Source organism: Stegodyphus dumicola, chromosome 8 (assembly GCF_044657685.1).
Source record: "Stegodyphus dumicola isolate Sdum_Otavi_A_Nest chromosome 8, ASM4465768v1".
Lineage (NCBI taxonomy): Eukaryota > Metazoa > Arthropoda > Arachnida > Araneae > Eresidae > Stegodyphus > Stegodyphus dumicola.
The window spans coordinates 71,780,528-72,047,054 of record NC_140775.1 but is presented as its reverse complement, the minus strand read 5'-3'; the positions used below and the strand labels follow the sequence as shown (position 1 = coordinate 72,047,054).

Below are 266,527 nucleotides of genomic sequence, written 5' to 3'. Positions count from 1 at the left end.
TCTTATTGTGAAAATTCTTAACTTAGGGTATTTATCTTTTGATAAGTGGAAAAAAAAAAAAAAAAAAAAAAAAAAAAAAAAAAAAACTGAATCAAATGCCTTCAGTATATCCCAGTATAAATTAATTTGCTCCATTTGCAAATTTCTTCGGGCGTTACTGACATTTGTTTTTAGTGGCAATGGAAATAATGTAAATTTGCGCTAAAAATCATTAAAATCTAAACTCTCCTCAAAATCTTGTCATTTTAATTAATGTCATAATAGTGCTAATTAACTTAAGGGGAATGTACGCGTTGTTAGTTTGAGACCACTGTTCGAAACAGTTTCGTTGTTCAAGTCCATGTCAATATGACTATTAATTAAGAAGACACAAACTTCGCTAATTTTTGCTGTCATAATAATGCTTTGTCGTTGCGTTTTACATTTTATTCTGTTAAATAAATATTTTCTGAAGTTTTCTATAAAATCTGTTTTCTTACAAGGGATTTCTTGTCCATGGATGTAAAAATGGGAGTCTTTAGGTTTAAATTTCTGTAATGTAAATGAACAGGATAGATTTCTTACAAATATTTTATTGGGTATGCAATTATTATGCGGTATATCTATCAATTTATCAATTAATGTTTAATAATTATAAACTGTGGAGGATTTTTAATAGTCTGCTTTATAATTTTCAAATAGAACCCTTTCTAATTTGTTCTGGACATTGCTTCAAAAAGAGCAGAAAATTGGACGAGAAGGAAAAGCCGAGTCAAAAGGGTTGTGAATTAAAATAAAATCGTGAATTATGAAAGAAACTTAAAATGCTAACTGCAAAATCAAAATTTATCAAAAAAAGAATTATTGGCCATCTTTATTGCTTGTCAGAGCAGAAAAAATTTACGAGGAAAATTAAAAATTCTCTGTGTTTTAAAAGCTAGGATTATTCACCTATTTTGGATATACACTAGTCATCAAAATTAAAGTATAATGACAGAAATAAAACGTAGGTAATTCTTAATAAAATATTATTAGTAGAAATTTGTACAAAATCTTTAGTTAACATAAATTAAAATGTTTGGCAGCTGATTATTCCTAAATATCGAAATTAAAACTGGAAAGTGATGGCAAAATTGTCACTTCTTGTGGAAATATTTTTTCATTAATATGGTGTATAGTCACTTCGGACAGATAAGTATACCTCATACCTTGATTTCATAGACTTTACAAAAGTGTTGATCAAATCTCGTGGAATTGCATGGCACTCTTCTAAAAGTGCAATTTTTCAGCTCGTGGGAATGTCCGGGCAGAAATTTGGCGCCCTAAGGCATCCCACACATGCTAAATCGGGTTCAGGTCGGTTAAGATCCATTGAAGTGATATCTTCTGTTTGCAAGCATTCTGACGCCACATATGCTCGGTGAGGCGAAACATCGTCATCCATTAGCAAAAACTCAGGGCCAACAGCACCCCTAAACAGTCTAATTTGGGGTTTCAGTACCTCGTCATCATATCTCCTAGCGTTTATAGAACCTCCTTAAAAGATACGCCGCTCGGTGCGGCCATTTTTCATGATTCTCTCCCTTTCCTCGTAGAAACGGGATATTTCACCGACAATTGAAGGCAAGTTGCGTGTTCCTTCCTCTATTCAGATAAAAACACGTCTGGAAACGCTGCTTGCTTACAGGCAATTCTCGTTAACTTTCATACAGCAGTAGAACGGCTAATTCGAGTTCTTGTGGCAGCCTGAAGCTCTAAAACCAAGTCTCTTGTAGTCGTTTCGCGGTTTCTTCGCGCCGAAAACGACAGAAAGCGGTCTTCTGATGCAGTTGTTGCTCTTGGTCGCTCCTGAACAGGCTGTCTATCAACCGATCCAATACTTTAAACGTGGCTCCAAATTGTTGATATGACATTTTGAAGGATATTCAAATCTTAGGCGACCTCCATTTGTGTTTCATTTCCCACGATTCTACCAATTATTCGCCACTTTTGACCTTCACTTAAATGATTCCTTTGAGCCATAACTACTGAATACTGATTACTTTGACTTATGACTTACTTTTTTCTGGTCACTAACTACTAAAGAGTTTTCGCCAGTAGATCGTATTAAAGTGCACTAGGCAAAGATATGTCCAAATAAATGGTACTAGGGAAGTACCAACACCCGTGGGCGAAGAAAATTCAGCTGCATGAGCAGGCATATCTTAATACTTACGAAAGTAGGCGTTCATCATAAAAATTGTGCAGTGATAAGCAATGGCATTAAATTGAAGCAGGGAGGCAGATGCATTGAGTTATATGGTAAATGCAGATGGTGAGTGCAATATAGCTAGTAAGAGTGCAGGACAAGCAGTAGTGAGACATCATGAAAATGGCGCGAACCAGAGGTAAATAGAAGGGCTAAGTCATTACTTTGTTAAGACTCCTCGCCTACGCGAGCGTCATGGAGGGGGTTAACTGGAAGTAATCTGACGTGTCTGTGTTGCACCTGCTCTGATTTCACGCGTTTAAAACTGTAGTTCCATTCAGTTGAGAGACGATTTTCTGGAGGTCGCATATCCAAAATTAATTTTAATCATACATATTTGTTTTCTAATAATGCAAATATATAATAATTTGTATATATATATATATTAGTCAGTTTTCCTTTTAAATTCTCTATTTAAAGTATTCTTTATGTAATATGGCTTCTTGTGCTGTAGCAACATACTGTAACACTTATAGAAATACGAAAGGAAGATATATTGTATTTCATGCTTTCCCAAAGGACAATTTGCATTTGACGAAAGAATGGATACATAAATGTCGAAAACAGGATTCTATTAATGTGAAAAACGCAAGAATTTGAGGCGAACATTTCTGTGCAGTGATTATGAAGAGGAAATGAGAAATCGCTCGCTTGGATTGCCGCAAAAGAAACTGTTGATATGCAATACTAAGCCGAAAGTAAATTTATCGTGTGCAGTAAACGAAATAACACCAAGAAATCGGAGCCATTTGAAAAGAAAACTAAAGCAGAGTGCTTTTGAAAGACTACACGAATTAAGCCCAAAGAAAATTTATTTTGAGGCCGAGAACGAAATTGAAGCTGACAATAATAAATCAAATGTGAATGATTTTGAAATAAATCTCACAAGTGACAATATTCAGGGATATTGCCCTAAGTGACAATATCCCTGAATGCCCTAAGTGTAAAGGTAACCAAGAATGTATTGATAAATTGAAGAACAAAATAATAACCTTAGAAAATTGTAATAAAATATTGAAAAATAGAGAAAAGAAAAATTTTAGAATGTTTGCTCAGCGACAAAAAAGGTGGACGACATCTAGAAAGAAATTTGTATCGGAAATTCAGAAATTAAAATCCCAAACAGCGAAATTTAGGAAAAAACAGCACAGATCGGAGAATTTGGAAAAAGTTTAAAGCATATTTTTATAAAGACGTAGATAAACGCATTGCTAGAAAAGGAAAAAATCAGGTGGACTAGTGAAGATATTTCACGTTGCATTGTCATAAGAGCTCTGTCATCTAAAAGCTGCGATTTTTGGAAAGAAAAAATGGGAATTCCTTTACCTAACACTAGCACATTAAAGAGATGGTGCGCTAAATTTTCATGTAGTCCAAAAATTCAGAGTGATGTTCTTGCTGTAATGAAGGAAAGATGCGAATATTTGAATTCCGTAGAAAAATACATGCGTTCTCAGTTTCGACGAAATGCATATAGATTCTAAACTCTGCTATGACTCTAAACTGGACCAAACTCTCGGCCCTTTTCAAAAATTGCAGTTTGTTTTAATCAGAGGCTTCATTTCGCAGTGGAAACAACCAATATTTTTTGATTTTAACATTCCAATGAAGAAAGAACTTCTTTTTTCACTCATAAGACATATTCAATCATCTGGAGTAGAAGTGAAAGCAATAGTGTCTGATTTAGAAGGATCTAGTATTTTGTGGAAAGAGTTACAGATTTCGATTAATAGTTCTCAGTTTCCAAATCCAGTATTGCAAACGAAAAAAATATGGATTTTTGCAGATTTAGCGCACCGCTTCAAATTACTGAGAAACCACTTTTTAGATAAAGGATTTGTTTTAGAAGATGGAACTGTTTTAAATGTTGATATTATTAAAGATGTTTTAAATAGAGATTCAGGAGAAATTGAATTGTGTCACAAACTAAAACCAAATTATTTAATGGTCAAGGGAAACGAGAGACAAAAAGTCGTTCCAGCGAAAGCATTATTTTCAAGAACTATCGCTAAAGGTATACTCCACCTCACAGGAAATCATAAAGCATCTATCTATCTGACTTCTTTGAGTTAATCGACAATTTTTTGCGATGTTATGAATAGTACCAAGCCATACCCTCCTTCAGATAAAATACTTAAAGCAGCATTTGGATTAAATGAACATCATGAAAAACAAATTCAAGTTTTGGAATTAACGAAGAAAGTCATTTGTGGATTAAGAGTTCAGGGAAAATCCAACATACTGCCTTTCCAAAAAGGAATAACAAATTCAATAAATTCTCTTTTTGGCCTACACTAGGATTTGAAATCATCGTATGATGCTAAATATATTTTAACCTCTAGATTAACTCAGGATGCACTTGAAAGTCTCTTTAGTCAGATTCGAGGGCTTGGTAGGTTTAATGACCATACATCACCTAGTGAAGTTATACGCCGCTTAAAGCAATTAATACTCGCTAATAAGCTGCCAAATTTATCTTCAAAAGTGGGCATGACTAAGCAGAAATATTTATTCATATTTAACATCAGAAATACTTGAAAGCGCTTCGAAAACTGAGGAGGAAGATGCTTTTCCATGAAATAGTATGGGTGATTTGAATTTCGATTTCATAGAGGAACCTGCTCCTATGGCTTGGGAATTAGAATTGAATTCCGCCAGACAATTTCCGACCGCCGAAAAAGAAGCATTAACATATGTTGCAGGTTATATTGTCTACCGTGTGCGAGACAGACCCATCGTTGGGAACAATATCTAAAATTAGTGCTGATGAACCAATATTTTTTAATTCAGAATGGATTAAATTATTGTCCTTAGGAGGTTTGACTACACCTACCATTCATGGATGAATACAGTTTACGAGTTCGAAAACATATTTTTTGCAGTTCAGGGTACAACTTGCTATAAAGGGAAGCTTGTAATTGGCTCTTTAATTAATAAACTGGAGAAACATTATCCTGAAGTTAACAGAGAAGCAATTCGTTTATTTTGAAGAGTGCGAACTTTTATTAGAATAAGTTTCTTAAATAGAAATGCATGTGCTTGTTTCCCAAAGAACAGCAACCCAAAAGGCAAAAAAGTGCATTGCTTCGAATGTGGCAGCTAATAAATAATATTTCAACAACTTGTAGTTGCATTGTGATTGTACAAGTAAGCATATATAATACGCTTTGATTTGAAATATTTCTAGATGACATTTTAGAAGTTAATAGCGTAAAGCATATTTCAAATGAGAACTAATTTTGTTAAGTTATTGTTAAAGTTATTTTTATTATATCCTGTGTTATTATTGATTCGATTTTGCGCTAGCTTAGCGTTCTAGATAAAATATAATAGTATGACATTAAAGTAATTGGCATAAGAAGACCTGCCTCCTTAACCCCCACTTTTGAAAAATTAAATAATTTTTTTAGGTACTGTGAGTAAAATTGTTTTGTCTAAATTAGGATAAAAATCTTACATGTATTTATTTAAATGTAATATTGATGTAAGCCTAAGTTACAAAATTATTAAAAAAAATATATGTTACTATATTGAATCGGGAGAAAAGTATGCCTTTGTAAAATTTACAATTAGGCTAAAACTAAAACTTAGATAAACAGAAATTTTGAAAACTATGCCAATTTAAGGTTGTTTTTTGATTAATTTTAAATAGCTGTTATTATAGTTATCTTAGAAGCAGTAGTAGAGTTCTCTTAGTTAACATGCAGATAAAGAAATGATTAGAAATAAACAGGCATTTAAAGAAGAAAAATCCCTGCAAATTAAAAGCAAAGAACTTTATGCTAAGAGTAGCGCATTTTATCTGTTAAAATTGAGTAAGTACTTTTAAATTTTTTAATGTTCAATGTAAAATGCATGCTGCAGTAACATTGTCTCTTCTAAATTATAGCTATCTTTCACACACAGCTAATTTTAAACGCTGGTTCTTCAAATTTAAGACGCTAATTTCCATGTTGTCAACTGCGTCTCCGCGCTTAGTGTCATCATAGCTACGTCATCACTCCCCACTGCCTGTTTCAGGGCGAAAAGCTCTATGAGCTAGCCCTTCTCTTTTAAGTCCTGGGCGCGAACACAGTTCGAAACTGTGAATGGCATAAGAATATAGAATCATACGATAAAGTAGAAATTCATAAAAGAATTAAAAAATGAAATAGTATCATAAAAATCTTGAATAAAAAAGGTTCTTGATTAACATAAGATGCAACACAAATAATGGAATAGAGTCCAATTTCTCTATCGGAGAAAATTAAGCGAAAATGACCTGTGGTCAGTGCGAAAAACATTCAGAGTTCAAGCAAATTTTAAAATTAAAATGTTTATATTATTTACAAGTAACCACCATGACGAATTATGATGGATTGTTCTTGAGCGTTTGATAGTGTATTTAATGTTTGGATCATATTCCAATATTTGTTTAATTGCGTTATACTGACTATGCTTCATCTTCTCGAAGAAGTTGTGAGCTGTCATGAATATAAAGTTATGCACAGATGGAATATCCACGTCGTTATGAATTATAGAGTTTCTCACGTACCAAGGTGCATTCACAATGCTACGTAGAATTTTATTTCGAAGTATATCCAGTTTTTTTGCGCTCAGTTTTATTTGCGATTGCCCAAGCCGGCAACTGCATATAGCATGATCGGTCGAATTAGAGATATGTAAAGCATTTTCTTTATTTTTAGACTGAGCTTTGATTTTTCCCGATAATAAGATAAATTGCCATGTAGGCTGCTCCATTTGCTTTGTTTAAGATGTAAGAAATATGATGTCTGAAGTTCAGAGATTTATCTATGTAAACACCTAAATATTTATAGGAATTAGCTACAGGGATTAGAGTTCTATCTAAGTAGATATCAGTGTTGACTCCTAATCTTGCTTTGTATCTCCGATAGAGCACAATACAACATATAGAGGCGTTGAGCTTAATTTTTCCAAGTCTTGCAGTAGTGATTAATCATATTGAGATGCATTTGTAAATTACTTAGAGCGAGCTGGGGATTTCTGGATTCAGTCAGTACTACAGTGTCCTCAGCATATTTGAGTATTTTAGTGTTGAATTGGTGCAGGAAATCATTGATATAAACATTATAGAGCCGGAGGGGAAGAACAGACCCTTGCGGGACACTACTATGAATTGTTTTTCTGACAGATAAGGCGTCACAGCAGCGAACTTGAAAAGTCCTGTTTTTCAGATAGGAACTAATGAGTTTTATGAAACTGTTTGGAAGCATAAAATTATTCAATTTATGCAGGAGGCCTGCATGCCACACTCTATCAAAGCCCTTTTCGAAGTCGAGGTAGCATGCAGCCACCCCGTTTTTCTTAATAAAGGCTTGCGAAACAAATTTCACCAAACTGAGAATTTGATGAGATGTGCAGTGTCCACTGCGGAAGCCGAATTGCAGTTCATCTATTAAATTGAGTCTTTCGAGATGGTCAGTGAGCCTTGAGCAGAGGATTTTCTCAAATAGTTTTCCTATTGAAGGTAAAAGACTGATAGGTCTGTAGGAAGTGACGAGTTTAGGATCTTTCTTTGGTTTTAAGATATTGACAATTATTGAGTGTTTCCATTGCTGAGGGAAATAATTATTTAGGATGCAGGCATTAAAAATATTGACTATGTTAGTAATACAACTTCTAGGAAGGGCTTTTAAGTGCTTCATTGCTAATTTGATCATAGCCTTTGGCTTGAGTTTGTGAATAATTTCTCTTACTTCTCTTGATGAAGTAAAGGGAATGAAATTTATAATAGGATAATTGTTAATACGGTCAATAGTAACATTAACTTTTTCTTGGGAGTTATTCTCAGGTGGGTGAGGCTGAAATATTTTCTCTAATTCATTAGCCATTATATTAACAATCTCGTCCTCAGATTGATAAGAGATTCCCATGTGATGAATTGCATGAGTTTGATTTGGTCTGCTATTTCTTAGAGAATTAGCAATTTTCCATATTGCTTGATCTTGAGGATCCAGGTTTGATAGGAAAAAGTCCCTTTTTTTTTTTTTTTTTTTTTTTTTTTTTTTGTTTCTGAAATCCATAATTTCATGCTTGAGTTTTCTGTTTAAAAAGTTGATATGTCTTTTGTCACGGGGTTCTCCGGATCGCTGCCATTCCTTATGTTTTCTATTCTTCTCTGCAATAATATCTTTTATATATTTAGGAAGGGAGAGATAAGAGATAAGTCGCATTATTGATTACATCTTTCATTTAAATGGTGAATTTATAAATTTCATCTTCGATATCACCGCAATGATTATAATTATTCCTGCAATTGTAATCTTTCATAGTATCAGAGAATTGGGTCCAATTTATCTTAGCTCTATGTTTCTTTAACGGGGGATAAAGCCATAAAAGTCGAATTTCACTGGAAGATGATCAGAAGTTAAGTCTGTTATTACTTCTAAGAGAGGGAGGGGTATGAGGAATATTTTTAAGAAGTACAATGTCCCAAAACTTCGCCGTTTCCATTAGCACCAAATCTTGTTGGAGAAGCGGGAGCAGCAAAATTGAGGTCGTTGTTAATTAAATAGTTATGTAAAATGTTTCCATTGCTGTTAGATCCTCTAGAATTCCAGACCCTGTGCTTTTGCATTCAAGTCCCCTGCGATGATAATTGGGAAGTTGGGGGAGGTTAAGATATCCAGGTCATTATTAGTCATCAGATTATTAGGAGGATTGTAAATAGAAATAAATAGGTAGGCTTTATTTAAAGCAGCATAAATGATAGCTGAAGTAAATTCGAGCAGACTATTGTGAGGAAGATCATATTCAGTATGTTTTAAGTGATTTTTAACGATAATTGCAGTACCACCCCATCTACTTCGGGTTCTGTCTTTCCTTATAATATTATAGCTGTTGATTTTAAATTTATCGCAAGCTTTAAGGGGAGTTTCACCTATCATCATGACATCAATGTTGTATTTTTCCAGGTAATCTTTAATTTCTTGATATTGTTTTATGACACCGTTCGCATTGAAATAGGAAATTTTTAAAAAGCTATTGGTAGCTGAAATCATCGCGTTTATATTGCTATGAGGTCTAAAAATCATAGTCTAAAGAAGTAAAATATTCAATTGGGGCCATTCCGACCTCGAGTTCACCCATGATGTTTTTTGCTTTTTAAAATTCTGTAAAGAATTCTTTCGCTTTTAGGAGTTGGATTTTTATCCACTCAAAAAATGAAACTTCTTTAGTTTCGCTTTCTTGTTTATTCTTGTTTCCTTTTGGGTTTTCCAGCACGGTTGATTTTTAGTAGTTTCGTTTTCGGTAGCTCCAGGGAGGGTAGGAAAATCTTCTTTATTTAATTGAAATTGTTCCTGTTCCTGCTTTTTCTCGTTTTGATTGCTCTTATTGAAGACTCTTTTGGGTAGGTTGTCCGGATGGTATTTACATTCTTTCGAGTTGCTCGGCAATCACCGCACAAAGCGCTGGTAGTTCGTCCTTGTTCTTCTTACAGGTGTAAGTTTCGTGCGGTTCGGCGCCTAGGTTGAATGACATAGATCTCGAGTGTGTCCGTATCTCTGGCACCTGTGGCATTGCAAACGGTCAGGTCTGGATTTGTAAGCACGCACTGTGACGTCTAATCTACGAAGTTGCTTTATTTGGCAGATTTGTTTATCCTTTTCGTTTCTTTTGACCTCGACTAAGAATATAGGTAGTTTAACAATTTTTCTTTCGCGGAATCTTTCGAGCTGACGTATCTTTTCAACGGGAATTCCGTGTTCTGTGAGTTCTTTGTGAATTATTTCCATGTTTGAGTTTTTAGGCAGCTTTTTAATTACTACTCTGATTGGTTTTTCGGCATTAATTTTGAATGTGTGGAATTGCACACCTCGTTTGGCCAGAAATGCCGTGTTTGCGCGATAGTCATCTTTATCCCAGACTTTGATGTTGAGTGTATCTCCTGTGATATTGCCTTTGACTTTTTTTAAATTTTCGATTTCCTCTTTTAATGTATCCCAGTTGGCTGTAAAATCTGAGAGAAGAATTGGAGAAATATGTCCTGTGCTTTTTTTGACGAGAGTAAATCCTGCGGACTCTGAGTTCGATTCCTGCTCCATGCTGTCATCGTCCTGTAGGTCATTAAATTTGTTTTTCTGTATGGGTAGTTCAGCTTCCGATGAATTTGAATGCGTTCGTTTATGCATGGTACGGGGTTTTTAAACCCGTCGCTGTCAGTAGTAATTTTCTTTTTCTTATTCTTAGATATATAGTTGGACGCTCGATATTATTTGCATCGCTTTTTTGTGTTTGATTAGATGCTTTTGCCTTTAACATAGCATTGCTTTCGTTATTCTTTTCCGTGATGGAATTGTTTGTTTGATTTTTATGCATAACGGCCAGATTTAAGAGTGCGTCGTAATCCTGAATGATGCGTTTAGGTTCCTCTATACGTTTGAGATCATCGCTAGTTTTGTTTTAACTGAGTTGAATTTAAGGAGATCAGCAATAGTTTGCTTTTTTAGGGTTGTGTAAGAGTTAGTATTGAGAGGGAAGTTACCTCTCTCTATGTGTGTATTAATCCTACCAAAGGCTTGTTCGGCGGTGCAATTTTCACCCTGACAACAATTAAGATAATTTGAAAGAGAAATAATGATTTTTCTCACATATTCTTGTATATTAGCATTCTTATATTACCACATTTTCCAGTCTTCAAAACAAACAAACGAAAAAAAAAAGCTTTCAGATTTTTATATTACGCCCAAAGGGGCTTTTTTTATTTACACATACATACACGTTTCGAAAGCATTTGGGCTAAAAATATTTAAAAACAGCATATCTTTAGAATTTCCAATAGACAGCCTCGCGCGCTGGAGATAAAAATATTTTATTCCGCACAATGTGTTGCCACTGCTCGCTTTGAAATAAAAAATTCGTTAAAGTTCAAAAAATATGAAATAGATAATAAAATAAATTCGAAATTCAAGATTCGGGCTTCCATGGGCCCATATTTGGGTGGAGGAGTACATTTGTCAAAATTTAATAGTGTTGTTGTTTTCTCACAATGCGAGAAACATACATATGTTCTTCATTATTTAATTTCTTTAAATTATAATACAGGGCGATAAAGTTTGGTGGCGACAATTTGAAAAGTGAAACGAACATTTGTAGTAAGACAACAAAAAGTGCCGTTTGGAAACTAATAGCACTTCTGAGATAACGCCTCTTTAAGCTTTAAAAAAAAAAAAAAAAAAAAAAAAAAAAAAAAAATTAGAGTGAGGTGGTTAAATTTTTCATGCCTTCCCGAAAAAAAGTAGAAAGTTCCCGACGAAGGTACTTTTCTCCTTTGGCGTAAAGGCTCCCACTTGCTCTGCAATAATTCATTAAACTGATGTGACTCCAAATAAAGTCGGATTCATTCTTTGGGTAAAAAAACATCAGCGATTTTGTCATTAGGATACTGAATATTTAAAATTAAGAAGAGAACAATTTGCAAATATGTCTTAGATCTAAGGTGTACTCCTTTCTTGGTTTTGTAATTTAATGGCGATAAATGTATCTTAATATCAATGGTTCTTAAAAAAATTCGAGTACCCTTTTATACGATAGCCATTTTGTCGGATTCTTACTATATACTAGCTTGAAAATTAAAAATTTTTCATGTTGAAATTAAATAAGTTTTAGTTTTAACTATCACTTGCGAACCCATAATTCATGAAATACTAGGGGTCGGCGGTTACAATTAAAAAATTACTGTTTCATATATTGAAACTGAAATTATTAATTTTATGATTTTTTTAGCATTATTTTAAAACTACTGTAAAGCATACTGCTTATGAAATGACCGAACGCAGTTCTTGTAGTTCTGAGACAGAGAGGAATATTTCATTCCCCCCCCCCCCCCGTTATATGATTTTTCTCACGCTTTTTCAAATTTATAAAATTCACAAAAATCTTTCGAAGATTATTCAGTGGAAAAAAAATGGTTGTATCTTGAAATAAGGTGTGTGCTTTATACACGTATCATACTGATTTCATGATAATATGTTCGACCTAAATATTAGATAATGTTTCTTCCTTTAAAATGTACCTTGAAAAACTTATCCGTCTGACATGCTAATATATGGTAAACCTAAAATTATAGTAATAAGATTATTTCGTACTCAGGGATTAAATTTTTTGTCAAAGAAAACACAGTTAGTTGATTTTACCTCAAGGTATTGCTATATAATCCAGTTTTCTTTACAGAAAGCTTTCAGTGTATCAGGCTTATATTTGTGATTTCTTATTTTCATTAAATTATTTATATGGAAGCTTTTATTTTGAAATATTTATTTTGTTGCCAAATACCTTCAGAAATTGCGAGAATTATTATATATATCTTTCTTACATCTTATACTCGGGCTATAATGCAATGCTTTAAAAATCTTAATTTTTGTATTCATATGTTCAAGATTTTTTTTTTAATGTTAAACCTTATACTCATATCATAAATATTTTAAATGGAGAATTTCTTCTAGTTCGATTCGATCGTTATGGATGAAATGAATGGAATTCTACTAAAGTAACTATAAAAAATTTCTTTTAACTAATCACTTTTAATATAAAGGTGCTTTTCAAAAAATCTCTCAACCAGATTGAGGGGACTTTGATAATAATAACAGCATTTTAATTGTAGAGACATTGCGTATTTTTTTGGAAGCAGGCAAGATGAAAAATTAGCAACGCCTTCGCCAGAAATCGAACCGTGGACTTCTGCAATACGCGTCCAGCGTGCAGACCACCACATCACGAAGGCATGCCAAAAAGGTGAGAGAAATAGCTTATATACTCCTCCTTTTAAAGGGTGACTGAGGTTTTTAGGGGACCCAATTGACAAATCCTGGGTGTGGAGAACCATCATCCAACAATCTTTTAGTTCGGGCGCCATTATAGAGACATTAGGTATTTTTTTGGAAGCAGGCACGATGAAAAATTAGCAACGCCTTCGCTGGGAATCGAACCGCGGACCTCTGGAATACTCGCCCAGCGTGCGGAACACCACACCACGAAGGCATGCCAAGAAGGTGAAAGAAATATATAATAATCATGCAATAAATTTTATGTTAAGCATTTTTCGGAAATATCAAGTTGTTTTGATAGTAGAATTTTACGAACCGTTATTAAAACCTTTATTATTATTATTATTATTTGTTTCCAAGTTGACAGTAACCCTAGATATGAAGACGGGTTTCAACTAAAATTGGCATTTAATAGAATGTTCTATCGGAAGCATACAGATAATAAATTCATTACTTTTTTTAAGCAACTATTAGTTTTTAACAATCAGATATGTGTAAAAATTGCTATGGATTTTATTAATTTTTGTTGGTTGTGCATTAGCCCTGAAGGCGTAATGAGTACGTTTCCTCAAGCACAGTTTTCATTAAAGAATCATAAGTCAAAAAGTTAACTACGAAATCTTTATTCAATAAAATAGGATAATTTTGCTTAACTTAAGCATAACAAAAAGTAATAATCTTCACATACATTAAAACACTGAAGTATTGAAAAGAATAACTTACATAGAATCATCATCAGTCCTAAATCCCCAGGCTTACCTATTTTAGGCAATAAGAAAAAAGAAACAGGAACATACTTCGACACCGTACCTGAAAAGAGAAAGTACTAACACGTAGCTAAGGTGAGAGTTAAATATACTGCATTGCTCACGAACTTTACTTTCTCTTGCCAATATATATCTTGGCACACGTTTGTTTCGTATGCCTTTCGAGTTTCATTATGCAAAATACCTAAATTTATGCTAACAATTTTATTTTTATTTATTTATTTATTTTTTGCATGACATATTGAAAGAGAGAGAAATTATATCCGTCAATTAGAGTTATTTGAATTTTTCTGATATCCGGATGGAAATCTCGTAGTAAGATCAAATGGGATTCTAACTATACTAACTTTAAAAAATATATTTCTTATGAATTAAATAATTCTTAGTATAACTAAGTGTTTTACAAAGGTTTTTTATATTTCTTGAAAAATCTCTCAACCGTATTGAAGGTACCTTGATAATATTAACGGCATTTTGATTACTTAATTGCTTATTTTAATACTGATAAACTTTGAGACGTACTTTCTATTACAGAAGCATATTTAATTAGTTGTAAGTTAAAAAATAAAAGATATTGAAAGTCCTACTTTATAAGCGCTTAATTCATAGCTGCTTAGACTAAAATTGTGCATTTTATTAAATCGGAAGGAGAAAACAATTTAGATGCAAAAAACATTTACTTATCAGGCACAGCAATTTTTATTCAAAATTTTAACTGGCATGTTGGGAATATCAAACACAAATACATCTAAAATTTGACTTTTAATTATTGACATTCTTAATATACAGCTTCTTTATGTACATTTCAATATATTGTGTTTAAATTCTAATTATGGCTTTCTTGTTTTGAATGGCATTGATTTTATGGCTGATCATTAATATTCCCCTAACTTATTTAACTCCAATTCCGCTAAAAGTATCCTGAAACTTTTTGCAGTTGTCGAATTAAATTATGTTCAAGCTTTCGACATTCATCGAAATCAATCATATTTAATTAATTATTGTTTTTCTTAGTGTTGAAAAATCTGGTCCCGTATCTTTTCTCCCTTTTCTTCTTTCCAGGCACTCTAAATATTGCTTCATTTTATATAAGAAATATACATTTATAACTTTTTTTACCCAAATATCAAATAATTTCTTTTTTCTTTTCCTTAAAAGACCGTTCGGAAAATCAAACTCATCTCACATGTACAGGTGTTTAAAGATAATTTATCACTCATTCTTTAAGTAAAAAAAAAAAAAAAAAAAATTTTGTTTAATCTCAAACTAGAGACTAGACCTTTTTATCTGTGAAGCACCTGCATGGTCATCATAGCTATAAAGCAATCTTACATAAGATTGTACAGTGTTTATTTTTAATTTGTTTACTTAAAAGATTAAACTTTGAGAAAGATACTTGAAAAGAGGACTGGTCAGATTATTACGAAATTAATTTTTTTTTACACACACACACACACAAAAAGTCATTATAAAGCTGAATTTTCCCTACTTTAAATTTATAAGGTTTTAGTGTATTTCTAGAAATTTAAGAATCATAGAATCGTTTTGAATTGTAGAATTTAGGTCATTACTTTACAAAAAAAAAAAAAAAAAAAAATGCAAACTGAGGCTAATAACCTAATAACCTATTCAGCGTTCCAGTTACAAATGTAGAATAAAATAGAAGACATCTTTATTTTTTCATCCATCACTGAAACTTGTTTTGTCTTTTTCAAATCATGCGAAGAAAGTTCATTGCTACCTTAGCATATCACGTAAATGTTTTTCTTTTATTGTTGTTGACCTAATAAAGTTGAGACAAGATAAGAAAATTAAATCATTAAAATATATTAATTTTTTCTTGGTGCAAAGAACTTTACTCCAGTAGACACATTAAAATATTCCTGATATCTCATAAGTAATCGCATAACTCACACATGTGAATTTTTATCTTTAAACTGAAACTTTTTATTTTACTGTATGTGTTACTGTACGCGGCGTTTAATATTTTTAAACTTAGTGAATATTTTTATGTGGATACTTAAAAATTGTTACTACTAGACTGATTTGTGATTTTTAAACAGTCTTAGAAAGGAAAGGGAAAAAAAGACCTCTTTCCTAAAACGTTATTTATAATCGATTCTTTTCTCAAACGACGTACTTTTCTTTTAGGATACATAATTGTTGTAGGAAAATGAAAATTACACGAGTAGCGTGACCATGTAAACCCATACACTGAGATTTTCCCCCTGGAAATGATGGCATCTTCCAATTAGACAATGATACCTGCTACATAGTTAGATATATACGTGAGTTCGATGAAAAACAAGAGGAAGACTTTACTTTGTTTCCCTGACCCCCTAATTTTTCAGACGTAAAACGCAATCTAGAATATACGGGAGTTGGCTCTATGGATCCTCAACCACGCACCCTCCAGCAGTTGTGAACTGCACTGTAGTGTTTGATTCCATATTTCTGTGAACACTTTCCAGCACTTTCTTAAGTGCCTCCCAACTGTTCCGGTTGCGGTCCGCATTGCACATGATGGTTATTCTGAGCATTATGGTTGGTTACATTAATATGATTTGAATGTATATTTAAAGAAATAAACACGATATTTGAATATATAAGTATACGCAGCTCAAATTTTGGTATATAACTGATTTTATTAGTACACATGTCGTATGAACGCACACTGCGGGGGGGGGGGAACTGAAAGCTTTTAGATTTTACATTACGCCCAATGGGGCCCTTTTTTTAACGTTTTGTGTGCTGCTTTTATTTATTAAATATCATGTTCTTCGCACTTAAACCATAAAATTCAATTCAACAGCAATATCGCAAAATAATTTCAAAATGAGCATATCTTTAGAATTTCCGATACACAGTCTCGCGCGCTGGAGATAAAAATGTTTTCTATTTTTTCGTACAGTGTTGCATCGCTCGCTTTGAAATCGTTGAGTTTGTTAATAAAAAATTCTTTAAAGTTTTACAAAATATCAAATCGATAATAAGACAAATTCCAAATTTCAAATTTGGGCTTTCAGATGCCCATAGTCGCAGTAGGATTACGTCATTCAAAATTGGATGGCTCTAGGTACTGTTGCTTTATCACAATGCGAGAAACATATATACATTTATGCAGATTCTTCATTATTTAATTGCTTTAATGTTACACAGGGCTCTAATATTTGAAAAGTGAACCGACATTTATAGTGAATCAACGCAAAATGCCAAAACGAAATTTATAGCCCTTCTGGCCTGAAAAAAAGGTACAGTTCTACTGAGCCGATTGAGGAAATTCAAATTACGTTTTCCATGTCTCGAAAGCGCGGCTTAGGATATATATTAGTTTATATATAGCATTGTTCTAACATAGGTATTTTGACACAAAATCGTCCTTTTTCTGAAATGACATGCCAATATTTTTTCCATATTTCGATTCTACTACTCAAATTATGCCTAAATATTAAATTTTGTAAAATTTGGTTCGAAATTTATGCAGAAATTTAAAAATTTATCTTGGCCCATTTTTTCAGTTTGCGCCAAGGCTAATTCATTAGACGAGCGTCTTAATTTATAGCAACCTATTTTGCTTTCCATTTTGTTATTGTAGACGAGCGGGAAAAAAAGTTATCGTTCCATACTTTCAAATAATTTTAACAAAGTGCGTAAACCACGTTTGACGTTATTATCGCTTATAACAATTATGCCAAATTTCCAAACGCTCCAAAGTAAATTCGTAAAAGTAAATTCGCGTATATCCTAGGAAAGTTTGAATAAAAATCTCTAATTTTTTGGAGGTACGCTTAGAAATAAATCTACTTTAAGATAATGGTAAAATTTTTATAGGTTATAATCCCAAAATTTTTTTCGAAAAATTTATAAAAAATATTTTAAAATACCAATTTTATAAGTAAATCATAAAAAATGGACGAATTTTACTTAGAATGAATCTGCATTTCGAATTTTGGAAGAAGAAACCAACTAAGTTTAACAAAAAAAGATATATTATTAAATATATATCAAATTCAATTAAGATTGAGGAGCTAAAATTTTGAAAGCTAATTTTTTAAAAACTCCTCGTATGATTTTCACAAAATTTGGCAGTTTGACATAATTTGAGTCATAGAATCGAAATACGGGAAAAAAAATTGGATATGTTACTCCAGAAGAAGTCCTATTTTGTGCCAAAATACCATACCATATATTAATCGAATCGCGCTTTCGAGGCATGAAAAACGCAAGCTGAATTTTGTCAATAGAACGGGAGATATCGAACTCTCTCCTTTTTTTTTCGCAGTGTACATGTAACATGTTGCATTGTAGCATATGTAAGTGCAGTTTCACTACAGCAGGACTGGAAATGGCCTCCTGTCGCCTGTAGATACAGATAATTTCCTTTTAGTATAGTCTGATGCCACATTTTAACAAGTTTATGTAAAAATGTTGGTTGGTGGTGTGGCATAAAATTTAGCTTGAAATTCGTGTCGACAATTTTAAAAGAGATATGCTTATGGCAAAAACTTGCAACGGCAGAGCCAAACAGGCGATACGAACTCTAAAACTCTAGAGAAAAACGCCAATTGGCGAACCAGTGAAAAGAAAACCTGTATGGCAACTCTACGGCCTGACGAGAAGACCACTCCTTAGAGATTCTTTGGGGAAGACGAGTTTTTTACAGCAGTCTACTCTGTGTAAAACAAACGCTTCAGTGTGTGTAATTTCTTCACTCTTTTTTTTTTTTTTTTTTTGTACTCCACCGGAATAAGTAAACTTCGGCACCTGTGTCTGTGTTGGGACTATGCTCTTTCTTAAGACATTACTATGTCACTTATTAAATATGTTACTTATTTCATTATTAATTGTATATGCTTATCTCAATTACGATTGCTGTATATCTAAGTAATGTTATCAATACTTTTGTAGCTCACCAGCGGCCGAGCGGTAAAGTCGCTGAGCACTGGTAGTTTGGTCCGAGGTTCAAATCCCGCGAACGGGCTGGCTGCATGGGCGTTTTCGTGGTTTTCCCCCATGTGTAGCGTTTATACGAGCCAGTTTCCCTTGAAAGTCCTCCAAGAAGGCATCCCTTCCCTTAGGCAGATAGCCTTAGTGTGCTTTGCCGTAATCTCAGTAAACCAAACCAATACTTTTGTAGGCACGTGCCTCAAACTTTTTATTTCAGAGTTAAACACTATTTCCATATATTGTTTATCTACTTCATTAACTTGCTATCACGTGGGGTAGAATCCGCAGAGCCATTAACAAGACATCTTGCAGTGTTATTATATTAGAATTAACAAAACGCAAATGCAAAATTCAGGATCAAGTTAGCATGCTTTTCGGTATTTGAGTATAATATTATTTTGGATACCCAGTATTATTTGATGGACGTACATTTCTTTCCCAACGCTTTCAAATTCACTTTGCATGCATTATAGGCATAAAATAGTTTGCATGAAAATATTCGATTTTTTCTGATTTTCCGCACCTCACGAAAATCACCATCACCTTGGCAACTTTGTAAATTGGCAAAAATTATTTAGCTACTGTTTCATTCATAAATAATAACAAAAAGAAATATTTTATAAGAAATAAGGAATTTATGGGAAAAAACAGAAACATTCGGGGAAGATTTTGCATTTTTATAATCAGGGTGCTATGGGCTTCATACAAGATTTCATTACATTAACATTTAATAATTTGTTTAGAAATACAATTTCAAATATCAGTTGCATAAATAAATATTACCATTATTGATGGATAACGTATATTCAATGAGTGCCGATTTATCGGCTTTAGATAACTGAAAAAAATAAAACATTTTTCATAATTATTCTTAGCACAAAATGTGCAAACGCAGAGAGGTATAAGTTTTTGGCATCAAATATGAAAATAGTAATAATGAAAATATGAAAATAGAATAATTAAGGCGAAACTCCGGAAACAGCTCCTCGGTGAATTTCCGGAAACAACTCTTCGATGCTGTAAGTTATTACAATTTGATCTTCATCATACCTCAGAAATTTGAAATAATCTCTAACTTCATTTCTTGGCACTCAGCTAAAGAAAGTCTTTAAAAATACATTTTAACGCAGGTTTCTAACTCCAGAATGTTTTTTCTGACCCTATTTAATAATGCAGGTATCATTTCCAAAAGATCAGGTTCAATCTCCAAACGCTCGTTTAATGACAGGTTTCATCTGTTGCCAATAAATGCATAAAAAAAGAGTCTTTTTTAGTGGTAAAACTGGATTAATTTAATAGTGTTTCATAAGATAAATAAGTTTTCTGATCAAATACAAGTTCTATTATACCTTATGTTAACCCAATCTCAGAAATTATCAGCATATTTTACTAACTTACGCATTTTTACTCTTATTTCCAGCAGCAATAAAATGGCAATGTCGCTGTCTGAGAGAAATTTTCTCGTTCTTTAACGTCCGATTAATATACTTAATGTCGTCTGCTTCCTTTTCTGTACAGCGTTTCTGCAGAATAGTATATTTCTTCGTTTCGTAGAACCTTCAAATTTATTCTTAATACAGTGAAAACCTGGTTCATATATTTAATTCGTTCTTGAAAGACGTTGATCAACCAAAATGTTTCGTAAACAGAAGCAATTTTCCCCATAGGATTTAACGTAAAATGGGTAATTCCTTCCTGGACCACAAATGATCGCATATTTAAACTTTACAACACTGCTTTGCGCACTCATTCGTAACCCCAAATAAATAAAAATCAGTAATTATTAAAAAAAAGTTGATCAAAATGTTAAACAGATAAAACAGACAAAAATTTAATTTAATTAAGGAGAGTGGACCGTACAAGTGGAAAATAATGGGAAAATTTGGTTGCGAAACTCCCTTCCTTAAAAAAATAATCTAATAACTACCTTTAGAAGGCATCTTATGTTATCTTTTATTTGTCTCTAAGCATCATTCGATGATGCTTGAGACTTATTGGTCCTCCATGTTACTCAAAATTTATTCCGTGTGACTTGTTGTTGCCTAAGTTTTAAATTGTTTCGAAAGTTGGACATGGTACTCATTGAAAATGCTTATGTTGTAGCTTGCTGTTGTTTTATCAGAGTAATATTATTGCGGGAAAACTTTGCATCTTAGTGCATTTTGTACAAATTCGTGGATTAGAGATCTAGGATAATTTTTTTCTTCCTCTTCTTCTGGAAATATTACTTCCTCCATCGTCTTTTGTTATCGCTTCTGAAGTTGTAGTTGCTTCTTATTGAGCTCATTTTTATAGTCCTTTAGTAACTTTTCCATTTCTTCATTATTAATTTTCTAGCCCATGGGTTTGCCTATAGATAACCAAAAAATGTCCTGAGCTCAAAGTTTTTGGCCTACAGCCCAATCTCGTCACTATTTTCTCCAGGCCGAACTGATGGTACTGTAAGTCATTTTGTTATTAAACTTCGTTAATAAGGGTTAAGCAACACAAAATATTAAAATAATGTTTCCAGATGTTTCTGAGTGTTAATTATGTGTGATAAGTTACTTCAAAATATTTTTGAAAATCGTATGTTGCTGACTTGAGTGATCGTAATTCGAGACACTTTTCGTAATCCGAGGCGTTTTTTGCTGAGATAATTTGTTCGTGAGCCGAATTGTTCGTGAAATGAGGATTTCGTAATCTGAGGTTACAGTGTATAGCAAGCATCGTTATTTAATCTTTCAATTAAAAGAGAAATCGCGAAAAAACAAGGGTCGTTCATAGATATCAATGATATATTCCGGATTGAAATTTATCTCATTTTTATTTTTTTCCACTAATAAAGAAACTATGGTAAGATTCTAGAGACATTAGGTATTTTTGGAAAAGCCGGAGAGATGAAAATGAGCAACCACCTTCGCCGGGAATCGAACCACGGACCTCTGGAATACCTGCCCAGCGTGCACAACCACTACACCACGAATCACGATAGGAAGGCGGAAGAAATATCTTATAAGCTGCCTCTGATGAAAAACTTGCTAACTATATCTGCACTGCTTAGCAGCGCAAAAGTTCCTAGAATGATTCCATTGAAGCAAATAGGCCTGTAAATGTTAGCAATTTTATCAGTAGGATTAGTTATTATCTAAGTATTATGACGTGAAAAATTTTATGCTATATTTTGAATATCATCTTGACATATATTTAAGTGTATAGCTAAAGAATCATTTTGACTTTAGGTTGGATGGAATGATTCCATCTTTAACAATAAAAGTGTTGCAATGATCTTTATATGTTGTACTTTTTATAAAAATTCAGATATGTCTCTTATTACTTTTAGTAATTTTGACTTGCAGTTACTGACCATTTGGGAAATCGAATAAACGTATTACATAGTAACAGTGCGACAGTTATGCACATAAACTTATGTTACCATTTACGTAAATATATAATGAATGCTTAAACTTGCAGTATTACTTTGGTCAACTTCTTAACAGCAATAATAAAATATTGTTTACATAAATTTTGGTTTTAAATCAATATCTGTATTCTAAAACTGAAATCTTTCTATATTACCATTGTTATTATTATTATTATTTTACATAACTGTGCTAATTTAGAAAAAGAGTAAGTCGGTTTTAAAAATACAGTTTTTCAAGAAACATATTTTAAAATGTAAGGAAATTCCCATTTGCCTATATTTGAATTTGATACACTGAAGTTATAATGTAATATAAGATGGCGGAGGACGAACTGATCCCTTAGCAAGGTACGAGACTCAGAAGCAAAATGATTTTGGAATCATTTTGCCATACTTCATTAACTGCGACTGTATGTACAGCAATGCCAGCAGAAAACTGCCACCTAATTTATTTAATTAAACAAGATCAGTTATTTCAGAAACTAAATGACAACAAGTGTACATTTAAAATATAATAAATAGGTGTACAGTAATTAAAAAATGTTTCTTTTGGCCCTATACAGTAAATAACTTCTGCCAGATTTCCACAGTAGCACTATGTGGACAGTATGCACTTACTCGAGATGTGAGATACCATCTCTTAGATCGTGCTACTAGTATACACAATATACACATATTATACATATAGATGTGTTATAATGATAAATACAGAAATTATAAATAATTTATGTTAATAAGTGCTTACAAGACAGAAGAGAAACACTCCTAAAATGAATCATAAAAATGAAACAACAACCTGTGTTAGGCGTAAATTTTTAGCGTAGAAACTCTACCGATTTCGAAGGCGAACAAAGTCCCTCTTCATCAGGAGCAAAGAAATCTAAATTCTTTGCTCCTGATGAAAAAGGACTTTGTTCGCCCCCCGAAATCTATAAAGTTAATTCTACGCCTAACACAGTTTGTTGTTTCACTTTTATGAATAAGTACTTTTCTTTTTCCAGGCTGTTTTTCCAGAGGTTGGACTGATAAAGACACAAATTGTTTTGTAGTTTATGGAAGTATTAAATTTCGTAAATTTGTGTTACTGTCTGTTCCAAAACAGGATGTTCCATTTGCTTCTCTCGATACACCAATTCCCTGACGACAATGTGCCGAAAGATGTAAATTTTTTGAAAATTCTTTCTTTATTTTTTATTTATTATTTGCTCTTTCTTTTTGTTTGCATCATTTATAGTGTTTTTTATTTTTTTTTGCACTTTTCAAGCATTTTATTGCATTATTTATGTCATTTCTGGACTAGTTTATTTATTTACAAATATTTATTATTATTATTTGTTTATTGCTTAAACAAATATTTTTTCAGATTTTTAATTTTTATATTGCATGCATCAGCTTATATATGTATTGGATTTAAACATTTTTTACTTTTTAAATATATGCGTATGGGGAGCATCATTTTTCCTTGACAGATCATTTTAGGAACCTTTGTTCTAGATTGGTCGAACTTTTAAGTAAGTTTTTCAGACAAGCACACTTTTCAGTTTTAGAAAGAATATTATTTTTGAAACTTTTTTTAAACTTGCTATTTTTCTGTATTCTTATCAAATTTTTTAATAAGTTTTCGTAACTTGGTACAAATTTTCAACCCTATGTTTGCTAAGAATTTTTATCAAATCAAAAACATATTCAGGATAACTGTTATCCTTTTCTTAAACGGAGACTGCATTAATACATATATTTATTTTATATTCATTAAAAATTACAGAACGTGAAGAAAAAAGCGTTGATTTATTCCCCTTAAAAAGTGGTTAAATATTTTCTTTCTTGTAGAACTTTTGTGTTAAAATGAATTAAAGAATAAATAGAATAAAAAGAATAGACAATAAAAATGTTATATAATTTGCTTATTTGTAGAAATTTTGTACGAAAATCTTATCAAAACGTATCATTTATTACAGTTCTGTTTTATAAAGGATTAGATTTCAAAACTCTCCGAACAAAAATACATATATTTTTTAAAATGTCGTTGTTAATTGTATATATTATTACAAAAATGCATAAGGACATCAGAGATTCCATTTAAGATATTTTACGCTGTTCGAGTAATTCTCTTTAAAAACTTTCTTGATTCGAACAATTCTTGCACCACATTTTCGTCAGTAAGGGTGCTCAGGTCTCCTATGTTCCTATCATTAGTTGCTATTTTTCGCAATATGCGTCGAACAGTTTTTCCTGATCTCGTCTTTGGCAATGATGTTGCATGGTGAAAGTACTCTGGGCTTGCAAATGGACCAATTCGATGAACAACTGTAAAGGTTAAAAAATTATATTAAAGAATTTTCTATATTTCAGAAAATGCAACAAGTTTTTCTAGTAAGACAATAATAAGGCGCACAGTTAACTATTTTTTAACTTATTTAATATTTTTCGGGACAACAGTCTTAAAACGAGCAAATCAAAATTGTTGTACATTTTCCGTAAGTTAAAATACTTAAGAGTTCGAAATTTAATCCTTAAATGCATGTAGTTGCCATTTGGAAACATACTCATATTCAGTTATGTAAATCAGATCAAAACACAAGTTTTAGCTTACTGCATAGTGTAACCATTTGGATACATACTGTTTACGTATATAGTTTTGAAAATTTCAGTGTAATACTAACGGTTGTAACGGTCATTATTGTGAGTTGATGTGTAGGTTGTGGATATCATTTGTGTTTACGAAATTTTTGATTTTGTGTTCGTTGACATTTTGATGTATTCAAAGTTTTAAAATTGTTTGAACAAGTTTAATAAGATATGCATTATTAAATAAAATTATTATTACACATTTGCCTATCATATATATATATATATATATATATATATATATTTTGTAAAATGCAGCCATTAGGCAACAATAATATTTTTTCAAAAATTGGTATAAAAACTTAGTTTAGATTTTTTTAGTATGTTTCCTATTTTATTTGTTATCAATTCTAATATATTTTTCACTTAAAAAAATTTAAAAAAATCATGCATTTAAGGGTTAAGTAATAAACTCATTTTTAACCTGATGCGCAAGTGATTATTCTGTAACTTTCATATATGGTATACAGCCAGAGACAGGCCTTTTATTTCTAATACTAATAGTGTGAATGCTCATATAAATTATCAAATACACATGACATTAAAATGAACAGGAAAAATATTAAAATGTATATACAAATACTCTTCATATTACAAACTTTCGCAGGCACGAAAAAAATCTGTTCTCAAAGAATGGAATTTGTTCGGAATTGAACCAATGGACCAGAATGTGGTTGTCAATTAATCAATATATGTATATATATAGACGCTATATGCTCTCTCAGGAACTTAAAGATGTTGATGAAAAATCTGATATCACTTTACGGCATTTTTGGAAGGACTATAATATTTACAACTGTGCACGCAACATTCATAATAAATGGGGACATATCACAGATGTAAATATTAATAGCTTTTTGAAAAGTATGTGCTCTTGTCTTGTTTATAAAGATCAGGTCTTTAATCAAGATGATGAAAAGAAGAATGTCCTTGAGTTCTTGTGAGAATGTCTTTGTGAGTCCTTGTGAGGACATTAATGCGCAATTTACTCTAAACCTTCAGAAGAAGGATTTCGAACTGCTAGAGCAGGATTCCCAACCTTTTTTTCACATCGACTCCTTTTAAAATAATGAATTTTTTCATCGACGTCCTTACAACTTTCTCTATAACATACAGCCTACAACATAATCAAATACATATAAGTATGCATAAATAAAGATAACAGTTAGTCTAAGAATGTAAACAAAAGCTCTTAAAAACATGATTTATTAGATTTATGTTTTATTATTTTTAATTTTTCAATCATAAACAAGTTTTCAGAAACAAAAGTACAAGTTTTAATTGCACATAAGTCCAATTTTTATTAACGTGATTACTACGCTTGATATACTGATGCATTTTTCTAATACTTGGCATAATATTGGTTAAATTAATTCCTTTATCTTTAATCTTTAATTTAAAAAACATCTATTTTAAAAATATTCAACCTCTTTTTTTTCTATACATCTGGCTGCTTCTAGCCAATAATATTAGTTTGTTAATAATTTTTCTTTTGGGATATTTCTCTCGGATGACTTTCAGTTTCCAAAGCGTATGCATTTTGAATAAGACTTGTGCTTGAACATCTACCTTCAGTTCAATCAGATCTTCTTGCATCATAATATCAAGATCAAATATATTGTACGTCAGCAGTTGTATGACCCATGCTGGCACATTTAAATCTTTAGTGTCTTGGAAGCGAATATTAAAATCTTCTCTTAAATTTTGTAAGTTGTCTTGTATATAACGATACATTTTCTAAAGAAGCTCTGCGTTCTTCATATTTTTTTGGGTCATGTTTTCTTTCGTTCCTGTGTTTTTCTTTTTCATATTGCAGTTAATTGCATATATATATATGAATATCTTTTAAGAAATATCATTGATTTTTAAAATATATTAAATAATTTTTGTATATATTTCCCCTTTTATTTATTTTATATGATTTCTTCCTTTACTACATAATCTAGCTTCTAATATCAATCAATAAACAAATAGTTACAAATTTTATTAATATATTATTTGCAATTATTGTGATTTTGTTTAAGCCTATCAGTTGCCTGTGCATAGCCGACGTCTTGATCATCATTGACCCCCTTTAAAATTTCATCGAGCCCCGGGAAGAGTCAGTACCGACCTCGTTGGGAATCCATTTGCTAGACTCACACGGGGAAGTAATGGTTATCGAAGAGTAACAAAGAGAAGAGGAGGCCGAGTCTACGTCAACTGAAAAGTTCGAGACAAAGTTAATGATATTAGTATTTTTTATGTTTGGAGAAAACTTCAGGTTTTTATAAAATCGATAATCTAGCTCTGAGAGGCTTGCTAAATGAAAACCTGCCATGCACAATACCTTACATTACTATTAAAAAAACTGTTTAGACACTATTTTTTTTTAACTTTAGAGAGTTAGAACACTTTAGAGATTGGTGTTCCTGGTCCATTTGACATACCAACTCCTTTTGTCTCTCATACAGCCTCCTCATAACAAATGTCACCGTTACTTGTAAATAGTTTTCAGAGAGCGAATCATACTTTGACAACACCCCGCCCATGTAAGAATCTAAGCCTCATCCTCACCATATCCACACATGCCTCGAAATTTACAATCCAACGTACGTACTGAAACACCGTAAAGAAATGTTTTATTTCTTATGTATTGTATTTAAAATTTAAAATGTACTATTTATTTGCTTTAGTATTTTTAGTTACTTAATTGATATTATTTATACCTTTTATTCACGAAAATCTTTAGACGATATACGTAGCGTATTTAGTGATACTTTACGTACAACTTCATGGTACGAATGGTTGTTCAGAACGCAATTCCTTTGTGAGGTGGGAAGTGTCTGTATGCTGATTTTTGAAAATTTTTTATTTTTTTAAAACTCTTTCTTTTCTAATGTGAAAATGCGTTAAACGCGTTTTGGAATAGTGCTTATCCTAAGAACGTCGGGCAAGAAATGTCAGAATTGGCTATTTGCAAAGCCACATGCGTAAGTAATGCTGTGGCAACGTTATGTAAGGGGAAGCGAAAAATGGAAAGTCTACAATGCAGACGCTTCTAACATCCAAAAGTAAATCGTGATTTGAAAAATTAAAAATTTTAATGGGGTAGTACGTCTTTTATAAAAATAGAACTATATAATTGATTAGTTCATTCGGAAAATAAAACTTTATTAGAGTGCCGCGTCTTAGAAACACACACGTACGATTAATTTAATTATTTAGAACTTATATGGGATATTGTGCCTTTTATGAAAAATAGAAATAAAATATTTATCACACTGTTTGGAAAATTAAAATTTAAGTAGAATATTGCCACATTTGCAAAAAACTTGAAATAAAAGTAAATTATTTGAACAACTGGAACTTAAATGACATTGCCTGTTTTATAAAAAAATAGAATATACAAACAATTAAAAAGGCTCTAAATCTAGGAAAAGTTTAGAAGACTAATTAAATTTTTGTCGAAATTTTGAAAGACATTTTCATGACGTGAGACTTCTTCCTGACATTCAAATATTTTCAAAATCTTAAAAAAAAAAAAAAAAAAAAAAAAAAAAAAAAAAAAATTACGTTATAAACAACACCTCTTCAAGGTTTCTTTTCGAGAATCTCTGTTCTTTATGACATGACCGTATATTTGCTTCCAGCAAACTTCATATTTGACGTGAGCATAAAGTTGCCTGATTCAATATTTATATTTTCCACTTTTTACACATAACAGCTGATGTGTATGGGCAGGAAACATGTACTACATAAATTTTCTGAAGAGGATGGGGTGATATCAGGGGAATGTACATGTGTTTATTTTAAAATGCAATAGTAAAACGGTACTGACTATGTGAATAAAATTATATCTTCGTATATTTTTGCTGTAGTGAAACATATAAACAATAAGCGTTATATTTGTATGTTCCTTCTCAGTAAAATTAACATCTGCATTTTTAACATTTTAAATAATATTATTAAAGGCATTAATAAATAATAATAATAATAGTAAGTTATAACTCTTATTCAGCAATATAATAACTGTATACCTATAAGATAAACAATATGTCAAATGATTTTTAACTTTAAATTGTAATAATCTTTTAAATTTCCTTTCAAATTTCTGCATTTTTATCCTAAAAATAACAACATGGTTTTAATAAATTTCTCTGAACTGCGTCATTTTATAAATAATCCTTGTCATACGATTCTCATGTAATGCTCATGACGCATATGTACCTACATAAAGTAAAAAATCTTTTAGAAAATTATATAATGATAAATTTTGAAAAACAAAACTTAATTAACAAATAGAAACGAAGTGGAACAATAATTTCACTAACATTCATATTGTAATTAATGTATGCATTTCTTCTCAGCTTCTCTGTGAGATGTAAAAAATACAAACATTATCACGGAAAAACGGGTGCGCATTTTGCTTCTCTTTGAGCTGTTCATTTTATATTTAAGAAGAATAAAGAATAATTTTGTGAAGAATAAAGAAGTATTCAACCAGCCGTGATTGTTGCTACTTCTTTATGTACGAGTCCTATCATCATGCTATGCGTCACCAAATTACAATTTGTATTACATACATATATTTATTTGTACGCAATGAAAGGAGGAGTATTCGCTTTATAATACGGTGATATTATGGATCGGTGGAGGATTAAAGTTTTAATAAAAGCGTGCGGACCAACTATGTAGCAAACAGTAAACGAAAGAGGGAGCGCTTTCAACCCTTTCATTTACTATTTTTATTAACTATATTCATGGAGCATTTTACCATTGAATAAATAAATAAATAATAAGAAAACCCGATTATGGCTATCTGATAAAGTAAATCCTTATTATTTAATAAAATCAAAAGTCATTTCAAACTTACACGTGCATTTCATTTTGAGCCTAAAATGCTGAAAGTATTGAAAATGCATTTTAGAAATATTAAATTTCTTTCGGAGCTGGAAGTATGAAAATTCAGTTATGCTCTCGACAGAAAAGCACAGATCTTCCAATTGTTAGCTACTTACTTTACAAAAGCATGCACGGAGGAACGCAGTAATTTCTGACATCTTTCCCCAATTAAAGAGCGACTGGAGAGAGAACGAGATCTAGTCGATCAAAATCCAGGTGGTAACGAATTGTCGTCCACCGAATTTTATTCAGACGCCACTGCAGAGATCATTATTATTTTTTTTCCGGGGCTGCGGGTATCAGAAAAGAGATTTCCGACATTCGGAAAACGAATCTTTCTGTACTTATTTCGACGTTCAATCAGACACACCCCGGGGAGCGCGCACGTAGGGGTATGAAAATTCTTTATAGCGTTGCCGTTTGAAAAAGAATTTTACCGCTTGAATAAAATTAAATGTTACACACATACATATATACACAAAGATATTGAAGAGTACAAAGCTGTGTTACTGAAAAATTCCTTCATAAATGTTAGATTTTATTTGTGATGTAGACAAGAATATACAAAAAAGAAAAAGAAAGAGATTTATAATCTACATACTAAATGACATTATAAACTTTTATTTATTATTATTATGGTATAAAATAATAAAATAATATTCGTTGCATAATATTATTAAGAACTAAATATAATATTACTTTGAAAATAATTGACTTTGTTGCGCTGATGGTGAAAACGCTTTTAAATACGAAGATAAATAAAATATCTTAGGCGTTGTTGATTAGCAGTGACCAACTGAATATCGATCTTTGCAGGATGGGGGAATTAAGAACATTAAAAAATAACAAAAGGCTGTAATAATATTATTATCCTCTTTAAAATCCCTGGTTTAATATTAAAATACTCATCAACAGTAACTTGTTGAGGTCAAATTGTTCTACTTTGTCAGATAGTTTTATATTTGTTGTCATATTACTATAAATAAAAATTGTCAAAAGTTCATACCTTGTTGTCGTAATTCTTGAACCAATTTCTCATCAAACTGATATCCCTAAAATAATAATAATAAGAAGAATAAGAAAACATCTGAAACGTGATGCACACATCTGTAAAAAAATTAGTGAGAATAAGCTATAATGCGCTCATTTGCTTGTGTCATTTGATATCGTTCACGAAATGCTTTTCAATAGTTTGAATAAATATTTCTGCTTGCAGAAAAGTTTGTTATAAATGCGATTTAGATTTTGTAAATGATTTTTCTGCATAAAGCAGGAGCCACTATTTATCTTGCCCTATACTAGGCTTTCAAAGCATATTATTACGAAATGTCCACCGGCGGTAACATAGCTTCCCCGAAAAATGAGTTTAGGGTTGCCAAAAATAGAAAAAGGGAGAGCAGGGTTGCCAGATTTGGCGCGAAATCGCCCATTTGGCGACATAATTGGAGATATGCCATAGACGGCTGGAGAACATTCTAGAACGCATTCTTACCGGTTTGGCCCAGAATGTTCTCGAAGGCAAGCCCAAAGCGATAAAAACCCTGCCTCAGAAGCTGATGTACAGCTTAAGCAAAGTGTTCCAGTATTGCAGGAAAATAACTGCACAAACCAAGTGCGTGTCTTATAATACAAGCTGTACAGATACAAACTTGACTATCAGAATACTTGTTTGTAAAGAATTGGATTCCATTCAAAACTCTAATGCAAAATTTGGAACTAGTTCCCAGGAAATAAACGAAAATGATCATATACCAACTGCTAAAAATACCGTGATAATTTGTTACCCAATGGAAGAGAAATTTGTTATCTCTACGTTGAAAACCATAAAAATGTATAGCAGCTTGACGATATCATTTACCTAGTCTCACAAAGATCCAAGTGTGAAGAAAATCATGACAAATAAAAATGCGAAGTTTAAAATTTTGTTTAAATTAAATTAAAAATTTTGTTCAAAAAATAATTTTACTTTTTAAAATCTAGAATTAAAATTTTTGTACATAAAATTTAATTACTTTTAAATAGTACTGCAGTTTGGAAGTTCTCCTGAAAATAGCCCTGGGCACATCCTTTGTCCTTACACTAATCAGATTCTGTCTCCACACATTTATTCGGAGAAAAACGCTGATTAAAATTTTTGGCTCGGTTGTTCTTTTAAAAAATAAAGGGATACTGCTTTTAGCTGATGAGGCATATGTGGATAAATTGGAACACAAACATTCCTTTAAAGAAACTAATGGTTGTTTTCTTGATTGAAAACAATGAACATACAGCTTTATTTATGAATTTTATTTTTGCTTACACCAACAAAATTTTTCAAATATCATTTAAAATAAAGTATGTAATGAAGAAAATTATATATCATTACCGACTGCGAGGTATGAAAATCTTAATAAAGGGCTTGCACTTTTTTTTTATAAAAACAAAATATCAAAGTCTAATTAAATGGTTTACTTTTTACTGAAACAGAAACCAGAAATTATTGTGCGCGAATGAAAAATCATTAAAAAAAATCTTAAAAAAATAATCACAAAATATAAATGAGATTGCATAAAATAATGAATAAATTCAATTATGCTGTATAGTTTATGCTAGAAGCTACTATACACTATTTTCATCTTTATTCACGTCAGTTTATACACGAGGTCCTAAGGCCGAGTCATATTTTAGGCTATTTACAGTGCGTTTGAGTGAACTTTGATGAAACCAAATGAGATCCTCCTGAGGAAGAGACTACGCAACAACTAACATAAACATAAAAACAAAGGGCTCGTAAATTAGACCCGGATTTAACAAAGGGCATTTAAGAAAATTTTAGAGCTCTTCACTGGTGACACCAGATGCCATCATAATAGGTTGCTTCAGCTCCTGATAATGTACAACATTGAGACATTGCAGAGTTACTTTAAATTAGAAAATTTTAGAGCTCTTTACTGGTGACACCAGATGCCATCATAATAGGTTGCTTCAGCTCCTGATAATGTACAGCATTGAGACATTGCAGAGTTACTTTAAATTAAGATTCAAACTTACGTCTTTCAAAACAACAAAACAGTAGAGGCATTCTCCTTTGACAGGATGAGGGTGAGGAACTACGGCAGTTTCGGCTATGCATTTGTGCCCTACTAGAGCAGCTTCGACGTCCATAGTAGATAGCAGATGGCCTGATACGTTCAACATATCATCTACTCGCCCTGTTACCCAGTAAAACCCATCTTCATCTCTGCGACCACCTAGAAAATAAGCTCTTGTTATTTTTCTAAAAACTTAAGGAAAGAAAGATCATTATTGAGACTTCTTCTAATCTTTTACTTACATTTTCTACCTAAAATTTTAATCTTTCATCATAATATTCTTTTAGCATGGTGATTTTACTGACCTGCAGTGTTATCTGGACTAGAAAATTTTCATCCACATTACTGACAGTCAGTCTGAATTCTGCTAGTCTTTCGTGGAATATTTTTAGAAATTACCGAAGTTTTTAATGAAAATTTTGATTTTTGTTCTTCACTGTATTATTTCATAGCAATTTTATAATTTTTATTAGTCAGGAATTTTTACAATCTTATTATAAATTCATAAAAGAATCTTAAATTTGTATGAATTTATAACGTTTTTTAAATATTCATACTGCGTTAGTACAAAACTGCAGAGTTTAGCAGTTTGATATTCTTTCATGAATCGCGCTGTTTGAATCTCACAAGCTGTAATATTTTCTCTTGAACATTAAGACTTGTTCTTTTTACGAACTGAGTTGCAAACCAGATAGACAATGACTTACAGATTATTCTACCTAATTTTTCTTTCTTTCTTTTTTTTCTTTTTTTTCTTTTTCTTTTTTTTTTTTTTTTTTTGCTGTACATAGCAGCCCTCAGAGGGAGTCACTAAAACTTTTTTTGGACTAGAATACATCCAAACTAATGTAACCTTCCCATATTATTCTCTTTATGTAATTATTATTATAACGTAATTATAAATAATCTTCATTTCTACTTTTGTAATCGGATATCAGACATTATCAGAGAAGATTAGAAGAATCGTCTTAAAAAAAAATATGGGATATTCGAAAATGGGGCACATTTGTGCTATTTTTAAACCAAAGTGTGTTGATTTTTTTGTTTCACCAAGGTAACAATCTAGAAAAACAGATCACATATGCTTCTAGCATGCATTTACAAAGTTTGTGCGGATTGTAAAAATACTCATGGATTGAACGAAGTGGATCAACGTTTTGATTCCCATAAAACTGCAAGAGGAATTTTAACATTATCCTCAAACATTCATTTCTAGTATTTCTTCTTTTATAAAAGTTTGCTTAAAGCATTTTGATATTTAAACCAGTTTACTGAAATAGCAGTAAATAGGACAATTTAAACATGCAATGTTAAGGTATTCTAAGAATAGTCTACCTATCGAAACACGGAGTTAACATTCATTGAAATGAAATCTTCAAATTAGAGATTCTTAAGACACTGTTGAGGCTATGCGTGAGAATCGATAGAATAAAGAAATTGAAGCTGTAGTTTTGTTTCATATTTGTGGATTTAATACATTTTGGTACATGAAATTGTTTTACTGAAAAGAAAATAATAGCAAATAAAAGTGCAAATTGATAATGTACGGAGTTTCCTGCTTGAATAGGAGAAGGAAAAGCAAGTCATATGTGCAATTAACATATATGTGGTAAACAGAATAGCATATTATCCAGCTGAAAGCTTTAAAAAATTTTAGGCTATATTAAGTCAATTAATTTAACAAGAATTTAATTATAAATATGACAAAAATACATAAGGTAGTGATGAGAAAGTAACGCAGGATTTTAGTTCGCTATAATTAAAGTGCATAAAAGTATCGGAAATTTACTATTCTGCAACCGAAATTTTTAAGGATTTCTATAGTCTCGATACCATGCCCTTTCTTTTTTAGCTTTATTTAATTAAAGTTTCATTAATTTTATTCATAGATAAATAGTGTCTTATGATTATTATGATAAGCTGTGTGGTCATATCATGCTTCATAAGGTTCAGTTGCATGGAGCTCTGTAGAAGCAAGTCGAAAGACATTTTTATATATATTCAGGTCTTTATTAGTGAGTGTGAGTGTCGTAATTGGTTTAAAAAGCTCTAAAGTGAAAATATTGAGGATTAGTCTAGAACTGGGTAACCAAGAGAGGTGGCAGATTTTGATGGAGACAAATTCATATATTACAAGGAAAGAAATAATTCAGAGGATTAGCTGTGCGCAGTACACAGCAACAGATTACTTGAAATGTATAAGAAATTTTTTTTGAGTTGATATTTGGACTTTACATGCACTAACAGCTAAAAATCATTATAAATAAGTATCGGCTTGTATTTCTCTGTTCACAAAAAATACAGAACCTTCCTTAAGCGGTATTTGGATTGGAGATGGGAAAAGGTTTCTATTTGTTATTTATTTTAATATGCTAATGTTATTCAAAAATGACAGCAGTTAAGTCCAAAAGCAAAGGCAATTCTTATAGGAAAATCAGAACTATCCAAAGGAGGTCTTCTGTATTTACGAGGATATAGAAGGTATAGTTCATTTTAATATGTTAAAAAAAACTAGGTCATTAACGCAGACACCTATTGCCATCAATTAGATAACATTGTAGAGTCATTAGGTTAATTGGAAGCAGAAAAAATGAAAATATGCAACCGCCTTCGCCGGGAATCGAACCACGGACCTCTGGAATACCGGCCCAGCGTGCTACCGTTACACCACAAAGGCACGTTAGGGAAGTGGGAGAAATACCTTATAACATGACCATCAAACTTTAACCATCAAAATATCTCCTTGATCGCAAGGTCTGCTATGGTAACTCGATAGAAGTTTAATAAGGAGTTTATTAAACTTTAAATTTTTAGTTACCCATCTAAGAGTTTAGGTATTGTCTCTCTTCAGTTATTACCAGCTCAGGTCAGTGTAGCATGTTTTTGTTAGTAAAATTTTCTAAGTAAATAAAAGGCCGAAAATGTAATAAGTAGATATTTTGAAGGAAAACCAAAATCATTCTTTAATAAGGGGATTAAAATACTGCCTGACAGATAAGCAGAAATCATAGAAAACGATTAATTTTATATTAACATTTAATTCATATAACAATTTTTTTTTTAAATTTCAGTTTGTTTAACTAAATGGTCGATTATTTTTTTATCAAACTAACGCCTAGAAACTTAAACAGCATTTTATATCTGATGGACGGATTTCATCAATTTAATGTTTTGAAGAATTTTTTGAAAAATAATCTATTAAAAATATCTTACCGTCTCCTGTGAAGTAGTAACCAGGGAATCTTCTAAAATATGTGTTTTCAAATCTTTCGTGGTTTCCATAGACTGTTCTCATAATAGCAGGCCAAGGCCTTTTGATTGCCTGAAAGAAATGGGTACATATGAATTATTTTTGAATTATAAAGAGATTTTGTGTTGTGCAACCTTCTCAATGTAATAATATTTATATTTAATTAAGTACAAAATTCGAGTGAAGCAGTAAGTAGAAACTAAGCAATCATACATAATATATGCTTACAATCGGAAGCTAAATGTCTGTAACTGTACACAGCTGAAGGGAATTACTTTGCTTAAGGAGCATAAGATTTAATGGCACAGAAATATTCTAGTGAAAAATTTCGAATTCACTTTGCTCTGCTCCCATTGCCTTTCAATATAAGAATGATTTCTAACTTACAGTATTAAGTATATTTTGTTAGAAATGCTTACTTGAAAACCCACATTTTTAGCACAATAAATATGATGCAAAATATTATAGGTTATACAGAAAAGTTTACTATATTAATTTTATGACTAGAAAAATTTTGATAAATACTAAATACAGTAACTAAAAGCATAATTTCGCCTTTTATTTTTGTAAAACTAACTTAAAGATTTACGTTAATGTATTTAACCGAAGCATTATTTTCCGATACGCAAGCACAATGCGTATTACAATTATTATATTTGTAATCATCAAGACACTAATGAAATAAAATTAGAGATAATTGAATAATTTGGTTTTTAAATTATTCTCAAAAATACAATATCGTATTTATTTGGTAGCCATGAAGAAATGACTTAACTAGTACCGACAACTTAGAAAAAAAGCTTGACTTGCTCGAACTTCGAAATGAACTGATTTGAATGTTTATAAAGTAGTGAGTAGATGTTTATAAAGTAGTGAGTAGTATTATAAAGTAGTGAGTAGCTGAAATGACTTTATATTAATTCCCATTCAGTTAATTGTATTTTTCAATAATTTATTAAAAATAGTTTTAGGTACAGCTGTAATCTATATTACATGTAAAATAATTTATTGATTTATTCGTCCAAATGAACGGATATTTTATCTAGTGTTAACCACGCTGAATTTCTGTGAAATTAGTAAGTTTTTAAATATTAGCTGTCTCAAATCTGGATAATCTTAAGAGCATTTAACAATTCGGTCTTTTTCAAAATCAGCTTTTAGTAAAAATTTACTGTCTGGCAGTTTAAAAATTAGTCCGAAAATTTTAAAAATATGCAAGTCATTTTTACTTCCTTGTACGAAGTAAAAATTAAGTATTGTAATCGAGAAAAGTTTCAGGCAGCATATTTCAACGAAAATATCCATTTTGACCGCTATCGAATGCAATTTAGCGATGTTTTTGCGTGATATCTGTACGTAAGGACAGAATAAAAGACTCGTTTCCTCCAAAAAAATTATAAAAATGCTTTCAAATTAATTCTGAAGAGAATTTTTCGTGGCGTCTGTACGAACGAATGTACGTACGTGCGTAGGTAAGTACGTACGTACGTATCTAGCATAACTCAAAAACAAGTATCCTCAGAACGTCGAAATTTTGTATATAGGACTGCTATAACATGTAGACGTGCAAATCGTATTTTGGTTGCAATCGGTCGCACCAAACGTATATAAATATATTTATATATATATCCACTCTGTTACCCGGCTCAGTGATCTCAGTTTCTTTACTCTTATATGTTTGCAAATTGTACATTTTCTGCTTTAAAAATTATTGTATTATGTTGTTTTTATCTTCCGGTTAAGGTTTATATGCCTTTAGTAAATTTATATGCAATATTTTTAGAATTATCAACAATTTTAAAGTTGTCTAAGTGCCGCTAAGCCTTTTTTTTATGGCGGCCATTGATGTTTACATTTGAAACAGGAGACTAGTGGATTTGTTGCCAATCTTGAGAAACTTAGCTTCGCAACAACAAAGATAACGCATTCATTTATTATTGCCAATTAAATCATGCTTAATTCTTTCTGTAATTTTTTCGAGGAAATAAGTGTTTAAGATTTACTTCGTAATTTTTAATATAGATATTTTGAGTTTTTATGTATTTTTGCCTTCTCGCGAAGTGAGAACTGAATTAATTAAATGAGAAATACTCAATGGTCTGTGAAAAAACTGTTTCTTTTTGTTTTGTTTGTTTAATTTCTTTTATACATCATTCTAGCTTTAAGTTCAATAAGTTTAAATGAAATGCAAGAAAAAATGCGTATAATTTAATATTCCGTACAAGGAAGTCATGTGGTGTACACATCATATTTTTTAAATTGTAGGCTTAAATGTTTTATTGAAAGAAGATATAACGACAAGACATCATAATGTGCAAATTTATCAGTTATACTTTATATTGCATTTTGCTTCTCATAGATTTAGTGCATATTCTAGTCAACATACCAAATACGCTTATATAAATCATTAAAATAAATTTAAGGTACATAATTGTAAAATTATTACCAAATATCCTTTACCCGGACCTTCGATTTCTTCTCCATCTTCATCCAAAATAGCAGGTTCAACACCAAAGAAAGGAAGAGACTGTTTTTCAATAAAATAAAAAATAATTATTTCTTAAACTTTTATTCATGCATTAAATCAAACGTCCTGAGTTCTAAAAAACTTTTCAGTATTCTTGATCTATTGAATAAATGGCACAGAATATGATAAGTTTCGTTTTTAGTCACAAAATACAAATTTTTCAGTAAAAACGACATGGAAACACCGATTTGTATTTTTATATATTTCTAGCTTTTTAACTCCGTGATTTTAAATTTAAACAGCACTACATTTTTATTATTAAAAGCATGTTTGAGTCAGAACATGATTTAAAGATTTGTAAATGACTATTGATGTTATCATTGAACTGAGGAATCGTCTTAATTCAAATTTTAATATCTTACATATTCTAAAATTTCTTTTTATGTCTGCGAAAAGAAATTTAAGTATATTATTTTAAGCATACACAGCAAAGATATTATATTAAAAAATTCTTTAGTACAGAATAAATTTAGATAGGTTTTATATGCTTTGGGCCGCACCGGTGAAAGCAAATCGTGAGACAAAGTGTAGTGTGAAATCAAGTTTGAAATGGGTATTATTATATATAATATTAAAATTTTTTATTGGTGTAATAAAGAAATTTAAATACCTAATTTTCTTCTTAATAATAATTGGTGGTCTACGAGTTTCTCCTACATGTTGCTAACTATTATTTGTTAATTATTACAAATTCCAAAGAATAATAGAAAGCTGTAATTTTAACCAACTAGTTATGGAAATAGGAAGGCAAACTGAATCATAAGACCTATCTTTTTGTGTGGAAACAGTATCACGAATATGACACTGAAGTATATTAAGGTAGTTTTTTTCTGCCAATACTATTTTTTAATTCTGCTTTTTGATCATTTAATCATCAGAATAGTGGAAAAAGGTATTAAAGAGAGATTAAAAAATTTATCGAAGTCATGAAGAGTCTGAAGACAAATACTGTATCGAAGGAAAAAAATCTTGGACGCTCTAAATCTCTAGATATGTCTTAGCAGAAATCATGACTAAAGAACGATATATCTTTTTAGCCCAGAAGGGCTGTTAAAGTCCCAGTTTTTAGCCCAGAAGTGCTGGAAGTCTCGAAACGGCATTTTGCGTCGAATTGCTTTAAATGTCTGAATTACTTTTCAAATTTTTGCCACCAAATATTATTGCCCTGTATTATATTTAAAGAAATTAAGTAATGAAGAATCTGTATGAATGAATGTAGGTTGGCCGCTCAGACGTTATAGCGGTTAAGGGAGTCTGACTGCGATACCGAAGAGCCCGAGTTCGAATCCCGGAGAAGGCATGGATGTAAAATTATCTGTCCCTTCATAGAAGGTAATGGTGGCCGCTATTAGATGCCTCCACAATAAAATGGCCACCACTTCTGGCCTTAGGAGTGGCCAATGCCGTTATAGGCAAGTGCACGCCATCAGGAAAAAAGTATGTAGGGTTCTGGCATTGTGAAAGAACAACGATACCTACAGCCATCAAATTTCTAATAACCTAGTCCACCCGAATATGGGCACCTGAAAGCCCGAATCTCGAATTTAGAATTTGTTTTATTATCTATTTCATATTTTTTAAAATTTAACGAATTTTTGATTACGACACTTAACGATTTGAAAGCGAGCAGTGGCAACATACTGTACGGAATAAAATAATTTTATCTCCAGCGCGAGAGACTGTGCATCGGAAATTCTAAAGATATGCTATTTTTAAATATTTTTAGCCCAATGTGGTGTAAGCCCAAATGCTCTCGAAACATATATGTGTCTCTAAGTGAAAAAAAAGCCTGCTGGGCGTAATATAAAATCTGAAAGCTTTCAGATTTTTTTTAAAGGAAGTTTTCTAGAGGAACTGACATTTCCTGACATCCTGGACAAGGACGTATATTTTTGCTAATATGAATAACGGGTAGCCAATGAATTTATAAGTTTTCATTTAAATGACTAATTAATTTTACGTTAATTATTTTTTATCTTTTCTGTTTTCCCTCTTCCTTTAATTCAGCAATCTATAAGACCCTTGCCGTCTCGAATGAGCTGTGCATTTGAATTGCTACTGCAGTATTGAAAAATGGTTAATGGAATTTCGGTAGAGACTAGTTTAGTTGTGACGATAATAATTCACTGGAAGAAGATCTAAATTCGGATTCAGTTGAAGCCAAGTCTTTAAACTAATTAAAGGCTAAATTTGCTTCTCGTTAATGATGAAAAATAGTACTTATAATTCCAAAGAATATGAAATTACATATAAAAAATAAGGAAGGTCTCCAATCAGTATGCAATAAAAGATTTGCTTCAAAAAATGTTTCAAGATATTGTAGATAAATTCTTTTTTTTTTTTTTTTTTTTTTTGTAGCACAACGCTTAGTATTTCATAAATATAATAGCATTAGCAATCAAGCTGGTAAATAATGACTTAAAATATATAGTTATCATTTGTTTGTAATTATTATTTCAACAAGTTACCACTGTGATTACACGTGCCCAACAACTTCTGCATTTAAAGGTAAAAAAGATTTGATTAACAACTAACTTACCGCACAACCGGGCTTCAAAGCTGTGCAGAAAGGTATTGGAGTCAGCAAGTGACCACCCTGTCAAAGAAAAATGTTTAAATTTCATTTATCAGTTTCTTTCAGATACATTCTTTTATAAGAGAAGGGTCATGAATTATAAAGAATTTCTCTTATTTAAGCGATTGGGAAAAAAATCTATTTTTATTTTTTTACATAATTTTCCAAGTAAATATTTTTGCCTTATTACGAAATGTAATTGCCCATAATGAACAATAACAGTATAATAAAAATTAATGCTTTGTGAGTAACTAAATTGCAATTGAAAATGATCTAATAACGTACAATAAAATAAAAATTATAATTAACACATATAGCTAAAGTAAAATAAGAAATGATTTAGTAAAATACCATGATACAATGAAATTAACAGTTAATTAGTAATTATAATCAGATTAGAAATGCTCTAATACTTAAAATTAGGAGTTCCTAACATTTTTCTATCTGACGATTGCTAAATGTGAAACATTTTCCTTTCAGGCTATCTTTAGAAAATAAGTTACAGTATTATTGTTCCTATGAAATGAATCATAATTCCTTACGTATAAGAGTTTTAGTAATTGGTTGACAAAGGGTCATTATTTTCCGAGTGTCAACATATTTTTTGTCCACGAAGCGTCAATATGTCTAGGCTTTCTACTCGTATGTATCATCTACTGATGGCTGACTTTCAGAATGACGGGTGTACATACATGAACAAAGATATTATAATCTGTATGTACATATGTAAATATTACATTATATGCTGTATGTTGGCTTTGTGTGCGAATGGTTATAGTCACTGCCGTAGAGAGAGGAAGTGGAGGGAGAGAGCCGGTACCAATTACCCCGATTCTCTTAAAGGGTCCACGCCGGCCCCTTCTTTTTTAAAATAGTATTTCAAAAATAAAGTTCACAAATTAAAATAATTAACCAAACAAAATAAAAGTAGAAAAATTATTTTCTTAAAACATTTTTTGCATTGTAAAATTAATTTTTATAATGAAATATATGCAACTATGAATCTTTTAGTAGCCGGTTTTCATTTATTATTCCAATTATTTGTTAAAATTTACTTTTTTAATTAAAAAAATATGCATTACCTTCTAATAAAGCGACTACTGATCAAGCTGATTTTCTTAATAAGGCTGGCGCTAGGATTTTATGAACATTCTTGCGAACACTCTCAAGATAAAATTCCAGATTCCATTTCTGACTTTAATTCTTAACCACATCTTATCAATATGTTTTAGGTTATATCGACCAAATTAAAAGAGCGTTAAAAGTTTCTCATCAAGAAACACGAATCTTATGCCAGAAAAGAAATAAACAAATCTTCGATAAATAATCATATTTGGAAATTTAACCAAAATTTTGAATTTTTTAAATCTGCAAAAACTATCCAAAACAGCTTCTTCAGTTGATGAACTGGATTTCCTTGAAGCTTTTCGCATTCATAAAAATTTTCCTACTTTAATTAAGTTAGAAGCTCTAGGAAAGATTTTGCATCTTCAAGATGAACAATTTATCAGAATCTATATAAAGCCTATAATTGTTTGTGCTGGAAATGGCAAAATAATAAAATAATAATAAAGTGTAATAAAAGTCTGGTATGGACACAATACCATTTCCTTGCGAGGTCTATTAAATAATACAGATTTTTTGCTGCATATCATTTAAACTTATATCCTAGAATTTCATTAGAGATATATTTCTCATTCAATTAATTCAGTTCTCACTTCGCGGCAAGGCAAAAATACGCAAAATCTCAAAACATCTTCATTCAAAATTGTAAGATATAGAAAAACATAAAGCACCAAATACAGTCAAAAACAGTTAAAAAATTGCTGTTAAAATTAGAGTTTCTATGCAAAAACAAGTAATTCGGGCAGCGAACAAGAAGGCAGAATTTCGGTGCACAAAACGGAAAGTTTACTTTTGGTCCCACTCGGCAAAAAGACACTGAAGATGCAGAAACGAACTCAATTCACTAATCTACTAAGAGTTTCAAATGTAAACAAATGTAGACTTCGTTAGACTTAGTAGCTCTTAAACAGCTTGTTGATAATTCTACAGCTATTGCATGCAGATTAACTAAATGCATAAAAACTTTAACAGGAACATAAGAACAGCATAATTCAATTACTTTTAAAGCAAAAAATGTTCACCGAGCCGGGTACATATATATATATATATATATACGTATACATATATCAATTACAGAGTGGGTTTTGGGAAAAATAATCCTTTAATTTGTTCGTACGTACAGATGTCACGCACAAACATCGCTGAAATGGTTTCGAGAGCGGTCAATATGGATATTTTCGTTGAAATATGATACCCGAAATTTTTCACGATTACAATACTTCCTTTACTCTTCGTATAAGGAAGTAAAAAGTGTTGGGTGATGGGATAACGATACTGCAAGATTATGCACGTCAAATATTACTGCCTGCCAGATCTCAACGATTAACGAGCTCATTCACAACATTGATCAGTTCCTCTTACTGTGACGAATTATTGCTTTGTTATTTCGTATTTGCATTACTGAAGAAATGCATACTTAAAATACTCTTTGAAGAAGACGATCGTGTCGTATAATCGCGTACAAAGAAAAGGAAACATATTTGTGATTCTCACGTCAATGAGGAATTCGATGTCAAGGAGGAAAGTGTCTTGTTCAAATCGCTTAAATAACTTGAATGCGTAAGTTAGTTTAAGAGGATAGCTGCAGATTCGGTGCATTTTGGGAACTTTAATGTGATGTATCTCATATGTTCTCATGTTTTGCAAATCGATATTGCGTTATTAATGAATTTTGCGATGTACTGAAATTTTAACTCATATTTCTATGAGTCAAGGTGCAGGAGCATCTTTTTCAAGGTCACGAATCTAGTAGTACTTTTAGCACTTTTAAACCTTTTTATTAATAAGGTAATTACAATCCTAATGAAAAAAACATTATTGTAATTAAATAACTACTTTGTACAGTTAAAGAAAAACATTCTTTAAATAAATGATTTGGACATTTAAATAAAATCTAATTAAAAAAGTAATCCGCGGTCCAATACTCTCCAAAAATAAGAAAATTTATAATTTTTTACCTACTGCTAATCACTTAACTATGGAGGAATTAAAAGCATATATCTTTTGTGGGTTTTATGGTACAGCGAAGCAATGAATTCAGGTATCCTGTGCTCGAAACTAGAAGAGGACACTGGTAATTTTTCAGGACTCCTAACCAGATCTAATGCCTCTGCGAACTTTTATGCTAAAGGAAATTATATTCACTTTATTTTATCCTCAATGTATAGTATTTAGACAATTTAATGATCATTCTTCTAGATCAATTTCGAGAAATCAAGTACGCTGAAATCACCTTATATCTAAGGCCATCTTGAACTCAGTTTAATATAATACTTACTAGTAATAATATCTTTCTTAATTTATTAATTAGTAATTTATTCATTTATATTATATAATAAATTCATTTATGTGATTCAACATTGCTGGCTATTAAAATTAGTTATATGACGAAGGGCGTGCACAACGAATCTGAAATTTGAATGAAAGGTAGAAAATTCTAGGACATGTAAGTAATTATCATTTCATGGTATGCGCTCATTACAGACAAAAGTAATGACATTTATAGCATAAATTGTATATAAAAAGCAGAGTGAAACGTCGATTTTTCCTTCCAAAATTGCATTCGCTGTTTGTGTTTTATGTTGCTGATCATGCTCTGCATGATGTAAGAAAAAGAAACACATAAATAAAACGACTTAAGAGGTGATTTCGTAAGAATCGCAGCCTATAGAATCTGCGGATTATCGCAATGAGCAGTTACTGCTCCCTTTTGTAGAGATTAAAAATCTTTTATAAGAATTTGCAATCAGTGGACGCAGGTGGGCCACACAGAGCGATATGCGGAAGTAATTTAAGTGCAAGTTGTTTGTTTAGTTATTTAGATAGGGCAAAGCGAACGAGGTTTATTTTCTCAAGGGGAGGGATGCCTTTGTAGAGAACCTTTTCATGGAAACTGGTTCGTATACGCTGATAACGTAAAAGCGCGTTGGACAGCTACGTTTCGAGCGTACTCGTGTGGACGGGCCTTTACGCGCGAAAAAAGTGACGAAGGCCGAAATTTGAGCTCGGGTCCAGAAAGCAATGCCCCGCAATCCCACCGGCCGGCCGCTAATGGGCCATAGTTAATACATTGTTCATGATATTTATATAAGTGTAACGAAAATTTATCGTTTATTGTTTATCAATTATTAAACACGTTTTAAAGTTTTCATATTTTTTTTTAATGGAAACGCCAGGCAGAAATATATAGCTGTGTATTGTAGAAATACAGCTGTGTAGATTTGAAACGTAAATGTAATTCAGTAAATTATTCGGGTTTAAATAAATACCTTCTACATCGCATTTTTTTGCAGAGCTGTTTCCCGATTTTCCAAAATTTCAAAATGCTGATACTCAAGTCCGCAAATGTTTGATTCTCGGAGTGAAAATATAAAATAATAAGCAAATAGATATATACGAAATTTTAATTTGTATTTTTTACCCATTTATAAATTTCATGCATATTTATTCATGTTATATTTATTATTTTTTGTTGACAACGTATTTTGTTTCAGTCACATATACTGTAAGGATCTTAAGTTTTACTAACGTTTATTTTATTTTAAATCTTTACTATCACTTCTTATTTTCTACTTCCGGCCAGAATTAAAAGCGTTAACTTATTTATGCAAAATTTGTCTGGCGAACGCCAAGTACTTAAGTTGTGGCTTTTTGCCAAGCGAGAGAGAGGAAGGAGTTAGTCGAAGCAGGCCGTTTACCTTAGAAATTTTACTCAGTTGCTAGTTGCCTTCCAGGCCAGAGGTTTAATCCTCGTGATAATTTTAAACGTATTGTAGTGTTAACAGTTCTCTGTACTACATACGGCTTCCTGTTAATATAAGGCCAATCTTCCATGTTTATTATTCCAAATTTAAGTTAGAGTTTAGTTATATTTTTATATTCTTAGGTTCAGACCACAAGTAGTTGGTCTCTGTATTCCGAAGTACGGAGATTATTGTAAAGAGTGAAAAATAAAGGGTTTTGTATACCCTTCCTGTGTATCCTGTCTACTTCCCACATTTATTGAACATAGCTTTAGTAAGCACCCTGTTCCGAGTCAGGTCCTTGCATGTTCCCAAAGAAAGTAAGGCGGAACATAGAACCTGATAGTGGCGCCCAACGAAGAAGAATAACCATGGCCGAGTTTCAAGAAGAACCTGTGCTGCCTGCAGAAGCGGCTCAGAATCCAGAAATGCCAGCTGCCGCCCTGGAAGGATTTGGTTACATCGTCCAGACCATGCGCGCTTCGATGAAACCAGAAGCAACATTTAATGGAAACTCACCGGTAACTAGTTTTTTGGAAAAATTGGATGACCACTTCATGCTCTACCCCGTGCACGAGTTTCAAAACGTTACCTTAGCTACCAGCGCTTTGAGGGGCCAAGCGCTTAACTGATTCAAATGTATAGGCAGAAGTCTCTTGGGTCAAGCAAGAAGTCCCACCTATACTTACGAAAATTTCAAGACTGCCCTAGTAAAAGCCTTCCCTGTCGTAAGGGATCGTGCGAAATTAGAAACGGAACTTTTCAGCATATATCAGCAAAGAATCGAAAATCTCTCAAGCTTTATTTTAAGAAAAATTCACGTCTTCAAACTTTTGCATGGAAACCGTTCGGATCCTGAGATAATTCAAGTGATTTTGCCGAGGTTACTTCCCCAAGTGCAAAACTTTATTGAATTAAGAAATCCGACTACACTGGAAAAGTTATTTGAGCTAGCAATCCAGTTTGAAAGTAGAAGAACGGCGGACATTGAAAGAAGACGCCAATATCAACAACGAAACCAATTTGGCGCGCCAAGACCACAGCAAAGTCAAGCACACGGCTACGGAAGCAAAGCAAATCAGTGGGCAAGGAAACCCGAGCATTCAAAAACAGCCGGCGAACGTCGACAGTTCAATAGCAATCCAGAAAAAAAAGTCTCAAGGCCAGTGGAAAAAGAAGGAAAGCATGGAAATGAAAAATGATTTAAACTAAAACGGATTTCTGCTGACGGGAGGGTGTGGAAATCCGAAGGCCAAGAAAACCCCCCTTCCTTCAAGTTAAATACAGTAATGGTGAAGAATTTGACTCTTCCGAAGATTGAAGTGTTGGTGAATAATATCCCAGCCACCGCACTCCTGGATACAGGCGCGCAGTGTTCCTGTGTGGCAGAAGATTTTTTAGGAAGTATTTTCGTAAATATCGCATATATAATTCGGATAATACGATAGTGTTAGCTGCGCAAGGAGAAAGATGTAACTGCATAGTTCTTTCAGAGGCACAAGGAACGCTGGATTTTATTGAAGCGGCCCTTAAGCTGACAATGAAACCAGTTCGTGAAGAAAAGGCTGAACCGCCGATGTTAAACCTTGACCACCTGCCTAATGAAGAGCAACGAAAAATCCGACAAGTGGTAAGTGAATTTGCTTCGCTATTTAGTGATATTCCAGGATTTACTCAGGTTACTAACCATAGTATTGACACCGGTGATTCAATGCCAGTTCGCCACAAAGCATACCGGTATGATAAGAATAAGGAAAAAATTATAGAATGGCATATCACCGATATGCTACGTAAAAAGATCATAACGCCCATCTCAAGTAGTTATGCTAGCCCGGTGGTTTTATGTAAGAAAAATAATGACTATCCTTTGACACATCCAAAAAGGTGGAGATTCGCAATTGACTACCGTAAATTAAACTCCATAACTAAATATCTGGTATATCCGTTACCTATTATTGAAGAAATTCTAAGGAACATAACATCCACCAAATATATGACGACTTTAGACTTAACGACTGGTTATTTTCAAATAGGGGTTAGGCCTGAGGACGTGCCTAAGACTGCTTTTATAACCAAGTCTGGCACTTATGCATTTTTGCGTATGCCGTTTGGCCTTTCAGGGGCACCGGCAACATTTCAGCGATGTATGGACATTGTGTTAAGGCCTGTTCTTGGAAAGTCCACATTTATCTATTTAGACGATATCATTATTACTAGTGATAATCTCGACCAACATGTACAGGATTTAAGACAGGTGTTTTCTTTATTAAATGAGGCCGGTCTAAAAGTTAATGTCGAAAAGTGCAAATTTGCAGCCCCTGAATTAAAATATTTAGGTTACAAAATATCTCAGAAAGGAATCGAGACAGACGAATCAAAAATAATCGCTGTACAAAAGTATCCGACTCCAAACACGGTGAAGAAGCTCTCTTCTTTTCTAGGACTGTTCATATTATAGGTCCTTTATAAAAGATTTTGCAGCTATTGCTGAACCATTGTTAAAATTAAAAAGGAAAAAGGCAAGAATCTCGTGGACGGCCGAAGCCACTAGTGCTTTCGAAAAATTAAAACAAGCATTAACGCAAGCCCCTGTGTTGAAGTTTCCTGAAAAGGATGAGAATTTAGAAATTTCAGCGGATGCTTTGGATTATGCGGTAGAAGCGGTACTTTCGAAAAATCAGCAGCCCGTGGCATTTTTTAGCCGAACTTTAAATCAAACACAAAGAAACTATTCCGCGACCGAGAGAGAGGCACTTGCAGTTCTGTTAGCAGTGCAAAAGTTCTGAGTCTATTTTGGAAAGGCGCCAATAACAGTGTACTCTGATCATGCGGCGGTAACTAGATTGTACTCAGGGAAAAACTTATCCCCAAGGTTAATAAGATGGGCACTCAAGCTACAAGAATATAATCTGGTAATCAAGCATACCCCCGGAAAGGAAAATATCGAAGCAGATGTCCTATCCAGAATTAAAATAGATGAAGAAGGTAATACTGTAAAGTTGGCAATGCTCACACCATATACAATAAATTCCCGAGAAACTGTAATAACCGAACTGGGTAAGGATCCTGAGTTTGGAAGCATTTATGAGTATTTAAAGGATCCTGAAAATTTTAGCCACCAAGATATTGTGGCGATAAGAAATAGGGCGGCCCATTACGAACTAATAGATGGTCTATTATTTTATACAAAAACTACGAATTCCAACAACGAATTTCGACCTGTTATCCCAGCTAGTCTTAGATTAAATATCCTGCAGGAGTTGCATGACAGCCCTTTAGCTTCTCATGCTGGTATTCGAAAAACTATACAACGCGTACGCGAGGCAGTCTATTTTCCTGAACTGCAAAAGTTAACAAGGGCGTATGTCCAGTCCTGCCCAACATGTCAAGCAGTTAATTATATTAATTTCCGCCCGGCCGTGTTTCTAAATAGTATTAAATCTGAATTTCCAAATGAAATAATTGGCATCGATTTATTGGGCCCTTTCCCAAAAAGTCAGTTAAATAAAAGTCGCTATCTCCTTGTTATGGTTGATCATTTTAGTAAGTGGACCGAAATTGTTCCCTTAAAACGAGCCTCCGCGAAATTAGTTACTGATTCTATTTTAAATAAATATATTTTAAAATACGGGGCGCCCCTAAAAGTTATATCGGATAATGGTCCTCAATTTGTAAGTAATGTATTTGAAGACATGTGCCAAAAACTGGGCATACGTCATTTAAAAATGGTCCCGTATCGGCCGCAATCAAATATAGCGGAACGGGTCAATAGAAATATAGTGAAAATTATCCGTAGTTATGTTAAAAATTTTCATAAAAGCTGGGATAACTATGTCAATGAATTTGCTTTCGCCCTTAGGACCGCAAAACATGATACAACGGGCAAAACTCCTGCTGAGTTATTTTTAGGCAGAAAGATTATAACGCCGTTAGATAAATTATTTTATGTGCAACAAAGAGTCCCAGAGTTTAAAATGGGTGATATAGAAAAATTAATTAAAGAAGCAAAAAAGAATACTGAAGTAGCACAGAGAAAACAGAAGCTTTATTATGATTTGAAACGACGGGGAGTAACTTATAAAGTAGGGGATGAAGTGTTAAAAATTAAGCATTCACTTTCTTCAGCACCAGAAGATAAAACTGCCAAATTTTTTCCACGATTTGAAGGACCATATGTCATAGAAAAAATAACTCACGCTGTAGTGGTGTTAAAAGCCAGAAATGGTGAAACGTGCTCCGCAAACATTGATCAAACAAAACCCTACTATGATCGTAATAAAATGAAAATTTTCAAAGATCTTTTGCAGGATCCGGCACGGCAGACACGGCAGGCACAAGCTCCAGAGGTGGAACAACGTCAAGCACAAGTACAAGCCATTAGGAGGCAGGAGCAATTGAAAAGAAAGTTTCCCCGCTGGAAAATTGAAGGTAACAAGAAAAAGAAGCCGTTCCACCGTCCAGAAAAGAGAGCTCACGAACACCCCCAGAATGAAGAAGGGAGAAGTACGACGAAGGCAAAGAAAGCCAGGAGAAATAACGGCAACTATAATCCGGCTTCCAAACGAAAGTTCAACTAATCGGACAGGACTCTCCGCAGCAAATGTCGCCGAACTGCGGAAGGGCCACCAGCGGCGGAGGAAAAGTTACAAGGAAAATTTGAACGGCCAGCAACGAGGTCCAAGCAGGAACGCGAAAGAAGTGTCCCGGTTCCGCCAAGACCAGCTGCCATCAAACGGCCAAGACCACAGGCAGAGGCGAAAAAGAAGGTATTCAAGGGTGACCGAACTGGAGGAAAAAGAAAGCTTCTAGAGGAAGGCACTGAAGGGCGAGCCCGCACAAGAAGGAGTATAAATCAAACCAGAATCTGCGCTACCTTCCAGGACTGGGCTCAGAAAAGAATGCCCGAATATCACAAAGATAAGTAAAATTTTATGTTACTTTGCAAACTTAAGTTAATCTTTCATTCTTACTGCAAGTGGCAGATTTCAAGACGTTTTACCTCATGTGAGGTCTACCTTTATGGCCAAAAAGGCGAGAAAAAAGTTGTTACCTATTTTGGTATTATGTTTTTTAATTACTCGCGAGTAAAACAAAAGTTGATGTATAATAGGAATGTGTAAATACTTGAATATTGTAAAAGTTATTGTATAAATTTTATTTAAAAGATTCTGGCAAGAAAGAAGTTTTGGTCTGAAAGACTTTTGAAATGTAGTGTTTCAATGTAGAAGAATTGGCACTTGCTTGGAAAAGAATAGAAGTTAACAATGTACTACTAATGTATGTTTTAAAATGCGTAAAATTAACGGCATGTTAATATGTTCTTATATACAATGTGAACTGTTATTTTAAATGTTAAGAAATACTGTGATATGTTAAAAGTGAAAGTAATGCCAAAAATTTTAGACTTATTCGTGTGACTGTAAAAAGACCAAATTATGGTGAATATGTGTTAAAGGTTGAATGAATGTAGTTAGGCTCTCTGACGCTACACTTCGGAGTTAGCCACTTTCAGAATAGTACCTCAGGGTTTAGAGTTGAAGATAGGGTGTGTTACGAGGTCTGGTTATGTTGAATTTTAACACGTTAGTGTTTTGATTGTAGGCGATAGTGTTGAACACTTGTACATAAACACGCTCGTGTTTGGTGTTTTCCTTTGCAACACATGTCAGAGAGCACGGGGAGATAAGATAGGAGGGCAGTGTTGAACACGTATACATAAACACATTCGTGTTTGGTGTTCTTTTACAACACATGTCAGAGAGCACGGGGAGAGATAATTAAAATAGTCATGAATGAAAAAAGAATGTTAAGAGAAATATAAATATGCATGTTACTTGCCATTTCATTGTGTAACATTTCATTAAACTAGTTTTCCTTCCAGATCTCTGGAAGGAACCAGATTTGAATAAAAGCTCCTGTTTAGATGCAGTACAGATGAAAAATTGGGTGTCCATGGAGCTGCTATTGTAAAAACAAAAAAAAAAAAAATTTTTTTAAATTTCTAGTTTCTAGTGAGAAATGTTTGCAAAAGATTGGCCTCGCGTTAGATTCTAGAGCTAAAAGTTTTCAACAAGGTCGTTTTAGACCTCAGTTTCAAACTAATTAACTCTGGCGGGAAGTATGTTAGGATCTTAAGTTTTACTAACGTTTATTTTATTTAAATCTTTACTATCACTTCTCATTTTCTACTTCCGGCCAGAATTAAAAGCGTTAACTTATTTATGCAAAATTTGTCTGGCAAACGCCAAGTACTTAAGTTGTGGCTTTTTGCCAAGCGAGAGAGAGGAAGGAGTTAGTCGAAGCAGGCCGCTTACCTTAGAAGTTTTACTCAGTTGCTAGTTGCCTTCCAGGCCAGAGGTTTAATCCTCGTGATAATTTTAAACGTATTGTAGTGTTAACAGTTCTCTGTACTACATACGGCTTCCTGTTAATATAAGGCCAATCTTCCACGTTTGTTATTCCAAATTTAAGTTAGAGTTTAGTTATATTTTTATATTCTTAGGTTCAGACCACAAGTAGTTGGTCTCTGTATTCCGAAGTACGGAAATTATTGTAAAGAGTGAAAAATAAAGGGTTTTGTATACCCTTCCTGTGTATCCTGTCTACTTCCCACATTTATTGAACATAGCTTTAGTAAGCTCCCTGTTCCGAGTCAGGTCCTTGCATGTTCCCAAAGAAAGTAAGGCGGAACATAGAACCTGATAATACAACAGTTTATGAAGGAAGGCACATATTCTTTTTTTCAGTACAATCTAATTAAGGCAAAAAAATTGAAACCATTCTATTCATGTAAAATCAAATCCCATTAAAAAATTAGTTACTAAAAAGATGTGCATAAGGCAATTAAACTATATTAAAACAAATATATCTGACGAAACTTTGCTCTTTTGTCATTTATTTTAGAATGTTGCCAAAATTTTGACAGCAAGTTTGCTTTCTGCAATCCAAAAATTCACATTTGGAATATTTTAGAATTTTGCATTTTAATGCATTACTAAAATAAGATAAAATGAATTACTTACTGTTTCTGTTTGCCAGAAGGTATCTACAATGGGACATCGGCCTTCTCCAACGAGTTGGTGATACCAGAACCAGGCGTCTTCATTAATAGGCTCGCCAACTGAAGCTAAGACTCTCAGAGAGCTCCTGTTGTGCCTGAATAAATAAAAGTTATTCTTTATTTAGCGGAATAAGAAGAAGTTTTTATGAAAAATCTTTTGTATATTTCGAGTGTACTAGAAGTTGCTTATTATATTACATATTTTGTGACAAGTAAATTTAATAAATCAGTGTCTTTTAAAAGTAACATTGAGTATACAAATTAATAAACATGGGAAAAAAATGCCAAATTCATGCTAGAAGATTTTTTAAATTTAATTTCAATGGAAAAGGCTTACATTAAGTTAAAAATTTGAGCAGCGAAATAGTGTGTTTATACGTTAAATATATGAGAAGAAAATGAATTCCTTAATTCTTAATTTGAAGGGGAAAAGAACATTTGGATGTAAAATTATGTTACAACAATAATATAGAAAAATGCTTTTAATTTTACTTTATTTTAAAAAGCAAAAATATTGTTTTCTATGAACTAAAAGATTTTCTACTGTAAAAAAAAAAAAAAAAAAAAAAGACTATTAAAAATTTTGAAGTTTCAGTTAAGTGGCGCCATCTAGCGAATTTTACTCTTTAAAATGTGTTAGGTTGCGTTTCCTGCAAATATTTAGGTAAATGACCAATAAATATTATGATAAAATTACGTTGGCTGTGAATAATTAAAGGCACATAGTACATTTAAAAATATCTCATTAGCTTCTTAAAATTAATTAAAACAAATTAATACAATCCAAACAAATATTTATTGAAACAAATATTTTCTTTCATTCAGACTTTCGCTAACCTGGCCTTTGCAGAATAGGACTTGGACCGTGTAAACGAACTGCGTGTAAGTCTGAAAACGTATATAAAAGCAACATAGATTGAAAGCTACACGGGCCGAACGGAAAACGCTGTTTTTAATAGTTTTGGGTACAGAGAAAACGAAAATATGATATTTTTTGGCCAGTAATATTGGGAAATGGAGAAGTTCATCTGTTTCTTCCCCCCCCTCCTTGCTTTTTTTCTTTTATTTTTTCATTTCTTTTATTTTTTCCTTTTAAGATATGTTTCATGCTTCTTAGTGCAAAATTTAAAGTTGTCCTAGCTTGACCAATGTATATTTTTGGCAAGAAATACTGCATAAAGCCTAAGCTTTCATATCCAGAATGGTTCTCAGTTTAAGTATAAAACTGCGAATGTTATTGGTAGGGGGGGGAAACCGATAAGAAAGTTTAAAGCTTCTGTAAAATACATGCAGTTTTATAACTTATCAATGAGAACAAACGGAGGACTACTGAATTCTTATAATCGCTGAAAATGAGGGAATTTTTCTTTCTAAGAACAAAATGGAGTAAAGCTATTCTTCAGGTATCAATTGACAGGAACATTTCGGTCATGTGTGGATGATGAAGAAATACGTAGAAATTGGTGGAAATTATGTTGAAATATATTGAATAATTAAATCTTCACAAAACAGTAAAAACGTTGAGCGAAAATTGAGTGTGTTTTGTATCTGTCCAGGTAATAAATATTAAGATTTCTTCTCAAAGGAATTCTTAGTTAAAATTATTAATTTTCATTAAATTATTTTTAAGCACTTACCTAGTAACGTAGGAATCATCATATCGCATGAGAGTTCGAATAGCGGTAGGTGCTGTATAGAATTGTGTTACATTATATTTTTCAACGATGGCCCAGTATCGTCCAGCATCGGGATGAGTGGGTACACCTTCGTACTAAAAAATATAAATAATTAGACTTAAATATACGAACGCATTATATAAATTATTAATATATATCTGGGCAAATTTTAATAGCCTTAATGCTAATTTTAAATCTACTGGCTTAAATCCTGCAAAAGCTCACTTGATAAAGCAATAAACTAATTCTTTGTTTTACAGAGAAAAGCTTAAGAAATCACTAGAAAGATGTATATAGGTAGCAAAGTTTTGGGCTGTAAAGCAAATTTACATTATCCGTGTTTTAAAGTATCCCTGCAAATCTATTAAATATTCACTGGCTTTATGACTTTCTTTTTGTTAAAAATATTTTTTAATATAATAATTTTTTAATAATCATCAACTAGAAAAGTGGGCGATTCAAATGATCCCAAAGTGTCATTCATAGAGATTGATAATACCAATTTTTAAAAAATCAGGAATTTATTAGCGGAAAGCACTCCAGCCATTGAAGATGAAGCCATTGAAGACGTCCTTCGTGGTGACGCTACGTGGCTGTCATACATTGGAAAATCCATGAAATCTAAAGGCACTGAGCTGCAGGAAATATCCTCGTTACGAGCTGCTTAGTTTTGCTGTTGAAATCTTAAAGGAAACACAGCGTCCTAGATAAAGTTATAGATATTTCGAAGATGTGAAAGAAATTTCAATAAGAGAAGAAAGTTTGAAAATCAAGGAAGCCGCAGGAAGAAAGTGTTTTCTTAAAACACACAAAAAATACATGTGATCAGAGCACACAATATTTTACTCTGTCGCGAAATGCACCAGGAAGGTTATTTGAGCCAAAGTATTACATTTGTTCTTATCCACTCACAAGAGAGCATCTTTTTACCTATAAAAACAGCTTTGGCTAACCCGTCAGATTGGGGCATTGCAGTATCTTTTATCAATTACGTGGAAGAAAATTATGGAACTATTAACAGTATTAGGCTTTTATCTAAAAATTATGTATAAGGGTCAGTCAAATGAAAACGAGACAGACTAGGAAAACGTAACCTATTTATTATTTCAAAAATAATCGCCATAACTGTTAATACATTTATCCCACTGTGAGACAAGATGATCAATGCTGTCATGGAAAAGTGTTTAAGTTGCGAGTGTTTCGGACGATGACAGGGCCGGATTTAGACTTGATAAGGCCCTAAGCTATTTGAGATATGAGTTTGTTATACTATATTTTAATACTATATTTTAATTTCTTTTGGGAGCCCCAAGAAATTTGGGTCCTATGCTATAGCTTGTGTAGCTTATACGTAAATCCTGCATTGGTAAATGCCTCTTCTTGGACAGACGTGCGTCTCTTCGTTCGAAGGAAATCGACGGTAATTAACGCCTTTCTTTAGGTTCCAAAAATATGGAAATTGCAAGGGTAGAGATCTGAACTGTCAGGGATCTGGATCTGACTGTCCGTCAGCATGACTTTCCCAGAGCTGGAGTGCACGGCTTTGGGTTTTTCCGTTGGGGATGAACACGTGCGATTTCCTATGACGCTTGATGTGTGGCTCAAAATGATAGCACCAAGTTTCATCAACTATATCACCATTTCAAGTTTCATCCGCAGCAGTATGGAAGAGGAAACAATATTCTTCAGGATACCGTTCCAGGTGCTGTAGTGATGTCGACATTCTGTTCAACTCCTGCTTTTTCGTCAGGCTGTGGAGAACTCATTGTACACAGATGTTCTATGAAGATGACATGAGTGGTATTATGATTAATGCCCAACCATGAGCCTAATGTCTTCCACCGTCGCCGTCGGTCTTCTCTGACGGCAACATCAACTGCAGCAATGACAGAAAGGGTAATGATGCGAAAAGCCTCCGCTGGCCGACTGCTGTCGTTCAATGACACCCGACATTCTCGTTATCGCTTATACCATTACAAAATACTTACACGTGACATTCTCTATTCGCCTTACACAACAAGCATTCGGGCATGAATTTTACTGCTTGACATTCCTCAAGCAAGCTGTTCCTCTTTGGCCTTCCCACAGTGATGGAAGACCCACACACTACTCTCTGACCCTGTAGCAAGCTGTTCCTCTTCCCTGGCCTCCCCACAGTGATGGAAGACCCACACACTACTCTCTGACCTCACTTTAAGCCTGTCTAGCAGACAAATGACACAGTGGTGAGCATACATGCTTTTCCTTCCTGATTCCCAATAGAGGATACTTCTAAACACAAACCTACCTGTAGTACCAAATTCTGAGCCATATTCAGTATATACTCTGTCTCATTTTCATTTGATTGCCCCTTATAGTTTGTAGCTGATTTATGTCAAATTACAGAGGCTTTCAATTATGCGCACTGTTTTCTATAATCATTTCAGTTCTTGAATTAATTCTTATCACCCTTATTTTCAACTATCTATATATTTCCGATTATTTGCAATGTACCACTGAGCAATATTTTTTGTGTCATTGTGCACCGAAATATCTACAACAAAGGTTCAAGCCAGGGTCCATAAGCTTTAATTATATAAGTAAATCACTATCTTCAATAACCTCTGGTACAAAAGATGTCAACGGTCTGAAGTATCCGTATTTGTAAAAACTGTAAGAGATTTTAAGCACTACTTACCCAAAAGAGAAAATGACGTAGATTATTTTTAAAGCATAAGTTCTAATAGGCAACGGATTTACGGAGGTGATTATTATTTTGGTACTGTTAATCACATTACTAAGAATAGACAGAAGTGATTTGTAGATAAAATGGATAATCTCATTAATTACAGTATATTAAGTGTAGTCCAAAAACATTATGCTTTTGACTCAAAGGCATTGTGTTTCTTCAACAAAGAAGCACATAGATACAGAAATTGCAATTTACCAAAGAAAGTGACTAATAACGTTTCTGTCAATACCAATTATACAAGAAAAGCAAGTGCGAAAGCGTATCGTTTAAAATCTTATAGGATTTTTTTGATGTTAATGTAAGATTTAGAAATTTTTAAAGTGAAGTGCGAAATTTTTTTTATATATAATGTGAACTTAATAAGGCGATATCTAATTGGCAGTTCTAAACATGCGCGAAAGGAGACGCAATAAAGGATATATCTTGAACTGTCATTTTTATAGTAATTAAACTGATTAAAAATGAAACGTATTTTATATATTTGTCGATGTTACTAAAGCTTAATGTCAGTTTGGAAAGTGGAAAAATTCTAGAAAATCGGTAAAATAAGCAAACCTTGCAATGCATTTAAAATTAGAAGAGACAGCGAAAGATAAATAATTCTCTCTTTTTTTTTCTGTTTTTCAGCTGACAAAAGAAGGCATCTGACTTCATTCTTAAAACGCATTAGATCGAAAGCGGTGGTTACTTATGATTTCTTTCCTTGCAACAGAATCTACTCGTTCTCAAGTAGATCGTTATATAAAATTTTAATTTTGCAAATTATTAACATTAACTTATATAAAATCATTTATTCATAATAAATATATCAGCTTGCTTAAAAGTTGAGATTGTTTTTTCAGAATGATGTAATTAATACTTACTAATATACAAGTTGCCGTATTTAGGAGAGATCCGTATACAATATACGTGTGTCCGGTTAGCCAACCAATGTCGCCGGTGCAGAAGAATACGTCTCCAGGAAAGTAGTCAAATACGTATTTGAAAGTAAGAGCACCGTACACCATGTACCCTCCTGTCGTATGAACGCAGCCTTTAGGTTTACCTGTCGAGCCACTAGAAACATACAGGAAAAAAATGAAGAGAAAAATATCAAAAATAATTTTATATTCATGATTTGGCATTTCAAATAAGTGGCATGGAAGATGTTAATCTCTACATATAATAAAAGGAAGAGTCTCTCTCTGTGTGTGTCTTTCGTTCACGCTGCGCGTAAGCTAATAGATCCACGGCTACGAAATGTGGTACATAGGTGCATCTAGACCAACGACTTCATATACTATCTCGTTGATCTAGACAAGAGCCAGTGCACCTCGAAGCGATTTTTTCGAAATTCGAATTCGAATTTTTTTTATTTTATGTTTTGTGACGAAATCGCGTCATTTTGAGGCATAATGGGCTATAGGAAAGGGAGATTTTACTCTACGCACTCCATTTTTACATCGTCATGAAATGTAGGCACTTAGCTATTTTACGAACTTAAAATAAATTTTGTGTTTCAATAAATCGATTAAATACGAATTTATTTAACAAAGTGAACTTAACACCTTTTCAACGGGATTTTTTCTGAAAACGTTTATATTTAAAAATGTACAGTTTATTTTTCTTTGATTTTTGGACACGTTAAACTTTCATCCTTGCGACTGCTTTTACAAAAAGAATTCTAGAAAAATGATAATACGAGGGCTATCCAGAAAGTAGATTACGTTTTGGAATAAAAAAATAAACAAAGTATAGGAAACAAATTTTATTATATACAGATGAAAGCCACACTCAAATACTACTTTTCTACATAGTCACCATACAAATTAAGGCATTTATCGTAGCGATGTACGAGCTTGGAAATTCCTTCGTCGAAAAATTCGGCCGCCTGCGCCTTCAACCACTTCGTTACCTCTTCTTGCCTTCCATCTTGCACAAAACTTGTGGTAACCAAGCTTTTCGCTGATGATTTCGTGCAACAAACTTCGCGAAATTTGTGGAAAACTCAAAGAAAGTTCCGTTATTGTGAAATTTCGATTTTCACGGACTTTAGCATCGACTTTTTCGAGAAGTTCGGCGGTCACTATGCTGGGTCTCCCACTTCGATCTTCGTCGTGAACATTGGTTCGGCCATTTTGAAATCTTATGACCCACTGACGCACTCCACCTTCAGTGATAATGTTGTCCCCATACACTTCACGAAGCTGCCGATAGATTTCTATCGGTTTACAGTTTTTTGCAGTCAGAAACCTTATTACTGAGCGCACCTCGCAGCTCGCGGGATTTTCAATTAACGCAGACATTTCAAACCGTCACAGTATCTGAACGGAGCACAGCACGAACCTCTCACTAGCACGGCTAGATGCAGACTGAGCTGCGCAACGCTCTGACCCCAAGATGGCCGCGCTAGCCCCGCCCCTAGCGGACACAGACGGAAACGTAATCTACTTCCTGGATGGCCCTCGTATTTTGTATTTAAAAACTTTTTTAAAATGAAGCTTCTGAGTACACTTCTCACATCTCACATCTTTAAAAATGTGATTTTGGCAACAATTTTACTTTCTTATTGTTGTTGATAGATTTTTGATAAAATCGCATCATTTTGAATAGTTTCATTCTTTTAGAAATGTGGGTTTGGCAACAATTTTTCCTCGTATTTCTTATGTCACTGTTTTTAAGAGATTGGCATATTTCATTGTCATTTTTACTTCCTTGTACGAAGTAAAAAGGAAGTATTGTAATCGCGAAAAGTTTCAGGCAGCATATTTCAACGAAAATATCCATTTTGACCGCTATCGAATGCAATTTAACGATGTTTTTGCGTGATATCTGTACGTAAGGACAGAATAAAAGGCTCGTTTCCTCCAAAAAAAAATATGAAACTGCTTTAAAATTAATTCTGAAGAGAATTTTTTCGTGGCGTCTGTACGGACGTATGTACGTGCGTACGTACTTCGCGGTTATTAAAAATGGAGAGCTGTATGAAAGAACAAACCATTTTCATTTCTCGCATAACTCGAAAGCGAGTAGCCTCAGAACGTTGAAATTTTGTATATAGGACTGCTATAACATGTAGATGTGCACCTCGTATTTTGGTTGCAATCGGCTGCACCAAACGTATATAAATACTATATTTATATATATATATCCACTCTGTTACTCGGCACAGTGATCTCAGTTTCTTTACTCTTATATGTTTGTAAATTGCACATTTTTTGCTTTAAAAATGATTGAATTATGTTTTTCTTATCTTCCGGTTAAGGTTTTTATGCCTTTCGTAATTCTGGAAGCAATATTTCTACAATTATCAACAATTTAAAAGCTGTTTAAGTGCGGTTAAGTTTTAAATAACATGGCGGACATATTTGTTTACATTTGAAACAGCAGAACTGTAGATTTGTTGCCAATCTAGAGAGACTAAGCTTCGCAACAACAAAAATAACGCCTTCATTTGTTATTGCAAATTAAATCATGCTTAATCCTTTCTGGAATTTTTTCGAGGAAATAAGTGTTTAAGATTTACTTCGTAATTTTTAATACAGATATTTTGAGTTTTTATGTATTTTTGCCTTGTCGCGAAGTGAGAATTGAATTAATTGAATGAGAAATACTGAATCGTCTGTGAAAAACTGTTTCTTTCCTGTTTTGTTTGCTTAATTTCTTTCATACATCGTTCTAGCTTTATTATAGTATTTGAATAGAACATGTGGCAACGATAAGATAATTCTTTTAATAATATAAATTTTGTGCATTCAGAGTGTAGTTATAGCCTTCTCCCCAGTTTGGGAAAGGTATTTGAGCGTGTGCTCCAAAAGAGATTAACTCAACATCTAGAGGATAAGAAAATTATATGTAAAGAGCAGTTTGGTTTTAGAGCCGCTCATAGTACCGAGCACCAACTACTGACCGTTACAGAATTTATTGCAGACTGCTTCGCAAAAAAGAACACAATCGCCAGCTGCTTTGCTGCACCTTGTTCATCTGCCCATCAGTTTTATTAAGCTCATGAAAAGCTATCTTAAAAACAGAACCTTTCAGGTAAAAATTAATGACTCTCTCTATTCAAGAAAAAGAATTAAAAGCGGAGTGGCTCAAGGAAGTGTTCTGGGACCGCTTCTGTTTAATATCTACACGAATGATATGCCGGTTCCTTTGAATGCAAAAGTAGTGAAATATGCCGACGACACAGCAATTTTAACCAAGTCGCTAAAACCTCAGCTCGCTATAGATAAACTTGAAAGCGCAGTAAATATCATAGCACACTATTATGATTCATGGAAATTAAAAGTAAATCCGTCAAAGAGCCAAATTCTCCTTTTCAGACGTCATCGGAAGTTCACTCCTGTAAATGTAAATATAAAAATTAATGATCAAGCCCTTGCAATTGTTTAATGTACCAAGTATCTAGGAGTGGTCTTCGACTCACAGCTGTTATTAAGAACACACGGAGTATGCCTTGCGCAAAGCCACCGTTGCTAAAATGTCTCTTTACCCCTTTAATAAGAAGAAATGCTAAATTAAATATCAGTCTCAAGAAGAAGATCTATACCAGCTTAATAAGACCCACCCTACTTTATGCAGTGCCTATCTGGGCCACTGTGTACAAGACTTATAGACACAAACTACAGGTCTTTCAGAACAAAATACTCAGACAAATTGTTGACTCCCCATGGTTCGTACGTAACCTGCAGATACATAAAGAACTAAAAATAAGACCCATAGCTGATCAAATTCTCACCACGAGCCACAATTTCTATGCCAAAATAGAACTTTCTCAATACGAACATATCCGTAATCTGATAAATTATGATCCTACTATAGAATTGCAGCAAAGCGCCCAAGAGGCATCTTCCATAACAGCAAATGGTGAAATGTGTATATATTGTACATAGTACTATTATTTTTATTTTATCTTCATTGTGTCATTTTACCAGTGTCTTTGAAACTTTATAGACTTATGGACATGATCCGTGTACCTGGATCTTCAAAGCACTGATCTTATATTTGTCATTTTCGTAATCTTCTTATTGTTATATCAGAGACTTTGTAATATTGGGGACTTATGGACATGATCCGTGTACCTGGATCTTCAAAGCTCTGATTATTTATTGCTAGTGTAAAATGTTTTTCACCATTTGCTACTTCGCTCAAATACCGCCGTCCCTATATGTACATAGTGTATAGTTTCAGTAACTCATGAGCCTCAGTGTTGTACAAGAACTTTAGTGTTTAATTTCTCAGACCACTGAATTGTGATATTTACTATTTCAAGATGCATTGGCTGTGGACAGTTCACGGGAGGGTGACCCCCACGTGACTACCACTGTCCAATCTGTGTTTTACAGCAAGGATGAATTTGAATATTTTGTTTAGCTAATCTGTTGCACTTAGTTGTGCCATTTGTCTTCATTTAGATCGCGATATTAGTTTAATTATTCCAATCTGGATAACCTGTTTCAAAACTTGATAATTATTAATTTATCCAATATTTCTCATTGCACGCGTAAGCTGCTTTGCTCGGAGTCTGAACTTGGGTGGGTGACCACCCACGTGACAGGCTCCTACCAATCATCTCCCTCCACTCCACCTACATTTCACAAAATTTGACAAGTTTCGCCTAGTTGGCGCTGCGTAAATCGCCTTAATTAAAAACTTAAGTACCAACGCCTTAGGGCAATTTACCAACAGAGACGGTTAAAGTAGCGGTTGGCTACTAATTGCCGCCTAGCCATTGACTCGATTTCGATTTGGTGTCGTTATAGTAAACAAATACAGCGAATTTTAAAGAGTGCATTTATTCTATTGTGGTTTATGCACTGTCGACGAATTAGATTTTATTCAATCCAATCAATTTAAATGAAATTCAAGAAACAAATGCGTATACTTTAATATTCCGTACAAGGAAGTCATGTGGTGTACACATCAGATTTTTTTTATATATGTAATAGAGTTTTATTGATGTTTTTTTATAAAGTTGTTCTGCAGAGTAAAATTGTGCGCGGAATTTTTTGTTGAGTTTCTTTCATGTTATTGTTTGCTCATTTCACTGTTTATAAGATATTGAAAAGTTTTGCATGATTTTTTTTTCTTCAACGGAAAGTTGGTTAATTTTTTTTATTAGGATAATTAATATTTATATTAAAGGATATAGCTTATTTAATTGTATTTTTTTCTCTTGAAAATATAAGATAAAAATATCATTAATTATACTTTGCTTTTAAGAAATTTTGTTTTTTGTATTCTTTTATGTTATTTATTGTTCATTTCACTGTCTTTAAGATGTTGAAAAGTTTTGAGTGACTTTTTTAGGAAACAAAGTTCTTAACCTCCTTTATACCATTTGAGTTCTTAAGATTTTGCAAAGTGAAGTTGGTTAATTTATTTATTAGGATAATTAATATTTTTATTAAGGGATATTGCTTATTTCATTGTAATTTTGTTATACGTAATAACTTTTTTTTATAAAGTTTTTCTGCAAAGTAAAATTCTACGCAGTTTTTAAACTTAACGTTTGGTGTACACTTCAGCCATTTTTCCGGCACATTTAAAAGCCAGACGAAGGCTGGCGGTGAAGCTGCTAGTAGTAAAATATAATTTAACGAACAAAGTTTTACATAAAGTACCATGTATCTCATATAGTATCTGATACCAGATATCTTACAGATGTCTTTACAAAATATGTTTCTGTTGTAAAACTAATCTGGAAAATTCTAACTTCCATTAAAAAAAACAAACATAAAGGGTACCCTCGAATTCACGCAAGATTTGAATTTTGCAACATTTGTGCGACAAAGTGTTGCAAATGAAAAAAAAAAAGACAGTATGGCAGCTGGCAGTTCGGGGTTATTAAAAATGGAGAGCTGTATGAGAGAACAAACCATTTTCATTGTTGAGTTATATTTAAAAATAAAGAAGATTTAGCAGCTACAGTTCGCAATTTTTGCACAAAATATGGCCATGATAGGGATTTAACTTCATCAACGTGGAAAGGTTAATTAAAAATTTAGGAGGCTGGAGACCGTACTTCAACAAGTCGTTCAAAGCAAAACATCGAAGTAGTTCGTGAGAGTGTTGCTGGGAGTACAGGAAAATCAGTTCGGCACCTTAGTCAAGAAATAGACATTTCGAGAAGCTCTCTATAGCGTATTCTCATGAAATATTTGCATCTTTAAGCTTACAAAGTTCAATTGACTCAACAATTGAAGCCTCCTGACCACGCACAGCGAAGAAGTGTTCACTGACTGGGTTATGGAACAACAACAAGGGAATGCTGACTTTTCTAACAATATAATCTTCAGTGATGAGGCTCATATTCATCTTAATGGCTTGGTTAATCGACAAAATTTTCGCATTTGGGGTTCAGAAAATCCCAGAGTGATTTTTGATTGTTGTTGCATGAATTTGAGAAGCAAATTCATCCTCAACGTCTCACAGTTTGGTGTGGAGTTTAGCCTGGGGGCATCATCATACCATTTTTCTTCGAAAATGCGTCTGATCAGACAATAACAGTTGATAGCGCTCGCTATCGTACATGATAATGCAGTTTTTTCTGCCTAAATTGCAAGATTTGGATGTGGATGATATGTGGTTTCAACAAGACAGTGCCACATGGCATACAGCTCGAGAAACAATTCAATTATGCCATGAGTCATTTACTGGTAGTGTAATTTCCAGTTTTGGTAATCAGAATTAGCAGTCCAGTCATGTGATTCATTGCTGAACTCTTTTCTTTGGAGATTTTTGAAATTTAATGTTTATGCCAACAAGCCCACGATCATCCACGACTTGAAGGAGGAAACTGAGTGCTGTATCAACGAAATTCAACCGCATTTCTGTAAAAGAGTCATAGAAAATTTCAACAAAAGGGTGAATATGTGCCAGCAAAGCCGGGGAGGCCATTTACCTGATATGCTATTTCATATATAACTCTATACTGTATACTCTATGAATCAATAAAAAATTTACAATTTTTAATTATAAACTTGTGTTTTCATTAATATTACTTCTTGTGTGAATTTTGGGACACCCTTTAAAATATTTAATTTTAATAAAAATGCCGAATGTGTTATAATTCACATTTAAATTAAGCTCTTTTTTGCATTCCTGAAAGTGCTCACATTGCATATCTTCAAGGGAAAAGACACAGGAGAAAAAACTTCTTTTTTTCGTGAAAAAGGCTTTTTCACGACGACATTTCGCATCGAAGAATGGCAGTTTTAAGCGCATCAGGGCAGAGTTTACAGCATAGTTGTAACATTTATAAAGTCTTAACTGGCTACTTTATATTGAATGTGTAGCGTAAGCTTCTGGTTTAGAGTACAGGATTTGAGATCATTCCAGAAGATGTAAATTAGCTGCCGAGAAGAAAAAGCTAAAACTGTTATCAGACTTACAGACGCGAAACATAATAGAAAACATTTTGGAGAAACATATGCATAATCAACTGTATTCTCTCATTAAACTGCATATTCACTATTGACCCCCAATCGGCGCCTTGATCATGATGGACCCTCTTTAAAATTTCATTGATCCTCAGTGAGCCAATATCAGTCTCGTTGGAAAGCTTTGATTTAAAGTTTAAGGTTATCTTGGGTCTGGATGAATTAAACATCAGTTACTTACTCATTCCGCTGAAATTTATTCTAATTAATAAGTAAAGAGACAGATGAGGAAACACTTCGATCCTTAGAAGGAAACAAATAAATGCGTATAAGTAACCCAGATTACATCTCTTTCTTGATTTAAGTATTCAAACAATAAAGGAAACAAACCATTACACATAAGATAAGGAAAAAGTAGTTAAGACAGAATGAAGGCAAGATATTTATACGATAACAGTCTCATTAGAATAGCCTTATAAGATTTAATTATTAAAAAAATTCCAGGAACGTATATTAAGCTTACTTACGTTTTCCTCTGTCCATAAAGCATTAGTTCAGAAATAATTTTCGGAGTTTTCGTTTTAACAAGAAAACTTATTCTTACATATTTTACATTTAAAGAGCATCAGATGCACTAGAATTTTACCATAACACTTCTAAGTACTACGAGTATATTGGGTAAAAGGCAAAAATTTGAAAGCGGAATTGAGAAAAAGCAAACTGAATTTTTTATATCTGCAACTACTGAACTACGTTGGGGTTTAAATCATTAACGCAAGGAAATCATGCATAGCCGAAATCATGCTAGAAAAAAAAATATTTAAAAAATAATTAAAATAAAAATAATACCAATAATAAAAACTTTTTATTTCTGCTAAAATATATGGGCTTACAGAAAATTATTTGCTCAAAGCAAAAATGACAATTTATTTCGCTTTAAATTAATAGCTCAAGATAATGAGGGCAGTAAATGTAATATTTTTTATTTAAGGCTTTCTGAAATGCCAAAATAATTGCGAAATAATTACTAAGGGCGCCTGTAGGTGCATCTTGCCTTAACTACTGAAATTTTTGTGCTTAATCATAGTTTGATGACAATATTATTTAAAAAATAGAATAAAAATTTATAGTTATATATTCGGAAATGAAATAACTGAAAGTTGTTTCAGTCAATATACCGTATATACCCGCGTATAAGTCGATACCGCGTATAAGTCGACCCCCCCCCCACTTCGACATAAAAAATTCGTAGAAAATAAGAAACCCGCGTATAAGTCGACCCCCACTTCCGAAATAGATCTAGAAACTTCGAAAAAAAATTTTTTAAGTGCTACATTTATTCAAAATCATCTGAGAAAAAAAAAGTAAATATACGATAAAAAATACCTTGGTAAATAAACAAAATCAAAATCCTTCAACGTCCGATTCATGGTCAGATTCGCCAAACATTTCATAGAACTCTTCTCTCCTCATTGGCTCGTCATCATACATATTTTCAGTCTCGAACTTTTTATTGTTACAATCACTACTAGAGCCTTCGTCGTCATTTTCATATATCCAACATATCCAAAACGCAGGATAATTGGGGAAAAATGATCGTATAAATAGTAACCTTCTAGAATTTGTTCCGGAAAAGATTCGCGTACGTAAAATCTATCTGCATTTTCCCTTTTTAAAAGTTAAAAGAAATATTCAAAACCTTTCAGTTATTGCGTGGGCTATTTTTTAAAATTTTGACGTGTAAGCCTGTTAACAAAAGTATTTCATGAATGAACAATAAATATTATAAAGACTTATACGTACGTAAAAACTATCTGCATTTCTATTTTCTTGGCGTGTTGGCGAAACTTTTTTATTGCTCGATATTGATCGGTTGTTTGGGGGCCGAAAATTCTTTGGTTTGATCGAAACTTACTCTAGTTAAAGTATGAAACTCTGTAATTAGTTCGTCACATAATTTAAGTCATGGAATTACTTCAAGTAAGTGACTTATTTGATAAGTCGTCCAATTTGAGTGCAGGAAGAAAACAACTGCAACATATAAAGAAATTTTTGAACTTCCGATTCTTTTAATTTTTTATGGCCCCGCTTATAAGTCGACCCCCCTTTCATCTTTTTTTTTTTTTTGTCCAAAATATCTCGACTTATACGCGGGCATATAAGTACATCCAAAGTTTACTGATACGTACTGATAGTATATAAAACTAAATTCATGCCAAATAAGACATGATAGCAAGAAAGTAAGCTCACAGGTAAAATACATTGCCAAATTGGTCTGCAGGCATTCAAACAAACTATCAAGAGAAAAAGGGAGCCAACTGTGAAATGTACAATATCTGCATTATTAGACGTAAGAACTGATACACAGACTATGGTCTGCATATGAAGTATACTGTTCCCGAAAAGACATCAGAGAGCGAAACGTAAAGAACTTGTCTATATCCCCCCCTAAATCTAACTTGTCTATAATAAATGTCTAAATCTAACTTGTCTATAATAAATGTCTAAATCTAACTTGTCTATAATAAATGTCTAAATCTAACTTGTCTATAATAAATGTCTAAATCTAACTTGTCTATAATAAATGATAAGAATAAAAAAATGAAGACTTATCTCACTATAAGCATAAAAGTATGCAAAAAAGAAGTGAAGTTTACAGATCAAAGGTCTTATAAGACGATCAAGACAGAGTGTGTTGTTGACAGATGTGGGCTCATGGATATCTCTTTAAATAGTCTCTTCAGATGAGCAGGAAGAAACTCATAATTTGTTATAATTAATGAAGACACACAGCAAAATAAATAGCTGTAAATAGGTCAAGGGAAATACTGGAATTAAGCAAATCCTCCTCAGCACACGAGAAATATCACAAATTACGGATATCACTCACAAAACTAAACTCTGAAATGCAATTCAGATAACTTTCTTTGAGCCATATTCTTTCAAATCTGAATGACAATTGACTTGTACTGGCTGTTGAAGCGATATTTATATGGCGTTGCACAGGCTTCTGGAAGCATCAGGAAAAATCGGTCATAGAGATTTGAATATGCGTTTTTCGGAATCTTCCAGAAAGTGGCCAAGCTAGATAACAATTTTCAAAAGTCTCACATTTGGTGACAAAATTGCAGCAAAGGGCTTTAGGGGAGTGTTTGCTTGTATGACCGCTTGTAATTGAGCTATTTTCCTAATTTAATTGTTGATCCTTCCAGAATTGCAAATTTTACAATTCTATATAAGAAGTAACCATTTAGAAATATATATTTAGGCACAAACTCGATTACACCAAAATATACTTTAAAATACTGCACAAAAACAGCAAATAAACTAACAAATATATAAAATTATATAACAATAAAAATCCACAAAAACTAAATTACAATCTAATAAACATTACATTAACAAAAATTCACATTGCCCTCTTCTTAAGCACAGCACATTCCAGGCAATGTTTTCCTTAAGAACTAGGGACAATTTACTCTCATTACCACAGTAAGATGCAATTCTAATAGTAAGATATGCACTACTGCAGATTTAGAAAAAGGGATTTTTTACAGACGCCTTACTACATTTTAAAATTTCTTGATGACACAGAAGGGTCTTTCCTAGCACGTACGAAGCTTAAGCGAGATCCATCGACGACATTTAAAATTCCACAAACAAATTTGTGTTAAATTTAAACATTTAAAATTCCACAAACAAGATGTGCTCACTGGTCAAAAGGAATAAGAAAAGGCTTTTTAAATAAAAGAACTCCAATGATTTATTAGATGTTATGCTATAGCTAAAGCTCCTTGATCGGGGATGCCATAAGATACCTTCTCTTACTAAAGTAGTCCATGAAACTATGGCGTATACTTGTGACTCGCATTTGAACGAGTTAAAGGCCCAAGAATATCTAGAGTGATCCTTTCAAAAGATGTTTCTACACAGAACGGCTATAATTTTCATCGTGTACGTACTTGCGAATCTTTTCGAAGTTTATACACGCATCAAAGCATCACAGCACGCCCACTGTTCTTCATCTGCTTTGGTCTTGTCCCAGAAGAAGCTTTCAAGAACTTTGAGTATTTTCGTTACAGCAAAATGACCTTCAGTAGGGTTACTATAATAAAAAGTTAGGAATTCCAGATCTCGGTTAGCCTCAAAAAATCTTTCCGTCGTGCAATTAGCATTTCCTTCAATATCATTATTTCCAAGCGAATTTCCTTTAAAATGTCGAAATTTTATATTTCTATTTCCGCTATATCCATCTAGGTACTTAACTCTCCGGATTTTTGAAAATAAGTAGCCAACTTGTAAGGATCTTAAGTTTTACTAACGTTTATTTTATTTTAAATCTTTACTATCACTTCTTATTTTCTACTTCCGGCCAGAATTATAAGCGTGAAGGAGTTTATGCAAAGTTGTCTGGCGAACGCCAAGTATTTAAGTGTGGCCTTTTTGCCAAGCAGAAGAGAGGAAGCCGTGAGTTCGAAGCAGGCCGCTTACCTTAGAAGTTACGCAGTTGCTACTTTGCCTTCCAGGCCAGAGGTTTTAATCCTCTTGATAAATTAAACGTATTGTAGTGTTCACAGTCTCTGTGCTACATACGCTTCCTGTTATTATAAGGCCAATCTTATTCTAAAGTTAAATTAGAGTTTAGTTTTATTTTGATATCTTTTAAGTTAGACCCCGAGTGGAGGGTCATTGTATTCCGAAGTACGGAAGTCATTGTATATAAAGAAAAAAAATAAAGGGTTTTGTATACCCTTCGTCTGTATCCTGTCTACTTACTACAATTAGTGAACATAGCTTTAGTAAGCTCTCTGTTCTAGTCAGGTCATTGTATGTTTCCGAAGAAGGTTAGAAGAAACATTGAACCTGATAGTGGCGCCCGACGAAGAATAACCATGGCCGAGTTTCAAGAAGAACCTGTGCTGCCTGCAGAAACAGCTCAGAATCCAGAAATGCCAGCTGCCGCCCTGGAAGGATTTGGGTATATTGTCCAGACCATGCGCGCTTCGATGAAACCAGAAGCAACGTTTAATGGAAACTCACAGGTAACCAGTTTTTTGGAAAAATTGGATGACCACTTCATGCTCTACCCCGTGCACGAGTTTCAAAAAGTTACCTTAGCTACCAGCGCTTTGAGGGGCCAAGCGCTTAACTGGTTCAAATGTATCGGCAGAAGTCTCTTGGGTCAAGCAGGAAGTCCCACCTATACCTACGAAAATTTCAAGACTGCCCTACTAAAAGCCTTCCCTGTTGTAAGGGATCGTGCGAAATTAGAAACAGAACTTTTCAGTATATATCAACAAAGAATCGAAAACCTCTCGAGCTTTATTTTAAGAAAAATTCACGTTTTCAAGCTCTTGTATGGAAACCGTCCGGATCCTGAAATAATTCAAGTGATTTTGCCGAGGTTACTACCCCAAGTGCAAGACTTTATTGAATTGAGAAATCCGACTACACTGGAAAAATTATTTGAGCTAGCAATCCAGTTTGAAAGTAGAAGAACGGCGGACGTCGAAAGAAGACGCCAATATCAACAGCGAAACCAATTTGGTACGCCAAGACTACAGCAAACTCAAGCACATGGCTACGGAGAAAAAGCGAATCAGTGGGCAAGGAAACCCGAGCATTCAAAAACAGCCGGCGAACGTCGACAGTTCAATAGCAACCCAGGAAAAAAGTCTCAAGGCCAGTGGAGAAAGAAGGAAAGCACCGAAAGAAAAAATAATTTAAACTAAAACGGATTTCTGCTGACGAGAGGGTGCGGAAATCCGAAGGCCACGAAAACCCCTCTTCCTACAAGTTAAATACAGTAATGGTGAAAAATTTAACTCTTCCGAAGATTGAAGTCTTGGTAAATAATATCCCGGCCACCGCACTCCTGGATACCGGCGCGCAGTGTTCCTGTGTGGCAGAAGTCTTTTTTAGAAAGTATTTTCGCAAATACCGCATATATAATGCGGATAATACAACAGTATTAGCGGCGCAAGGAGAACAATGTAAGTGCGTAGATAAAGTACCTTTGTACATCCGTATCAAGGACGAACAAGTAAAGGTGATGTTTTTTATAGTAAAGAATTTGCAAGCACACTTAATACTAGGAATAGACTTTCTTTCAGACGCACAAGCTACACTGGATTTTAATGAAGCGTCTCTTAAGCTGACGATGAAACCAGTGCGTGTAGAAAAGGTTGAACCGCCAAGGGTAAATCTCGACCACCTGCCTAATGACGAGCAAGATAGAATCCGACAAGTGGTAAGTGAATTTGCTTCCTTATTTAGTGATATTCCAGGATTTACCCAGGTTACTAACCATAGTATTGACACCGGAGATGCATTGCCGGTTCGTCAAAAACCATACCGGTATGATAAGAATAAGGAAAAAATTATAGAATGGCATATTACCGATATGCTACGTAAAAAGATCGTAACGCCTATCTCAAGTAGTTATGCTAGTCCGGTGGTTTTATGTATGAAAAATAATGATTATCCTTTGGAGCATCCAAAAAGGTGGAGATTCGCTATTGATTACCGTAAATTAAATTCCATAACGAAATATCCGGTATATCCGTTACCGATTATAGAAGAAATTTTAAGGAACATAAAATCAACCAAATTTATGACAACTTTAGACTTAACGAATGGTTATTTTCAAATAGGGATCAGGCCTGAGGACGTGCCTAAGACTGCTTTTATAACCAAGTCTGGCACTTATGCATTTTTGCGAATGCCGTTTGGCCTTTCAGGCGCCCCAGCAACATTTCAGCGATGCATGGACATTGTGTTAAGACCTGTTCTCGGAAAGTCCACATTTATCTATTTAGACGATATCATTATTACTAGTGATAATCTAGACCAACATGTACAGGATTTAAGACAGGTGTTTTCTTTATTAAATGAGGCCGGTCTAAAAGTTAATGTCGAAAAATGCAAATTTGCAGCCCCTGAATTAAAATATTTAGGTTACAAAATATCGCAAAAAGGGATCGAGACAGATGAATCAAAAATAATCGCTGTACAAAAGTATCCGACTCCAAACACGGCAAAGAAGCTCTCTTCTTTTCTAGGACTTTGTTCATATTATAGGTCCTTTATAAAAGATTTTGCGGCTATCGCTGAGCCATTGTTAAAATTAAAAAGGAAAAAGGCAAGATTCTCGTGGACGGCCGAAGCCAATAGTGCTTTCGAAAAATTAAAACAAGCATTAACGCAAGCCCCTGTGTTGAAATTTCCTGAAAAGGATGAAAATTTAGAAATTTCAGCGGATGCTTCGGATTATGCGGTAGGAGCGGTACTTTCGCAAAATCAGCAGCCAGTAGCATTTTTTAGCCAAACTTTAAATCAAACACAAAGAAACTATTCCGCGACCGAGAGAGAGGCACTTGCAGTTCTGTTAGCAGTGCAAAAGTTCCGAGTCTATTTTGGAAAGGCGCCGATAACAGTATATTCTGATCATGCGGCGGTAACTAGATTGTACTCTGGAAAAAATTTATCCCCAAGGTTAATAAGATGGGCACTCAAGCTGCAAGAATATAATCTGGTAATCAAGCATACCCCCGGAAAGGAAAATATCGTAGCAGATGCCCTGTCACGAATTAAATTAGACGAACAGGGTAATACCGTAAAAGTTGCAATGCTGACAGCGTGTACAATAAATTCCCGAGAAACTGTAATAACCGAACTGGGTAAGGATCCTGAGTTTGGAAGTATTTATGAGTATTTGAAGGATCCTGAAAATTTTAGCCACCAAGATATTGTGGCGATAAGAAATAGGGCGGCCCATTACGAACTAATAGATGGTCTATTATTTTATACAAAAACTACGAATTCCAACAACGAATTTCGACCTGTTATCCCAGCTAGTCTTAGATTAAATATCCTGCAAGAGCTCCATGACAGCCCTTTAGCTTCTCATGCTGGTATTCGAAAAACTACTCAACGCGTACGCGAGGCAGTCTACTTTCCTGAACTGCAAAAGTTAACAAGGGCGTATGTCCAGTCCTGCCCAACATGTCAAGCCGTTAATTATATTAATTTCCGCCCGGCCGGGTTTCTAAATAGTATTAAATCCGAATTTCCAAATGAAATAATCGGTATCGATTTATTGGGCCCTTTCCCAAAAAGTCAGTTAAACAAAAGTCGCTATCTCCTTGTTATAGTTGATCATTTTAGTAAATGGACCGAAATTGTTCCCTTAAAACGAGCCTCCGCGAAATTAGTTACCGATTCTATTTTAAATAAATATATTTTAAAATACGGGGCGCCCCTAAAAGTTATATCGGATAATGGTCCTCAATTTGTAAGTAATATATTTGAAGACATGTGCCAAAAACTGGGCATACGTCATTTAAAAATGGTCCCGTATCGGCCGCAATCAAATATAGCGGAACGGGTCAACAGAAATATAGTGAAAATTATCCGTAGTTATGTTAAAAATTTTCATAAAAGCTGGGATAACTATGTCAATGAATTTGCTTTCGCCCTTAGGACCGCAAAACATGATACAACGGGAAAAACTCCTGCTGAGTTATTTCTAGGCAGAAAGATTATAACACCGTTAGATAAACTATTTTATGTGCAACAAAGAGCCCCAGAATTTAAAATGGGTGATATAGAAAAACTAATAAAAGAAGCAAAAAAGAATACAGAAGTAGCACAAAGAAAACAAAAATTGTATTATGACTTGAAACGACGGGGAGTAACTTATAAAGTAGGGGATGAAGTACTAAAAATTAAGCATTCACTTTCTTCAGCACCAGAAGATAAAACTGCCAAATTTTTCCCACGCTTTGAAGGACCATATGTTATAGAAAAAATAACTCACGCTGTTGTAGTATTAAAGGCAAGAAATGGTGAAACCTGTTCCGCAAACATTGACCAGATAAAACCATTCTATGACCGTAATAAAATGCAAATCTTTTCAGATCTTTTGCAGGATCCGGTACGGCAGACACCGCAGGTACAAGTTCCAGAGGTGGGAAAACGACAAGTACAAGGGCAAGCCAATGAGAGACAGAAGCAAGTGAAAAGAAAATTGCCCCGCGGAAAAATTGAAGGTACAAAGAAAAAGAAGCCGTTCCACCGTCCATAAAACAGAGTTCACGAACACCCCCAGAATGAAGAAGGGAGAAGGACGACGTATGTGGAAAAGACCGGGAGAAAGGACGGCAACTATAACCCGGCTGTGAAACGGAAGATTGACTCATCCGACAGAACTCTCCGCAGCAAAAGTCGCCGAACTGCGGAAGGGCCATCAGCGGCGGAGGAAAAAGTACAAGAAAAATTTGAACGGCCAACAACGAGGTCCAAGCAGGATCACGACAGAAGTTTCCCGGTTCCACCAAGACCAGCTGCCTTCAAACGGCCAAGACCACAAGCAGAGGACAGAAGGAAGATGTTCAAGGGTGGCCGTAGTGGTGAAAAACGGAAGCTTCCAGAGGAAAGCACTGAAGGGCGAGCCCGTACAAGAAGGAGGATCAACCAAGCTACGGTCTGCAGCACCTTTAAAGACTGGGCCCAGAAAAGGATGTCTGAATATTACAAAGATAAGTAAAATTTTGTGTTACTTTACAAACTTAAGTTAATCTTTCATTCTTACTGCAAGTGGCAGATTTGAAGAAGTTTTACCTCATGCGAGGTCTACCTTTATCGCCAAAAGGGCGAGAAATGAGTTGTGACCGATTTTCTTATTATGTTTTTCAATTACTCGCGCGTAAAACTAAAGTTGATGTATAATAGCGTTGTATAAAGACTTAAATATTGTAAAAAGTTATTGTATAAATTTTATTTAAAACATTCTAACAAGAAAGAAGTTTTAGTCTGAAAGACTTTTTGAAATGTAGTATTATTTCAATGTAGAAAGAATTGGCACTTGCTTTGAAAAGAATAGAAGTTAACAATGTACTACTAATGTATGTTTTCAAATGTGTAAAATTAACGGCATCTTGATATGTTCTTGTATACATGTGAACTGTTATTTTGAATGTTTAGAAATAACGTGATATGGTAAAAGTGAAAGTAATGTTAAAAAATTTGTTATTCGTGTGACTGTAAAGATTAAATCATGGTGAATATGTGTTAAAGGTTGAATGATGTAGTTAGGCTCTCTGACGCTACACTTTAGAGTTAGCCACTTTCAGAATAGTACCTCAGGGTCTAGAGTTGAAATTAGGGTGTGTTAAGAGGTCTCGTATGTTGAATTTTAACACGTTAGTGTTTTGATTGTAGGAGGAAGTGTTGAACACATAGACAGAAACACATTCGTGTTTGGTGTTTTTACAACACATGTCAGAGAGCACGGGGAGAGATAATTAAAATAGTCATGAATGAAATAAGAATGTTAAGAAAAGTATATTCTATATGTTATTTGCAATGTCATTCTTTAACATTTCATTAAACTAGTTTTCCTTCCAGATCTCTGGAAGGAACCAGAATTGAATAAAGCTCCTGTTTTGATGCAGTACAGATGAAAAAGAAAAAAGATTGTTGTATATTCCGGGAGCTGCTATTGTAACAAATTTCTTTCTTTTAAAATTTTCTAGTTTCTAGCTAAGTTATGTTTGTAAAAGTTTGGCCTCGCGTTAGTTTCTAGAGCTAAAAGTTTTCAACAAGGTCGTTTTAGACCTCAGTTTCAAACTAATTAACTCTGGCGGGAAGTATGTAAGGATCTTAAGTTTTACTAACGTTTATTTTATTTTAAATCTTTACTATCACTTCTTATTTTCTACTTCCGGCCAGAATTATAAGCGTGAAGGAGTTTATGCAAAGTTGTCTGGCGAACGCCAAGTATTTAAGTGTGGCCTTTTTGCCAAGCAGAAGAGAGGAAGCCGTGAGTTCGAAGCAGGCCGCTTACCTTAGAAGTTACGCAGTTGCTACTTTGCCTTCCAGGCCAGAGGTTTTAATCCTCTTGATAAATTAAACGTATTGTAGTGTTCACAGTCTCTGTGCTACATACGCTTCCTGTTATTATAAGGCCAATCTTATTCTAAAGTTAAATTAGAGTTTAGTTTTATTTTGATATCTTTTAAGTTAGACCCCAAGTGGAGGGTCATTGTATTCCGAAGTACGGAAGTCATTGTATATAAAGAAAAAAAATAAAGGGTTTTGTATACCCTTCGTCTGTATCCTGTCTACTTACTACAATTAGTGAACATAGCTTTAGTAAGCTCTCTGTTCTAGTCAGGTCATTGTATGTTTCCGAAGAAGGTTAGAAGAAACATTGAACCTGATAAACTGAATGCGACATGTTCTGCGCGCAGCAGAAATTTGCGGGGGTAGAGACAATGACGGAAATGCTCTACTGCATTTATGGTGACTAACAGTTCTTTTCTGGTGTCAGAACAGTTTCTTTTTGAGTATGAGAGGCAACGTGAAAAATGAACAATGCTGTCTCCAGGGTTCAAACTCTGAACATCCTGATGGCTATGTTCACAGCTATTTACACCACAAAGGCAAGCAGCAAGAAAAGAGAAAATTCCCTACAGTCTCCCCCACTAAAAGGGCGACTTAGGAGGATAGGGCCCAGTCATCAAATCTAGGTGTTGATAATTATCGTCCATCCCATTTTAGGTCAGTTGTAGAATTTATTATATTTTTTAAAAGCCAGGCAACTAGATAAAGCAGTAGTCCTCTTGCTGAGATTCGAACTCGGAACCTCTAATCGAAATGTTTTTTGTAACTTTAACGTTGATCGATTCAAAATTACTGTTTTTATAATTTTATATAAGGAATAACTATTTTAAAATGAAATACTGTCTACAAGTTCGATTACACAACAATGCATGCCATAATTATTACATAAAATGGAACAAGCAAATAAACAAATAAACAAAATAAATTTCTTTAAGCTTAGAATTAGAAGTTCACCAGGTAATTTACTCATATATCAATGGCGAAGTAGTTAACATTTATAATTTAGACTTTTAACACTAGAAGAAACTAATTCCCAGAGAAGACAGTGGCACCTTTTTTAACGTTATACAGCTCCTTTGTTACCCATTTTGCTAAATCGTCTGCCTTTTTATTGTCTGGAATTATTTATGGCATATTCTAGTAGATCTATCTTATTAAGACAGGGAATTTACATAGCTACTGATGTCTCAATGTATTCCAGAGAATTTTTTTATGATCTGAGTATCAAAATGAAAATTTACTATAATACTTGCTGTGAAAAATTAGTCATCAAAGACATGTCTGTTGATCCCAGAGTGCCACAAACATAAAATTAATAGATATATCTATATTTGATAAATAAAGAGATGTTATAAGTATTCACCTAATAATAAAACTAGTTACCTCGTATACAATGTAAATAAAGTATGTTCTGCATCTACCCATACGGGTTCGCAGATTTCGGAAGCTCGTTCCATTTCTAGATGCCACCAAACATCGACTTCTGGGTCCCAGGACACCTAAAATTAAATATGTCCTTCACTGATAAGATTCAAAGTAGGAAGAAACTTTCTAATAGTTCATAATAATAAAATACTAACAGATTACAGAGCAACTTGTTATTTTACGTTAATTATTAGCTTGTAATTATGTACATTGCTGCAGCTTATGTGTTGTTACTTTGTAGCTGTTATGTATTCGAGACCCTGTAGCGGATGTAAACATTCAGTATTTGAAATAGGGCTGCTTCGGTTATTGATTGTAATCTTCGAAGATCAATGATGAGAGCTTGCTTGTTTTTTGTTCGAGCTCCTTCTCAGTTATTAAATAATATACTAACTAATATTAACTATAATCTCTTTAACATTTTCCTCTCAAGTTTTGATTGATAACATCCCATGTTTTGAAATCTGAAACTTTCACATCCTTATTTATCTCTTTCCAAAGTTTTGACGAGACTTTGAGGACATGCAAGTTAAAAATATTTCTATTCGACACACACATTACTATATAAATATCCATGCATCAATACGGATTATGTAAATAATGTAAACATACGCCCTAATTTCAGTAAATGTATATGTAATCATTATACTCATGATATCAAACTTTATTACACTAAAATAGAGGCAGGCTCACCAAGCCTTTTTTTAATTATATTTCGCAATTGCTCAATCTGTTCAACTTTTCCAATATGGTGGACATCTATGGAATAAACGGTTTCATCTTATATGCGTGCAAATATATCTCGGTCAAACAGAGACACAGTATCTATGATGCTTCAGCGTTGATGCTGGAAATTTGTAAACACTGGATTCACAAAGAAAATAACTTTGACAACATTTACAAGAAAAAGTCGCATCTGTTTTATTTCAAAGTTTGACGTGGTTACCTCATTACGAGCCTTTTTTCTTCTTGCAAGTTCCATGAGATTTTGACTGAGATAATTTTGCAAATGGTTTAAAAAATGGTCTCTATGATAATGAGTGATAATTATCTTGTTGAAGGAAGTAATTATCGCGGTTTTTATTCACTAATCTTCATTATTATCAACCAACCTTCCAAGCATGTTCAAGTAAACTTCCCTAGTGTCCTACAGATTGCTTTATTTGCCTCATCCGCAGAGGTGAAACATATCGAATGTTTATCAAAAAAATTTAATGATTTCAATGTGTTTATCAAAATGAATTAACGACTATTTCAGTGAAATAAAGTTTGATACCTACTGCATAGTTTTATTTGTGATGAATCATTTAAATATTTCACCAACATATTAATAATTTTATGTTATATCGTATTATAAAATATTTCACATAAATTATTTTCATTAAAAAAGTTTAACATTAATTTAGAAGCAATATTTAAAAGGCTTTGAGGGATTTGATGACATTTGCTTTTGAGCTTCATGAATTCCCAAGACAGCTCAAACTGCAAATTTTGTGCTGCTATACTCTCTGTATTAGGAATATTAGGTAATGGTATCAGAAGAGAATATCCAAAGAGATCAGCATAATATTTTGACACTTAAGAATACTAATAATTATCTTGAATTACAAACCTTTGGAGTACCAGGATTCTAAAGGTTTCTAATTCAAGATAACTGTGGGGATTTATGTGATTATCCTCAGTTAAGGGGCATGAGAAAGTGTAATGATTTGGATTTCCCTGTTTCCCGCATATACATATGTCGGAGTTTGCATAGAAATATGTTGGGAAAGGGTGATGTCCTTTTATATAGTAATTTAGTGAAGTATGGAGATTGGAAGCTTACAATGGGAATGAAATTTCTATGTGAGGTCTTCCCTATGAAGCGTTATCCATAAATCTTGCCAATATTTTGAAGCAAATCAATATCTGAAATTTGAACGAGACCATGGAAGGATGATTTCAGCACTATCTTGATTAAGAGCTGCTCTTGAATTTTTAAAAAAACGTTTTAGCGCTCTTGAAATTACTGGAAACATTGGTAGAATACCATATTTAGTATCTGTTACTTAGTTTTAGATAGCTTGAATTGTCTGAAAATGTTGACTTCATATAACCATCTTTATAAGTAAGAAGAGGTCAAAGGTTTGTTCTGGTGAATAAGTTATAACCTAACAGGAATCTGGTTTGGATCAAGAAATCTCTGCTTCTTTGTTCAAACCTTTTTTTGATCAAAATGCAAAGAAACACAAACTGTTGAAAGATACTTTTACTTTCGCTAGACGAATTACACTGTTCCCGGTTGTTTTTAACACACAAATTCAATTATCACAAGTTTCAAACATATGATATGTGCTATCTTTATTAAATGCATTAATATTAAAACGACAGTATTTTTAAGAGATTGCAAAATCTTAATGGAATCAGTTAAAAAAGTATATATTAAGAACGTAAACCTTGTACAAAAGATAGACAGTTCTATATCTTCTGTTCTACTGTGCCGATTAACGAAATTTAACTCACGTTTTTCATGTTTCGAAAAGCGCGACTTGGGCTATATATTAAATTGATACATAGTAATCTTTCTAACTTAGGAATTTGGGCACAACATCTGACTTCTTCTGGAGTAACATATCCATTTTTCCCATATTTCGATCCTACGATTCAAATAATGCCAAAGTGCCAAGTTTTGTGAAAGTCGTCGAGTAGTTTTTAAAAAATTAACTCTCAAAATTTTAGCTTTTTGATGTTAATTCAATTTGGTATATATTTATTATCTCTTTTTTATTACACTTACTTGATTCCTTATTTCACAGTTCGAAATTTAGGTTTAATCTAAATAAAATTCGCTGATATTTTCTGATTTATTTTCTTAATTTATATTTTAGTAATTTTATAAATTTCTCGGAAAAAAAGTGTTTGAATTGTAACTTACAAAATTTTCACCTTAAAATAGATTTATTTGTAGGCATACCTGAAAAAATTAGAGTTTTTTATTTAACATTTCAAAATCTACATGGGAATTTATATACTGGTTGTTCTGAAATTTACTACTAACGATAATAACGCCAAAAATGCTTTACGAATTTTGTTAAATTTATTTGAAAGAATGAATGACACACTTTGAAAGGAAAATAGGCTACTATAAATTAAGAATTTGGGCAAGTGAATTATTCTTAGCGAAAACTAAAAAAATGCTCCAAAATAAATTTTTCGGTAAATTTTCAATCAAATTTTATAAAATTTAATATTTGAGCATAATATGAGTCGTAAAATGTGAAAAAAAAATCGATATGTTATTTCAGAGAAAGTCCGATTTTGTGTCAAAATATCTATGTTAGAACAAAGTTATATATAAATGTAACACACATCATAAGTCGCGCTTTTGAGACATGAAAAACGCAAGTTAAATTTCGTTAGTTGGCCCAGTAGAACCGGAGATATAGAAGTGTCTCATTATCCATATCCTAATAATAAAAGGCACATTACACAGATATGTTTTTAAACACTGAGAAAAATTGTAAAGACGAATATACGGATAAGGATATAGTATCCAAAAACAATGCAAAAGATTTTGAGATTTTTAAACCTAAATGTCACTTAAAAAAAGAAGCAGCAGACTGTATTAATAGCATAACTTTATTAAAAAATGTACAGCTGCATATTTTAGTTTCTACAGATATGTTTCTGTAGATTTAGTTTCTGTAAATGGGAAAATGAAACATTTCAGAAGACATAATCTGTTATTTTTATGATCAAGGCTTTAAGATAATGTATTACCTGAATTTATGAAACAGAACTAGTGAAATGAATGAGGAGTAGTACGTTTTGACGCTAACCTTGAGCAAGAAACATTATGGTAATTATGTTAGACAAATGATACTTTTGATTAATGGTATTAACCTTACCATTAGTCAAGCATACTGGTTATTTATAAGGCTTCAGAATTTTGATTTTCAAATTAGGATACATTAGATAGCTCCTCTGGAAAAGGGCGGAAAATGTAAAATTTAAAATGAGAGCTCATTGCATAATTTTTCAAAATCTTTTATTAACCCTTTGAGTGGTACGGTGTTTTGGATCTGTTCATGAAGATTTGAATTGAAAAGACTTCTGTGAGCTAAATTTTTATAATTACTTATTTTAGTCTCTATTTTCAAAAACTTCCATTCTCTAAGATATTTACATTATTAAAGAAAGTATGAACGCAAAATATTTTAAATTATAATTTAATATATACGAAATGGTTTTAAATATCATGACCGGATAAAGGCTGTTAAGCAAAATATTGTATTGGCTCTGGTTTTGTACTGGAATGGTTAAAATTGTTATCGAACAATTACACACTTTCTCAAGGTAGGAAGTCATTAGCGTGTATTATAACAAACTTTTGCATCAAATACTGTTATTTGTATCATCATAAAGTATATATGTAAATATTTGTATCACCATAGATTACGTAAATATTTGCTTTATTTTCTATTATTTTAAATTTATATAAGTTTGTTTTGCATTTACACAAATAAGTTTGCTATTGCATTTTATAAAATGTTGTGGATATAGCCATTCACAGGTTGTTAATTATTTACGGTAGAACTAAGAATGTGGCTTTTCAAATTTGAAAACCTTGATATTTAATTGATAAAATCAACGAAAATATTGCACAAATTTGAGGCTTTTTGAAGCGTAATGCTCATACAATGAACCGAAAGAGAGAAAAAGAAATTTCTGTATTACTTCATCTGCCAGCTTTATAAGGAAGCTAAGCACCTCTTCGAACTAAATTAATGTTTTATAATCCAGTATTAATTGTACTTATTTCAACCTATATTATTAAGCGCTTTTACGTTTCATATTTTTAATGCATAGGGCATACTTCGATACTGTTGATTTTGGAAATTGCTGATTTCAAAATTTTACAGAACTTTTTGGTGATATCTTCAACTAGAGCCGCCTTTTATTATCTCTAGCATCAGTTATACATCCCCCACGAGTACAGTAAAGTACATCCGATCACGAGAACAGACTTGACCTCAAATAGAAGAAACTTGACTGCTAGGAAGAGAAGTTCATGTCATTGTGAGAAGAAAAGCAGAACACCTCTCCAAAGATGCAAAAGAGTGAATCCAAATTCCATTATTATTAAGTATTCGCCTTTAGTCCCAATTTACCTGAAGTAAGATGCTGATATCGTTCCACACCACGTGATGCAAGCTTGGCCAAATCTCCTCTCGTAATAGATTACATTGAGTGAAAAACTTCGAACTTTTTTAAAAGTCACAGTCTTCTTGCAATTACAATGTTGATTCCGAAAAAATACGAATCCCAAGTGAAAACAATAATTTAGTTTACGAAAAATTAAGTGAACCATAATGGCACAGTTAAATATGATTTCAAGCTGTTAATTAGTCAGTAAGTAACAAAAAATTTTCTTGACGACTAACTTTGCTGAGCTTCGAAATAATATGAAATATTAAAATGAGCTCTTTTTATACTTAATTGAAAATCTGGTTATTCCCTTTTGAGATCAAACTGGCTATACCTTTGTCAGTGCAATGTAAAAGTTATCAAAGATTCTGATAATGACGCTATTTAGTTGTTTATTGAAATAGGACGTAGGTAAATATGTGCCAACTTTTAAATTAAGAAGAAACTCAATGGGAATAAGGGATCCATTTCATGTAGAAAATTGTACCTAACAGGCAAACGGAAAACGAGTATATGAGCATGCGGCAAATATGACTCACGCAACGCTCAAAAACACATTCCTTTCCTTGTCTTCTAAATAGTTACCATTCTTTAAAACCTGTTTTAATAGCAATGGCAATATATAAGTAAACATTTTTGGTATTATATTGGTTTAATCCAACTTAATATTTAGTAGGTAGTTTAAAAAAAAGTTTTAAGAATTTTCTCTTATCATAGAAAAATGAGAAAACAGGCGGAACTTTGTATTACCAGAATCAACCTTTCACATTGGAGAAGTGATTCTCTGTCATCATTTGATTTGATGCAATAACTCGAGAACTGACTCTCGATCCCCACTTGGTTTGATGCGATAATTTGAGCGGTAACGATGTTTTATTTACGTTTGGTTGGGCAATATCGTTTTATAAGTGTATTCAACAATCTATGCGCATAAAACAGCTGCCAATTTTAAATCTGAAATACTTTTTTTAGATTTATTATTATATATGCGTCTTCAACGCTAGTTCAAACTTGACAGTCGTGAAATAAGAATATTATTTTCAAAGTTAAACATGGAATCTGATGAAGGAATGAGTTCAAGTGAAGGTGAGTTCGATTTTTCGTTGAGGAAGAACGAATTGCGTACATGCATTGACCACTTGATGATAGAGAAGAGGAAAGTAGCGGTGAAGATAGTGATGAAATAGAGGTGTAAGAAGGCGAAAAATGAGTGTGAAAGCGACAGTGATTACTTAGAAGATTCAGAATGGATAATGTGCATAGAATACGAATAAATACCGCAACGAATATCATTGGAAAGGTCCAAAGTACCGAAGGTATTTTCAGACATAAAAGAATTAATAGAAGTCAGCTGTAAGAAATTCACCATTTATGTGGAAAATAGCCTCGAGTTGTTGGTTCTCCAAAATGCCTCGAGTGAGCGAAAAGTGCCTCCAGTGGAAAGCGTAAGTGTCTGAGATATCACATGTTACGTGGTGTGAACGCGAAATTTCCTTTTCACTTTATTTTGTGAAGATTGAGGTAGCTCACTGAATTTTTTATGGATATAAACACTAACACTTAGCTTACCTCTATATTATAACCATTAACCTTTCTGTTCTCATTTAGCTGTCCCTTTAAGAGTTTCTGTGTTGATAGAAGGTTCATCTGATGCTGCACAACTATTGTAGCCGTCATCTCATGGTTTCTAATTCGGAATCATAGTAAGATATCAGAAAAGGCGACAAAACAATTAGTTTCATTACATAAGAAACATAAATATATAAAGCAATATTCTTTTCTCCAAAAGAAAATTTAAAACATTGATGTACCATTTTGAAAGCAAACTGACAGATAATTTTTAGTTTAATGATAATTCTCAAAAGTCTTTACCTTTTTCGGCAGATGTCTAGTGTTTTGTCAACAATATTTTTCAAGTGCACTAACTTCTTTCCTCGCCAAACACCATCTAAAATATTCGCATTTCTTAATTTCTAAATGAGACATACACTTGTATCTCTATATAATGAAGAAGATGGTAATTTTCAATTCATAATTAAACGAAAAAGAAATTGAAATTGAAATTTACGTAACTTAATAAATACAAATATTTTTTATTACATGCAGAAAATTTATTATAATCATCTGAATGACCATGTGCAGATGTCCAATAATAAAAACATTTTTAGCTACAGTTAACAGAACAAATTCATAGAAATGGAATTAATATTGGATTACAAAACAAATTCGTTTAAGTGAATTTGCAGTTTATTATTGTCATGAAATATTTTAAATGCACTAACACATGAATACAAACCAGCAGTGACTAGTATTTTACAATTTCCATCCAGAATTCTTTCAGCGAGGGATTCGGAAGAATATCCACCAAACTGTAAAAAATACATATGAGTTACTATAATGAGTAATTTTTTTAGTATAACTAAACCAACTCGTAAAGATTCGTAAGTAAAAGGATGTGCCAAGTTTCAGAAGTAAATTCTTTTATTATTAAGTGAAATGGATAAAATTTTTGATAATGTTTAGAATGCTTGTTTTTGTTTCACGTTCCACCTATTTATCTATCAAGGCATTCTTAATATTTTTACATCATGTCATTTAATCCACAAACTTTAGAATATTAAACATTAAAAACTGTATATATGAAAAAAGGTACTTACTACTACGGAATGTATGGCTCCTATTCTAGCGCAAGCAAACATGGCTATGACAAGCTCTATGATCATCGGCATGTACAAAGCTACCATATCACCTTTCTGCACACCTAAAAAACGAATGAAAACAAATTTTATTAGGTAAAGTTGCATGAAGATGTTATTTTACTATTAAATTATAAGGTATTTCTCCCGCCTTCGTGGTGTGGTGGTCTGCACGCTGGGCCGGTATTCCAGAGGTCCGTGGTTCGATTCCTGGCGAAGGCGGTTGCTAATTTTTCATCTTGCCTTCTTCCAAAAAAAATCCTAATGTCTCAACAGTGGCGCCCTAACTAAAAGGGTGTTGGATGATGATTCTCCACACCCAGGATTTGGCGATTGGGTCCCCTAAAACTCCAGTCGCCCTTTAAAAGGGGGAGTATATAAGGTATTTTTCCCGACTTCTTGGCATGCCTTCGTGGTGTGGTCATCTGCACGCTGGGCGGTATCCTAGGGATCCGTGGTTCGATTTCCGGCGAAAGCGGTTGCTAGTTTTTCATCTTGCCTGCTTCCAAAAAAATCCTAATGTCTGTACAAAATTACTAAAACTATTAGAATTCAAAAGTGAAACTGATCCAGTAATTTGCTTTGATCTCCTAAGTGTTTCATGTCTGTACAGTTTCACTTTCATCAGTCACTTTCTTCACAACAACTTTTCGTCAATGAATACGCGATTCAAAAGTTTAAAGAATGATGAGTTTACGAATATTTATGAATTTATACGAATTTAGAATTCTTTAGTATAATACAGTTAATTAACATTGCCTTTTTTTTCATTCGGAATTTTCTTATCTTCTTTTGATAAAGAAGTCTGTAAAAACTCTTGAAAGCATTTAAGTATTTTAAGTAGCTATAGACCAATTTTTCAATTCCTTTGACACAGACTCGCATTTCTGCTAGTGATGATTACAAAAACGTCTTTTTAATCTTGAAAGATACAATTATCCATTGCTTGATTTTTTTCAAAGAGCATCCAGCTGAGCATGAAAGTGAGTCCGAGAAGAGTATTACAAAATAGCGCTATTATTGATCGGTACTTCATAGGGTGTTTCAGAAACATGGCTTCGCATCTGAGGTATATATCATGTGTTTCTGTATAATGTATATGGAAATGATTGGTGAATAAAGGCATTCTAAATCTGAAACATCGTTTGTTATTTCAAACAATAGTTATCTATCGAGCTTATATCAGGAGCCAGAGAAGGCATTGAAAATGCAGCAGGTGATAAATTACAGCTGTCCATGAACGAAAGATTGCGTTTGCAATTCCCATGCTGCATCTAATGTGAAAAGAATGATCCAGGCCAGGGGCTTCCAACAGGCTCGATATTGACACCCGGGGGGCCGAGGAAATTCTAAAGGGGTCTGTGATGTTCAAGGGGTTGATAACCGAATAGACACCAGCCTCGGGTCAGGGATCAGCCAGATCGGGATAATCAAGATTCCCATTAATTAAAAATGATTAATAAAATTCTTTATTGATATAAAGCTATATCATGTAGTGAGGAAGAAATTATGAAATAAACATAAGGGAAAAAATAAACTAACATTACTTGATGCATTTTTAAAAATCAATAATATTTTTAATAAGTAAATTTTTCATGCGATAAGGGCAATATAAAAAATTAAATTCCAGGAAAAATCACAAAGTAAAAATTGTTACCAAACCAACATTATTGACTTTTCCTCTTAACAATAAATAAATGAATTATTTTTGAATAAAGTGATTTAAGAACTAACATTTTTGACAAATATAAAAAAAATCGCACCGATACATCATGCTCAGCCATCACATGAATTAAAATCAAACTTTTCCGCTACTAGAATCTGTGATTTTGTTTTTAAAAACTTGTTTATATTTGTGAAAAAATAGTAAAACATAAATCTAATAAACAATTTTGTTCAGATTCTTAATATTCTTAATTTTTGTTCTAATTGTTGTGTGAAAGTTATTTGTGTGTGTAATTATTTGCGTTATGATTATGTTGTATGCTGTATATAATAAAGAAAAATGCAAAGGGGTCAATGAAGAATACTATTTTTTAAAAGGCTTAAATACAAGAAAAAAGTTGGAAATTCCTTATCTATGGACTAATCTAGCCAATAATGGAATAATGCTTAAAATGATCGGGAGATCGCGAGACCCCGCATACAGGAATTTAACACATTCTTAACGAAGGAAAATGGAGAGTCTAGCTGTTTACAATACAAAACAATCATACAAGAAGATCTTCTGAAAGAACTCTTAGTAGCTCTGATGAAACAACATCGGTAAGGACTAGATACATTGGAAACAGTATAGTGAAGGTGTCTACTCGGTATTGCTGTGTACTGTTTTTCAGTTTGAAGATTTGACCTTCCAGTGGCACTGCCTCATTTTTCCAAGCAATAATATTGTCACCACACCATGTAATCAAACTAACAGCCATATTTGTGGCTTACTTGTATTTTTCATGCAATATTTTTTGGCAGAACGATTTTAATCCATTCCTCTGTTATTTTATGACATACGTTGTGTCCTGTGTTCATGAAGACTGTGATAGACTACGTTATGATGTTCTATTCAAACCAACCGTTGGCCGACCATTATTTTGACTAATTCTTCTGCTTTCTCCATAAAGAATGCCTTGTGAAAAGTCATATACTTCATTAGTAAATTTGAACTATTACAGAAGAACGCTTTCAACTTCTGTGTATCTTTGCCTATTTTCATTTTGCTCGTAAACTTATTTTTTAGGGGACTTGTATATTTTAATTTTATACAGCTATTTAAGTTTATTATACTTTCCTATCTCTTCTGGCTTCAGCTTACAATTCCTTACCAGATTGAGCTTTTAGATTCGCGTTAAATGCAAATGAGAAGTAGAAAGTATTTAAGTTCCACTGACTTCAGGAGAGAGAGTTAGGATTCCTGAATAGCGCGCATTTGCCTTTTCACTACGCCTCTCTCACTGTTACTACACTCGGCTATATTACGTGCCTTTTGATAGCTTCGCTGGCTAAGTTAATATTACGGGCCAACTAGTTTAGAAATGTGTTAGCTTCGGCTAAATCTCTTTAGTTGGTCATTAGTTAGTTTTTATTTCTTAAATTTTGAGTTTAAGCCCAAGTGGGGTGCTTTGTTGTACGCCCTGAGAAAGGCGCCAGCTGTAAATCTTTATTTTGAACAAATAAAGGGTAATTAACACTTCTTGAGTTTATGTTTTTGTTCTTGGACTTAAACTATTATTCGCTTAGTAGTTCACTAGGTTCTTCGACATTACATTTAACAAGAAAAAAGCGAGGAATCACACAAACAGATATATGTTATTACAGCAATTATGTTTTTGTGTGATCTATAGTAGGTTCTGAATTTCTAAGCATCTCTTGCTGATTGGAGTTGGAAAGGGAATCGTAGCAGTTGAGACAATTGCTTTTTATTTATTAAGTCAAAATTTTATCATTTAATTATTTTGGTTCTTTTAATAACAGACTGTTTTATCTTTCAGCAAATGAATTTATTTAATGAGCAGTTAGTCCGAAAGACACATATATGCCGTGAGCATATTTCCCCTCTTCTTTGACTCTGCCCAACTAAACCAAATACTTTTCGGCTGGCAAAAGCCTATCGCAGCCAATCCATTGCATTTTTCAACTAGTACTGCAATCAATTCTAAGAAAACTTGTTCATATCAACATATCACGTAATTTTTTCGAAAGTGAGAAAGGAAAATGTGGAGCATTTTTTTTTATGATTCTGGGTGAAAATGTAAAGATGGAGATGTTTTTAAGAATATAATTTATTTGTTTTGGCTTATTTAGCAACGGCAAAGGACTCGAGGGCTATTTGCCTAAGGAGAGGGATGCCTTCGTGCGGGACTTTCTAAGGAAAACTGGCTGTATACACGTTACACATGAATATAATCGGTTATGATGACATTATAAAATGATTTCGATTATCTTTAATGATTCTTAATGGCAGATAATCTTTAATGATTTTGCTTTGATTTAATTTTGGTTTTTGGAAATTTGATGGTGACAGGCGACTGATTATGTTAACCAGGAATTTTTGTAATCGGCAATGACTGCACACTAAGAAATTAATAAATGAAATGTGAGAAATGAATCAAACTTCCGTAAAAGCAAGCACATTTCAAAGAGAGTTAAAAGATCAGGTTTTATGTGGTTAAATTCGACATAAAAAATACTAAATTGCGAATAAAAAGTTTAGTCAAATAAGTACAACTGTAGAGACATTAGGTATATTTTGGAAGCAGGAGAATTGAAAAATTAGCAACGCCTTCGCCGGGAATCGAACCGCGGACCTCTGGAATAGGCACCCAGCGTGCAGACACCACACTACGAAGGCATGTCAAGAAAGCGGGAGAAATACCTTATACGTTCCCCCTTTTAAAGGGCAACTGACGGTTTTTTAGGGCACCCAATTGCCAAATCCTGGGTGTGGAGAATCATCATTTGACAATCTTTTAGTTCGGGTGCCACTGTAGAGACATTAGAACTCCAAATAGCTGAAACAAAATCTCAAATACTGCTGATTCCTAAAAAAGGGGGCACACTCGCACGCCAACCAAGAATAACGCTCAACGGCCAAAGACTCCGCATTAAGCGAGAACTAAAGTACCTGGGCATAACTTTTGATGATAAACTAAATTGGATCCCTCACGTGCTGGAGCTTAGGAAACGAACAGCACAGATTGCCATCAAGCTCAAGTTGATGAATGGTTACAGATGGGGACTTAACCCCCATTTACTCAAGACCCTGTATATGACAGTCACTGAGAAAATAGTAACATATGGAGCTGCAATATGGGCCTCTCCGATGCAAGGACGCAAAATAAAATATCTACAGAGTATACAAAGGCCGTTTCTGCTCAACATTACTAAAGCTTTTAGAACATCTCCAACGAATGCACTCAATGTCCTGGCCGGATTGCCCCCTCTTTACATAAATGTGGAAAAAGAGGCAGCCTACCAATTGGTGAAGCAGCTTAGCCGCCCTGCGGTGTTTGGTGACCATACTTTTACGGCAGATAACCTAGAACGGGAGTCCAATCGCCTCCACACACACCCGTCGACGCAAGGCCAAGGCGTGCACATTAATATTAAGCAAAACACAAGAGCTACGGACAATGATATCGTATTCTACACAGATGGCTCAAAAACTGACGAGAATGTTGGCTGTGCATACATCGCATTTCGGCAACAACAACCAATACGCCAATGGAAAGGACACTTGGAATCCAGAAACAGTGTTTTTCAAAGCGAAGCCGCAGCCATTTATCACGCAATAAACACTATTACCCAATATCGACATCAAAACAGTTTTATAATAACAGACAGTCTGTCAGCATTATATGCTATATTAAATCCTATGCACGGCTCCCCCATAATTGCAGCAATTCAAGAACAACTCTCTTTTCACAAGACCTTAAAAATCAACCTAGAATGGACAAAAGCGCATATTGGCAACCTTGGGAATGAGGCCGCAGATCGGCTCGCAAAAGAAGCAGCCCAAAATAATGATGAGGAGACACTGCAAATTCCATGGCCCACCTCATATCTAAAAAAGAGCTTGAAACAGGTCGCTTTCTCACTGTGGCAAGAGGCATGGAACAACGATGAGACAGGACGTCGTGCGTATGCGCATCTGCCAAAGGTTGATCCAGAACGTCTAATAGTAAATCCACAACTGGTCTACTATATTACCGGGCATGGCCCGTTCCCAGTCTACTTTGAAAGATTCGGCAAGACGACTACCTCCTTATGTTGCTGCGGTGAACTGGGAACGCCAGAACACTATGTCGAAAAATGCTCACTAACGGAGGATCTACACATCTCGTTCCCAGAGACAAACAGATTAGCCTTCAGCAGGTTCATAATTAAGCAGCGACATCTCAAACGCAGCATTACAAAAATTGTTGACAAGCTTATGGGCTTAGGAACAAACCTATGCCAAGTGTAAACCATTTAAGAGTACTTAGTGCATCATGCAACATTCCCATACCAGCTAAAGGGAGCTCACTGGCAGCATTATATAATTGTAACTGCACATATGAATGGCTCTAACTTATTATGTATGCAGCAGTAGTATACAAGTACTTTGTCTTCATAAAACGCAGTAATGGCAGCATCTGTAATCACAGTCAGCAGCATCATATGTACACATGAAATACCAAATGTATGCTTTATGTACTCCTATATTCTGCCACCAATGCACTGTTATCTTCGTATTTTTGTAACGCCAGTCTGCAATTTCACTATACGTATTAAATTTGCAATGCGTATTTCCTCCCGGTATTTAATTCAATAATCATGTATATAACTCACTATCTCGTATCAGTATAATCTCACCCTCTCTATGTTTCAATATCACCGCACTATGCATCTCAAGTCTGTAATTTATATACGCCATTATTACACACTCCTATATCCTGTCACCAAGTGAACTGTTTTGTTTATGTATTCTTGTAGCGTCTGTCTGCATATCTTGCTACGTATTTAACATTATAATACGTATTTCTCTCCCATATTTAATTCAGTAATCCTGTATATAATTTATTATCTTATATCAGCATAATGTCACCCTTTCTATGTATTTCAAATTTGTAATTCATATATCCTCCTTGTATAACTCAGTAATCCGGTATCTAATTTAGCATCTTGCATCAGTATAAACTCACAAGGTACTTCATGTCACATTTTATTCAGTAACAGCATGTTTCATGTTTCAGTATGTTCAGTTTCCCATGTTTCTCTGTCTTTCAAATATCAGTATAACATAAGTATTAGTATCAGTATCTTATTTCAGTATATCCTCATTATGTTACCCTCGTGTTTCAGAATGCTCAGATACAATGTGCTTTACTATGTACCTCAAGCACCAGTATAACCTTTCTATACAATTCAATATTGACATATGTATATCTCTCCTGGATATAATTAAGTATTCCGTATATAACTCAGTACTTTGTAGCAGTACATTATGTATTTCACGTATTAGAATGTACAATTATAGTATGTTATATGTTTCAGTATGTTCAGCATTTCCTGTTCCAACATGTTTTTCAAGTCTCAGTACAATCTCACTATGCCTTCTATGTTTGTTATACAAATATCTCTCTTGTATATAATGCAGCAATCCTGTATATAATTCAGTATCTTATATCAGTATAATCTTACCATGCATTTCACGTTCCGGTATGCTCTGTTATAGTATGTTTTCTGTCTCAGTACGTACAGTATTTCATGTTTCATCAGGTATCTCGTGTAATTAGCGTAATCAGTAATATCTCACTATATATTTCATGTTTCAATATGCTCAGTCATAGTATGCTCATGTTCAGTATGTACAGTATTTAATGTTTCACCATGTATTTCAAGTCTCAGAAGTATCTGTATAACCTCATTATGTATATCATATCTTAGTATGTTCAGATACAGTAAGTGTCATAATTCAATATGTATAATACTTCCTGTTTCAATATGTATTTTGAGCATTAGCATAATCTTACTATGCATTACATGATTCTATACCATATTGTACTCCAATATATAATTTAGTAATCTGGTATATAATTCAGCAACTTGTGCATACTAATGTCTGATAATTCAGCCTGCAGCAGCAGTGATGACCCTTGTTTAGCCATGTCATTTTCTACAATATTTGTAAAATAATTTCCCAGTGGCCGCAAGGGTATAGCTGATGCAATGTGGCCTGCATCAGACGCTGGGTTTCAGTGGTCGGTGCGAGGCGTTTTTGTGGACTCAGTGACCTTGGCACGTTTCACTAGACACAGGTGGACGTGGCGCTATACCAATTAACCCTAATGGTAGAGGGATGGTGCCCACGTCCTCCGTCGCATGTCGCATGTAGAGACATTAGGTCTTCTTTTGAAGCAGGAAATATGAAAAATTAGCAACGCCTTTGACAGGAATCAAACGGCGGACCTCTCAATTACGCACTGAGCGAGCAGACCACCACACCACGAAGGCGGGAGAAATACCTTATATACTCCCCCTTTTAAAGGGCGACTGGGATTTTAGGGGACTCAGTCGCCAAATCCTGGGTGTGGAGAATCATCAGCCAACACCCTTTTAGTTCGGGCGCCACTCTAGAAACATTAGGTTAATTGGAAGCAGAAGAGATGAAAAATTACCAACGTCTTCGCCGGGAATCGAGCCACGGACCTCTGGAATACGCGCCTAGCGTGCAGATTACCACACCACGAAGGCATGCCAAAAAAGCCGGAGAAATATCTTATAATATGTCGAAGACCGGAGGTTACTTGAAAAGAAATAATAAGTTTGTTTTCGATTAACGGCGTCAAAAATTTTACTGGTACTTTACCAGAGAAAAAATCATCTTTACCTTTCATTCTGCTTTTAATCGTGATGGAGCTTTAGCTATATTTATGAAAAACGAAGTTCAATTTAGTACTTCTAGAACAAAAGCCGATACTCCAATGAAAGTTATGATCAGAGGTTTAACCGAAGATTCCAGCATTGACGAAATCAAAACTGAGCTGAAGTTACAATTCATTATCCATAAAGAGATAGACGCGTAACATGTGCTCATTTTGTAGGTTTATATATTAAAGAGAAGCGCAGGAGGATTAGCTGCCTAAAAGAAGGAATTCTTTTCATAGTCAGTTTCTCTTAAGTCAATAAATGAAGTATGAGTCAATTTCTCTTAAGAAGAATAAGAATTTCTCTTAAGAAGAATGAGTCAATTTCTGTTAAGACTTCTTAAGAGAAATTGACTCAATTTCTGTTAAGACTTCTTAAGAGAAATTGACTCTTACTTGCGTTTATACACTAAGAAAAATGCCAAATAAGAATTATTTCTAGTTGAGTGTATTGATGATAAAATAGGTAGCATTGTTTTTCGGCTCGCGTAACACCGTTCTGTGTATTGACAGCAATCGAAGCAGATTTTCTGATATTTTGTAATTACACGGTCAAGAACAGATATTCTGTTTATGTTACTTTAGTTTATCAGTTACAGAAAGTAGTTTTTGAAAAATATTTTTTTGTTTAATCTATTTTTGCATTGTTTCATTTTAATATTGGTTATTAGGGACATGACCAAGATAAAAAGTCAAATAAATTGTACTCATAGCTATTGCAAACAATAGCACTGCTAGGGGAAGAGAGCTCAGTATGTTTAGCAGGTTAGATCTTATAAATCTTTTAAAATGTAAAAACACCAATTGGGCTGATAATTTAAGAAGAAATCATTGCAGCATGATAAAAAAATAACGCAAACTGCAGTCGTCTCTCAAAATAAACTTAAAAAAAAAAAAAAAAAAAAAAAAAAAAAAAAAAAAAAAAAAATTGCCGCTCACCTTTACTTTTGAGAACATTAGCAAACCGACAAACTCGGCGAAGTAGTTCCCTGTAGGTAATCTTGTCGGAATCTTCAGGATCGTTACCTTCCCTAAAAAGAGGAAAACCAGATATCAATAAGAACATGGAGTATGGTAAATAATCGATAAATTAAGGAGATTGAAATGTCCAGATAATAATGCATTTAAATTTCAGATTAATTGATGTTTTATGAAGCTTTTCCTTATGAAGGATAGTTTGGTAATATGTGAAAATTTCTTAGCAACTACGAAAAATTAAAAAATAATGAAATAAGTAATGAAGGAGGACATATAACATATGAAATCATTATTGTAAAACGCTAAGTATGAAAGTGATTTGAAGTACAACGGGGAGGAGAAAGAAAAGTTCTTAACTATTGATCGATGGGATATGGAATAGGTAACTCAACCAAAATTTTACAAAGGGAGAATAATTTTGTGAAACTTATATTTACTGACCATAAATCGGCATACTTTATAATCAAATAATTGCATGTGCAATAAAACAATAGCTATGTATTCAACTGGTCTGATTCTTTAAATTGTCAAAGTTTGAATTTTAAGAGAGACGAGTCGTGCGATCCGTTAATAATATGATCCGTTGATAAAATATTTTTAGAGCATATTATATATGCTTAAATTCAGATTTAATAAAATTGATCAGAAAATTTAAAATTGGAATAGGGATCATTTTCAGAAATGCTAGAAGACGAAACGCGATCCTCATGAATTGTTGGTGATTATAAAGAAAGACGCCAATTTCCCTTGAAAAGTCAGGATTTTTCGTTGAAATCAACAATGATTCTCTTGTTTTAATTGATTAAATTTACTTTTTAAATTTATCTTTTTTAATTCCCAAATACAATTTAATTAATTACAAATTCCAATTTTTCCATAGTATCGATTTACTATTTAAATCATATTTCACATTTCCCAGGAGATTATTTTGTCAATTACATATGTTCTCTCTGTATATATATATATATATATATATATATATGTATATACACTCATGTCCAAAATTATGTTTACATGCATAAATTCACGAATTTCTCAGAAACTATGACATATAATTTAATGCATATTCGTGGAATCATACATAACATGATGACACATAAATGCAAAAGAAAAAATTGAAGATCACCTCATATGATATAAAATTTTAGCATGAAACAATAAAAATGGTAATAAAGTGTGACAAAGAGAGTTAAGAAAAAAAGGAATGATTCAGAAAAAGAATTAAGTCTTACGAATTTAATATGGAATATGATCTCCCCTGACTTGTACACACATATCACAACGTGTTTTAAGGCTGGAAATAACGTTGTTAACCACAGTTTGGGGTTAATCTCCACTCTTCCAGCAATGCCATCTTCAGAGCATTTACATCTCTAGGAGGAGGATGTATACGTGCAATTGCTCTTCCAAGGTAGTCCCATAAGTTCTCTATCGGGTTAAGGTCAGGAGAATTTGGTGGTCAAGGTATTCGCTTAATGTCTTCACTTTCAAGGAATTCATCAACGAGGTTTGCTCGATGTGGACGGGCATTATCATCCATAAATAAAATGTCAGGTCCATATGCACCCCTGAAAAGTCTTACATAAGGATCTAAGACCTCATCTCGATATATCTGGCCTGTCACAGATCCGCTGCTGAACACGTGTAGGGGCGTACGTCCATCGATCATTATTCCACCCCATACCATCACACCTCCACTACCGAAACGGTCACCTTCCACAATGTTCGAGGGATCATTTCGTGTTCCTGACTCCCTCCAGATGTAAACACGTTTAGAATCACCAGTTAAACTAAACCGCGACTCATCAGTAAAGAGAACATGGGACCATTGATGTTCAGTCCAGTTTTGATGTTCTTTACACCAATTAAAGCGATCCCTCTTTTTCTGTGAAGACAGTAAAACACATACCCTTGGCTTTCTGGCATAAAGGCCTTTTTCATTAAGCCTTCTGTATATTGTTTGCCATGATGCAACAGTTCCAGTGGCGGCTGCAAGCTCTGAACTTAACTGGCGAGCAGTAGCCTTTCTGTTACGACGGGCAGTTAATGCCAGATACCGATCTTCAGAAGCAGTTGTCATTCGTTTCCGACCTTGTCCAGGCCTCCTTACAACACTTCCATCCTTTTGAAACTGTTTCCATAGCTTAGAGATTGTCTGTCTTGAAATATTCAGACATGTGGCTGTTTCCATGATTGACTGCCCTGCTTCTAAACGGCCGATAATTCGACACTTTACAGATTCTTCCAAATGATACTTCGAAGCCATAACAAACCGCTTTGAGTCCCTACACACTGAAATCAAACGCTATGTTACAGAAATTCACTCAAATATTCAGTGTGCACAAAGCGCTTGATTCACCCTTGGATGACGTAACGCCTAGATTTGCATATCACAAACCGTTTGATTACTTTTGATTGGATAATGCTAATTAGGCTTGGTTTTCACACATTTCCTGCAAATACGGATCACATTGATTCGATATTTCATTGAATATCATCATTTTTGGGTATGTAAAGATAATTTTGGACATGAGTGTATATATATATATATATATATATATATAGGTATGTGTATACGTATGTATTTACTTTTGGGCATTTGCTGTAAGATATGCTTTTATGCTTTCACATTGGTAAATTTAGACAGATTCTGAAACTGAATTTCAGTTCACACAAATAACAGACACTGCAAAATAACGTAATTGTTTACAAAGAACAGATATCAGAATTGAATTAAAAAAGAAAAATTATATACTTGAATGTACATCATCATAGAAACCATGTAACGAAACTAAGCACTTTTTGCTATTACAGGAAATGAGCTTCTTTTTTTTTTAAATTTTGAGTGGATGAATACAAAACAGGACAATAATTTTTTCTGATGCTGCTGAACTTCAGACTCAACTACATTACACAGTTCATGAGAAATTTCAAAACTAACACTTTTCTTTATTTCATACAAGATTTAATGTATTGCAGATGATGTCAAGGAAATAAACCCAATTAAAGATGTACGATCTCTGTAAGCTGTTATAAAACAGCACATATGTGTGGCATCTGTAGAATGACATTGTCCAATGAATCTTTTGCTATCTTTAATTACTAGCTTTGAAAAGGTGGTTATATTTCAGTAAGAATGTGCGGGAACGTTGAGAAGCACAAATTCATCTTTCACCAAATGTGTTCAACTATATCGAAATTAGGATTGGGTTTTTCTCGGGAGAAACGATTTTTTTCCAAGTCAGCAGAAAACATTTGAAAAATGCCGAAGGACAAACGAAGAAATGTAAGAAACTGGTAGAAAGTGGCAAATATGTGTATCCACGGGAATTCTAAAGAACCTAAATTAAAAAAACAAATTGCATGCAATGAATAGGTTCTAACTTCATATTTATTTTCATTTCGCTTTCTCTCTTCCTAAAATAAACCATATTATGGGTAAGTTGGGGTAAATAGAAGAAAAAATTAAAAGTTTTGTTATTTTACATACCTGATAATGTGTACCCCCATTTTAAAATATACTATTATTTTCATAATAAATAAAAACTAATTCAATATTTCACTTCAGATCCAGTAAAACGTATGGTAAAATTCTTAACCATTTACTGATATGATAGTTTGATGAAATTTCTTCCTCAAATATATTAGCCTAACAAGACAATGATCGTAATCGTTCTTAAGAATTTATCAATTATAAATGAATTAAAGATATTTCAAAATTTTCATTTTTAAAGTTTTACTTCACCTGATGGTCTTGAAAATGTATGAAATCCTATTGTTCAATAGAAAGATATACCCGCAATTCCTGAAATTTAACATCAGCTGTCTAGTGTCACCGATATTCTTTTAAGCTGTCCTTTAGCAAGATAAAAATAATTTTCTATTTGCCTGGATTTACGCACGTACGTCTGGATTGTATTTGTTTGGATTTACGTATTACGCCAACTAGATTGCTATAAGCTATAGGGAAGTTCAGTTTCGTTATTCTATATTACCCTATAATAACGATGATGTAAATTCAGTTTCCTCTAGATGAATGCATTATATTAAATATTTTTTGTTTATTTAGAGAGTTTAGTTTCAAGTGGGAATAGATATATATGTATATATGATAATAAAAGTTTATTGCAAACATACAAATGAAGCTAATTAAATTACGTCCAATGCAGCATTTAAGTTATTATCAATATAAAAGTGGTGCCTATGAATAAAATATGAATATAATGAAATAAATATGAAACAGTGCAAAAATAAATTTTTCCCACTTTAAATGGAAGAAATCTATCTCTTCCAGATATTTTTTTCTGTGGTTTCTTCTACATGGGAAACGTTTGTCAACCGTGACCAAAATGCCGTTCATAGTCAAATTAGCGCATGTGCTATGGAACTTCATCCTCTGTAATTAGTTGTAGCATTATATGTAATATCTGTTGTTAGCATATCTATAATTCCTTTGATCGTACAAGAAATGACAGACACAACGGCTATCACAACGAAACTATTACACTATGCGAAGAGCAAACAAGTGAAATAGACACAGGGGGGGCCGAACTACTCAAAATGCATAGATGGAGCTGGCTGCAAGCGAACGGTATAAGTCAGCGCCCGTCCCTTTCGCCGTCGTCATTGAGAGTATGGACAGCAATGATATAAAGCGATTATCACAGTTAGCGTTGAACAGCGTGGTTCCTATGGAAGGAAGGGGTACAGGGTAGCGAGATCCATCGTCGCATGGTGTCAGTGTACGGGAACAAAGCACTTTCAAGGCGCACTGTATCCCGTTGGTTGGCCAAGTTCAGCAGTGGAGTGGAGACTGCAGCCAAAGGTGTCAACGCGGGGAAACCAGCAACATCACATACAGCAGCAAATGTGGCAGCGGTGTCGGATTTGATCATGGCGAACAGACGCATAGCGTTCAACAAGATGTAGGAAGAGACAGGGCTTGCGCAAAGAACATTGCACGCGATTATGCATGGTGATTCGGAGGTAACAAATGTGTGTGCAAAGCGGGTAAACCTCTAACCAAGACCTCGGACTACGCCTTGCTTGACAGCATGAAGGACGCAGTCAGGGGCCAACATGGTTGAATCTTCTGCCGAATTGAATGCAGTTGTCCATAGGTGGTACACCAACACCTCCACAGACCACAGACTTGTTAACCAAAGCCCTTCGGGACCTCCCAGCCAGATGGCAGAAGTGTATTGACATGAGCGGGGATTATTTCTAACTTTCTAATTATAATTATTTCTATTAATAAATAAACTTCTAATTATTTCTTACTATCAGTTTTTTGTTAATAAATTGTATTCCGCTCTGTGGCTGCATTTGGCTCATTCATTTCTGTACGACCTAAATAGTTGTAATCTCCCTGGATTCTTTCATCCATAAAAGTTTTCGATTACAAACTGCAGTAAAGATTTTAGCGTATGACTTTATAGTAACGAATAGGAGTGGGGAAAAATCCATTGATACTAGAACCAGGAATGTTCAGATTCTTTTCTTATGTTTCTCAGAACTTTTTAATGCATTCCCTTGTAATATGAAAAATGCCTGTCTTGAGATAATCTATCTATTCATTTCGGATTGCTACCGACTCGCCTAGTCCATTTGCGTGTAGAAATAAATTACTTCAAAATAAATACAGGATTAAGATAAAATAACACGTCAAACAAGTATTAATTTAGAAGTCAAACAACAAAAATCAGCGAAATATTTGAGAATTTTCACATTTTGTAAATATTACGCTGATTTTTATTGTTTGACTTCTAAATTAAATGCAGAACGTTATTTACCTCATTTCATTGAGAAGTCGTGAAAGACTAAACTCCCTTCAAGAAGCAAATGTTAGATGAATCGCTAATGAAATGCGAGCTGTATCACAGGAAATCATACATGATGTCAATGGCGATAGGGTTGAAAACAGACTTGCTGTTTTGTTTGTAAAGACAGGTTGCTTTTTGAGTTGAAGAAACTTTGCATTTATAGATACCAAAAGAAAATGCCTGATGGTAATATTCAGAGGTCAAGAAGACAATTTAACATAGCCGCTATATTCAATACACCAGTTGAGAAATATCTCATTAAAAATTCCGTACAATTATTACCTAATGAAGTGGTGCCTCATCTTGTTGCTAAATGATTTCCGACTTTAAATGAGAAATTTGAGGAAGACCAAAAACCTGAATAATATTTAAGTAAGCTTCTTTTCTTACCTTTGGTGAGTGAAAGAAGAGGAATCTTTTGAATCTGGCATTTATATGCATAACATAAATTCCATTTAATACTGTCTTTAATATCTTCTGTGACTCAAATTCTGGCACTGTGAAGATTTATTTTTTGAGTGCATCTGCAAAAGGAAAGCTACTTTCATGTATTAAATACAGGCTCTTAAGAAAGAACTTTCAGTCACATAATTCCTCCGAAACGAAACTATAATGGTGAAGCTTGTCGTCCATTTGTAGAGAGAGTAGGATTCAAGTAAAAAGACTGTCTCGTATTGAGTACAGTATACGCTATTTTAGATAAAATATCTAATTGCTTTGAAGTACAGCATTATCGATTTTTTTGTTCCGTAAGGAAAGGCTACGAAAGTCTTCGAGGTCATTTTTAGACGTATTCACATCTGCCAATTATCAAGGACATTACAAAATTCCAAAAATGTTTTATGTCAAGATAAAATGATGCTACATTTTTGAAGATATTTTCTAGATGGAAAACAGAAGATTTCGTTACAATTGGGAAAAAATTTCTTTTTGAAATAGTGGCCAACATATATTACGCTTTCTGATGAAGTAGCTATTTCTGAGCTAAGCTTTCCCTAGAAACTAAAACGATTTTTTTGAATTAATTTGATCTGAAAAACAACTTTTATACATTGGGTAATATATGTGTTAATTTACATTTCTAGCGATAAATAAAAAATGTAAAAATAAGGAAATGTTTTAAAGTTAAACTAAACAGTAACAAGTACAAGTTTCGAGATCCTTTTGAAACTGGAAGAGATAATCACCTAATAACACTAAAAAGTCACTTGGTTCACTATTTCAAATATAGTATCTTCTTCTCAGATTCATAGTATCTTCTCAGATCGTTTCGTCTGATTTTTCCCCATTTTTATTTGTTCAACAGATTTGGCAATCATATACACCAGGAAAGACTTGAACAAATTGCAGTAATGATTTCCTCGTATGTAATGGGAAAATGAGCATATCTTGCTGTGAAAGACTTACACAGACGTATTCCTTTCTTAAGGCAGATATCACTCATCCCCTTTACCATAAATGTCTAAACAAAAAAGTAAACAAATTGCAAAAAAACTATGAGTAATGCAAAAACGACATACACTTAGATTCAGCATGCAAATAATGCTATAAATTCACTGTAAATTAAATGAAAGTTTTGCATCCAAACTTACGTTTTGTTGTTCTGACTTATCTCACTTGTCTGAAAGTAACATCGGAAAAAGTCCACGAATTTTATAGTGCTGAAGACGGCAGGTTTACAATTGTTATTAGCATGAGCTATGGGCTCCTGATTGGCGATAAAACGACTTCGTTTAGTTTCATCTCAATTTTGAGCCAGAATGCTTTGGGAGAAGGGTCCAAGGCATTCGAAAGAGCTTTCGGCTTAATGTATTTTAAGTGTCCCAGTGCCGCAAATACATCATAAACATACAAACATTCAAGCGTTCTTTAGGATTCGAATCCTGGCCCAACGAGACGGTAGCCAGAAACGTTAACCACTACACCAATCAGGGCATTAAAACTTTGTAATGGCTTTACAGAGAGTTTTGGAAAGACTTTTGATCTGGAAAACGAAAGAAACGTCTTTGAAAAATGATGATGATGCCAACGGTGGAACCAAGTTATAATTTTACTTCAAAGAAAGTATGCAGAGATAACAGAAAAAAAAAAAAAAAAAAAAAAAAAAAAAAAAAAAAAAAAAAAAAAGCTACCTGAACATTGCTTGGGTATTACTTCGACACAGATGACGCTTCATTTAGGTGGACGGGGGCAATTTGTTTCGATATTTCAGGTAGATAATGATTTTTTTCTTATTTTGTTTCCAGTGAATTGTTGAAAGTTTTATTAAGTTCAAATAAAAGTGTAGAATAGTACAGAACTAAAACGGCGCTGTGTAACTATTTTAGTAAGAACTGGTACTTGCTTTATTATCCGTTATATCTTTTTTCGAAAATGAACTTTCAGAATATCATGCATCATCCACTTTGGTCAAATTCTTCACCGTTTCTGAAATATTTGCAAAAATCTAATGATAGCGCACTTAAATTATGCTAAGGGAACTTGGTACTCCGAAAATCGATAAAATTACCATTTTTTCAACTTTTTTGCTAGAAAAATACCTTAATACCCTTAGTACACTGAAGAGAATTTTTAATATAATCTGAATAATAAATAATATAAAAAGGCTTTTAAAATTTTTGGCAGCCCTATAAATGCCACACCCCCTCAGTGTTGATTTTTTTACTTCTTAATTTTTTTCCGTAACTTATTAAAAATCAGTGTAAATGAAAAGGAGTGTAATTAAATATGACTGCAACTATCAGCAAACTCTGTTTATATGTATAAACTAATTTATTTAAATACAAAGTGAAGTTGAGAGGATTTTTTTTCTTTATACTTCAAGTTTATATATAGTGAGCTCAGCAAATATTTTTATGTCTATTATCAGTCAATTTTGCTATGCTTCTTCTTCTCTTTCTGTTCGTGTCTAATCACAAATAATTTCAAAAATTTAAATTATTTGTGATTAGACACGAGCAGAAAGAGGTGGTGTAATGAAAGTGATCAAGTTCCTGACTGTAGCATTATTGAAATGATGCTGGAACAAACATTAAACTCTTTAATTACTTAAAATACACCTAAATTAATTTAAAATACAATTTACATACGAGAACAAATGGCTAAAAGAAGAGATCACATATGCTGCTGAACGGTTTTAAATAAAATGTTTTATGTCTGTTCAAATTTCGCTTTTTGAAAAAAGGAATAAAATGGCAAATTAATATTATTAACATTTATTGTAAGTGTTTTAGAAAATATATTATAACTAATTATGTATTTAAAATTGTTTTGAATGTGTTTTAAAAATAAAGACAGATAAAGAAAAATTCCACTTGCATTTTATAATTTTTTGCAATATTTCTAGATAAGGTTTTAAAAAAAGCTTGTAATTTATGTTTATGTTAACCAACTGAACAGAACTATATTTTATATAGTAAATATATGTAATGAAATTCAGTGATAACATTTTTAAGAAATCTGAAATAATTTAATGACCATTGAGACAGTTTAAATTCTTTAAACTGTGTTTTCTCAGTTTGCATTTGTTCAATATATCCTTTTATTTAAAGTCCTAAAACCTGTACAGATATGGACTACATTATTTAATATTTTTACAGTTTATTTAAAATTATATACTTAATAGCAACGAGGATGGTTTTTAAAAAATAGTGAGAAGAAAAATTATTGGAAGTAAAAATGTGATTGAGATCATATTTTTAAAAAGTTTTTAGATCAAAATGGGCTTTTTATTTTTTCTCAGAAATTAATTCATTAATTGCAAAATCGATCCTTAAAGTTATTAAAAACATTCTAATAAATACAATAAGAAATTTGGGGAAAAACATTGAAAATTGAGGGAGAAGAAAAAATTTTTAATTATTAAATATTTCTTCAAAAAAATTTAAATTAAAAAAATACCATCAAAAAGTTTTTTTCTAGCTTAAAATCATTTTGTCTTATAAAAACCACTTAATATTATTCATAAAAAGTAGATGAAAGTCCTTAAATAAAAAAACATTCAAAAGTTATCAAGTCCTGAGGTTCTATACTGTTTTCAAGAATAAACGTGTAACATTCTCACTAGTGTATTTCTCAGTTACTGTAGAAAGTGATGAATCTTAAGAACTAGTTAGCGAATAATCGCTTAAGTTTGTGTAACAATAAACAACAAGATGGAAGGGTAACTAACCCTTTATTATTCCAATAATATTAAACAAAACTCCGTCTTGGAGTGCACAATCAAAGCCGACACTTGGGCTTGAACTTAAGAAACTAAAAATTAATATAAAACTAAGATAAACTAAAGAAATAAAGCCGAAGTTATCAGGATTCTAATCGAGTTGGCCCCTTAACTCTATTTGACTACGAAGCTTATCAAGGGCCTGAGTACGGCTGAGCGTAATAACAGCTTTGAGAGAGAGAGAGAGAGAGTAGCCAAAAGGCAGACGCGCGCAAATCAGAAACTCTGATTTTCTCTTATTCTGCAAGTAGATTTCGCGCTTTAAATACCGCTTTACATCATTAAGTATTCAGAATGATTCCAAAACTACGTTCTGGCCAGAAGTAGTAAGTTGAAGCTAAGAATTTGACAGGAAAGGAACTTTAACTTAAAATTTAACAGTTAATAAAATTAACATAATCCTTACAAACGAATAAACGATTTTAGTGAAAACCACCTGACGGTTTTAGTAAGAGCTGATAGAAGGAACGCAGAATCTTAACCAGGCGCTTGGGGGCCCAGAGGCAACAGATGGTAATGGAGGATAAAGATAAACTTATAAAGAGGTGTTTTTATTATTTATCCCAAACTGAATCTCTTTTTTTGTAGTTGTAGTTGATCATTTTCATAATAATTAAAACAGCTTTCTACAGTTTAATCCAATGAAATTTTTCGATAAGTATCTCGTTAATATATGTGTATGGTGTTGTATGTTTTCTTCGATTCCGGTTTAATCCTGTTAAATCAAAAAGAGTACGATACCCGAAGCTATCTGACGTCATACAAAGGGTAATATAAAACATATGCAGTATAATGCAAAATCAAATGCTTGCTAGAATATTATTCAGTATATTTATTTTACACTTAAATTACAAAAATCTCAGTTTTATAACCGTTAAGGAGCAAACTCATTAATTATTTTATCAGTGATAATTTTCTGAGCCCGATTATTCTCAATTAAAGAGCAAAGCTAAACTGGAGAGCCTTTCCTGTCCCATACTGCTTAAAAAATAGTTTTTTTTTAAAGTTAATTTCCGTTTTGAAAATGATCGTTGAGCCTTAGCTACAATCATACGAAGCGTTAGGTACATGATACATGTTGAGCATACATCAGGAATCTGCTAATTCTTTGATGCTAACACTTCCAAGCTAGTATATAAATGACGCCTTAGCTAAAGATAATTGGGATGAAAATATTGATGAAACCTCTTCTGGAGACCTTCGCACAAAATCAACTGCTTTTTCATAAATACTTTTCACATTTGCTTTCATTAGAAATTTGGGTTAAATTAGAGAGCGCTAAGAATATTCTTCATACTTTGAAAAAACAGTTATTCTAAAAGAAAATTCTGGATCGCTTGTCTGTATAATTCGTTGCAATTTTTTCTCCTCCCTCCCCGTTCTTGATATTGCTAAAGCAAAACACTTTAACTGTTCTCCACGGTTTAAATACCTCTGAAGCGACTGACACCAGATCTCATACCTCTTTTCCTTATTTCGGTAATTTGAAGCAAGGCATACTTCTGTCATCTATATGATTATAATAGATGTATGGTTTCAAATTGCAAAGATTTTGAAACAATGTTTTGGAGTCCTATGACTTCGCAGTGTGTAACTCGAACTAAGACAAAGTCAAGTGTTTTCATTTTTGTTCTTTAGTTGTATCCCTTCATTCATTTCCTTGCTTTTTTGAGCAGTCAGAATTATGTCGTTCAGAAATTTCATCACATCACCAAACCTATGCTTAAACGCATATACTACATCATATCTGATAGCCCAGCGAGTCGGGTTTAGGATTTTTAGTGTCATTTTCGAGTTACAAGGTCCACTCTTGTACGTTGTTTTCAGTTCTTCCCACTGAATATTTAAATGTCGATGCTGTGATCAAACTAGTAATAAGCATTTTGATTGTTTGGAAAAACTGACAGATTTCTATGTTTCATTCAATACTTTTTAAGAGCTAAATTTAGATTTTGGGCCGCATAATATATAAAGTGAGCATGTGTGGCTTTTTTCTGTTATATATTGTTGAATATCATTGCATTCCCTACTCATTACTGCTATACAATCATATTCTTGCCCGCGACATTTTGTCAAATACAAAAATTTTTGTTTAGCTTTTTCAAGATTTGTTTCTTCAAAGCTATTTGGCTTCAACCGCTAGCTTCCCACGGAAGTCTTTCAACTCAGCCGGCGATCTGAGAGCATAGTTGGCAGAAACTGATTACTCATCAATGGATTCACAAGCATAATTTTTATTTAATTAAAAATAAACTTTATTTATAAATAAATAAATAATTTCTTGGCTTGAAAATATAAAGATCATTAACGAAGTTTAATTTTTTCATGTTTTAAAATAAAATCTCTAATATAAAAAAATCAATATTTTTTTTTCACTCTAGGGCTTCCTAAGCATTTCTCTAATTTTGAAGAGACACAATGAAATTGGACAATTTTTTTTTTCCGGGAAGAAAAAGCAAATGTGGAAGAAAGAAAAAGAACTCTAAAATCTGATGGATTCATACTACGAAATACCACTATTTATTCAACAAAAACTAGCAAAGACCTGTCTGTTGCCCAGAGCCATGCCATTACGCATGGCATACATATAAAGCATAGCTTCAAATTAAAATTTAATAATATACAGGGTGGTTATAATTAAAGTTTCACTTTGAAACGGTCATAAAAGGAAAACTACTGGATCAAATGTTAACACACTTTGTAACCGTGTAAAGGAGGTCACGGGAATTTATTTTCCGTGAAAAAAAGAAAGTTCGAAACCTCACCACCAAGGGGGTAATGGCGCTGTATGCAATATTGTTAAACGAAATATGGGTCGGAATCTAACTTAACCTTTTGTTACACGGGTTTAATATGTTGTATACCCTTAAGAAACTTTGAAGTGAGCAAATTTCCATTTAAAGGCGTTAAATTAGATAACAGTCGAGTGCGCCATCCGTGTAAGAGAGAAATTCGTCCGTGAAAACCACGAATTAGAGAATAGAAAATGTGAGATCGCAAATCACTCGCACAAGTGCGTACAATCTGGAAATCAGTTTCTTACAGATCGCTAATTTGTAATTTTTGAAGCCTGAATTCGGCCCTAAAACAAGAAGATACTGCTTCAAAACGCTTTCAATCGATTTGGGCCAGCTGGACCGCTGTGATTGCAGCTCACTTAGAGTCAATGTTAAAATGTTTCGTGATACATGAACTGCAGTAACGTGGCATTTTAGATACTACTATTTTTATGCAGGGCTGGGCCCCACCTCACATGTGTCGCACAGTTACTTAGGCAACATTTTACGAAGGAACGTCTTATAGGCCGACACTTCCCCTCTTCCCACCGGACCTCAACCTCTGTTACTTTTAGCTATGGGGTTATTTCAAATGCACTGTTTATGGTGATAATCTAAACAATTTGGCAGAAATGAAAAATGTGATACACCGACATGTCCGTAACTTTCCTCCTGATATGCTAAGAGCTGCTGTTGAGAATGCAGTAACAGGATTTAACTTGCTTTCGGAAAATACTGGACGCTACGTTGAACATGCTTTGTAACACGTTTCGGTAACGATTAAACACATTTTAAACCGATGTTTTCATGTCTTATTTCATTTAGCAATATTGCGCACAGCGTCATTTTCCCCTGGTGTTTTTTTAGTTTTGGTGGAAAAAAAAAAGAGTTTTTGAACTCTTTTTTTTTTTTTCCCGCGGAAAATAATTCTCATAACCTCCTTTACACGATTCCCAAGTGTAATAACATTTGGTCCGGTAGTTTTCCTTTTATGACCATTTCAAAGTGGAACTTTAATTATAACCACCATGTAAATTAAACTTTAAAAGTTTTGACTGATTGGTTCAAGTCCCAGCTTTAAAAATATGTATATAAATATAAATTTTTATATTAATTCTCTTAGAAAGAATGTTTTAAGAAGCTAATTTTTCTCTCGCGTTATAGATTGTATAAAAAAACATGATCTTTAATATGATTTAGATTGTTTCAGTCGATATAAGAATCGGGTCACTCGGTGGTACAGAATAAACACTGCTGGACGTGTTTTATTTCTTTGTCATTTAGCAAAAAATCTTTTAATTAAAATATTTATCCTTTGGACTTCGCTTTAAACTTTATTTATAGTTAAAATGACTAGAAAATGAAAAGCTGTCTTCAGCTGAAACGCAATTCATGTAACTGATATTTTAAAACAATTGACAAGAATGCAAAATTTATGGAAGTCTAGCAATCGAAAAATCTTAATTTCTTTGTGTGAGCACTGAAAATAACTGTAGAAGGAAAGAAGAAAATTAGGGAGGAAAATAAGCAAAAATTTGCAGAGAAATTTGGCTGTCAGACATACCAAGATGTTTCAAAAAGTTGGACGCTTTTGAAGATACTTTCAGAATACTTCAAAGAATTTAGGTGTTCAAAGAGAAAACACTTGGACATGTGCACCAGCAAATACCATCAACTGAGCTTGTGGGGGGTTAACAGAAAAGACAAAAACGATATCATTGCAGATTAAAGTGAAGAGCGACTGGTTTTAGACTATACTGTTGTATAAATTTAAATTACGTTATAGAACATCATATCGTATCATAAACGGAGAATCCCATGATGTATGTGGATGTCACCTAAAGACGTTTTTTTTTCCCTCCTGATGAAACAGCGGCCGAGTGGTCGCTGAAAAAGTCGCTGAACACTGGTAGTTCGGTTCGAGGTTCGAATCCCACGAACGGGCTGGCTGCATGGGCGTTTTCGTGGTTTTCCCCATGTGTAACGTATATACGAGCCAGTTTTCCTTAGAAAGTCCTCCACGAAGGCATCCCTCCCCTCAGGCAGATAGCCCCAGTGTTCTTTGTCATTATTAAATAAACCAAAACCTCTTGATGAAACCAGTCTTTCTTTTATCTGATACCTTCAAAATGCTTAGCCTTTAAAGACTGATAATAGCTCTGATGAAACGGATTGATTTGGATTATTAAGTTACAGTAAAGTAGGGCTATCTGCCTAAAAGGAAGGATGCCTTCCTGAAGAAATTTCTAAGGGAAACCAGCTGGCATACACGTTACACATGAGAAAATCCACGAAAACGCCCATGCAACCAGCCCTTGGCCCTTTTACCGGGATTTGAACCCCGTAGTCAACTAGCAGTGTTCAGCGACTTTACCGATGGACCGTTTGTGGGCCTTTATGAAATGGAAGGCGATGACTTTATTTAAAATGATTGTCAGAAATACCAAGATGTTTCGAAAAGTTGGATACTTGTTAATATACTTGCAGAATGCCTAAAAAGAACAAGAGCAAGAATGAAGCAGAATGCCTGAAGAAAAAGAGAAGGAAAAAAAAAATTCTTTTCATAAAATTTAGTATTTGTACTTTCTTTAATTTAAAACTTTTTAATCTTATGATATTTGATTCTTGCGATTTCAAAAATAAAATATCTGACTAAACTATGAATAACATTTTAAGAAACCAAATGTAGGATAAAATTGTGTAAAGCAGGGCACAACGATAAAACTGTTTAAAGCAGTGTATGCAAGTCATCCTAAGTTAAATGTCGGTTATACATCTCTCTTATTTATATATATCTTTTATAAACGGAAAATTGAAAGGCGTGTTTAAGTGTACTTTACTGTATTTTCTCTTTTAATACATGCAGTTTTCAAATGCATCGTAGTCTGGGTTACAAAGCATTCTTCCGTAAGAAACGCAATTCAAATAAATAAAATCAAATTCTGGAAAATTTATATTAATAAATATATTTAAAATGCTCAGTTCGAATGAATAAATATCAAATTTTAAAATAATTATCTGAAGAGACAATGCAACACTAACAATTAAAATTAAAGTCTATAAATTTAAAAATTAGCTAAAATATTCACTATGACTAAAAATATAGTATAAAGAAAAGTATTTGAAAAAAAAAATTAATAAATAAACGATGCGCCTTTGATTTAAACTAAGCAGTTCGAATAAGTAAATATAAATTTTTAAAACAGTTATTCGAAAGAAACTATTCAATGTAAACAATTAAAATAAATTCGAAAAAGAAAAAAAATTGCTTAAAATTAATAACAATTATAATTAAAAATATAGAAGGAACCATTAAGTCTTTTTTCCCCCTCACGCACTAAGTAAAAATGGAAATGAAAATAGGTTGCCACATATTAAGAAGTTCGCCAAGTGAACTAATTTTGGCACAAACTGAATAAAAAGCGCCAACATAAATTGTTGAATTTCTCCGTAAATTTCGCACCACATTTTACAAAATTTAATATTTAGGCATAATTTGAGTCGTAGAATCGAAATATGTAAAAAAATTGGTATGTTATTTCAGAAAAAGTCCGATTTTGTGTCAAAATACCTATGCTAGAATAGTGCTATATATAAATCTAATATATATTATAAGTTGCGCTTTTGAGACATGAAGAACGCAATTTGAATTTCGTGAATCTGCCCAGTAGAACGGGAGATATAGAACTGTCCTTTTTTTTTTTTTTTTTTTTTTTTTTGAGCAGTGTACATGTTGAGATATGCAATTACTGTGCTGGATTGGCTTGGAAATTCACCAGACTTAAATCCTATAGAACATGTGGCACTTTCTCAAGCAGCATCTTAGCAAAATGGATTGTACGAAATGAGAACACTATAAAAGTGTGGTTCCATGGTAAAGAAGGAAAAAGCATATTCGCAAGGCCAGTGGAGTCTGTCTAAGCGCATTCTAAAGGTCATTTCTCGTACAGGATGAAATATTTTCTATTAATTTTATTTTTGTTACAGTATATGAAAGAATGCATATTAGTTATCAAAGCAATCCGCACACTATAGTATTATAGATTAAGCAAACTATACGAATGTATTTTTTATACTTACTTTTGCAAATTTTTATTGAACAGTCCTAGTATTGTTTTCCAAATTTCGTATGCCAATATTTTAACTTTTGTTATTCATATTGCTTGGTTACATTATGAAATAATTTTTATAATAATTTTGACTTGAAAATGAGTCGTTAACATTTTAAAACTGAGTTATGTCTTAAGAAGTTAACATAATAAAAGAATTTAATTAGCTTTTTACAATTACGATAACAACCTAGTAGATGACAGTAGTTTTTTAAAAAGAATAATCACGTTAGAGGACATTTTTCTATGATATTCTAATATTTATGTTCTTATTATTTAAATAATTATATTCTGTTAGATAATTGCCTCAACATATGAATCAAAGTAGCCAAAAGCGTCAGTAAATGATAATCTAACAAAACTCAAACATTCGCTGAGATAATTTTTTTCTTCGAAGCATTTTGTTGAAATAAAATAAATTTATTTATTTTACGAAAGAGACTTTCTTTGAACTTGTAGAAGAGAGATAACCGTCTCCCATTAATTAAAAATAGTGCCGATAGAACTTTTCAACAGCCGCGTGCCGACGCTGGGGTTTCCCTTGAAAAATAGCAGTCTGCAGTAAACTATAAGATCAAAAGTCCAAAGATAACACGTCTCTTACCAATGTGATATATTTATCTTGTTTTAAAACTGATTACTCTAAATATTCCCTTCAACAGGAATCTGCAGAATGCCAACTTTTTTTATTTTTAAATTTATAAAAATATTTGTCAGATTTAAAAGACATACTTGTATATTTGAAAATTTTTTGAAAAATATAAATGAAATCTAAATTTGATTTTTTTTTGCATGTTCTTCCATCAAGGAACAGTTAGATAACAAAATGTTGAATTCAACGTATTTCATTTCATCTAGCCTATGCAGTTGCTTTTAATTAACTGGGATTTTTCAGAAACTGTAGGATTAAAACTATTAAGCTGGTGTCGTGAATGTCCAAAGCCGGATTTTAAAGTTTAAGAAAAAGTATAAAAATAAGCTTTAAGATAAATCAAGATAATATTTTGTAAAACTGTAATAAAAATATTATTATGGCTACTTCTGTAACATTGTATCAAGAGTGTGACTGGGCATACATGAGTGTGACCATGAGCATACATACAGTAAAAGGATTCAATCAGTCAACTACTTGTAGCTGATTTTTAGTAGTTCTTTTGGCTCATACGTCAATAGCTAACTGATTAATTTAATATATGTTTGTAAGCATACAGGTTTATGGTATTTGTATTGAAAAGACAGCTTATGGAAAGAGTGAGGTTTTTTTTCCAGGTTTCAAATTGGTTGCCGAAGATTAGGAAAACTTTTCTCTTCTCTAAAGCTTATTTTGAAATTGTATCAATTCAATAGTCATCGCAACCGAAATTCTTGTCTTTTAGTATTATAATTAAAAAGGATAGGTAAAGGGAGTCATAACGTTAGAACCACATTTTATGATTCCCTTTACATATCCTAGATTCTCTCCATAAATCTGGAAAAGAAAAATATCCAGAAAACTCATTTCTAAATTCTTATAATAGTTTAGATCCAATGAGAAATATAAAATATCTACTGAATTACTATGACAAAAAGTAGTGGATTCTATCTTAATATCAAATGCTGAATTAAATGAAATAACTCAAAATTAGTCTTGCTAATCATTTATGGATACAGAGCGAAGGCTGAACATTAAAGCTATCTTAAACTGCAATGCCTATTCCGGGAAATGCTTGCATCGTTTAACAATAAATAATAGTAAATTATCAGAATTCCTAGATCTCATTCAACTCGAAATAATTTTCTTTAAGTATGAGCAAGGAAATAAGCAGTAATAATCTTACTTAGAAATTTGTCATCAAAATTCCTCAAACATTTTTTTGTGACGTATATAAGTAAAAAAATAGTGGACAATATAAAAAAAAAAGAATTGTGATCCTGAAAACTAACGTGCGAAATTCATGATTTTATATTTTAGGTTCCATAACATAAATCAACTAAAATCTAAAAATGGCGTAAATTGCTATGATAATTTTTAAACTTCGCAATTCAATCAAGTAGCATCTTAAAAGAGTTAGCTTCAATTTCAGTTATGGCAGAGCTTCATCAAAATCGAGAAGGTTTATTAACAGTGTTTTGCAGTCTTTCCTTAAACTTGTTCCGAAAATGAATAATGTTACATTGTGAAAAGAATTTATATCAGTGGAGTCTTACATGAGTATACAGATGGAAAACGAAATCCTATCTTCAAGAAAATGCCCAGCTAAGTTAACGAAACTTATGTGGCATGTTCGAACTACTGAAGGATGACATTTAAAAAAATTACGAAACCAAATCACTTAGTTGGCATCATGTTGAGTTTGCATATCAGATTTAATCCGTATAACGTTTGTCACTACCGTTCCTTTTCTTCGAGAATCAGTAGTTTGCGTTTGCTGATAGTGAAGAATCACTTCGAGGATTTAGCGAAATCGGAATAGGCATCTGACTCAGTTTGAAAAAGTCTGTGTAACAGGTCTTTTAATATGGCAGATTTTCTTACCGTTAGGTTGCAAAAAGAATGGAACGAGACCTCAGTAATATGCAGTTCTTATCATCAATGCTCCCGAAACACACAACTACAAGAAATTTCCAATCAGGCCTTACCTAATCTGCCCACAGAGTAGGAAAGTAGGCATATTCCTGAAATGTCTCTTGCCGATCAAACGGCATCTTCGGCACAATTTAAAGCTTTTGTTATATTCCGCTTTATTACGTGAATAGTGCTGAATCATTAGTTAAAGAGTAATAATAGCCTTTTCGAGTTTCTTGCGGCGTGTTTATAATTAACCCCAAACTACCATCATACGTAGTATGTGTCTTCAGTGGTGTCAGGCGAGACCTCATTGTAGTACGGAATGGAGAGTTATTGTACTAAGAAATGAAAATATTTCTGTCGCGGTAACCAGTGACAGACACATACAGAGTATTTGCATATGTATGATGTTGGTCTGCTGAATACCTGTTACATGTTGCAATCTTTGTCGATACACTGGCTCTATTCTAAGTAATAGGATTTCTGACAACAGTATCTTATTGTTATACTAAAGCAGCTAGCGCTCACATTAAAATGGCAACTGAACTCATTACGTTACTACTTATGAATGACAAGACAACTTATTTCCACATGATTATACTCATTTGTACAATGCAGCTGCAACTCAATGTGCTATTCATAGCGTAAACATATTGTCATGCCAATGAGATTCTTTAACTTATCTGGCGTGTATAGTACATTGCTGAATTTCAGCTTCGGGATCATTTACAGCAAGCAATGCATGTTGTGAATTTAATTGCACAATATTAGAATTAAATATAATAAAGGAACAATCACATCTCTAGGACTAGATACATACATGTTTGCACACCTGCATCGTGATGATTAACCTGCATAAAAAGCTGTTGATAACTGTTGATGTAAATGCGCATTGTGTTGCGTACGCACAATCTACGCTGATTCTTGTAAGTTATGTCAATTCAGTAAATTATGTAGAAATGTCATTCTCTGAAATTCATTAATCTAACTCATCTTGGTGTTAGGCTTTCATTTTCCACCAGCTTAGCTCCTCAAATTTTGCATTCTAGAACGTTTCGCTTTTGTCTTAATGAAATATGATTAATACATATTGTATATTTCGAACTGTAATTTTTAACTTCCGTCTCTTTTAACAATGCTACAGCATTCAAAATGCTAAAAGTAGTTTCATAAAATTCTCTCTTCTTTTACGAAATTCTGTAATCGGAAATATAAGCCTAAAACCATATTTAAGGAAATAAAACCCGCAGACATCCTATTTCAGTACTTTGGTATATACGGAAGAAAAATGTACTAAATACTTTGAAAATCAATGATTTAACTTTCAGAAGCATGAAAAGTTTAAATTTATATACTTAGCAATAATACAAAATATTATTAATTCATAATTCATTTACTGATAAATCAACTGAAAATTAATAATGATTACTTTATCATTTTTATCGTTAAGTGAAAAATAATAACCATTATTTTATAATTTATTATGATCTAATATGAAAGTGATGATAAATTTGTAACATTTTATAACATTTTATGATTAAATTAAAATTACAAACCTATGTTTTAAGATTTATTAGCTAATAAAATATAATTTTTTTCTGAAAATTTATTGCGACACCTTACTTTACATTGTGGTTGCTAATGATAGTAATAACATCAAATTACAAATCTTTCAATTTTCCATAAAACTTCAGTTTAATGAAGGGCCAAAAATTTTGAAATATATGAAGTTTTAATGCGTTGAAGGAAGTGAAACCGCTCAATGCTACACACCTTTTCTAATACAGTTTCCTTAATTTGGGTGTTTTCTACAAACTTGTTTATCTCAAGCAACATTACGAGGATATTGCACAATTTGTTTCGAGTTTTATTCTCATGATGGTGTCTTCTCTGAAAAAAGTGCAACGATAACTTGTACACGTATCCTTGTGATCAAACTATTCTGCTTCGTAATGCTTAACTGATTTTCTCACTGTATTATAAAAGCGTAGATAGAGACACAAGAGAAAATTTCCTATTTGAAACCAATTAAAAAGCTGCACTTTTAAAAGTTCAGTGAATTATCTATCTAAAGTAGAAGCTTTTTTAAGGAAAAGTATTTTTTCGATTACTATGTCAGGACTATGTGTCCTATGCATACTCTTGGTAAACATATTGGTGACAGTATCAAGGTCCTGATCTCGAACAGTGAGCTGAATGCAGCTATGTTCTTGTGAGTGTGAGAAGAACTACAACGTAAGAAGGGTGTAAAATACCCTTTTAGTTAAATCACTATTTACAGCAACTCCCAGCTCGGGAGTGATAACAAAAAAATAATGACCGCGCTTGGGTCTAAACTGAACAATCAAACAGTTTAAAGTAAAGCTTGAGCAGAAATTTAAATAGTTGCTATTCTCAGAGCTTAAACGCTAGATTTGGCCTATCTAAAATGCGTAGCCCTTACTTAAGTACTAGCGCACTTACATCACTTCAATAAGTATTAGCGCTAAGGCGTAAGAATTTAAATACTAACTAGTCTGGCGAACGTCCACCGAACCGAAGTGGTCTGAGACTAAAAGCTCTCTCACACTTGAGAAGTTTCTCACTAAACTTTAAATACAAAAACTTGGCTCCAACACAAATTAGCATAAAACTGAACCGCGCGTTCATTCTGAAGGGAAGTTGAAATAAGAGTTTACAGGAAAGAAATAGAAATAAAAAGAAATTTGGTTAGTTTAAATTAAAACCTTACAACTAAAATAAAATTTCAGATTTGATCCATTGATACAAATCCAACTTTTATGAAACGAATACTGGCATTTGTTTAATGTAGAAGGTATATACACATTATATAAGAGTTTACTACATAAGTATCCGGTAGTGAGGCCTTTTTCTCGAAATGTTGCCCGGAGACACTTCAAACATTAATACCCGAAAATGAATAGTCCGAAAATATTGTTCTAACAATATTGATAGATTCTGTAATATGTTTACTAGGTTATGAATTTTAAATTCGTTTCTGCAATATAATTTAAGTCAAAACACTTCTCTACTTCCTGAAATTGATTACCCAAAATATCAGATGCCGTTTATGCATATGACTATCTTTTCGGGTAGTTTAAAGAAACCGCTATAGCCTCTTTTTTCCTTCTAGCTCTGCGTCGATGGCAACAATTATCTGTTATGACCAGACGCAATTTTCTTCACGTAATGAAAATAATAGCACTTACGTTTAGGTGTAAATAAATGTAATTATGAATTTAAACATGGATTCATGTGCTTTCAGCAAACATTGAAATAAAAACAAATAATTGAATTAACTAAAAATCTATTATTTTCTCCAATAAGATTCTCTAAGTATTTTAAAAACTTAATATTAGATCGCCAAATTTCAAGAAATACTGCAGAATCTTAAGAAGAAACTGCATCAAGTTTTGATTATCAACATTTTAATCTTTAACAGAAATTTATAGATTTACTAGAAATAATTTTGAACTATTTAGATTTAATTTTATCCCTGTTTTATTAATTGCCTGTTAAAAACAGTTCAAAGTTTTATGAAAAAAGGCAGGGCTGTAACAAAACAAAATGAATACAATTCCTACATTTCTCCAGTTTCATTCGTCTAGTAGGGCGTAATTTAAGCGTGAATTTAAATCATATTTTTAGTAATGCAAACAAAATGTACAAGGCTTCAAATAATAGCGCAAAGTATTGCCAGCTGAAATTGTGAGAATAGTTATCCACTGTAATAGCGGTGTAAGGATCTTAAGTTTTACTAACGTTTATTTTATTTTAAATCTTTACTATCACTTCTTATTTTATACTTCCGGCCAGAATTAAAAGCTTTAACTTATTTATGCAAATTTGTCTGGCGAACGCCAAGTACTTAAGTTGGGGCTTTTTGCCAAGCGAGAGAGAGGAAGGAGTTAGTCGAAGCAGGCCGCTTGCCTTAGCAGTTTTACTCGGTTGCTGGTTGCCTTCCAGGCCAGAGGTTTAATCTTAATAATCTCTTAAAAATTTTAAACGTATTGTAGTGTTAACAGTTCTCTGTACTACATACGGCTTCCTGTTAATATAATAGGCCAATCTTCCACGTAGGCCCTTGTTTATTATTCCAAAGTTAAGTTAGAGTTTAGTTAATATTTTTATATTCTTACGTTCAGACCACAAGTAGTTGGTCTCTGTATTCCGAAGTACGGAAATTATTGTAAAGAGTGAAAAATAAAGGGTTTCGTATACCCTTCCTGTGTGTCTTGTCTACTTACAGTTATTGGACATAGCTTTAGTAAGCTCCCTGTTCCGAGTTAGGTTCTGGAATGTTCACAAAGCAAACAAGGAGAAACACTGAACCTGATAGCGGTATTGGGAAATATTTTTGACATTATATCAGAGGTGTCAAGACTGCTTCATTCCTTTATGAAAGCATCAAGAAAGATTGCTTTCTCTTAATGTACATACAACTCTATCGGAATTATGAATATTAGTCGTAGAATAGCATGTTTAGACAATATGTAGTGAAATACAATTTGGTAACGATAAAATGTACCAAGAATTCTTCTGACATATCTCCAGATAGCTTTTCTTTAATTTTTTGTTTACATTTATGTTGAAAGATACGCAAATTTCGATCACTGACCTTCCAACAGCTGGCTACTGAATCACTGGCAACATATCACAGCATTCAGATATTTTTAATGAAATAATATAATGCAAATACTTACATAATAAAGAAATAAACAGACAATTAGAATGTGTTTCCATTTATGAACAATGTCTGCTTTGTTGTAATAAGACAGTCCAATCTTTTAGAAATAGTCGAGAAGATAGTATTGGATTATTTAAATTAGACAATACACATGAGTGCTCTCTGCCCTAAGGTCTATTCCAGGTTTGACTAACAGAAGCCCGGAGAACGAAATCCGATAGTTCCCTAGCCCTTTTCCCCTACCAAAAAGATCTTGCAAAACTTTAAAAATCCTTCATGCATACAAAGGTTATTTATGAAATGTTTGGAAAATTATAAATCGGTTCTCTATGAAACTTCCCCAGTTTGCAAATCGAAATTGCAACATTTTGAATACAGGCATGCTCAAGATATAAGTAAGGATCATACAAACATTAATATAGCAACTATTGTCTAACTGTTTTCCTGACCTTTCGAAAAGTATTAAAGCCGGGTACTTGCACTTCTTCGTAAGACTATAAATCCCAGACTACTTTCGATACACCCACCAGCGGACGAGAGGTAAAGCCGCTGAATATTGGTTGCCTGAGTTCCTAGCCTAGGTACTGTAGCCTAGATAGCCTGGGTTGATAGCTGGGTTCAATTCCAATTCAAGTCATTGAATTTGGAAAAATCATTATAATAACCGAGAAAAATTAAAACATTATCAATTCAAAAATTACTTATGTATGAGTTTAATGAACGACATTGAACTTGTCATTTAAGAACACATATATTGTCATATCTTTATATTGATATCAGCCACCACAAATCTTGGACCACAATCTAAATTCCTTATCCCAAAGTTCATCGATCATTGGATTCCAATAAACTCGCAGCATCACCTCGTTAATTAGATATAGTATATAAACCGATAACAATTTACATGAAATATAATTATTACCTCGTATCTGTCAGCGGAATGAAGTAAAAAATATAGCAAAATGGCAAAGATCTCAATCTTAGGTTAAGACGTTTAGGAGGTCAGTTCAATACTCGTGCTCTGATAGGCTGCTTGATTTATTGAAACGGGGAAGATCCTCTTGAAGTTTGAACTTGTGATAAATTGTTCTATGTCATGGACTCAGTTGCATACTTACAAAAGTGTGTTTCAACGTCTAAAAATTTTTGATAATACTAGACTAAATATAACATTAGATTCCATTTTCGATTGCAATAAATGAAGTAACATTATTAATTTTGCCATATACAGAAACATTTGCTGTAGGAAAGGATGTTAGCAGTTTAAATATCTTAGTATTAAAGATTACATTTTTAGAGTTAATAAATTTACTTTTACTTGCATAAAAGAATCAAAACGGAAACGTTGTTATTGATTTGTGAGAAAGTATTATAATATAGAATGACTAGAATACCGGATAGCGCTCTGTATGATCATGAAATTGTTTTTGTGGTATCAGAAAAGTATTCAGTAATCAAGTACTAGATTCCAAGTATTTGATATGTAGTTTTAAGGAATTATCAAAATGAAAATAAAAAATAAAAAAAATAGAAAATAAAAAAGTGTTCGGGAAACAATTTGTGGATTTCTGTTCTAGTTACGTTTCATACTTGGAAAATATATAATGAAATTAAATCGTCTCCCGAAAGAAAATTATTTGGCGAAGAATAATTACCGGACAACAAATTATTCAAAGAGAAATTGCATTAAAAATTATATGAAACAGCTGTAAAGTTTTAAAATTGTACGAGTAAAAAGCTTTGATATGCTCAATCGCCATAGCAAGATTTTTCCCATAATCCGACAAGTCTTATTTCTTTCAAATCTGTAACGTTAATAACTGAACGCTGCTTAATGCAAAAAAATTACAGCTACACAGAATGTATTGTGATAATAAATGTAATAAAGCTTGCTTCTTTATTACAGAATTTCAGCTGGATACCATCTCTAAGAATGAATAGTATTTCTGAGGCCGTAAATGTGCATTAGTACTGAATATTAGACATAATCATGTTCTGCATAGTGTCTACCTTCATAAAAGAGAGAAATCATTTGGAACAGAGCCTGTTTAAGCAGTCAAACCTAACCGAAAAACCAAATTAAGAGTTATAATTGTTTAAAATAATGTGATCATGCTTCAAACCAAGTCCCTCCTAAAGTCTCTGAAATTCTTCTGCACTGCCTACACCGACTAGTCGCCGAGTGGTTCAGACGTTGAACAGTGGTTGGTATCTCGATACTGGTTCGGATCCCGGAGAACGGGATGAGCGTTTTCATAGTTTTCCCCATGAGTTAAAATGCATACGAGCCAGTTTCTCTCAGAAAGCCCTCTACGAAGTCATCCCTCCTCTTAGACAGATAACCTTGTATGCTTAACCATTTTCAAACAAAAACAAACTGAAACTCATATAAATAGCAATTTAAATTTAATTGTTAGTTAAGTTATGGAATATTATATTAAAAAAGGATAAATGACAGACAAATTAATTTGTGTTATGACATTTAACTTCCCAAGAATTTAATAATTCAGCTTACTTTAGCTTAGTCTTTCCAAGAATTTAATAATTTAATTTAGTCTATAGCTTAGTTTTGCTGTACACTTAAAATGTGTTCTTTGGTTACAGTTTTATTCTATATTGCTTGGTATTTGTATTATCCATAGGATAAAGGTTTTCAAATTTACGAGGGATCAATACCCAATATTATTTTTTAATTTTTAAAAACTGATAGGAAAAGTTCTTAAAAACAGACAGGTAATAATTATTCTTAATTTGATTCTCTGTTGACAATTACAGTGAAAGAACTCAGAAAAATGCAAGTCACCTCAAATTCTTATATATTGAGATAAAACACTTTTAACTATAGCTTTGATATTGTTTATTGAAATTACGGCAAAGCACACCATGGCTCTCTGCCTAAGGGTAAGGATGCCTTCGTGGAGGGCTTTCTAAGGAAGATTGGCTCGTATACACGTTACACCTGGGGAAAGCCATGAAAACACCCATGCAGCCAGCCCGTTTGGGGGATTCGAGCCTCGGACTGAACTACCAGTGTTCAGTGACATTACCGCTCGGCCGCTGGTGTGCCCTTTTAACTATAGGAATCAATGAATTGTTTCCCTTCGTAGTACTTGTACTGAACCTGGTACTTTATAAATTAACTATACAGGTTTTCATATATTCATAATTTCTTATGTTAGATCTTTCGTTATCCTCTTGCTACGTTCATTGGTTTTTATAGTTAAGTACATGTGTAATTATCAGAAGCTTTTTTACTATTATGCTTTTTAGCCGAAGTAATCTCCACTTATTAACCCATACAACATTTTAATTCTATTAACACTAAATCTGGCAACAAAAACCGCTATCTAAGGAGTAGTAAAATTAGAATTGTTATTGCGCTTGCAAACAAATCTCTTGATTAGGAATATTAATTATGAAAATGATTATTATGAAAATGAGCTAAAATTATTAATTATGAAAATGAGCCTTTCCTGCATTTAAACGACTGCAGTTTATTTGTTAAAATTATATGCAAGGTAGAAGAAGAATCCAATTTTAATAAGTAACTTTATGAGAAAAGAAAATAATCAACTATCTAACTCAGCCATTTCGTACTGTGTACTATGACATTAAAGGAAGATGCGCTAAAATACCGCTGATGAAAGCCATTTTGCTTCATTGTACGAAATAAAAGAAGTATTGTAATCGCAAAGTCATTCGGGTATCATATTTCAAAGAAAATATACATTTTGACCGCTCTTGAATCCATACGAACGATGTTTTTGCGTGCTATGAGTACGTACGGACAGAAGAAAGGACTCTTTTCTCCAAAACGGATTATAAAATAGATTTAAAATGTATTCAGAAGAGTTTTTTTTCGTGACGTCTGTACGTACGTATGTATGTATATATCTCGCATAACTCAAAAACGAGTAACCTTAGAACAGTGAAATTTTGTACATGGGACTGTTATAACATGTACTTTGACTGCTATATAAGTCTTTTTAGCTGTATGTAATAGCTGTAGAATTGTCAATTTAAAAGCTGTTTTAGTGATACTAAGCCTAAAGAAGCCGTCATTTGTTTACATTTTTAGTAGGATAGTGAATTCAGTCAGTTGCTGCACCAACTTCAGTGTATTACTGTCGAGTGGCGCGGTTCTGTGCACCGAAAAATCTGTTTTACCGCCCACTGGCCGAATGCTTGTTTATGTGTCGAAACTCTTTTTTCAATTGTAGTTGGTATTTTATGCCTTTCTGTATTTTACAGTTTTGAATGAAGATTTTTTGTCTTGCCGCGAAGTAAGAACTGAACTGATTGAATGAGAAATGTATCTCTAATGAAATTCGAGGAATTAAGTTTAAATGAAATGCAGTAAAAATGGGTATAATTTAATAGGCCGTACAAGGAAGTAATGTGATGACCATATCAGACTTTTTATGTTTAAAAATTAGTTTCTTTGAAAAATTTTCTCAGCTCTTTGTTTGCACTGTTCTCAGAAACTGAGATATTGAAAGAACCATGTAACAACTGCCAGGGATGCACTCGGAAGCGTTAGCTAACGAGGTTCGAGTCTTTTTTTTTTATCTTAAAAATCCGTGTATCGTTCTCGGAAAGCTACATGATGTCATGTCAAGAAGAATTTCTGAAAATAGAGGGAATGTTTCTATTGGATAGGACTTAGGGTGAGGTTTCTAATATTTCAAATGGTCAGGCCATTTCTGATTTTAAATAGTGCTCTAAAAGAATTACTGAAAAACAAATCTTCTCAGAGATCATTTAACATCTTAAGAGTATAAAAGTAATATGTGATTTTAAATTGTTTATTTACTTTTATTTACTAAAGTGAAGAATTATTGTTTATTCTCTTAATTAAGAAAGCGTTTTTAAAGATTAAATTTTGCTACAGTTGAGTCCAGCTTATCCGAAATAATAGAGTAGGGTCACACTAGATAATACTCTCAAGTAACCCATGACAAGAAAAGGCAAAAGCAATTATAATGCTGTGAATTAAATATATATATTACAATATATTTTAGGTTAGTTTTTATTATTATCATTTTTTTTATTTTACAGTTCTTAATGAAGATGTTCTGAGTTTTTATTTATTTTCGCCATAAAAGAAATTCATTTAAAGTTAGAATTGAATTCATTGACTTGTAGAGTCATTATTATTATTATTATTATTTTAAACAGGAGACGTGAAAAACGTGCAGGGACTCGAACCTGGATCTCTAGAATACGCGTCGAGTGTGCTACCGTTAAGCCGCGAAGGCATCTGTTGGAATGAGGGAGAAAATACCTTATATACTCCCCCTTTTAAATGGGGACTGGGGATCGGGGGATCCAGTCGTTAGATTGTCTACGTTAGCTATATAGAAGTCACGTGACGACTGAGATCACATGAGTGCATCTAATTTATTCTAATAAGGGGGTCATGTAGAATCCACATCAGATTTTTTTTAATTGTGTTTCGGCCTTTGGCAACTTTTGCTATGTCTTGATCTGCTTAGTCATGTTCGTTTTTATGATAAATAAAAATTGTTCTTTTTATACGTACATTCTCGATATTCATGATATTTTTTAATGAAGTTTTTACGTTTTTCCACAGAATGCATTTAAATGCACAGTTCTTTAAGCATTTTTTTTTTAATCTTAAATCTTTATTGACCTTTAAACCTTTTAAAAAATGTATAATATAGACCAGAGTTTCTTAAACTGTGGGTCAAAATTTCTAGCAATTTAGATATATTTTTAATGATAGATATATTTAGATATATTATAATGATTTTACACTTACTAAATATTTTCACATAATGTATCTGAAAGTAGATAAAGATACTACAATACAGACAAAAAAAAGTTTCGACGTATTTTTTATAATAGAAACGTTTATTTTGCTACAATGATATGTTACATTACAAGTGAAAAAAATGACAGTTTCACTCACGCGTGTGTCGGATTTGCGCAATGCTTATAGGGTCCCGCAAAATTTTTGTAAATATTATGGGGTCCCCCCCACACCAAAAAGTTTAAGAAACGCTGATGTAGACTATAATTAAAACAGAACACTTGAAAACTTTAATGTTTTACTTTTTTTCGATTATTATTTTTAAATTACTAAAATGACTTAGAAAATTAATGTTTTAAATGAATAGTATTACAGTTTAAACTTGTGAATATTTAAATGTTATGTCAGTTCTAAGAAAGAATTGTGTGTTTGTGATTATGGCAAAGCCTCGAGGGCTATCTGCCTACGGAGAGGGATGCCTTCGTGGAGGACTTTCTAAGGGAAACTGGCTCGTATACACGTTACACATGGGGAAAACCACGAAAACGCCCATGCAGCCAGCCCGTTCGCGGGATTCGAGCCTCGGACCGAACTACCAGTGTTCAGCGACTTTACCGCTCGGCCGCTGGTCGGCCCTCAGAAAGAAGGAAATAAATCTAATATTCCCATAAATAATAAGAACTTTTCCTTTTCAGAAATTTTGTTTCGTAATAAAATATATTCTAATTTAATGCTTATGCCATCGTAATCCCAAAACAGAGCTAATCATAAAATGACTCTGTAAAATTGTAATTAATTCACCAAAAATATATAAAGTATGCTCTTCGGAAGTTAAACAGTAAATTGTTATTATTATTTTTTTTACATCTGAATTATTTTTTGCTACATTTTTGGTGAACGAAAGTATAAATTTTTCCTTTTATGTCTAATTCGGCACATGCGCGCTTTTCAATAGCTATTAATGCAAGCTTCACAACTCTTACTTATGACATACACGTACGTAAATAAGTCTCAATTTTAGTTCAGTAAAAATTTCTGCACTTTTTGCAAAACAACAGACAAAGCCAATAATAATATGAATAAAATGATCTATTTAGAAAAGACAAATCGCTAGATGTAATTAATTGCAGCATGCCAGAAGGATTTTGACTTTGTAAATGTCTAAAAAAGTATATATTTTTCGATTCCCCCCCCCAATTGTTGCAGTTTTTCTATAGACTTTCTTTACCAGTTTCTGATAATTTTTTCCGCCTTCAATGGCGGGCCCTCAACCGAGTTTGGCTTGGCCACTACTAAGGCCAGAAGTGGCCGTCACTTTATTATGGAGGCACCCAATATGTGAGCCCCCTTTGCCTCCAAGAAAGGGACGGATAGTTAAAACCATGCCTTCTCCGGGATTCGAATTTGGGCCCTTTGGTATCGCAGTCGGCTTCCCTAACCGCTATACCATCTGGGCGGCAGTTTCTGATAAATTGTATAGAAAAAGCAAAGTAACCAGTCTTCAATTTTAATAATTTTAATAATTTAAAATATTCATTTAAAGATATTTATGCAACATCTAAAAGCGTATAAAATGCATTAAATTTGCGTTTAGGAGTTTGTACTGATTCTTTTTGTTTGTTGGTACCCAAATTGATGTGCTTTTTGTTTTCGTCTGATTGTAACTCAAGATTTAAGTTTAAATTCTCCATTTAAATCTTCACTTTTTTTTTTTTTTTTTTTGTTTGGAAGGAGGCAGTTTTAAGCCTATTGCTGTGATTAGAATTTGATCTGCATTCCAATAAAAATGCTTATTTCCCTTCAATAAATTCTGAAAAAAATTTAATATTCATAGATTTATCTTGTCCAAGTTCTATATTTCAAGTTATTTGTTGATAGGGTTTATTCTATTAAAAGAATTGTACCAAATTATCACAGTGAAAATAAATTTAAAATCTTTCACTTTATCTTATAAATGTCATGCTTCATGTTATACGGCTTTATTAAAAATATTGTTATTCATTATTTTATAAAATTCGTCATAACAAAGATAATCATTGAGGCACTTAAATGTGTGTATGAGCTTTTAGACTACACAGATGAATAAACTGAGCCTGAATTTAAAGACATCATAGCGTTGCTCAGAACTCATATATTGATTACATGGTTCTAAACAGATTAATTAAAGTATATTTTCAAAAAGAAATGTTTATAATATACACAGGATCGGTGGTACGCTTTCTGTTGTCCAATGCCTATAGAAATTTCCTACCGCTAAATTTTGCCGCCAGGTGATGTTGCAATGACTTTGACGTCGGCCTTGTACATGTGTAAGTTTATTATAATATAAATGAAATCTTAAATAGTATGTCATGCATTTAACATCGCATTATTGTATTATTTCGAACTGAAGCCGGACGTTTTATTCATATTTTTAAGATGTAAAATTAGAAAATTGTTTAATATATAATAATAAAGCAAATACGTAATAAATAAATGAATAATAAAGGAAATATTTTAAAAACTTATTTCTGTTAATCTCTTTCTCCCAGAAATCGGGTCTTACATAATTAAAGTCTTGAAAATCAAAATGGTTTTATAACAGGAATTTATGAATGCTTGTTGTAAAAGAATTTTTATTTGTTATTTGTTTTCGAATTTTTAGAATTCTACTGAGCTTAAATTCGAGGGCGGCTTAAATACGAAGCAACATGATATGTGCTCCGGCATCACAGCTTTTGCAAATTTTTAGAAAAAGTCCAGAATTAGACGAAAAAGAAAGAATTTCTTATCCGTTCATCTTAAGTATAGAAAAATGAAAGTTCAGATATAAGAAAATTAAAAAAACTTATTGTTTAATTAATTAAATTTTTATACATGGATGTTTAATTAATTTTTAAATTATTTATTTATTTTTTGTTTAAAATACAATTTAATTGTATAAAATATGGTTTTGTTATTTTATTTCTTCTTGTAAATTCTCTTCTCTTATTGGTACAAACGAAAATATAAAGCGCATTTTTTTAAATTTGCATGTGGCAGCAACAGCAAGTAGAGAAAAAGCCGGTACTCTATCGACCCCGCTTTCTGTTGTAGGTATTGCAAGGCTGTGCAAATGTGTCAGAGTTTAGCACATTTTATGAGGTTATTATTATGATTGGAACTATATAAATGATTTATTCGGCTATTAAAAATCATTTTTATAACGTTTTCTATAAAATACGTCACAGAACTACTATTAGCTCTGCAGTACGTTAGGAAAACTTTACAAATACTACATTACACGACAAAGTTTCATTTCAGAAATTTTGCCGTGTAATGTAATATTTCCACTTCACATTTATTGCCTATACAGCATCTAATTGGACGAAGCCTAATGTTATATAAATCGATTTTACCCATATTTAGTAGGTAATATTTAATAACAAACTGTTAAAAATATTTCTTACCAATAAAATGCTATCTGATCTCCATGTCCAAGTTCTATATTTCTGTCCAACGCGTTGTAGCATATGTTAGTGGTTGCTCCTTTCATCCACTCTATAAACACTTTACCTTTGGTGACATCTATATTATAATTGACGATATTTTTGGAAGGAATAGCGGTTTTCCAGTAAAAGGGAGCTGCCGCTTCTGCCCAGAATGTATCAGGATCTTCCAAGGATTTCTTATGCATTCTCCAGAAGTCTTTCAAACTGCCTAACCTGGATTGGGTGCACTGTTCTTCTGTAGCCACGAAAGCATATTTACTGTTTTGATAGTCACCGTTGACAAAGCCGTTCAGTCTGGGAGCTTGGCTGCTGTCCATTGTTATTATTTTATTGTTTCCCGTTACCAGTATAACTCACACAAAATGCGTTCTGATCCGAGCTAAATGGAGAAATAATGAGAAAATGAAGAACTGTTATTTCATGTTTGAAGGAAACAATCGCTTGAACCTCCTATTGGCTGGCAGCTGACGGTGGGCGTGATTAGTTCTTATGTGCTACTATTCTCGCAAACTTCCCTACAAACAGCATTAGCGACATCGGGGCATTTCGTGTAATATAATTCAAGTTTCGGTAGAGGTTTAATGGAGCTTCTTGTATACTACCTAATTACGCTTTTACGTTTTTCGTACGTATTTTTTATTTAAAAATTTAAGCGAGATATGCAGTGCCCGCTTAATGAATTGAAAACAGAAAAATAAACAATTTTGTGACCCGCGTAGATAAAGATCCGTTTGACCTTACGTCGTCGAGTGTTAACATCTTCTGAGGGTTTTGAACTAGCAGTTAATAAATCCGATAAACAGATTATTGGTGCTATTTCAATGCCTGAGACTCGATACTTTTTTATGTATGTATTTGTGCTATCAGATATACTTTTTTCGCTTATTTTTTAGTTAATAAGAAACAGGGAATTGAACTTGCTTTTTTCATGACGCTTCTAGCATACTATTGGCCAATCGTTAAAATTCGAGAATTCAAGTCCTAGTGAATGGCTTGGCTGCATGAGGGTTTTCCTCATGTAACGTAAATACGAACTAGTTGTCTTTTAGAAAGTTCTTAGTTTCTTCATATGGAAAACTTTCTAATAAAAATTAGATTTTTCCAGCATTGATCTTAAATGGCCGATTTTTTGTGCTCATATTTTACCTAAACAATGTTATGAATCTTGTAGCTCTGTAGCATTAATATTAAATACGTAAGCCTGAACTTTTAAATTGCTTACTTAAAACTTTTAATCATTAATGCACTGTTATAAGTTGTTGTATTTATTAAATTTGTTTTGCATTATTGCAATTATTATATTTTAATTTCGTGTTTTGTCTTGTTTTTTAAGATAAGACTCTGCTTTTTTATTACGGCACCAAGGTACACCTGTATGTCGATGGTCTTCAGCTTATGATAACTGTATTTAAATTTTAAAAAAAGCAAATGTGATTTTTTTCTCTTTTTTTTGTTTGCTATTTAGTTTCTAGGAATGACGCAGTTTCTAATTTGTAAGCTGTAAATGATTACTTAAGAGATGATACAGAAAAATAAATTATTCCTGATATGTATCTTTTGTGTGCATGGTTTACGCGCACAAATTATGAATGATCATATACGAAAGCCAAACGAAAGGAATAAAATAAATAACTTATATAATACCTAGCTACGAATATAGCTTGTAGGGTTTATATTTATTTTAACTAACATTTATTTTAAGTTTAAACTATTTTTCCTGTCAAGCCTTACTTTCCCCTTTTTCCTGTCAAGCCTTACTTTCCCCTGGAATTCCCAATGCCAGAGTATGTAAATTTTAGTAGAACGCGCAAGGATTCAAATTATCAGCGGAAGTATTCTGAGTTAAATAGAAAGGAAACGAGTTCGAAGTGTGCTTTCTTGCTTCACGAGTGTGGAAGTGGCTAGTTAGAAATCGAAGAACCACGCGTTTCGGCCTGTGTGCTTGCCTCGGCAAATTGTTAATCTTTCAACGTAATATTCAGAGTTTGCTGAATTATCAGCGGTATTGTAGAACGCGGTGAGGCTTTACGTTTAGACAGCCTCGTAGTTAGTCGCTTGTTATTATCTCTTTTTAGTCTCTTATTTTTATTTTACCGCCGGGTCGGCGTAGTTTGTGAGCGTCAAGAGCACGCATTTGTAACTTCTAAAGTTGAATAAAAAGGGACTTAAACCCTTCTCAAGACTCTGTCTAATTTCCAGTTTTCAGCAGTCACCACTTTGTTGCGTGCAGGTTGGAAGCGCGCAACTTTACAAGCTACAGGAAATCCACAAAAAAGTAATTGCAGCAAAGTGTTGAAAGCTTCGCAGAACAGTGTTCTGTATATTGCTCATAAAGTGTACGTCAGTCAAGCAAATTTGCGTTAATAATATTCTATAAATAATATTCCTACAAAAGACAGATATCTAAGACAGTGGTCTCAAACTCGCGACCCACGGAGCAATTCTATTTGACCCGTGCATGCTTTTCAGTTGTATATTTGGGACACAGTGCTTACAGGTTTAAAGATGGAGAGATATGGATTAAACGTGTGAAGAAACGTTACGTTACTCCCTGCTGTTGAAGGGAAAGAAAGATAAAATGACTATGTTGGGAGCTTTACCTTTGCCACTGTATTATGACTGTACATCAGGTCACGTGATTAGGATAAGGTGGATTAGGATTTCCCAAGTTGGTACAGTATATAAATTTAGTTTTCCAGCAGACAGCTGGTGATGCTTTACTATTCTGAAATTTCTGGTTTTTAATGCCAAGGTTAAAAGTTAAGTTATTTAGTGATTAATTCAATATATTGGAATCATCTGAAATAAATGTCAGTCTAAAAATTTAACATTTAGCTGCAAATGCATTTGAATTCAAGTTATTCAGTGTTACTAATAGATATTTTTTACAGATGCCAGTCTTTAGATTTAAAATAGAAAGAAATATAAATTAAAAAGTTTTTCTTTGTATTATTATTATTATCGTTTATATATGTTTTGATAAATATCCAGTAAGTGAAATTTTAAATGTTTAGTTTTTTTTTTGTTGTTTTTTTAAAAATGTTTTTAAATTTTGTTAAGAAAATGTTCTGCTCATCCATTTTTTCCCAGATCGAGCATAAAATTTGAGACCACTACAGCCTGTGGACCAAATCCGGCCCGCAGTTTAATAGTTTAGCTGGGCGAATATTTAAGGTTTGTGAAGAAGCTAAACTTTCAAAACCTCTGATAAAAATGTTATTCACTAGCGGGCTTGTTATGGGAAACACTTCATTCTGTCATGTATTACTGAAGTAGTTGCGTCAGGGTTAATTTTATCCCTTATCGTTTTATTCACTGTCTTCAGTTTTGTAATTTTGTTCAAAGAGATCGATGCCGAATAGTCTGAAAATTTTTATTGAGATTTTTTGAACTCAGACAAGTAACAGAATTTTTTTTGAATGAGAAAATCTGTCCACAACCACTTTATCGAACAATGAATGGCTATGAAAATTATCACTTGCCATAGACATCGTGGTATATCTTAAGTGAACTCAACTTAAAATTGCTGGAAAAAGCAGTGCTCATGCGTGAAATATACTTTTTTGTAAAGCCATATAGTCGGAAACGTGTAAAATTAGAAACAGAAACCAGATTAAACAAGTTTAATAATTTTCCATGCAGTAAAAAAAATTAAAATACTTTTGCCCCCAAATATTCGTATCGGATATATTTTCTAAGCTTAAACTACAGTTATAACAGCGTTATTTGAATCTAGAAATAAGTTAAAGAGTTGACTAGAGAGAAAATAATGTTTTGGTAAAAAAACTGGTACGAAACCCTAATAGACTTAAAGTGAATTATCGCTCCATCTGGAAGAACTGCAGGGTCTTGAAAAAGGTTCTAAGACAAACTTTTTATTAAATCGGAACTAGAACATGCATACAAACTGCCAACCACTTGTTGCGATGTAACTTAAAGTAACAGTAAATTCAAACTGAAAACTAAGTTTATTAGCCAAAGGCTACACAAATGGTTTAACACGAATTTAGCTCAAACTTCTCACGACGTAACAATTTAAATGTCGGCAGCTTAATACAAAGCCGAAGAACAGAAACTTATCTGAGCTAGCAGAAACCTAGTAACGTCGGCTCGAGAGGCAGAAAAACGCGCTGTCTAATAGCCCAACAACCTCGAACTTGAATACTCTTAAATTAATTTGCATTCTGATGAGAAAAAGGAAAAGGAAGTGACAGTAGAGATCTAAATCAAAGAATAACTGGTTATTCGAAATAATAATAATAATCTTGAAACGTGTAAAAGACATTTCCATATTTCAAAATTCATTTGAATGTATTATTGAAGAGTTTCCGTCATACCTTCTGGAACGTAATTAATCTGAAAAATGATATGTTAAAATAATGTTTACAGAAATCGATCTAAATTAATTCTGTAAATATCTTTCGGGAAAAAACACACGGTAATTAAAACCAAAAGAACAGGGATTTCTATCTGCATTTAAGAGTACTTACCAATGCGAAGTCATTTTCAAAAAAGCAGTATGTAAAGCTGTAACATAGATCATTATTAAAAAATGACAATTTGCTACTAATTTTAATGATAGGATGTATTAAGTTCGAACTTCAGTCTGGTGAAAAAAACCATTACATTCATCGATTTAGTACAAAATTAGATTTATTATGTAATTCGTTTATTAATAAACGGAAATATTTTTGGGTAAGTGTCAGTAAAATGCGTATAAACGTATAAATATATACATATATATATCACACAATCGATTAACATTAATGTGACCACTTGTCAAAAGCAAAAATAACTGCCCTCCGCAAAGCAGACCGCTGCAAGACGTGTAGGAAGAGAGTGAATTAGGTTCTTGAATATGTTCACTGAGATGTTGAGCCATGCCGACTCCAGTGTAGTGGCCAGCTGCGCTAGGTTACGGGGCCTGAGGATTCATGGCGCGAACAACTCGATTGAGGTGGTCCCATAGATTCTCGATTGGGCTTAAGCCCGGGGAGTTTGCTGGTGGAGGAGTACGGTAAAGTCATCCTGGTGCTCTTTGAGCCACGCACGTACACTGCGAGCTGTATGACACTTCACATTGTCCTGCTGGTAGCTCCCATCATTCTGAGAAAAAACAATTCGCATGTAGGGGTGGACATCGTCCGGAAGAACAGATGCATATTTCTGTTGATCCACAGATCCTTCCGCAATGATGAGTGCCCCTAGAGAATGCCAAGAAAACATTCTCCAGACCATAATGCTCCTTCCTTCAGCTTGGACTCTTCCGGCAATTATTGCAGGGTGTTTGTTTTCTGACATTTCATGCTGTATACGCCAACATCCATCTGTCTAATTGAGCATAAAACGTGATTCATCGAAAAAAGCAACCTGTCGTCTCTCAGTGGACGGTACTGCGTGCAAATTTCAGCGTTTGCCGCCAATGAGCTGCAGTCAGCATAGGTGCTTTAACCAGGCGTCTGCTGCGGAGGCCCATACGCAGCAACGTTTTCTGAACTGACGTTAAGGAGACACTATTGGCAACCCCTTGGTTCATCTAGGCGCTTAGCTGCGCGAGGATTGCACGTCTATTCGCCCGAATGCATCTCTGCAGTTGTCGTATGCATCCGTCATGGCGTGGCAAATATGGTGCCCGTGGTTCACCATATATATATATATATATATAATTTTACTACTTTTATTAACAAATTGGGCCTTTTTGTTTTTCATTGTAGCTTGATCGCCCTCTAGCTTGAAGAATTACGACTTTTATTAACAAATGACTGTTTTTTCCTTTTTACTCTTACTTTTGTGGCCATGTTGAATAATTTTAGCTGAATTATCCATTTTCACTTTTAGAAGCAGTTTTTTCTTCAAACAACTTGACTGACGCCATTTTGAAATCTTTCCACGTCTTTCCGAGTTTCCCGACCCCCCTTTGAAAATTAGGGAATAGTTACAGCCAACGGACAGTCTAATCGCATTGGCTGTTGCCTTGTGACATTGTTCCCCTACTTACGTCACACGACAAGTGGGATGGCGATAAAGGACACTGAGGGGAATTGCAACCCCTTTTCAACTTGTTACACAATGGAGAACTCTACATAACCACAGGTTTGTTTTTTCAGTTTCTTTTACAAAAATTTTTTTCTTGGTCTTAGCAAGACCCACTGTGTTTGTTTTCGTTTAAATTTAATTTCAGTTTTCTAAAATTTACAAAGGTGTAATTCTTTAAGCTTGCAGTTCCAGCCCGTAAGTTATTGTATTTTTTGACTAATAGCAGACCGCTATTTATTTTTATTTTCATCTTAATTCTTGTACATCGGAATTGTTTTTACATCTTTTAACACCTTAATGTGTCATTTTGTGCGGAGGCGCCGGGAAATTGGAACAGAGAATTGAGACTAATAAATTTTCTAAGACAATTCGTCTATTTAATTAAAATTTGTAACGCAAAAGTTTCAATTATCTGTTTCGGCGAAACGCGTAATGGAATTAGCTTAATTCGACGTTCAGCTAGAAATTTCCCTTGAAAAGCCAGGTTGGACTTCGGGTTAAGCTAATTTACCCTTTTCCGCTTTATATTTTTATATGTTTATGTTTGTTTTATGTTTTAACTTGTTCCATCGATTGGTTTTTCTATGTTTTAACTTTACACTTGTCACATCGATAGGTATTTACTGTATTTTTTGCTGTTACTAGTTTCCAAAGATTAGTATTTTACTGAGTTTAATTTTACGTGTAGCATTTTTCACCCTTCAATGACATTGTTTTTTAAAAAATGTGTTGAACTCTTCTTGGAGCCACAGCTCCTGGTAACTTTTTGGCGAGCTTTCTACAATTTCTCCTATATATATATATATATATATATTTCCGTTGCTGTTTGCTCTCAGAGCCTAAAAGTTTTACGATTTGACCCGTCACAAAAAAGAGTTTGTCAACCCCTAGTCTAGCATATAAAATAAATGTGCAACTGAAAATAGGTAAAAAAAATCTGATGTGGCCAGCACATGACTTCCTGACAATTCATACTTTAAATAACAACGAGCTTTAAGTAAATTATTGCTTCTGATTCATCGTTTGTAAACAAAATCTAATTTATTGTTCCAAGAAAGAGAAAGATCTGTGATGCAAAATTTTGGATTACGTTTTATTAAGCCATGCGTGAAAACTGTTTCTCTAAATTTATGTCAATGTAATCCAATGTTTGCCCATTAATTTCTTGATTGATTTTTTAATAATTTGAATAATATATGATTTAATTGGATTTGATGAAAGAAATTAAGTGTTTGTAATATATTCAATACTGATACTTTAAAATGAATACCATAATTTAATTTCTTCTATGTTATTGCTATAGTATTAACAAATCTAAAATCATTTTGATCTGTACGTATATGCGCGTGATATTGAGGTACCGGTAAATTAAGCTCTTTTGTTTTTGGAATTGTACTTGAACGGTGATTACCGTTCTGTGATCAATAAAAAGTAAAGAAATAGCCATTTTCGAATATGCAGTTTGTTCTTGTGTCTCGTCATCATCGAAAGTACAAGAGATTAACAAATGCATTTGTATACGCATCGCATTTTTGGGTAACATACCAGCATTAGAAAAGTTTTGAAGTTCTGCAAACTAAATGCTGTTTTAAAACTAATTCTCTTTTAATATAAATAAAATCATATATAAATATAATAAAAATGGCCTTAATAAATGCTGCACTATTTTGGACTAAACAGATTATAGTTATTCTGCATCTTCTCACAAATTTCTGATAATACTTCTAAGTAAAGCACCATTTCAGTTTTATCATATATGATCAGAATTTAATAAATTTTGTCAATCCTGATTGTATACGCATCGTGTGCATCTTACATTCGTATAGGAGTTTTAAATTTAAAATTAAAAAAGTTTTGGATTACAACATAATATATATTTTCCTCGAAAATCTGGTCAATAATAATGTTAGGTGAAAAGACTCTGTCAATAACAGCTGCTTTTAAACAATTTAGTTCTTAATTAAGGGCCGATTTAGAAGAGCAAGCTTGGATTGGAGAGTCTGGAAGAGATTTCCATTTGTCTACAAATGATTTGTATGAGAACGGAATAGAATTGGGTGTCTCAAGTGCAAAAGTGAACTGAATAGCAGGATCAATGAATTCATTATTGAATTTCATTGTTCAGCTTACGTTTGAGCCTGAGACATCCAATTCGAGATCGTCGTTACACGTAACATATTTAACATTAGGGCTACTTTCTACTGTGAATCTTCCTCTGCTTACCTTCCACCACACTTCAAATCATTTCCTTCGACTAAACAGAAGTTAGTTTCATTTTATTCCTTCATTTTTCGTGCAAGTTTGCTCCTGCTATTCGGCTCTTAATCATGAAATAAATTAATTAAAAGCAGTTACTATTGTCAGAGGCTTTAAAAAAATCTCATCTCAACACATCAGAAAGCACCCTTTCATTTTAGAAGATCGTAAGAATTCTATCTTTCCATCGATTAGCTAGAAAATTGTATGTGTTTTACAGAAGTTGAACTTTCGGGCTGCTTTCTGTTCTGTCAGAAAAATCGCAGTTCCGTATTTAAAGAACTCCATATCGGATATGAACTGCTGGGGTATGTACAGGATTCCTGGCCAATGTGGTTTAAGTTATATTGGTCAAACTAAGAGGGCCTTAAATTTCGCGCTTTGGAATATGAGGCATATGTTAGGAAAAAAGGAATGAATAACACTTAAATCTGCTGTTGCCCAACATTATTTGCCAGAAAATACCATTTTTCTATTTTTCCTTTTTACAAAATTGTTCAGAAAACATTTTCCGTTGGATTCTCTAGAAACATTTCAAATTCATAAAATTGTTTCAGGTTTAGTTAACGATCTCCGTTCCAATCCATATTTACCCTTCAGCTTTTAAGGTATTATTTCGTAGTTGTTTTCATTTTTCATCAAAAGATGGCGCTAGTAGCTTGACTCCCTTCCTCTCATTTTTATCACCTTATCTTATCAGGGACTTCTCATTTTTCATTTGCTCTTCTGCAGTTGAAAAAGAAGGTTCTGTATTTAAACATATTCTATTTTCCATATCTCCTCTTTAATACTTTATATTCTATAAAAGGCCGCACAGGCGGTATAGTGGTTAAGGAAGCCTCACTGCGATACCGAAGGACCTGGGTGCAAATCCCGGTGAAGGCATGGTTGCGACTGTCCGTCCCTTTAATAGGAGGCGATGGTGGTCTACCTATTAGGCGCCTCCATAATATAAAGACCACCACATCTGGCCTCGTATAGAGTAAAGGGCTGTGTTACACTGTAACTGTTTACAATCTGCCATTGGAAAAACATTTTATAAAAGGTATAAAAGTAATTTAAATCACTTATACAAAAAACCACAATAATTGTATCACTGTACGTTTCAATAAATCAACAAGTCAAAAGAACGTTCTTGTGGACCTTCAAATGCTTTTTGTTTTTTATATTAATATCTTTGTTACGCTAATCTAAATATTTTGATAAAGTAAGGGTTACGCTATTCAAAAGTCAAAAAGTAAGAAAACCGAAACAATGCAGTAACGCAGAATTATTTGTGCCTGCAGGAGACAGATGGTATTATTAAAATTTCATTGAAAATTTTCTTTGAGATCCACGTGAAATAGAGACAAATTTTTGCCTAAACATATTTTACTTATTGCCTAACATGCACAGTTTTTCTGCATCTTCGATAAGTTTTGAAGTATATTCCGTTTTATTAGCATTCTTTTCTATTCTACCAACAATCAACAAAAGTAAGTTTGCAGTCCAAAGTTGCGCTAAAATAGTGTAGGTAGTGAAAACTTGAGAGGACAATTTTATTAGTTATCTCGAGTCTGCTCATTAAGTTATCAGTTAATTACTGAGTTTCAGCGAAAATGCAGAAGAATCATTACATTTTTCAAAGTTTATTCTTTCGTAATCCATTCTTATCTTTCTAAATCCTTTACAAGTTTTATTGTAAACACAGAAAAATAATTCTTCCATCATCACGTCGTTAATCTTTAATAACAGCAATAATAAACGTTAACAGAAATCATCAAGTGTTAATTAAGTGTTAGTAAACAGTCTCATTTATATAACATACATCTGTAAATTATTAATTTATTCTTATCTTATCGTTTAATTATTCTATAAATATATAAGTATCGGTACATTTAATATTTACGTTTTTTTTTTTTTTTTGTATGTGATAAATGACTGACAAACAACATGATACTGACTATATTCTACGTAGGACAAAAATAGTAGAAGTTCAAAATACTATTGAAGAGATCTTGCAAGCTCAGATTTACCACAAAAATTGTTACTGCAAAATGAATACACTCAGATTTAAGGTACTCTGGGATAAGATATTTGATAACAAAATACACATAAAATGAGCTAACTAATGAAGATAAATTTTCGCAGTTACTATGTAATCATAATAGATAGTTTTGTAAATACGTTTTTCAGTTTAAGTCAAATGAAAGCACTACTATTCAACACATTTTTAGAGATGATTTCATATACTTATTATAAAAGATTTCGTGGAGTTTGTAAGCAATAAAAACATTTCTTGCACAGAGTGTCATTTGTTCACTAGATTTATCATCGCTGTCTCGAAACACACATTATTTACTTAATCATATACTAATATAATTCATGTTACATGACCTTTAGTAATGACTTGCAAGTGTTCTTTAGCTTTATGCCTCAACGAAGCAATACTAGAACTTCTTGGATCAGATATTTCTTTAGATGACTGTTCAACTATCTGATCGTCATTGTCCAAAGAGAGATTTAGGGGCGAATTCTTAACCTTGGTAGGTGTATCTGTGGCTACTTGCCCAGAAGTTAAATTAGCAGGAGTGAGATAGCTTGGATACACTGTATGAAGCTGGAAACCAGGTAATCCAGGTAGTCGTAATCCCAAGAGGGAAGGAGTCAACCACGGATCAAATAGCATGGGAGCATTGGACCCCAGGTGACTCCCCACTGATGTCATACATGGGACGCCGGGACTCAGAGGTGTTCCGGTAACAGACGTATTGTTTATAGGAGACTGTGATCTGGAATTGGAACTTAGAAGACTGGAGCTGACGTGCCCGAGACTTCGCAAAGCACTCTGGTTCTCAAGTTTCTCTTGTCGGCGCCATTTTGCTCGTCTGTTTTGAAACCAGACCTGGAAAAAAAATTGCAATAAATTTTATGCACAAAGTCTAGTTACAAGCTTTATAGATAAAAATATACAGGGTGGTCATAAGAAGCGTCCCCGATGTATGAATCCTTAGCGGCCTAACCGCTCAACTAATCGAAATGAAATTTCAGGTACATTTTTATGCTATTTGAAGGTATGTACTCTAGATTGCGATGATTTAAAGCAACAACGGTTCCGGTTACAGTCAAAACATTTCGAAACTTGCGAATGGTAATACCCACTTTTTTCTGAGCAAACTGATCAGCGCACCGAAGAAACATAAATGGCGCTGATATGAATTCCAATAAAACGCTGTTATTGGAACTATAAGCTTTCAACGTGCCTACCTTCACAGACGATAACGCATTGGATGTTGGAGATTGTTGACAATAACGAGAACGTAACATCGCAATAGGAACCTGTATAGCTTCGCATTTTATGACATCTTTCAGTTCTGACAAATCTCGTCAATTTGATGTGTAAACCTCAGATTTCAAGTAACCTCATAATTAGAAATCCATCGTAGTAATGTCCGGTGATCGCGGTGGCCACGTATCTATCTTGAAACATTATATACTTTGAAAATTTGTAATTCCAATAAAAAATAGTTTCCCTCTCCTATTATGTGCTATCAGTAGTCCTTTACAATTATTATTCTTTGCAAACGAATTACGCCGGTAATTTTCGCCATACATGCGTAGTCTCAACACCATTTATGGTTCTTCAATACGCTGATTGATTTGCGGAGGAAAAAAATGGGGGTTGCCATTCGAAAATTTCGAAATATTTTCACTATAGTCGTAACTGTGAGAGTTCTATTGTCTTAAATCATCACAATTCCGTGCATATACCTTCAAATAATAATATCTGAAATATCATTTCAAATGGTTGAGCTCTTTGCTTTCGCTCTTCAGAAATCTCGAGGACGTTTAGTAGTTAGAGAAGAAAACGTTAGTATTTAACTTTTTAGTAGTTTAAAGTGTAGCTTCTGATTATATTGAGTAATATTGTACGAATATCGTTGAGGAAAAATCCAGCGTTCTGTTACATATTACTTTTGATAGGAATAAATTTTATTAATCCGTTATTTTTTAATTATTTATTGGACTTGTGTATTCAATCTACTACGAACCCGTACGCACGCAATAGTATTAAGGTTTCAGTTATTTAATATGTTATTTGCATATGCACAGCTTTTATTTACCTACTTGCAAAAAAAAAAGTATATATATATATATCCATTATTTTTTTAAAGATTTGTTTAATATATTAATTGTTCAGAAATAGCAAAATGTTATATTTTTTCTTATATCAGAAGTAGTCCATGCATAAAAAGAGTTTCCCTTTTTGCTATTCATAGCTATTTCTCTCAGTAACAATAGAAAAGTTTGTAGTTGTAAGACCGAAGATTTGAAAACCGCATTTATTTATGAATTGGACCTCCAAGTATGAATGATAGTAACCTGCTAACAGATAATTAGATTCGCCTACCAGGCGAAGATTCATAACTAGATGCATCTATAAAGAAATTCAGTAACTAAATTTTAAAGAATTTAATTTTTTACTGTTCATCAAAGTTATCTATTAATTCCATAATTTGACTGAAGGTCTTCAGTTTATCAAGTGGAGAATTCAAAGTTTTTAGTGATTGTGCCTGCGGAATGACGCTGGAAATCAAGTTCACCCTAGACACGTGTAGAGACATTAGGTATTTTTTGAAGCAGGCAAAATGAAAAATTAGCATCGCCTTCGCCGGGAATCGAACCACGGACCTCTGGAATACCAGTCCAGCGTGCAGAACCACTACATCACGATGGCACGCTAGTATGGCGGGAGAAATACCTTATATACTTAAGACATGAAATGGCCTATGAAACATCTGCTGGCTTTTCTTTAGAGCTTTTGAGGGGTTGAATAGAGGAATTTTGATAATTCCATCTTTAAATGCTTAAAGAAGTCTTTTGGTTGGTCTTTAAATTTCGGTGTCGTTACTTCCACCAGCAGCCGAATGGTTACGACCGCTGAATGCTAGGGGTTCTATTCCAGGCGAACGCTGCGGCTACAGGGTACCTGTTTTTTGTGTTTTTCTCTGTGTACTTGAATTTGGGCTAGTTTCGTTTAGAATGTCCTCCGGGAAGATATCCCTGCTCCTAGGCAGATAATCTTCCTGCGCTTTGCCATATTCAAACGCCTAACCTAACCAGTCTCGTTATTTTCTCAGGAATACTTCATGTTTAGGAAATTAAGCGCATTCAGTATAATTGGCTGTATGTTTTTCTCCTAGCAATGGTGCAGTTCCGTTTATCTTTTTTCGGTTGATCTTTACATTATGGTAACTTGGCGATTTTTTGGCGAAAATTTGGCGACCAACTCTCCTACAGCAACCCTCTATTTTTTTCCCCGCCGCCATTTTGTCTTCACGAAGTAAAGACATGTTTCTTTTCTTTTTATCTACTGAACACTTCTTCCAACAATCTACCAGCCGAATTACACTTATGCTAGAAATTTTATCTAACAAAACTGCTTAATCATGACAAATATTCACTGCAAAATTGGGAAAAAGTGCAGAATACCATACTACTTACGCGTTTTTCAAAATAACACATACACATAAACCATGTACACGTCGACTCATTTTTACTTAAAAAAACATCCCAGAATTACACAAAAATGGCATTGCGCACACTCTTCACTATATCCATGTACACTGCTTTTTTCTCATAAATTAGAAAATTTCACGAAAATACATGACAATTTTCTGAATCTTTAAACCCGGTAAAAAGAACATATATGAAATTACCTGATCGCAAAAAAGTATATACCCTATCCAAATATGAACATTTCCACATATGAAATAAATAAAATATCCAAAAACTTTTACCTCTAAATCATCTATTATATTATAAATGTCACCAACGAATTCATACCGCAAACATTACAAATACTTAGTGTCAAATATTTAAATTATTTTCATGCACGTTTACTTCAACTAAAACGTATACCAAATTCCTACAAACATAAAATTCACAAAATAACTATCATTTAATTAAAATATAATTAAATTCAAAAACACTACTTAAATTATAAATAAGCACATGCATTAAATTAATAAAAATTAGCTTACAATCCTAATTACTTTAAGCTAAATCATTGCTAATAACAATTTTCCCAATAATACCAAATTACTTCACTTCCACCTTACATTTAGAACAATGCATAAAAATAATATCCTCAAATAATTAAAAATACTAACTTACCTAATCTTCTTCAGAATCTTGATTACGTGTCCGATAAACGTTTCTTATTTCTGTTTCAAGATCTTTAAAATCATACTTATAGTTCACAGCAAGGTACCAGGTAAAATAAATAACTTAATAAAACATCTTTACTTCTATCTCGCACAACCTTAAAGAAACACTTATTACTACCCCTTTCAATCCTACTAAATACCCATTTCGAATTCACTTTAGTTAGGGCCATGGGATCCAAAAATTAACGAACATTCTTTCACACAACACAGAATAAAGCCAAAGACAAAATTTCCAGATTTTTTCCCGATTTCCCCCCTTTTCCGATTAAAGAACCGTAATTCGTCCATTAATATCACATGACATATCCCATGATCTCTCATTTCCCTCACACAAAATAATGCGTAATCGGAACTGAGTACTGCTCACATTATTACCAAAGTCCCAGGTAGTAACCTTTATCGCCTCCAAAACGTCGCCAAACTACCAGTTACCATATTCTAAAGATCAGCCCTTTTTTCAACTGGTAATCGTAAGATCTGTAGTTTCTTCTACATTTATGAGACCATGGAAGATTATAACATCTCATTTGGCTATTCTCAAATTTCTACAAGTTAAAACACTGTGTGGAGCCTAATCTTGGTTTGTAGCTTCCAGTGTTTATACGGGGGGAAGTGTGAGGATCGTAAGATTTGTAGTTTCTTCTTCATTTATGAGACCACGGAGGATTGTAACAGCTCATTTGGCTATTCTCAAATTTCTGCAAGTTAAAACACTGCGTGGAGCCTAATCTTGGTTTGTAGCTTCCAGTGTTCGTACGGAAGTGTGAGGAATGCAGTAAATTATGAATCACATTTCGTTTGTATGTTCGCTAAAGTTCCCAAAAATGGGACTATAATCTTAGTCTTTCATGGTGAATTAGCTGACTTAAAGGACAATCAATTTCCTATCAGGTCTTTCTCGGTATCTTGTTCAATATCATCTATTAGTATGTCCTTGATTATTGCTTTTACCGTTTTTTAGTGTTCAAAACATAGATATGAAACGTTATAGACTTTGCGTAGCCAGCTGCTCAGAAATCATCATTATCCTTTAAAAAAATTCTCAGCTGCCAATTTTTGATTTCGACTCGTTATATATAAGTTATTAAAGAATAAGATGTTTCTATGCGATGAATCAGTTAGCCAAAAGCCCAATACAAATGTGTGCACACATACAGTGCTACAGTGCACATAAGCGTACAAACACATATATACGCATACACTGCACATATGCTTGCAAAACTCAAATCAAGTAAAAGAAGCAAGATTGCATTTAAAAGGTTGAAGCTAGTTGCCATATGCGTCGGTTGCAAAATCAGACTTGTTTGTAAAGGGTTCAATAAATGATAAAGAATAAAATCTTTAAATATTTCAGTTGTAAAATTTTATTATTATTATTATTTTAGTTTAATGCCATGTAAACTTGTACTCGTGTAGTGTAAAATATGAAAGGTCCGTCAAAAAAATAGAAATCAAACTCTTAATAGAGAGAAATAATTATATACAAAAGTATGCGGTAGTACCTCGGTATATGTCAGCTTTGAAATGCATCCAACTTGCTGTGCATTGTGTTTGGACGTAAATTTATTTTTCATTCTATATTTGTTTGGAATACATCTCGAGTTCGGTAAAGTCACGTCTGCGCTAGTTTATCTCTTTCTAGACAATGTAATGACTGCCCATGAGCATCAGTATGCTTATTGCGGTTTACCAGAAAAGTACCCACAGGAAAAAAGCCCATAGAAAAAATGCTCATAGAATAATGCTCACAGGTATAAATGCTTACAGAAAAAAAGCCCACACAGAAATATGCCCATAAAAAAAAAAGCTCACATGGAAAAATGCTCACTTAGAAATATGCTCACACGGAAAAAAGCTCACACAGATATATGTTCACATGGAAATAAGCCCACTGATAAATAAAATACATAGAAATAGCCTTACATTAATCAATCAATAAATTAATCGATTTGAACATCGTACACTTACTTGAATTTTCCAAAGAAAAATTGTTTGAATTATCAAAACATCTATGGTATTGCTGTGTAGATAACTGCTTGATCGCGTTATAAAAAACCAGGTGAATTATTTTTCTGATTTAAGAAAATCTTAATTTTATTTAATTCTGAATTTTTAATGCTTTAATTTTGGGAAAAAACAGATGCTTCTAAGAATATTATTTAGCTTCAAAGAATATTATTTATTTTCCTTTTATTTGCAATTTTTGTCCAAGTTTTGATACATTGTGAAAAGAAGCAGGGAAGGGAGGGGATTTTGCTAAGTCATGATTTTCGCGGGTTGTTTGTCATTTAGAATGTTCGAGAACAAATTTCTTTTGTGCAATTGAACTTTAGGACAGGAAGTACTTGACGGAAAAGGTCAGAGGTTGCCACTCCACTTTCATTGTAAGTCATCTGGGGTTGGCGATCGGGATGTTCGGTCGTTGAGTGAAGAGGAGCGCGCATGTGTAATCACCCTTATTTCTGTCATTCAGGGTAGAAACGTATTATTGACTGACGCTGAGTAAAACTAGTGCGTGTTGTGAAGCGAGAAAAAACGAGGAGATATAATTCGCCGTTGAGATGTGATTACGGCGGAGAGCGGCAAATACGCTCCCGCCGGCTTGGGTGAATTAAATTTTTGCTTCCTGGTGTGAAACGAGCCTGAAACCATCGTGAACCTTTTTTTTAATATCAAAATATATTTTTAATATCAAAATTAACTTCGACGGGCAACCGATGGAAGGAATTTGTTTAGCGTGGACTGATGAAAAACCTGCGTCAGCCGTTCTCTAAAATACCTAGCTTCATAGTCTACGATTTTCCTTGTGGAGCTGAGAGTCTATGCCGGCAGCCGTGCGGGACAAGCGGTTCTCCTGCCTTCTAGTGTGAAAAATTTTCTACTACAGAAACCAGTCGCAGGCGTTCACGTCGCTTTAGTTTTCTTCCAAAGGATGTGGTTATTCCGTGAATGCGAGGTCTCACCAGTCTTTCCAGGGCCCTCTTCAAGTCGTAACAGATATGTTTTTTTTTTTTTTTTTTTTTTTTTTTTTTGTTATCAATTTTTCCAATGAACTTTAAGGAAATTACACAATATTCTGTAGGACGTTATACGTCATATTGAATATCTAATTCAATTCTAACTGGCTGAAAATTGTCTCCACTTCCCCTTCTTAATTTACAGAGACAATGAAAATCGTAATAAGTTAATTACGGTATAAAAATATAGTTTGTTTTTGTGAAATCATCCTTAGTATAGATGTTGAATTTCAGATAATGTGGTTTTTTTTAACATTCTAGGATGTACTGGTTAAAGTTAAATTAAATGGGTCATAAAGTGAACTCTGAGATTAATTTCATTAATTGAAAGGAAAAATGAAATTTGTAAATCCATAATTTGAAGGTGTAAGTGATATAAATTGATGATTTCACATGTGTAACTAAAATAAGGAATTGAGTATTGATTACCTAGGATGTGAAATTTAATTTTAATTGTTGAGAAATCAGAATAAATTGTATTTTAATCTGGAACCTATTTCTTATGTTTTCTTTATATTTATTTATGTGTTTCCTTATATGTATATTGAATTTACGTCCTGTTATCCAATCCTCTCACGGCACGGTCCCGGATGTATTTACACAACGCAATGCAAATAATTTCACTTATACGATTACGAAAAATATTGAAGTTAACTAACTCTTTTAAGAGTTTGTTTTCAGTTTGGTATTTAGTTAGTTCCGAGTTTGGTAGTTAGTTTAGTTACGGATTCACCAGTGTCTGTTTCTGTATTGGTGTTTACCTTTAGATGCCGATATGGAAACAGAACAGTATATATATATGGCAAAAACTGTATGTGTAGATTTAGTTGCTATATAAGATTAACTGGACCGTTTTGAATTAGGAAAAAGAGAGAAGGAGGAAAGAAAAATGAAACAGAATATACAGCGCAAAATTATTAAAATTTTAATTGTTAAAAAATGAAATAATAGTAAGTATAAGTTACACATTTTATAACATAAACATTTAGAAGAATAAGCAAATAGACATAATTATTTTATTTAAATTACGTAAAATACCTTGTTATATATAAATCATGCATATTTCACATAAACTTAAAACTTATTAGGTATTTTTCTCGCCCTAGCATGTCTTCGTGGTATGGTGGTCTGCACGCTGGGCGCGTATTCCAGAGGTCCGTGGTTCGATTCCCGACGAAGGCTTTACTCATTTTTCACATCTCCTACTTCCAAAAATACCTAATGTCTCTACAAACTTACTGAATATTAGCTAATATATATAATAAATATCTAATTTTATCATCGATTTCATCATAGTTCCTTGTCAAATGTAAGTTTTCATATTTTTTTTTTTTTACTTCAGTACGCACTGTATTTACAATAGCTAGTAATAAAGTTGACAGACTAAGTCTTTTTTCAGCTCGTCAAACAAAAACCACATACTAAGACGGCTACAATTAAATAATGAATTAAGTACCTTATGAAAGCTTTCGTAATAATTTGTTGTTTTAGATTTTTCGAAGGCTGCTTCATAATGATTCCACACTTCGGTTGGAAACTGTGGTCTTCTAGAACTTTTTTGCTCCAGACTTAAATAACTACATTCAAACATCAATTTCTATAGATACACGTAAAAGGTATGCAAAAATAGAGTAAATAAAAAACAAAAATAAACTATTGGCAGTTACAGAGAAAAAATGTCGTACAGGGGGCAGTGGTATAAATTATTACAGTACATGCAAAATTTTACTACAGTTTTCATTCTTTTATATAGCGCTCCTGAAAAGGTTAATATGAGCATTTGTCCAATATTTTTTTCAAATGATCAAATAATTTTTCTTTAAAATATTCAAGTAGGTGTACGATGTTCAAATCGATTAATTATCGATTGATTAATGTAAGTATATTTCTACGTATTTTATTTATCAGTAGGCTTATTTCTATGTGAGCATATACCGGGTGGCCAGAATTAAACTGACAGTGCTCACACTGTTCTGTAGCGCGATCTATTTGCGAGAATGACGCCACATTTTCTAGGAAGATTAAACAAGACGGTGGACGAAGGATTCCGCATAAAAACAAATTAGTTCCAAAAGTCACCGCTAGGAGAATATTTGGCGCTGTGTAATAGAAAATAGAGTGTTAACAAATGCAAATCAATACGGAAATAACTTTTTACTTTGCTTCAAATGAGGTTGAATGTGGCTGCCGTTGTTGCGGACCACATATTGCATTCTGTACGCAGTATGCACAACAGCAGAAAGTAACATGTCTGCAGGAGTCTCCCGTACAGTCCGTGATATGTTATCTTTCAACGTAGCCACTCCTTGATATACATTGGACTTAAAGTAACCCCATAGCCAGAAGTCGCATGGGGTAAGATCAAGTGACCGAGGTGGCCATGCAGTTGGAAAGTATCGGCTAATGACTCTTTCTGTTGTGAATTTCTGTCGTAGCATCTGTTGCACCCGTACAGCAACGTGTGGAGGGGTTCCATCTTGCATGAAAATTATTTCCCCCAGGCACTGTTTTTGCTGAAGTGCCGGAATGACAAAGCTGTTCAACATGTGGCGATATTTCTCTCCGATAACAGAACAGGTTTCCCGTCCTGTCGGGGTAATGTTCTCATAGAAGAATGGACCTACGATAAATTCCGCTGGGAACCCACACCAAACTGTTACCTTTGGTGAATGTAAGGGAATTGCTGTGACTGCATGTGGTGTTTTGTCATCCCAAATTCGGCAGTTCTGGGTATTCACAGTTCCATTCAGGTAAAAGTGGGCCTCGTCTCCCCATAAGATTTTCCACGGCCAAGCATCATCCACCTCCATTCTGGCAAGAAATGTGAGAGCAAAAGTCAATCGCTTATCATGGTCGGGTACAGTAGCTCCTGTACATGGCTGATCCTGTAGAAGCTGATAATCTTTCGTAAGATTTTCCATACCGTACTGTAATCGTATCCATATTCCGAGCTACTCCACGAGCGCTAGAGGTGGCAGCAATATTGTGTGGTCCTCTGTCGACAATCGCCGTGGCAACTATTTCGATTGTATCCTGTGGTACAGGTTTTCGCCCTCTGCCTGACTGAACCTTCAGAGAACCTGTTTTCTCAAACGTCGCAACCATTGCGTTTAGCCCATTAACTGACACAGGACCGTTACCTTTACGCATTTTTTTTTGTGCTTTCTAAAAGCACGGAGAGCGGCTGACGCGTTGCACTGGCTGAGGTAAAAGAATTTGACCAGTAACGCACGCTCGACTAAAGAAGGAGGCATTGCACATAAACTTTCAATCCGATTGATTCGAAACGTAACACATTGTCTTTTAAAACCCAAGCAGCTGGCACTGTGAGAATGGATGTAACGTGAAATTTGAATAAAGAACGTCTTCTTCTGCTCAGCGTACGTGATATTGCAGATCACGAGACTTTATCGGTGTTTATGTAGATTTTACGCTTTTTTAAAAGTGTTGCCATATTGCACTTGAACTAAATCAGAAAATGTGCATAATAAAAGGTAATTTTATTCCATATTAATTTGCATTTGTTAACACTCTATTTTCTATTACACAGCGCCAAATATTCCCTAGCGGTGACTTTTGGAACTAATTTGCTTTTTCGCGGAATCCTTCGTCCCCCGTCTTGTTTAATCTTCCTAGAAAATGTGGCGTCATTCTCGCAAATAGATCGCGCTACAGAACACTGTGAGCACTGTCAGTTTAATTATGGCCACCCGTTATCTATGTGAGCTTTTTTTCCGTGTGAGCATATTTCTAAGTGGGTATTTTTCCATGTGAGTATTTTTCTATGTGGGCATATTTCTGTGTGGGCGTTTTTCCTGTGAACATTTATACCTGTGAGAATCATTCCTGTAAGCTTTTTTCCTGTTGATTTTTTTTTTCCTAGAACCGCTTTTTGCTACTATTCAGTAAACAATTCGCGGTAAAACTCTGAATTTTCAAGTGATTTTGCATTTTTTTCGTAAATGTTTTATAATTCATTAACAGCAAATTTTAGAAGAGTCAAGCAACGAAGAAAATTGTTAGAATCACCATGGAAGTGAAAAAAATAGATTGTTGAGCTGTAAAAAACAAAGACGCTATTAAACCGGCTAATGTTGCGAAAACGGCGAAATCGGGTGTGACCACCAAACAAATCTGGTGTGAAAGGTAAACAAAGCATTAGGAAAGCTAGAGCAAGCTGAAAAGTTCTTATGATCTGTGACTTAAAAAAAAAAAAAAAAAAATGTGCATACGTTCATGTGGATTGCTTCTTTTATGTACAGCATATATTTTCTTTCACTGCATTTGTATTTTAATATTAAACAGTGTTATAATAATAACAATAGGATTTTCTATTAGTTATCTAATTATTTTTCCTTTATTTCTTATTGAAAAAAATTGTTTGTTATTTCTCCAAGGTCTAGAACGGATTAATCACGTATACCGGAGTATACCCGTATTTAGCGTTTATTCATATATTCATGTAAAATGTAACTTAAAACAAGTCTTTAAAAGTTTTAATTTTTCTACGATTTTCTCGTTATAATATAGTGGCCCAGTTATTGTATGAGTAATAATTATTTTTGCATTGAAGTACTTTTTTTATATTTGCATGTGTTTAATTATTTTGAAAAATTAACGTTTTGCTAATATTCATATTAATATTTCTTTTATCCTGAATGGCAACAAGTAGTGATTCGTGATTATTTTGTTTTTGAATTTTCATTCTATTGTTATTGTTATTCAAAGTAGCAGCTAAATTTAATAAAGGAAGTAAAAGCAGTAAACTTAGATATTCGTTAGTGATTCTTGCTGGTTCTAAATTATAATTCAATTTGAATACTAGTAGTCAAGACTAGGTGCTACTTTGGTAGACGGTTGCACGGATTTTGGCGATTTTTTGGCAATTTTCTTTTTGGCGAGTAATACAACTTATGGTAAACCCATTGCTGGATAAGTTATTTACGGTAACCGATACTTTGTTGTCATTTTATTAAAAAAATAATGCGTTTTATTATATATAACTTCCGTGTTTTAAATATTATTTATGGCTTCTAAATATTAAAAATCAATTTAATTTTACATTTTTATTTGAAATAAAAATTTTGTTGTTTATAATATTTTATATAATTTTATGTTGTGGATGATGTAATCAATGACGTCACCTTACTTAAAAAAAGTAATTGGTTTTCTTAATATCTATAAATTTAATCTAATGTTTTAAACATTATTTATGGCTGTTAAATATTAAAGTACAATTTAATTTTGCACTTGTTTTAAAAACGATTTTATTATGAATGATTATTTAAATAATTTTAATTCTGTGCGTGACGTAATCAGTTCCTTGATTGGTTACTGAATATTTTGCGCATTACCGCGCCATTTTAAAATTTTATTATTCATCTCTTCGAATTCCTCAGATTTCAAATGGAATGGATATCTCCGTTTCGAAGAACAATGTTGTTATTGGTAATTACCAAGAATTATTGGTATTGCAATAAAAAAAAATTGCCCTTTGAGACCTTATTTTGGCCAACCTGGCTTTCCTAATCAAAGATTTATTTTTAAATTGTTAATAGCGTCAGAGGAAATTTATTTTAAATTTTTGGAGGAAATTTCACTAATTGCTTCTTCAATGAAGTGCGAGATATGTGGATAACAGATGAAGATGGTTAAAAGAGCCGATTCAATTATGATTTCGATGTTTTTTTGTGAAACTTATCAATAAACAAGAGGTTAAATTTTTATGTTGTGGATGGGTTTGATTTGATTTTGATTAATTTAAAAAAAATGTAAGTATATATTTTTCTTTTATTTTATAATTGTATACTTCAATTTTTGTTAAAAAAATTAATACACTATTTTCAAAAATTGCTGAGATAATTATTGTCACATATGTTTTAATGTTAATTATATTTTATATAACGTATTTTAAAGTATTTGAATTTAATAATATTCTAATTCTTTTAAATGTTGGTAGGATGGTTTTTAATTCGATATTCAATTTCAGTAATATTTTAATCTAATTAAACGTCGGCACAATGTTTTTATAGTCGGCACAATGTTTTTATAGTTTTTATAGTATGTTTTTATTCTCTTTTTTGCTATATGAAAGTAATAATAGCCTTACTTTAGTATTTTATACTCATAGTAAATGTATTTAAAATTAATCCATTACTTTTAACGATATTTATTTTTTTTTTTTTAAATTTCGAATACTTTACTATGCGTAAAAACAGCGTTTTTCAAGATGGCTGACGATTGTAAAAATCGCGCCAACAATTGCGCCAACGTAAATCGCCAAAAATCCGTGCAAGCGTCTACCAAAGTAGCACCCAAGACGGTGGACTACAGTAAAAAAGAATTTTTTTAACGAAATCTTCCTCAGGAACATGACACGATTTCGCGCTGAAAGCTGAAACAAAAATGCTTTTAAATGATAATCAAAACTAAAAATGCTATTGCCCACACTTTCACAAAAGTTGGTAAGTTTTTAAAAGGAAACTTCATCAATGTTGATCTGAATATAAGAATAATAGCCTTTTTTTTTTTTTTTTTTTTTTTTTTTTTTCAAGAAGCAGTTCAAATGTGGACGTTATCTTATTCTTTGATCTAGATTTGCATTTTTAATTTTGTTCCCTGTACATATAATCATTAATACAATTAAGTATTTTGATAAGCAATAAAACGTTGAATTCAAAATAATTAAGGAACGGAAATGCTGGATTGTTTGTGTGGTTTTGCACAGACCATCACGAACGCGGCTGGGTCTGCGAGTCAGATTTAGTTCCAGTTGTTTGTTCAAACTAGAATCACGTATACAGTTTTTTCTTATATACGTTTCATCCGAACTGAAAGATCGCCTTTTAATTGAAATTTATGATATGCAACAGAAAATAGAAATTTCATTGTAATAAATTAATGAAATTTTAGATAGGATAACAGAAATTTTTTGATTATTAATAATAATCTTCAACTAGACCGCCTTCTTTTTAAATTTTAATCGCAGTGTTTTATTAAACAGTTAAGAAGCACAAAGTTATTAATGTTGCAGAACTATAGTGCTAAAATCTATGGTAGTTTTTTTTTTTTTTTTTAATTCTTCCTTTATCAACAGAGAAATTCTCTAAGCTTTGTTATTTTAAGTCTTCATTTCCAGCAATAGATGGCGACACGGACAGTATATCTTAAAATGGTTTCGGATAAGCTTCACTAGCGCGTCGAAAAATTACCAATGTCTCATTTCTAGATGTAATTTCGAAAGCAATTCTTTAGAAGAGGGAGTCAATTAAATTACATTTGAGTCTTTATATTCTTAAATATTTTTTAATTTGAAATTACCGTACAAAACATTTGGGTTTGATTAAATTTCAAATTAATTAATTAATCAGTTTAACTACTTTTCTTCGAAAGAATTAGCTAGTGAATTCGAAAGTATTCCCTTCTTCTGTTTTCAACTGTTTTGTACTATTTGTATCTCTTTGTAAACTATTTGTACGTTTCCATGGGCGTAGCCAACGGGATGCAGGAAAATGCACTTGCACCCCTTTCTAAACAATTGCATACCCCGCAATATTAATTCCCTACCTCCCCACCAAATATTGATGATGAATTCTAAATCACCCTGTATTTCTCATTCAATTAATTCAGTTCTCACATCGCGGCAAGGCAAAAATATATAAAAACTCAAAATATTTTCATTAAAAATTGAAAGATATAGAAAAACATAAAACACTAAATACAGTTAAAACAATTAAAAAACAATTTTTACAATTAAAATAACAGCTTTTTGTCAAAAACAAGCAATTCGGCCAGCAGGCAAGAAAGCAGATTTTTCGGTGCACAAAACTAAAAGTTTCCTTTTGGTCCCACTTTCCTGCAAAAAGACACTGAAAGTGCAGAAAGAATTAATTTACTATTTTACTATGTTTCAAATGTAAGCAAATATGCCTGCTATGGTAAAAAGAAATTAGGCTTAGCCGCACTTAAACAACTTTTAAATTGTTGATAATTCTACAAATATTGCATGCAAATTAATTAAAGGCAAAAAGACCTTAATAAGATAAGAAGATACGAACAACATAACTCAGTGATTTTTAAAGCAAAATAATGCACAATTTTCTAACATACAAGAATAAAAAACTAATTTCACTGAGCCGACTAACAGAGTGAGTATATATATATATATATATATATATATATATAGTAGTCAGTGTATATATATATATATAAGTATTTGGACACCTATGCAAATGACGATATCTGTGGTCCTAAGGTACGTCACAGATTCCGCCGGTATATATCGTGTAGGAAACAGCATCGGCTTTAGTCGCATGCAAGATGCCTCGCAGTTTGGAGCTCTCTGATTTCGAGAAAGGTATAATTATCGGGTGTCACAAATGTGGCCGATGCTCAAGAGACATATCTAGCTATCTGAAGTACCCAAAATCGACAGTGGCCTATGTGATTAAGAAGTGGAAGGTGAGCGGTGACTGTCGGAATGTGCCTCGAGTCGGCAGACCAACGAAACTGGGAGATAGAGACCGACGAGTGCTGTCCAGGGAAATTCGGAAGAACCGCACCCAACCGATGGCCCTCATCTGCGAGGAGTTTCAACAGACATCCGGGATTATTGTTTCAATGAATATCATCCGTAAGGAAGCACATCTTCTTGGTTTCCATGGTCGTGCTGCTGTCCATAAGCCTTTGATCACAAAGTCCAACCGCGCTGCTCGGTTAATGTGGTGCAAAGCACATCGAAATTGGACCGTAGATCAGTGGAAACGGATTCTTTGGAGTGATGAATCAAGGTCCACCCTTTACCGTTCAGATGGCAGGGTCTGGGTCTGGCGTCTACCTGGAGAACGTCTCCTTCTAGAATGCATTGTGCCAACAGTCAAGTTCGGCGGAGGTGGAATTATGGTCTGGGGGTGTTTCTCCTGGTATGGGCTGGGACCCTTGGTTCCCATTCATGGTAAGCTCAACTCCGATGCCTACTGCACCATTTTGGATGACAATGTGCTTCCTACGTTGTGGCAGTTTTACGGGTTGGACCCCTGTTACTTTCAGGACGACAATGCCAGTTGTCATGTTTCGACGTTAACCAAGGCTTGGTATGGTGCCAATGGAGTTCATCGAATGGACTGGCCTGCCCAAAGTCCAGACCTGAACCCTATCAAGAACCTCTGGGACGAGTTGTATCGCCGAATTCAGGGATGCACTACCCGTGAAAAATCGGTGAAGGAACTTCTATGTCTTCTCCAAGCCGAATGGAAGAATACCACTAGCTGTCATACAAAGACTTGTGGAAAGTATGCCCCGGAGGGTCCACGCTATAATTACCTCTCGTGCAGGCTCTACCAACTATTGATTTTGAATAAAGTTAGTTTTTCTTTTCTATCACAGGTGTCCAAATACTTATTGGTAGTGAGTGTATTATAATAATAAAATTCCATAGTCGAAGCTCAAATTATCAGACGATAAGTTTAAAAACAGGATCCATTTATTATTATTCAGGAGAAATAGCAGTTGCATCACATATATATTTATATTTATATACTTTTGGTGCTTCCGATTGCAACCGAAAAGGGAGGTGCACCACTACATGTTATAGCAGTCCTATATAACAAATTTAAACATTCTGAGGCTACTCAATGTTGAGTTATACGAGATACATACGTACGTACATGTCCGTACAGACGCCATGAAAAATTATCTTCTGAATCCATTTTAAATCAGTTTTATAATTCGTTTGGGGAAAAAGAGTCCTTTATTCTGTACTTACGTATAGATGACACGCAAAAACATCGGTAAATTGCATTCGATAGCGGTCAAAATGGATGTTTTCGTTGAAATATAATACCGGAATTTTTCGTGATTACAATACTTCCTTTCCTTCGCGTAAGGAAGTAAAAAAGATCACCAAGGTAACGCACGATCTTTTTTTACTCTCGCCGTATAGCTGGAGCAAGTTAATTTGCATCTGCCTGTGGTTGCCATCTAGTTTAGAAAATGTGGGCCTAAACATCCCGCCCACTATTGAAACACGGTTTCAATTAATTACAGTTTTAAACACAAACGTTTTAAACGTAATTGAATGCATACATTTTTGAAGCTACTAATCAAAATCATACTAAAAAATCTATATCAATTAATAGTTTGTATCATCTTAAGAGTTTGTTTCATGGTTCAATAAAGGACAAAGCTCAACGATAGGTCTCTTGAGTTCTCTGTGTGCAGTTCGTAGCGATGCAACAAGGATCTTACCGTCACTTCTAGGAGGGAGTCTAATGACTCGACCCATACGCCACAATTAATGGTGGAACATTCTCTTCTTTGCGTAAAACAAGATCGTCGACCTGAAAGTCTCTTTGTGGTCTTTGCCATTTAGGACGTTGCTGCAATTGTTAAAGGTATTCTTTTGACCACCTTTTTCAGAAATGTTGTAGGACGGATTGACGCAGTTGCCATCTTTGTCTATAGGAGATAGGCTCTTGGCAAAGCACCTGCTTTGGTAGAAGCTCTAATCAGAAAGTAATTTGGGTGTAAGAATTCAAAATTTGTAGAATCCTCAGACATTGCTGCCAATGGACGTGAGTTCAAGCAGGATTCGACCTGAGTGAGGAGTGTAGTGAACTCTGGATATGTTAGTATTGCAAATCCTACACTTCGACGAAGGTGATGTGACTACCGATTCTAACAAACCGCCAAAATGAGGAGCTGCTGGAGGATTGAAAGTCCATTTTATATTTTTGGAAGCAACATAAGCTCGAACTGATTCATCTCGTTCATATTTTGAAAAGCACTTCTGGATCTCTCATCTCCCTTAAAATTAATGCCACAATCACTAAAATCCTCTACTGATCTACCTTTTCTCGCAATGAGTAGTTTCAGGAATTCTAAGAATGCATTAGAAGAGAGATCTTCGACGACTTCTAAATGGATAGCACGCATCGAAAATCATACAAAAATGCATACGGAGCATTTAAAAGACCTTTGACCACGTCCAGTTCGGTGTTTGATCATAAAAGGTTCAGAGAAGTCCACACCAATATGATAAAATGGTCTAGTATATGTAACAGGGGAGACAGGTAAATCGGATATGATTTGTGTGGCAAGTTGGGCTCGATCTGCGGCAGAGAATACATTTGATCAGAACTTTTCGAATGAAAAATGAAGCAGATATCATGCAGAAGCTTTGCATCAGGACACACATATCAACTAAGGTGCAGCATATAAATATTTTAGGTGAAAATACTTAATGATCACTTTGTTGATAAAATCCTTTTCAGGAAGAAGAATTGGATGTTTTTCGTTTTCTGGAAAATTTTAACATTTCTTAAACGACCACCGACACGCATAACACCTTCTTTGTCTAGAAATTGATTTAAGCAGAGGATCTTACTACTCATTTTCAAGGGAAGTGATATAAGTAAATGCGAAATTTCTACCTGGAATTCAGAGGGTTGAATTTTTATTTTTTTTAAATTCTAATTTTTGGTTTCTTGAGCTCCTCTGTAGTTAGGAAATCTACAGTCTTCTAAGGATGGTAACAATTATTCACAAATCTTAGACAGTAGGCCAAGAATCGAAGTAATTTGGACCACGAAGAATATTTTGAAATAACAGCGCGTTCTTAAACTCCTAACACACTATTAAAACATTTCTTTCCTTCTTTCAAGGCAATTTTAGGAAGAGAGAGTGTCTCTAGAAATGCAAAGTTCTCTATTTCATCTATAGTAACAAGTTTCGTTTTTACAGATTCTTCATCAGGAATTTCCTTTTCTAATTCCTGCAAAATTGCATTAATTGTTCTCGTAAAATACGCTCTGACAGGTTTTCGTTTCTCAATTAACGATTCCATTTCAACAAAAATAAATTCAATAAAGTCAAATAGAATTAAATTCATTAAAACCGATAAAATTACCTTGACTTGTTTTACCGATCGCGTCCGGATCACCAAAATTGTTCGAGATTTGCAAGAACTAACCGGTCTACTTTCTCCTAATAAACTTAAAATAAATTAACTTTATATATAAAATTCCAAAGCGTATTATTTATTTTCAAAATCCGTAGAACTACTACAAACTACAGGAAAGATCAGATAGTTGCCACTCTTACAGTGACAAACTATAAAAAAATGATAACAACTCAGGCTGGATTCTAACAACACCTCTCTTCATCATATGTTTTATTTCATTCCCTAGCTCTAGAGCTTCTTGCTCTGATGTAGCTCCGCTCAGAAGATAATCAACATAGAAATCGTTAAAAGTTGCATGTGAAGCCAAAAGAAAATTGTTTTTCTCGTCTAAAGCCAGTTGTTGCATAACTCTTGTGTATAAGAATGGCGCTGATGTTGTGCCATAGGTGACCGTGAGTAATCTGTATTCTCTAACTGGCTCTTCAGGACTTTCTCTCTAAAGAACTCTTTGCCATTCAGTATCCTCAGAATTAACCTTGACTTGTCTAAAAATTTTTTCTATATCGGCACTCGCTGCAATTTGAAAACTTCTTAAACAAATAAGGATAGTGAATAACTCATGCTGTATTTCCGGGCCTATCATTAGAAGATCATTCCAGAATTGTTCAGATGATGACTTGGACGAACCATCGAAGACAACTCTCTATAGACTTGTTGTAGTGCTCGAATCACGAAGAACATCGAAATGAGGAAGGTAGTATGCATTTGTTTTCGTAGACACAGATTATGGAACCAGTTCCATATGTCCTAATGATAGATATTCACGCATAAACTTTTTACATTGTTTGTATTTTTACTGTTGAAAGATAAGGAATTCTCCAAGTATTCCAGTATGCGGAGGGCAGCTGTCTTGAATCACTGAGTTGAGAAGGTGAGGTATGGAAGTGCAACCTCACGACATATCTTCCATCAGTATCTCTAGAATACGTAGATTTAAAGTGCTCTTCACAAGTTTTTTCATCAAGAATCTTAGGGAAAAAAAAAAAGAGGAAAGTTTTATATCTTCCGCTCTAATGGGCCGATTGACGAAATTTAAATTGCGCTTTTCATGTCTCGAAAGCCCGACTTAGGATATGTATTAGATTTATATATAGCATTGTTCTAATACAGGTATTTTCACACAAAATATCGGACTCTTTTTTGAGATGAAATGCCAATTATTTCCATATTTCGATTCTACGACTTAAATTATGCACAAATATTAAATTTGGAAAAATTTGATACGAAATTTATAGAGAAATTCAGAAATTTACCTTGGCGCATTGTTTTCAGTTTGCACCAGGAACAATTCACATGTCTTCACCGCAAAAAATTTCGATTGTGTTTACATTTTAACCCCCCGTCCCACCGACGCAGTTCTCCGCAAATATACTTCCTTTGCATGGGAGAAATGGCTATGTACATATGTGTTTCCATATGTGTAAGTATAACCTATAGTACTGCATAGCATGAAGATTATTCGCTTAGTTTCACTACAATTTCTTTATTGTGATTTAAAACTTACTGCATTAGTATTTAATAAAAATTAAGTTTACATGAAAAATATTGTTACTAATCACATTTAATCATTTGAATTTGCACATATATTAAAATTAACAAAATGAGATTGTAATGATTACAATAAATTCCAACCCCCAAATAATAATACTTTTTCCGCACGGTCTAATATTCGCATGGCTTGAAATAGATCTTTTATTAACAGCATTTTCAGTTACGGTCTGAACAGTTAAGATCTGAACTTATTAGCTATCATGCAATGTGACTAGATCTCAGTGTCTAACCTGGCGACTTCTCGCACAGGCGTGAAGATGAAACCAGCAGAGAAAGGATGTAAAACGACCTTTTTATTAAGCACACTTTTTAACAGAAAGACACGGTCTTGCGTGCGGAAATAGCACCGACTACTTGCGGTGAGAACTTAAAAGATAATTTGATTGTAAGGATTATCTTAATTTATCTAACAGTTAAATTTTGAGTTAAAGTTACTTTCCTATCTCTTCTTAATTTCAATCTTACAACTTCCGGCCAGAACGTATTTTTAGAATCGCGGAGTATTTAACTGTAAAGTTCTACTGACTTCGTTAGAGAGCCAGTGATTCTGACTAGCGCGTGCGTTCGCCTTTTTAGGCTACTCTCTCTCTTAAGTTATTACTACACTCGGCTGTACTTAGGCCCTTGATAGCTTCCCCATTAATTAGCGTTAAGGGGCCAACACTTTTAGAATCTTGACAACTTCGGCTATACCTTTTTAGTTCAGATTAGTTTAGTTCTTAGTTTCCTAAGTTTAAGCCCGAGTGGAGGCTTTATTGTAACTCCAAGAAAGGAGTCGTATGTTATAACTTTATTGGAATAATAAAGGGTAATTTCACCCTTCTTACGTTTTGTTCTCTGTCTCACGAACTCAAGCGATTATTCGCATACCAGTTTTTAGGATTTCTCAACTTTAACTATAGATTAAAACATCTAGGCATCTTACATAATAATAAATTTAAAAGGTAAGAAGTAGCGCTAGACTACGCACTTTATTATAATCCAATAAGCTGACTCAGTGACAGTTTACATCGGTGACAGTTTAACTAAACGGCCAGAATGCGTAGCCACTGCTAAGATTAACAGCTAGATGATAAAATAGCAATATTCGGCATTTTTAAACACGGTTTATACCAAATACGAGAATAAAAATCCACATTAGATCAACAGAAAGAACATGGGAACAAGAAATTCTCGAAAAAATAGCAAAATCTTTCATTTCGAAGATAAGATCTTCAGTGTGGCTGACAGGTATGCCCCAAATATCCAAATATCATCGTGACATCCCAAATAGTATCATTCCTATCCTGTATTGCATGAATTCTAAATGACTGAATGGCGCAATTAAAATGGACTTACCGATTGCACCAAAACGTTTTTTCGGGCACTAGGCATTGCTAGGCTTTCGCCACTATTAAGGCCAGAAGTAGTGGTCATTTTATTATGGAAGCACGTAATAGACGGCCACCGTTACTAAAACATTTAAAACAAAACGAAACATTTAAAAAACATTTAAATAAAACATTTAAAATGAAAAACTCAGAATATATAAAAATCTAAAAATTTACAACAAACTCCTAAAAATATAGTGCTGAAAAAACCGTTTTTAGTGATACAGATATTTTGGAGATGTTGGAGACACAGATCTTTTCTCCTGGCAGGATTATCATTTCATACTGCAAATACTTACGCGTATGACCTTTCATTTTTTTCGAAGTGACCAACAAATATCTGGGACCTTTGTATAATTTTGAACAAAGGAGTTAATTATAAGTAGAAAATAAAACAGTTTGTGTTACATATATATGCTTTCATAGGTTTATTTTGTAAAGACTAATTCATTGTCACGATTTGCCTTTTATTTGAAAATTTTTAAAGAGCAAACCATCACAATATTAAATATAAGGAATTGTCTTCCGTTTAAGAGGAACAAGTCATGTCATATATATAAACATTCACATTTAGAATGCTTTATTTTTAGCGTATGTTTCAAACTTTCTGTCTGCTCAACATTTATTTTAGGAATTTTTTATTTTCTTTCTTTCTCCCCGGAAACTGCGAATCAGTAGCTTTAACAAAACGAAAGTCGTTTTCACAGAAAGCCTGAGCAGTCGCCAGGCAACTGGTGGGAATTAATTGCTCTCAATGATGACGCTATCACTTCCTCGCGAGAGATCTGCTCACGCCATTGTATTCGTTAAAAATGCGTTAGGGAATCATGAATAAGCTCATTAACTTCCATATGCGTGATGCGAATATAAAAACCGCGCATATGATGTATAGGTATATTAGATTAAAATGAAGATTTCCCTAGTGGTTAAAAAGGCATCTTTTCCTTTGCATTTTCATAATTCGATTGGCGTTTATAATGCTGCACGCTTTGTTTGGTTAAGAAGAATTATGCCTAACTTTATGAATTTTCTGGTAGTTAACTGTGGCCGTTTGGGGAAGGTTAACTGACACTTTTAAAAAGAAAAATTATTAATATTCCGATTATACATCTGAATTTAAAAAATAAGGTGCTGAATTCTGCTTACAAAATGCGAGTAACGGGCGAAATTGAAGTAAGATAACAAAACTCTGGCTTCAGATGAAGCTACGATTTGATTTTTGATTTTTATTTTATTATGCTGTTGTGTTGGGTTCGTAAAGATCCTTTTGAACAAATGATCCAAATGAACGCAGAAACTCTTTTGAGATGAAGCTGTTATTCATCTCAAATATATATATTTGAGATACTTTATAACTCGAACTTCCAGAAACAAGAAAGGTAGTATAACAGTTCAAGTTGCATCAGCAGTTTTATCAAGAATGAGTGCATGGGATGCTTTTCAGCCACTGATATAGCCCGAGATTGAGCAACACTTTCGGTACACTTAATTGGCTCAATATATCTCAATTTCCTACATAAATTTGTTAAGGATCTTAAATAACCGTTGCCTTTTGTACTTGTCTTTGATGACCTTACAAACGAAACTCGGAGGAAATTATATAGCTGGAAGTTATGCGGAAAAAATACATGGGTTGATGTTAATATAAACAAATTTAATACTTTTTTTTTTTAAATAACAGCTGCATAATAAATGAGTAAATGAACTGAATCCCATTTCCGGTGTCTTTGCCTCCTATTAAAGACGTTCAAAAAAGCTTCGGAAGGCACTATTTTAAACCCGCTGTTTTAATTTGTTGATGAAAGCCTAACGTTAATCTTATTGAATAACAATTCTGAATATGATAAAATGACTACATTAATTATGAATTGTGAAAATACAAATCGCCTGCAACCAAGGAAACTTCTTTTGTTATTACGCATACTTTTACAACAGAAGAAAAGATGCCACCAATGTGTATCTGAAAGAATTATGAGCGTAATATGAAATAAAAGATTTCTAAAATTTTTTGGCTTAGCAAAAATACTATAACGGAACATATTTTACTTTTCAACGTACCATAAGAGTTCCTTAGAACACCTAAAAGCGCCGTTTACACTTAATATTCAACGGCTCTAGCGGAGCTAACCGGTGCATGGAACACGGATCTATAGAACCTAGCTCGTTCACACTTACTTGGAAGCGCCCACTAGAAAGCAGAAAATCTCGCCCCCTTCATTTGTTTACATTTCGTAGGTAACGATATTTTGCCTTGGATCTTTGAGCGGTACTGCGAATTTTGAGCGACATTATTTTAAAATGGTTCGACCGAAACGTATTGTGAGTAAAAAGCAACGAAAGCATATTGTGTTGCGTAATTTTTTCCTTGTAGCGTATATATTGTATGAGACATAATTTTTTCAATTGTAATAAATGAACATTAAAAGTTTAAAAGCATTGTCTCAAACTGTTTACAAGACAAAATTAGGAAATGCTTTAAGCGACATATTTCATTAACTAGAACACAATTAAATAAAGTTTTTACAGTTTAGTTCAAAGGAATAAATTAAAAATATTAAGATAATTACCATTGCTTGATAAAATATTAATACGAAATATCTATATCTTTATAAGATAATTATCATTGCTTGATAAAATATTAATACAAAATATCTATATATATATAAGCGGTTTAAGTGTTTGTCGCCGATAGTTTATTGTTGCCACTCGGAAAAATAAGCGCAGAAATTAACGTTTCCGCAGTTTTTAATTAATATCTCGGCTGATTAAAGTCGTACGAAGATGAGAACAGTATCGATGAATTCGGAGAACGTTTTGGAATCCGAGGATACGCGTCTCAAATTTCAACTAGGCGCCGTTCCGTAGATACTCGATAAAAAAATTTGGCACGTAAAGGCCCATTTACACTAGCGGAACTTTGAGTCTAAGAAATGCACGCGGAAGTTGCTAGCTTCACTAAATGGCGAAAATGTTACTCTTTTTTTTATAACTGAAACTGAATATGTACACATTTAAATAAACAGCCTAACTTATAACATTATTCAAGAGTTTAAGAGTTAAATATTCCCTCATAATACGAAAAAATTGCTGTTTAAAAGCTCTCAAACGAGTCTTCAAATTCGCCTGCGTTTCTTAGGCTCAAAGTTCCGCTAGTGTAAATGGGCCTTAACTGTACTAGCCAATACGGTGAAGTTGCTAAGGCACAGGGTTGCCGTTTTAATTGAGACGTAGACAATTTCCTGTAAAACGTGCATTTGCTGTGACCATCAATAAGTCTCAGGGTCAAATGGTTAAGCGTGTTGGCATTTTTTTACCTGAGCCTGCATTTGGACAAGGTCAACTTTATGTTGCCTGTTCAAGAGTTCGTAAAAGAACGGACTTAAAATTAAAAATATTGGATGGTCCTCTGCAAGGCGAGCTTAAAAATGGTGGAAAGATCTACACAAGAAATGTTGTGTACAAAGAGATCTTTGACATGTGAATTAACATTTTATTATTTAAATCATCTTTATTTATTGAGCTAGCAGTGGCTCTTAAGCAATATACCGCCAGTGGTTTCCTTCATTGCACTTTATCTATTTTAAGCAATAAGGCAAGTAGAAGGGGGAAAACCCTGCGGGGTAGTAAGCGAAGGGGCGTCCTCGCCGCCTGCCCTGGGTAATTCAGTTTGAATTATCAGACACCTTTGCACAAATCATTTTAATTACAATTTATAATACCTACAACAGCGGTCATTTCGTATGATTGCCGGGCTTTCTAGTTAAATAATAACCATCATGGATTTTCTGGGTTGAGTATTAAGTATGGCAAAAGCAATAAGCATTACAGATTTTTTTCCTACCAAAATTTGGTAATTTAATATATAGGTTTCATATCATCAAAAATTATTTAGAAAAATCATATAAAAAATAAAAACGTTTTATTATCAGCATTTTTATTCCAAAAGATTAGAGAGTGCTCTCGAGTTTATAAAGTTGATATGATTCATTTTACTATATGAATTATAAACAGTATCATATTTTTTATTAAGAGAAAAGTTTAGAAGAATAAATATTTCATTTATGCATTTATCTATGCTTTGCTTTCACATCTTTTAATTCCATAAGAAATTTTATTATACAGTTAAATATATTATCTCAGATATCTGATATCAGTAATTCAATTAATTCTCTAATTCTCCGGTATCAAAATCTAAACACAAAAATGGTACTAAATAGAAAAGAAAATTACTTACTATCATGTTACACTATGAAGAATCCATGTTATACTATGAATGGATGATGATCTGCAATCATCATCCATGCGCATTTTTTCTTGACTTTGTACAAGGAAGCAAAAAAGACAAAATGTAAATCACGAGCTTCAAAATGTCTACCTTCTCAGGTATGCCATAAAGACTGGTTGTACAGTTAGAAAAGTTTAAACGAGATTTAGAGACAAAAGGAACTCACCTGTACTCGAACCTCTGGCAAATTAACTTTGACAGCTAGCTCTTCTCGGCTGTAGACATCAGGATAGTGAGATCTTTCAAACGCCCTTTCCAATTCGTGTAATTGGTAAGTCGTGAAAGTAGTCCTATTACGCCTGTGTTTTTTCCGCAAACTTCCCGGTCTGTCTGATGCGCAGAAGGTACTCTCGCAATGACTTTGGGGAATCTGAGAATCCGATTTAGTGCGATTCGTTCCTATCCATTCATCTTGTTGAAGGTTATCGGGAACTACGAAGAAACCGAAATCATCTTAGCATTATTGTTGAATATGCATAAAACAATACATTTTACAACTCAGACTTTAAATTAATACTTATTTATGATAGCACACTATATTTGATAAATTCTTAATAATAAGGATAAAAAGTAATCCCTAAGTTATTAAAAAATTACAAGAAAATATTATAAAAAATTTTCTACAACAACAACAACAATATATATATATATATATAATATTACGAGAAAACTTATATATATATATATTAAAAATAAAATTTATATATATATATATATATAAATTACAAGAAAATACTATAAAAAATTTCTACAACAAAAAATACAGTTATTAAAAAATTACAGGAAAACTTATATACATAAAATTAAATGATATATATATATATATTATAAATTATATATTATTCCAAAGTTATATCAAAAATTATACACCGAATAGGTGTATAAACACATTCAATGTTCTAGTTTCCATATGAAATGACAGATCAGAAAAAGCATTACATTTCAGCTTTTGTTTGGAACTAAAAGAATATTTGAATTGTCAACTGGTGTTGCACTTTCAAGAAGGAACGTTTTGCATATTTTTAACTGCTAGCTAAAATTATAACCCAAAGGTCATAATTTCCGGGAATAGAATATAATTTTCTGTATTTAATTTAAGCTCTTATTCATTATCTTGCTACATGCGAGTTTTAATCCCAATTTTTCATTCAAGAAATAGGTAATACCTTTTTATAATCTTAATCTGCATTTGCAGCTAAATTTGCATCACATTGAAAAATTTGCTTGCAGCAGTGGGCTTAAAATTAGAAAAATCGCTGCACTGAGAATTATTTGAAGTTGGATAGCCTTTCTATGCTCAAGCGGAAGAAAGTTTTATCATATTTATTTAGTATAACCATATAACCATCAAGTGTGCTTTAAATTGCGGATAATGGGAATATTTTGAATCAAAGATTAAAATAGCGATAATCATTCATTGAAAGAGTACATTTATATTATTCCATCGTACTGATTTTGCAACTATGAAGTTTGTCTATATGCCATCGCCTCCAATAGTTTCTCTCTCGAATTTACTCAGGAAACAGGAATCAGACAACAGGTGACTAGAAACAAAGTATGTGGTTAGGCAAATTTCCCTTTCAATTAAGCTTTCCGCACGAAAAGAGCAAAAATCTCGAATACTCCTAACATTGCCATGACTTTTTAATTTCTAGAACGCAATGCAATCTTCTATTTTATGGTTGAGGTCCTTTTTTGTATGTGGCAATGTCTAATCACAAAATACTGTCAGGTATTGACGATTACTCCTAATGAGGATGGATAGGTCTAGCAGAATTTTGCTTCAAATCATAATGCTCACGTGATAATAACTGCGTTAGAAAAGTTTGAAGAAGTTTCAAAAGTGCAGTCAAAAATGTTTTTCAAAGGTCTCTCTCTCTCTCTCTTTTTTTTTTTTTTTTTTTTTTTTTTTTTATAAAGACTTTATGACAAGGGATGAATGCAATAAAAGACAAGAGATCAATGTATTATATGAAGAATGTTTCAAAGCTACTATCGTTTTGAAGAATTTTGTATATGGCTTATAAGGTATTTTTTCTCTTCTTTCTGCATGCCTTCGTGGTGTAACGGTAGCACACTCGGCACGTATTCGGGAGGTCCAGGTTCGAGTCCTGGTCAGTGTATTGCTCATGTTTCATGTACTGCTCCTTCAAAATAACGTAATGACACCACAGGATAACTGAAAAGTTTTCCATAAACAAAAATGGCTTAAAAAAGAGGCCTTGAATGCTGGTCTAATTATCTACTTTTTTAAAAGAATGAAGAATAACATTTGAAGACGATTCTTTTATATTTAAATTCATTTGAGTGCATATAATCATATGACGGGAGTGTTCTGATTTCTATAGTCTTATTGGAAATCTTTCTTCCGAAATATATTCAACATAATCTTAGAGATATTTGTATACATTGCCAGAATTATGCTTTTATATATTGAAAATTAATGCTATGATAAATACATTATTTTTTTTAATAGAGCAAAAAGTTTTGATGTGCATTAGGTCGCATTTGAAATGAACTCAATATGATAAAATTAACAATAAGTCTCGTTGCTTGAAACATACAACGAGATCTAATAGGTTAACTTTTGCTAGTACTATTATTTAATGTATGTATATCGTCTGCAGATCATCAAGTAAACACATCTAGGTTTAGCCCATGACTCGTTCATACTCAAGGAGTCAGACGTTCGAAGATAGGTTGTCGGTATTTTAGAAAGTAATTAATTACCGTAATTCTGTAAAAGCAATTTAGGTTTTAATAGCGATTTTCAACGAAATGTAAGTTCTTCAAGTATTATTTTTTATACAGAAATGGGAAGATGATGATTGTTTAAAACGCAATCGCAAATGCCTATAGTTTGCATTTTTTGTTCATATTTATTGAATTTTTTTTTAAAAAATGGGATGTGTACACCATATGATTTCCTTGTACGGAATATTAAACTATTCGCATTTTTTTCCTGCATTTAATTTAAAGTTATTAAATTGAACTAAATCTACTTTTTCGATAGCGCATAAAATACAATAGAATAAATGCACCCTTTAAAATTCGCTATATTTATTTACCATAGCGCTAGGTTGAACTATCGTATGCAGATTAACTAGAGGCTTATAAAAACCTTAACCGGAAGATAAGCACAACGTAATTCAGTCATTTTTAAACCAAAAATAGCAGTTTTCCAACATATATGAATAAAAAAAGCTGATGTGTACACCACATGACTTTCTTATGCGGAATATTAAATTATACGCATTTTTTCCTACATTTCATTTACACTTACAGAATTGAATTAAATCTACTTCGTCGACAGCGCATAAACCACAATAGAATAAATACATTCTTTAAAATTCAATATATTTATTAACCATAGCGACATTCTGGCGCTAGGTTCACTTAACAGCGTTACATCTCATTCATTTTATAACTCAGAATGCAGAAAAGTTATATCATCTGAAGAGTTATATAATCGTCGCCACATGTTCTATTCAAATATTAAATAGAAAAAATCTAAAACGATGTATAAAAGAAATTAAACAAATAAAGAAGAAATAGTTTTTCACAGACAATTTCAGCGCCGCTTATCTAATGTATATGCATTACTCGTAAACATTCTCCTCTGTCCGAGACGCCCACCAGCGGCCGAGCGGTAAAGTCGCTGAACACTGGTAGTTCGGTCCGAGGTTCGAATCCCGCGAACGGGCTGACTGCATGGGTGTTTTCGTGGTTTTCCCCATGTGTAACGTGTATACGAGCCAGTTTCCCTTAGAAAGTCCTCCACGAAGGCATCCCTCCCCTTAGGCAGATAGCCCTAGTGTGCTTTGCCATAACTAAATACCCCAACACCTCTGTCCGAGACAGACTACCGACAGTATTTATTGTTAATACAAAACGCTTATTTCCTCCAATTTCACTAGCGATATATTTCTCATTCAATAAACTCAGTTGTCACTCCAAAAGGCAAAAATACATAAAAACTCAAAATATTTTCATTAAAAAACGAAAGAGATAGAAAAACATAAAACACCAAATATAAATAAAAATATAATTAATTTTTTAAAAAAAAAACAACTTTTAGAATTAAAATTACAGTTTCTACTCAAAAACAAGCAATTGGACCAGCAGGCAAGAAGGCATATTTTTTTCGGTGCACAAAACTAAACGTTTTCTTCTGGCCCACTCGGCAAAAAGACACTGACGGTGCAGAAAGAATTAATTCACTAATCTGCTAAGTTTGTAAAGTAAATAAACATGGCTGCTATGGTCAAAACAAAATTTAGGCTTAGCCGCACTTCAACAACTTCTAATTGTTGATAATCCTATAAATATTGCATGCAGATTAACTAAAGGCATAAAAACCTTAATCGAAAGATAAGATAAATCAATCAATTTTAATTAATAATCGCATAATTAAACCAAACATAAAAATCTCGCATAATTAAATCAATCTTTTTTTTTTCATTATCATTTTAAAAATGATAACTCAGTTATTTTAAAAATGATAACTCAAGCATTTTTAAAGCAAAAAATGCACAATTTACCAACATATGAGAATAAAAAAAAACGGCGCTCATGGAGCTGAGTAACAAAGTGGGTATGTATATAAAAGAAGATATATATATATTCTTTTCTTATATATATATATAAAATGATCTTAAATTAGTGCGAAATCGAGTTATTGTACTACTTGCGCAATTGCTGCAATGTAAGTTTATAATAATTTATTTACTAAATAATATTGATTATATTATCTCCTAAGATTAATTATAGTAGAATTATCTGAAAAAGAGTGAATCCATATCTAATAAGTTCTATTTCGAAAGATGTTTTGAAGTAACTTGAATGTAAATTTGTTAAAAATGTTTAATGGGGGACTTGAATTAAATCATGAATAACAAAATTTCAAATGCAAAAGTAATAAATTAAAAGCAAGTAATTAAATTAAATTCAAGTAATCATTGCCATTGATCGGAAATCAGTTGACTTTTCAAGGGAAAGAAACCAACTCCCGTTTAATGAACAATAATTAAGAAATAAATACAAAGGTGTTTCGTCCTTTTTTTGGATATATACTTTTGGTGCGGCTGATTGCAACGAAAATTCTAGGTGCACAACTGAATGTTGCACCTCGAATATATGCATATGTTGCACCTCGAATATATGCATATGTTGCACTCGAATGCTATATGTATAGCAGTCCTATATACAAAATTTCAACGTTCTGAGGCTACTCGTTTTGAGTTATGCGAGATGCACATACGTACATCCGTACGTATGCACAGACGCCACAGAAAAAAAATCTCTCCTGAATCCATTTTAAATCAGTTTTATAATTCGTCTGGGAAAAAAGAGTCCTTTAATCTTTCCTTACGTACAGATGTCGCACCAAAACATCGTTAAATTGCATTCGATATAGTTCAAAATGGATATTTTCATTGAAATATGGTATTCGGAATTTTACGTGATTAGAACACTTCTTTTACTTCGTTCACGGAAGTAAAAAGGTAATTATTTATCTAAAGCCCGGTTTTACTTCTTTCGCAGTGCGTTTTATTTTAACCTGAAAAGCCTAGAGTGGAAAGACTACAGTAGAAAAGTCATATTATCGATTTTACGAAACACTTCTCTTTAGCTATAGAAATACATATGAAGATGTAAAGAATATTATTCAAAATAGGTATTATGTCTATTTCATTCTCGTGCATTTGAGTTCTATGAAAACAGGTACACATAAAATCTAAACCAGCAACTCTGTTACGCAGTAGGTCCTTGAAGTATTGCTATTCCTAGCTATTGATAAACGAACATTGATAAACGAACGATTCGCCTCAAAAAGCTATTGATAAACGAACATTGATAAACGGGAAGCATGTTTCACAAGTGCACATCAACGTAGCCACTGAGGGAGGGGTTTCGAAAATGGACCAATGAGCTTCTTTTGCTCTTGTGACGTTAAATATTCGTGCATGAGAGCGTATATTGTTTACGTTTTAATTTGCATTTGTTTCGCAGTTATAAATGTACGGCATAAAAGTAGAAAATTTTGTAGGGCTTTCGTTTTATGAGTTTAATTAATCGCTGATATCTCACTTTCGCGATTTTTATCACGCATTGATATTTGGATTGATGTTCACGGCATATTTTCGCTCTTTACACCGAGCAAATGACTCAGGCTACTATTATTAATTATTTACTAAGAAATGTGGATTAAGAGAATTCATGTGCATAGTTATTTTTTATTGAGCTGAGAAGGACTGGAAGTGTTACAATGAATCTAGAGTTTTCTTATTTCAGTGCTTGCATTCTTTTGATTTTGAAAGTGTAAGATTCAGAATGCATATTGTATATTATCTGATATTATTCATTGTTAACATTAAAAGTTATATGTGAATAAATTGAATATATTTGTTGTGAATAGATAAATTCATTCTGTTTTATGAGTATTACTTATGTAGACAGTATATTTAAGAGTAAGCAGTTATTATGTGAAATTTAACACACTAAATGCAAATTAATGAAGTTTTCACTTTGAATAAAACTCTGCATTGGCTATTATTATAGAACATATTCTTCATATAGACTTCATTAAAAAGTGCTGACTTCTATTCACATATATAACTGGTGTAAATATTTTTCTCATATGCATAGTGTTATGTAAAGATAGCATTTGGGCTCAGATGTGTTCACATATTTCTTTCGTCTTATTTATCACTTGAATATTTTTTCGCAGTATCCAATATGTGTTTGTATTTATTTCAAATTCTTTCAACCATGTAGTGAAATCTTCATAATTGCTTATATTTGATCTAACTTCACAATGAAAATTTTCAGAAGAAATAGACGATATACAGAAATTTGTACAGAAAATTGGGTGGCAAAATATTTTCAACGTATCTTGCTTAAATCTTAAAGCGTGCGAAAGGTCATGTAACATGGCAGAAATATTACTGGATGCTCATTGGTCCATCCTAGAAACCACTCTCTCGGTGGCCACACAGATGTGCACTTGTGAAATATGCGCCCGGGAAGCTGTCTGAGGCCTCCCGGCCTTCATTCCTTACCATCAGCCTCTCATGAGGATTTCAGCTTGCAGTGTAGTTTGAGTGTCTTTTTGCTACACAAGCATTGTAAGATTACAAATAGCAATGACATGTCTGGCACTCGAAACCGAAATTTCTCTGTGGCATTTAGCGTCACTAACCCGTCTAAATGTCATTTCATAAAAAAAGGGATTCAAAGTAATTTTAGAACATAATAGAGATGTATTTCTTAACAGTAGTATTGGCCATAAAAATAACAAAAACGCGAATTAATCGTAATAAATAATTTCTGATAATACCGGTTTCGAAATCGGTTTAAAAAATATAACAGAAACAGAAATTTCTGTTGTATTTAACAGAGAATATGTTATAAGGAACAGGCAGGTTAACAGAGAATATAAGATAATAATAATAAAGGTAATACTCTCATTTCAGTTACGCGATATAATGAAATTACTATTTGGGAAAATAAAATCATATAGTTAGTTGGCAACAACTATTTTAGAAAGTGTCCCATACATATATTGACAAGAAAAAAATTTCGGTTTGTACAAATAGATAGTGTTATGTTCGTATTGTTATTCTTTTTGACAATATTATATATTTTTTTCTTTTGAGATTTGGCAGCTGACAATTTTAGGTTGCTGCAGAAACTAATTCTGTGCATTTTTGTTTGCTACTGTTAGTTAACTGTCAGTTTTAAGATGGGATGCCACAATAAATATTTTCAACATAATTTACTTTTAGCGAAGTAAAAAGGAACGAAGTAAAAAGAACGAAGTAAAGTATCGTAATCGCGAAAATTTCGGGTATCATATTTCAACGAAAATATCCATTATGACTGCTATAGAATGGAATTTAACGATGTTTTTGCGTGACATTTGTACGTAAGGACAGAATAAAGGACTCTTTTTCCCCAAAAAATTATAAAACTTATTTAAAATGGATTATGAGTTTGGTCATTAAGAAAATCCTATCAGGAGAGATGCATTTCGGAAGAAATTAGAATTCATAGAAGGATCTGCTACAAGAGAGAATTATCAATATATAAAAAATTAATTAAGAAATCAAAATATGAAAGTAAATTAAATTACTTTTTAAAAGTAATTGTTATTATGATGGATTTTTACTTCCTTGTACGAAGTAAAAAGGAAGTATTGTAATCGCGAAAAGTTTCAGGCAGCATATTTCAACGAAAATATCCATTTTGTCTGCTATCGAATGCAATTTAAAGATGTTTTTGCGTGATATCTGTACGTAAGGACAGAATAAAAGACTCGTTTCCTCCAAAAATTTATAAAACTGCTTTAAAATTACTTCTGAAGAGAATTTTTCGTGACGTCTTTACGCACGTATGTAAGTATGCATGTATCTCCCGTAATTCAAAAACGAGTAGCCTCAGAACATTGAAATTTTCTATACAGGACTACTATAATATGTAGTTGTGCATCTCCCGTTTTGGTTGCAATCAGCCGCACTAAAATTATATAAATATATACAGTGGGTAAAAAAATTTTTGGCAATTGCCTATAATTTATCCTATTAGCTAACCAAGGATATGCTTGACAATTGTAGCTGAACATAACGAACAAAGGAAGTAATAAACACACAAATCTGAATTAAAAATTTCATTTTAATATAGCTTTTACTCAAAATATACAACAAACACGTAAATTTGCATGTCAAAAAGTATTGGCAAAATCATACAGCAAAATGTGGGAACAAACTTTAATACTTTGTATTCATACTTTTTGCATTTATAACATCATGTAATCTATTTCTCATAGAGCAAACAAAAATATTTTTTGTACTATTGGGAATTTTGTGCCATTCTTGCAAGAGTATGTGCTTAAGTTCATCTTTACACGAACTTTTACGTTTCCTGACTTCTATGTCCAATTTGTGTCATAAATTTTCAATTGGATTTATGTCAGGTGATTGAGGCGCTGTCTTTAACTGGCAAGGAGCTTTATAGAATAACCACTCCCAAGTGAGATTCTAAATATGCTTAGGGTTATTGTCCTGTTGAAAGACGAAGGATATTCCTAAGCCAAGTTTTCGGACACTGAATTTCATATTATGGCGCAGTATGTCAATATACGTATTGCTGTCATAATATCTTCAATGAAGCACAGGTTATCCACTCCGTTTTTTGCCATACAGCTCCAACTACGAGGCTCCCTCCACCATGTTTCTTAATCGGTGTTAAATGCTGTTTTTTCAGTTAGGTGTTTGGTTTTCTCCACACAACTTGCCGTCCATCACTCCCGAAAATGTTAAACTTGGAGTCATCGGAGAAAATAACTGTGTTATAAAACTCGTCTGATCAACTGACATGAGATTTTGCAAACTCTAATCTCTTTCTCCTGTTTATTTCTGAAATAAAAGATTTCTTTCTAGCTGCCCTTCCATAATAACTTCCTCTATGTAAAATATTCCGTATAGTCTGTACACTAAAAGTTTTATGCGAAGTATTAGCAACGTCTTTGGCTACCTGGGGTGAACTTATTTTAGTGATTTTCTAAACCCCTTTGATAATATCACGTTTTTTTTTCCCCTGCAGAAATTATTCGAGGCCATGCACTTCTAATCTTATTTTTAGTCGATCCTGTCTCGTTCAGCTTTTATACAACATTTCTAACAGTAAATAAACTTACGTTCAGTTGTATACCGATAGCAAGACAGGTTAAACCCTCATTTCTGAACAAAACAATCATGTTTTTAACATCATCCAACTGCTTCGACTTCGAAGCCATTTTATCACAGTAGCACTGCAGTAAACAATACCGCAGCAGACTTTTTACTAACACGGTTTCTTAACAGTCTAAACAGGTTACCTCAACATAAAAATATTTGCATAGTAGTTAGAACTTTGCCAATACTTTTTTGACATGCAAATTTAGGTTTTTTGTTGTACATTTTGCGTAAAAAGCACATTAAAATGAAAGTTTCATTAGATTTGTGTGTTTATTACATCTTGTGTTTCTTATCTCCAACTAAAACTGTCAAGAATTTTCCTTGTTAGCTAATATGATCAATTATTGGCAACTGTCGCTGTATTTTTACTCATTGTATATATACGAAAAAATTTGGCATGTCATTTCAGAATTCAATTTTGTGTAAGAGAAAATACGCTTTCTGTTACAGAAAATCGAAATCTGAAATGACATGCCAAATTTTTCCATATTTCGATTTTACTACTCAAATTCTGCCTAAATATTAAATTTTGTAAACTTTGGTGCGAAATTTACGGAGAAATTCAAAAATTTATCTTGGCGTATTTTTTTAGTTTTCGTTAAGAATAATTTACTTGGCGAACTTCTTAATCTATAGCAATATATTTTCCTTTTCTTTTCTTCATTGTAGGCGATCGAAAAAAAGTCATTGTTTATGCTTTCAAATAATGCGTAATAAGTGCGTAAATCACATTTTTGTTATTATCGCTTATAATAAATATGCCAAATTTGAGAACGAGCCAAAATGTAAATTCATGTATATCTTAGAAAATGTTGAACAAGAAACTAATTTTTTGCAGGTGTGCCTTTAGAAATACATTTACTTTAAGATGATTTTAAAATTTTATAGGTTATAGTGCAAAATGCTTTTCGAAAAATTTATAAAAAATATTTTAAAATACAAATTAAAAAAATAAATCATAGAATATATTCAAATTATATTTGGATTAAGCCTAAATTTCTATTTCTGGAAGAAAGAATCATGTAAGTTTAATAAAAAAATCTGATGTGTACACCACATGACTTCCTTGTACGGAATATTCAATTATATACATTTTTCTTGCATTTCTTTAAACTTATTGGATTGTAAATATACTTCGCCGACAGCGCATAAACCACAATAGAATAAATGATTTCTTTAAAATTCACTCTAGTACTTGTTTATCATAGCGACACTCTGGCGCTAGATTCACTTAACAGTATTATATTTCGTTCATATTATAACTCATAATGCACAAAATTTATATCATTTAAAGAATAGAATTATCTAATCGTCGCCACATGTTCTATTCAAATACTATAATAAAGCTAGAATGATGTATAAAAGAAATTAAGCAAACAAAACAAAAAGAAACAGTTTTTTCACAGACCATTGAGTATTTCTCATTTAATTAATTCAGTTCTCACTTCGCGAGAAGGCAAAAATACATAAAAACTCAAAATATCTATATTAAAAATTACGAAGTAAATCTTAAACACTTATTTCCTCGAAAAAATTACAGAAAGAATTAAGCATGATTTAATTGGCAATAATAAATGAATGCGTTATCTTTGTTGTTGCGAAGCTAAGTTTCTCAAGATTGGCAACAAATCCACTAGTCTCCTGTTTCAAATGTAAACATCAATGGCCGCCATAAAAAAAAGGCTTAGCGGCACTTAGACAACTTTAAAATTGTTGATAATTCTAAAAATATTGCATATAAATTTACTAAAGGCATATAAACCTTAACCGGAAGATAAAAACAACATAATACAATAATTTTTAAAGCAGAAAATGTACAATTTACAAACATATAAGAGTAAAGAAACTGAGATCACTGAGCCGGGTAACAGAGTGGATATATATATAAATATATTTATATACGTTTGGTGCGACCGATTGCAACCAAAATACGATTTGCACGTCTACATGTTATAGCAGTCCTATATACAAAATTTCGACGTTCTGAGGATACTTGTTTTTGAGTTATGCTAGATACGTACGTACGTACTTACCTACGCACGTACGTACATTCGTTCGTACAGACGCCACGAAAAATTCTCTTCAGAATTAATTTGAAAGCATTTTTATAATTTTTTTGGAGGAAACGAGTCTTTTATTCTGTCCTTACGTACAGATATCACGCAAAAACATCGCTAAATTGCATTCGATAGCGGTCAAAATGGATATTTTCGTTGAAATATGCTGCCTGAAACTTTTCTCGATTACAATACTTAATTTTTACTTCGTACAAGGAAGTAAAAATGACTTGCATATTTTTAAAATTTTCGGACTAATTTTTAAACTGCCAGACAGTAAATTTTTACTAAAAGCTGATTTTGTAAAAGACCGAATTGTTAAATGCTCTTAAGATTATCCAGATTTGAGACAGCTAATATTTAAAAACTTACTAATTTCACAGAAATTCAGCGTGGTTAACACTAGATAAAATATCCGTTCATTTGGACGAATAAATCAATAAATTATTTTACATGTAATATAGATTACAGCTGTACCTAAAACTATTTTTAATAAATTATTGAAAAATACAATTAACTGAATGGGAATTAATATAAAGTCATTTCAGCTACTCACTACTTTATAATACTACTCACTACTTTATAAACATCTACTCACTACTTTATAAACATTCAAATCAGTTCATTTCGAAGTTCGAGCAAGTCAAGCTTTTTTTCTAAGTTGTCGGTACTAGTTAAGTCATTTCTTCATGGCTACCAAATAAATACGATATTGTATTTTTGAGAATAATTTAAAAACCAAATTATTCAATTATCTCTAATTTTATTTCATTAGTGTCTTGATGATTACAAATATAATAATTGTAATACGCATTGTGCTTGCGTATCGGAAAATAATGCTTCGGTTAAATACATTAACGTAAATCTTTAAGTTAGTTTTACAAAAATAAAAGGCGAAATTATGCTTTTAGTTACTGTATTTAGTATTTATCAAAATTTTTCTAGTCATAAAATTAATATAGTAAACTTTTCTGTATAACCTATAATATTTTGCATCATATTTATTGTGCTAAAAATGTGGGTTTTCAAGTAAGCATTTCTAACAAAATATACTTAATACTGTAAGTTAGAAATCATTCTTATATTGAAAGGCAATGGGAGCAGAGCAAAGTGAATTCGAAATTTTTCACTAGAATATTTCTGTGCCATTAAATCTTATGCTCCTTAAGCAAAGTAATTCCCTTCAGCTGTGTACAGTTACAGACATTTAGCTTCCGATTGTAAGCATATATTATGTATGATTGCTTAGTTTCTACTTACTGCTTCACTCGAATTTTGTACTTAATTAAATATAAATATTATTACATTGAGAAGGTTGCACAACACAAAATCTCTTTATAATTCAAAAATAATTCATATGTACCCATTTCTTTCAGGCAATCAAAAGGCCTTGGCCTGCTATTATGAGAACAGTCTATGGAAACCACGAAAGATTTGAAAACACATATTTTAGAAGATTCCCTGGTTACTACTTCACAGGAGACGGTAAGATATTTTTAATAGATTATTTTTCAAAAAATTCTTCAAAACATTAAATTGATGAAATCCGTCCATCAGATATAAAATGCTGTTTAAGTTTCTAGGCGTTAGTTTGATAAAAAAATAATCGACCATTTAGTTAAACAAACTGAAATTTAAAAAAAAAATTGTTATATGAATTAAATGTTAATATAAAATTAATCGTTTTCTATGATTTCTGCTTATCTGTCAGGCAGTATTTTAATCCCCTTATTAAAGAATGATTTTGGTTTTCCTTCAAAATATCTACTTATTACATTTTCGGCCTTTTATTTACTTAGAAAATTTTACTAACAAAAACATGCTACACTGACCTGAGCTGGTAATAACTGAAGAGAGACAATACCTAAACTCTTAGATGGGTAACTAAAAATTTAAAGTTTAATAAACTCCTTATTAAACTTCTATCGAGTTACCATAGCAGACCTTGCGATCAAGGAGATATTTTGATGGTTAAAGTTTGATGGTCATGTTATAAGGTATTTCTCCCACTTCCCTAACGTGCCTTTGTGGTGTAACGGTAGCACGCTGGGCCGGTATTCCAGAGGTCCGTGGTTCGATTCCCGGCGAAGGCGGTTGCATATTTTCATTTTTTCTGCTTCCAATTAACCTAATGACTCTACAATGTTATCTAATTGATGGCAATAGGTGTCTGCGTTAATGACCTAGTTTTTTTTAACATATTAAAATGAACTATACCTTCTATATCCTCGTAAATACAGAAGACCTCCTTTGGATAGTTCTGATTTTCCTATAAGAATTGCCTTTGCTTTTGGACTTAACTGCTGTCATTTTTGAATAACATTAGCATATTAAAATAAATAACAAATAGAAACCTTTTCCCATCTCCAATCCAAATACCGCTTAAGGAAGGTTCTGTATTTTTTGTGAACAGAGAAATACAAGCCGATACTTATTTATAATGATTTTTAGCTGTTAGTGCATGTAAAGTCCAAATATCAACTCAAAAAAAATTTAATTAATTTTAAGAAATAATTAATTTTAAGAAATAATTATTTTTTATTTTATTGAAAAACAGTCTCTTCCTTTCTTTGGTGTTGAACCTGCTATTTTGGATGAAGATGGAGAAGAAATCGAAGGTCCGGGTAAAGGATATTTGGTAATAATTTTACAATTATGTACCTTAAATTTATTTTAATGATTTATATAAGCGTATTTGGTATGTTGACTAGAATATGCACTAAATCTATGAGAAGCAAAATGCAATATAAAGTATAACTGATAAATTTGCACATTATGATGTCTTGTCGTTATATCTTCTTTCAATAAAACATTTAAGCCTACAATTTAAAAAATATGATGTGTACACCACATGACTTCCTTGTACGGAATATTAAATTATACGCATTTTTTCTTGCATTTCATTTAAACTTATTGAACTTAAAGCTAGAATGATGTATAAAAGAAATTAAACAAACAAAACAAAAAGAAACAGTTTTTTCACAGACCATTGAGTATTTCTCATTTAATTAATTCAGTTCTCACTTCGCGAGAAGGCAAAAATACATAAAAACTCAAAATATCTATATTAAAAATTACGAAGTAAATCTTAAACACTTATTTCCTCGAAAAAATTACAGAAAGAATTAAGCATGATTTAATTGGCAATAATAAATGAATGCGTTATCTTTGTTGTTGCGAAGCTAAGTTTCTCAAGATTGGCAACAAATCCACTAGTCTCCTGTTTCAAATGTAAACATCAATGGCCGCCATAAAAAAAAGGCTTAGCGGCACTTAGACAACTTTAAAATTGTTGATAATTCTAAAAATATTGCATATAAATTTACTAAAGGCATATAAACCTTAACCGGAAGATAAAAACAACATAATACAATAATTTTTAAAGCAGAAAATGTACAATTTGCAAACATATAAGAGTAAAGAAACTGAGATCACTGAGCCGGGTAACAGAGTGGATATATATATAAATATATTTATATACGTTTGGTGCGACCGATTGCAACCAAAATACGATTTGCACGTCTACATGTTATAGCAGTCCTATATACAAAATTTCGACGTTCTGAGGATACTTGTTTTTGAGTTATGCTAGATACGTACGTACGTACTTACCTACGCACGTACGTACATTCGTTCGTACAGACGCCACGAAAAATTCTCTTCAGAATTAATTTGAAAGCATTTTTATAATTTTTTTGGAGGAAACGAGTCTTTTATTCTGTCCTTACGTACAGATATCACGCAAAAACATCGCTAAATTGCATTCGATAGCGGTCAAAATGGATATTTTCGTTGAAATATGCTGCCTGAAACTTTTCGCAATTACAGTACTTCCTTTTTACTTCGTACAATTTGTTATATATGTCTTAATATCTCTTTTTTACAAGTAAAAAAGGGATATTAAGACACATATAACAAATTCAATTAACATTGAGGAGCTACAATTTTGAGAGCTTATTTTTTTAAAACTAGTCGTGCGACTTTTACGAAACTTGGCAGTTTGGCATAAGTTGCGTCGTATAATAGAAGTAAGGGAAAAAATTGACATGCCATTTCAGAAAAACTCCGATTCGATTTTTGTCAAAATACCTATATTAGAACAAACCTATATATAAATGTAAAACGTCCTAAGTCACGCTTTCGAGACATGAAAACACAAATCGAGTTTCGTCAATCAACCCAGTAGAACAGGAGATATAGAACTATCCTTTTGTTTCGCAGTGTACATATCAGTGCAATAATTTTTAATATATAAAATAATACTTATTATGTTATAAATAAATACTAATAAGATATTAGGAACTATTCAATATAACACACATAGTTGCAATAAAAAGAGCTTATTATATAAAACTTTTGTAAATTTTTCAAAAACATTGAACTCAGGAAAAAAAGAAAAACTATTTTATAAATGACTCAATATTTATTAAAATAAAAATATCAAGGTCTAATCAATTCAAAAATAATTATTATTTGAAAAACCCAAGTTACAAATATTCGAGAACAAATCCACCATAATTAAATGCAAACTATTTCAGGTTCTTACATAATTATAAAAGTTCTCACATAATTAATGTTTAAATAAAAAGTGTTGCAAGAGCTGATTTCCAATTAATATAAATTAAAATAATTAACTTAAATAGTTTTCTGCTATGCCATTTAAGTAAGTTTCTCCTCAAATGACCGAACAGGTAAAAAAAAAGAAAGATAATTGTTCTAATTAGGCACCATTTTAATGTTTGGTAAAAGTGATATTATTTTCTGCACTCTATCCAAGATATTTATAAGACGAATTTAACGAATATTTCTTAATTTTTACAAGCAGATATGCATTAATTTAACTAAATTCTTTAAAGAGAATTTAAATTAAATATTAGCTGAATTTGCTGTTTCGCTATTGGATAAAATTTCTTTTAACAACTAAAAGAACACGTGTTCATTATAACGCAAAGGTACACAAGCGGTCATTTTAACTGTGTATGCATTTAATGTTTGTTACCTATTTTAATATTTAAAAAACATCGTAAGGTAATAAAAATAATGGAATGTTTAAATTAATAGACAATGATTATTAAACTTGACTCATAATAAATGTATTACAATTTTGAAACTTTTACAAAGCAGAAACCTTGTCGTTACCAAACATTGAAGTATTATATATTGGTGTAATGTAAAGTTCACTAACTCCCTCAGTTCCTTTGCTCAACAAGTTTTGCCAAAATTAAAATGTAAAAATGTCCATCGGTCATATTAACTGATGTGTACTTACAAGTGTTAAAACGCAGTTCAAAAATTAAAATAACTTACATGCATACCTAACAATATTTTTATTTTGTTAAGAAGGAATTCTAGGTATAAAATATTCAAGAAACATACTTTTATCTTTTTGATTTTGCGTGGTTGAAAAATTGTACATATTTTAAAAATCTTTTGAATTATTATTTTGGTTAGTTTTTTTGCATTATTTATCTATGCTTCTTTAAAATTAAGTAATTAAAAAGGAAGTTAAAAAACATATAAAGATCTTTCTTCACCGTATTTATGTACTTATTTGGTAAATGTAGAAGCCAGAATAGTGGATACTAATGATTGTGGATATGCTGCGTGACATTACAATGCAATAGATTATTCGAACCACAGTAAATAAAAACTATCGGATGTCGAAAGTGAATGTTCTCCACAGAAGAGAAATTTATTAAACCTTTAATTCTATCTCTATATAAAAATTTTTAATTCAAAATTTGTGGTAAGTCAAACTTATTTATTTAAATTAATAATTCTATTTTATAACGGTGCTCACTGTTTACAAGCAATAGCATCCCTTCTTTGACTGTAAACATCATTATCTATACACGTGGTGCATTTCGCATGGGATCGCATACTACAAATCTGTATAAGTCCTATATTCAAAATTCGAAGAATAGTTTTCTGCAGGATGCATAAGGATTTCGCGCCATTGTAAAATCCAAAAATCCTAAGCCAAACTGTCACAATCGAGAAGCAAGTCTACGACATCTGGTGTCATTTAAATCAAATGAAACATAGATAAAAGTTGACATTATTTCAAAGAATTTTAGACTTCTGGTCGGAAAAGTTCGAAGCTTGCAAAGGAGTTTGTACTGTTGAACGCTATTCTTAAAGCCAGAATTTCAAATTAGGGCTTGAGTATAAATAAATAAGACACATATCATTTCGCTTTACGTAAGTTCGTTTAAAGATGTATATTAGGTAATCATTCTATTAAATGAAAGAAATACAAAGAATATTTTCCTCTAAATAATTAGCAAAAAGCTAAACTAACTTTTTTATACAGCAACTTTTTTTATAGTAATCGTTTTTTATATAGTAGGTGTAAAAAATAATAAAACTTCATAAAGCAAAATTTCAATATGTTTTGAATACCTACAAAGATATGTATAGCAGAGAATATAAAGTTAAGCAAATACAGATTCGAGTTTTAACTGCAGCAAACAACAAAGCTTTTGACATTAAAGTAAGCAGCATACAAAGCATCAGCCATGTTACTTCCGTGTGCATTCAAACAATGATATGTTGACGAGCAATTTTCCTCGTTTCTCATTCACGTCCTAGTCTCACGTTTTGCTCATTACCCGAGTGTCTGATAACTAGCCATACTTTGAGCCTCCAATCCTGCTCTTTGTCTTCCCAATTCTAGAAAGTGAAAGTGCAATAATTTCTAATATATGAGGCTCTCTCAATTATACGCTGTTTTCTAATAGTATCGACCAAAGATAGCGGAATATTGCAAGACAAGATTCGCTACGTTTTCGTGATTTATATCCCAACGTTTAACAAGTCTTACTCACGTTTCTTTATTGATACGACCTCAAACAAGATTAAATTAATACAAAAAAATGGTTTCCTATCAAATTTTCTTTTCAATTAAACTTGTTAAAAAATGGCAGCTGTGTTACTAAATAAAGTTTACTAATTAGAGAAGCAGACATTCACTAACATCAGTGGCAATACAGAAACACAATTTTAGTTCTGTTATATGTATTTTGTTTTCTGTTGTTTCCTTTACTTTTGTATAAGTACGCAATTTTAAAAAATAAAACTCTGCAAGCAATTAATGGTATAAAAGAAGAAACCTTGATTGTTATGTATTAATTATGTTTAATAATTTTGTTATTTGAGTTAACAATGTTTTCAGTGTTTAAAATTTTAGAAATATAAAATGCATTTTGAATTTAATTAGAAGAAAAATTTCAAAGTCTGTAAAGACTACCCGATCTGAAGATTAAAACAAAACTCATATAGCTTATAATTTCAAGCAGGACGAAGCCATGTAAAGGTAGAGAGATAAAGTTATAGAATTTGACTTGCTTGGTAGATTAAACTGAATCCTAACTCCTACCTGATGCAGAGCGAATTATTGCTTTTCTGAAACTAACTATAGAGACTTGAAAAAAATTTTCATTAAAACAGAACTTGAACATAAACGCATTTATTATACTTGACAAGATCGACCACCTCTTGTGTGGACGCAGCTTAAAGTAACAAATAAATTCAACATTAAAAATGTAGCCTAGTAGTTCAAGACTACACAATTAATTAATTTTGAATCTGAGTTGGGTCAGAACTGTCTAACAGGCGTATCAATTTAACTATCGGCACCCGTTAACGCAAAGCTGAATAATTACAAATTTATCAGAAATGGCAGTGCTAAGTAGCGTGGGCTCGAGAGGCAAAACCACAATATCTTACAATGTCCAAAACTGAGCTTAAATACAACTTATCTACGTTTCTTGTGAGAACATGGAACGAAGAAGCTATAGTAAAGTCTGTAATTTCAAATAACTGTTTAATGCAAAATAATAGTAATCTTATAACGGTTATGATTCCGAGTCAGACGAAGATGATATGGAAATTATTACTAGAAATATTCTATCAGTTTTATAGAAGAAACTTTCACTAATATTTTACAATAAGCAAAACAACAAAGAGTACATATTATCAGAGGAAATTAGCTAAAAAACAGTAGCTACTGTGTTGTTGCAAAGAAGGAGAAAATGAAGGCATTATATTTCTTTTTTCAGGAAAGAGTGTTGTGTTTTAGAAAAATAGAAAAGGGGATCAAAGTGGTGTAATTATTATGTCTAATGGAAAAATATGAAAAATCGTATACCAAATAATTGTTTAGTGACTGGAAAGGCAATTTGTGTTACATCGAAGATCAATAACTGACAAATGATACTGGAAACTTAATTTCGTTTTAAGAACAGCTCAAACAAAAATTTATTCTAACCACATTGTAACCATAACCTGACCCATTGTTAAACTGCACTCTGAAATTAAGTTTGATGTCTATTATGGAACTTAATTAAATTTGTTTTCTTTAATAAGCTTATAAGTAGTCTTTTAAGTCTATTAAAGACAAAGCTTGTAAATGCGTTAAAGATAATATTTCTGAACAGTGTTTTCACGTTTATTTATGATACACAAAATTTGTGGACAATTTGTATAAGTACATTGTTTAATTAATAACGGTTGTTTCACTTTTTAGATCGTGTTTTTAGAAAAAGGCGTTTTTACGTGATGGAGACTTTTTTATGCATCTCTGTTACAAATAAATAAAACTTAAAGCGAAATTTGGTAATAAAAAATAAATTTTTTATTTCAAAATTTCTTTAAATAATAAATAAAATTTTTTAATAAAATTAATTTTAATAAAAATTTCATCTTGCTTAAGTTACTTGATATTTTAAGACAGTAATGATATTTGATTGAGTGATAGGTTCAGGATTCTTTCTCATCTTAAATTCAGAGTCAATAAAGGATGAAAGAAGAAATTTTTATTTAGAGCATAATTTGCTTGTACAAATCCTCATTATGTTACCCATATAAGGGTATTTTGCGCAAATTTTAATAATAATAACAACAACAACAATGCTGACCAACCAGGATAGTGGTATCGACGCTGACTGCCGCGCTGTAGGGCTCCGCTTCGAATTTGGGAGAAGGTATGGATGTTTATAAATGTACAGTCTCTGTGCAGCGTGGAGTTACGCTAAGTATGAGGCGAACCGGAAGTTCACCTGTATCCTTGCCACAATGAACTTCGTGCTCTTGTTCTGAAGTTACTCTCAGACAAGTGAGATAAGTCACAAAAACAACAACAGCAAAAATAATAATAACTCTAATGATAAAATAATGATAATAAATATTAATAAAATTTAGACAAAATTAAAATTTAGGATAGGGATGTGATCCTCAAATAATTCTTCCGTTAGCTTTTTAAAATCAAATTTATATCAACGACAAAAAATTACAGCAATATTATTAGAAAAAAGTTTTAATTTTAGAGCAAACAAATTCTTATTAATAGCATCATGTTAAATAAAATTGTGAATTTTTATAATAGAAGATTAATGTTTTAAATGAAAAGGAAAATTTTTAGGAAAAGAAATCAGGAAAAGAAAAATTAAGGGTTGAAAAATTTTAGGAAATACACTTGTATACTATGCAGTCTTATCATTTTCTTTATGATCAATGAACGATAACAAGAATCAAGAAGCTACTTAAAAGAAAACAGTAGTTACGAATATATCATTTTCTACTATTTTAATAATTTATTTATTATAATTAACATAAAGAAAGTATTATAGTTAAGAAGTTCACAAAAATTTGCAATTCTATATTTTTAATGCATTAGGAAAAATTTTTTCATTACTTACAAAAATCCAAAAAACAGATATTTGCATAAATGCAAAAGATGAAAACGTTATTTTAACATTTAAAACCTCCAAGGAGAAAACCTCTGATTGAGCTGCTTTTTTTTCTCAAATCACTCTAATTTAAGGATTATTTAAAAGAATTAAATGGAATTTAAATGCAAAATTTTCTCTCCCTCCCTTAAAAAACTAAATAAAAAAATAAAATTGTCCTAATTCGCGATGTTATAATAATTTTTTACGAAAGCATTCCTCGCTTAATTCCCGGACTTTATTCTTCGTATAATCAAAAAACTCGATTTAATCTGTCTAATGAACGGAATTTGACGATAAAGCTCTTCCAAAACACAAAATCAATTTTTTCTTGTTGCTGTATGTAACCCTAGTGGGACTTGTTAAACATACCAGGAAGTACTGCATAAAAAGAGAATAATAATTATCATTCGAAAACACACACACACACACAAACACACACACACACACACACACAAAAAAAAAAAAAAAAAAAAAAAAAACATTTTTAAAAATCTACCGTCAATTAGGCAATTTCTCCCTATTTAGGAATTTTTTATTACAATACAGGGATTAGCGTATATAATGAAATTTACGATCATTTTATTAATTAACTGATTTGAAATTTTTATTCGGATGACACTGTAAAAAATGGAAAGGTATTGCATACTAAAAAGACTAAACGAATTCTCTTTTGGTAGCATTTTTTATTAGTTTGTTTTAGAATAAAGTAGAAGGTATTAATGTTCCTAAGTAATAAATCTCCTTAACGAATGAATTATACTTCTTTTTTATTTGATAAGATTTTACGCAGGGACAGCCGTATATACGTTGCTACAGATTAGGAAATAAAGAATACTTCATTAATATTTTGATAACAAAACACTTAAGTAATTTATAAAAATAATGTACATGACAAATAACTTAGTGTTGTTACGTATACGACTTTTAAAATTCTAAAATTTGCATGATTTCTGGCACGATAATAACTTACTGAGATTAGTATTGTAAATAATAATAAATAATAAATAATAATAATCGGCTTATCAAACTGCTATGAAGATGGTAACTTAGAATGTTTTAATAATAAACAATTACAGAAGCAGCGCATAATAATTAGAGGATGCTGGGCATGGTAGTCTTCTTTTCGTAGTTTTCATTTTTTTCTATGCTGCAAGCTAACATTTTTAGCAAATTTAAAACAGAATAATTTGGTGTAACTTTTTCTCAAAGAATATATTTTTACCATCATGAGTAAATGCATTTCTACGAATAGAAAATTTAAGTTTTCTTAAAAGGTTCACAAGACTGCAAGAACTAATTTATTCTTTCGTTTGGGATAGTTCTTCCCAGTGAAAAATTTTAAAATGTTAGACTCTCGTGTTTCATTACTATGGTTTAACAAATAATAGTCAAGGTATGCAATGGCATTTTAATAATTTGTTTTTTATTTATGACAACAAGTTAGACTTGTCTGTTTATGTTTTTGTCTTGTCTTAATTTTTAAAATTTCAAATTTGTAAACATATACGTAAGCAATTAAATATTTCCATAATTGTTTTATAAAAATATTTTTTTATTTTTTAAGAAATATGCAGAAATTTAGAACAATGCAATCATACTAATAAACGTGATGGTAAAAAATTATGACAGTAATAATTAACTAATTTTTTATTATAATTTTCGGCATTTTTGGCACAATATTTATTAGTATATTTTATCAATAGCCATCATTTCATTTTTTTACTCATATAATGAAATACATTCATCGTCTTTGAGTATCTGACAAGAGCAAAACATTCAAGGGTCCTATTAAAGCTTCATCATTTATATTTTATATCCATTATAGCGATTTAAATCTATAGGTTAAGTGAGCAAACTTTTTAATTCCAATGGGAGATTTTGAACAATTACAAATGTAACTGTGGTGTTGTTGGCCGTGATCTCACAGTAACCCAGTCCATTAATCTATACAAGGCCGGATGTGATGGTCTCTTTATTATGGAGGCACCTAATAGGTGGGCCACTATCGCCTTTACTATGAAAGGACGGACAGTTACAACCATGCCTTCTCCGGGATTCGAACCCAGGCCCTTTGGCATCGCCCTGACCACTATACCGACTGGGCGGCTATGTGAGCAAACTCAAAGGCAGTAAGTATCCTTTACACGAAAACTAATTAAAAGCTATAGAAATATCTCTCATTTTGTAACTGGAAGAAGACAGTCACATACTTTATAATACACTGCCCTCAAAATGAGAACCATTCAGTCAGTTGTTTTGGAAATACTCTATGCTTCATGTTTTTGAAAGAAGTCGTGGAAACTTTCATTAGAAGAAATTGTATAGTTTGGAAGTCTCTATCCATTACGTAACTTTGTTCTGTGCAACTGCAATAATAGCTGAACAGCGAAGCTGACCGCTAAAGTTGTATCCATTTTCAATTTTATGATTATCTAATCGTCAAATTTCTTTCTTTTTATTTCAAAAGAAATCCACATGTCAGGTTTTCTCATCTGAGTGAGTTTATTTGATGCAACTTCCTCATTATTATATAAGACCCACCAGCGGCCGAGCGGTAAAGTCGCTGAACACTGGTAGTTCGGTCCGAGGTTCGAATCCCGCGAACGGGCTGGCTGCATGGGTGTTTTCGTGGTTTTCCTCATGTGTAACGTGTGTACGAGCCAGTTTTCCCTAGAAAGTCCTCCACGAAAGCATCCCTCCCCTTAGGCAGATAGCCCTAGTGTGCTTTGCCATAATTAAATACACCACACCACCATTATTATATAAATTTTATTTTACGTAAAATTTGTTCTAGTGCGTAAAAAAACCAAAAATTCTTGACTCCATGGAACTTGTTCATGAGGATGCGTAATGTACTTCTACAATCACTATGATGTACTATTACAGTCGTATTTGCATAAAAGAGAATGATCAAATATATTTACTGAGTGCTCTAAACAAATATCAGTTTCAGGTAGTAAATGAATAAAATTAATTTACTCTACAAATTACATTACTGCAGTAAATGCGTATATTCTAAACTAACGTGCAGTTAAATTTTTTATGTAACAAATAAAAGAAATCTTTTCCTTCAGCAGTCAGAAAAGTTAAATTACACACATTTAGAAACACACTAAACAGTCTAAATGTCACATTTAGAAACTCACTTCTCATAATAAAAATAAATGGCTGAAAATAGTTATCTGTTGCCTATTTTTGCAGACTTGTATATCATTAAATGTGCTGCCAGATAACCAGATTTCAAAAGTCTGATGATTAGTTTCGTATGTGCTTTGCTCAGGGATCAAGAAGCCCTAGAATTCAGTTATTCTCAGGCTGCTTTAAAACATAAATTCCTTCTAATAGTTGAAGATTAAAACATTCATAACTCAATTTCGCAAAATATATAAGACTATTTAGATGTTTTGCATTCAGATGAAGAATGGATTAGATTAGTCCATTAAATCACCTAGTATCTCAAATTTCAGATTTGTTCTCGAGAATATTTTGAATACTTACCAGATAAACTACTTGTAACACAGATGAATTTTCAGTAAGACAGTAAATTAGAAACGCGTGTGATAAATGCCGCATTTGTTTTTCATTTATTAATGGGGCGAGGTCCCCGAGGAAACAAGCAGTAGCATTATGAAATCACCTGACGCAATGTGTATGTAGACAACAAATAGGAAGTAATTTAAAGATTAAGATATCGTCAGATAACAATAAAAAGACCGTGAGAGAATTCTTGATTTTGTTTTAAAATTTAAATAAGTTGAGAGCTTGTTTGAATGTAGCAGTATATAGAGAAAATCATCGGGTTTCTAGTTATTATTATTAGATCTGTATGCTTTTGTTTGAGGCGTACAAGCATTTAGTACGCAAGTAGTTACACCATTTCTATAGCCTTGTGAAAATCTGGCCTAAAACTTAGACACAGAGATATTATAAATCTTTAAGCATGACGAAAAAATCCTTAAATTTATATTTATAACAGTTTATTTTGTGAACCGCTTCCTTGCTGCGAAAATACTATTGTACTCTCTCTGACAATATAATGCGTAGTCGGAGAATCGGTACAACAGCAAAATGCGCAGCTTGCAGTATGCACACAAGACGATTTTAGATATGTACGACAGATATACGACATGTACGATCCATTTCAAATTGCTTTAAGTCAATGCTAGACAGTTTGAGTGGCTGTCAAACATATATAATAACATTTAATTCACACATTAAATTCATACATTATTAATATAAGGAAAAAATCATGTTATCTTCAATGTAAAATGTCCTAAAAGATTTTAAATATCTTCTTCAATACAAGTTTTTATGAAGTCGAAAAGAAAAGCATTATTTGGATTATGTTGGACGCATTATGTGCATTAACCGCTTAAGCAATAGTTTTGTTATACAACATAACAGAACTATTGCATAGCTAAATAACATTATGCTACTTTAATTAGCATTATTCTATCAGATATCTGGAATAGCCCCCGGTAAATCCGACAATACTGCCAGTCATCGAGACAAAGAAATTAGAAGTTCTTTGATTGGGTACAGCACATCTGAGTTGACTTTGTCGTTATTACGCCTAGCAAGATAAAACGAAATCATAATTCCAATTTTGTTTTGTTAACTTGTTCTTCATTTTAAATCGCAAAAGTTTAAAAATAGTATCAATTAATTAAATATAAATTTTAATTTAATCTAGATGAAATAGTCCAGCAGAAACTATTCACCTGCATTTCTCTCTATCAAGCAGCACTCTGAAATAAATCCCATCGCATTCAACTCTTCCAACTCTGAGCCTTACAATAGAGCATTTACTATGCTGGAATTAAAGATAGCTTTGTTGCAGACACATAGGTCTTCTCCGGGTTTTGATTGCATAAATTACGAAATGCTAAAGCATCTGTCCTATAAGTCACTGAATGCCCTTCTCACTCTTTACAATAGAGTGTGAAAGGAGCATGCTTTTCCCAGTGCATGGAGGAGAGCTGTTGTAATTCCTATTGCTAAGCCAGGGAAAGATCCAAGGAATCCCTCCAACTATCGGCCAATTGCCCTTACGAGTTGCGTATGCAAGCTGTTTGAAAAAATGGTAAACAGCCGCCTAGTCTACTTCTTGGAAAAGAATAATATTATATCGCCTTATCAAAGCGGTTTTCGAAAGGGGAGAACTACCGTAGATAATATGCTCCTCTTAGAGACATCCATTCGAAAAGCTTTTGTAAGAAGGAGTCACATTGTCTCGGTATTTTTTGACATTGAGAAAGCTTATGATAAGGCATGTAGATACGGTATACATCGGGATTTTCACTAGAGTGGCTTGCGCGGCAACCTACCAATTTTCATTCAGAATTTCTTGAACACTAGAACTTTTCAAGTAAGGATTGGCTCTGTTTTGTTGGATGTTTTTGAACAGGAAGAGGGTGTGCCTCAAGGCTGTGTGCTTAGTGTAACTCTGTTCAGCCTAAAAATAAATTCTGTCTTAAAACAACTTCCTCCCACCATTTCAAGATCTTTATATGTTGAGGATCTACAAATTAGCTGTCGAGGTGCGGAGATGAGACATGTAGAGAGGCAGCTCCAGATCGCTTTGAACAGGGATGGGCAAAAAGATAAGGATTTACGTTTTCGAAACAGAAGACTGTGTGCGTCCATTTTTGTAGAAAGCGAGGTCTCTATCCTGAGCCTGAATTATACTTCAATGGGTCTGTGATTCCAGTTGCACCTGAAGTAAAACTTTTAGGGGTGATGTTCGACCGAAAATTGACTTTCCTGCCTCATGTCCTAAACTTGAAAAAGAAGTGTACAAAAATTTTAAATATTTTAAAAGTCCTGGCGAACACCTCCTGGGGTGCAGAGCGTTGCTTCATGCTTCGCATTTACAGAGCTCTTGTTCGCTCTAGACTAGACTACGGTTCAGCTGTTTATGGATCCGCTAGGTCTTCAGTGTTGTTAAAACTAGACCCTGTTCATCATCAGGCTCTGCGGATTTGTTCTGGAGCCTTCAGGACGTCTCCTGCCCAGAGCTTTTATGTTGACTGATACGAACCATCACTCTGTTTGAGGCGTGTCTTTTTTACAGTATTTTAATATTTTATCTCAACCTGACCATCCTTATAAACTGAAAATCATGTTTACTTGATAATAGCTGTGACCATTTATTTGAGGCACGTCCATCTTGTGTGCCTTCTTTTTCTGTCAGAGTTCGTCCCCTCATTGAAGAATTCTCCCTGTCTGATATATCCCCACAAGCAGTAGAGCATTTTGAAATTGCACCTTGGGAAAATGCACAAATTCAGTTTCTTGATATTTTCCACAATTACGTAAAAACAACTACTAATGAGAGCATCTACAGACAAATTTTTGCTGAGCACAGGCATAGTTACAGGAGTTATGTTTCCATATATACGGATGGATCAAAGTCAGATTGCCATGTTGGGATGTCATTTATAATTGGTGACTACATGGAAGGCATACGTTTACACGGCGCTTCCTCTGTCTTAACCTCCGAACTGACTGCCTTATATTATGCGCTTTTGTACATCTCAACGCTGCACCATGGAAAATTCATTGTATATACAGACTCCTACAGTGCATTGAAAGCTTTAGAATCCTTTTCTAGCACTGAGAATCCTGTGATAGTGGATGTTGTCAAGTTGAATGTTAAATTGACAAGTTGTGGATATGAAATTCTGTATTGATGGGTCCCGGACATACAGGAATAAAGGGCAATGAACTGGCGGACATCGCAGCGCAATCTGCTGTTGAAATGTCTGGCCGCCTCATCCCTTTTAGAGATATCCGTTGTGTCATCAAAGAGAAGATCAGAAAGAAATGGCAGCAACTTTGGGACATTCAACTTCATAACAAGTTGAGAATGGTGAAGCCTAAAATAGAGCATTGGGATACTACTAGCAATCGCAGGAAGGAAGTTCGTTTGGCTCGCCACACACTAGAGTGACACATAACTACCTTCTGAAAGCTGAGAACGAGCCTGTTTGTGCAAATTGTGATGTCTGTCTTTCAGTGCATCACATTTTAATTGAATGTCCATATTTTAATAGTCTTCGTGAGAAGTATTTTAATAGCTGTGACCTGCCTCTCGACCGTTTAATCGGAAGAGAAGTCAATACCAATTTGTTTCACTACCTGAAAGAAACAGATTTCTATTATTTAATTTGATTTTTGTCTTGAGATTTTATGTTAGAATTTTAATGAATCATATGTTTTAGGATTTTATATCTATATCTCATAATCTGAATCATAAGGAGCATTTTCATCCCACCATTTCATTATCTTTTTACTTCCCTCTATTTTAAAAGTGTGCTGTTGTCTTTAGACTTTTTCTTTATATAAAATCTATACTTTAGTTTATTATGTTGAAAAACGAATCCTGTGTTTGGCGCATATGGCCTGTAGAGTTTAAGCCATAAATCTACTACCACCACCACCACCACTAGATGAAATAGCTTCCGTCAGTAATGAACGAGCTATAAAATTACAAGCACATGGTCATTTCTCCAAGTCTTCCTAACTGTTTTCAAAAATGTTCGCAAAGTGATCACATATCTCTTTATGTAATGATATTATTGTTAATATACAGCAATCTATCGGAGATCTAGAGAAGGGTATTTCAGTATTTTTTACATTTGTCAGTGGTCATTCGGGTAATTATGGAAATGAGAGAGCTGATTGGCTTGCTAAGAATACAACTAAAAATGATATTAAAGTTGATGTAAATATTCCAAAATATTATTTCAAAAAACATTCAAAGCTAAAATGATTGGGCAGTGAAATTGTGATTATATCTCTTCTGATAAAGGATCTGTTACAAAAACATTCTTCCAAACTATTTTTGAAAGACTTGTAGAGTTGCGCGCCTCCAACTTGCACGCAACCAAGAGGTGACTGTTGAAACTAGAAAATAGACAGAGTCTTGCTAAGGGTTTAAGTCCCTTTTTATTCAACTTAATTACAATTGCGTGCTCTTGACGATCACAAACTACGCCGACCCGGCGGTAAAATAAAAATAAGAACCAGAAAAGAAATAATAACAAGACTCTAACTACGAGGCTCTCTAAAAGTAACTAACCTCACCGCGTTTTACAATACCGCTGCTAATTCAGCAAACTTTGAATATCACGTTGAACGATTAACAATTCTCCGAGGCAAGCACACAGGCCGAAACGCGGGGTTCTTCAATTTCTGGCTAACTACCTCCGCGCTCGTGAAGTAAGAACAGCACACCTCGAACTCGTTTCCATTCTATTTAACTCAGAATACTTCCGCTGATAATTTGAATCCTTGCGCGTTCTACTAAAATTTACATACTCTGGCATTGGCAGTTCCAGGGGAAAGTAAGGCTTAACAGGAAAGATAGTTTAAACTTAAAATAAATGTTAGTGAAAATAAATATAAACATTACATTTGCCGCTGCCAGAATTTGGAAAACTTGGAAGCAGGTCCTACAAACGACCTGTTGAAAAGTTTCTATAATTCTGAACTAACTCTCAAGAGCCTCGTTTACACAAAAAAAATCTTATGTAACAAAATGTATACTAAATTTCTGTCGATACTGATATAAATCTCTCTTCTTACAGCAACTTTTCCTGGACTTCATCAATCAATCTTGTTCTTTTCCTTCCAGCATCTGGAAGGAATAAGTATCAGTATCTTTCTAAATACATTATAATTTACACTTTCTTGACACTGAATAAATTTTTGTTTTTAAACGATTCGTTTTCCTTAGTTACTGCTTACTTCACATTCATTCAATTTTTCACGCATTAATTTAACTTTACCCTGGCTCTCCACCATGTGTGGTGTCAAATGGGAATATTCGTGTTTTCGTCTTACAACACTTCCCCTAACCACCATGATTTGTTAGAATTCAACGACCAAATAGACACAAATTACTCGACATTCTACAACTCGATGAGCTACTTTAACATTCTTAAAAATTCAAGTGTAGGTGGAGAACCCTACAAAACACATTCATTCTAACTTCCCCCTCATTCATCTTTAGACATGCAGGCTTTCGCTCTAAAGCATGATTTTATCTACAGTTTAATACTTAAATTTTGAATTCATTGTTTTTGAGCATTTTACTTTTAGCATTTAAAATTTTATGCTTCTAGATTAAATTCTACTTTTACATAACTTTCAAGTATTTACGTATATTTACAAAATTTTAATACATATGATTTTTACAATTTACCATAAAATGAATAAGAGAAAATAAATTTTTACTTTACTCATTCTTCGCCAAGCTGGCGGCACCGAAACTAAAATTCTTATTAATACAAGAATACGAAGTTATTTTTATCTTCGGCCAAATTTTGGCTTTAACATAACAGAATTAGTCTTTCGACCAAGAGAAAATGCTTGTTCTTAGATTTGTACTTAAAGAAAATAATACTTTTGCCTTAGCTAAATAAAGTAAAACAAAACTAAGTCTCGACCGAGACATATTGACTTTCGTCAAAACATAGCACTTCGTACTTATGCATAACATTTCGGAACAAAAGAAAAAAAATTTTATAGAAGATTTTAACTTATCTTTGAGTTTTCGATGATTGAAATTCCGTCATTCTTTTCTGGCAAAATTGTTCCCACGTTATAGGTTTCATGGACGTCAATCTTCTCCTTACTGACCTCCGAGTGTCGTCCACATTAGTTTTTTTCTTGCGTCCTCTGCATGCTGGCCTCTTGGCGGAGTAATCGTCGGGTTGCTGTCTTTTTCGTTTTTCTCTTGGACGGCTGGACTTGACGTCCTCCGGTCTGGAGTCCTTCTTGAATTTCTTCTGTTGTTCCTGGTATTTTCGTTCCTCCTGCTGTCGTTTCAGTTTCCGGAACGGCGGCCTTGCTTGCACCTGACTCTCTGGCCCTGGGAGCGTTCTCCTTGATGTATAATTTCTACTGCGATACGTTATAGGTGGTGTTTTCCTCTTTACCAAGGTTTCTTTACGCGGTGGCTTTTCATTCTTGTTTTTCTTAAATGCTGGAGTCTGAAAGTTTTCACTTTTTCTTTTTGGTACCGTCGTCTGGGTTGTAGAAGGGCTAGGTCTCTCTTCAGTTCTCTGCTTTTTGGGTGGTGGAACGGTTGTCGTTATTTCTGGACCTTCTACTTCTTTTAGACTTGAGTCCTGCAAGAAACTTTTAAGGATTTCAAAATCATTTGGATTATAGTATTTTTTCACCTGGTCGGGACTTGCTTTACAGATTTCCCCTCTCTCGTTCTTAAGGTACAATACGACTCCTTTGATTTCCTGAATTAAATAGAGGCCTTCAAATTTTGGAGCTAACTTTGCAGTAAAATTGTCTGGGGCACTTGATAAAGAAAATTTCCGCTTCAATACTTTATCCCCAATTTCAAAATCTGCTTCACGGCGTTTTCTATCGTAATACACTTTTTGCTTATTTCTTGCCGTATCCGAGCTTTTAAGCGCCTGATCAATAAGTTTTTGCACATCTTTCTGTTTAAACTCTTGCTCTCTTTGTTGCACAAAGAATAATTTATCTAAAGGCGTAATTAACTTTCGGCCTAAAAATAATTCTGCTGCGGTTTTTCCCGTAGTATCGTGATTTCCCGTTCTTAAAGCATAAGCTAACTCATTTATGTAGCCATCCCAGCGCTTGTGATGTGTGCTAACGTAACTGCGAATTATTTTTACGATGTTTTTATTCACTCTTTCTGCTATGTTTGCCTGTGGTCTATACGGAACCATTTTGATATGGCGTATGCCAAGTCCAGTGCATATGTTTTCAAATATTTGACTAATGAATTGTTTTCCGTTATCGCTAATGACTTTTATCGGTGCACCATATTTTAAAATGTATCTGTGTAAGAATGCATCTGCGGCTGTTTTGGCTGACGCGCGTTTAAGTGAACAATTTCTGTCCAGTTTGAAAAATGATCTACTATTACTAAAAGAAAACGATTTTTATTTAACTCGCTCTGGGGGAAGGGACCAAGAAGATCTATGCCTAAAATTTCATTCGGAAATGTAGCGCGAATGCTATTTAAGTACCCGGCCGGGCTGTAATTAATATAATTTATTAACTGACATTGATTGCAGGACCTGACATACGCAGTTACTATTTTGTATAATTGCGGGAAATATACCGCCTCGCGTACCCTTTTTAAAGTCTTTCTGACCCCTAAATGACCCGCTGTTTTCGCGTCGTGTAATTCCTTCAAAATGCTTAATCGAAGCGAGGCTGGGATGACTGGTTTGTACTCGAGATTTTCGTTTGTTGTTTTCGTATAAAATAATAAATTATCTATTATTTCATAGTTTTCTGCTCTATTTCTTATCGCATCGATATCTGTGTGCTCAAAGCTTTCGGGGTCTTTCAAATATGCATAGATATTTCCAAATTCAGGATCAGCTTTCAGTTCAGTGATAATCGTATCTCTAGAATCTAAAATTTTTGAAGTCAACACAGCTCATTTAAGTTCATTTCCTTCATCGTCCAGTTTTATACGAGAAAGTGCGTCAGCTACATTGTTTTCCTTACCCGATTTATATTTTATTCTGATATTATATTCTTGGAGTTTTAAAGCCCATCTTATTAACCTGGGCGTTAGGTTTTTCCCCGAGTAAAGTCTATCAACAGCCGCATGATCCGAAAAGACTGTTACTGGCGCTTTGCCGAAATAAACTCGAAATTTGTGTACAGCCATTAATACGGCTAATGTTTCTCTCTCTGTAGCTGTATAATTCCTTTGTGTCTGATTCAACGTTTTACTAAAAAATGCCAGAGGATGGCTATTTTGCATAAGAACCGCACCCACCGCATAGTCCGACGCATCTGCTGCAATTTCCAGGTTTTCGTCCCCCTCCGGGAATTTCAAGACAGGGGCATTGATGAGCGCTTCTTTTAATCTTTCATATGCTGTATTTGCTTCCGCTGTCCACGTAAATTTACTTCTCTTTCTTTTAATTACTAAGAGTGGTTCAACAATATTAGCGAAATCTTTTATGAAAGAACGATAATAAGAACATAACCCAAGGAAAGAAGAAAGTTTCTTGGCGGTGTTGGGCGGTGGGAAATTCTTAATTGCTTTTATTTTTGAATCTTGCGTTTCTATACCCTTTTGCGAAATTTTATAACCGAGATATTTAAGTTCTTTAGTTGCGAACTTGAATTTTGAGGCGTTAATTGTAAGACCGGCCTCTTTTAATAATTTAAAAACTTCTTCTAGATCTTTAATGTGTTGTTCCAACGTACTGCTCGTTATAATTTTATCATCTAGATAGATTAAAGTTGATTTTCCTAAGACAGGCTTTAGAACAATGTCCATAGCTCTCTGTAATGTTGATGGGGCCCCACACAACTCAAAGGGCATGCGTAAAAATGCATAAGTGCCCGATTTTGTTATAAAGGCGGTTTTATGTATGTCTTCGGGTCTCATAGCTATTTGATAGTAGCCAGACGTTAAGTCCAAAGTAGACATGTATCTTGTAGATTTGATCTTTCTAATAATTTCCTCTATAACCGGCAAAGGGTAAACTGGGAATTTAGTAATACTATTTAGTTTCCTGTAATCGATAGCAAACCTCCAAGCCCTTTTATCCGAAGGAGGAAACGCGTTCTTTTTCCTACATAGTACGACTGGACTCGCGTACTCATTATTTATGGGCGTTATTATTTTATTCTTTAACATCTCCCGAATATGTTCTTCGATGATTACGTCTTTTTGTTTGTCATAACGATATGGTAAACCATATTTAAAAACCATATTTAGCCCTACAAGGTTTTTCGGCAGTTAATTGTATCTGATGCGTAACTATTTGACAACTACCAGGCTTTTCTGAAAACAAGTTAGAAAAATTACTCATCACTTGCTGGATGGCTTGACTTTCATGGTCATTCAGATGGCTAAGGTCAACTTGCGGTTGTTCCACAGGTTCCACCACCCTCTAGTCCATCTCCAACACAACGGAACTGTCTTGAAAATTCAATTTGGCCCTCGCGGCCCTTAAAAACTCCGTACCTACAATAAGAGGATTTTGAAGATTCTTCACTACAAAAATTAATACTTTGAGGCTTTCCTCTTTTACCTGTATGTTTAATGATAATTTCCCGATACAGTGACATGTTTTTCCTTGCGCCGCTATAATTTCGGTATTTTTGGTTTTAAATAATCGTACCCTATAAAAATTCTTTTTGAAGAATCTTTCGCTCATAAAATTTAATTCTGCTCCTGTATCGATGAGGGCTTCTACTGGTACATCGCCAACCAGGACTTGTATAATTGGTAGATGTGAGTTTTTTACGATGACCGTATTTAAATGTCTTTTTGAGTTTTTTTTAAAACTTCCGGGGTCTGGACCCTCGCTTTCACAGGCCCCTCTACTCGTTTAAAGGTTTCCTTTCAACTTGTGCCTTCTGGGTACGCGGATGTTTGTTTTCGAATTTTCTTTTTGGGCCTTGACCTTTGAGGTTCGATGAGTTAGCTTGATAGCTCTTTCCCCCATAAGAGCGGTTTGCATTTCTGGTTTGCTCATTTGAAGATTTCCTTCGGGTACTTTGAGAATACGATGCCGCTCTAGCTTTTTCCGCTATTCTGCGATTTTGAAATTTCACCACCAATTCGTAGAGCTCCTGCAATGTGCTTGGGTTTCTAATTTCGAAGTAGTCTTGAACAGCAGGTAACAATCTTGGTAAGATTATTTCAATAATTTCCGCGTCGGTTTTCTTCCCATACAGCATATCCATCAGCTTAATTTTTCGCAGAATAAAGTCCGTCAACTCTTCTATATTCCGTTGATAAAAACTATACAGTTCGGCTTCTAGCCTTGCTTGATCTTTCACTATGGGGAAGGCCTTTAATAACGATTTTTTGAAATTTTCAAATATATATGTCTGGCCTCCGAATTCCCCTAATAAATATTTGCCTATATTCTTCCACCATAGCGCGGTCTGTCCTCTTAGTGCAGATGTGGCGATGGCAACATTTTGTCTTTCAGGTACAGGGTAGAGCTGAAAGTGATTTTCTAGGCCTTCTAGCAATATCGCCACCGAATTTTTTTCGTCGAAATTGACGTTTGGCTTTATTGACGCTCTCAGAGTCTGGACCAGGTATCCAAATCCTTCCAATTGGCTTGCCATTTCTTGGTGTTGTCCCGCGGCTTCCATCCGATTTTCGGCCATTTCAGTTCGATAAGTGTTCGGGCGCCAATGTAGAGTTGCGCGCCTCCAACTTGCACGCAACCAAGAGGTGACTGTTGAAACTGGAAAATAGACAGAGTCTTGCTAAGGGTTTAAGTCGCTTTTTATTCAACTTAAGAAATTACAATTGCGTGCTCTTGACGCTCACAAACTACGCCAACCCGGCGGTAAAATAAAAATAAGAACCTGAAAAGAAATAATAACAAGACTCTAACTACGAGGCTCTCTAAAAGTAACTAACCTCACCGCGTTTTACAATACCGCTGCTAATTCAGCAAACTTTGAATATCACGTTGAACGATTAACAATTCTCCGAGGCAAGCACACAGGCCGAAACGCGGGGTTCTTCAATTTCTGGCCAACTACCTCCGCGCTCGTGAAGTAAGAACAGCACACCTCGAACTCGTTTCTATTCTATTTAACTCAGAATACTTCCGCTGATAATTTGAATCCTTGCGCGTTCTACTAAAATTTACATACTCTGGCATTGGCAGTTCCAGGGGAAAGTAAGGCTGGACAGGAAAGATAGTTTAAACTTAAAATAAATGTTAGTTAAAATAAATATAAACCCTACAGACTGAAAAGTAAGAACTTGTTGCTCAATTTTAAAAGTTACGCAATTTTTGTCTGGACATGGTAAGTTTAATGTTTATCTTGAACTATTTAAGCTGACATCTTCCAATTTGTGTTATTGCAATCTTAGCGTTCAGCAAAGTGTTTCCCACCTACTTTTTGACTGCCCATTGCTTGATAAAGCAAGAAATCTATTGAAATGCAGATTAAAATTAATTGGAATTCATTGGCCGCCGAGATGTTATGATTTTGTATCTTCAGCTTCGGCCTACCGAGCTTTCAATGATTTTGTTGACTTTTTTTTTAAACATTGTATATGATTTCTCTGTACAGTTTTATACTTTTGAATGAATTTTTTTACGTTTTTTTCTATGTGTATGATTTCATTGTATTATTGAAAATTGATGTTATTACATACAATTTTGCCTTTTTTACTTACGATTTGTGAGCCTTGTGTGATACTTTGTGGTGTACGAGGATTTCGTTTTCTTTAAATAAAAAAAAGCGATCACATGAGAGCGAATGGACAGGCTTCACTTCTTGTCTCTTTTAGTCCTGTTTCTTTTTCGAAGGGAAGACGAAACAATTTCCAATAAATGCATCAGTATTCATTAAGCTATAAAATCTAACATTTCATATATATCTACAACAATGAAAGATATGTACACTTCTATTATGTTTGACTACAATGAAATTAGTGGAATTTTTTAATGATAAATATGTTTTTTTGATTTTCTATTTTAATTAGTTAATTAAGCAATTTATAAATTAGTGCCAAAGTTATATTCACTTTTATTAAAAGAAACCTTCCATTGTAATTATTACTCGCATGACACGTACTAATAAGAAATTAAAAATACGCATTTTTTAAATAAATGTTTTACAGAAATATTAGAATATCGATTTAAATTGTAATTAATTAATTTGAAATTACATCCACAAACATTTTTTTAAATTAAAATTAATTATATAAATTTTCATAAGTGATAGGGGAACTAGGGTCTAGTTGTAACAGATGTAAGTAGTAACATGCACGTTAACTGTAATTTTTAAAATTGTGATCAGAATTTTTCTTGAAAGTTTTTTTTAAGACGAGCCGTATTATTTACAAATATTCTGGGCACGAATATTTTTGGAAAAATACTTTTTGTCCTAAAATCGATATTGCCAAATATTCGTCAGTGAAATTAATTATTTGGAATCTTCTTATTGTATGATAATAAAATTACTTTACTATAGTAAAAATTCTAGGACTACCTATTTCAAAAAATAATGCCTTTAAAAACAACTGTTTCAGGCAACCGATTCGTATTCGTATCTTAACGCATAGCGAAAATCAGCTTTTCGCCTTTTTTTGCCTTCAACATCATTATAATCGGTGTTATATGAGTATATTGATAAAAAGCTTCGTTCGAAATCTTTATCAACGAATTACTCAGTGACGTATATTCAGTAACGGTCCGATAACAGCGTAATTGTATAGATTAAATTTCAGCCCAGTTAAAAATTGCCGTTTCCGTTAGCCGCTTCATTTACTTTGCTGTAATGTAACCATCATCCAACCGATAATCTGCCATAAATTTCTTAGCATTGCGGAAGAGATCCAAGTATAAATTCTTTACTTTAATATATATTAAAGCGCTAATCAATATCAATATTCTAATCAATGTGTTTAGTTCACTTATCAACTGCATATACAGTTTTGCAATATCGTGTGAATATGGAATTTACCTACCATTAAAATGCTAGTGCAAAAAGACGTAACTAAGTCTTTTACAGATAAGTAGATTTAAATTTGCTTTTACTGTATACACATTTTACACTTACGCAGAGAAATAATGGTTTCTGGATAATGTTTATGAACAAACAAGAGACATTCATATATATTACAGAATTTATACATCCCCTTGAAAGTAGTAGAATCGCCAAACATTCCGATATTATATTTCTACGGCTATATCCGTTTCGATCATTCCAAAATCCATTTGAATGCGTGACGTCTATAAGTAAGATCAGAATAAAGTATTCCTTGTTTCCAAAATGGATTGTAAAATGGATTCAAAAGGGAGTTTTCCTGACGTATGCACTTACCCCCCATACGTATCTATGTATGTGTGTACTTCGCATAACTCAAATACAATTAGCCAAAGAAAGTGGAAATTTTGTATGTGGAACTGCTATAACATCTACTCATGCACCTTCCTTTTTTATTGTAAACTGCAGAACCAAACGTTTATTTAGTATATGTAGTGATATATATATATATAATAATAATAATAAAACGTATATATATATATATATATTTCCGCCACTTTATCCGGCTTAGAAGTCCTTACCCGGCTTTTATTTTCGCAACCGTTGGTCGTAGTTATATACTTCCAGTTACAGAAATGCTTTAAACGACGAAAATATCCGTGTTTTCGAACTGTGAAATTAAAGTCGTTAATTTTCGACAAATAACGAAATCTAACTTTTAATGCGGTTTTGGTTTTCTATTGTTACATTTGGGAAAGTTTTATATTTGCTACGAGAAAATAAAACTATAAGAAGTTTGACTGCTCTACTATGAAAATTGATAAAGATATTTAATTTCAAAATTAACAATATTTGATGTCCTTTTCCACCTTCCTTGAGGAATCGGTTAATTAAGTTAGGATAATTTTAACAAATAAGTTTAAACGAGGTGCATTAAAAATGTGTATAATTTAATAGACCAGGCAAGGGAGTCACGTGGTGTCCGCATCAGGTTTTTAGTTTTTATTATGCTTTGATATCACATTAAAATCGTTTTTTAACGTAGAAAATTAATAAAACTACACCTTAGAAACATAATGTTTGCAAGTGCCATGAGTATTGTTAGAACTTACAAAATTTGTTATTCAAACAAATACTCTATTTAACGTTCATGTGCTAAATTATTTTACTTTCCTGAGGGAATGCTAAACATTGATTTTTTTAAATTTATTGTCTTCAAATCCCTTAGATGGTAGTAAACAAACATTCTTTACGTCTTATTACTGATAAACAATGTTTTTTCATAAATTAGAAGTTGCCTTGCATAACAAGCGGAGCATTTGTAAAAAAAGATTGACATTGCTGTGGTAGATAATGTGCCTATTAAAATATGTCAAATTATTTCTAATTCTGGTTTGTTTCAATTCTAGCAATAGTGAATCATAATAACTGTTCTATTGAAAATACTAATTTGGATTAATGAAAATATTTTACTTTCATTACTGTACATATAGTAAAAAATAGGAAGCATGAAACATAAGACTGAAATCATAAAAGATGATGTTTTATGCAAAGTGGTGTGATGCTATACGCTATTTATTTATCCTTGAGAAAAGAAGTAATTGTTTCAAAATGCTTTTCTTTCTCAGTATAGAAGTTGTCAATTGTCATAGCAAGTACAAGGAATCGAGGTTTTCATTTCAGAATAAAGTTGCTATTAATCAGTTATCATTCTTTTAATACCTGTAAGTAAGTAGAGGTGTGTATAATTTGTAATAAATGGAAACGAAATTTGTATTTATGAAACTTAATTTTATAAGCTGATGCTCTGAAATTCGTGTGGCTAAAAATAATGAAATTGCCTTTTAGCTAAAAATCCGTTAGATGGAAAGAATGTCAAATAATTACCTTACGTGCAAGCATTTTTACTTTGCTCTCTAGCGATTATGTTAAGGGTAAATCTAACAGCTATAATGATAGGTATAATACAAAAACAATTGTCGTATTTTCTGAATGTGAAACTGGAAAATAATTTTGAATCTGTAAAAGCTACTCAATGTAAATTTTACATAAAAGGAATACAGTGTTGGAGTAGTTACTGCTGTGTAAAAGATGAGTTGATTGAAGTAAAGTTATAATGTACTGTCTTTGCTTAAAGCACTTCTACATTTTTATTTTAGGATAGCTTCAAAGAATAACCCCTTTGTGATATAATGCATAAATTAATTTAAATACATAAAATGAATGGTATTAATAATGTTAAGAAATCGATTTTTCAACAGATGAAAAGAGAAACTATTGTAAATGTGCAAGCAGTATCCTTTACATTGAATGCTATTCACTGGTGGCTGTAAAACTAGGATTGCAAATAGTGATCTCATGTAAAAAATCTCATGTAAAAGAAAAATACAGTATATTAAAGCTGTATAAAGGACAAATGTTTGAGAGTTTTCAAAAATACAATGTACTCATCTAGTCCTGATATCATGTGATATTTCTTTAGACTAAGCCGTTTATTAAATAAGCCGTTTATTTGCATATTAAGAGGGCTTGAAAATCGTAGGAATCTCAGTTTACAAATTAACTTGCAACATATTAAAACTAATATGAATATTTAATTAAAACATTTAATTAAAATTAGCATAATAGCTTTTTCAAAAATATTTCGATATCTTTTCCAAGTTTAAGAATTTTGTTCATGTTTTAGCACTCCTAAAATCTACTTATTTTGCTTTCCAGTTCATTGGTATACAACATGCAGTACGATTTTTGTAGCGATAAAATTAGTTTCAATATAAAAACAGCGATTTTGAATAACAAATTGAAACGATTCAAACGTTTACAAAATTCAAACGAAAATCGATTTCAAACGAATGCAAACGATCATTCTGGCAATATGATTGTCCTTGATGTCTTCTAAAAGATGTATGGCATATACTTTGCTGATGCAGCTTATTAGTAGAAATTAAACTTTTCATTTGGAATCAATTCCTAAGCCTTTTCTATACATTTTAGCGTATTTAGGTAATAATTTCATGAATCAAAGTAACTAATTCAAGAATGCAAAGCATGTAAATTGCATGCATGCTTATTTATAAGATTTTACTCAATACTACTTCTTGATCCTTCATTTTGAGTGAAATGAGTTTTCCGTAGTTTTTCCGTAAGCACATTTTTAGCATGACATTTTCATTATTAGCTTAATTTGTTTTTTAATTATAGCATTTTCAAGTTTTCAGAAAAGCTATTGTAAACTAAGTAAATAAAAATTATAAAATAAATAAAATAAAATAAATATAAAAATCTAAAAGGTTTTAGATTTTAAACTACGTCCAAAGGGGCGTTTTTTTAACATTTTGTATGTTACATTTATTTATTAAATATCATGTTCTTCGCACTTAAATCATAAAATTCACTTCAAAAGCAAAATCGCAAAATAATTTTAAAACGAGCAAATCTTTAGAATTTCCGATACACAGTCTCACGCGCTGGAAATAAAAATGTTTCTTTCTGTACAACGTTGCCATTGCTCACTTTGGAATCCTTGAGTTTGTTAGTAAAAAAATTTGTTAAAATGTTACAAAATATCAAATCCATAATAAAACAAATCCGAAATTTCAATTTTGGGCTTTCATATGCCCATATTCGCAGTAGGATTACATCATTCAAAATTGGATGGCTCTAGGTACCTTTGTTTTATCACAGTGCGAGAAACATAAATACATTTATGCAGATTTTTCGTTATTTAATTTTTTTAAATATCATGCAAGGCGATAATAATTGTTTGCAACAATCTGAAAAAATAAATCCCAAATTTCAAATTTGGGCTTCCAGATGCCCATATTTGCAGGAGGATTACGTTATTTAAAATTTGATGGCTCTAGGTACCGTTGTTTTATCACTATGCAAGAAACATACATACATTTATGCAGATCTTTCATTATTTAATTTTTTAAACATCATACAGGGCGATAATAACTGGTGGCGACAATCTGACAAGTGAAACAACGCAAAGTTCCAAAACGAAATTAATACCCCATCTGGGCAAATTGTCCCTTTGGACTAAAAATAAGAAAAGAAAATCTGAAACGATTCAGATTTTAACACTGGAAACGATTTGTTAAGGATTTTTGTGCTCTCGTTGAGCTCGCAGTTTATTTATCTGCTCTTGGATTCACTGCTGTTGAGACAATTTCTTTTATGTCTTTTAAATGTTATTATTAAACACCACTTTCTTCGTTCTTACTCCACATAAAATTCAACAGCAAAATTATAATTTTTTAAAAAACAGCATATCTTTAGAATTCCCGATAGAATGTTAAGTATTGCCACAAATCTTTTACCCAGAAGAATATGTTCGAATCTCCTTTTTGAGTCGAAACGCTCTTGTTGTCAGTTTCACTGTATAATGCTTTTAATAAATAAAGCTATTGTAATTTTATGAGTCCAGCTGGTAATTAATAAAGCCACCCAACTGGCATAGTGTTTAGTGACGCTGACTGCCATACCGACGGGACCGGGTTCGAATCTCAGAGAGGTCGTGGATGTCTGGGCGGTAAGAAATACATGGCAGCCGAAAATCATCTTGAGTGGTTGCTGGCAGGAAAAGAGAGGTGAGAGAACATTGGACCGCCTCCTTTTCCGGAATATTCTCTGTCAAAAGGGCAGAAACCTAAGAGGTAGCAAGGCCCGGCGATACCTAATGCACCAACCTGAAAGCACAAGTGCTTCAACCTGTGACTAATAATAAAGATAACCTGTGACTAACCTGTGACTGATAATAATGATAACATGTGTCAACCTGTGACTGAATAAATAATTAATAAAAGGACAAAGAAGTGCTTTACTGCTTTTAAATTGCTTAGCTTATGAAACAGTAACAAACAGATTACGCTTTGCCATATGGCAATAAACTGCCGGGAGGAAGGTAAATAAATATATTATATATCGGTTAGTCTTTAGAATTAAGGTACTAAGAAATTCTGCCCCTCCCTTGAGAATTGTATCTTCGCAGCTAAATTTCAATAGCAAATCAAAGTGGTGGGGAGAGGCCTTACAAAAGTGGAGTACATTGAGCTGACAACTCTCAGATATCGGAGTCACAGATTATTATACTCTTGCAGTAATATTTAAGTAAATGAACAGCAACAAAGAAACTTTTTTGATAGGTGCTACAACTTTAATAGCAGTTGCAACTGCTTTAAAGCAATTCAACTAAGGTATCAGAACAATGAGTCACATAACTCCCTACCCACTTTAAGCCAGATAGTACTACAACAATTGAAAGTCAGCATTAGAAAAATAGCTTACCCCGTAGAATAGTAACAGGACTGCAAGAGCAAAACCTATTGCAATGTATGCTTATAACTATCCGTTTTGCATGTACTTGTTAAAAATAATGTTGTAAAGCAGTTAAAAATGACATTGAAAATCCAGTCAATGTTTAAATGAATTACAAGTTTACTTTGATTATGATTTGAGTATTGTAAATATAATTTAAGATAATGTATAAATGTGCACATAACTGTCATGATTACATTTAACTATCACATGTAACTTGCACAAGACAATGTCTGTAATTAACATATCTATGCTTATACACAGGCCTTGTATGCTCATGTAATATTTATATTTTTATATGGAAGAAATAATCTCTTCTGCCAGTAAGACTATTAACACTGTAAGACTTTTACAACAAAATCAGGTCAGTGGTTATCTCAGGCGGCGCTCAGCCTTTAGCATTCTCAATAAAGCATTAAATGTGGCCATTCAGTGTTTATATTCCCTTTATTATTTATTCAAATAATACATGGCGATAACATTTGGTAGCAACATTTTCTTATTTGTTTTACCATATTTTTTTATATCTCTGTTACTTCTTTATAAGTAATACATAACAATAACATCTGGTAACATTTGAAAAGTGATACGGGCCAAAAAGAAAGATTTGAAACTTTGAGTTTTAAAAAAACACTACTGTTATTTGTAAGGAGAAAAATAGAAAATTACTTGATATGCTAGTTTAGTTTTTATTCTGGTGGATATAATGCTTAAAAAACAACTTCAAAAGCAAAGCTACCTTAAAGCATTTTACTCCTATAGCACTTTTATTATAAATGTAAATTCTAAGACTCTTTTGCAGGATAATTGTCTTAAGAATAAAACTTAGATGAAATTTTTTTAAAAGGCACAGTTTAAAATGTCATATACTGAAACATATTATTACGAGGTTAGACTACTTAAATATGGCAAAGTACACGAGGTGTATCAGCCTATGGAAGATTAAGGGAAAAGTGCTTATATACGCGTTAAAGAGGAGGAAAAATACGAAAACCAATCTTGCAGCCAGCCTATTCACCTGGAATCAAACTCGGGTCGAGCTACCAATATTTCATTCGGCTACCTGTAAGACCCATATTAATAAATAGTGCCCGAGAATGTTTTATAAACCGTATTAAATCAAAATTGTATGACGAAATGCACTATAAAATATTTGGGCCTATGATGTTACTGAAGCATGGTGCGCGATATTAAAAAAAAGTATTTAAATTTTTCAGAATGTTACTAAGAAATGCGTATTGAAAACAACAATGCTATTAAAATTTCATATTATAAGTAATAATAAGTTTCAGATCCTTCTCCTTATTTCATTGATACATAATATGCTATTATAATATGAGACATAAACAGAGGATTTTTTGTAGGGTTAATTAATAGTAGCTTCTAATTTACTTTTCCAATATTCTGCTACTAATTCCCCAATAAAATGTTTTTATAGAGCGAAAATAACAACAGACTGTTCATGTTTTAATATGACTGATGTGTGTTGGTGTTATTGGAATGGAGCTTAATTTTTTTTATGCATCAAAACATGTACCAGAAAGATTGAACTGTGTTCTAACTATTAATCAAAAACTTATTCATCATCATCAAACAGTTCAATGTTTCCAGAAAACTGTCCACCAAAAAGAGCTTTTCGGCACTCTTCTAATGATTTCCCCTGACTCCGGGCATCAAAATTTCTATCCTCGCTTCCATCAAAAATCCAGCCGCAAGCGAAAACTTGTTAAAACCCCTTTCACCACCCGACCCCTTTCTGTCCAATCGACACGCGCCACGTTCATCTCCACCCTTCCCCAGCACGCTGTCAAGGTTCTTTTCTTCTGAAGGGGATTGTCAGACGAGTCTTCATGCAGATCTCGTTACGGTCCGAAGCTTCGGTTGACAGGTATCGGAGCAGAGGGCCTGGAAAAGAGCAAAGGCGGTCCGTTTGGTACGGGCGACATATGCTAATTGAGTCCACTTAGGTACGTCGCGTGTCGTGGATTATGGACAACAACTGATCCGACTTGCAAGCGGGGGGTTACACCATGGGGAGATTACTGAATGCAGAAACTAACTTAACAATAGGTTTCGAAGGCTTGTAACCTTGGCTAGGAGCACTTTTTGTGTTGTTGTTTTCCCTGCAGCTAGAGGACTATGAAACAGAAGTCAGCTTGCAAGGGTTGCGATATCTACACTAGTGATCCCAATTTAATTTCATTATGGAGACCTTTCAGTTTCAAGAAGGAAACTGTCAGTTCCCGACTAGAATTGTTTTACATTTTGATGACGTCTTCAAGACATGAAGAATATTTCCAAGAGAGCTTTAAATGATATAATTTATACAAAGTGTGAAATCCTTTTTAAATATATAATTTATTCAAAATTATATTCTATAAACACAACAGAAAGAAAATTAAACACATTTAATATTCAAAGCTCAATAGTATACTTCTCAATAATAAAAGTTAGAATAACATTTCTCTGACGATAATAGAATCTGCTTAGATATTTAATTTAATATATGAAATGATGTTACTGATATCAAAATTGAAATTTCTGCATCAGTAACATATGTATACATTTCATACATTTCCTGCGAGAAGGAAAGGTATATAAGGGAAAACTTTCCTCTGAATATATGATACGGAAAGTGTGAAAACCGTTTTAGGTATATCACTGCATTCTTTACTAAAGTCACATGAAAATTCAAAAAACTGTTCATAAAGAAATATTTCCATTTAATTAATTTATGTATATCAGTTAGTGTTTCGCACAGTACAGTTTTCTAAATGGTACGAGTTGGTTTCTAATGTTTATTTTAAATGAAGGCTTCTTAAGTGAGTGTGTTAAAATTACTTTTATTTTCTGCGTTATGCATCCTTTATGATTCGAAGATCTGGAAGTTTTATTTCGAGCTTATAAATTACTTTTTACCTCTTACAAGAGGTAATTTAGAGCTGAAGAAAAACATCAAGCATTCTATTATTAGCAAGATAATATTGTCTTTATAAATAATATTCGAATAAATTCGAATCTTGATAATATTCGAAATTAAAATTGTTCCAAAGGCAAACGTAATACTTACATTTAAAATCATCATTTAATTCAAGCGAAATTCAGCTTGGTAATTATTCTTTTATACAGACTTCTAGTGCCGTGTTATGTCTAGTAATTTAAATTTGTATCCTTCTGACACAAGTAGACTGTCAGTATAATACTGTCTGACACTAGTAGACACTAATAGAGCATTTATGGCTATCTGAATTACGAAGATCTAAATAACCTTTTTATTCAGCACTTGAAATTAACAGTAGCACCACTTACGATACCAAACATAACTACGCTACTTGTGGGTATTTAAAACAACATAAGATGAAGTTAAATTCTAGTAGCATAATTTTAGACTATACACAGAATAAATATCCTACTTAAGCTGATCAAGTAATTAAAGGCTCGTATTTAAACGTCTGCTAGCAAACTTGCTAAAGCCAAAATAAAATTTTGAAGAGCTAGAGATAGCATGTAACTGCAAGCGAGGCCGCGATATGCATTAACTCTAAAACATTCAAATTAAATACTGAGCAACTAATTTGTATAAGGTGAGGACTACAGAAATAATTTATAGTAAAGATTAAGATCATTATAACTAGTTTGTAGTGTTGTGATGGCCCCAACGTTTCAGCAACTATGGTAGTGACTGCTATGAACTGTAAAATTACACAAACACGTAGGAAGGATTTTAAAGCCCTTTTTATTCCACTTTAGAAATAACAGCTGCTTTCCCTTGACGCTCACAAACTACGTCGACCCGGCGGTTTAACAAAAACAGAAATGTGAAACTAAAAATTAATGACAGGATGAATAAATAACGAGATCACTAACTACGAGGCTCTGAAATCGTAACTAACTGAACCGCGTTCTAAGATACAGCTGAGATTCAACGAACTTACTGATTAAGCAGTTGAAAAATTCAGCGAACTGCCGAGATAGGCACACAGGCCGAAACGCGCGGTTCTTAAATTTCTACCTAGCAACCTTCACGTTCGCGATTCAAGAAGCACACACACAATCTCGTTTCCCTTCTATTTAAACTCAACTTACTTCTGCTAAAATTTGAATATACTGCGCGTTCTACTACAATTTACATACTCTGGCATTGGCAATTCTAGGGGAAAGTAAAGGCTTGACAGGAAAGATAGCTTAAAATAAATGTTAGTTAAAATAAATATAAACCCTACAAGTTAATAAACATAAAATCCTACAAAAGTACAGATCTGTTAAGAAATGCTTTTTATGGTGCATATTCACAAACAATTGAAAGACAAAGGAAATTAAATAAATAAATGAATGTTTTTGTCTAGTGATGAAGCATTTTTACAGCTATTAAGTAACACTGTTTCTCAAATTTTTCTTTTCAAAACTCTGTTCCTAGAAAACTATACCGGAAACTGGGAAACAGGTATATCTCGTATGCAACTATGGTTTAAATTCCTAAAATCATATATAGGTTTAAAAAGTAGCAGAGGTACACAATTTTACTTTCACAACTCTCAGAAATATGCGTTTTAAAAGAGTCAATAAATAATTTGTGAAAGGCATTGGTTGTAATTCTTAAACAATACTCGCCACTTATGTTTCTTCTCCATCATTACTAATACCTTTAATGAGAGTGTTTACTTTTTGACAAATTATAGTTTCATTTTCCGAGCTTTCCTACATTGCATTTTCATTTCTTATTTTCATTAAATAAGCGTCCAGACCCCGGAAAGTTTTTTTTTCTTTAATTTCACTTTTCTCCAGTAAAATGATGAGTGTTTAGAAACTGAAACTCGAAGTTTCAGCAAAATTTCGGCCTTCATTTTTGTCTTCAGAAATTCGTAATATGCTTAATTTTTTAATAATATATTTCAATTTATCTACATGTTATGCTTTATGTTAATTTAATTTGACTTCATATTAAAATTATAATCTTTCAACCTTATTATCTTATTATGTGAGAGAAAATCGTGTAAATGGAATGTCATGTTCTGTGGATTAACCACAATTCTCTAGCCGTTTCAGAAAGAAATCAAGTTTTAGGAATGCCATGCTATACCAGAATATCCATTTATTTAAATATATCTGAGCGAAACAATGTTTTAGAAATTCCATATTTTTTAAATTTTAACAAAGTTCTTAAAGCACTTTAGAACGCATCCGTATTGTAGAAATGCCATGCTCTGTTTGATTAACCTATCAGACGGTTTTATATTGAAATCAAATTACAGAAATGTCGCATATTACGTGGTTAGCTCAGTTCTGACTGTTTAAAAACAAATTTCTGTGATAAGAATAATGTATTATATTAAAAGGAGTTGCCGAAAGGAAACAATAATCCTTTGGAATCTATACATTTACGCTATTGATAATCAAATAGTACATAGAGATAACTTAATAAGTCCTATTTCTGCATTATTTATTTGATAACATCTTATTGCTTTCTATGTAATAAAATACAAATGCCACTACCATAACATTGCTACATATAACCTTTTATGTAGTCAAGTTTGAGTAATATGACTTCTCCGGAGTAATATAACTCTTTAAGCAATCATTTGCCTTTGAAATAGACTAAAACTACTTAGGCAAAATATCCCGGGCATGGTTTTCATACATTTCTCCCAAAACTCATTATGTAGTCAATAACATGTATGAATTTCAGTTTTGAAGCTTTGAAGCTGATCAGGCTCCAAAAATGTTTTTTGTTGAAAATAAAAGGAACCAAATTCAGATTTCCAATTTTCTTTCCATCTGGACATAATTTGACAACCGTACAAATCTATCATGAAATGTAAATTTCGCCATGTTTGCGGTTATCTAAACAGCAGGCCCAGTTAGTAATTCTGTAACATAGGGAATAATAATTTAGTTATTTATTTATAAATGCCTGATATTTAGCGCTTAAAAGGTTAACCTCTTTAGTGCTTCGGGGTGACAGAATTAAGGTGAGCTTCGAGGTGATGATTCTAAAGATGGAATGGTGTCACATCTGTAGTAAGATGATAATCAGGAATATTATGTCACTATTCTAGAAGCTATTGTTAATTACGCACAAATGTAAGTAATGAATCTTGCTAATTCCACATTTTTAATCTCTTAGCAGAATGAAAGCTCATAAAACTTTTGATTTATGTAAGACAGTAGTTCCTTTCTTTGTCAGAAAGTCTTCACTCTTTTTTCCTCTACTCTCCAATAAGCTGATACGAACTGTAGTACTGTTGAGGCAGTTAGGTATCCGACAGACGCTCACACTCATAAATACATTTCGAGTTGAAGGTTTTGCTTCTGGAAAGGATCTAAATGACAGACCTAGAAAAAGAAAGAAATCCTGCGACAGCAAACCTCTCTCAAAGCTATATGAATTGCTTCTAGTTTAGGATCAAAGCTACTAGTGTTAATACCCACTACTTTATAAAAGAAAAACGCTTGCTGTGTACAACAGTTCATGCATGTTAGTTCTTTAATGAGCTGTTAAAATGTATGTAATGTTCTTCCTTCTATGCTAAGTAAAAACGAGAGTTTGAAACAGAATGCAGTTTGGAAAAATGAGTGCAGAAATGATACTTTCAAGCAAGGGCAGCGAGGGCGTTCGACAAACAATTTGATATCTGACAAAATTAAATAATTTCATGTATAATGATAATGATAATCTTTGCCCATAATGTTTTCTGCTACGTTAATGTAAAAATATATTAAAATTTAATCGTCCCTGACTTCTGACAGCTATTATTAAAAGTCATAAAACCTCACTGAACTGCTTAAATTCATTCGAATTCTATGGTGCCAGTTTCAAAGATTTGAAGAGTGCGATATACAACCTGGAAACGTTGTATATCGCAACAATTCCCTCTCTTCTCAAATACTAATCCTAAGCTTCTGATATCAGCTAACGAAAATAATTTGGAATTCGTTAAGAAAAAACGACTTTGATATATGAATATATATATATATATATATATTCGACACTGGGAATTCTATGGTGCCAGTTTCAAAGATTTGAAGAGTGCGATATACAACCTGGAAACGTTGTATATCGCAACAATTCCCTCTCTTCTCAAATACTAATCCTAAGCTTCTGATATCAGCTAACGAAAATAATTTGGAATTCGTTAAGAAAAAACGACTTTGATATATGAATATATATATATATATATATTCGACACTGGAAATATTTATCACACTATCAGACTGTCAGTTGTTTTAAAAAAAGTTAAATGAGCAGAATATGCTCATTAAATGATTTGATTCGTTTATAACACAGGCAATATTTTTATCACTGTTGGAGGAGACGCCTCTTTCTAGCAAATTATTTGCATTGATACCAAACCATTGTCATAATATCCGAGTTTGTCATAATATCAGAATTTTAAAATATGCATTAATGTGCTCACTTCATAAGTATACACCGGTCTTTATTCGGTCTAAATTCACACACACACCAAAAAAAAAAAAAAAAAAAAAAAAAAAACCAGAGAGACGTGTTAAAAAATCGCTTCATAATTAAACTTATAAACTAAACTTCGAGGTTCGAGCATAATTAAACTAATATATATTAAATATATGAAATTTTAAAGGAAAGTATATAGTATTAGGGTTCCAGGGATATTAAAATACTAAAATTGTCTTGTTACTCAAATTGCTAGTTAAGTAAAGGCTGAAAGCAGGAGTTTAGAAGTAAATACTGATTTAGAATTATAAAGTGTCAGATAAATTATTTGTTCTAAGATAATAAATCTATATTTATGAGATCTCACCCTTTTAGCTATGATGCAAGGAAATGATCTTACTAAGCCAGGCGACTTCTCGCACAGGCGTGAAAAAGTAGCACACAGGTAAAGGTTTTAAATTGCCTTTTTATGTGATTAAGTCTTTGAAACAGATGCCCATACTTGCTCACAATAACACCGACTACTTAAATAAACGGCCAGAAGGGGTATCAGAAACTCAGAGTAACAGCAGGAAATACAAAACAGCAATGTGCGCTATGCTAGCGAAATCATGCTCGTATTAACTTTCTATTTACGCCCGCTTAAATACTCTTCTTCACTTTTTAACTTAATTTGCATCCTGGAAAGGCAATCGAGGGGAAATTGAGGAGTTCAGAAAAGGTAAAAAAATTAGAATAATTGGTTATTCAGACTAAGAGAAACCCTGCATATTGAAGAGCTAACATATGAAAAGAATTCAGTTTGAAACTTTAAAGCTGAGCTACTTCTAATTAAAGCAAAAGTGGAACCGACGGGCTTGAAAAATGCCCCACAAGTAGTCGAGGGGTTAAAACTGCTGAATACTGGTAGTTTGATCAGGATGCGAGCGAGGCGAACTGGAGTGCTGCATGGTTGGTCTTCATGGCTTGCCCCACGTGGAATGTGAATGTGAGTTCCAGGAGTTCAGTGAGTAAGTTTCGCTTCTTCGCAAAGTCAGGTAGCCGTCGTGTTAGGCAGATAGTCTTAGTGTGCTTTGCATATACAAGTAACTCAATCTACCCATGCTGGAAGAAAACCCTAATGCAATTGATGAGTGTAGTTAGACTGCAAAAGCTTTAGTTTGCTCCAATATTTGAGACTGTCAGCCTTACGTTTTTAACATAGTGACACCGAAAAGAAGAAGATGTTTTTAACTTAGTAAAACCCCTTAATTAAATATAACAAAATCAAGCTAAGTTCATGAGAACTTAAATGTAACAAATATGCATTTTCTTGTTGAAGTATAAGATAGATAAAAGTTTAAGAAAGCAAGAACAGATTAATATAGTATTTATTTATTGACAGTCGCGTGATTAATGAGAATAAATTAAAGAAAGTAACTTGAACGCAATTTTATCATATTCTTGCAATATATTAATAACTCCTGATATATGGCTGACTGTAAATTCAGTACACGAGACATCATTTTGTGCTAAAACCTCATCGTATATTAATTTAAACTATGTACCAAAATGGCGTAATAGGACAATTAATTAAATAATAATAATAATAATAAATTAAGGACGAAGTCGAAAAATTAGCATATCAGCTGAACGAAGAGGCAGAGCGGACAGAAAGACCAATCAGGAGATTAAGTAAGGTGATGTACTATAGCACATGCGCAGATATGCAGGTAGATCGCAGAAGTAAAATGCATGAAAAAAATTATTCAACTGATTGCACAGAACTTAGCAAAAGCCCTCGCAAAAATGCTCGACTTGTATTAAAGTCAAATTTAGAGAAATCCATATCTAAAGAAAATCTTTAGTCCAATAAATTTAGCACATGTTTTGTGTGGATGATTAGAATTTCTTAGCTTCCAAGGAAAAAGATATTTTATAACGCTTATCAATGACTATTTGCGTATACTGAAATTTTATGCACAGCTTCAAAGGATAAAATAATTGATAAACACAAAGCGTACGCTGCACCTGCTACAAATAAATTAAAGAAGATCTAATAATGTTATAGAGTGCTGTAATGATATTACTGAAAAGTACCATAAAATGCTCAATATTTCTCACCAAATTTCAGTATTTTATTAAACTCAAATTTACTAGAGTTTCTGAGCCGAAGCAGCAGATGTAGCTGAATATCTTCAAATTAGATATTAAATAAAGCTATAGAAAACACATAAGGAACCAGGAACGGTACGGAGCCACCTAGCTCCTGTACAGACTGCAAGCTTTATTTTTATATGGAAAGGAAAACAGCTAACATTTTATGATGAGGCAGGCGAAAAATATTCGTTAGCTACGTTTCTATAAGAGTATAGGATTTACATAGGTATAAGAAAAGTAATTTTCTCACGTCATGGGCCCTTGAGGCAACAATTCATTGCACTTTATAAGGGCGATTTATTTAGCAAGTAAGCATACAAATATGACCATTGGACTATTGGACAAAGAGGACCTCCAGAGATAACTATTGTCCTCGGGAAAACGAGCTCCTGAAAGGGGCATCAAATGACAGTGTGTTAAAGATGTTTCTTTGGTGATTTTGATTGTTAACAGTTTCTGCTGTATTTTAATACAGAAATAAGGCTTTATGTCTTATAAAGAAATAAAGGTTTTATGCCTTATACAGAAATAAAGATTATATATATATATATATATATATATTATATCGTAAAATCACAGACTATCACGAAAATCAGCAAGGCATAAAGGCATAAAACCTATATATTATATATACGGTAAATAAGTATGAGTGAAATTATTTCAATTATCGATGTTTTAAAATAACGTAAACTTTACATAATAGTTTGTAAAATACACTGGTGTGCAAAAATTAAGGACGAAGTCGAAAAATTAGCATATCAGCTGAACGAAGAGGCAGAGCGGACAGAAAGACCAATCAGGAGATTAAGTAAGGTGATGTACTATAGCACATGCGCAGATATGCAGGTAGACGTAATGGGGGAGTGTCTGAGTAGTATAAAGCATGTTGTCGGTGTAAGATCAGTATTTCTGGCAAAGAGATTGCACGCCGTATAGTAGTTAAAATCACACCGAGTTGCTGCCTCAGCGAGAAATGGCGAATAATCAATCCGTTAGACGACATCTGGATGCTTTTACCCGAGGTCGAATCATTGGAAAGTTGGAGGAAGGCCGCAGTGTGACAAGTGTGGCTGCAGAGTTCGGAATTGCTCACAGCATCGTTTCACGACTTTGGAGACAATTTCAAACTACAGGAACAGCTATCCGGGGATTTAGTAGTGGTCGTTCAAGAGGAACCACACCCGCAGATGACCGGTATATTGCCTTACAGGCCAGAAGAAACAGGCGGCAGACAGCGGGAGAAATCGCTAGACACACGACACAGGCGACTGGACGACCGATATCGCGTTTTACCGTGGCCAGAAAGAAGACTGCACGGTGGTGGTTTGTTTGCACGAAGCCCTGTACGGTGTGTACCTACCTCTAACGCCTGCCCATCGGAGAAGGCGTTCTCTGTGGTGCCGGGAACACCGGAATTGGAGAGACAATGAATGGGGACGAGTACTCTTTACAGATGAGAGCAGATTCAGTCTGAGTAGCGATTCTCATCACATACTCATCTGGAGAGAGCGGGGAAGCCGCAATCATCCCTCGAACATCATTGAAAGGGACAGGAGTAGTGGGTAAAGGCCGATTCTGGAACAATAGAAGCTCCGCAACTCCACAACATCTCCACCCTCTCCTCCCCCTCCCTCCTCCTTCCCAGCCATGGAGGTAGGAAGTAAGAAGGAGTCGCCCTAAACAAGTTTCTCCGTACCCTGCTCTGAAGCACCGGCGATCCCTACGTGGTGACCAAAACATTGGGTCATTTACCATTGAGTTCTATGGGATTTGACGCGTTCGGGTGTAAATATTTTGTAATTACGTCGCAAATATACATATAAATGTATATATTTTCTTTTTCTACAACACTTCAGAGTCCTAAGTATGTGAAAACAACATATTTTTAAACAACATTTCATTCTGAACGGAATTAAATGCTATACTTTTCACAGGACAGTTTTCTCAGAATGGTTTAATTTGAATGAAATATTTTCACAAGTTTTCGTTAATTACATTAGAAAAAAAAATTAAGGTAATTCGATTTTATTCGGTCAAGGTACAAAAATTAAGATCAAAGTTTATTGTATTATTAATATTAAAATTATGCATTATTTCTTTTCTATTTATAGAGCTTCTTCCTAAAATACTTTCTTAAATATGACATGATTTTTTGGCTTCTTTTAAATCGAAAAATGTAAGTCAATTTATAATTAATGCTCTATTCGGTTCATTTTAAATTAGAGAATTATTAGGAATTAGCGAAATACTTTAAATAAGTATTTCGCTAATTCCTAATAATTAAATATGTATTAAATAGTATTTGACTTTCTCTGAACATTTCTGAAAGGGAATAAAATAAGTTTTTTTTTTCTTTTTTAAGTATTATTTAAAACTTGTAACTGAGTTATTATAAAATGTAAAGGGAATAATTCTTTTAATTATACTTATCAGATTTTTTTTTACCCTTCATTTCAACAATACATATTCCAAAACTCTTTATTACGTTCTTAAGTGCGCATTTCATAGCATTTGCTTTACAATACCTTTTAACAGATTGCTTTCCAATGCGAACAATTCTTGCTTAAATAGTTTTATAACGTATTTGTCAACAGGATTTCAATTTATGTTTACAATACAATATTAAGGTTATTATATATTTAGATAATATTTATAATCATTATAAATTAGATACATTTAATCATTAGATTTCTTCACAGTACTTTCACAGTTTTTTATAAGTGAATAAATTCTTCATTTCAAATACATTTATAAATAATTTAATGAATATTTAAGTATTTTGTCAAAGGCAGATACATGCTTTTTGCAAGCACATGCATAAATACCCATACATATTTCCTATTTATCATTTCCGGCATGTGCAAATCTTTAATTTCTGTGCATTCACTACATTTTTAGTGTAAAGTAATTTACACTAATTTAGCATACACCCGAAAGTTTTACATAAATATATATGAATATAATTTGAATAAAAATTATAAGTATTATTTTTAATACCCACTCAAAGGTCAGTTTTCCTTCAAAATTCCTCCACGACGGCATCTCTCTCTTTAGGCAGATAGCCCTTGCCTGCGTTACTCTATTTAATAAAAACTTAATCTGACCTATGTGCCTAATTACAAATATTTTAACATACATAATTTTATATTTACATTTAGCCATCAAGTTTTAAACTTTTCAAATCTTCTAGAAAATAAATTTTGGCAGATCTCTTTTAGCAATTTTCTTAAAATCTATATTTTTGTAGTGCAACAGCTTAGAATTTTATAAAACAAATTCATAATCAAAATCGCTGTTGTTAGTTATCGAAAAATAACCAAGATGTGATTTTTGCGTAAATGTCAGTAAACTATACAAATTATTATTATCCATCCCACTATGAATGTTTTTTTCATGCGAGAGTGTCCCTTTTTCGATTTCTATGGAACTGTCGTGTGTCGAAATACTATCAGAATCTTGTCAAGCGAGCTTCTGAATGTAAACAAATAACACCCCGTCTGGTGACCCAAGCTTCAAAGCAGTGCTTCACTTCTAGCGCGGAATGGCCCCTCCTCCCTTTCCTACCTCCATGTTCCAAGCGCTCCTCTTCCCCACACCCTCCCACTCCTTCTCATCCCACAGCCCACCCTCTCCCTTCCAAGTGCTCTACTTCTTCCCCCTTCCCACCTTCCACTAGGGTCAGAGGGAAAGGCTCATCAAAGCGGTTTTATCCGAATGTAGATGAAAGCACATTAGTTATTATTTCACTTAATTACAATAAATTAACTGAGTTTTATCAACAAGATAGTTTTAACGAAAATTTGCGTTATATCATTACATCGTATTAATTCATAAATTTGCTTTTTATCTTCACAGACAAAGTTTCTTCCATTTACTTTTATAATTGTAAATTAGAATTGTAATAACGATATTACATTTTTTTTAAATTTTATTTTATTTTTGAGAACTGAACTTAATTACCAATAAAAAAAGTCAATGAGCAAAAATATTAATTTTCCTATGATGTATTACTGGGTTATTTAGATAGGTGTCAAAAGATTGTAACGTATTCGCAGAGATACATATTTTTTTTCATTTTCCCGCTAGAGGGCAGTTCTGTATTATACATTCGTATATCGACCAATTAGAACCCCACTACTTTCTGATTGGTTAGAATTCTTTCTTGTCTTCTCAGAAAACCCTAGTCTATTTTGCCTCACTTTTGTTGAATCTGCGACTCCATTTTGCCCAACAGAAATTAGTTTTAAAATTTTAGTTTTTGCACTTAAATAATTTTGGCATGAAGCGAACTTCGGAAAACTGTAATACTATTACTATGAAGAAAGTTCGTTTCGCTGATGAAGCTGGAAAGGATAATCAAATTGCTATAGATCCTCTACCCCCTTATCATTTTCATTTGGGAAATGAAAAGTACGCCGTTGTTTCGGACTTTGGTGATGTGATCCGCATTCATCTTAGACAGTACAGATCTCTTGGCAATGGAAATTTAGTGCCTACTAAGAAAGGAATCACACTGAAGCCTTTCGTCTCGTAATCTCTGGACTTTGATTCATCTAACATATTTTCTCGCTATGGTCAAATGGTCATACGAGATGCATTGATGCCTTCAACTGTAGTCATTGAAGACAAACTCCATATCTCAATGCAGTGTTATTTTCAACACAAGGATTTCACACGGCAGTTTTTACCATCCCTATGCTTCCTTACTGAAAATGAGTGGGATACACTAAAGAACTTACGCAATGAAATCACTTCTAACGTTATTACACTCAAATTTGGAAGAATTTTTCCAAATTTAATCTTAAAGGAAGCTGCAAAGCAAGCACCTTGTGCTAGTGATCTAATCGTTGATGATGTTGAAATTCTGTTAACAACTTCTATGATCGAACTACTCAAAAACTGCTTGGCTGAAATGATCGAAGAAGTTTTTGAATGTGATGGCTGTGCTGAAGGATATGAAAATCAGCTCGGTCATGACTGTGTCACCTTAACGTATGATTTAAGAATGCTTCGATACGCAGAACTAGCTTTATGTCGAATGGACTTAAAAACTGTAGCTGCTGATTTTGTGCAACAAAATATTCACATATTCAATTATATTATAGAATCTTTCGTAAAAAACCTAGACTTTGACGTACTGTTAAAAAATGCTAAAGAGTTGTATGTAGCCTCGGCTCCTAATCCTTGGCGTTTGTAAGAAAGAATTGCTTAAATAAATGTTTTTTATTTTCCCATTATATGTCATTTTGTAATTTTTGCTTCACGTGAGAAGTTGAGTTTTTTTGTCATAATCTGATTGCATGTAAAAAACAAATAACAGCTACCTTAAACAGAATATTTAAATGAGTAAATAAATAAATACACTGTGTTATCATGAGTTTGGAAAATACATATAGAAATCCAGAACATCCTGCCAGTTTCGGTGGAATTATTGCTTTGCATCGTTCATTAGAAGGACGTTATAGTTTTAAAGCTATAAAGAACTGGCTAAAAACGAAAGATTCTTATACCTTGCACAAACCTTTGAAATGGAAGTTTCAAAGAAACAGAGTGATCTTTAATGGTATAAACAAACAATTTCAGTCAGACTTGCTAGATATGCAAACTTTAGCTCAATTTAACGACGGCTACAGGTATCTGTTAACGTGCACTGATATTTTATTAAAATATGCCTGGCCATACCGTTGAAAGATAAGAAAGCCCAAACAATTGTGTCAGCTTTCAAAAAAATATTTTCTGAGCGAACTCCAAAGAAGCTTCAAACTGATGCTGGGAAAGAGTTTACAAATAAACGTTTCCAGGATTATTTAAAGAGAAAGAAAGTACATTTTTTTACCACACATAACAATACAAAAGCGTCAGTTGTTGAACGGTTTAAAAGAACCTTAAAAACGAAAATGTGGAAACATTTTACTGAAATGAATACTAAGAGATACATTGATGTTATTGGCAAACTAGTGCATAGCTATAATAAGACTTGGCATCGTAGTATCAGAATGGAACCAGCTTGCGTAAATGTTGCAAATAAAAAACAATTATGGAATAATCTCTACGGAAATTTAGCAGTAAGGAAAATATTAGATTCAGAGTTTAAAGTTGGAGATACTGTTCGTATCAGCAAGGAAAAGTTGATGTTTGAAAAAGGGTATGAAAAAACGTTTACAAGAGAAATTTTTACTATACATCAGATTGTTCTCAGAGATTCTGTGGTTTATAAATTGAAAGATTTAGCAGGAGAAGTGATCAAAGCCACATTTTATAAACAAGAACTTCAAAAAATTACTGACTCAGGATATTATCCCGTAGAAAAGGTTTTACAAAAGAGGAAAAGAAATGGGAAAATGGAATATTTTGTGAAATTTTAAGATTATCCAGATAAATTTAATGCTTGGGTCACCGACGTAAAATTCATATAAGTGTCGCAAAAACAGTTTTCAGTATCATTCTCTGTTTTCTATGTGACACTAGTAAGTGATAGCTCTAAGGAATTCATCCCCGAAAATAAAATTTCACATTTTACAACTCAGCTACCTTCTCCAGTACATTTAGCCACTGGAGAATGGGAACTGGCGCTAGTGGATTTATTATACCCGCATTCTTGTTATGATGTTGTAAGGATCTTAAGTTTTACTAACGTTTATTTTATTTTAAATCTTTACTATCACTTCTTATTTTCTACTTCCGGCCAGAATTAAAAGCGTTAACTTATTTATGCAAAATTTGTCTGGCGAACGCCAAGTACTTAATTTGTGGCTTTTTGCCAAGCGAGAGAGAGGAAGGAGTTAGTCGAAGCAGGCCGCTTGCCTTAGAACTTTTACTCGGTTGCTGTTTGCCTTCCAGGCCAGAGGTTTAATCCTCGTGATAATTTTAAACGTATTGTAGTGTTAACAGTTCTCTGTACTACATACGGCTTCCTGTTAATATAAGGCCAATCTTCCACGTTTATTATTCCAAATTTAAGTTAGAGTTTAGTTATATTTTTATGTTCTTACGTTCAGACCACAAGTAGTTGGTCTCTGTATTCGGAAGTACGGAAATTATTGTAAAGAGTGAAAAATAAAGGGTTTCGTATACCCTTCCTGTGTACCTTGTCTACTTCCCACAGTTATTGAACATAGCTTTAGTAAGCTTCCTGTTCCGAGTCAGGTCTGTGCATGTTCCCAAAGAAAGTAAGGCGGAACATTGAACCTGATAGTGGCGCCCAACGAAGAAGAATAACGATGGCCGAGTTTCAAGAAGAACCTGTGCTGCCTGCAGAAGCGGCTCAGAATCCAGAAATGCCAGCTGCCGCCCTGGAAGGATTTGGTTACATCGTTCAGACCATGCGCGCTTCGATGAAACCAGAAGCAACATTTAATGGAAACTCACCGGTAACCAGTTTTTTGGAAAAATTGGATGACCACTTCATGCTCTACCCCGTGCACGAGTTTCAAAAAGTTACCTTAGCTACCAGCGCTTTGAGGGGCCAAGTGCTTAACTGGTTCAAATGTATAGGCAGAAGTCTCTTGGGTCAAGCAGGAAGTCCCACCTATACTTACGAAAATTTCAAGACTGCCTTAGTAAAAGCCTTCCCTGTCGTAAGGGATCGTGCGAAATTAGAAACGGAACTTTTTAGCATATATCAGCAAAGAATCGAAAATCTCTCAAGCTTTATTTTAAGAAAAATTCACGTCTTCAAACTCTTTTATGGAAACCGTCCGGATCCTGAGATAATTCAAGTGATTTTGCCGAGGTTACTTCCCCAAGTGCAAGACGTTATTGAATTAAGGAATCCGACTACACTAGAAAAGTTATTTGAGCTAGCAATCCAGTTTGAAAGTAGAAGAACGGCGTACATTGAAAGAAGACGCCAATGTCAACAACGAAACCAATTTGGTGCGCCAAGACCACAGCAAAGTCAAGCACACGGCTACGGAAGCAAAGCGAATCAGTGGGCAGGGAAACCCGAGCATTCAAAAACAGCCGGCGAACGTCGACAGTTCAACAGCAATCCAGAAAAAAGTCTCAAGGCCAGTGGAAAAGAAGGAAAGCATGGAAACGAAAAAGGATTTAAACTAAAACGGATTTCTGCTGACGGGAGGGTGCGGAAATTCGAAGGCCAAGAAAACCCCTCTTCCTTCAAGTTAAATACAGTAATGGTGAAAAATTTGACTCTTCCGAAGATTGAAGTGTTTGTGAATAATACCCCAGCCACCGCACTCCTGGATACAGGCGCGCAGTGTTCCTGTGTGGCCGAAGATTTTTTTAGGAAGTATTTTCGGAAATATCGCATATATAATTCGGATAATACGACAGTGTTAGCTGCTCAAGGAGAAAGATGTAAGTGCATAGGTAAATTACCACTATACATCCGTATCAAGGACGAACAAGTAAATGTTATGTTTTTCATAGTAAAGAATCTGCAAGCACATATTATCTTAGGAATAGATTTTCTTTCAGAGGCACAAGCAACGCTGGATTTTAATGAAGCGTCCCTTAAGCTGACGATGAAACCAGTTCGAGAAGAAAAGGCTGAACCGCCGATGTTAAACCTTGACCACCTGCCTAATGAAGAGCAACGAAGAATCCGACAAGTGGTAAGTGAATTTGCTTCGTTATTTAGTGATATTCCAGGATTTACTCAGGTTACTAACCATAGTATTGACACCGGAGATTCAATGCCAGTTCGCCACAAAGCATACCGGTATGATAAGAATAAGGAAAAAATTATAGAATGGTATATCACCGATATGCTACGTAAAAAGATCATAACGCCCATCTCAAGAAGTTATGCTAGCCCGGTGGTTTTATGTAAGAAAAATAATGACTATCCATTGACACATCCAAAAAGGTGGCGATTCGCCATTGACTACCGTAAATTAAACTCCATAACTAAATATCCGGTATATCCGTTACCTATTATTGAAGAAATTCTAAGGAACATAACATCGACCAAATATATGACGACTTTAGACTTAACGACTGGTTATTTTCAAATAGGGGTTAGGCCTGAGGACGTGCCTAAGACTGCTTTTATAACCAAGTCTGGCACTTATGCATTTTTGCGTATGCCGTTTGGCCTTTCATGGGCACCGGCAACATTTCAGCGATGTATGGACATTGTGTTAAGGCCTGTTCTGGGAAAATCCACATTTATCTATTTAGACGATATCATTATTACTAGTGATAATCTCGACCAACATGTACAGGATTTAAGACAGGTGTTTTCTTTATTAAATAAGGCCGGTCTAAAAGTTAATGTCGAAAAGTGCAAATTTGCAGCCCCTGAATTAAAATATTTAGGTTACAAAATACCTCAGAAAGGAATCGAGACACACGAATCAAAAATAATCGCTGTACAAAAGTATCCGACTCCAAACACGGCGAAGAAGCTCTCTTCTTTTCTAGGACTTTGTTCATACTATAGGTCCTTTATAAAAGATTTTGCAGCTATTGCTGAACCATTGTTAAAATTAAAAAGGAAAAAGGCAAGATTCTCGTGGACGGCCGAAGCCAATAGTGCGTTCGAAAAATTAAAGCAAGCATTAACGCAAACCCCTGTGTTGAAATTTCCTGAAAAGGATGAGAATTTAGAAATTTCAGCGGATGCTTCGGATTATGCGGTAGGAGCGGTACTTTCGCAAAATCAGCAGCCCGTGGCATTTTTTAGCCGAACATTAAATCAAACACAAAGAAACTATTCCGCGACCGAGAGAGAGAGGCACTTGCAGTTCTGTTAGCAGTGCAAAAGTTCTGAGTCCATTTTGGAAAGGCGCCAATAACAGTGTACTCTGATCATGCGGCGGTAACTAGATTGTATTCAGGGAAAAACTTATCCCCAAGGTTAATAAGATGAGCACTCAAGCTACAAGAATATAATCCGGTAATCAAGCATACCCCCGGAAAGGAAAATACCGTAGCAGATGCCCTATCCAGAATTAAAATAGATGAAGAAGGTAATACTGTAAAGGTGGCAATGCTCACAGCATGTACAATAAATTCCCGAGAAACTGTAATAACCGAACTGGGTAAGGATCCTGAGTTTGGAAGCATTTATGAGTACTTAAATGATCCTGAAAATTTTAGCCACCAAGATATTGTGGCGATAAGAAATAGGGCGGCCCATTACGAACTAACAGATGGTCTATTATTTTATACAAAAACTACGAATTCCAACAACGAATTTCGACCTGTTATCCCAGCTAGTCTTAGATTAAATATCCTGCAGGAGTTGCATGACAGCCCTTTAGCTTCTCATGCTGGTATTCGAAAAACTATCCAACGCGTACGCGAGGCAGTCTTGAATTTTCCTGAACTGCAAAAGTTAACAAGGGCGTATGTCCAGTCCTGCCCAACATGTCAAGCAGTTAATTATATTAATTTCCGCCCGGCCGGGTTTCTAAATAGTATTAAATCCGAATTTCCAAATGAAATAATTGGAATCGATTTATAGGGCCCTTTCCCAAAAAGTCAGTTAAATAAAAGACGCTATCTCCTTGTTATGGTTGATCATTTTAGTAAGTGGACCGAAATTGTTCCCTTAAAACGAGCCTCCGCGAAATTAGTTACTGATTCTACTTTAAATAAATATATTTTAAAATACGGGGCGCCCCTAAAAGTTACATCGGATAATGGTCCTCAATTTGTAAGTAATGTATTTGAAGACATGTGCCAAAAACTGGGCATACGTCATTTAAAAATGGTCCCGTATCGGCCGCAATCAAATATAGCGGAACGGGTCAATACAAATATAGTGAAAATTATCCGTAGTTATGTTAAAAATTTTCATAAAAGCTGGGATAACTATGTCAATGAATTTGCTTTCGCCCTTAGGACCGCAAAACATGATACTACGGGCAAAACTCCTGCTGAGTTATTTTTAGGCAGAAAGATTATAACGCCGTTAGATAAATTATTTTATGTGCAACAAAGAGCCCCAGAATTTAAAATGGGTGATATAGAAAAATTAATTAAAGAAGGAAAAAAGAACACTGAAGTAGCACAGAGAAAACAGAAGCTTTATTATGATTTGAAACGACGGGGAGTAACTTATAAAGTAGGGGATGAAGTGTTAGAAATTAAGCATTCACTTTCTTCAGCACCAGAAGATAAAACTGCCAATTTTTTTCCACGATTTGAAGGACCATATGTCACAGAAAAAATAACTCAAGCTGTAGTGGTGTTAAAGGCTAGAAATGGTGAAACGTGCTCCGCAAACATTGATCAAATAAAACCCTACTATGATCGTAATAAAATGCAAATTTTCAAAGATCTTTTGAAGGATCCGGCACGGCAGACACGGCAGGCACAAGCTCCAGAGGTGGAACAACGTCAAGCACAAGGACAAGCCATTAGGAGGCAGGAGCAATTGAAAAGAAAGTTTCCCCGTTGGAAAATTGAAGGTAACAAGAAAAAGAAGCCGTTCCACCGTCCAGAAAAGAGAGCTCACGAACACCCCCAGAATGAAGAAGGGAGAAGTACGACGAATCCAAAGAAAGCCAGGAGAAATAACGGCAACTATAACCCGGCTTCCAAACGTAAGATCTAATCATCGGGCAGGACTCTCCGCAGCAAATGTCGCCGAACTGCAGAAGGGCCACTAGCGGCGGAGGAAAAGTTACAAGGAAAATTTGAACGGCCAGCAACGAGGTCCAAGCAGGAACGCGAAAGAAGTGTCCCGGTTCCGCCAAGACCAGCTGCCATCAAACGGCCAAGACCACAGCCCGCACAAGAAGGAGGATAAATCGAACGAGAATCTGCGCTACATTCCAGGACTGGGCTCAGAAAAGAATGTCCGAATATCACAAAGATAAGTAAAATTTTATGTTACTTTGCAAACTTAAGTTAATCTTTCATTCTTACTGCAAGTGGCAGATTTCAAAAAGTTTTACCTCATGTGAGGTCTACCTAAATCGCAAAAGAGGCGAGAAATGAGTGTTACCGATTTTGGTATTATGTTTTTCAATTACTCGCGCGTAAAACTAAAGTTGATGTATAATAGGAGTGTGTAAATACTTAAATATTGTAAAAGTTTTTGTATAAATTTTATTTAAAACATTCTGGCAAGAAAGAAGTTTTAGTCTGAAAGACTTTTTGAAGTAGAAGAATTGACACTTGCTTTGAAAAGAATAGAAGTTAACAATGTACTACTAATGTATGTTTAAAATGCGTAAAATTAACGGCATGTTAATATGTTCTTATATACAATGTGAACTGTTATTTTAAACGTTAAGAAATACTGTGATATGGTAAAAGTGAAAGTAATGCCAAAAATTTTAAACTTATTCGTGTGACTGTAAAAGACCAAATTATGGTGAATATGTGTTAAAGGTTGAATGAATGTAGTTAGGCTCTCTGACGCTACACTTCAGAGTTAGCCACTTTCAGAATAGTACCTCAGGGTTTAGAGTTGAAGATAGGGTGTGTTACGAGGTCTTGTCATGTTGAATTTTAAAACGTTAGTGTTTTGATTGTAGGAGGCAGTGTTGAACACGTCTACATAAACACATTCGTGTTTGGTGTTCTTTTACAACACATGTCAGAGAGCACGGGGAGAGATAATTAAAATAGTCATGAATGAAATAAGAATGTTTAGAGAAATATAAATATGCATGTTACTTGCCATTTCATTGTGTAACATTTCATTAAACTAGTTTTCCTTCCAGACCAGATTTGAATAAAAGTTCCTGTTTAGATGCAGTACAGATGAAAAATTGGGTGTCCATGGAGCTGCTATTGTAAAAACATTTTTTTTTTTAATTTCTAGTTTCTAGTGAGAAATGTTTGTAAAAGATTGGCCTCGCGTTAGATTCTAGAGCTAAAAGTTTTCAACAAGGTCGTTTTAGACCTCAGTTTCAAACTAATTACCTTTGGCGGGAAGTATGTAAGGATCTTAAGTTTTACTAACGTTTATTTTATTTTAAATCTTTACTATCACTTCTTATTTTCTACTTCCGGCCAGAATTAAAAGCGTTAACTTATTTATGCAAAATTTGTCTGGCAAACGCCAAGTACTTAAGTTGTGGCTTTTTGCCAAGCGAGAGAGAGGAAGGAGTTAGTCGAAGCAGGCCGCTTGCCTTAGAAGCTTTACTCGGTTGCTGTTTGCCTTCCAGGCCAGAGGTTTAATCCTCGTGATAATTTTAAACGTATTGTAGTATTAAGAGTTGTCTCTACTACATACGGCTTCCTGTTAATATAAGGCCAATCTTCCGCATTTATTATTCCAAATTTAAGTTAGAGTTTAGTTATATTTTTATATTCTTACGTTCAGACCACAAGTAGTTGGTCTCTGTATTCCGAAGCACGGAAATTATTGTAAAGAGTGAAAAATAAAGGGTTTCGTATACCCTTCCTGTGTATCATGTCTACTTCCCTCAGTTATTGAAGATAGCTTTAGTAAGCTCCCTGTTCCGAGTCAGGTCTGTGCATGTTCCCAAAGAAAGTAAGGCGGAACATTGAACCAGATAATGTTAGGAAAGGTAGCAATTTATTCGGCTTTGACTTGGGAAATGGTAAACTCTTGGGTAGGCATGTTCCTCGAGGATGTTATGAAACTCTACCCGAACTTCTGAAAGCCATGACTTTAGCATCTCACAAAAATAAAATTGAGTTTCAGTACCATCCAGTGACAAAGAGAGTCAAAATCAAAACAAAAAATGAAGCTAAAGTTATCCTATACAAAGGAATTTCTGAATTACTAGGCTTCAAACCCGGCGAATACAAAGGCATTACAGAAAGCCCTTTTATCGCTGATCCTTCGTCATCTTTTCCACTCATGTATATTTATTGTGATTTGGTTGAGCCACAAATTGTAGGAGATATACAAGCCCCCTCCTGAAAATCGTAAAAGTAGAAGGCAAAGATGGAAAGGTAGTAAATGCCCATTATGTCCGCCCTCATTATATGCCAGTTATTCGACAAGATTTTCAGACTATTGAATTAGCTCTCAGGTTGCACTCGGGAGATCTAGTTCCTTTTGAAAGAGGGAGAGTTATAGTCGTTTTGCATTTTAGAATGCGACAAATCTTATAAAATATATTGCATTTATACCTCAAAGTCATTTGTTAACAGGATAGTTTTGAAGAAGCATCATGCTCGTTCCATATACCTGTTGTCCAAAAAAGTTCGAAGATCATTACATCAATCAAATTGGCAGTGATGCTCCTTATTATAAAGGAGTTTCGTTTCAGAAAGGTTATGGGATTGGTGGATGGTTTCGTAAAGCCTTTCGAACTGCACTGCCTTTTGTAATGAAAGGTGCCAAAGCAATTGGAAAAGAAGCATTGAGAACTGGAACAATGATTGCTAGTGACGTTTTAGCCGGTAAAAAATTATCGACATCTGCTGAAGAAAGAGCCAAAGAAGCGGGCAAGAATTTAGCAAGAAAAGCTATTAAAAAAGCAGATGGCATGCTGGAGCATGGTAAAATAAATAAAAGAAAGAGGAAGCAAATAAAACATTTCATTCCTTCAAAAGCCAGAGCAAAGAAAAGACGTGACGTTTTTGATTTGTAACGATGGCATTTTTTATTGAAAGATTCACCTGAATGTGCTAAATCGGAACTAAATTTATTCACTTTACCCCCTACACAAACAGTCATAGAAAGAGGACAATGGGTACAGTTTCATTCGCTTTCAAATGCTTCCGATGGCGGTCCAATTGAATTTCATGTGTCTGGCACTGGAGAAGAATATTTAGATCTTTCCAAACACAGCTTTTTCTCAAAGTGAAAGTTGTTATGAGTGATGGATCCTTATTGAAAGAAGGAGAAAAGGTGGGGCCAGTAAATCTTTTCGTGCATTCTTTATTCTCTCAGGTGGACGTTACTTTAAATGAAAGACTGATTTCTTCAAGCAACAATACTTACCCTTACCGCGCAATCCTTGAAAAACTGCTTAATCATAACTATGATGAGAAGACTTCACAGCTTTCTGCTGAGCTCTTTTTCAAAGACACAGCTGGAAAAATGAACGTATTTGACCCTAGTGACCCGAATCCTAACGAAGGTTTTACTAAACGAGCTGATTTTATCAAAAAGAGTGAAACAGTTGATATGATTGGGAGACTTCACGTTGATCTATTCCATCAAGAAAGACTGATGCTCAATCTGGTAGATTTAAAATTGAAACTTATAAGAAGTAAACCGGATTTCTGCTTAATAGGCGAAAACAGTTACAAGATTCTTATCCAGCATGTTTCCCTTTTTGTGAGAAAGGTTCGTGTGAATCCAGCAGTGACGCTGGCTCACGCCAAAAGCCTTGAGAAAACAAGTGCGAAGTACCCAATTAACAGAGTGTTGTGTAAAATTTATTCCATTCCTCAAGTTAATATGTCTTTTGTACAAGATAATATCTTTGCAGGTCAAATGCCCAAACGATTAGTTATTGCTTTCGTGGATAATGACGCGCTCAACGGTACATATAAATATAGTCTCCTTTTGAGTTCAAACATTATCATATGAATTTCATATCAGTTTACATGGAAGGGCAACCTGTTCCTTACTACCCTCTGGAGCCTAATTTGGAGAATAATACATTTATTCGTGCCTATCAAAGTTTATTTCTTTCTGCCGAAGAAAGAGGACTTTATCTCTCGAGAAGTGAATATGATAATGGTTACTCTTTCTTTGTCTATGATTTATCTCCTGATCTCTGCAACGGTGAACATTTGAACCTCGTACGACATAGTAACTTGAAACTGGAAGTAAAATTCTCTAAGATTTTAGAACAAACTGTTTCTGTTATAGTGTACGCTGAATTCGAAAATCTGATTGAAATCAACAAAGCTAGAAATATTTTATTTGATTTCGGGAATTAATGTATGCTTCTCAGATACAACGAAATGTATCTAAAGATAGAGATGCAGCTTGGCACAATGAGGCATGCTTCATTCTTCACACGAGGAGTTTTGTCAGAGGGAAATACTCCCATAAATTTCCAAGCTGCATCTCTATCTTTAGATACAATTCGTTGTATCTGAGAAGCATACATTAATTCCCGAAATCAAATAAAATATTTCTAGCTTTGTTGATTTCAATCAGATTTTCGAATTCAGCGTACACTATAACAGAAACAGTTTGTTCTAAAATCTTAGAGAATTTTACTTCCAGTTTCAGGTTACTATGTCGTACGAGGTTCAAATGTTCACCGTTGCAGAGATCAGGAGATAAATCATAGACAAAGAAAGAGTAACCATTATCATATTCACTTCTCGAGAGATAAAGTCCTCTTTCTTCGGCAGAAAGAAATAAACTTTGATGGGCACGAATGAATGTATTATTCTCAAAATTAGGCTCCAGACGGTGGTAAGGAACAGGTTGCCCATTCCAATGACCTCAATGACTTTGAGGTATAAATGCAATATATTTTATAAGATTTGTCGCATTCTAAAATGCAAAACGACTATAACTCTCCCTCTTTCAAAAGGAACTAGATCTCCCGAGTGCAACCTGAGAGCTAATTCAATAGTCTGAAAATCTTGTCGAATAACTGGCATATAATGAGGGCGGACATAATGGGCATTTACTACCTTTCCATCTTTGCCTTCTACTTTTACGATTTTCAGGAGGGGGCTTGTATATCTCTTACAATTTGTGGCTCAACCAAATCACAATAAAACACAGTGGAATGACGAAGGATCAGCGATAAAAGGGCTTTCTGTAATGCCTTTGTATTCACCGGGTTCAAAGCCTAGTAATTCAGAAATTCCTTTGTATAGGATAACTTTAGCTTCATTTTCTGTTTTGATTTTGACACTCTTTGTCACTGGATGGTACTGAAACTCAATTTTATTTTTGTGAGATGCTAAAGTCATGGCTTTCAGAAGTTCGGGTAGAGTTTCATAACATCCTGGAGGAACATGCCTACCCAAGAGTCCCAAGTCAAAGCCGAATAAATTGCTACCTTTCCTAACATTATACCAAGAATGCGGGTATAATAAATGCACTAGCGCCAGTTCCCATTCTCCAGTGGCTAAATGTAGTGGAATAGGTAGCTCAGTTGTAAAATGTGAAATTTTATTTTCGGGGAAGAATTGCTTAGAGCTATCACTCACTAGCGTCGCATAGAAAGACATCTTAGAGAATGATACTGAAAACTTATTTTGCGAAACTTATATGAATTTGACGTCGGTGACCCAAGCATTGAATTTATCTGGATAATCTTGAAATTTCACAAAATATTCCATTTTCCCATTTCTTTTCCTCTTTTGTAAAACCTTTTCTACGGGATAATATCCTGAGTCAGTAAATTTTTGAAGTTCTTGTTTATAAAATGTGCCTTTGATCACTTCTGCTGCTAAATCTTTCAATTTATAAACCACAGGATCTCTGAGAACAATCTGATGTATAGTAAAAATTTCTCTTGTAAACGTTTTTTCATACCCTTTTTCAAACATCAACTTTTCCTTGCTGATACGAACAGTATCTCCAACTTTAAACTCTGAATCTAATATTTTCCTTACTGGTAAATTTCCGTAGAGATTATTCCATAATTGTTTTTCTATTTGCAACACTTACGCAAGCTGGTTCCATTCTGATACTACGATGCCAAGTCTTATTATAGCTATGCACTAGTTTGCCAATAACATCAATGTATCTGTTAGTATTCATTTCAGTAAAATGTTTCCACATTTTCGTTTTTAAGGTTCTTTTAAACCGTTCAACAACTGACGCTTTTGTATTGTTATGTGTGGTAAAAAAAATGTACTTTCTTTCTCTTTAAATAATCCTGGAAACGTTTATTTGTAAACTCTTTCCCAGCATCAGTTTGAAGCTTGTTTGGAGTTCGCTCAGAAAATATTTTTTTGAAAGCTGACACAATTGTTTGGGCTTTCTTATCTTTCAACGGTATGGCCAGGCATATTTTGATAAAATATCAATGCACGTTAACAGATACCTGTAGCCGTCGTTAAATTGAGCTAAAGTTTGCATATCTAGCAAGTCTGACTGAAATTGTTTGTTTATACCATTAAAGATCACTCTGTTTCTTTGAAACTTCCATTTCAAAGGTTTGTGCAAGGTATAAGAATCTTTCGTTTTTAGCCAGCTCTTTATAGCTTTAAAACTATAACGTCCTTCTAATGAACGATGCAAAGCAATAATTCCACCGAAACTGGCAGGATGTTCTGGATTTCTATATGTATTTTCCAAACTCATGATAACACAGTGTATTTATTTATTTACTCATTTAAATATTCTGTTTAAGGTAGCTGTTATTTGTTTTTTACATGCAATCAGATTATGACAAAAAAACTCAACTTCTCACGTGAAGCAAAAATTACAAAATGACATATAATGGGAAAATAAAAATCATTTATTTAAGCAATTCTTTCTTACAAACGCCAAGGATTAGGAGCCGAGGCTACATACAACTCTTTAGCATTTTTTAACAGTACGTCAAAGTCTAGCTTTTTTACGAAAGATTCATTAATATAATTGGATATGTGAATATTTTGTTGCACAAAATCAGCAGCTACAGTTTTTAAGTTCATTCGACATAAAGATAGTTCTGCGTATCGAAGCATTCTTAAATCATACGTTAAGGTGACACAGTCATGACCGAGCTGATTTTCATATCCTTCAGCACAGCCATCACATTCAAAAACTTCTTCGATCATTTCAGCCAAGCAGTTTTTGAGTAGTTCGATCATAGAAGTTGTTAACAGAATTTCAACATCTTCAACGATTAGATCACTAGCACAAGGTGCTTGCTTTGCAGCTTCCTTTAAGATTAAATTTGGAAAAATTCTTCCAAATTTGAGTGTAATAACGTTAGAAGTGATTTCATTGCGTACGTTCTTTAGTGTATCCCACTCATTTTCAGTAAGGAAGCATACGGATGGTAAAAACTGCCGTGTGAAATCCTTGTGTTGAAAATAACACTGCATTGAGATATCGAGTTTGTCTTCAATGACTACAGTTGAAGGCATCAATGCATCTCGTATGACCATTTGACCATAACGAGAAAATATGTTAGATGAATCAAAGTCCAGAGATTGCCAGACGAAAAGCTTCAGTGTGATTCCTTTCTTAGTAGGCACTAAATTTCCATTGCCAAGAGATCTGTACTGTCTAAGATGAATGCGGATCACATCACCAAAGTCCGAAACAACGGCGTACTTTTCATTTTCCAAATGAAAATGATAAGGGGGAAGAGGATCTATAGCAATTTGATTATCCTTTCCAGCTTCATCAGCGAAACGAACTTTCTTCTTAGTAGTAGTATTACAGTTTTCCGAAGTTCGCTTCATGCCAAAATTATTTAAGTGCAAAAACTAAAATTTTAAAACTAATTTCTGTTGGGCAAAATGGAGTCGCAGATTCAACAAAAGTGAGGCAAAATAGGCTAGGGTTTTCTGAGAAGAAAAGAAAGAATTCTAACCAATCAGAAAGTAGTGGAGTTCTAATTGTTCGATATACGAATGTAAAATACAGAACTGCCCTCTAGCGGGAAAATGAAAAAAAATATGTATCTCTGTGAATACGTTACAATCTTTTGACACCTATCTAAATAACCCAGTAATACATCATAGGAAAATTAATATTTTTGCTCATTGACTTTTTTATTGGTAATTAAGTTCAGTTCTCAAAAATAAAATTAAATTAAAAAAAAATGTGATATCGTTATTACAACTCTAATTTACAATTAGAAAAATAAATGGAAGAAACTTTATCTGTGAAGATAAAAAGCAAATTTATGGATTAATACGATGTAATGATATAACGCAAATTTTCGTTAAAACTATCTTGTTGATAAAACTCAGTTAAATTATTGTAATTAAGTGAAATAATAACTAATGTGCTTTCATCAACATTCGGACAAAACCGCTTTGAGAAGCCTTTCCCTCTGACTCTAGTAGAAGGTGGGAAGGGGGAAGAAGTAGAGCACTTGGAAGGGAGAGGGTGGGCTGTGGGCATGGAGGTAGGAAGTAAGAAGGAGTCGCCCTAAACAAGTTTCTCCGTACCCTGCTCTGAAGCACCGGCGTTCCCTACATGGTGACCAAAACATTGGGTCATTTACCATTGAGTTCTATGGAATTTGAGGCGTTCGGGTGTAAATATTTTGTAATTGCGTAGCAAATATACATATAAATGTATATATTTTCTTTTTCTACAACACTTCAGAGTCCTAAGTATGTGAAAACAACGTATTTTTAAACAACATTTCATTCTGAACGGAATTAAATGCTATACTTTTCACAGGACAGTTTTCTCAGAATGGTTTAATTTGAATGAAATATTTTCACAAGTTTTCGTTAATTACATTAGAAAAAAAAATTAAGGTAATTCGATTTTATTCGGTTAAGGTACAAAAATTAAGATCAAACTTTATTGTATTATTAATATTAAAATTATGCATTATTTGTTTTCTATTTATAGAGCTTCTTCCTAAAATACTTTCTTAAATATTACATGATTTTTTCGCTTCTTTTAAATCGAAAAATGTAAGTCAATTTATAATTAATGCTCTATTCGGTTCATTTTAAATTAGAAAATTACTAGGAATTAGCGAAATACTTTAAATAGTACTTGACTTTCTCTGAACATTTCTGAAAGGGAATAAAATAAGTTTTTTTTTTTTTTTTTTTTTTTATTTAAGTATTATTTAAAACTTGTAACTGAGTTATTATAAAATGTAAAGGGAATAATTCTTTTAATTATACTTATCAGATTTTTTTTTAACCCTTCATTTCAACAATACATATTCCAAAACTCTTTATTACGTTTTTAAGTGCGCATCTTATAGCATTTGCTTTACAATACCTTTTAACAGATTGCTTTACAATACGAACAATTCTTACTTAAATAGTTTTATAACGTATTTGTCAACAGGATTTCAATTTATGTTTACAATTCAATATTAAGGTTATTATATATTTAGATAACAATTATAATCATTATAAATTTGATACATTTAATCATTAGATTTCTTCACAGTACTTTCACAGTTGTTTATAAGTGAATAAATTCTTCATTTCAAATACATTTATAAATAATTTAATGAATATTTAAGTATTTTGTCAAAGACAGATACATGCTTTTCGCAAGCACATGCATAAATACCCGTACATATTTCCTATTTATCATTTCCGGCATGTGCAAATCTTTAATTTCTGTGCATTCACTATATTTTTCGTGTAAAGTAATTTACACTAATTTTGCATACACCCGAAAGTTTTACATAAAAAATATATATGAATATAATTTGAATGAAAATTATAAGTATTATTTTTAATACCCACTCAAAGGTCAGTTTTTCTTCAAAATTCCTCCACGATGGCATCTCTCTCTTTAGGCAGATAGCCCTTGCATGCGTTATTCTATTTAATAAAAACTTAATCTGACCTATGTGCCTAATTACAAATATTTTAACATACATAATTTTATATTTACATTTAGCCATCAAGTTTCAAACTTTTCAAATCTTCTAGAAAATAAATTTTGGCAGATCTCTTTTAGCAATTTTCTTAAAATCTATATTTTTGTAGTGCAACAGCTTAGAATTTTATAAAACAAATTCATAATCAAAATCGCTGTTGTTAGTTATCGAAAAATAACCAAGATGTGATTTTTGCGTAAATGTCAGTAAACTGTGCAAATTGCTATTATCCATCACACTATGAATGTTTCTTTCATGCGAGAGTGTCCCTTTTTCGATGTCTATGGAACTGTCGTGTGTCGAAATACTACTATCAGAATCTTGTCAAGCGAGCTTCTGAATGTAAACAAAGAACACCCCGCCTGGTGACCCAAGCTTCAAAGCAGTGCTTCACTTCTAGCGCGAAATGGCCCCTCCTCCCTTTCCTACCTCCATGGCTGTGGGATGAGAAGGAGTGGGAGGGTGTGGGGAAGAGGAGCGCTTGGAACATGGAGGTAGATTACTTCCTATCTCCATGGCTTGGAAGGAGGAGGGAGAGGGAGAAGAGGGTGGAGAAGTTGCGGAGCTTCTATTGTTCCAGAATCGGCTTTTACCCACTACTGACAGGTATGGAGGTGGCGGTGTTCTCGTTTGGGGAGGCATCATGCTTGGTAGTCGTACAGACCTTCACATCTTCGACGCAGTTTCAGTCAAGCGGACCCGTTATTGTAACGAGATTCTTCTTCCATAGGTGCTTCTTTTTAGAGGTGCTATGGGTCCGCAGTTCCTTTTCATGGACGACAATGCATCATGTCATCGCACAGTAGCTGCCGAACAGCTCTTAGAGAGTGAGGACATTGAACGTATGGATTGGCCGGCACGATCTCCGAATCTCAATCCTATCGAGCATGTATGGGATTTTCTAGGCAGACGCTTGGCAGCTCGTACCTTACGATTCCGGAGTAACGATTCCGGAGCTTCGATTGGCGTTGCAAGACGAATGGGTAGCAATGCCTCAACAACTCATTGACACCCTCATTCTCAGCATGGGCAGACTCTGTGAAACCTGCCTAGCAGTCAGGGGAGATCATATCCCCTATTAAAGACCGTATGTTTCTTGCTGGACACCCATTACAGGTATGTTTCGGCCTTCAGTCGCATTGCGCTCCATGCTACTTTTTCAATAAAGCTTCTTTTTATCCCTCTGATTTCTCTTTCAGTAAGTGTTGCTTACATTACTCATGTCCTTACGTATTGGGGATCTTACGGTATTAAATGTGTTGATTTGGAAAGCTTTTGTACAAAGTTATATTGAAAAAACCGTGTCGTCCTTAATTTTTGCACACCAGTGTAAATCATGCATATTTAATATAAATTTCTACATAAGATGTACCTGATTAATTTCTCTCTAAACGTATAAGTTATTCCTTTTTTGTTTTAATGCTTATAGATCTAGTAATATAAACATTCTATGTATGAACTGGATTTATTAGATTACAATAAAACACATTAAGGCTATCTGCTTAAGGAAAATGTATGTTTTTAGAGGACTTTCTAATTGAAACCGCCTCATGTTTAAGTTGCAAATAGGGAAAACCATAGAAATACGTAAGCAGCTATCCCATTTGCTGGATTTTAAACCCGAATAGAACTACTAGTGTTTAGCGGTTCTATTCCGCCTGTCTCTCGTGGATTTCAATATTATGTATTCTTGTAATATAAATATTATATGCAATATTTAGTGTAATTTATTTATCTAACTATTACTTTGAAATATATTTTATAATGTATTTCTTGTGTTAACCCTAATTATCATTAAAATTCATTTCTGTTATTCGTAATTTATTATCTATAGAAAGTAATGACTTTGTCTTGATATCTCAGTCAATCTAAAAAGTCTTTATGGAAGCTGTCACATGAAAGTCACTTCGAAAACCGCTTTTAATGTCCTTACATCATCTTCTACAATTTTCTATTTAAAAAGGGATAGATGAAGCTTTCTTGAGCCACACATGGTGAAGACTTTTTATTTATTTCTAGCAGTTTTCTTATTGACGCTCGCTCCTGCTGTTTATTAAAAGCATGAGTAATTTTCATTGAAAATTATGCAGTATTTTACTGAGTGATCTGCATATTAACAGTGTGATAATAGCTACAAATTTTCAATAAAATTAAAAGGAATCATTACCTTAATGACCTCATCTAAAATGAACTACCTACCGAGCGTAATAGCGGAATAAAACAGGAAAATTTCGTTGTTTTTCAAATAGTTCTCTAACCCTAAACCTCACGCACATGATATAACGTATTTATTACATTTACAAAGCTTTAGAACAAGATTAATGAAATACTGAAATAAAAAGATAACAATATTATAAATATTCACTTCTATATAGTATACTTGTTCTAATGTTTCTAACATATTTCTTGGGAAGGTAATAAAGTTTCTGGGTACGTTTCCGTTTTGCCGGCGCAGGCGATAAATTCGCAAATAATAGTACAAACTGATGTCAAACGGAATATCCTCGCTGTTAATTGTTCACGTCTCATTTTCAAAACAAGTCGCAGCCATTTCTTATCAGATTGATTGTTTCTTTCAATGCTAGCATACAGTTACATAGAATGTTTACCCAGATAGTTCAATTTTATGCTTTAGGGACATTCGCGGTAATTAGTCAATTAGGATGCAATCACACCGCTCACTCGAAGGCGAAAATATAGAAAAGACAAAGGTCAAGGGTTAAACTCACTAATTCTAACGAGAATGCACTAGCGAAGTAAAGCACTGCGGTTTTACATAATTTCTGAGTAAGCTATACGTATGGATTGAAATAATTCTTCCATTTAAACTTGTATTCAAAATTAGGATTTAACTTGAAATTTATGTAGATAATTCCTGAGAGAGTTAGATTTTTGTAGCGTAGTTTACGTGAGATGAGATCATTTGGTATCACGTCATATGAACCGGCGAATCAGGACATTGAACCATGAATTCGTAAATTAAATCTTTTTTACAAATTTTTTGTCTCTATTTATTAGCTGTTTATAAAATTTTAAACGATATTAAAATGTTTATGCCTTCAAAATTTAAAAATTTGAGAAATAACATTTGTTAACATTTTTTATGTGTATACTGTATGCTGTCGCCAATAAAGTTTGTTTGATGAGATTTGCGCCGGCGAAACGGAAAAGTACCAGTTTCGGTATGTTTCGCAGAAATCAGCTATTGAAATAGTGTTTAATTCTTTCGTCACACTTTTCCGAATTTCTCAAATGTTCTCAAAAGAGCGTTTTTTTAAATGCTAGATGCTAAATTACTTTTAGGAAATAGGAAAAGTAATCCGCAATATGTAAGATGGCAATTTAAGGTGGATAATTAAAAGCGATTATACCTTTTTTGCAATAATCTGCTTAATAATAATTCCTTTACACGAAAGAATATTTTAAATGGAACAAAAACCCGTTAACTGACTAAGTCGTTTTGATATTCAGTGCTAAACTTCTTTCAGAAGCCAAATTATTGTTATCATGCAAAATCTGGAGATGATAATCTGACCTCCAGATACAGATTCCTATCAATAATTACTCCTTGCGAATTAAAATAAAACATCGGCACAATTTTTGTTGACCACTGTTTAAAACTTCTATTTCTGAGCTTAAGATTTCTGCTATCCATACAGATAACTGCCGATTTTTATGAGCTCTTAAAGAAAATAAGCTACGATTTAAAAATAAGCTTGAATTTCATTCTGTGAGTTCAGTGAAACTATTATTTGGTTGCCATTGTTTAGTCTTTAAATAAACAACAACTTATATAAATTGCTTAAAATCAAACAGAATATTCCAATACATTCGCTAAACAATATATATCTTAAAGAAGATTATTTGAGCTGTAGTGATTCTCATTTGGCAAAGTCACTGACTGCTCGTATTAATTTGTAAACCTTAGTCCTGAAAACTCTGAGCGTTTCGTGTTCTATAATTGTAAAAGATAATGAATGATATGCAGCTAAATGGAGAGCAAGTAAAAAATCTTCATGAAATTTCAAACTATAAAATCTGGTAATTATTATTATTAAGACTGTAGCTTTAAGAAAAAGGCCCAAATCTTGGTAAATTATGAATTGATTTCTGCAGTTCTTCGTATTCACTGCAAATTCCTTCTTAAAGAAAAACCACTCTTAACCCTTTCGATCAAACTGATAAAAGGAACCTTCTAAATGTATAAAGAATCAGCTTCTTAACAAAGATATCACGTGCCTACTTATCATTTCAGAAACCTTGTGACGTCATTGTTCAAAAGAGTGGCACAAGTAGATCACATGCACGCACATTCTCAGATATAACTTTGCTCGATATCACGTGATCTAATTAAAACGATTTTCATCAAATTGGTATAATTTGATTTCTGATAAGATCACAACTGCAGACTTAACCAAAAATATCGTTCTGAAGCGAAATTTTTAAACAATGCGCATATAGAAATTGCGATACTGCCTCAAGTATAATATGTTTTGTTATTAATTAATCTTAGTAATGTCAAAATTTATTAAAAATCTTAATTCTCATAATTCTTAACATTTTTGTTCTTAACACGCAGCCTTCTGAGGCCTTTTCTGATCTTTCGTAAGCTGAAATGCTATTAAGCAAAGAAGCAATTGCCATTAATTTTGAGCGAAAATATTTTAAAATATTTTAAACATTGTCAGTTTAAAAAGCAACTTTTAAATCACATTAAATAACGTTACTTAAAACTAAATTAACACTAGAAGAAAGAATGTCGTGATACCATCTATACAAACAGGAGCAACTTATATATGCGGCGGTATGTTACAGTCAAAAAAAAAAAAAAAAAAAAAAAAAAAAAAAAAAAAAAAAAAAAAACGAGTTCACTAAAATACTTAAAGTGATGATATGTGGCAATGGGGCATTAGGTAAACGAAAAATCAGCAGGGCAGGTTTTAAATGCTCTTATGTTGCCATGCCTTTATATATACTTTCAAATATTTTATCTTTTACGGATTTGAATCTGGCAACCTGCTTTACTGACTATCATGTCATCCGAGGCACGATATGCAAAATGATTAGATAAAAAAAATCACCTACAGTTCAACAAATAAAAGTATCACAAGAAATAAAGAAGCACATGAAATCAGCTCTAAATACTAATTAGGCTATGTTTGGATAAAATTTCTGTACCCCAAAATGCATTAATTGATAACTAGAGGTGGAAGTGTATAGACATCAGAAATGTTTCCCACTAGAAAAAAAGAGGGCTACCTGTGGTCAGCATCTGAATCTTAAGAGAGGTTCTGTAAAAGAACAAAGATAACAGTGAAATCCTTAATTTACCAAAGTGGAGATATTCTTTCTGGAGCTAAAGAAGGAGGGTTATTGGATATATTAAGCAACTTTTGATTTATCAAGCAACTTTAACTTTCCTGTACATAAATTTTGCCATAAAGGGTTTTTCAGTATTCTTTCGTTTAACTGTAAACCACCCGCCAATGCACTGCTTTGTTTTGAAGTTAAATTTATACAGTAGTATAGATTTTTATAAAAACCTTAAATATTTATTTTAAATACTTTACACCTTTCCTGTTATTAATCAATTACTCACGTTATTAATCGATTAAGTGTTATTAATTAAATTAATTAATTAAGTTATTAATTGATTAATTGTCATTAATTAATCAATCACCTTATTAAATGAGTAATTGTCATTAATTAATATAATTGAAACGCTTTGTATAAAATAATGAATTGCAATATAATTTACCGGGCCTGTTAGCAATTGTTCGCCAATTTCGAAGTATGACAAAAATTTGTTTCAAGTGTAATTTTATTTCATAATGGAAATATTAATTTTATTTTGAATTGTGATAACAGAATGTTGAAAATATCCCTTTGTTCAACCATTTTGTACAGAAACAAGTAACAGCACATAAGAAGGGAAATTGAAAACTGAGAAAATCGTGGTAGCAATCGTGATAATGCGGGTCATTAATAGTTACTATCTAATAGAGTACTGGACAAAGGCACTTATACGCACTACGCATCTCTGGCGCTCTTAATATACTACTAGCCCAGGAAAACAACTTATTAATTTTGAACATATTTAGCATTCAATCACTTTTAACGCCTTTGCTCGTATCCCTCATTCTTAAATCCGGTTCTGAGAAATATTCGGAAAACAGGTGCCTGAAACCAGCGGATGTTATATATTGACATAAAAAAATACAAAAAGTGCTTTAAAGGGGTACAAAAATGTTCAAAATGTACAAAAATGTTTCAAATGTTATATTACGCCCAAAGTGGCGCTTTTTCACTTACATATGTATACTTCGAGAGCATTTGGGTTAATGTTTCTTTGGGCTAAAAGTATTTAAAAACAGCCTCTCTTTACAATTTCCGATAGACAGTCGCGTGCTAAAGATAAAAATGTTTTCTTTTCGACACAGTGTTGCCACTGCTCGTTTTGAAATCATTTCGTTAATCAAAAATTCTTTAAAATTTTACAAAATATGAAATACACAGTAAAACAAATTCAAAATTTGGACTTCCAGGTTTCTATTTTCGGTGGAGGACTACGTTATTCAAAATTTGGTGGCTCTAGGTACCGATGTTTTTTCATAAGCCGAAAAACATTCATACATTCATGCAAATTCTTCATTATTTAATTTCTTTAAATATAATACAGGACGATAATATTTGGTGGCAACAATTTGAAAAGTGATTCGGACTTTTATAGTGATTCAATGCAAAATCCCGTTTGGAGATTAATAGCCTTTACGGGCTAACGCTTCTTTGGGCTAAAAAAATGCTATAAAATTATGATAAAAATAACAAATGATATAAAAATTATGATAAAGCTGCTTACTTTTATTACCAGAAAATCTTATCATTAATTCTAAAAATTTGCGGAAATATGTTGCATGTTATCCAGAATATGATGAGAATTAAATTTTGAGTCATATCAAGCTGTTCTTTAGACAAATTGAGACGAATTAAAAAGGATAAGTAATAGCAAGGATAAATATTAATACTTCATGTTACTGTAATTATTAACCGGTCGCCTTAATTGAGCCGGGGAGTTTCTATGAATGCGGCAGTAGTTATTTCTTTTTTAATACAGTATCGTCTTAATACAAGTCAATAAAATGTTTAAAACTATTTTGAGCATTCGTAAATATAAAATACTGGTTAGAAACTTACACAGGCTACTGAAAATACGTTGAAACATACTGATAGCTCAACGTTATTCACAAAGAATCGGGAATTGGTATTTAGTTTAGTCTTTATAGTCGTAAAATACGCCTAATAAGAGAATCTATGAAATAATATTGAATTTCGTTCATTGGAAAGAGTTCAATGAAAATGAGAATTCGAAGGTAACTATAGTTAGGCTAGTATAAAAAGAACAATAACCATAATTTGACAACTTTCAAATAGCATAAAATAATTATTAAGCCTACTATTAATATTAGGCTATAAATCTTACACAAATTACTGCATCAGTTATTTGTCCTTGATGAGTTCAGTTGCATTTTTCACAGACTTTTCTCATATTTGAGATTCGCTGTGCAAAACAGGAGCACAAAAAATAAATTAATAAAAATAAAGGCGTACCTATCAACTCGAGGACAGGTCCTTACGTTACAATTTGTTTCTAGTTTTCCGAAAAACGTTCACAATTCCAAGTCTGGTAAAAACCAACTAAATAGCATACCAAAGTGCAAAATGTAAAGCTCAAAGTAATTTGCACCCTCTCTAAATAGCACCTTTCATCCCTTAGGAACATAGCATATTTTAAAATAGCAGCGATTATAAAGACTAGAACAGTAAAGTGTACTATGTAATGTATTGTACTATGCATTATGTATTATATACTCTGCAATTAATATATTCCATGTATGTCAAATATATAAAAGGACAATGAACTGTGTATAGAAAACCAAAAAAAAAAAAGTTTCAAGTATAATGTATGCAACAAGCATCTGAAACCCTTGTATTATACTTCAAATTACCGCGCCTGTGAGCGCTTAGCATGTACTTTTTATGTATTTTCATTTAAAGATCCAACGAACGCCAAAGACATCGGACGAGATGCGCGGTTGCCCACATGCGGCAAAGAACCAAGGCGATGCTACCTGTACCAGACGTGCACGTGCGTACGAGCATGCCTCACTCGATCCTGGAAGGGTAACTCAAGAAAGGTAAGCAGTGGTAGGGGACAATACCTGCTTGGTTAACGGCGAATACCTGGTGTTCCCTCCACTTTTCCCTGTCCCTTTCTACACCAGCACTCTTCTCATGAACTCACACCTTACAATATAGACATTAAATCATGTTTTCCTTGAAGTCATCAACAACAGATAACGCGAAACCATGAATCCTCGTTGAAACTGATAGGCCTACTTTTTGAAAGCTATGAAAGTTTAGCGTTTAACTGTCTTTCCCAGTTTAGAAGTTTGAAGTCGTTTTTTCGCAGCTGCGGCCCCGATTTTATAAGGTTAACTAACATCAAAATCAGAGATGTACGACAAGAAAGCATAAAACTGCTATCAATAAATAAATATGTATCCTATATCATAAATTTAATGTCTGGCTTCTGTTGACCAAACTGTTTTAATATCTCTAACAAGTGTGCATTGTTAAAAGTTCTAGATGAGAACAACAGTAAGAATTACGCTGTCTTATCGTTGAACTCGTTAATTTTCTGATTTAATTCCTACACTATGCATGTTCCTTATTCTATTTATTGTGCAGATACAATTTTAAAACCGCAAATAGGCAAAACGTAATGAAAATCATTACGATAATTTCAATAAAATATTAATTTTGCACGCGAATTAGGGATAATGCGGTTTAGAGTAAAATTAGATTAATGGCTTTTAATTATTTTTATAATAAAGAAAATGAGATCATTATCTAATTAAAGATTTAATTACTCACGATAGCTTTTTACTAAAGCAGATATAGACACATTTTATTCTTCATCTTGAAAAAGTTACAAAATATTAGCCTCGGTATGGTTTCCATGGTTGGGCCACCATCCCATTCATAGCAACGCAGGCTGGCTCATTGAAGGCAACTAGCAGTCGGTATGTAATACATCCGTGATTTTAGTTATAATAAAACAAACAACGCTGCCAAATAACAGTCAAATAACGCTGATTGAACACAGTTTTAAATATTATCAGTAACAACTAAAACACTATTAACGTCTCACTTATATCTATATTTTCTTTACATAGATAAATTAGAAGAAAATTACAAAAATTCTATTTCTTGTAAAGCAACCTTGTTTGAGCATGGTTCGACTTCCAATCAAGAAGGCGGTTTCCAAGCTTCATATATTAGTCTAAAACGTCAACAGATAGCGCCTAACATCAAATAATTAGAAAATAATGGAGGTGGCTCAAAGATGGAGCAGGCCCATCGATAGCAACCTTATCTTCAGTCATAAAATCTTATTTAATTTTAAAATTTATTCCGAAATGCCTAAAGTCTGCAAAAGCATGGGCTGTTATGAGCTCTATGTACTTATGAACATGTTTGTGATCATCATCATGCTCATTCTTTGAGCTATGCATTCTGTAAAAATTAGAAGATTATGGTCATGTGTAAACGAAAGCTATAGGAAAATTAATGAACAAACAAACATATTTGATTCAATAACGATCGGACTAACGCTTTTTGTTTACAACATGAAAACTCATTTCGGTACCTGATGTATCAGATAAGGAAAAAGGCTATTAATCAGTATTATTATATTTTGTATTCATCAGCTAACTAGTTAATAGCAGTTTTATCTCTTAAAAGAGTTGTTTTAGATGCTTTTCTTTTATAAAGTAAATACAACCATCGTGAACCTATAGCCCATCTGCAGAATCTCACCTTAATTTTCCACACATTATTTAGTAGTGTAAAAAAGGAACGATTCAAAATAATATTCATTTCTACGTAAAATTTCGATGTTTTTCGATTGAAAACGTTTGATTAACACATATAAAGTTATCTAAATTAATTAAAGATTGCTTCAAATCGTATGAGTCTTGATTTCTCTTGAAAACTTCATCTCAAATACAAAGGATAAGGTATACTTGTATTTTATTTTGTTTCTTGATAAATAGGAATTTTCGGACTGTATACATACGGATGTATAAATACATCTAAATACTAGTTCACGATTACTAACCAGCAAATAAATAAGATCTTGATGAGCAAATAAATAAAACCTTTGAAGAGATTCTATATTCTTTCCCTGAGTTTCTTATTTTTATGCTTGTTTAATTTTCTGTCAAATGTGTGCTTTTTACGCAATATTTCAGCTAAGGGAATAAATTAATCCACAAATGCCAAATCTAATGAGTAAGATTATAATTAATTTAAAATTATATTTTTCTTAGCAATAAATAGCTGACAATAATTGCAATATCCCTTACTCGACAAACATCAACGTTACCTTATATAGCCTCTGCTGACCTAATGCAAAGAATTAATTTCGGAAGACGAGTTATTAATTCATTTAGAATGCATAGCCCATTGTCATGCTTTCAAAGAAATACTCCTCGGGAATTAGTCTTTACCTGCATAGTCATAGCTCGAAGTTTCTTAAAATAAAGTTTTATGGATCGCGATGAATTTTCTCTGACCACTGCAAATGATTGTTTCAAAAAATTCTGTATTGATGGCTACGATTTCAATGCCGCCCAAGCGGGATAGTGGTTAGCGATGCTGACTGTCGTGCCGAATGACTTCGAATCCCGGAGAAGGCATGAATATTTGTAACTGTATAGTGCCCGTGCGGCATGGGAGTACTCTAAATATGCGTTGAGCCGAAAGCCCTATCGAGATGCTGATGGTAGGGTAAGAGGGAGGGGGAATACACTTGGACTCGTCCTCCCGGGTGATCTCCATAAAATTTGGGGGCGGAACTGAGCAAAGTCGTACTATCAGTATGGTGCTCAAGTCTCTTGCCAACGACGGGCGAAATCTTGCTCTCCTTGCCACGATGAAATTCGTGTTCTTCTTACTGTCAGACAAGTGCGATAAGTCCCAAACACATGATTTCAGTTAATTTTTATTACTTAGACTTTACAACATTTGATCAATAACAGCACATACCAGCTAAATTAATTAATAATATATAAATAAATAAAAACTGAGAATTGCAAAATTCGGATTGCATAGTAACATCTCGAAGAGTTTGCGATTAGCGTTCAACACGTTTACTTAAACTTTAAAAATTTTTAAAAAAATGGGAAAATAATATGATAAAAAATGTTAAAAAAGATGCTTTCTGACCTTGAGCTCTATGTACTCATGAACCTGTTTGTGATCATCATCATGCTCATTCTTTGAGCTATGCATTCTATAAAAATTATATGATTATGGTCATGTGTTTTTTAAAAATTTTTTAATTAAAAAAGATGTGAAAATAATATGGTAAAAAGTGTTAAAAATATGCTTTCCGACCTTGAGCTCTATGTACTCATGAACGTGTTTGTGATCATCATCATGCTCTTTCCAAACATTAATAATGGAAAAGTTAACTTAAACTAGTTCAAAAGTTGTCAAAATGTATTTGGTATTCAAAGTTATTTCTCAGAATAGAAACGGAACCAAAACGTCGGTGGGTATATCTATTGGAATACTTCCTAATTCATATATAAAACGTTTTAGTAATACAAGCAATAGGTTTTGGTTAAGATGCATTTTTCGCTTTAAACAATGCATTTTCCAGTAACCTTTACAGCCAGCAAAAGGCTGCCGAAAATCAACAGGCCTTCCAAAAAATATATGTTATCAAGTTCATAATATCAACGGTAAAACTTTTAAACAAATGGCAAACTGCAAAATGTTAATTTAATTGAAAATTTATTTTATTTACGTATTGCAATAATTTTATTTATGTATCCTATTAATTGCGAAATTTTAAAAGTAAGTTGATCATGTTTCCTAAACTGCAAAATTACAAAGATTTTGATCTGAATCAGACGTACGGGACCTTATGCTTGTCAGGCTGAATTAAGAAAACAACTTTATTACTGTATATTAGATCAGTATAAATGCCTATTTTAAATGCATTCAAATGCGATATTGTGTAAATTCTAGTAATACATAAAAATGAAATTTTTCTGCACGTTTGTTTCTTAGTAGTGAAAACACGGAGGACGGAAAATTTTGCACACAGAAAAACAATGATTTAATTTAGTCCGTAACATAGCAACCACCTCGAATTTCAATTTAGATATCAATGGACATCCAAGAAAATGAATTCATAAATTTTTAATAACAACAAATGCTTGTCGTTTCGTTTATTGATACGTAAAGCTACTATTTAAACAATATTTAGTAAAATAGCCCCCCCCCACACACATATATAATAATAAATCACAAAGTAAAGATCGGAACGACAATTAAATAAAAATTCTGTTCCGAAAATTTGAAGGTCTAACTTTCTCCGCTAGTAAATGTTACCAAACTGACTAAGCGCAAATTAAGGAGAAATTCTAACATGGAAATGTTAAAACAAAATTAAATTACTATTCTTTAGAGTATATATATATATATATATATATACAATATATATATATATATAAGATACACTAATTAATCTTTTAATGTGCATGAGAGTTTGAAAGACATCTGTCAAAAGTTAGAAGTCAGAAAGAAAACTGATTGATATTAAAAACTAAATGATTCTTTGAAAAATAATTTCAAGATTTATTAAGAATGTAATTTTGGTGTGTGTAGTTTGTGTTTAGTCTGTAAGTGTGCATAGGTGCGTAGTCTATGTGTAGTTTGATTTTGTTTTTGTAGCTTTATTTCGCTAGGGCTATCACAGTTCCCACAGTGAGAGAGAGAGAGAAAGAAAGAGAGGGAAAAAAAGAAAAAAGCTAATTTTGACATATGCTTAGTTTCGACATATCCGAATATAAATAAATGTTAGTACAAATTGGCAATTTTTAAAATCGGATATAGTTTTATTTCTTCTTACCCCATATAAACAGAAGTTAGTAAATAGATAATGCTATTTCGGCAAGAATTCCTTTGTTATTCCGTTATTTGCTCCAAGACTGTTTCTTCTGTAAAAGCAAAACATTTACGGAAGAAGCAATCTTGTAAATTACTAAGTAATATTATTAGATCCGTTACTTATACGTTTTCAATAATAAAGACTTAGTGCCTTAATTTGACCCTGTTATACAATTAAACGTTTAATTGTAAATGCATTGAATAAAAAACTGCTGTTCACATGATCAATATCTTCACAAATAATATTAGAAAAGGAAATATCTTAAGCGTAAAATATCTCAAGTTGCGCATTACGAATTGGATAAAATGTACTAATATGTTAGGCGATTTTAACAATTTAGTCAGTTATACTATTTAAGGGACCTGCTAATTATATATTACTATAATTATTAAATAACACTTTTCTTTCTAAACAACGTATAACAGTAAAACGAGAAAAATAAAGTCAAAAACATAAATCCAAGAATTTAAAAACATTATTCTCTCTAATTTTTTAAGATTAAAAGTGTTTTTACCTAAAATAAAAATGCCAATATATTCTACTAGATAGACAAAATGTTCACACTGTACACTTTTTAAGGTCTCCCATTTTAAATGAAAAAAAGTAACAAAAAATTATTTAAATAAAATAAAATATCTTTTTACAGTACTTAAATATATCACTGCTTTTTTCTGTAATAAAAAAATGTAAAATATAGTGATATCTTTAACTAAAGAATTCTAATTTAATTAATTCTAAAAAATTAATTGTCATTTATTTAGAATACACAGTGGAACATTTTTTCAGCATGTATATATAACTAGAAGCAGTATCTTTTTGTTTAAGCACATTGCACTCAACACCATTACTTATATGATCAAAATAGGTAAACAAAAATGATAACAATATAATGCAAAACCATTTAATTAAATGTAAATATTCCTTTAAATTTCTTAAAATTATAAGAAATTTTGGGGTGAAAACAAATTTATACTGATTATAGATTCATTTGTAAACATTTCGGGGCATAAGAAGCTTTAATAAAAATTTATTTTCGATTAAACATTTTAAACAATAAAGATATTTCTTAAAACTGATTTCGAAAATATGATAAACATATATATGCAATGTTTAAATTCAAAAGCGGCATTTTTGAGAAAATTCTAATTACTTTCTAAAATGAAATATAAGAATTAGATAGCTTAGTATTTTTTGCAATGTTAGCTATTAATTACGCGTGTGTTTATGGGTTGTAAAATCTTAGATACCTTACAGTTATTTAAGAAATAATCATAGGCCTGTAAAACATAACAGAAATAGATATTACAATCAAACATATAATTGCTTTGTACTTTTTTTGTTGTCTCATTGCTTTTTTTGCTCAGGAAAAGAGACGGATACTGGGAAACCTAATTAAATCAGCTGTATTTTTTTTAAATATGTCTTCCTGTACACCTATCTTCTAATAATCTGATTATTTTAGAATCTGATAAATTTAAGAAGAAATGTTGTAAATAAAAATTATCTGATAAAAATATTGTATAATAATCGTGCGTAAATAAAATAAAAGTATCTTTAATATTTTTACTATATCTATTTATTTAGTTTGATATTATTAATTATGGAAATATCCCTCCGAAGACTTTGATTAGTCAAGATAATTTATTAAATATTAAAATAATTAAATTTAATTTATTTAAAAATAGTTATATTTCATATAGTTCATTCTTAAAAACAATAGAAATAAAAATTTAGTATGGCATGCTAATGTATATTTAAACGGAACATAGGTTATTAAAATGCTAAACAATAATTTGTCAAAAGGAAATTATTACTATTAACGTACAAGTTGTGATCATCACTTTTTAACTCAATTATCATCAATGCAAAATTCTTTTAATGAAATAATATTTTTAGAAGGTGGACAATTTCAAAACATTCCTGAAAATTGTTGTCTTTATTATTTCAAATTAAATTCCAAATTCTAACTTAATTAAGATTGCATAATGTATAGGACAGTAGGAAGAATACAAATGAGTTCCTTGTATTTGCTATCTTTAAAAATAGAAATAGAAAAGTTGTTTACCTTTACCTCGTACATTTTGTTGCTGTTCGTCATCATTACGAAAGTATCTCACGGGCTGGTTTCTGTCTTTCTGCTGTTCATCTTCAGCAAAATCATCACTGAAATTCACAGCTGTCTCTGTGGTGTCTGTTCTACAGATGCTTTCATCCCCGCTAGGAACTGGATGTGTCTGATATTTCAACCCCAAGATGGCATCTATGGAATGTGCTGGAACAGTTCGACTACCAAGAATTTTGTCGCCGTTCAATTTATGAGAGCTTGTAGAATCGCCGCAGTCGCTACAAAGCATGATCTAACTGCACAAATACCGAGTCACTTAATTTCTTGGTAATGCACTGTTAACTCATCGGTACCTTAGTGGTTGCAGAAGATCAGTAACAATAATAACCGCGTTTTAGATTATAAGAGCGATAAAAAGTCAGTAGATCACATGCATTACTTCCCTTCGAAATTATTTGAGTAATATATGTAGCTAAAGAATCGTTAATTAAACTATTGCCATGGCCATCAGTTGGATATCATCTCACGATCATCAATTAAGAAAGAACATTTTGAGAAAAGTTTCCATTAAAAGGTTTATCTTAGAATATGAGAATTTTCCTAAAATTAGAAATATCGCATGATACTCGTGAAACCTTTTAGTTCATCATCTAGAATGTATAGTTAAATCGGAAAAGAAACTTTTTCCGAAAGTTTTTGAGATCAGAAATCAGCTTAGAAATTAAAAGAATTTAGAAACAGCCAGTAGGATATCTTTAATGAAAAGATGCTAGATTTATTTGAAATATTCTAAAATTATGAGGCAGAATGAGGAAAACGTCACAGAGAATAAAATGCTCTGTAAATATTATTAGAATTGCGTAACTTATTCATCTTTTCTTCTACATAACATGGTTTGACAATCTTATAATACTGCTGCAATCCTTTTAAGATAATTTATTTAATAGGAAGGAATATTTTTGCGATTTGGAAACGTACAACAGTCGTAACGTTAATAAGTGTTTACTGTGATGACTCAACAGTCAGTTTCGTCAGTCATGACTGTAAAGTTCTGGGAGTATAACTTTCCAATCTTTCCAAAAGTAACACTTTCCAATCTGTTTATTCTTGAAGCGCATTATTATTAGAAGAAATCAATCTTAAATTAAGACATAACTATAATAATAACTTCTGCTTCGTTCAATAAAAATGTCTGCGTACAGGCATCACTTGACGCTTATACGATCTAAATTCTGTTAGCTCATTTTTCATCCTTTTCCAGTTGAAAGACCAATTCTTTCTTCCTGATAATTTTAAACAATTAAAATATCAGTTCTTATTAGTCAAGTTTTCTAAAGCCTATATTTAATTAGAGAAACTGAAAAATTTATTGTTCGTTAGCAAAGATTTATATCAGAAACAGTAAATTTAATTTTTTCTCAAGAGTTTCCGTTTGAAGAATGAATCTAGTTTAGTCTTATAGCAAGCAGAATATTAAGGGTTCAATATATCTATAAATTATCAAACATTTATGAAAAAATTACGCAAATTGTCACACTTTTCATTCTTAACAAAGTCATTGAAACTTTTAACCCTCATAGATGTTCACTGTCCTTGCGACACTATTTTAAAAGAATTTTAAAACGACCAATTTAACGCAATTTAACGGAGTAAGCGTTCTTTGTTGAACTTTCTCTCTAAGAGACTTCTTTCAATGCAGAAACAGCAGATACACTTGAAAACAATCGATTGTTCATTTATATCCTTTTAACTACATTTTAATCCACCATTTTAAGCTTGATGTATTAATAAGAGAGTCTGTGTCGCGGAAGGATCATGGATACATTTGGAAAATGAATGATCTTCAGTTCGTTTCTTTCCAAAACTACTGATTTAGTGTTAAAAATTTTCGATTCCTCTTTTCATTCAACACTAAATTACTTTAACATCAACATAATTTAAGAGACCGTTTTCAAAAATGCATTTTCCCAACCTCACATATCTGGATTCCGTCCACATTTCAACGTGTTTGAAAAGAGATTGTGTGAACTCGGAGTCTTAAATTGAACTCCAACTCAAGATCCCGCGTTCCCGTATACGCTTAAATGCTAAGCTGTATCCGGATCTCCGATTGGCCGGATTGCCGGAGAGCTTGTAGACTGTATCCGCCTGTTGGAAGCATAGTTCACTCGGCGCTTGCGTCTAGCAGGCGCAAGACTGTCCAATCGGAGGGGCGGAGATCTCGTGCATTGAGAGACAGAAAACAGTAAGTGGAAATCCTCCCCCCGTCGGATTTAATACGGAGGTAATTAAATGAAATGGCGTAGAACGGTTTAAAAGGTGGGGAAATTGGAGCTAAGATTGGGCTGCTTAGGGTTGCCATATTTGAAAGAAAAGAATTTGAGTTATCTTCTTTCTCTACGAACCAAACGGGTTCTTGTGCTATACGTTTCACTACTAATATGTTTTTAAGATTTTACTGTAATGAAGAAAATTATAATCTTAAAACGTGTTCGGGGAAATAAATTTAAATATGTACGCTAATAAATTATTTTGGTACTATTCCGTTTTGAGGACTGTAAAAAATTTGCAGCGAAAATGTATGCGCCAAAGCGCCAAAGCCAGCGTACGCGCTGATTTCGGATTACGTAAGTTTATATAGTTCTATATTTCTTAAGACGCCATTGAAATATTAGTTTAATTTTTAAATCCTTTTTTGATTTTAAATTCTTTTTTGATATGCTATGGATTTAACAATTTGGGAATTGCCCATGACGAAAAGTGTGCAATAGAATTTTGGGTAAAGTGCAGAATCATCCACTGCTTGACGCGTTTTTAAGAATTGCACATACTCGGTATCCATGTACTTATCGACCTATTTTCACTTTAAAAAAATCCCAGAATTGCACAAAAATGGCACTGCGCACACTCTTGACTTTATCTATGTACACATCGACCTATTTTCACCTAAAAAGTAAAAGAAAATTGACGAAAATCCAATTGTTTTTACCCTTGTAAAAAGCGGCAAACACATAAGTGGGAGATTCTGCCCTTTATCGAGAATTGTTTCAAAGAAAAGCATCATTCATTATAGAAAATTCTGTTTGAACAACCAACGAGATGAAATTATGCTTTAACGATAACTCGGCAGCAAAATAACGATGCAGGCATCCATTCCGTTATGTTTAGCAATTTTTATATAAATTATAATAATGACCTGAACTAGTTATTTACTCTTATGCTTCCATTCAGTCATGTTTAGCCTTTTTTATATAAATTATAATAATAAAAAAGTATTATATGAAATTAACCTTTCATCTAAATTAAAACACCAATCTTAGATAGTTATTTACGATTATACTTCCTTCCTTGCGTTACGGTTGCCGCAATTATTTTTTGGCAGCACTGGCATCAACTGATGATTTTTTACGGCCCTCAAAACCGAATAGTACCATTATTTTTTTGCGAAAAGGATAACATGATAATAATCATAGGCCTGTAAAACATAACAGAAATAGATATTACAATCAAACATATAATTGCTTTGTACTTTTTTTGTTGTCTCATTGCTTTTTTGCTCAGGAAAAGAGACGGATACTGGGAAACCTAATTAAATCAGCTGTATTTTTTTTAAATATGTCTTCCTGTACACCTATCTTCTAATAATCTGATTATTTTAGAATCTGATAAATTTAAGAAGAAATGTTGTAAATAAAAATTATCTGATAAAAATATTGTATAATAATCGTGCGTAAATAAAATAAAAGTATCTTTAATATTTTTACTATATCTATTTATTTAGTTTGATATTATTAATTATGGAAATATCCCTCCGAAGACTTTGATTAGTCAAGATAATTTATTAAATATTAAAATAATTAAATTTAATTTATTTAAAAATAGTTATATTTCATATAGTTCATTCTTAAAAACAATAGAAATAAAAATTTAGTATGGCATGCTAATGTATATTTAAACGGAACATAGGTTATTAAAATGCTAAACAATAATTTGTCAAAAGGAAATTATTACTATTAACGTACAAGTTGTGATCATCACTTTTTAACTCAATTATCATCAATGCAAAATTCTTTTAATGAAATAATATTTTTAGAAGGTGGACAATTTCAAAACATTCCTGAAAATTGTTGTCTTTATTATTTCAAATTAAATTTCAAATTCTAACTTAATTAAGATTGCATAATGTATAGGGCAGCAGGAAGAATACAAATGAGTTCCTTGTATTTGCTTTCTTTAAAAACAGAAATAGAAAAGTTGTTTACCTTTACCTCGTACATTTTGTTGCTGTTCGTCATCATTACGAAAGTATCTCACGGGCTGGTTTCTGTCTTTCTGCTGTTCATCTTCAGGAAAATCATCACTGAAATTCACAGCTGTCTCTGTGGTGTCTGTTCTACAGATGCTTTCATCCCCGCTAGGAACTGGAGGTGTCTGATATTTCAACCCCAAGATGGCATCTATGGAATGTGCTGGAACAGTTCGACTACCAATAATTTTATCGCCGTTCAATTTATGAGAACTTGTAGAATCGCCGCTGTCGCTACAGAGCATGATAGAAATAGCATGATAGAGCATGATAGAAAAAATTCGGCCATAACTTTTTCCTTACTCTACTGAAATGCGTCAAATAAACCCACATATATTCAGATATGAAAAGGAAACATATTTTCAGTGTTGTATCTGACAAGTTATTTAATTTATTAATGCACACTAAAGAGCTTTACTTTATTTAATAAAGCTCTTTAGGGTTTAATAATTCTCTCTATTGGTTCTCGTTCCTAAGATACATCACTTTTCGTTAATCTTATGTTGCATGTAGTTTCGCAATGCTATAGTTTTTCTTGCTGTAGCTCCTATTCAAATTAACAAGCATACGAAGAAAATCTGTCACGGTTGTAGCTGTCGTTTATGATAAATTTTAGGCAACGATGATTATAGTATGACTGTCTGCCGAACAGCTTCCGAGTTAGCGTCGAAACACCTCGATGAATGACGTGAAGCTTATGATTATTTTCTTTGGCTATCAAGCTCATGACACGAGTTTCGGGACTTCCAATTTTGCGTTTACATATACAGGATACACGAAACATTAGAAAACTGTGTACAAGACCCTTCTAGAAAAGGAAATTATTCTGCATTTCAGGAAAATTCTTGAGAAGTTTGTTGCTAGTATTATATAAAATCATTTTTTTTTTTCATTTTCTTTTACATCGTATGTTATTTTCGATTACTATGTGTGATACATTTAACATTTTGCAACCTCTCGCACAGTTATATGATGATTTTGTTCAATTACGCCTTTAATGTTGTCATCATTAACTTCGATAAGAAGATCGCCAGAATGTTGGTCATCTTCAAGTGAAAAGTCTCCAGAGCGAAATTTTTTAAATCAATTCTAACACACACATTCTGTTAAGCAATGAGCAACATAAACTTTATATATATCTTTGAGAACGTCAGCCGCTTTCTTGAATTTATGAAAATAAAAAGGTAAAATACATTGAAAATATTATTTTTTTCGGTAAATTTTAAAATTTACCGTAAACTAATAGATGTAAACAAAAATTCATGAAATTTGTTTCTACAGCAACCTAAGTGTCAGATGCCAAATATCGAAAGAAAAAAATCTGATGTGTACACCACATGACTTCCTTGTACGGAATATTAAATTATAATAATTTTTTTCTTGCATTTCGTTTAAACTTATTGGATTGAATTAAAACTACTTCGCCGACAGCGCCCAAACTACAATAGAATAAATGGATTTTTTTAAATTCACTCTGTTTATAGCGACAGTCTGGCGCTAGGTTCACTTAACAGTATTATATTTCGTTCATATTATAACTCAGAATGCACAAAATTTATATCATTTAAAGAATTATCTAATCGTTGCCACATGTTCTGTTCAATAACTTTATTCTGTTAATTATAATAAAGCTAGAACGATGTATAAAAGAAATTAAGTAAACAAAACAAAAACGACACAGTTTTTCACAGACGATTGAGTATTTCTCATTCAATTAATTCAGTTCTCACTTCGCGACAAGGCCAAAAAATACGTAAAAACTCAAAATATCTGTATTAAAAATTACGAAGTAAATCCTAAACACTTATTTTCTCGAAAAAATTCCAGAAAGGATAAGCATGATTTAATTCACAATAATAAATTAAGGCATTATCTTTGTTGTTGCCTAGCTTTCTCTAGATTGGCAACAAATCCATTACAGCATTAGCAATGGCCGCCATTGAAAACGTTAGTAGGCTTAGCGGCACTTAAACAACTTTAAAATTGTTGATAATTCTAAAACTATTGCATACAGATTTACTAAAGGCATAAAAACCTTAACCGGAAGATAAGAAAAATATAATTCAATCCTTTTTAAAGCAAAAAATGTACAATTTACAAACATATAAGAGTAAAGAAACTGTGATCACTGAACCTGGTAACAGAGTGGATATACGAGTATATATAAATATATTTATATACGTTTGGCGCGGCCGATTGCAACCAAAATACGAGGTGCGCACATCTACATGTTATAGTAGTTCTATATACAAAATTTCAACGTTTTGAGGCTACTCGTTTTTGATTTATGCGAGATACGTTCGTACGTACGTACATACGTTCGTACAAAAATACGTTCGTACGAAAAATTCTCTTCAGAATTCATTTTAAAGCAGTTTTAGAATTCTTTTGGAGGAAAAGAGTCTTTTATTCTGTCCTTACATACAGATATCACGCAAAAACATCGTTAAATTTCATTCGATAGCGGTCAAAATGGATATTTTCGTTGAAATATGCTGCCTGAAACTTTCGCGATTACAATACTTCCTTTTTACTTCGTACAAGGAAGTAAAAAAATCAAATATTGATAGAAGATATAATAAAAGGAATATGCCCTATTTGTGCAAACCAAAATTACTTTCTTGCGAACCCGATAAAATACTGTTATTACGTTAGTTTATTGAAAGAGGAACAATAAATGGCGAAGTCTTAAAAATTTGATATCTGATTATTTTATTTTAATGTTATGTATGTTCTATATATCACAAAAAATAAGAAAAAATAATTATAACAAAAAAGAGATAAAATCTTAAGATTCAAGTTTTAATGTCGCACTAGAGGTTTTTATTAAGGTTTTTTTATGCTCTCGCTGTGTTTGAAGTTTACTATTATTCTTGAACTCACTTCTACTAACAACTGTTTTTTTTGTCTTTTAAACTTTATAATTAAAAATCGAGTTCTTCGCCATTAGGCCACATAAAATTTAACGGTAAAATCACAAAATTCTTAAAAGTAGCATATTTTTAGAATTCGAGATAGAACAGTAAGTATTTTGTTTATTTCATCATATCAAGGTTTATTTCTTTTTATTAAGGTGATTTACACAACTTTTTTTTGGCCCTTTGATTATTAACGTTTTGTATCTTTATTTATTAAACATCACTTTCTTCGAACATGTTATCTAGAATTCAAAAGTAAATTACAAAATGTTTAAAAACAGTATATCTCAAGAATTCCGCTACAATGTTAAGTGTTGCTATACATTTTGTTTCACATTCGCTATATTATTGCTTTAAAAAACATAAAACATTTGTAATAACATTTGGTTGAAACATCGTTTTGCGATTTTTGAGAAATATCCTTTTTACTTCCTTGTACGAAGTAAAAAGGAAGTATTGTAATCGCGAAAAGTTTCAGGCAGCATATTTCAACGAAAATATCCATTTTGACCGCTTTCGAATGCAATTTAATGATGTTTTTGCGTGAGGACAAAATAAAAGACTCTTTCCCTCCAAAAAAATTCTAAAACTGCTTTAAAATGAATTCTGAAGAGAATTTTTCGTGGCTTCTGTACGAACGTATGTACATACGTATCTCACATAACTCAAAAATGAGTAGCCTCAAAACGTTGAAATTTTGTATATAGAACTACTATATCATGTAGATGTGCGCACCTCGTATTTTGGTTGCAATCGGTCGCGCCAAACGTATATAAATATATTTATATATATATTCGCTTTTTTACCCGGCTCAGTGATCCCAGTTTCTTTACTCTTATATGTTTGTAAATTGTACATTTTTTGCTTTAAAATTATTGACTTATGTTGTTCTTATCTTCCGGTTAAGGCTTTTATGCCTTTAGTAAATCTGTATGCAATAGTTTTAGAATTATCAACAATTTTAAAGTTGTTTAAGTGCGCTAAGCCTTATAATTTTTTTGATGGCGGCCATTGCTTGTTTACATTTGAAACAGCTTGTTTACATTTGAGTAGTGGATTTGTTGTGAATCTAGAAAAACGTACCTTCGCAACAACAAAGATAACACCTTCATTTATTATTGCGAATTAAATCATGCTTAATCCTTTCTGGAATTGTTTCGAGGAAATAAATGTTTAAGATTTACTTAATTTTTATAATTTAATTTTTAATAGTTAGTAATTTAATTTTTAATAATTAGTAATTTTTAATACAGATATTTTTTATGTATTTTTGCCTTGTTGCGAAGTGAGAACTGAATTAATTGAATGAGGAATACTGAATCGTCTGTGAAAAACTGTTTCTTTTTTTGTTTTGTTTGCTTAATTTCTTTTATGCATCCTTTTAGCTTTATTATAGTATTTGAATAGAACATGTGGCAACGATTAGATAATTCTTTAAATGATATAAATTTGGTGCATTCTGAGTTATAATATGAACGAAATACAATACTGTTAAGTGAACCTAGCCCCAGAGTGTCATTCAATAGAGTGAATTTTAAAGAATGCATTTATTCTATTATGGTTTATGCTCTGTCGGCGAAGTAGATTTTATTCAATCCAATAAGTTTAAACGAAATGCAAGAAAAAATGCGTATAATTTAATATTCCGTACAAGGAAGTCATGTGGTGTACACATCAGATTTTTTAAATTTATTATATAAATGTTATATCTTTTAATAATAATACATGGCAATAATATTTGGTGACAATATTATTTTATTCTGAAAGTGATGCGGACACAAAAATGTTTCGAGAAAAAGTGAGAATCGAGAATAATAGCACGTCTGGTAGTAAAAATATTCTGAAGTTCGCTTATACGTACTATTTAACTTTAAATTTTAAAAAGTAAATGAAAACGTGGTTATTTTAGTGCTAAATTAGCGCACACACAACGTTCAGATAACGCTAATATACCAAATGTTATTATGGTAATTTTTTGTCTCAATGAGGACAAGCCGTATATGTGGAAGCATTTGCGGCAAAAGCATCCAGGTAGAAACAACGTGGAAGAACAAAACGGAAGGAGAAAATGTCGTAGTTTTAAAACATTGTGGTAGAAAATAAAGCAATATAAGAACTTCACAAGTTTTAAAATATAGTTCAAATATTGCGGTAGAAAAATAAATAAATCTTTGGACGATTCTAACATTGCAGACATGTGTTTTCTAATTGTAAAAAACTTGAGTTAGTTTTCACGTAAAATTATGTGTAAAATTTTGAGTATTTTTTACCCTACAAGAAGAAATGTGTGGATAATACCACTGCAATCCCACCAGATATAGAGTATGATCTTTTTTGTTAGTCAAACTGCACTTTGTGACGCTTCTAACGGGCTCAGACCAACCCCCTTTCTGACCTGTGTTACCAATACAACAACGCCCATGTTTCAAATCAGCGCGCTTTTACTGTTTTGGGGCGAGGTCAAAAGTTATCTTCAGTTTCATTATCAGTTCGTCAGTTGTAAATTGATATTCCTGTACATTTTTTTCAAGAAACACGAAAATTGATTAGATTGATTACATACGATTCACAACATCTCTAGATCTGCCAGTACTTGGTTAGTACAAAATCTAGAGTAAAAACTTAGTCTAGTGTTTCGCCCATTTTTCAAACAGGCGTGATTTTGCTATTTTGGGGTGAGGTCAAAAGTCACCTTCAGTTTCATTGTCAATTCGTCAGTTGTAAATTATTCCTCTATACTATTTTCAAGAAATATGAAGCTTAATTGCATTGTTACTTTCACATCATCTCTAGATCTGCCAGCTCAAAATGGTTAGCTCAAAATCTAGAGTAAAAATTTAGTCTAGTGTACCTTCACTCAAGTCATTAAATCACTAAGTCTTCAGATGTAGACTGCAGATGTAGCAAGGAGAGTAGTAGTGTGATTTCCCATAAACTAGTTGGTCTGCTGATCAAGTACCTCTCTAAAGTTCGTTAATTCCATTAATATGACCTAAGTATACTAGGCATTCATAAAACAATCGTTTTCAAGCGCATAAGATTTATATTAGGGCACCACAACATAATTAGAAGGGCATATTTTGCGTTTTTCAAGGAGAGCCAAAAATGGATCTTTTTCCAGTGCGCTTTAGCGGCGTCGTAGATTGTCCGGACAATAAACTTATATAACATTAAACTTTTATAAGAAACATTGTCTACTTTAATGTTATGCAGAATTGTTATCTTCGAAAAATGCTTAGTTGTTGAGCTGTTAGTGAGAAACTGAAAAAAGTGCTGAATGTCTGGGGTTTTTTTTCCATTTTCGCTGTGAAGTCGGCCTTTGGCGAGGTGTCAAACCTAAAATTGGGATTCATAGTTCAAGAAAATATAGAATCGATGAGAAAAGAGATCTATACTTTTTTTCTGAAAACAACCATTTTGAACTTTTGATGATCAGACTATTTCCCGTTTGCTGTTTTCGCCAACATACCAATCTCAGATTTGGCTTACATTTATTTATGCAGAAACTTATCACCGACTTGAATCGTACTAAAAATTGAAACTAATTCGAGAGAAAGGATCGCTTGTTCCTCTCTGATATCTTTGCCGCCTACACATGACTTGTTGATGGAGATTTTCCTGAATTACTGTAATAAATCCCGTGGCATTAATCTGAAAGAAATTCCGCTAGTCCGTGTAAATTAATTGAAATTAAGAGGATGGTTTTTCAATTTGAACCACAATACAAACCAATTTTACTTTGAAAAAAGCAAATAAGCCTTTCATGCTTTACAAGATCAAAGTATTTCAAGTCATTCTAGTTTACTCATTTCTTAAAAAATCTTTAATAAAGTCATGTTGTTTAGATACCCTTAGATAGACAACTATAGTACTGCGGTTTGCCATTGTCAAATAATCCAATTCAGTCAAATCCTGATTTGAACTAAGATTACTTTATTCATAAATTTTCTTAAATTTAAAGTTTGTGCTAGTTTATTAAGATTTTCTCTTCAAGGTTTCAAGTTTTTGTTAGTTTATCAGCTACTATTGTAAAAATGTAAATTAGAAATTCATAAAACGTTCAGTTTTATTACAAGATGCAGTGTTTTCTTTTCCTTTTAATTTAAGCTCAACTATGGTTTAAACGAGGTTACTTAAACTTTTTTCAAGCGCTACCCATTTCTATCACTGAGAATTTTTCATGAACCCCCAGGATCCCATAATATTTACAAAAATTTTGTGGGACCTCATAAGCATTGCGCAAAGCCGACACACGCGTGTGTGAAACTGTCAATTTTTTCACTTGCACTGTAATATACTATTGCAGTTTAGGTCATTAACTTTAATATCTAATTTTAAGACTGAACAGTATGAAAATTTTAAATAAGTTATAGTGTTGCGTGGCTCCAACTTGTCGGCAACTACGGTAGTGACTGCTATGAACTGTGAATTACACAAACTCGTAAGAAGGGTTTTAAAGCCCTTTTTATTCCACTTTAGTAATAACAGTTGCGTTCGCTTGACGCTCACAAACTACGCCGAC

General features: G+C 33.1%; 2 protein-coding genes across 3 annotated transcripts; both read right to left on the bottom strand.

Annotated features, from left to right (window-relative positions):
* Positions 1 to 24,061: 24,061 nt before the first annotated feature.
* LOC118195810 (acetyl-coenzyme A synthetase, cytoplasmic-like) lies at positions 24,062 to 129,415 on the bottom strand. The gene is made up of 16 exons (XM_035367143.2): positions 128,721 to 129,415; positions 95,316 to 95,407; positions 85,939 to 86,042; positions 85,578 to 85,650; positions 85,154 to 85,229; positions 84,851 to 84,968; positions 78,053 to 78,168; positions 58,265 to 58,457; positions 54,632 to 54,765; positions 52,957 to 53,089; positions 41,031 to 41,087; positions 38,411 to 38,491; positions 35,928 to 36,036; positions 32,674 to 32,873; positions 30,650 to 30,695; positions 24,062 to 24,438 (listed from the first exon to the last, which is right to left on the bottom strand). Exons 1-16 carry the CDS (start codon positions 129,077 to 129,079, stop codon positions 24,221 to 24,223), a joined length of 2,109 nt encoding a protein of 702 aa, XP_035223034.1. The 5' UTR covers positions 129,080 to 129,415; the 3' UTR covers positions 24,062 to 24,220.
* Positions 129,416 to 138,930: 9,515 nt separating this feature from the next.
* Positions 138,931 to 256,884, bottom strand: LOC118195814 (retinal homeobox protein Rx3-like). 2 transcript variants are annotated; one of them, XM_085821993.1, is made up of 3 exons: positions 254,782 to 256,884; positions 165,612 to 165,877; positions 138,931 to 139,938 (listed from the first exon to the last, which is right to left on the bottom strand). In XM_085821993.1, the coding sequence occupies exons 1-3, from the start codon at positions 255,068 to 255,070 to the stop codon at positions 139,417 to 139,419; spliced, it is 1,077 nt and encodes a 358-aa protein (XP_085678119.1). In that variant the 5' UTR covers positions 255,071 to 256,884; the 3' UTR covers positions 138,931 to 139,416. The 2 variants fall into 2 exon arrangements, with proteins under 2 accessions (XP_085678119.1, XP_085678120.1); XM_085821994.1 differs by having other exon boundaries at positions 254,788 to 256,884.
* Between the last annotated feature and the right edge of the window lie 9,643 nt (positions 256,885 to 266,527).

What these genes read in the sequence shown, in the direction of transcription:
- LOC118195810 (XM_035367143.2), bottom strand. Translation starts at nt 129,079, where the DNA reads ATGGACAGCAGCCAAGCTCCCAGACTGAACGGCTTTGTCAACGGTGAC. An exon ending in TTAATGGTTATAATATAGAG is followed by an intron (nt 78,169 to 84,850) that starts GTAAGCTAAGTG and finishes ATTTAATTTTAG; the next exon opens with GTGTCCTGGGACCCAGAAGT. An exon ending in GTTTTGTTGTTTTGAAAGAC is followed by an intron (nt 30,696 to 32,673) that starts GTAAGTTTGAAT and finishes TTATTATTTTAG; the next exon opens with GGATATCAGTTTGATGAGAA.
- LOC118195814 (XM_085821993.1), bottom strand. Translation starts at nt 255,070, where the DNA reads ATGCTTTGTAGCGACTGCGGCGATTCTACAAGCTCTCATAAATTGAAC. An exon ending in ACAAAATGTACGAGGTAAAG is followed by an intron (nt 165,878 to 254,781) that starts GTAAACAACTTT and finishes GTTTCTTCGTAG; the next exon opens with TTCCCGATAACCTTCAACAA. An exon ending in TGCCAGAGGTTCGAGTACAG is followed by an intron (nt 139,939 to 165,611) that starts GTGAGTTCCTTT and finishes TTTTTTTTCCAG; the next exon opens with GTCTGGTTTCAAAACAGACG.